This window comes from Pseudophryne corroboree, chromosome 1, assembly GCF_028390025.1.
Source record: "Pseudophryne corroboree isolate aPseCor3 chromosome 1, aPseCor3.hap2, whole genome shotgun sequence".
Lineage (NCBI taxonomy): Eukaryota > Metazoa > Chordata > Amphibia > Anura > Myobatrachidae > Pseudophryne > Pseudophryne corroboree.
This window is the reverse complement of record NC_086444.1, coordinates 277,638,731-277,903,360: the sequence shown is the minus strand read 5'-3', so window position 1 is coordinate 277,903,360 and position 264,630 is coordinate 277,638,731. Positions and strand designations below refer to the sequence as shown.

The window sequence follows — 264,630 nt, the reverse complement described above, 5'->3', positions numbered from 1 at the left end:
TATTGCACTGATATATGTTTGTACTACATGTACTTGTATATTGTGTATCATTGGTATATGTATTCATTTATAAATATTGAGCTGATGTATCTTGTGCTCTCTCCCACTTCCCTGCAGCGCTACAGCCATGCGCCTTAAGTGGAACGCAAACCGCTGGGTTGCTATGGTGACTGGCGAGAGCCGCGACGCGGAAGTGTGGCATGTGACTGGTTCCGGCTGGGTTGTGTCTAAGTTACCTTCGTGATCAGGACCTCGAAGTGATAGAATGAGAGGGCAGGAGAGAACTTCCGCCCTTACAGCTCCTAAGTGTTTTGTCCGTTCTCCGTTCGTTTGAGGTTTAAAAATTTTTTCTATGCACCATTGGACCCTCGTGGGCTCACTTCGCTCGCCACGGTTCGGGCTCGGTGTCTCGCTTCGCTCGCCACACTATTCCAAAGTTTGTGACATGGACCTAGAGGAGAGGTTCCCAAACGCGGTCATCAAGGCACCCCAACGGTCCTGGTTTTAATGTATCCATGCTTGACCACAGGTGACTTAATTAGCACCTCAGTTAATTTGATTTAACCAACTGTGCTGAGCCATGGATATACCTAAAACCTGGACTGTTGGGGTGCCTTGAGAACCGCGTTTGGGAACTTCTGACCTAGGGGCTTATGGGAAAGGTTCTCTCCACAAAGGGAAACTAGACGCTACCGTTCCAGCTGATCGTGGCATGGAGGAGGCGGCGGTGAGCATGGATGCTGTATGTATTTTACTGGAAAAGTGCTTCTATGTTCTGTTTGTCCTGGTATGTCTTGATGAAGGGGTATAATCCCATAACACATTGAATGCAACAAAGACCAGCTTTTCTCTATGTAATTTTGCCCCTCTGGAGTGCCATCATTTATCCTCTTTTGGAGACTATATATATATATATATATATATATATATATATATATATATATAGCTCAAAAAAATAAAGGGAACACTAAAATAACACATCCTAGATCTGAATGAATGAAATATTCTTATTAAATACTTTGTTCTTTACATAGTTGAATGTGCTGACAACAAAATCACACAAAAATTATTAATGGAAATCAAATTTATTAACCCATGGAGGTCTGGATTTGGAGTCACCCTCAAAATTAAAGTGGAAAAACACACTACAGGCTGATTCAACTTTGATGTAATGTCCTTAAAACAAGTCAAAATGAGGCTCAGTAGTGTGTGTGGCCTCCACGTGCCTGTATGACCTCCCTACAACCCACACAAGTGGCTCAGGTAGTGCAGCTCATCCAGGATGGCACATCAATGCGAGCTGTGGCAAGAAGGATTGCTGTGTCTGTCAGCGTAGTGTCCAGAGCATGGAGGCGCTACCAGGAGACAGGCCAGTACATCAGTAGACGTGGAGGAGACCGTAGGAGGGCAACAACCCAGCAGCAGGACTGCTACCTCCGCCTTTGTGCAAGGAGGAATAGGAGGAGCACTGCCAGAGCCCTGTAAAATGACCTCCAGCAAGCCACCAATGTGCATGTGTCTACTCAAACGATCAGAAACAGACTCCATGAGGGTGGTATGAGGGCCCGACATCCACAGGTGGGGGTTGTGCTTACAGCCCAACACCATGCAGGACGTTTGGCATTTGCCAGAGAACACCAAGATTGGCAAATTCGCCACTGGCGCCCTGTGCTCTTCACTGATGAAAGCAGGTTCTCACTGAGCACATGTGACAGAGTCTGGAGATGCCAAGGAGAACGTTCTGCTGCCTGCAACATCCTCCAGTATGACCGGTTTGGCAGTGGGTCAGTAATGGTGTGGGGCGGCATTTCTTTAGGGGGCCGCACAGCCCTCCATGTGCTCGCCAGAGGTAGCCTGACTGCCATTAGGTACCAAGATGAGATCCTCAGACCCCTTGTGAGACCATATGCTGGTGCTGTTGGCCCTGGGTTCCTCCTAATGCAAGACAATTCTAGACCTCATGTGGCTGGAGTGTGTCAGCAGTTCCTGCAAGACGAAAGCATTGATGCTATGGACTGGCAAAATGATAAAGGCACCAGCCAATGAGATACTAACTGTTAATTTACATATTGGAGCTGATTGGCTCGTGCCTTTATCACCTTGCACAGATCACTGGTTTATTACTTCCTTATGCCTTCTCCAGGTTAATACATCTGCCCCTAGGTGCCTTGCTTGGCAGGGGGCTTCGTTTGTCTGTGCCCAGATAACCCGTGAAAGAAGCAGAGCAGGCTGGGCTTGGCCAGACACATCGTGAACGAGCGTCAGCGGCTGGAAGTGCGGCCAGGAACTCAGAGTTGTGGTGGGGAGTGTGGCTGCCTGTAGACTCAAAGCTGCAGCAGAAGTGCGGTCAGTGACACAGAGCGGCAGCGGCGTGGAAGCCATCTGTGTGCTGTAATGTGACAGGGGAGCAGCGGGCCCCACTGACATCTTGGGCCTGTAGCAACCGCATCTCCTGCACCTACTGTAGTTACGCCAGTGTTCAGGGACATATGTATCTAAGCTTGGAGAGAGCTAAAGTACCAACAAATCCGTTCTACACTGTCAGAGCTGATTGGTTGGTGCTGTATTTCTCTCTCCAAGGTTTGATATATGTGCCCCTCATTTACAAAAAGGCAGAATAATGGTTTCTTTAATTTATGCTGTACGGGTGAGTACAACGCATCAAGAAAATTACACTGGATTCACGTCTCAAAAGTTGGTTCATGTGATCACCTCCACGAATATTAGCTTTGAGATGACAGGGATTACTTTGATGGTAAATCAAGAAAGTATGTTGATCCACTGTTGTGAGAACTTTGTGTTTTAATTCTGATCAAGCTCTGCATTTCTTATGCTACACTACACATGTGTTTATCATACATCTTTGCTGCAGTCGCACCAAATAGCCCCTCTTGGCACGCCAGGACCCATGACATTTTGTTAGCATTGGGCATCTTTTTGCGATTTTTATGCCAAAAATACACCTTAGATGCAATGCAAATAGGACGCACCAGGAGACTGGATACAGATTCAAATTAAATCAGTGCAAAGTGCTACAATGCGGTGGCCACAGCTTTTTTTTTCCATACCCAGTTCCGTGGTGCTTCATATACAGCCTCAGTCGTACACAGATATAAAAGTGTGGCGTATCAAATTAATCTGCAAAGTCTCCTGGTGAGTACGAGCTGCATTGCGTCTAAGGTACATTTTTGGAAAAGAAAATCAGATGTCCAATGCTAGTGGAGCAGCATGGGTCAGCTCACTCACAACAAGCAAATCCTGCTGCATGGCATCTTGAGGCTAGATGCATGAGGATACATCTGTATATGCTCAATCAGTCATTGTTTGAAGGGTTGACTGATCATCCGGACAGATTTAGGACCACAAGAGCAAGTGATATGTGTACCTACTGACTGTCCTCTCCTTTTTGTTTCTTTGCTTATATCTGTCCTATTCGGAGTCAGACAGAACTTGGCTGGAGTGCTCTTTTCGTGAATTGGGCGTTTCAGAAAGGAACAGGCCAATGATGTCAATATAATCGCACAGAACAGACCTGACTTGTGGGAGAGTATTAAAAGCTCTGTCCAATTCTGAGTTGCATGCACGGGTAAGGGCAGAATTTTTCAAAGGTCTCTTGCACATGGGGCTGCTGTGCACTGCAAGTACTGTTACAGAATAATATTGGATGCGTCGGATGACATGAATACAATGGGCACATCGGCTTCTCACTTGCAGATGCACAAACCCCCACATTAGCTGAACAGAATTTTGCATTAGCATAAGGTAATAAATCTGGCTTCTGCAGCTGCCCACAACTACTGTACAGCCACTTTGCATACAGAACCACAATGTACATAACAGGCACAATATGCATGCCACAGATATACATGCAATTATGTACACCAAGAACATAATAGGGACCATTTTCAGTACCACAGAGAGCGCCAAAGGATGCCTTCCCTAATTTGGAGGTAGTCTTTTAATGAGACAAGCTGCACATTACCACAGAGGTAGGTTATTCTTTATATGATAGATCTAACAAACACAGTGATAACAGACTCGTACATTTCATAATACACCAAATGATTGTGTAAATTAATGTAAGGAATAAGCCGAGAATCATTCTTGTAGGTGCTTTATGCAGCAATACAGTGGTGCATGAAGTTTTCTGCTGAAATTTGGCCTAAAACTACCTCAGATTTTCACACAAGTCCTAAAAGTAGATAAAGATAACCACATGAAACAAATTAGACAAGCTCAATTTTTTCATTGAGGAAAATGATCCAATATCACACATCTGTGAGTGGCAAAAGTATGTGAACCTTTAGGCTTATCAGACATTTTAAAGAGAAATTAGAGTCAGGAATTTTCAATCTATGGATGACAATCAGCTGTGAGCAGACGACCTGTCTTTTTAAAAGAACAGGGATCTATCAAAGTCTTATGTTTATAACAAGTTCGTGGAAGTGGGGATGTAGTCAATATCCCAGCAGTCAGAATACAGACACCGTCAATGCCGGCAGCTGCGCCAGGGCTATTCCCACTCGTGGGTGTCCACATCACCCTTTGAGTGGGAATAGAACCTGTGGCAAGCGCAGTGAGCCCGCAAGGGGTTTTCTAGCGCTTGCCCCACTGACGCCATTCTGGCGGCTGGGATCCCGTCGCCGATATTCTGACCACTGGGATCCCGGCTGCTGGGATTCCATACCCAACCCATTGCAGAGTATCATGCCACGATCAAAGGAAATTTATAAGGACCTCAGAAGAAGTTGTTGAAGCGCATCAGGGTGGAAAAGGTTACAAAACCATCTCTATAGAGTTTGGACTTCACTAATCAACAGTCAGACAGATTGTGCACAAATTGAGGAAATTCCAGAGCTTTTTTTACCCTCCCCAGGAGTGGTCGACACACAAAGATCACGCAAAGATCAAGGCGTCTAATAGTTTGCAAGGTCGCAAAAGAAACCAAGGTAACCTCTAAACAACTGAAGGCCTTTCTCTTAGCTAAACTTATGTTCATGAGTTCACCATCAGGATAACACGAACAACAATGGTGTGCATGGCAGGATTGCACAGAGAAAGCCGCTGCTCTCCTAAAAGAACATTGCTGCTCATGTGCATTTTGCTAAGGATCACTTGGACAAAGCAAAAGGCTTTTGGAACAATGGGGGTAATTCCAAGTTGATCGCAGCAGGAAATTTTTTAGCAGTTGGGCAAAACCATGTGCAGTGCAGGGGGGGCAGATATAACATTTGCAGAGAGAGTTAGATTTGGATGGGTGATTTTGTTTCTGTGCAGGGTAAATACTGGCTATTTATTTTTACACTGCAAATTAGATTGCAGATTGAACACACCCCACCCAAATCAAACTCTCTCTGCACATGTTAAATCTGCCTACCCTGCAGTGCACATGGTTTTGGCCAACTGCTAAAAAATTTCCTGCTGCGATCAACTTGGAATTACCCCCAATGTTTTGTGGACAGATGAGTCCAAAATAGAGCTTTTTGGTTTAAATGAGAAGTGTTATGCTTGGAGAAAGGAGAACACTGTATTCCAGAATAAAACCTCATACCATCTGTGAAACACGGTGGTGGTGGTATCATGGTTAAGGCCTGTTTTGCTGCATTTGGCCAAGGACGACTTGTCATCATTGATGGGACTGTAAATTCTGAATTATACAAGAATATTCTGTTTTTCTAAGGAGGAATGGGGTAATATTCCTCCAAGCTGATGTACAGGACTAAATCAACAATTATCGGAAACGTTTCCATGCAGTTATTGCTGCACAAGTGGGGGTCATACCAGATACTTGGAGCAAAGGTTCACATACTTTTGCAAATCAAAGATGTGTGATATTGGATCATTTTTCCTCAATAAAAAAATTAGCATGTCTAATTTTTTTGTCTCATTTGTTTGATATGGTTCTCTTTATCTAGTTTTAGGACTGAGGGAGTTTTAGGCCAAATTTCAGTAGGAATATAGAAAATTCTGAAGGGCTCACAAACTTTCAAGCACCACTGTATATTCATGGTCACTTCTTTCGGGTATGATACAGAAGGCTGGCAGAGCGGGATGCCAGTGGTTACATGACCAATACCGGAATCCCGATCTTCACAATGTCGGCAGGAGGCAGGGTACTTATTTTATCACTCACCTGTCCCCTACCCTAACCCACCTGGTGTGGAGGCTAGCCCCCTACCCTAACCCACCTGGTGTGGTGGCTAGGGTCAAGTCACAGTGGGTAGCGGCTAGGGCTAAGACTCGGGGCTATGGCTAACCCCACCTCTAGTGCCTAGCCCCAAAACATATTTTTTTGTTTTTGCCCATCCATCATATTGCTGTCTTCTTGAATTTTTGACCATTATATAAAATATATACAGAAACTGGAGGTTATATTTGGCAAAAAATTAATCTTTATTATTTATACCATTTGTGACATAGTTTATAACAATATATGCTGTTTTAGGAGCACGTAATGTTCTTTTAAGTAGGTATTTTCAATTGTATTATGCATGACACTGATTAACCTCACAGGTGATTCCTTTAGCAGGCTGCTGTAAATTAGGACTAACATACCTGGGAGTCATACGAAACGCGTTGGACTCCCTTCACTGTCGGATATACCTTTTTCACCAGGGGCAACATTGCTACCTCTGGCCACAGCTATCCCAGCCGCTGCTGTGCTACACAGTGCTAGACCAGAACTCAGGCGCCAAGTCTCTGGGGCTATTCCGCTACCACCGGCCATATCCATCCCAGAGTAGCCCTGTGCAGGGCGTCCCCCCTCATGTCTGAGTTCCTGATCATAGCTGGGCTAAATTTAGCATAGCTACGATCAACTCGGAATGACCCCCATTGTCCCATAGGACTGGAGACCCGCAGCGCTATCACGCACAAGAAAACATTATCAATGCTATTTGCTAAATAGCCCAGTGACAGCCTGTGTGAATATATAACTCGAGGATGCTCATGCCATCCTGGAAGGTAACATACCATACTCGCGCTCTGTTATATTGTCTCTGGATTCATTTATTGAATGCCCTCAGGTGCTTTTTATCAAGTCTTTTGGACTGTTACAAAAGTTTCTCATCCAGTTGAATAGTAACTTTGTTTATATCTGTAACCATACTATCAAAACAACCTAATGCAGTCTGAAGCTTGTCCAAGGATATCTTTTTAATCGTGGCCACACCATTTCTTTTATGATGTGTGAAATGTATTATAATTATTAGCAATTGCTTATAATTTATTTTTATCCTATCGTGTACATAGATTGTATACATACATTATAGGTGATTAAACCTTTAGTTATTTTTGATATTTCTGGCTCCTTTTAGAGTATTCCAAATGTATGTTTTTTTTTATTCCATGCGCGCTGCTTCTTTTACTTGTTTTTAACCCCGAAACTTACCCTTGGGATGTCTGTGTCCCGGCGACGGGATTCCGAGTGGTGTCGGTATTCTTGCGTCAGTCACATGACCGCTGGCATCCCGAAGGGGATGTTAACAGCATCCCCTCCTTTCTTTTTCCATTGTCACAAAATTTAAAATAAAATATAAACCAATTACAACAGAAAATATGTTCATCCACTGGGTTCAAACATGGATTACCAATTCTTTTAAAAATAGGCATTACATCCTGAACCTTGTTCTCACCAGGATTTTTTTTAAACCAGGCAGCATTATGAGGTAGCAAAGGGTGGGGTACTCCCCTATCACGGGAGGTTTGAAGCAGCACTTTGTGCACCCTCCCCCAGCTCACTAGACCAGAATCTGCCTTGTGGCAAGGCCCGCTAAGTGCAGTGAGCATTTTGGTGGGGGATTTTCTGCATAGTGAACATAGCTGTTGCTCACGCGTGCATACTCTTCTGCTGTAGTCCGTAAGGCATACTGGGAATCCATTTAGTACCAGGGGGTATAGATGGGTCCACATGGAGCCATGGGCACGTTAAGAAATTAATAGTGTGCGCTGGCTCCTCCCTCTATGCCCCTCCTACTCAGTCTAGGAAACTGTGCCCAAGGAGACGGACATACTTTGAGAGAAGGATAGATAAGGAAAGTGGTAAGATTACGAATCAGCACACACCAAACAAGAGAAAAGCCATGCTAACCAAACTTGAAACATGAATAGCAACAGCGGAGCAAACAAGAATACTTAACCAAGTAACAGTGCAGGAAGAACGAAGCACCGGGCGGGCACTCAGTCTCCCCTACGGACTTTGAGAAAAGGATTTACCGGTAGGCAATTAAAATCCTATTTTCGCTTACATCCTAGGGCAGTGTTTCCCAACCACAGTCCTCAAGGCACACCAACAGTCCAGGTTTTAGTGATAACCATGTTTGAGCACAAATGGTTCAATCAAAATAACTGAGGTACTAATTAAATCACCTGTGCTCAGGTATGGTTATGCTTAAAACCTGGACTGTTAGTGTGCCTTGAGGACCGTGGTTGGGAAACACTGTCCTAGGGGATACTAGGAATCCATTTCGTAGCATGGGGAAGTACCAAAGCTCCCAAACCGAGTGGGAGTGTGCTGAGGTTCCTGCAGAATTAATTGAAAGCTGAAGGTTTTCAGAGGCCAAAGTATCGATTTTGTAAAACATAGCAAACGTGTTCGAACCGGAAGTAGCTGCTCGGCAGAGCTGTAAAAGCCTATACACCCTGGGCAGCTGCCCAAGAAGAACCCACTGACCTAATAGAGTGGGCCTGAACAGCTTTTGTAACTGGCAAGCCTGCTGGATAGTGAGCCTGATCCAGCGCGCAATTGACTGCTTTGAAGCAAGACATCCAATTTTATTGGGATCATAGAGAACGAACAGCGAGTCCGATTTCCTGTGATGAGCTGTTCTCTTTACATACACCTTCAAAGCCTGAAACATCCAAAGACTTTGAAGTAGCAGAGGTGTCCGTAACAACCGGAACCACAATAGGTTGGTTGATGTGAAATGCAGACACCACCTTAGGAAGAAATTGCTGACGAGTTCTGAGTTCAGCTCTGTCCTCATGGAAAATTAGAGAGGAGCTCTTGTTAGAACGCCCCTAGCTCCGACACACGTCTTGCTGAAGCCAAGGCCAACAGTGTGACGGTCTTCCACATAAGGTACATTACGTCAACCTCCTGTAACGGTTCAAACCAGTATGATTGGAGGAACTGCAGCACCAAGTTGAGATCCCAAGGTGCCGTGGGAGGCACAAAGGGAGGCTGGATGTGCAGAACACCTTTCAAGAACGTCTGGACCTCAGGGAGAAAAGACAATTGTTTCTGAAAGAAAATAGACAAGGCTGAAATCTGGACTTTTATGGAACCTAGATGTAGGCCCACTTATACTTCTGCAGAAAAAATATTACTCCCAGCGCTTACTCAATATCACACATACAGCTTAAAAATTGTTGAATTAATTTTTTGTTTTATTTATAAACATGTAAATGAATAATTATTGAATAAAAAGAATAGTTAAAAACTGGATAGGTATAACATATATGTTTATTGTATAGTAATGAAATTTTTTTTTCTATAAAGAGCTCTAAAAACCGGTACAAACATGTAACAAACAAAGACAGATTTGTGGAAGAAAGAGTTTTGGTGGATAGTGAAAGGTACCAGATAAAAATAGTACAGATGATTGTGGAGATGGGTAGATACGCTAGTGTGCGTTTTACTCTATCCACCGATGTGTATATGTATGGTTTGTTACTATTAAATAGTTTAAAAAAATACCAAGTTCTGTTATGAACAGAATTGTAGGTCCTGGGAGATGTAACACTATTGTTACAGTGTCTCTGTCCAAGGGGAATTACTGTGCAGATGGATACAGTTTCTCAGTTTTAGTATCGTTACTCACAGTCTTTTGTAGTCAGAACGGGTGCTGTATCTGCATTCGTCCGGGGGATCCTCTGTGTCCTGTCGGATGCCCTTGCTCGTAGCGTGCTGGGGGTATTTTTTGCCCGCACTCGTCCAGGTACAATCTTTGTGGTCGGGATAAGTGTTGTATCTGCACTTGTCCCGGTGACCCTCTGTGTCCTGTTAGGTGCCGCTGTTCCTAGCGTGCTGGGGTTGCTCGCGCTCGTCCAGGCAGTCTGAGCGGGCGCTGGTCCGGGGTAGGTGCCGCTGTTCCTAGCATGCTGGGGTTGCTCGCGCTCGTCCAGGTAATCTGAGCGGGCGCTGGTCCGGGGTACGGAGTAGTCGTCTGCCGGCAGACTTGAATGGAGCTTTATGCCGCAGGGGGACAAAGTCCAAGTCCGAGCCCGTGGCTGATCTACGCGTTTCACCTGCTGCTTCAGGCTTCGTCAGGATACCCATTCATTCCTGCTCCGTACCTTTATCCTCCGGTTTGCCCTTTCTCGTGGGCTGTGTATTACATCATTTCCGCCCTTATTCCTCCGTGCAGTAATGCTTGTCTGTATATACCAGTATTAAAAGGACCCATATGTATGTATAACGGGACACATATATATTTATATGTAGAAAGGGAGAGTCCAAGAGAAAGGAAGGAAAGAGCACCGCAAGTGTGCTGGAAGAAAGAACATATAATTTATGTTGTCGCCTGCATAATATATTGTTACATATTATTGTTATGAATACCATTTGTCATGGAAAATTAATTTTCGGTATTGTAATAAAATGGGTAAAAAAGAGGGGGGGTAAATAAACTTTTATAAAAATCTTTTGTAACAAAAAATATATAAAGTGGTGTTGGTATGGAAGAAGTAAAAAATAATAAATATATAAGAAATATATTTAAAAAATAATAAATAAATGATATAAATAATAAAATACATTTATATAAAGAAAAAATATATATATAAGAAAGAAATATTGAAAAAAATGTATATATGATTGTAAAATTTAATTTTTAAAGAGGGAGTAGGAAGAGAGGTACTAGTAGATGGTGCTAGTCATTTGATAGAGTATATACGAGCACAAAGTTTTTTCTGTTATCCTAGTAGTGGGGCATATACGTTTTACAGATAATACTAATCGCAATCATAATGGTAATGAATAATAATGGTAAGGATAGATAGCAATCATATTAATAATAATAAGAGAATATGGTATTAACATGGTTATATAATATAGTAATGTGAAAAAGGATGAAGAATGAAAAAAAATGAAAAAATGAAATGAAGAAGATGAAAACATTTTTAAAAAGATGAAAGCATGAAAATTATGATGGGGGATGAAAGAAAAAATGGAAGAAAGGGAATAAGAGTAGACATGGTAATGAAGGGTTGTTAATAATGCAGTCTCCTTCATTTCATGGAAATTTTCTATGTTTTTAAGAAGGGATGTAACTCGAAGTCTGCATTGAGGCCTTCTGGTGTCAAGGTGGCAAGTTCGTAAATAAGTTTTGATTCTTCCATCAGGAGAAGCTTGTCCCAATCTCCCCCTCTCCAGGTTTTTTTTATGAGTTTGAGACCTACATATTTTAATGTTGATGGGTCGCTTCCATGTGCATGTTTGAAATGTTTCGGAATACTGTGATTGTCTTTTTCTGTTCTGATATTATTCAGGTGTTCATTGATTCGGATAGAAAGTTTGCGGGTAGTTTTTCCTATATATTGCAATCCGCATGAGCAGAAAAGGAGGTATATGACTCCTGTAGTGTTGCAGGTGATTTTGTCTCTAATTTTGAATTCCTTGTTGTTGCTCCTTGACAGTATACTTTTTATTGGTTTCGTTGTAGTTGTTTTGGTTTTGGTTTTTTTGCATGCTATGCAGTTGTTACAGCTGTAAAAAACAGGTTCTCCGTGCTTTAACCATGTGTTGTCTGCTTTTGGTTCTGGTTTCAGATGATTCTTTACCAAATTCCTTCCTATCGTCGGGGCGCGTCTGTAAATAATTTTTGGTTTCGGTGGGAGTATACTTTTTAATTCTTTGTCTGTTGTGAGAATATGCCGGAGCTTCTTTAGACTTGTTTCTATCTGTTTCCTTTGCCCAGAGTAATTGGGCAAAGGAATGGATAACTCAGGAAAGGACAAAGAAACAGAAGAGAAAGAAGACCCCTTCATACACACAAACTTTAAAGACAAATCGACTTTCTACCCACAACACCTCAAAGGCCATTTACTAAATAAATACTTTCCAAAAGCTAGTAGAAGAGGATATCAAGAAAGTTCCCGACAATATAGGATCCAAATACATACAGAATCTATCAAAGAAAGAAAAAGTTGCCTTAAAGAATCTAAAGGAAAACAACGAAATTGTTATCAAACAAGCAGATAAAGGCGGAGGAACAGTTATCATGGATCGGGGGAAATATGAGGAAGAAGTATGGAAGCTCCTAGAAGATGCCCAAACATACCAACCTCTAAAGAAGGACCCTACACCAGAATTTCAAAAAGAACTATCAGAAATATTGAAGAAAGCCATGGAGGACAAAATTCTAACAAAAAACGAACACAATTTCTTGAAACCAGAACATCCCATAATACCTGTGTTTTATCATCTACCCAAGGTCCATAAAGACTAACTGAATCCTCCAGGTAGACCAATAGTATCAGGGATAAATTCCTTGACTTCAAATCTTTCATGCTACATAGATCACTTCCTAAAACCTTTAGTAGCACAATAGCGCAGCTACTTGAAAGATACCACACAAGTTTTGAGCCTACTAGCGGGCCTAACCTGGAAGAATACCTACATCCTGGCAACGTGTGATATAAAATCTCTATACACGAGCATCAGACATGAAGATGGCTGCAAAAATGTGGAAAGAATTCTACAAGAAGAATCAGAACTGGAAGAAGAACAGGTCGCCTTCATCATACAGGGAATATGATTTATCTTGACCCATAATTATTTCTGGTTTGGGAAACAATTCTTCATCCAAACACAGGGGACAGCAATGGGTACGAATTTCGCACCATCGTATGCAAATCTGTTCCTTGCCCATTGGGAAAACAAAAGGATTTGGACCAATAATGAATACCTTCCCAACATAAAAGTATGGGCAAGATATATAGACGACGTGATAATAGTATGGGATGGAGAAGAAGAAGCTCTACAAAATTTCATGAAGAACATCAACATAAACATAGAGAATTTAATATTCACACACGAAATAAGCAAGAACAGTATAAACTTCCTCGATTTAACCATTTTCATTCACAATAACAATATCGAAACCAAAACTTATACTAAACCAGTAGATTGCAATAACTACCTGGATGCGAAGAGCAATCACCACCCCAAATGGATTTCCAATATTCCCAAGGGACAAATGAGAAGGATCAAAAGGAACTGTTCAAGAAAGGAAGACTGCGACTACCAGACGTTCAAACTTATGAACCAATTTGAAACAAAGAACTACAAAAAAGAAAAACTAGAAAAAGACAAAGAAGAAATAGAGAACATCAACAGATCGGATCTTTTACAATATAACAATAGAAAAGAAGAAATGAATAAAGAATTACTATTTATCACCAATTACTCTGGGCAAAGGAAACAGATAGAAACAAGTCTAAAGAGGCACTGGCATATTCTCACAACAGACAAAGAATTAAAAAGTATACTCCCACCGAAACCAAGAATTATTTACAGACGCGCCCAGACGATAGGAAGGAATTTGGTAAAGAATCATCTGAAACCAGAACCAAAAGCAGACAACACATGGTTAAAGCACGGAGAACCTGTTTTTTACAGCTGTAACAACTGCATAGCATGCAAAAAAACCAAAACAACTACAACGAAACCAATAAAAAGTATACTGTCAAGGAGCAACAACAAGGAATTCAAAATTAGAGACAAAATCACCTGCAACACTACAGGAGTCATATACCTCCTTTTCTGCCCATGCGGATTGCAATATATAGGAAAAACTACCCGCAAACTTTCTATCCGAATTAATGAACACCTGAATAATATCAGAACAGAAAAAGACAATCACAGTATTCCGAAACATTTCAAACATGCACATGGAAGCGACCCATCAACATTAAAATATGTAGGTCTCAAACTCATAAAAAAACCCTGGAGAGGGGGAGATTGGGACAAGCTTCTCCTGATGGAAGAATCGAAACTTATTTACGAACTTGCCACCTTGACACCAGAAGGCCTCAATGCAGACTTCGAGTTACATCCCTTCTTAAAAACATAGAAAATTTCCATGAAATGAAGGAGACTGCATTATTAACAACCCTTCATTACCATGTCTACTCTTATTCCCTTTCTTCCATTTTTTCTTTCATCCCCCCATCATCATTTTCATGCTTTCATCTTTTTAAAAATTTTTTTCATCTTCTTCATTTCATTTTTTTTCATTCTTCATCCTTTTTCACATTACTATATTATATAACCATGTTAATACCATATTCTCTATTATTATTAATATGATTGCTATCTATCCTTACCATTATTATTCATTACCATTATGATTGCGATTAGTATTATCTGTAAAACGTATATGCCCCACTACCAGGATAACAGAAAAAACTTTGTGCTCGTATATACTCTATCAAATGACTAACACCATCTACTAGTACCTCTCTTCCTACTCCCTCTTTAAAAATTAAATTTTACAATCATATATACATTTTTTTCAATATTTCTTTCTTATATATATATTTTTTCTTTATATAAATTTATTTTATTATTTATATCATTTATTTATTATTTTTTAAATATATTTCTTATATATTTATTATTTTTTACTTCTTCCATACCACCACCACTTTATATATTTTTTTTTACAAAATATTTTTATAAAAGTTTATTTACCCCCACTCTTTTTTACCCATTTTATTACAATACCGAAAATTAATTTTCCATGACAAATGGTATTCATAACAATAATATGTAACAATATATTATGCAGGCGACAACATAAATTATATGTTCTTTCTTCCAGCACACTTGCGGTGCTCTTTCCTTCCTTTCTCTTGGACTCTCCCTTTCTACATGTAAATATATATGTGTCCCGTTATACATACATATGGGTCCTTTTAATACTGGTATATACAGACAAGCATTACTGCACGGAGGAATAAGGGCGGAAATGATGTAATACACAGCCCACGAGAAAGGGCAAACTGGAGGATAAAGGTATGGAGCAGGAATGAATGGGTATCCTGACGAAGCCTGAAGCAGCAGGTGAAACGCGTAGATCAGCCACGGGCTCGGACTTAGACTTTGTCCCCCTGCGGCATAAAGCTCCATTCAAGTCTGCCGGCAGACGACTACTCCGTACCCCGGACCAGCGCCCGCTCAGATTACCTGGACGAGCGCGAGCAACCCCAGCACGCTAGGAACAGCGGCACCTACCCCATACCCCGGACCAGCGCCCGCTCAGACTGCCTGGACGAGCGCGAGCAACCCCAGCACGCTAGGAACAGCGGCACCTAACAGGACACAGAGGGTCACCGGGACAAGTGCAGATACAACACTTATCCCGACCACAAAGATTGTACCTGGACGAGTGCGGGCAAAAAATACCCACAGCACGCTACGAGCAAGGGCATCCGACAGGACACAGAGGATCCCCCGGACGAATGCAGATACAGCACCCGTTCTGACTACAAAAGACTGAGTAACGATACTAAAACTGAGAAACTGTATCCATCTGCACAGTAATTCCCCTTGGACAGAGACACTGTAACAATAGTGTTACATCTCCCAGGACCTACAATTCTCCTGTTCATAACAGAACTTGGTATTTTTTTAAACTATTTAATAGTAACAAACCATACATATACACATCGGTGGATAGAGTAAAACGCACACTAGCGTATCTACCCATCTCCACAATCATCTGTACTATTTTTATCTGGTACCTTTCACTATCCACCAAAACTCTTTCTTCCACAAATCTGTCTTTGTTTGTTACATGTTTGTACCGGTTTTTAGAGCTCTTTATAAAAAATTTTTTTTCATTACTATACAATAAACATATATGTTATATATTTTCTGCATCAGTACAACGAAGGTTTGTGGCAATCTTAATTTTCTCCATAGCAGCTACTCACTTTATACCACCAGGTGAAAGCGCAGTCCCCACAAACCCCTACCACTTATACTTCTGACTGCAGAAAAAGCAGGAAATGTCCCAGATGAAATTCCACCGCAGAATATTGTCTGCTCTCACACCAAGAGACATATTTCTTCCAAACATGGTGGTAATGTTTAGACGTTACCCCCTTCTTGGCTTGGATCATAGTCAGGAATCCCTCTCCTGGCTAGAATCAGCCGTTCAACTTCCATGCCGTTAAACGTAGCTGCGGTAAATCTTGATAGATTAATGGACCCTGTTGCAGAAGATCCTCGCGCAGAAGTAGAGGCCACGGATCTTCGAGGAACATCTCGAGAAGATAACAGGCCCTTCGTGGCCAGTTCGGGGCAGCGGAATTCTTCGGATCAGCGGAAGTGGAGGAAACACGTACACCAGCTGGAAGACCCACGGAGTTGTCAGAGCGTCTACCGCCACTGCTTGTGGGTCCCTCGACCTGGAACAATAGGCTCTTGAGCTTCTTGCTGAGTCGAGAGGCCATCATGTCGATTTGTGGCTATCCCCACCGACATGTCAACCACCGGAACACCTCCGGGTGAAGGACCCACTCCCCCGGGTGCAGGTTGTGTCTGCTGAGGAAGTCTGCTTCCCAGTTGATTACTCCCAGAATAAAGACCGCTGACAACACCATGGTGTGTTATTCTGCCCAGAGGAGAATTCTTGACACCTCTGACATTGGGGCTCTGCTTTTTGTTCCGCCCTGTCGGTTTATGTACGTCACTGCCGTCACATTGTCGGACTTGACCTGAATGGCCTGATTCTGAAGAAGAGATGAGGCCTGCAGAAGGGCATTGTATATAGCCCTGAGCGCCAGGATGTTTATTGGAAGGACGACTTCCTGACTTGACAATCTTCCTTGAAACTGCACCCCCTGGGTGACTGCGCCCCAACCTCTGAGGCTTGCGTCTGTGGTTAGCAGAATCCAAATCTGAATCCCGAACCTCTGACCCTCGACTAGGTGAGACGTCTGTAGCCACCTCAAGAGGGAGATCCTGGCTTTTGGCGACAGACAGATCCTCTGGTGCATGTGAAGATGCGATCCGGACCATTTGTCCAACAGATCCAGCTGGAAGGGCCTCGCATGAAACCTTCCGAACTGAATTGCCTCGTAAGAGGCCACCATTTTACCCAGAAGGCGAATGCACAAATGCACAGAGATCCAGGTTGGCTTCAGGACATCCCGAACACTCAACTGAATTACCATTGCCTTTTCCAAGGGAAGGAACACTTTCTGAGACTCTGTGTCCAGTATCATTCCCAGAAAAGGAAGCCTCTGTTTGTTCTAGGTGAGATTTTGGTAGGTTCAGAATCCACCCGTGATCCAGGAGTAGTCTGGTTGAGAGGCCAATGCTGTCCAACAACCGATCCCTGGACTGTGCTTTTATCAGAAAATCGTCCAGGTACGGAATTATGTTCACTCCCTGTTTGCGGAGTAGAAACATCATCTCTGCTATCACTTTGGTGAACACCCTCGGTGCCGTGGAGAGACCAAATGGCAGGGCCTGGAACTGGTAGCGACAGTCCTGCAGTGCAAACCGTAGATAAGCCTGAAGAGGTGGACAGATCGGAATGTGAAGGTACGCATCCTTGATATCCAGAGACATTAGGAATTCCACCTCCTCCAGACCTGAGATCACCGCTCTCAGAGACTCCATCTTGAATTTGAACACTCGTAAGTATGGGTTCAACGACTTGAGGTTCAGAATCGGTCTTACCAAACCGTCCGGTTTTGGTACTACAAACAAGTTGGAATAATACCCCTTGTTTTGCAGATGAAGTGGAACTGGAACAATGACCTGAGTCTGTACCAGTTTTAGATTGACGACCTGTAAAGTTTTACTTGCCTCCTGTGAAACTGGTAAGCCTGATATGAAGAATCTGTGATGTGGGGACTCCTGGAACTCCAGTCTGTAGCCCTGGGAAATGAGATCTATGACCCAGGGATCCTGGCACGAACTTGTCTAGATGTGACTGAAGAATTTTACCTGGGCTCCCACCTGCCAGTCTTCCAGGCATCGCAGTCCACCATCATGCTGAAGGTTTTGAGGAAGCAGAACTTTAGCCCTGTTCCTGTGAACCAGCAGTTGTTGGTTTACGTGGTTTACCCCTAGCACCTCTGGTGGCTGTAGAAAAACCCCTGGGTTTGCCCCTAAACTTGGCAGTCCGAAAGTTTAGGCCTTCCTAGCTGGGGGAGCTGCAGAAGGAAGGTATGTGGACTTACCCACAAGTAGCTTTAGAAATCCATTTGTCAAGTTCATCTCCAAATAAGGACTCGCCTGTGAAAGGTAGACCTTACACGCCTTTCCTGGAGTCTGCATCCGCAGTCCACTGGCGTAGCCATAGACCCCTGCGTGAGACACTGCCATAGCCATAGTGCGTGCATAAAGCAAGCCTATTTCTTTTATGGCTTCCACCATAAAATTTGCAGAGTCCTGTATATGCTGTAGGAACAAGATAACCTCCTCCTGAGGCAAGCTGTCTAACCCTTCAATCAGGTTACCCGACCATTTGGCAATGGCTCTAGTAATCCACCCACATGCTATAGTCTCTGGGCAACCCCAGCAGCTGTATACAAGGATTTGAGCGTAGTCTCAATTTTACAGACACGTCTTTTAGGGAGGCTGCACCCGGGACAGGCAATGCAATTTTCATAGAAAGCCTGGATACTGATACATCCACTATCGGTGGATTTTCCCATTTATCCTCAGGAGGAAAAAGAAAGGATTATACCAACCACTTAGGAATTTGACATTTGCTATCAGGACTAAGCCACGGTTCTCCCAACAGGGTATTAAGTTCCTTTGACACAGGAAAAGTGGCTGAGGATTTATTTTTTATATTAAAATAAGTTTTCTCACTCTTCTCTGCCACCTTATCAGTGATATTTAGAACTTCTCTGATAGCTTCTATGAGAGCCTCTATTTCCTGCGACAGAGTACCCTCCCCCACCTCTGAGTCGACCTCATCCTCCTCCATTTCTGACCCCTCATCATCCGAGTCAGAATGCAGGATATGGGCCAAAGGGCGTTTTTGCAGACAAATGGCAGTGGACTGAGACGCTGGTTTGGGTACGGAGTCTCTTTTCATAAACTCAGTCAGAATGTCTTAAGTATTGCTTCTCTTTCTCCGTCTGAGATAACTTCGTATATATTGTGGAAATCATTCCCCTAATGGAGTCTAGCCATGCTGGTTCTGCCCCACTAGCCTGGGAAGGGACACTACATTGAGTACACACTAGTGATCCCCCGAAGAAGAGGACACTGTGCCTTACATGAAACACGCTTTGCCTGACATACTGTATAGTGACAGCACACACACACACACACACACACACACACACACACACAGAAAAAGGTTAAATGCACAATTAACCCACAAAGAGTCCTTCCAGTGAGATACAGAGGGAGTATGGAACAGCACACAGCGCCCTTAACGCTAATGCCAAGCTTAGCTGGGTCGCAGACCAAGTACCTAGATTAGGGACTCAGTACACTAATAAATCGCTCCCCCCTGCTATGACCCCTAGTACCGCTGAGGTAATCCGAAGTCTCTCCAGAGGAGGTGCGCGACAGTGTCTGTGTCAGCTGCAGAGGGAAAATGACACTGGTGAGCTGCTGGATACGCTCATAGGGAAGCCCCGCCCCTTTAATGGAACGCGGTCTTACTGTTCTTTTTTTTATACTGGCTGTATGTGTCTAAGTGCATAAAATGGAGACATACTCCTTTTATGGCTTTGTTGCCAGTCTGGGTACTGTGTCCACTGTTCAGCGTCTGTGTCCTTACACAGCGGGAGATGCAGTCCGTCCCGTTTAGAAGCCATGCGTCTCTGTACTCTCATGCTGCCATAATGGCTAGCGACCCACTAACCGAGATGCTGGCTTAGTACTTCCCACTCTTCTTTCTTCTGGCTCTGTTAGGGGTAGGGGCGTGCTGCGTGATTGTACACTCGCAGGTAGGAGCGGCATAGAGGGAGGAGCCAGCGCACACTATCAATTTCTTAAAGTTCCCATGGCTCCTAGAGGACCCATCTATACCCCATGGTACTAAATGGATTCCCAGTATCCCCTAGGACGTAAGAGAAATGGCAGATGGTCTGCCAATGAAAAAGGCCCTGGGGAGAACACTCCTGAATGAAATGTGAAAGTGTTCTGCTCATCAACACACTGTTAAAGCAGCCATTTTTTACACTAGATCAGTGGTTCTCAATCGCGGTCCTCAAGTACTCTCAATAGTTCATGTTTTCCAGGTCTCCTCACAGGATTGCAACAAGTGAAATAATTTGCCCCACCTGTGGGTCTTTTAAAATGTGTCAGTGAGTAATGAATACACCTGTGCACCAACTAGGTGACCTGGAAAACATGAACTGTTGGGGGTACTTAAGGACAGAGGTTGAGTACCAAAGCACTAGATCGCTGCTCATAAGGCTGGGGCCTATCATTTCCTTAATAACCAGCTGTGACCTTGAATATTCATGAGACTGTAGCCTATCATTAACCTAGGAATCAGTTGAGGCTGAATATTCATGAGACTGTGGCCTATCATTATCATAGTAACCAGCGGAGGCTGAATATTCAGGAGACTGTGGCCTATCATATTTCTAGTAACCAGTTATGGATGAATATTCATGAGGCAACAGTACCCAGTAAATGGCTAGGCAGCATTCTCAGGAATCTTGGTTCAACTTACAAAATGACTGCCACTGTTTTGTGTAACCAACAGCTGCACTTTAAACTCAATCTGTTTATAACAATTTAAATTTCCCTTTCTTTACAGACATGGATTGATTACCACTTAGTTGAAAGCAGCACCTTCTAAAATTCTGTTCAATATGTTAAAATGTCAGAAGACCAAGTAACACCTTGGGAAAGGTATCTCAGACCTTCCTTTAAGAGATTTTGTATAGACATAAAACAATAGTTTGAACAAACGAGCAAATATGACCATAACATGACTTCTTGCACTGTACGATTCTTTGTATACAAGATTGTGCAACTTCATTTGTAACACGGACAACAGTAGTACAATTTTTTTTAATTACGATTTATATGTATAGCTATATATCTAAAAAAGACAATTTAGAAACTTTCTTGGTAAAATTGTATTTTTGACAATTGTACACTTTGTTACAAAACTGTATAGTACTAAAATTATGCAATTTCTTTTTCTTAATCATATTTTGGTCAAAAAAAAAAAACTTTACATCCATGTGCATTTTCTGGACAGTTACAAAAAAAAAAAAAAAAAAAGATTTTTTTTTTTGTTAGAAATATTCATTGATTACCCCGATAACACTCAACATAAGACTGGTCTTAAGATAAATATATTAGTAAATAAATATTCTGAGAACATTTCCATCAATGAAAAATGGCACACATATACAGTTTATACACATATAACATACACACTGTTTTCTTTCCAGCTTTTTACAAAAAGTTTTAAAAATAGAAAAAAAAGTTCAAAACTTTGATTGGAAAACAATACAATGTTATGACTCAAAAGATTTATCCCGAAATCTGTTTCCTCTTACTAGCATAATATTCTTTTAAGTGCTACTCAATTTCTGTTAAAGCTGCAGTACCAAAAGGCAAGACAAAAATGACATGAAACAATTTTAAAAGCCTGTACTTAGAAAATGGATCCATTGCTCTCTAGACCAAAATGTTACTGTTTAAAAAAAAAAAAAAAAAAAACAATTCATGAAAAAAGATTAATCTTAGTGTATTAGAATACATTATTGTTTTTAAATTTATATTATTAAGGGCATAAACTCAGTGACAGCTGAAGAGACATACATTATATATTTATATGTTTTATATTATATGGGACTAACCAGAGAACTAAAGGCTGTTTTTGAAAGGAAATAGAATAAACTAATCAGAATAGCCCCATATTGTACACAAGGCACTTGCGGTGGGGGCAGGAGTATGATGTCATTTTTCAGAGTGGTGCTTTCTGATTAGTTATTAGGAGTTCTTTAATAAGTTATAAATTGTGGAGGCCTAACTGTAGTGAATGTCAATGTCTCTACACATACCAAAAATAATAGTAACACAAGTTAGACAATATATGACTACGGGATAGTTACATTGCCGGCAGTCAGGATCCCGGTGGTCAGGATACCGATGCCAGAATCCCAACCTCTGACAATGCCAACAGCCGGAATCCTGGCTAACAGGCGCTATTCCCACTCAATGGGTGTCCACAACACTAGCACTCGCCCCGCTGCCGGCATTCTGGTGGTCAGGATCAAAGCGTCGGTATGCTGACTGCTGGGATCCCATACCAAATGCATTACTGCAGTCATTCTTTTTTTAGTTAGTGGGACTGTCCCAATTTATAAAAAGGATCGATTTTCTGCAAGTTAGAAGCAGGGGCTAGCAATTTAGGGGCCTGGTTTTAGGCCTAAAATGTCCTGATCTCCAAATTGGGAATGTTGGGAGGTATGCAACACATATTCCAACACGCATATGGTGCCTTGTCCCACATGAAATAAAGTAGATAGGTTAGCAGCATTACCTCTTTCAGTGCAAACGAGACCAGTAAGGCAGCAATGCTGGTCTCCAGAAGCACCGTCACCTTTACAGAATTAATAACAGAAAGTAGTATTATGAGAAATCATCCTGCATTCAGTACTGTGGTTTTACATTTTCTGGGACACTTGGCACACATCAGAGCAAATAAGTACCCAATCCAAAATTAGCTTGAAAATTCCCCTAATGGTCACATATCTTTACCTAAGGCAGGTGTTACCCTGAGCTTATTACAGACCCGTTTCCCCTAAACCAGCTGTCTACCTACAGTAGTATTAACGACGAGTTAACTTTTGAAATTTTTCTGCCTCTTTAACTAGACAACAACAGCTCCATACTGACACCATCTGCCTTCCTAGTAAACTGCAAGTGCAACATTGATCGGTATAAGAATTCATTATTATTATTATTATTATAACATAGCTCCCATATGAATACTTGGTTGCAGGTAAATACTGCAGCAATCCTGCCTGTATACCAGTACTTGTAATATTCCATCCAGATGAACAATGAAATAATGGAAAAGCCAGTAAATGGGAAGTCCGATTCCTGGGTGTTCGGGACTACAGGCAGCATAAACTGGCTCATGTATTAGAGTGACCCATTACCTAGGTGCAGCGGATGCACACACTTTCTGTGCTGAGCCCAATAGTCACAAGACACCAATAAGATACAGGGCTCAAGTGCGTCTCTTCATTTTTAACAACCTTTAATTTGCCTGTCTAATTGATTACACTTTTCATCAACTGGAATGGACTGTTAAAAGTAAAAGTTAAACATCTATATCTTGTTGTATATAAATATCAAAAGATGCAATGTAGCCTCTTGTGAATAGGAATTTGATTTGATTTACAGTTTACTCTTATTCTCCAAAATTAATATTTTAATAAAAAAATTGAAAAAGTAAATTTTCAGTATGTATAATCTGAAAGCAGTCATGTCATGTGCAGCACAGACCTAATGAATACAAGCCACCACAACAGTCCTCAATATGAGAACCACACATATATATATATATATAATTATATATGATATAAGAAGCCAATGATGGTATATTGCTATTTTAATGGTCTATGCACATCAGGGCAAGTTATTCTTCATATTAAATTCAGAGCATCTACCAAAACTAAACATTCTGTCCCAGTTTAAATGCTAGAATCTACAACTCGGTACATGCAGAGGCTGTGGTGTGATGTCACTTGCTGTACATGCAGAGGCTGTGGTGTGATGTCACTTGCTGTACATGCAGAGGCTGTGGTGTGAAGTCACTTGCTGTACATGCAGAGGCTGTGGTGTGAAGTCACTTGCTGTACATGCAGAGGCTGTGGTGTGATGTCACTTACTGTACATGCAGAGGCTGTGGTGTGATGTCACTTACTGTACATGCAGAGGCTGTGGTGTGATGTCACTTACTGTACATGCAGAGGCTGTGGTGTGATGTCACTTACTGTACATGCAGAGGCTGTGGTGTGAAGTCACTTGCTGTACATGCAGAGGCTGTGGTGTGAAGTCACTTACTGTACATGCAGAGGCTGTGGTGTGATGTCACTTACTGTACATGCAGAGGCTGTGGTGTGATGTCACTTACTGTACATGCAGAGGCTGTGGTGTGATGTCACTTACTGTACATGCAGAGGCTGTGGTGCGATGTCACTTGCTGTACATGCAGAGGCTGTGGTGCGGTCACTTACTGTACATGCAGAGGTTGTGGTGCGATGTCACTTACTGTACATGCAGAGGCTGTGGTGCGATGTCACTTACTGTACATGCAGAGGCTGTGGTGCGATGTCACTTACTGTACATGCAGAGGTTGTGGTGCGATGTCACTTACTGTACATGCAGAGGCTGTGGTGCGATGTCACTTACTGTACATGCAGAGGCTGTGGTGCGATGTCACTTACTGTACATGCAGAGGCTGTGGTGCGATGTCACTTACTGTACATGCAGAGGTTGTGGTGCGATGTCACTTACTGTACATGCAGAGGCTGTGGTGCGATGTCACTTACTGTACATGCAGAGGTTGTGGTGCGATGTCACTTACTGTACATGCAGAGGCTGTGGTGTGATGTCACTTACTGTACATGCAGAGGCTGTGGTGTGAGGTCACTTACTGTACATGCAGAGGCTGTGGTGTGATGTCATTCAAGCTGGGTACACACTTTTACGATCACTCGGCTGATTGGGTTTCACGCTCCAGATCAGCCAAGCAGTGTGCACCTAGTGTCACCCCCTGAGAGGCAGTGGTAGCAGCAGCAGTGACATAAGCGGCTCCTCTGTGGGACCGGGAGAAATATTAAATGGCACATAAGATGCAAGATCTCAATCCCGACCCTTGCAGCAGCGTTTTAAGCCATTTATTGGCTTACGCTCCCTCATACACACCCATCCAATTGTCAGCCCATTCACACGGTGTCAGGCAATCGGGCCATTAATTGTTTAGGTGTGTATGCAGATTTAGGGAAGGGAACAAGTTCTTAATAATAAATTATAATTGAAATTCAAAAGGAAAGTTTGGCAAATTTAGAAACGCTACAGGCGAAAGTAACTTAGGGCCAAGAGTCCTGGAGATTGTAAATGTTTGGTGCTTTAAAAAAATTTACAAGTTCGTCCGGAATCCCAGCGCTCTGGCCGTCTCGCACTCCATTACATTATAAACTTCTAGAAGTTGCTGACAGATGTACTTTTTACTTTTAATTCTCTTTGATTGTAAACAGCCCAACGGAGCAAACCTCTTTTGTCCTAATTATATCTTGCCTCTCAGCAATCTAACTTATAACTATTATGGCTGTACCCAATCTGCCACCCAATGAGATACGCGTACCATCAATTTAACCTACAATTTTTAATGTCATTGAAATGGATCAGTAAGTGCCTAGCCGGGTGTGATAGAGAAGATAGACATTATAAAGGTCGACAGGGTCAAAAGATCTAGTCAAAAAGTCGACAGGGTCAAAAGGTCGACATGAAAAGGTAGACACAAAAAAGTAAATTTTGGTTAATGTTATTTTGTGTTTTTAAACATATTTCCCCTCACAGGCTTGCTTTGCTTGGTTCGTGTCCCCTCGCAGGGTCGCTTGGGGCTCAGTGGCTCGCTCCACTTGCCACAGGGATACTACAGGTAAGTTTGTGACATAGATAGTAAATGCACCAAAAGTTGTAAAAATATGAGAGAAAAAAAAAAAGTGTCAGCCGTATGTCGACATTTTCACCCTATCGACCTTGTAACTGTCCATCTAGCAACCAACTCCCGGCTAGACTGGGCATTAAGATGCAAGTGTTTAGGTTTTATTGCTATTCCTCCACATTTAGCGGACAATCTTACACACAGTAATGACAGCCATTTTGTGCTCCTACATCAATACACAAGGAGCAAGTGGAGCAGAAGTTCCTTTAGTGCAGTGGTTCTGAAATTGGGCACTACTGCCACTGACAGGTGTGTTGGGTCACCTAGGGGGACAGATTGGATTCTGAATACTCAGTGGCACTGGGGATGACTTTATGGAATTATGTGGGACATGGCCAAAAAACGAATTGTGGACCAATGCTTAGTGTCCTATAGCTCAATGACTGGTTTATTTATAGGCTGCCACCCCAGTGAGTAGTAAATGGGACAACTTATCTTTGTTAAGGACTTGATGTTTAGCTTCACCTGGAGGACTACAGAATTATCTTTAGCACAGAAAAATGCTATTATCAGAGTCTTTATGTCCAATTTTAAATTTGCCACAGTATTTTAAATAATTTCTACTTAAGACATCAGGTATTGACACTTGTGATAATCAAGTCATAGGCCTGGAGATCCCTATCCCTTAGTGATATTGCACTCACAGGCCCTAAAGAGGAATCCTAAATAATGAAAATAAAAATATCAATATTTGGTTCAGTCTAATCTTACCCATTTACCTATACAGAGTGAGGTCAGATATTGTGTGTGTCAAACCAGTATTTATGATAATGTAACCTATCAATTCACCAGAAAGTAGTGACATCGCAAAGACATCACGTGAATGGACAAGGCTACAATTTCATAAAAACGGGAGCAATCACAATAAATGGGTGCCCTAGCCCTGCCAGTGAGGCATTACCCAGCACTCTCAGCTTTTGCAAAAGGTAGATGGCGGGATGCGGTCACGCCCACTAGTACCAGGGACTGGATAATCCATTGGCGATCCAGCCCTCATGAAGAATGTAAAGGGGACACTTTAATCTAGGTCATTTTCTTTTACGGATTCTGCCTGTGAGTATAAACTATTAATATACATCTTTTCTAAAAATATGACATGAAATACAAATTTAACACATATATTTGCATTGCACAAATATATTCATGTATAAAAATATTACTGTAACATAAAAGTGGTTTTAGCTTATGATCATTATCATGAATTCACCATAAATATAAACTGCAGCTATACAGGATACAAATAAGAACATTGTTTAGCAAAGGCTCAACTTAAATACAAAATAGTTTGTCATTTAAAGAGGCAGACAAAAACAAAGTTAACCCCTGATCACTCTTTTTTAGTTTTTTTTTCCTGGCTTCACAGCCAACAGATAAAAATAATATTAATATTTTCTTGTTTATTTTACTGAAAAAATATATATATATCTCTTTTTCATCAGGAAAAGACAGTTCTTGTGCATGTACACACTCACAAGGAAAATTTTTTCTAAAACAGCAACCAAAAATAATATATATTTATATATATATAAATTTATATATATTTATAAAATAAATGAAAAAAAAAAAAAAAAAACCCTAAACAAATAACACAGATTCTCCAATTGTTGAGTCCAGGGAACAAAGCAGGTAAAAGTGGTTGTAATGTGTGGTGAATTCCAAATCACTGGGAGTTTTATGTCCAACTTTTGTTAAAAACCATTAAAAAAAAAACCCAAAAATAAAATTAAAAAAAGTGTGATTTTGTCTTCTTTTATTAAATTCAAACAAGATTCCACAAGTTTCATTGTAGTCTTAGAGGTTTGTATCCACAGTGCTTAGTCTTTGTCTGTTGGGTGGCAGTCCAGGCCTGTATAGGATATACAATAGGGATATAAATAAGGTGTGAAAACTTCTTACACGTGTTATACACCATGCTATACTATACAGCATAACCTTACACATTTTGAGATTACAAACTTCATTTACTGTAGTTAAAAGTAAATAAAACAGTATAATCTCTCACACATTCTGAGGTCTTGGATATATGGGTACAAATTCCCAAAATCTATATGCCACTATTACATGATTGCTGGGCATTGTTTAAGTAATGCAATTATAATAGTTACAGCTTAAAGCTAACCATAGTGTTTGCTTGGTTAATATCAGACTAAAGTTCAGAAATTATACAATGTGTGCAAAGCATTTCATTTAAATATGGATAAAAACATCCTAATGAATGATTGCTCTCTTAACTATATTAGCTTATCCCAAAGGACACCAAATCAAACACACACTAAACAGAATACTCAAAAACTTGAAGTCAATCACTGTGCAGGTGAGCTTCAAACCAGTAAGGGCGGTATGTACTAAGCCTTGGAAAGAGATAAAGCATACCCTCCAACATGACCCGCCCCACTAGGTACAAAATGCTCTGTTTCTGGACTTCCCTCTTAATTTATTATTGCCATCACCTGTGAAGAAACATCATTTAACTAGTTCAACACAGGTGATGAAAATTATAAATTAAGAGGGAAGTCCAGAAACAGAGCATTTTGTACCTAGTGGGGCGGGTCATGTTGGAGGGTCTGATAAAGTTGAGAGAGATAAAGTACCAGCCAATCAGATCCTCATTGCAATGTCACAGGCTATGGGGGTAATTCTGAGTTGATCACAGCAGGATTTTTTTTTAGCAGTTGGGCAAAACCATGTGCACTGCAGGGGGGCAGATATAACATGTGCAGGGAGAGTTAGATTTGGGTGTGGTGTGTTCAATCTGCAATCTAAATTGCAGTGTAAAAATAAAGCAGCCAGTATTTACCCCATACTTGCCTACCGGACCCTCTCCATGAGGGAGAAAATTGCTCTGTTCCTGGACTTTCCTGGTAATGTATGATTGCCATCACCTGTGGTGAAACACCTTTCTTATCAATTAACTAGCTCACCACAGGTGATGGCAATCATACATTACCAGGAAAGTCCAGGAACAGAGCAATTTTCTCCCTCATGGAGAGGGTCCGGTAGGCAAGTATGATTTACCCTGCACAGAAACAATATAACCCACCAAATCTAACTCTCTCTGCACATGTTATATCTGCCTCCCGTGCAGTGCACATGGTTTTGCCCAACTGCTAAAAAAAATCCTGCTGCGATCAACTTGGAATTACCCCCTATGTTTGAAAAATGACAGTGAGGAGCTGGTTGGCTGGTACTTTACCTCCGTCCACTTTATCTCTCTCCAAGGCTTAGTAAATAGACCCCTGAGCATGAATATGAGTGATAGAGTAGGACTGACCAGATGGGGAAGACGTTGCCGCGCTTGGGCAGCTTAACAAAACATTGCAACAATTGAAACTAACATTCCCTATATTTATAAGCTTTAGATCAGTGGTTCCCAAACTCTGTCCTCAAAGACACACAACAGTTCACGTTTCCGGGTCGCCTGACAGAATCACAAGTGAATAACTAGCTTCACCTGTAGATCTTTATAATGAATATACCTGTGCTCCTATGGGCGACCTAGAAAAACGTGAACTGTTGGGTGTCTTTGGGAACCACTGGTATAGAAAATACAGCTTGGACTTTGTGTGATCACATCTTCCCATGCACACCACAATGTTAGCTCATTTAATCAAACTTGTGTCAGGTGCTTTCCTAGGTGTTTTATATCAGAGATGTTTAGTGGAGGTCTTGGACTGTATACACATTATGCGATATCGCATGCGATACGGCTGATATTATATGATCGCATACGATATCATGTAAATTGTACACACGATATTGCATGCGATGTGCGCTCCTGTGGGTCGTATCCTGCATCTCACGTCGGACCTGCAGCGATATTGCTTATGAGGGCCATGCTGGCCCCGGGGCGCTCCTCCCCACCATCGCAGCAGACATCGGCAAGTGTGTATGCACTTGCCGATGTTGGGACCCCATCGCAGATGATGTTGCATCGTATGCACAATGTTCTGATGTGTACACAGCCTTACCTTTAAAAGCCTGTGTGCAGGTGAGCTTCAAATCAGCAAGCTTGCCTTAGGTTTAACACTAAAGGCCCCCATACCTCAGCAATCACAATTTATCGTGGCACAGATCCTGTCATTTATTTCCCTGGTTATACTGTTTCCCCAATCCACTCCTGTATTGATTAGAAATTGCCCATTAGTAAAGTTCAGTTATTTGAATTGGGTGCTTCTAAAGGCATATAGTTTTCCTGGTGGCTGATGGTAATCTCTATCCCCTCTGTGCAATCAGGAGCCCAAGTAAATGTCACTTTCACTTGGAAACCTGACTGCACAGAGAGGATTGAGATTACCATCAGCAAACTATATGCCTTTAGAAGCACCTGATTCAAATAACTGAACTTTACTAATGGACAGTTTCTCATCAATACAGGAGTCCTGGTGACTAATCAGATTCTGTAGAGTTGCATGACTTGGATAATATACTAAAGACCATCTGGTGAGCATGCAGCAGTCCTGGTGACCATAACCTGGTCATATAGAGCCGTATGACTTACATGAATCACTTAACTGGCATGGTCAAATCACAAGCAACTGCTCCACCCCACTGTGTTCCCCCGTTTTTGACGAGGAGATCTGTTTTGCAGATGTGCATAATATAATATTTAAAAAAATACTTGAAACTATATTAAATAAATTACAATTTTAAAAACAAAGCTATTACCAGTTTAGAAGGAAAAAATGTCAGTTAAGTGGTTAAGGAACATCTAATTACCATTTAGATAGTCCCAGAACCAACATTATCGTTTGGATATGAAAAATCCGGTTGGGTGAAAACTTTGTTGTTGCTGTATAAACCACTTAACTGTATGTATGTATGTATGTATGTATGTATGTATGTATGTATGTATGTATATATATATATATATATATATATATAAAAAATACACATATGCAGTATATACATACACATGCATATATTCAGTATAGTGAAGATATCTCGATTTTTTTTCCATTTGCAATAATTGTATACATTTTTAAAGTCACTTTGTAACATACTGTAGATAATGCAGATAAATTGTAGTTGAAATAATCAATAGAGCAAAATATGAACAGATCTGTTTGATGCATATGGGAAGGCTTTGGGAGCATAAATTATGCCCATAAAAGACTATGGAAATTAAACTATAATCTACAAGACTACAGGTTCATACATGCAGGTTCATGTCAGATCTAGTGAGACGGGAAATAGATGAATCAATACGAAGATGATATTTGTGCAATCTCTGCTGTCATAATAGCCACTAGGCAATTTACATTAGAACAAACCTCATTTTACAGCGAGAAAACATTGATTAACAAGGGATAATGTTCATACTTAACACTTTCTGATATCTATATGCTTCCATATTTAGAGCTATGAAACCAACGTTGTGATATGGTTCTGACTTCTGGAAGCATTTTGTTATATTAGAGGAAACACTGGAGACACAAACGGATGCATGCAGAATATTGGTTTTCAATTCACGATTTTTATGCCTTTCCTTTGGATCTGGTATATTGTGCTAAAATATTTAACATATAATTTATGTTGTTACCTGACAGATTTCCGTCTCCCTCTGCCGCTGTGTTTCGACATAAGGCACGTGTCTCCTCTACTAACATACAGCAAGGTCCTTCTTGGCAGTACAGTACCTCCTCCTCTTCTTCATCACCTTCCATCTCCCAGGAGACATGCCCCACACAGTCTAGGCCAGCCTCGCAGCCTTGATCCTCGGGAATGATGGGTATTGGTTGACCAGCCTCGCATCCAGCTACTGCAGCAGCAGCTGCTGCTGCTGCCGCCTCTGCCAGGGCATACTGAATGCTGACTGCATAGTCCTCAGCATAGCAACTTCCATGATTCTCCTCAAAGAGGCAGCAGGGCCGGGCAGAATGGCCTAGTACAGTCCCTGGGTCTGTCCGGTGTGAATTGCTGGAGGTAACACTGTATAAGCCTCCACTGCAGGGTGCAGCAGTTGCTTGCAGGGGCTCTGGACCCATGTACATGTTTGTGCATTCTGGACTGGAATCCCCATTGGGCCTCTGAAAGCAACAGGGGCACCCCTGTTCAGGCCCCCGCCAGTTTCTACAACCCCCTTGTGAGATGGAGCCAGAGGCATCTGGAACTAACCCAGTGGCCATAGCTGCCCCTCGGCGCTCCAGGGACGAATTGCTGCTGTAATTCATCTCTAGGCTGCAGTTGGACAGGCGATCCCGGGACGAAGAATTTGGAAAGGGATGGTGAGGTCTACAGTCCGCCTTTCCTCTTCCAGCCTCCCCCCCACAACCTGTGGCATCCCCTACTCCAGTCCTGGCAGGGCTGCAACTCCTATATACATATGGGTCAAAGTCACTACTAAGAGAGCTTCGAAAGGTGGAGCAGCTGCCATATACTCCCTGGTTGCTAGCCTCAGTGCAGTCCAGCATGGAGTCGTTAGATGATGCATGGCCCTGCGCAGAGCTAGTGCTGGAACTGGAACTACTGTCACTGCAGGGAACATCTGCTAAGTAGCCACTGCATACTGAGCGATGTTGGTGCTGGCTGTGAAGGAAGCAGCTCCCACCAGCTGAAGGTGGAGCCATGTGCATCATGGCAGGTGCAGGCTGATATAGCAAATTAGAACCCGACTGAAAGGGATTGTTCAGGCCCTTCTCCACTCCTCTGGAGGTCTGACTGCCACCTGTGGTTTCCTGGTGGTGTGGGTAGCTTAGACCTTGGAAGTAGTAGTGCTGGTACATAGTTTCATATTGAGAGTAACAAGTGGCAGTATTAAAGCCTCTCCCGCTGTACTTGGAACGTCGGAAGCCATGACCAGCTTGTGGGGCTGGATAAGGTGAATGCTCCAGGTCACAATGATGGCCAGAAGAAGGCTGATCTAGAGATACAGGCCGGTATCCTGTTAGAAAAGCAGGGGTCCGAGCTGGATATAACTCTGGCTCCACGGGCCGCTCCACAGTGAGAACTGTGATGGGATTACCATGCGGTCCCATGCTGGTGCGAGTTGGATATGCTGCAATGGGTCCAGTCCGTTGTACCCGCCCAGGGTAATGGACTGGGAGGATGACTCTTTGTTGCTGTTGATGTCGGACATGGCTGCTTGCACTCTCCATACACATGGCACCATGACCCCCTTTCTTTTGCTCTGCAGGGAGAGAATATTAATTAAATGTAATACAAAGTACTGATCAAGGCCGTATGCACGGTAACTTTACAGTTCTAGCATCTTACTACTGTATGTGGTCTTTTAATCCGGACTCTGGGTTGACACTACTTAGGTTGACACCCATAGGTCGACATGAGACCATTTTTTTTCTTTTTTTAAACTTTTTCATACTTTACAATCCATGTGGACTACGATTGGGAACGGTAACCTGTGCCGAGCACAGTGAGGGTTCCTGGTCACTTTATGAAGAAAACGACACCAAAAAAACATGAAAAACTCATGTCGACCTTATTCATGTCAACTTAATGACCGTGTCGACCAATAGATGTTGACCTAGACACTGTCGACCATGAGTCCCATACCCGTCTTTTACACAGTCTGAGCTCAATATAAGTTTAATGAAAGGCATGTGAGCACAAATCACTAAATGCTACCTTACTTACTACACAAATTTCTAATTAGGTCGCTTTAGAAATGTTTGCTCACTTGGTGGTCACTATTTCTTTAAAAGCTATACGATTTTTTGTAACATTGTTGCGCACCAGAGACGTTCGCTATTATCACGCGTTCCACTCACCTATAATATTGTGCCTACAGTGAGGACACGTATGGTTCTGGAGAAGCCAGGGATCCACGCACCGCTTGTGAAACCGATGTGTGCAAGGAATGACTCTCAGCTCCTAGGAAAACATGGGGGAATACAAACGATCAATTTCAAATTAGGAGCATGGTGTTTATTCGGCAGAATCCCAGAGTTGATCATTATGAACAGTCATCCTGGACCACCAGTAGGGTTAGTTATTGTATGTAATTAATTTACCCAATTATTGTACACAAACACACCATACACATTGGGCCTAATTCAGCATTCTACATAAATGCAATTGCGATTACTAGGCTACGGAGCTGCTAATCTTAGCAAAGCTGCCGCCCAAAAATGGGAAAAAAAAACCCTTCCCCCGGTGCGATTACAATCCTATTTGCAACTGTGTACACATTTGCATCCTACGCACAACAACAGGGAACATCAACATCTTGAGTAGGTTTATGGCTACGCAAACTAGCAGCGAAAGTAGCAACGCAGGCGCCATGTTTCTCTGCGTACATGATCACAGCCGACATCAGATACAAAGCCTGAAAATGTCCGTCACATGCCTGCGTTTTTTGCCGCCACTACCTGTTACCTCCCCCCAAACGGTCATTTTCTGTCAATCACTCTGCAGAGAAATCCTCACTGCGAGCGGCATTGTAAATACAACTTTACACATGCACAGTGCGATCGCAACACATGCGCAGTCTGCCGGTAATCGCTCAAATGCGAAAAAAACCAGGCTTGGCGTACAACTCTGCATTAGGGCCCACTGACAACAACGCATCATCAAAGGTTTTTAGGTATCAATCACCCAGCTTAATTATCAGACTTCACCCACACTGGTGACACCATGTTGAATTTTTTCTTCTTCATTTCAATAAATCCGTAAGTACATATCTAATACACAAGATAAAGGCACAGCATCAGTACCTAACATAACTAGGGTTAATACTACCCACTGTTTCCAAAGGTGTATCTAGTGTTGCTTAACAGTCCCTAGCAATAGTTGTAAGCAAAGTGCAAATTCCCTTCAACTTTGCCCAAATGATCTTATTAGTTACTTCGTTGGTGAAAAAGTTCTTGACCAATATGGGTCTCCCCAATAAAATCACATCATTTGCATGATCTTACCTCTCCATCAATATATTTTTCTAAGCATATGGCGCAGTCTGAGGTCGAGCTGCTGCTTAGGGTATCAAGGCCACCGCAACTACCTTCACGGGGCATTTTCCCCTTCGCTTTGAATTTCCGAGTCTCCATTTTTTCCAATGCTTGAACTGCCATTCTGTTCATAGAGTTCTAAAAGGGAAGATTACAAACATTAAATATAGTTGTTTTACAATAGACTTACAGTATGTGTAAAAGGATGACTTACAATGAAAATCTTGTTTGAAACCACAATTACTGTATTTAAAGCAGGAAAGGAACTTTTATGAAAAACTGTAATGATCATTTCATTCATCTCCCCAGCGTAATGTGTCAGGGAGCAGCTTTCTTTCTGAAACTACCAGAACAGCTGCTGATTCTCTCTCCAAGGGCTAAATTTACCGTACAACGCTTTTCAAAGGCGCCATATCCTCGGCAGTTCCAGCTGCTGGATTTAAAGGGCCAATTGTACAAAACCAAGCGTGTTTTGTAATTATTATTGATCCTTTATATACAACAGCCAAAACCGCTGAGATGATGCAGAATTGAAAAACACGGCATAATCAGTCCAGCCAAAATACTTATTTTACAAGGAATGGCACTTAAGGTGTGTACACACAGTGAGATTTTTACTTGCGATTTTGACTATATAGCCAAAATTGCAAGGAAAGTTAATGCAGTCGCAAGGTTAAAGTTACCTTGCGATCCTGATGCGCGGTCGGTATCGCAAGCCTAGATAGACTGTGCAGGCAAGTAAATTTTGACTGTCTAGTATAAAAGTATAGTCAAAATTGTCAATTAGCCAAAATCGCACAGAGCCAGTATCGCAAGCACAGTCATCTATGCCTAGGATACCGACCACAGTCCCTATCACATAGTGAGAAGCGGGCATAGCTGAATCTCACCGTGTGTACACACCTTTACACTTACAATTGGTAGAGGGGAGGGGTGAGTACCAGGAAAGGAGGGAAATAGGTGACTATGATGGTGAATAAATAAGGATTTCTTGCGCAAATGGCTAGTATAACATAGTGCCATATATACATATATTTACATGAATCAAACGGTTACTGGTGACAATTACTCCTAATGTACAGAAAAAGAGATGACACATACTAATTAGTATTTCACTGGCAAAACATTGAGATTACATGGTTATCTGAGTCAATGCTACATTAATAACTACAATGCAATAAAACGTAAGTAGTATAGTGACGAGTCTAAAGAACATAGGAGTAGGCTACAAGTGGGGCAGTTAGAATAGGTGGTTGTTCGCAGCAAGTTTACAGGAGCGAAGGCAATTCTGGAAGAGGAGCGTGGGGAGTGGCGGCAATTAAACAGATGGAGAAAGAGTGGAAGTGAATGGAAGTGTTACAGAGTGAAGGCTACGGTCTAGCTGAAAAGCACTGAACTGCCTAGCTGGTAGTAGTATTAGTGTGCTGAGAGATGAGAATTTGTGCACAATGTTTTCAAGACTGTGTAGCGACAAGAAGAGGCACCTATGTACTCAATAAGTGAAGTACTGCAGAGGATTTCCAGATGGACGGGATGCCAGAGGTCAGAATACCGACTGCAGCATCCCATCCATCAGAATCCTGACAGCCCCCTCTAGCGTACCCCTCCCTTGTGGGTGCTTGCCTAACCCTAACCGCCCCTTCTATGTGCCTAAACCTAACCCAACCTGCCCAGTCCCTAACCTTTCTGGCCCTGCCCCCTTACCCCCCTTCTCCTGCCTAAACCTAACCTCCTTCCCCCAACGGCAGCTGTCAGGATGATTGGGATGCCTGCTGACTGTATTGTGGTGCCGGTATCTTGACGCCGGGATTGCGTCCTCCTTTGAGATCCCGGCGTCGGTATATCGATCGCTGCGGTCCCCGTCCATCGAGAAGCCAACTGCTTCCTCTGGAAAGATAAAGGACGGGATGCACTAAAACAAAAATGCGGTAAAAACCCTGTTTTCAGGGTTTTTACCGCATTTACATATGCATTAAACCCAGCATCCCGGGGCTTTGGTGTGAAGAGTAACGCCAGCAAAAGCTGGCATTACCCTATAGAAGCCTATGGGCTTCTTTCTGCACTGCAAGAGAGTTCCGATCGGATCCCTCCCAGCATGCCACGCAGCTGCCACATCACTATGCGCATACGCAGATGGAGTTCTGGGGCTGATACCCGGAAGCACATCGCAAAGAACACCTCTTATCGCAACTGACTGCATATGTTAGTGCATAGGCATATGTTAGTGCATATGTGATTAGTACCAACGCGATGATGACGCGATGCTTGGCGGAATGAGTTTTGCATTCTTAGTGCTACCCCGCCCACTGTATGTACATTAGAACAAGTGCCTACAGGAGAGGTGACTGTCAGGGCTGTTCAAATCCACGTGACTGTGGAGAGCATTTGAGAGTGAATGAGACAGGACTGCAGAGCAGAAAAGATAACTTCTTATTACAGGTGACACAAAGTCAGCAAGTGAGCAGTAATTGGCAGTCAGTTATGATATGGCTTTTACAAGCCCCCTGTGGATTATATATTTCCACTTAACCCAAGGAGAAAGGAAAAATAAACGCCAAAACGTATGGTCATAAAACCATTTTCCAGACCAACTTATACCTGACTTCTTCTCTGCTTGAGTTTGATCTTGATAAGGAGGATAAGGCAGACCAGTGACACCACCACAAAAAATGCCAGGAAAATACCCATGTCAAAATATTCGGTAGGTTGCTGTAAATAGAAGGAGACCGTTATACATTTTACAGCAAACCTCAATAGCTCATCATTTGACAGAAGTGCCAAGCTACGCAATCATTATATAATTACAAAGATAATAATGGCGGCAGAAAACAACATGGCAAACACGATCTTACCCGAGGAGGCCGGTGCTGAATTCTTGCTCGAGCGCCTTTCTGCTTGTTGACAATGTTCATGAGTTTAATAGCATCCATGCCTTTCATATACACAACTGGCCTTTTCAGTGGGTCTTCCAAGTCTTGATTCAACTGCAATATGAAGACACAGATTATTAGGATAAAAATATTGTATATACCTCCAGAGCACAGTACACAAAGTGAAGATTTATGAGCACAGTATTATAGAACAAAGCTAAAACAAACCCTCATTAATACTGATGTGAACAAGAGCAGAATATTATACCTGAATTAACTAAATTGTTTTTATACTTGCCTAGATGTATTCGGAAAGCTATCTGTCTCATAATGTTGATGAAAGCAAGGACAGTCTATCTGGCATCACTCTGAGACGGGAGGGTAAGAGGAGAAGGGGAGACACCTGTGTGAGTGATTTGTGTATTACTAAGCTACAGATCAGAAGGGTTTTCTCATAACGAAATCCCCCTGCCCCATTCCAGGAAGGAAGACATGACTTTTCTTTTTGTGTCTGAGTGGGTGGAAAACATCGCTGTCTTGCACTACTATGGATGGCCAGAGGATGGAGGTTGCAGAAGGCTTCAGCTTCCTAGCCACGTGTGGCGCCATGCTGTATAGATCCCATTATTTAAGCTTTGGGGCAAACAACCCAATTGGCCACATTGTCAAGCACATGCTGCACTTCCTGCTTGCTCACTCACACACACGTACGTGTATGCATGCTGACAGCCCATTTGTCCATTATAATAGAATAAGGTCTTCTGATTAAATCTGATACACCATTTAAACAGGGACCGCATTTTCTGTTATGACGGGCAGATTTCACCAAAGGAAGCCAAACTGACCAACCAGATCCCGCTGTTTGAGGTGGAGTTTGTGACTGCTTTGAAATGCTCTGTACAGATGGGCAAATTTAAAAGTCATAAACAATAATAAAATAATATCAAATGACAATTTTGTGGAAGCTGCAGTGGAATGTCTGGGTAATGGGCCCTACACACTGGGCGATATGAGTGAAAGATAGGAACGATCTCGCTCATTAATGAACGAGATACCGTTCATATCTTTCAGTGTGGAGGCAGCAGCGATGAACGATGCGCGGCCCCGCGCTCGTTCATCGCTGGTGTCTTGTCGCTTGTGCATGCAGGCCAATATGGACGATCTCGTCCATATTTGCCTGCACTGCTATGGAGCTGGGTGACGGGGGGAGTGAAGAAACTTATGAAACATATGGGCAATGGCATTATCCCTGTAGAAATAGTGCTGCAATAATGCAATAAGGGCGGTCTGAAAACAATCTCAGCTAGCAGATAGAACACAGGGTGATTGCACACTATGAGCCAGCTGGGTACAAACATAATCCCCCCACCTACCTCTAGGGGCACAAACCCAACGAAACTAGGCATCATTATTTTACAAACAATACTGTAGCTCTCTGTTGTGCGGACAGATAGAAAATTAAAGTCATCTGTGCAGGATACATATACTTAATTATGGATTTATGTAAGAACAGTACGAAAATAAATGGGTTGGTATTGTGACCGGCCGTCTCCTAACCGCCGGTCACATAACCGCATCCCAAATAAACCCTGTGTATACATTTCTGTAAACTGGAGAGTATTCCAATCATCCTATTTCCTCAGCACTATTATATTATACCTGTTCCACAGCGTCAGGGTTATCAGAGACATCGAATATGACTGCTGTTGCCCCTCTCTGCACGGCCCGTTTTGCCTGAAACACAGTGAGAAAGAAGAGGAAATCAGACAAGAGGCATGGAGTGTATGCAGAAATGGCAAGAAAACATATTCTTCTATTTGGTGACGAGGGATGTCATCTATATTTTGAGAGTACTGAAGTCATTTGTATCATATAGTAGGATGAAACAGTAGGCAGAATGTTGTTATATAGGTCACTGAAATATGTGATGACAACTAATACTGGTAAGTTAATTGTGCAGGGTTTTGTGGTATACAAGATTTAATTAAAAACACAAATAACTGAACACACTAACAAAAAAACAAACAAATAATGGTTTACACAAACAGTACCAGGTGCTCAATGTACACATAATAGTAGAGTGGACGGTGGCCAGTATACAACACAAAGCCCAGTGCGGCCATATTCTGCACATACCCTGGTGGCACAGTGTGGCGGAAACTCCCATTCTTGTTGCCTCCACCTTAGAAATATTGATAGAATATACCCCTTTTCTTACCCAAATATCTATCTATCTATAGCTATACCGTGTGTGTGCTTTATTCATTATAATAATAATAATAATAATAATAATAATAATAATAATATTATATACACATATACATATACACACCCACACACGCACAGCGTAACAAATACAGAAATCATGGATGTGGTTTTCACTGCTATCCACTAGAGGTCACACTAGTACAGTTTACAATAGGCACTGTGAAAGGAGAAAAAGTCATGGAACAAGCTGTTCTGATCTTATCTTATACCCACTAGCGTTTTTCTTAAGCTGTAATGCTAATAAAAATGAGTATCAAATGCAAAGTATGTGTGACATGCATTTTATTTGCGGTAATTACAAGAATGTTTTTTTTTAAAAACACGCTACTGTGAAAAACGGCATGTAAAACACACTTAAAAAATAGCAGTGGTATGAGGGGTACGATAAACACAGAACACGGTGTACACATTACAGCAACAACACCTCATTCACATTGTACTGCATAAACAATAGGGTTATTTTATTTGCACACAACTTTGTTAATAGAATTTACAACTGGAACCAGCATTTATTTGTATGAGTACAGCATATACTTCTAGCAAGTACCATTCTCAGACCCTCCAACATGACCCGCCCCACTAGGTACAAAATGCTCTGTTTCTGGACTTCCCTCTTAATTTATGATTTCCATCACCTGTGTTGAACTTGATAAGATGTATAAGAAAGCTGTTTCTTCACAGGTGATGGCAATAATAAATTAAGAGGGAAGTCCAGAAACAGAGCATTTTGTACCTAGTGGGGCGGGTCATGTTGGAGGGTATGCATTCTGTGATGCATTTGTTTTCTAAACTCTACCATTACCATACCTCCCAACATGACCCTCTCCAGGAGGGACACAATGCTCTGCTTCTGGACTTCCCTCTTAATGTATGATTGCCATCACCTGTGCTGAAACACCTTTTTTATCCACTAACCTGTTCAAAACAGGTGCCGGCAATCATATATGAAGAGAAAAATCCAGAAGCAGAGCATTGTGTCCCTCCTGGAGAGGGTCATGTTGGGAGGTATGCCATTACAGTCCAGGTTTTACGGATATCTATGATTGAGCACTGTAGGTGACTTAACTGGTACGTCAGTCAATTTGATTTAAGCATAGATATGCTTAAAACCTGGACTACAATTGCGGGGTTTGCGAAACTCTGATGTAATGGAGCCCGATATCGCCAGAGGTGCGGAATGTCAGCGATCTCAGATTTTCTTTCTAAAGAAGGCAATCACAAGGCATGGGGGGTAATTCAGATCTGATCGCTGCTGTGCGTTTTCACACAGCGGGCGATAAGATCCGAACTGTGCATGCACCGCACCGGCACGTTTCACGGCTGCAATGGGGATCGCTGGTCAGCGACGGGATTAAGCGAAGGATCTATTCGCACGGGAGTTCGCAAGGAGATTGACAGGGAGGGAGTCTGACGTCAAATCCGATCGCAGTGGCTGAGTAAATCCTGGGCTGCGCAGAGACTGAATAAAATCAGTTTGTGCAGCTCTGCTGCACATGTGATCGCACATTTGCACAGCGAAAATACACTTCTTCTGTAGGCGGCGACTATCTGATCGCAGGACAGCAAAAATTGCTGCCTAGCGATCAGATCTGAATGACCCCCATGGTTTTGCCCTGTAAGTGATTTTCCCTTTAAAAAAAAACATCCGATATCGGCCAGCATCCTACACCTCCGGAGATCTCGCACTCCATTACATCACGCCGCCTATGTCTATAAATGTAAGCCAAGTACACAATTATGTTTGTATATGTTAAAAATAGAACAACCTTATAAGTTTAGGTTTTCTTTTTACAAGTAGCTATTTTAGCTTGTAAATGGTTAACAAGCATCCCCATATGTCTGTCTACAAGGGCATAACGGAACTGTCATCACCAGCGACCGTCACTGCGGAGCGCCCGATTGAGCAATTAAATTGTTGCTCTGTTCAGGCGCGAACAGCTGCTGGTGCCGTCATTTCAGCTTGCAGCCACCCCCTCCCCATGCGGTGGCGAGCTGGATCGTGCGAAAAGTGACCCGTTTGGGCATCCTAACTGCACTTTTCGCATCACGACCATTAGTTTAGTCTGGTTTAGCCGCTTTATGCAGCTACACCCAGACTGTTTTTATTCGATGCACGATAAAAAAAACAATTGAAAATCGTTTAGGATACCTTTTGTTAGTTTTTCATTTATTTATTTATTTGTGTGTGTTGTATGATGCATTTTTTTAAATGTTTTATTGTTTGTGCATTCTTATGCCCTTTCTGAATGTTAAACCATATGTAATCTGCATGTTATAACAGACTGAAAATGGATGTGTTTTGATCGGTACCCACAGGCTATAAGTAAACTTTTTCAAAAATAAATAGTTTAAACTAAATGTATCTGTTAGCACTTACTTACCTCATATACAGTTTCAACTGTTGGCATTGTGGTGTCAACACTATGAATGTCATTATAGCCAATTTCAGCATTTTGACTACGACCAGCATGAGAGGGGGCTGTATATACATGCAGTGAACTTTAACGAATGAAGCCCAATTTTGAGATCCATGCATGTCTGTTGCAATCCCAACAAAAGTAGCTTTCTCAAACATTACATTACTCTTGGTGGAGCTGTGCTACTGCTGGAAGCACCTATCAAACCCATTACACACACTTCTTACATGTACTCCAGCATTCCACAAGCCTCACATATCCGGAACTTTAGGGCTGCTGGCTCTGACCTTGCAGGTTCTCTTGGCAGGAGATCAAAGCAGCGAAGTCACAAACAGCATGGAATGCAATCTCTTACTCTGTTCTCCTATTCTCCCCTCTCTCTCCGCTCATTCTCACTCCCTTCTGTGCTGTTTTCTCTGCAAGCTATTGCTTCTGTCAGATCCCCTCTTATTTGTGACCTCCGCCATAACTATGTCCCTTCAAGCCATCATTATCATCTGTGAGTGCTCATCTATAATCAGATTAGTACTTAGAAAAGGCAAAAATAATATTCACAAGTTCCAGAAAGGCCCAGGGCAGAGACTACATTAGAACAATTGTTTAAGGGAGGGAAGTGTTTTTAATGCAGAGTTGCCAATTGTGCCAACATAAGCTTCTGGTTGTGAAGTAGTTAATAATGAGTTCTTTCTCTGGTAATCCGCCCATGTTGTGAGGCTTTAGGGGAGCCCCAGGGAAGAAAGGTGGAGCAAAGCAGGGGAAAAAAAAATCTTTTGAACTAACTTTCCACACAAGACGCTTTGCCTCTTAATTATGAATGGGTTTATAACAAGCACAAACAAGTACAGGGTGAGCCTGTGAAAGACTATGACCAGCGGTGGAAGTTTACCAGTCTTAAGAACGGTGACCCTGGCAAATCTTTCAGACTGAATCATATTAGAATTAGGCCACTATGTACCAGAAGCCTAGTACAGCGAGTCAGTAACCTCATATGGGTAATGGGCTTTTAATCAGAAGATAAAGGGTAATGAAAGATAAAAAAAAAATCAATAACTGATGTGATGGGTTCTACATTTATTAAGGAATGGAAGACTCTTGTTGCGGTCATATCAAGTCTATATAGATATCAAGAGTAATGGCTCAGGTGTAGTAGGAGATTGAATTTATACATTAAATTAACACGATCAGGCGTAATGAGAGTTCACGTTTACTCAGGGATGATCAAATAGGACAGTATTGATAAAAACACATGCCATATACCTCTTAGTTCAGTATCACAAGCAGGGCGGTTTCATAGTGTTACCACGTTTCATAATTATCCTATGATAGATATGGACATGTTGGTGAATGTGTTGGAAAATTGTCAGAGCTGGTCTCTAAAGTCTATCATCAACATTCCCACCTACAGTATGTGATTCTGGAAAAGATACAGTTGCTTGTCTCCTCCCATTTCCCCACTTATGGGTGTGGCCAACTCAGACTGATCACATGGCAGGATGGCAGCATGTGTGATTGACTTGTTCTGCCTAATACAGGCACAGAGGAAGGACTGCAGCATGCTTTCCTAAATTAGCAAGATCTTAATTGTACTTTTCAACATTTTGCAGGTGATGCCATATTGCTGTACCTATTACCAAAACAACACACTGCAATAAAACCAATACTATTAGAAGTCAATGCTGTTATCACAATCATCAAGTTGTAAGGTATCCAGTTATTGATAAGTCACTTAAAGCTTCAAAATATCAACAGTCTACTGCAGCAAGTGTCAATGTTAAAGCCACCAGCGAAGTATAGAAATCTACTGTACAATACAAATAGATGGAGCTTACATCTCTGAACTCTGTGTAGCTGGGATGGTCAATTTGTATGTTTCAAGCTGTTGCGAAACTGTAAGTGTCGGCAAGATATAAAAGAGGTTGATAACCATTGGCTATATATAGTATGTTTGGCAAAGCAGTTTAGCAAGGTCTATAAACACTGACTGTGCTAACCATCCTCTTTATGGAATTGGCAGGTATGGTGAGGGTTTAAAGAGGCAGTCTATTTTTAAGACTATACAAAGTCTTAAATCGGACCACAAAACAGAAGAAAAACAGAGGTTTTGTAAAACAATGGATTGAACTTTAGACATAAAACACTTCCAAATGGTTATTATGGCAGCAATTACCATCACCATAATATATAATAATATAATAATATAATGGTAAAGAATTTATTTAAAAAATAAAATAAATCTAACTTTAAAAATAAAAAAGGAAGGATAATAAACCCAAGTGACTAAATAGCAGGAAAAAACATGTAATGGGCACATAGAATGAAAATCCTGTAAAAACAAGCCTATGAGCGTCCTGTAAGAGTACACCTTCCAGGATGACCCATTTCAGCCACACTACAATTTTCCCCTAGGTTTTCCAATTCATAATTGGCACAGCATAATCCGAGGTAAATTAAAGAATTGACGCTAAAGGTGCTTCATATTTCACGTGATCCAGGTCATTGCAAAATTTGTCAGAACCATAATACATTGTTGCCTGAAAGTTTGCATTGTGTGGGGTATCAGTTGTCCATTAATGGTATCATTGCTTCATGACTTTCAAAACTTTCCACTACTAAACTGATCTTGCGTAGGTACTTTCAAAACTAGGAAAACAGGAGAAGAGCATTGTCCCACTGTTGAAATGGTCCAAGTTGGTATTTAGACTAATGGGCAGATAGGACTTTAAAAAAAAAAAAAAATTAGATAGGCCAGTAGAAACAATGAGGAAGGTGTGTGTGGATTTACTGGAATAGTTTCTCAGCGACATGGGCCAGTAGTCAGGTGGTTATTCAGTTCTGGTCTGTGATGCGGCTTCTAACACACTAATTAGAAGACAACCACGACTTGTATTCAGGGTAAGGAGTACAGAGCTCAGTGGGACTTCTATGACTACATTAGGTTTGTGGGCATGTTACAGAGAGCTCAGGGAATGCCTAGATACGCAGCTTTAAAATTATGAGACAGCGAGACTAGGAGGCAAAGGACGGCCAAGTTAAAACACAAACAAACTGGTGTTCTTGGTTACCAGTGCTGTTGGAGTTTTTCTACATTTAAAGTTTATTCATAGAAAATAGGCTCAAAAATCTGTAGAAGTGGTGTTTTCTTTAAATGAAATGTCCTTTATCGTATTCCTCCTCTCGTGACTAAAATCTATATTACATACATTGATGGAGCCTTCTGCAAATATATTTTCTTTTTGGTCAACTGATAGACAATGTTTGATAACACTATTTGTGAGGAGACAGTCACTATGCCCAACAGATAAAACATTTTACCACTGAACCATCAAAACCAGCTGTAGCTTAACTAAGAATGAAACAGGATGCATGAGAAACAGACTAACCAAACTTTGTGGAGGTATAAGCATTCAGAGTTTCACAGTTTTATCTTCAGCAGTGGTGGAAGACGTTGGGGCGGACATAGAAAAAGTACTACGGCAGATGGCGTAACATGTCTTGCCTCACGCTGCTTGCACCCAGAAGTGTGGGCTCACGCATATACACCCATGCAGATTTGCATTCGGTTTCTTACCCCTACTTGAGCCTGGAAGGGTGGATTATAGCAGCGCCGGTGACAGCTGTTGGCACGAATGATTGGCTGTCTCCTAATGCTCCTATGACACAGATAGGTGCCGCCTGTGTCGCACAAGTATATACTATGCTTTTGTGAGCATGTTTAAGCACTTTTTTCTATTTTTTTTCATGTAGAAAATACACTCAGATGTTTCTGCAATATTATAGAGATTTAGCGGCTTCACTTCTACCCAATTGTTGCTCCGATCATGTCTGCTTGCAGGCTCCTGAAGTGGTGAGCAGAAATGTAAGGAAAGACTGTGGTTTGGGTGCTCTAACCAGGACTTCAGATGGGTTTAACCGCTGTATGCAGCTAAACTAAGTACTTTTGGGTGCGACAATTGATGGGCACTCAAAACAGTTGAATTGCACTGGACTTCCTCAAAGAGTGCAGCTTCTAAAAATGAACAGTGTGGTGGTGTTACACATAGCAACCAGATAATAAATATATTATCTATATTGCATCATAGAAAAGGAAACAGAATCTGATTAGTTGCTATTGACAACACCACCACTGTTAATTTTTAGATTTAATAGATCAACCCTTAAAAGTCCACACACCCAGGCCGGCCTGTGCACTGTTGCGTCACCTGTCCCCATTACTCAACATTACAAGATAGTAGTGAAACCGAACACAATAAAAAACTTTTTTTTTCAGCTGGGACCCTAGTTGTAAGTGTGTCAATGTTTTTGGGCCGCAAGGGGTAAATTTAATAGACTGCAAATTGTAGGCATCAGTGACTTCCTGGTGAGTCTGGTTGTTATTTTAAAGGGGCAATCAGTTAAATGGCAAGACTGACTTGGTTTTGCCTTTTGAATGATTGCATTTTTAAAACATAATTAAAATGCACTGCAGAAACCAGAGCTGATAAACAAGCTTGCAGTCTCCTAGGAAACAACTGCTCTGTACAGAATACAAAACACACATCGGGATCTTGACACTTCTATCACAACATAATGGACACGCAATACTTTAATATTGTAGTTTTCTCTAGAGCCACCTTTTTCAGAGTTTTGAACGTTGCTGTAATTTGGGGTTAGGGGATCTACAATTACATTTAAAACAGCTGACAAGAATAGATCATTTTGAAAACAATGTTAAAAAAAAAAAGGGCAAACTTTGTATGGTAATACAAGAAAGAAGAAAAAAAAAAAAAAAGATTTTACTTACCGGTAAATCTATTTCTCGTAGTCCGTATTGGATGCTGGGGACTCCGTAAGGACCATGGGGAATAGACGGGCTCCGCAGGAGACATGTGCACTTTAAGAAAGAATTTAGTTCTGGTGTGATCTGGCTCCTCCCTCTATGTCCCTCCTCCAGACCTCAGTTAGAGAAACTGCCCGGAAAAGCTGACAGTACAAGGAAAGGATTTTGGAATCCATGGCAAGACTCATACCAGTCACACCAATCACACCGTATAACTTGTGATAAACTTACCCAGTTAACAGTATGAACAACAACAGAGCATCAGATCAACCCTGATGCAACCACAACATAACCCTTATTTAAGTAATAACTATATACAAGTATTGCAGAAGAAGTCCGCACTTGGGACGGGCGCCCAGCATCCACTACGGACTACGAGAAATAGATTTACCGGTAAGTAAAATCTTATTTTCTCTAACGTCCTAGTGGATGCTGGGTACTCTGTAAGGACCATGGGGATTATACCAAAGCTCCCAAACGGGCGGGAGAGTGCGGATGACTCTGCAGCACCGAATGAGCAAACACAAGGTCCTCCTCAACCAGGGTATCAAACTTGTAGAACCTTGGAAAGGTGTTTGAACCTGACCAAGTAGCCGCTCGGCAAAGTTGTAATGCCGAGACCCCTCGGGCAGCCGCCCAAGAAGAGCCCACCTTCCTTGTGGAATGGGCCTTAACTGATTTAGGCAGCGGCAATCCAGCCGCAGAATGAGCCTGCTGAATCGTGTTACAGATCCAGCGAACAATAGTCTGCTTTGAAGCAGGCGCCACAAGCTTGTTGGAAGCATACAGGATAAACAAAGATTCTGTTTTCCTGACCCTAGCCGTTCTGGCTACATAAACCTTCAAAGCCCTGACCACATCCAGTAACTCGGAATCCTCCAAGTCAGTAGTAGCCACGGGCACCACAATAGGTTGGTTCATATGAAAGGATGAAACCACTTTCGGCAGAAATTGTGGGCGGGTCCGCAATTCTGCTCTATCCGCATAGAAAACCAGATAAGGGCTTTTATGTGACAAAGCCGCCAATTCTGACACCCGCCTAGCCGAAGCCAAGGCTAGTAACATGGCCACCTTCCACGTGAGATATTTCAATTCCACCGACTTGAGTGGTTCAAACCAGTGTGATTTCAGGAAACTCAACACCACGTTAAGATCCTAAGGTGCACCTGGAGGCACAAAAGGGGGATGAATATGCAGCACTCCCTTTACAAACGTCTGAACTTCAGGCAGAGAAGCCAGTTCTTTTTGAAAGAAAATGGATAGGGCCAAAATCTGGACCTTAATGGAACCCCATTTTAGGCCCAAAGTCACTCCCGACTGTAGGAAGTGAAGGAAACGGCCCAGCTGGAATTCCTCCGTAGGGGCATTCCTGGCCTCACACCAAGCAACATATTTCCGCCATATACGGTGATAATGTTGAGCAGTCACGTCCTTCCTAGCCTTTATCAGCGTAGGAATGACCTCATCCGGAATGCCTTTTTCTGCTAGGATCCGGTGTTCAACCGCCATGCCGTCAAACGCAGCTGCGGTAAGTCTTGGAACAGACAGGGTCCCTGTTGCAACAAGTCCTGTCTTAGAGGCAGAGGCCACGGGTCCTCTGTGAGCATTTCTTGCAGATCTGGATACCAAGTCCTTCTTGGCCAATCCGGAACAATGAGTATTGTTCTCACTCCTCTTTTCCTTATGATTCTCAGCACCTTGGGTATGAGAGGAAGAGGAGGAAATACATAGACCGACTGGAACCCCCACGGCGTCACCCGTGTGTCCACAGCTATCGCCTGAGGGTCTCTTGACCTGGCGCAATACTTCTGTAGCTTTTTGTTGAGGCGGGAAGCCATCATGTCCACCTGTGGCAGTTCCCACCGACTTGCAACCTACGTGAAGACTTCTTGATGAAGTCCCCATTCTCCTGGGTGGAGGTCGTGTCTGCTGAGGAAGTCTGCTTCCCAGTTGTCCACTCCCGGAATGAAGACTGCTGACAGTGCGCTTACATGATTCTCCGCCCAGCGAAGAATTCTGGTGGCTTCTACCATGGCCACCCTGCTCCTTGTGCCGCCTTGGCGGTTTACATGAGCCACTGCGGTGATGTTGTCCGACTGAATCAGAACCGGTTGGTCGCGAAGTAGGGACTCCGCTTGGCGCAGGGCGTTGTATATGGCCCTTAGTTCCAGGATGTTGATGTGGAGGCAAGTCTCCTGACTTGACCACAGACCTTGGAAATTTCTTCCCTGTGTGACTGCCCCCCACCCTCGGAGGCTTGCATCCGTGGTCACCAGGACCCAGTCCTGAATGCCGAATCTGCGGCCCTCAAGGAGGTGAGCACTCTGCAACCACCACAGGAGAGACACCCTGGCCCTGGGGGATAGGGTGATTAACCGATGCATCTGAAGATGTGATCCGGACCATTTGTCCAGTAGATCCCATTGAAAGGTCCTCGCATGGAACCTGCCGAAGGGAATAGCCTCGTATGATGCCACCATCTTTCCCAGGACTCGCGTGCAGTGATGCACAGACACCTGTTTTGGTTTCAATAGGTTTCTGACCAGTGTCATGAGTTCCTGAGCCTTCTCCATCGGGAGATAAACCCTCTTCTGGTCTGTGTCCAGAATCATGCCCAGGAAAGGCAGACGAGTCGTAGGAATCAACTGCGACTATTTAGAATCCAGCCGTGTTGTCGTAACACTTCCAGAGAGCGTGCTACGCTGATCAGCAACTGGTCTCCTGACCTCGCCTTTATGAGGAGATCGTCCAAGTATGGGATAATTGTGACCCCCTGCTTCCCCAGGAGTACCATCATCTCCGCCATTACCTTGGTAAATATTCTCGGTGCCGTGGAGAGACCGAACGGCAACGTCTGAAATTGGTAATGACAATCCTGTACCACAAATCTGAGGTACGCCTGATGAGGTGGATAAATGGGGACATGAAGGTATGCATCCTTTATGTCCAGAGACACCATAAAATCCCCCCCATCCAGGCTTGCTATGACCGCTCTGAGCGATTCCATCTTGAACTTCAACTTTTTCAGTTATATGTTCAGGGATTTTAAATTCAATATGGGTCTGACCGAACCGTCCGGTTTCGGTACCACAAACATGGTCGAAAAATAACCCTGTCCTTGTTGAAGGAGGGGAACCTTGACCACCACCTGTTGAAGATAGAATTTGTGAATTGCAGTTAACACTATTTCCCTCTCTAAGGGGGAAGCTGGCAGGGCCGATTTGAGGTATCGGTGAGGAGGCATCTCTTCGAATTCCAGCTTGTATCCCTGAGACACAATCTCTATTGCCCAGGGATCCAAATGGGAGTGAACCCACTTGTGGCTGAAATTTCGGAGACGCGCTCCCACCGGGCCTGGCTCCGCCTGTGGAGCCCCAGCGTCATGCGGTGGATTTAGTGGAAGCCGGGGAGGACTTCTGTTCCTGGGAACTAGCTGCGTTGTGCAGCTTCCTTCCTCTGCCCCTGCCTCTGCCTCTGGCAAGAAAGGACGCACCTCGGACTTTCTTGCCTTTTTGTGATCGAAAGGACTGCATTTGGTAATACGGTGCTTTCTTAGGTTGTGAGGAAACATATGGCAAAAAATTTGACTTTCCAGCAGTAGCTGTGGAGACCAGGTCCGAGAGACCCTCCCCAAACAATTCCTCACCCTTGTAAGGTAAAACCTCCATGTGCTTTTTTGAGTCGGCATCACCTGTCCATTGCAGAGTCCACAGGACCTTTCTGGCAGAAATCGACATAGCATTTATTCTAGAGCCCAGTAGGCTAATGTCTCTTTGAGCATCTCTCATATATAGGACAGCGTCTTTTATATGCCCCAGGGTCATTAATATAGTATCCTTGTCTAAGGTATCAAGTTCCTCAGATAAGGTATCCGTACATGCTGCTACAGCACTACATACCCAGGCCAACGCAATTGCCGGCCTTAGTAAGGTACCTGAATGTGTATAAATGGACTTCAGGGTACCCTCTTGCTTTCTATCCGCAGCATCTTTTAGGGTGGCCGTATCCTGTGACGGCAGGGCTACCCTCTTGGATAAGCGTGTTAAAGCTTTGTCCACCCTAGGGGAGGATTCCCAGCGTAACCTGTCCGTTGGCGGGAAAGGATACGCCATAAGCATCCGTTTGGAAATCTGCAGTTTTTTATCTGGAGATTCCCAAGCCTTTTCACATAACTCATTTAGCTCGTGTGAAGGGGGGAAGGTCACCACCTGCCTTTTTTCCCCATACATATGAACCCTCTTGTCTGGGACTGGGGTTTCCTCTGTGATGTGCAACACATCCTTAATTGCTATAATCATATAACGGATGGATTTAGCCAATTTAGGCTGTAACTTTGCATCATCGTAATCGACACTGGAGTCAGAATCCATGTCGGTATCTGTGTCAACAATTTGGGATAGTGGGCGCTTCTGAGACCCTGACGGCCTCTGCGACATAGGATCAGGTACGGGCTGAGACCCTGACTGTCCTAAGGTTTCAGCTTTATCCAACCTTTTATGCAAGGAATTAACATTATCATTTAAAACCTTCCACATATCCATCCAATCAGGTGTCGGCGCCGTCGGCGGAGACACCACATTGATTTGCTCCCGCTGTTTCCACATAGCCTTCCTCGTCAAACATGTCGACACAAGCGTACCGACACACCACACACACAGGGAATGCTCTTTTTGAAGACAGTTCCCCCACAAGGCCCTTTGGAGAGACAGAGAGTATGCCAGCACACACCCCAGCGCTATATAACCCAGGAATAACACAGTGACTTAATGTTAACCCAGTAGCCGCTGTTATATTGATCTTTGCGCCAAATTATGTGTCCCCCCTCTCTTTTTACCCTCTTCTACCGTGTATCTGCAGGGGAGAGCCTGGGGAGCTTCCGCTCAGTGGAGCTGTGGAGAAAAAATGGCGCTGGTGAGTGCTGAGGAAGAAGCCCCGCCCCCTCAGCGGCGGGCTTCTGTCCCACTTTAATATACAATTTTTGGCGGGGGCTCATACATATATACAGTGCCCAACTGTATATATGTAAACTTTTGCCAAAGAGGTCCTAAATTGCTGCCCAGGGCGCCTCCCCCCTGCGCCCTGCACCCTTACAGTGACCGGAGTATGTGGGTGTGTGTGGGAGCAATGGCGCACAGCTGCAGTGCTGTGCGCTACCTCAGTAAAGACTGGAGTCTTCTGCCGCCGATTTCGAAGTCTTCTTGCTTCTTTCACCCGGCTTCTGTCTTCCGGCTCTGCGAGGGGGACGGCGGCGCGGCTCTGGGATCGGACGACGAGGGTGAGATCCTGTGTACGATCCCTCTGGAGCGAATGGTGTCCAGTAGCCTAAGAAGCAGGACCTATCTGCAGAGAGTAGGGCTGCTTCTCTCCCCTCAGTCCCACGATGCAGGGAGTCTGTTGCCAGCAGAGCTCCCTGAAAACAAAAAAACCTAACAAAATACTTTCTTTACAGCAAGCTCACTAGAGCTCACTGAACAGCACCCAGCTTGTCCGGGCACAGATTCAAACTGAGGTCTGGAGGAGGGACAGAGGGAGGAGCCAGAGCACACCAGAACTAAATTCTTTCTTAAAGTGCCCATGTCTCCTGCGGAGCCCGTCTATTCCCCATGGTCCTTACGGAGTCCCCAGCATCCACTAGGACGTTAGAGAAAGTAACATTACAAAAAATTAATACAGGGAATGATTTATAAAAAACATTACCTTAACTACTGAAATACACAAGTTGGATACCTCACATTTCAAAACATTAAACATGGAAGCCCTGTATATTAGTGTGCATTTAGGCAAGCCATAGATCAGGGCGGACATTATCCTGTGTGTTTTTTTGCCTGCAGCGGCATCATTTATGGAACACAGAATACCTAATGTATCAACCCTGAAATATTTGAGGGGTTGGTGTAAAGTGACCTTTTCAGGTACAGGAGGGCAGTCATTTGGTTTCTCAATACCCCCTTTTGTGTTCATTCTGATTGGTCATTTACATCATACAGTTAAAGCACAGAATGCAGAAACTCTGGTATGTAGCACCTACTCTGCAAGTTTTAACAGTGTTATCTTATGGCATATACTTCTCAATTATGCAGCTATAATAAATTCCACACAAAAACAAAGCGTGCAAAAGTTATGTAATAAATTCACAAACATCTATTACTGCAGCTATAGGTACACACGCATACCAGGGATACCCCAATTAGACATACATATATAGTATTTATTTTAACACACTAGGACCCCCCACACACATACACATTAAAAAAAATTGCAGTAACTTTCATATCATATAAACAATTTAACAGTACACGGACATCTCTCCGTATGGTATTTTTGTTACATTTTTTATATGATATGAATTTTAATTGAATAGTTTTGCACTATGGGGGGAATTCAATTAAATGCGATATTGAATGGCTCTGCAAGTGAGTTGCCGCAGCGATGCAACTGGCCACGCTGTAAGTGGCTAGAGGATTCTGTTCGCACTCTCCCAGAGCTATTCATTGAATTCCCCCCCCTATGGAGGAGCTATTACTCAGTATGTTCAGAGGAGCAGCGTTAAGTACAAGTTTATTCCTGTTACCCTGTGGGAGCATTTGACGGTTTTCATGTACGAAGGGACAAGAGTTTTATGCGAGTAGGATTTACACCAACCATACCTCCACAAGCTAGGTACACATTATACAATTTCTGGTCAGAATGCCGCCTGATAATTGCTGCATGTACGCAGCACCAGGGTTCAACACTCCGTCCAAATTATGAAGAATCTGCTCTCTCTAGCTCATTCATGTCGTTTTTGTATCGTACAAGTTTTTTTAGTGTGTACGGACCTCAGCCTGATGTCTAGTGTATAGACACACCATTGTCAAGATGAAGGGTTAGTATAAACAAAACAAATAGTGTAGTAGTGTGCATTCTGTATATCGTCTGTTTTTGGGTTTGTTTTGGTTGGTCAAAATGGCTCTACTCGTGGGTTGGGTACGGGATCCCAACAGTCGGAATCTTGGCGGTCAAAATACAGACACCAGGATCCCGACAGTCAGAATGCCGGCGGGGGGGCAAGTAGAATGAAGCCTCTTGCAGGCTCTATTCCCACTCCATGGGCGTCGTGGACACCCAGGAATGGGAATAGCTCTGGCGGCGCTGCGGCATCTCAAGGTCGGTATTTTGACCGCCGGGATTCCGACTAAATTCACTACTCATTACCGTCGTTTGGCAAATCTTACAGTGTGTACCTATCTTCACATTGTGGTGGTTCTACACGTTATATATCTTTCTATTGTAAGGTAAACAAGTACCCCAACAGAGAGGTTTTTGGAGGGACTGTATTATGTATAGGACATTTTATCCTGTTTAGGACGCGCTTATACTGGTGTTTGTACTTTCTTCAATATGTCAAAATATATTAAACCAGAAAAGGAGATTTATGGTAGACTTACCATTGTTAAAATCTTTCTGCGAGGTACATGGATTCCACGGGGAATACCATCGGGGTGTAGAGTTGGATCTTGATCCGAGGCACCAACAGGCTAAAGCTTTGACTGTTCCCAGGATGCACTGCATCGCCTCCTCTATAGCCCCGCTTCCAGGCACTGGAGCTCAGTTTCGTTAACCAGTCCAATGCAGTAGCAGGTAAGAGACGGTAGATGCTAATGCCATACAAACCCAAAGAAGCAAAGTACGTCAGGGTGGGCGCCCTGTGGAATCCAGTGTACCTGGCAGAAAGAGATTTAACAATGTCTACCATAAAAGTCTACCATAAATCTCCTTTTCTGCAGCGGGGTACACTGGTATTCCACAGGGAATAACATCTGGGAAGTCCTAAAGCAGTTCCTCATGGGAGGGGAAGCACTGTAGCGGGCACAAGAACCCGACGTCCAAGAAAGCATCCTGGGAGGCGGAAGTATCAAAAGGCATAGAACCTGATGAACGTGTTCACTGAGGACCACGTAGCCGCCTTGCACAATTATTCTGCGGATGCGTCACGGCGGGCTGCCCAAGAAAGTCCAACAGACTGAGTAGAATGGGCTTTAATAGCAACAGGAGCCGGGAGCCCAGCCTGCGCATAGGCTTGTGCAATCACCATTCTAATCCATCTAGCCAAGGTCTACTTATTCGCAGGCCAGCAACGTTTGTGAAAACAAAAAAAGTACAAAAAGGCAATCTGACATCCTGATAGAGGCAGTCCATTCCACATAAACACGGAGAGCCCGTACCACATCCAAAGATCTTTCTTTGGAGGACAAATCAGAAGAGATGAAGGCCGGAACCTGGTTAAGGTGAAAAGATGATACCACCTTAGGCAAATAACCTGTGCCAGTTCGAAGAACTGCCCAATCACGGTTAAATATCAGAAAGGGTGGACGACAGGATAAAGCGCCAAAGTCCGACACCCCCCTAGCAGAGGCAACAGCCAATAGAAATACAACCTTAAGTGTAAGGCATTAAAGGTCCACAGACTCAAGAGGTTCAAATGTAGACTCTTGTAGGGCATGCAGAACAACAGACAGATCCCATGGAGCCACAGGAGGGACATAGGGAGGTTGAATCCGTAGAACACCCTGAGTGAAAGTGTAAACGTCAGGAAGAGACGCAATTTTTCCCTGAAACCACACCGACAAGGCAGATATATGGACCTTGAGAGAGGCCAGACGAAGGCACAAGTCTAGGCCCTGTTGTAGAAAAGCCAGAAGCCTGGAAGTTCTGAAAGTATATGCATCATAATTCTTAGCAGCACACCAGGTGAAGTAAGAATTCCAGACCCTATAATAAATCCAAGCCGAAACTGGTTTACGGGCCTTTAATATAGTTTGAATGACCGCCTCAAAGAATCCTTTTGCTCTCAGGAACGAAGCTTCAAGAGCCGCGCCGTCAAAGCCAGTCTGGCCAGACACAAGGGCCCTGAACGAGGAGGTCTGGGCGTTGAGGAAGTAGAAGAGGATGCACTATCGAGAGACCCTGCAGGTCTGAGAACCAATGCCGCCTGGGCCACGCTGAAGCGACTAGAAGTAGTATTCCTCCTTCTTGCTTGAATGTCCGATTTACCCTGGGCACTGGGAGGGAACACTGGAGGGAACACGTATGGCAGCCGAAAGTTCCATGGAATTGCCAGTGCGTCCACGAACGCTGCTTGAGGATGCCTGGTCCTTGCTCCGAAGACTAGAACCTTGTGATTGTGTTGAGCCACCATCAGGTCTACATCTGGTATAAGGTGACTGAAGCACACAGAGAAAAATACAAAATAGTATATCCTGTGCAATACTATACACAGTCACATGTACAATGCAGAAATTATTACATATAAAACTGCACTGGACTGGTAATTTACATATCACTATTTATGTGTATAGATCTAACAATGCACAGTAGATACTGGATGTACATCACAGAAAACTTGTACTAAATATTCATATAGCAGTACACTTGTTCTTAACTAACACTGTCTAAAATGACATGTAGAATACTTAAGTGTCTGAAAAACACAGCGCTGACAACGCAGGCGGTTTTACAGAGGAGACAGTGCCCAGCAGTCCCGGAGATCAGCCCAGCTAGTAGTGAAGATGGCGCCAAAATCTCAGCAGGGAGTGAGGGAGAGAGAAATGCAGCTCCACGGCAGGAACACCAGCAATAGATGGTACCCGGAGCTGGGGGAGGGGCTACAGGTCAGAGCCTTATCCCCTCTGCTGGACTTCACCACCGGGTACTGTGGAGCCTGTTACAAATGGATTTTAGTCAATCCGACCCGTGTTCCCTGCCCTGGTGGATATAGTGAGGTCCCTGTATGGCCACAGTGTCCACGCCAGCGGCACGGTTCGTCTCCTGGGATCGCAACCGGATCGCGATTTACCGGCGGGTCCCACCTGGGAGACCCACTTACCTGTCATGCAGCCACGTGATCCAGGAGAGCAGCAGCGGTGGTGTGCCTAGAAACCGATGCATCCCAGCTGTAAACACCTGGGAACCAGGCCGCGGGAGTATGCAGCGCCACTGAGGGAGGTGATGGAGCAGCAGCAAAGCATGTCAGAATGACATACAAAGTGCTGCGGCCCTTGAAGTCTTCTTAAAAAGCTCTTTTCAGGGCTGCCTAGCGCAGCCCCACCTGTTAGCTGCCTGCACTGCAGGCACCAACTTACAAACTGAGCTCCAGCGCCTGGAGGCGGGGCTATAGAGGAGGCGATACAATGCATCCTGGGAACAATCAAAGCTTTAGCCTGTTGGTGCCTCGGATCACGATCCAACTCTACACCCCGATGTTATTCCCTGTGGAATACCAGTGTACCTCGCTGCAGAAACATCAATTTTTTTAGTAATGGTCACATTTTATATGGATGCAGTTGCATTAAAACCAGAAGAAATAAACTTTTCAATATGTTCATCTCTAAGACCAAAGTCTAAATTTGTCCAGCTATAAAGCAAACAGTAAGCTTTAATATAAACATTGCTGAGCATAGTGCGGGTTAAAATATAGATTGCAGCAGAGATAGCTTTGTTGAAGCCTCTGTGTGGAGATACAGGAATGCCATGCAAGCCGTGTAACTATGAGAATTGGTTATCTGAACTCAACTCTTCTGGCTCAGTGAGACTGGCTTTGAGCACCCTGTTACTTTCGTATGGGTGCCACTGCCACCTGATGGTGTCTTAGAGTTCATCCGGGCACTTTCCAAAGTTCCTCAGACGACCCCTGCCTTATGCTAAAGGTGGGAGCAGTGAGAATTCAAGGCAGGAGACAAGAGAACGCTGCTGGTTCTTGCAGCATTAATGGGTGAGATTAATGATTAACATATCAGAGGCAGTGGGTGGTTAATGTTCAATTCACAGGTCATTCTGGCGGCACTGATGAAAGGGAAGCACTCCGAACCTACTGCTGCTGCAAAACATAAAAGGTGAAATAAAAGGAAGGTGGGTGGAGAGGGAGAGAGGGGTCAACAGTACTCCACGCCGACCATGTGCTGCTTCTGCGATAATCATCAAATCCTGTGTTCTAGATTGTGGTATCCACTCCTGTGCTATACTGTAGTTACATCAGCAGTGGAGACAATAATGTAATATACAACACTTATCCATCATTTCTTAGACACACAGGGAAATTTATCTAAACATTCTTAAGAGTGGAGAAGTTGTCCACAGAAAACACTCTGCTTCTACTTAATTTCTAGAATGTACTTGATAAATGCTAGCTAGAAGCTTATTGGTTGTTATGAGAAACTTCTCTACTCTTTAGAAGGCGATATACATTTCCCCCTTGGACACAACCATTCCAGTGCTCAGTGGTGAACTGTATACACAGTGCACTGCCATAGGGATTACTGTTCACCTTCAAAACGCTTTTCAAAAGTGTGACGCGTTATTAATTCAGAAAGGACTACGTTTCCCTCACTGCTCAAATGAAGAGCTGTATGCTTATTTGGATGCGGCACTTCTGTCTTTGTAGCAGGTCTGCTTCTATCATCAGTACCTAGTTGTAACTGCCCTATACTAGGTGAAAAAGATGTGCATCAAAAAGATGGAATTTTACTTACCTCTAGGTCTGCATACCCCTTAGTGTTAGTATGCCTTCACTAAATTTAGTTTTCCCAAGAGCAACATATCACAACCCAATATCGCATCTACGGTCTCAGCCGTACTGGCGTGCACTTATAATCTAACCAGTGCAAATTCACACAAGATGCGCCCTGCTGTACATTTAACTGCATCAGCCCGTGTGTGCAACAAGGATGTCCCTGTACCTTGCTCCTGTCCATAATGGACAATGGAACGTGGATAGGAGACAACAGCAGCATTTTTCCTCAACTATGTTCAATCTTGTTTAAAAGCTGGTTTGACCACATGCGCTTTTTTTTCCATGCGAGTCTCTGTTGTGCAGTAGAAATCACAACTGGGTACAGATAGGACAAAATTGTGAACAAGCCCATATTTTATTTATTTTTTGAGTATGCGGAAGCAATGCCATTAATATTAACACATCACATAGTTAGGCACAAAATAAGTGCAGAAACTGGGAAAAAAAATACTTCCAAAAATCACATGACAAAGCCAAGAGCTGTCTTAATGTTGGAACTTAAACAACGTTCTCCCAGGTAGTTTCAACAGACTGTACCGAACACTATAAATGTATATTATACTGATTCGCTGTTGGTGATTAAGGACTTTTTGGAGCACATGTCAATGACCGCTTCCCAGGGACCATGGTTACAATCTTAGTAGATGCTTCATCAAGAAGCTCAGCAGCACAGACACCGCATAGTGTATGGAATGTAAAGACGAGCCAAGAGACGGAATAGGCCCGTGTGTGATCACCCGCTGTTCTCCCACTGACACGGCTCTCAAACAGTTTTCTCAAAATTAATTTTCTCTTTTTCCTTTTCATTCTAAACAGAGATCCTATAAAAATTTTCCATCCAGCTCGGAACATAATACACTGAAGTGACACTAAAATCCTGTTTTCTATATTTGGAAAATATAAAACTGCATCACCCGAGTTTATACCAAATCTTCTAACAATATTTGGCTAAATCCAGGTTATTGAAATCTGTAGACAATTTAGGTTTGTTTGTTTTTTTGTTTCCCTAGTAAATAACACTGGTAATTTAGAGAGAAATAAAACACCATTGAGAAACTTTTAAGATCACTGAATGTAAAAAAAAAAAAAAAATAATAGAACTTAGGGCCCCATTTAATGAGTCTCATTGCCAGTGGCATAATTTGTTTTAGTAATGAAGTGATACTAACAAATATGCAGGTAGTATTTAACATTACTTACATGGACCAGCTGCTCTGTTACTGGCGGGCTATTGCTGCCGGTGATGGGGTATTCTGTAATGCGCATGTGCGATGGCTAGTCTGCATGTGCATCACAGTTTCATTCAGCTGGGAATCGGCAAAGCCTGGAACACGGTTGACAGCAATGAGGACGGTATCACTCTCGCCATCTATAGATGGTGTAAGCGGTACAGTGACAAACCGCAGTAAGCTAAGCTTGCTGCTGTCTGTTAAATACTGAAAGGATAACATAACCCCATTTGTGAGTGCTAAAAGGGTCATGTCTCGTAGTTAAATGGGGCCGCTTAGGATGGATTGGGTGGAAGGAAGGTGATATAAATGGAGACAGGAGGGACCCAGGTATGTGCAGAGATATAAAGAAATAGCTATAAGAATGTGTTCTTGTGTAACCGCTTGCTTTAGAAAAATTCATGCATTTCCTCCATGTGGCTGATTATGAATGGTGGTGTACTTTGTTTAAATATATGTTTTTGGGTCACCCCTGTATTATTTACAGAAACCTACTATAATCTCCCTTTCATTGATATATTCACTGTTTGTGTGTGCAGGTGGCAGTGGCCAAGTGTTCAACACACTGGAGGCTCCCTAAAGCAACTGTAAAGACATGTAACGGAGGCCTCTTTATTCTGTTGAAAAATCTCTTTTCTCTTGGCTGTGTGGTCTTGACAGAATATTTACCTGTATTTAAAACACTGGCTCTCCTCCGTCACACCTGGGCTCAGCGCTTAAAGCCTAGTATAGATAAGAGCAGCTAAGCTCTCTTATTCCGATCCTGACACAGTGACTTGTTTGATTAAACTACAATGGAAAATAATAATGTCAAAGGAATGTTTTGGGTGATAGAAGGCAAATCATGCATGGGATAGCAAAAAAAAAAAGAGACACAATGCCGAGCATCGATACATAATTATAAATCTACAATATGCTAAGGATCTTGTGGCAGTATCATGTCTGAACGGGCACAGAGAGAGTAACTAGATAATGGGATAACTGAAAAGCAGTAAACATGGGGGCTCGTGCACCTGCAGATCCAGTGTACAATTCTACTACTGCCACAATGGATTGGTCCAGCTGGCCACTGCTTGGTCCATATCTTACTGGGGAAATGTAGTGCAGTCTGGCAGAGACCATACGCATCTTCCTAACTGAAGTTGTAAATAAATTCCAAGTAACGCATGATTACCTTTACTGGCATAAGTCAGTGTACAGAGTGAAGCAGTGGTGAAGTTGCCCGTAGCAGTCATCAGCTTCTATCATTTAAGTACATTTTCCAAAACTATAAGGTGGCACGGGTAGGGGGTCAACACACAACCTTTCATAATAAGGTCATATTACCCAGATAGCTCTATGCCCATACATACAGACACTGAGAGGATTTTAATAGTTTTAACTTTATTCTAAAGGTCAGTTTACATGAATACTGATAGATCACTGTAAACCATAGCATGACTTCCTTTCCGAATGTCAGCAGTCTTGCTGTTGATGGGCGAAAAGTGAAGGCAGTGATTTTAGATTAAATTTAGAGTTTTACCAAAGTGGTTAAAACTTCTCGCACAGGGTCCCCTGATGTGACCTCTGCCCTGTCCCTCGCTCTGCGTAATTTTGGAAAATTTTCACAACAGTCAGCTTTATTTGTTCAGTAAACACTTTCAGAGGAGAATAAACATATCTGAATGAAGACAGGAGATGAGATTTTTAGTAACATGCCTTTCTTAGATGTGGGGATCCAGCTAACATTTCATGGACTTTATTATTGGTTTGTGACTTTATCCACAAACAAGCATATAGGGGATTCTACAGAGCCACCTAGGGTATTCTACAGAACCAACCAAATGGGCTGCATACAACATGACAGGTACTACTAATTCCATAACATTCCACCAGAGTGAAGCTGGAGAAGACCACATGGAGTGCTCACACCTGTGGTATTAATATGCTTCAAGAAATAAAGCACAACGGAGAGGATAGAAAACTTTTTCCTGGTAAAGTGCCATTTTATCCTGTTATTTAAAAATAGGACCAAATTACACATTGTTTTCTCCTTCACCATAATGCCAAGAACCAATAGGAACAAAATAATCTTATTTCTCTAGCATCCATAAGGGATATTGGGGACACAATTAGTACGATGGGGTATAGACGGGTCCAAAGGCGCCAGTGCACTTTAAATTTCTTCCACTGGGTGTGCTGGCTCCTCCCCTCTATGCCTCCTCCTACAGCTCAGTTTAAAAAAAAAAAAAAAGTGCCCTCAGGAGAGGATGCACACCCTGCTAGCTCCAGAGTTTTTCTTCAATTTCTTTTCAAGTTTTACTTATTTCGGTATGCTGTTTGGGCAACATCATATCTGCACCGTGGGAGTTAGGGGGGAGGACGGTCACCAGCCTCTTCAGGTGCAGAGCCGCTTCCCCACTGCAGGACCACCGTCCTGAGGGGCTGTTTGTTCAGCAGGGCATGGCGCCTTGGCTGTCGCAGCATACCGCACACCCCTAACGCTGTCTGAAGGTAATCATCGGTGGTGAGTATCAACCAGGGCCCCTGCTAGGGGGGTCTCCCGGTTTACTATGCGGCTAAAAGCGCCAGTGTGGCGACCGGACCCCTCCTGGCGGGGACCCGCTATAGCCCCTACGTGAGACTGGCTACTTTAGGTTAAACCAAGCATTTATGTAAAGTTTTACAACTTGGGAGACATGGCCAGTATAAATATACAGAGGTAGCTCCGGCGCCATGACGGGGGACGGAGCTAGGCGAGAGCGGGCTCAGCGGAATTTTGACGCCTTCCTCTGCATAGCAGCAGCAGCCTCCACAGATCCTCCAAACAGTCCTTGGATCGCTGGTACCGGGGGGAGAGGGGGAGAGCCGCTATATTACTGCACAATAACAATCCCTCTGAGGGATTTTATCAAATTACAGTCTCACTGTGTTTATATAAAAATGCTGACAGCCTCACTGGGGCTGTGCAGCGCTGGGTGCGTTAGGGTTCTCTCTTCTGTGTCTCCTCTCACATGCACTAGGGCATGCTTGCAATATATCAATATCAGGCTGAGTTGTATGGGTATTGTACCCAGTGGTGCAAGTAGGAAAAAATGTTTTACCGGTACTGTGTGCGCGCGTGCCCATCAAAAAATGGGTGTGGCCAAATGCCACATGGGGCGTGGCCAATGAAAATGGGGGCGTGACACACATATGGGGGAGAGTAGATGCACATACAACCCCAATAGTGTCAGATACATGTTGCCCCACAGTGCCAGATACACAAATGCCCCAGAGTGCCAGATATACATTGTCCCACAGTACCAGATACACAAATGCCCCCACTGTGTCAGATATACATTGCCCCCCAGTGCCAGATACACAAATGCCCCCCCAGTGCCAGATACAGAAATGCCCCCACAGTGCCAGATATGCCCCCAGTGCCAGATACACAAATGCCCCTCAGTGCCAGAGATGCCCCCAGTGCCAGATACAGAGATGCCCCCAGTGCCAGATGTGACCGCAGTGCCAGGTACACATGCCCCACCTTCCCCCGATCCCCTGCTGCTTACCGCGCTGTTGCTTCCTGTTTGTGAGGGGAGGAGAGCGCAGCGTGCGCCTCTCCTGCCCCTCAGTGTCTACCTTCAATTAGTTGCGGGCCGTCGCCGAATTGAAGGTAGCAGCGGCACGGTGAGCAGCAGCAGGGGAGGGAGGGAGGGAGCGGCGGCCCAGGTACGGCATACCCACCGCTAAATTCTTAAGGGTACGCCGTACCCACCCGAACCCGCACACTTGCAGCGCTGATTGTACCTGTTTTTTCTGATTCACAATGGTAAAACAGAAGTCATGCAGTGTATGTAATGCTAGATTCTCTCCTAGTTCATCTGACTCCATATCATGTGAGCAGTGTAGTCAGCCATCTTTGAATGCTGATAACAATGTGGCTCCCCCTGATAGCCCTCCTGGTTGAGGGCTATCAAAACTATGATGTCTGATATGTCATCTCAGCTCACTGCAAATTTCAATAAGACTCAGGAACTGCAACAAGCAGTGGCAAGTCTCACTGCTAACCATCCCCCCCGTTTACTAAGGGTGCACATAAACGTGCTTTACCTGCACTACTCTCAGATACTGATGATGATATACAGTATGATGGGGATGATGTGGACCCCATAAGTGGGGATCCCACCCCCACCCAGGGTACTGTGCCCCTCATATTGGCTATTAGGAATGTGTTAAAGCTCCCCCTGGAGAATGCTACTACTCAGCAGTCATTTTTCCTCCCACAAGATAAAATGGCAGTCACATTTCCTGATTCCAAGGAATTAGATTACTTATTTAAAATGGCCTGGAAGAATCCAGATAAAAAGTTTCAGGTGTCCAAACGGTTTTTGCATACATTCCTCTTTGCCCCTGATGGCAGAAAATTCTAGGAAGAATCTCCTGCAGTAGACGTCTCAGTCTCTCTAAAAAGGCGGTACTCCCTGCTCCGGGCTCCTTTACAGTAAAGTACCCGGCAGATAGGAAAATTGAGACCACTCTAAAATCTATTTACATTGCTGCAGGTGTTGCTCAAAGGCCGGTCATTGCAGGTTGCTGGATGACACATGCAATTCATTCCTGGGCTAATCAAATTAAGGAAGTTCTCTCGGGTAATATGACCTTAGTTCATACTGTTACTCATCTGACTCACATTCAGGACACAGCAAGAGTCCTCTGTGACTCCCTTAAAGAGATTGGCAATATTATTATTACATTTTATTTATAAGGCGCCATATGTGTTTCGCAGCGCCGTACAAAGGACAGTACAGGGGACAAAACATTGCATTACAGTAAATAAATAACAGAAATAGAGTACAGGTAACAGAGCACCACACATTCTCAAGACATAATACAGCTAAGATGTAAGTATTGAGGGAGTGATCATCGTACTACTAGAGGCTGGTGGCCATAGATGGAGATGAGCCTTTACTAGCAGGATAAAGATGGTCATTGAGTAGGGGAGAGCTGTGAGTGTAATGTGTTGAGACGAGGGCTTAGATAACAAATGGAAAGAGGGCCCTGCTCTGAAGAGCTAACAATCTATTGGGGAGGGGCGACAGACAGATAAGAGGTGCAGGCAAGCGGGAGGTAGCCTGATGGCAGTATGCAAGCAAAGCTGAGATGTTCACGGCATGAGGCAGGGGGGTGGAGGCGCGGCTTAAGCGGCTGGAGGACCGCTTAATGCTAAGACCACGGCTATGGCTGTGTCTGCGCCAGTGCCATATGGTTAAGTCAGTGGATTGCTGATGCTGACTCCAAACGTAATGTGGAATCTCTTCCCTTCAAAGGTGAATGGCTCTTTGGAGGTGAATTGGATGTATGGATTTCCAAAGCTACTGCTGGAAAATCCATGTTTCTCCCTTCGGGGGCTCCACCTGCTAGACGTACCTATCCGGGACAGTCTACTCAGTCCTTTCGGTCCTCCAGATTTCGATCCAGGGCCAGAGGGGCCTCCAACGCAGCTGGAGGCTCCAGAGGAAAACCTAATAAACCAGCTGTTGCTGGATCTCAGGACCAGAACACCAGTTCTGCTCCCACAAAGACTTCAGCATGACGGTTCCCACCCACCCAGAGGAGATCTCGTGGTGGGCGCTCGGTTGCGTCACTTCAGCCACATCTGGGACGGTTCCTGCCAAGATGCTTGGGTAAGGGACCTTATCTCTCAGGGTTACAAGCTGGAGTTTGACGGTACTCCTCCCTAACGGTTTTTCAAATCAGGCTTACCAGCTTTGGAAAGTATATGTGGTACGCTACTACTGGCCATAAACAAGTTGGTCCAGTCCCAGGTCATTGTTCCAGTACCCCTACTACAACAAGGACAAGGTTACTACTCCTGTCTGTCATACCAAAACCAGACGGGTCTGTGAGACCCATTCTGAATCTGAAGTCCTTGAATCCTTACCTGAAGATTTTCAAATTCAAGATGGAATCTTTGAGAGCGGTGATCACAGGCCTGGAACAGGAATTCCTAGTATCCTTGGATATCAAGGACGCTTACCTACATATCCCAATTTGGCCTCCTGATCAGGCCTATCTGAGGTTTGCCCTACTGAACGATCACTACCAGTTTCAGGCATTACCCTTCAGCCTGTCTACAGCTCCGAGGGTGTTCACGAAGGTGATGGCAGATGATGATGTTTCAGCTCAGGGTCCAGGGGGGTCAATGTAATTCCATACCTGGACGATCTCCTGATAAGAGTTCCAGGGAGCTTCTATTGCTCCATATAGATTGCACTATCTAACTTCTGTCTCACCATGGGTGGATCCTCAAATCTGCAGAAGTCCCAACTGGAACAGTCTCGGAGACTCCTGTTTCTGGGAATGATACTGGATACTGTAGCACAGACAGTGTTCCTCCCAGTGGAAAAAGTGAGAACACTCCAGGAAATGGTTCGATTGGTAGTCAGACCTGCTTGAGTCTCCATTCATCTATGCATAAAATTATTGGGAAAGATGGTGGCCTCCTACGAGGCGATACAGTATGGAATGGTCCATGCCAGACCCTTCCAATTGGACATCCTGAACAAGTGGTCCAGTTCCCATCTTCAGATGCAACAGATGATTCAGTTGTCACCCCAGGCCAGGATTTCACTCATGTGGTGGCTACAGTCTTCCAACCTCCTGGAAGGCCAAAGATTCGGGATTCAGGATTAGATCCTCCTCAGGACGGATGCGAGTCTAAAATGATGGGGAGCTGTCACCCAAGGGGAGCAGTTCGGGGGCAGGTGGTCTGCCCAAGAGGCCCAACTTCCAATCAACATTCTGGAACTTCGGGCTATCCACAATGCTCTGCTTAAGGCGTCTCATCTACTACGGGATCTGGCGATCCAAGTGCAGTCGGATAACACCACGGCGGTGGCGTACATCAATCAACAAGGAAGGACAAAAAGCAGGGCCTGCATGCGAGAAGTGTCACGAATACTCCTCTGGGCAGAAAGACATGCAAGAGCGCTGTCCGCAATCTTCATTCCGGGAGTGGACAACTGGGAGGCGGACTTCCTAAGTCGCCACGACCTCCACCCGGGGGAGTGGGGACTACACCCTCAGGTGTTCCAACTGATCGACAGGTGGGGTTGCCCACAGATCGACTTGATGGCCTCTCAATCAAGAAGCTTCGCTGCTATCGCTCATGAACCAGGGACCCTCAGGCGAGCACAGTGGATGCACCGACTTCACCTTGGCCTTACCAGCTGGTCTACCCGTTTCCTCCAATTCATCTGATCCCAAGGGTGCTCAAGCGGATCAGACATCAAAAAGTGGAAGCAATCTTGATTGCCCCATATTGGCCCCGAAGAGCGTGGTACACGGCTCTCCTGGACTTGTCCATAGAGGACCCTTGGTCTCTACCACTAAGAAGGGATCTTCTTCAACAAGGACCGTTCATCTACCCGGACTTACGGCGGCTTAGTTTGACGGCATGGAAGTTGAGCGGAACATCCTAGCTCACAAAGCGCTTTCCAAAAAGCTCATTGCCACTATGGTGCAAGCCAGAAAACCTGTGACGTCAAAACACTATCATCATATCTGGCCGAGATATGTCTCGAGGTGCGAGGAATGCAAATATCCTGCAGATTTCCACTTGGGAAAGTTCCTCCGTTTTCTGCAGGCTGGAGTGGATAAAGGCTTGCGTCTGGGATCCATTAAGGCCCAGATTTCAGCTCTTTTCATCTTCTTTCAGAAGAAGTTGGCTCTCTTGCCGGAAGTTCAGACCTTCTTGCAAGGGGTGCTTCACCTACAACTTCCTTTCGTGCCGCCTACGGCACCTTGGGATAAGGATGTAGTTTTACACTTTCTACAGTCCTCCTGGTTTGAACCTCTGACGACAGTAGAAGCTAAGAACCTCACGTGGAAAACGGTGATGTTACTGGCCCTGGCTTCTGCTAGGCGTGTTTCAGAATTGGGGGCCTTGTCGTGCAACAGTCCGTACTTGGTCTTTTACAAGAACAGAGCAGAGCTCAGGACTAGACGGCAGTTCCTGCCAAAGGTGGTCTCCAAGTTTCACTTGAATCAACCTATTGTGATTCCGTCCGGTTCTGACACTTCTGCTCTTCCGGAGGCATTGGATGCAGTCCGAGCCTTGAAAATCTATGTCAAGAGGATGGCTCGGATCAGAAAGACGGATTCCTTGTTCGTGCTGTATGATGAACAGAAAAAGGGTTGCCCTGTTTCAAAGCAGTCAATTGCTCGTTGGATTAGGCTTACTATCCAACAAGCCTATGCGTCGGCAGCCTTACCGGTTCCACAGTCTCTGTAGGCCCACTCTACTAGATCGGTGGGTTCTTCCTGGGCGGCTGCCCGTGGAGTCTCGGCCCTGCAACTATGCCGAGTTGCTACCAGGTCGGGGACGAACACCTTTGTGAAGTTCTACAAGTTTGATACCCTGGCAAAAAAGAAGATACCCAGTTTGGGCAGGCGGTGCTGCAGTTGTCTCCGCACGTTCCCGCCCATTCTGGAAGCTTTGGGACATCCCCATCGTACTAATTCTGTCCCCAATATCCCTTATGAATGCTAGAGAAAATAGGATTTTGAATACCTACCGGTAAATCCTTTTCTCGTAGTCCATAAGGGATATTGGGTGCCCGCCTCTGTGCGGTGACTTTCTGCAGGTTCTCTGTTACATGTTCCTGTTCAGCTGTTGCTGTTAATGTTGCCAGACTTTGATGGCTAAGTTATGTATTGGTGTGCTGGTGTTCAAATCTCACCACACCTGTTGTTGTTGTTGTTGTTGTTGTTGTTATGTTCCTTCTCTCAAGTATGTTATTCTCCTTCGTGCACGGTTTTACCTATAACTGTGCTATAGGAGGAGGCATAGAGGGGAGGAGCCAGCACATCCAGTGGAAGAAATGTAAAGTGCACTGGCTCCTTTGGACCCATCTATTCCCCATCGTACTAATTCTGTCCCCAATATCCCTTATGGACTAAAAGAAAAGGATTTACCGGTAGGTGTTCAAAATCCTATCCCCCCCAATCTTCGGAAATCAAAATAAAAGGAGGAGACTGATATGGCCATGGTGATAGATCAAACTCTCCTAAAATAAGTTTCAAAAGTAACCTTAAATATGATTGGGGAGGGGGGATTTCTTTAAAACCTAATAATCTCCATTCACAACCAAATTTTGCAATTCTAGTACTGTACTTCCAAATATATAAAAAAAAAATTAAACCTCTGCACAACAGCTGGTGAGCTACAGGTTACTGGATGATACAAGTAAGCAGACTTTATAACAAAAAATCTATTTAAATGTTCTCTCTGCCTCTTCCGATTCCAAATGATAGGCACAGAGATACAGCATATCAACTGGTTCTATTAGGAACTTTTCCTATCATGCATGATACAAAAAGTTAGAAAAATGTATTTTGTTTATGGCCACTACTGTGTCCAAAAGACAACAATGAATAGGATAGCGTTTTATCCCAGTGAATACTTCCTACTCCAACTAACCAAAGTCTACTGGTAAAATCCACAAACTGATCCTAACTGTAGAACATTATCTTTCTACCCAGAGTTGACTATTACTTTATTCTATTTAAGTACTTCAATCACTTTGCAACTGCCCTCTGTGTTGATAAATAGCAGGTATGACTGAGCCATATATGGTGGGCAGAATATGGTACCTATCAAATCAGATTCATGACCCAGAGCAATGACTTAAGGTGCCCACACACTAGAAACACTTCCAAAAGATGCAAGTCTTTAAAGTTTCCCTTGAACTCCCCGGCAGCTCCCCTGTAGTCCTGGACTCACGATATAGTGCAATACACATAAGATATAAAGATCTTGCAAAAGATCTAGGAGTGGCCACATCCAGGAGCATGCCATCCCTAGGGATAGCTTCAGATCTTCCCTGCAGCAGGGAAGATCTAAAGATACATCAAATGACCTGCAGGACCGCGCATCGGATCATTAACATTCGTGAAATTAAAACGATTTCCACTTTCACTGAAGATTTATCTATCCGATATATCGATATCGTGCACACCAGCCTGACAATCGTTCTAGTGTGTCGGGGGGACTTTAGAACTAATTGACATGTTTCCTAGTCATGGGATCGCTGTGATTCGTGATCATAAGCAAAATTTTTACATGGCTCCGTTTTTCTTATACAATAGATTTTCAGTTATAGTGAGAGAGAGAGCGAGAGAGAGAGAGAGAGAGAGAGAGAGAGAGCGCGAGAGAGAGCGAGAGAGAGGGAGAGCTAGTTTTAGCTGTATATAATAAAAAAAATTATATATATATATATATATATATATATATATATATATATAAAATTTGCTTTAAAATCTTTTTACCCTATCCAACATGAACTCAAGTGTACAGGTAGTATTTAAACTACTTGTTTTATTAGTCATGACAATTTTTATCAAAAAAGAAAAAGAGAGTAATGCCTCGCGCCCTTATAGCAGCTTTGTACTAGAACCCCTTGGAGACACCACTTCCAAAATACATAAATGTTACAAAGATTGGAGTAGTACACAAGCGCTTCTAATCCTAAAAGCAAAGAATTTCTTTACAAGAGACACTTTAAATATCCGATGTTCTCTGTTCTCCGTGTGGTTCGCACCTCCAAACTGACCTCCTTTCAAGTGATGGTACACACATAAAGGTATCTTTTCACAAAATTTTTTCCACTGATCTTCCTTTTCTACAACCCCTCTTTAAAAGACGCTCACCTCATGTATGGGCCCTATATGCTCTGAAAGGTTTCTTTAAAATCTTCATATATCACACCATATCCACCATAAACTGCAGGCACACTCTCCCTTATTATGACGCTCACCTTAGGGTAGGTCCCTATGTTCCTTGAAAGGTTTCTTTCGTGGACAGCATTCACTGGATAGAAGAAAGCCACCTCTTTCCAGTCTCAGGTACTCGATTTTTATAATACCATACGTCCACAGTGGTGAAGGGATAAGGTTTTAATAAAAAAAATTTTTTTCGTACAATTTAAAAATTCTCATGCAATAAAAACATACATATACCCTTACAAGGCCGTCTGGGGACAAACCCAGACGGCCTTGTAAGGGTATATGTATGTTTTTATTGCATGAGAATTTTTCAATTGTACGAAAAAAATTTTTTTTATTAAAACCTTATCCCTTCACCACTGTGGACGTATGGTATTATAAAAATCGAGTACCTGAGACTGGAAAGAGGTGGCTTTCTTCTATCCAGTGAATGCTGTCCACGAAAGAAACCTTTCAAGGAACATAGGGACCTACCCTAAGGTGAGCGTCATAATAAGGGAGAGGGTGCCTGCAGTTTATGGTGGATATGGTGTGATATATGAAGATTTTTTTTTTTTAAATCAATAGTTTTTATTGAAAGAGATAAGCAATTTTTTTTATGGGGTACAAAATAAAGAAAGGGAAAAGAAAAACCAGGGAGGGTGATACAACATTACAATGCATTGCAAGGATATGAACACAAGTTATACATATAGGGGAGGAGGGGGGGGGAGGGTAGGAGTCCAGACTTGAGTCAGGGGAGTTGTACATCGGGGTCTAATGGGCATATTACATCAGAGAATGGAGAGGCACATATAGAATCTATACATTGCGGTATGATAGGAATGACCTAATCTTAGTGGGCAGTATTCATTGGTATTCATTGGTACTCGGTAGAGGGAGGGATCGGGAGGGAGATCTAGATAGTGGCTCCCTTTGACGAGGGGACGTAGGGGTAATTGCCTGGTATTGGGGGGGTATAGTAGGGGGGGGGTATGGTTTAAGTCAGGCTACATTTGTTTGCACGGACGGACTTGTTGGGGGAGTGGTAGGGTTATGAAAATATTGGGACCCTTCCGTCGAAGAGACAAAGCTTTGCCACATTGACCATCTCGCTTTGAGGGAGGAGTAGTTGAGGGAGGAGGAGGCTGATTCCGTTTCCATAAGGAAATGGTGATTTATCTTATGGATAGCTCTCACCAGGATAGGGGGAGTGGGTTGTTTCCACAGTTGGGCTAGGTTTGCTCGCGCGGCTATCAGGATGTGACCCAGGACATATCTGGCATCCGGGGTTATTGATGGAGGGACAACTTGCAGCAGTGCTAGAGTTGGGTCTGGTGCCAGACGAGTGGACAGAACTTTATTTATTAGCTCAAAAACATCTAGCCAATATTTAGTGATCTTAGGGCACGTCCAGAATATGTGGAAAAGGTGACCCACTGAACCACAAAGTCTCCAGCACTTATTACTGTGGGAGGGCCAGAATTTATGGATACGCTCTGGGGTTTGGTAAATTCTGTTCACCAGTTTTATATGCATTTCAGTGTGATTTAAGCACTGGGACATAGAGTACGAGATTAAGAAAACTCGGCGCCAGTCGTTGGGGGATAGGATTTTGCCCAAGTCCTGTTCCCATTTCTTTTGGGCATTTGATTTGGGGGGGGAGGTAGGAGTTAGCCGGAGCTTATACCAGTATGTGATGTCACCTTTGGATTCTGGTAGGGAAAGGCGAGAAAATATGGTGTGTGGGCTTGTGAGGGGCGATGGGTTGGTAGGAGGAATCGTCTTCCACCAATGTGCTACTTGCATATAATGGAAAAGTTCTGAAGCCGGGAGTGAGTATTGTGACTGGAGAGTTGAGAAGGGTTTTAGGTAGAGTCCATCGAGTAAGTCGCCTAGGAGTAATATTCCTGCGCGTTTCCATTTGGATAGGTTGAGGTTGGGGATCATCTGTGCTAATGTAGAGATGGATATCTGGGGGAAAAGGGAGATGGTGGATGCTAGGGAGGCTGATAGGGAGTCCCAGGCTTGTAGGGCGGCTTGCGTGGAGGGGAGGAGGGACGTTTGGGTAGGCCGGAGCGATTTTGGAATGCGGAAAAGGTCAGCTAGAGGGATTGGATTTGACCTTATTTGTTCTAGCTCCCTCCAACCAGTGTGTGATCGGGGTGAGAAATAGTGTTTAATGGGGGCTAAGAGGGAAGCTTCCTGGTAAAGTGGAATATTGGGTATGTTGAGACCTCCAAGCGCTCTGGGCAGGGTCATTCTTGAGAGAGCCATTAAGGGTGGTTTTGAGGACCAGATGTATTTAGTCATAATAGAAGAGCAGGTTTGAATGGCTTTCTTTGGGAAGGGATATGGTATTGTGCGGAAGAGATACATGAGTTTAGGCAATAAGGACATTTTAAATGCCGCCATCCGTCCCAGCCAAGAGACCTCATAGGAAGACCAGGCTTTCGTAAGTGCTTCTAATGACTCAATCAGGGGGGTTAAGTTGACAGAGAAGGCGTCTGCAGTGGAGATAGGGATATTGATACCCAGGTATTTTATCGTGCTAGATCGCCAGTTGTATGGAAAGGAGGCTTGGAGTGTTGGGATGGAATGAGATAGGTTGAGGGGAAGGGCGTCTGTTTTAGTTGTATTTAATTTATAGTAAGATGCAAGGCTATAGGCATCTAAGACAGAATGTAGGACTGGGAGAGTTGTAGTAGGGTTAGAAATAAAGAGGAGGACATCATCTGCGAAGAGACTCAGTTTGTGTAAGGATGTGCCAATTCGAATCGGAGGTATGTGGGGGTTGTCTCTTATTTTAGTTGCCAGGGGTTCGATTGATAAGACAAAGATTAGAGGGGATAGGGGGCAGCCTTGTCTGGTGCCATTCGTGATAGGGAAAGGGTCGGATAAGAAGCCCCCGTTGTATACCCGGGCCGTAGGAGAGCTGTACAGTGCTAGGATAGAGGAGAGGATACGGTCTTTGAATCCGAATCTTAGAAGGGTTTGGCGCATGTACATCCAATTTAATCTATCAAAGGCCTTCTCAGCGTCTAGTGATAGCAAAAGAAGGCCCTGGTCTCCAGCTAGGGAATCTATCAAGTTGAAGACCCGGCGTGTATTGTCAGACGGTTGTCTCCCAGGGACGAATCCAGTCTGGTCCTGGTGTATCAGGGAGGGGAGGAACTTGTTGATGCGTGTGGCAATCATTTTGGCATATAATTTGATATCGCAGTTTAGGAGCGCTATTGGTCGGTAGTTATGTACAAAGGCGGGGTCTTTTCCGGGTTTAGGAATTGTGACAATACGCGCTTCTAAGAGTTCTGAGGGGAGGGAACCGTGGTCTGAGAATGTGTTAAATAGTGTAGTCAGGAGGGGAGAGAGGGCGACATGGAAAGTAGAATAAAAGTCAGAAACAAAGCCGTCTGGGCCGGGTGCTTTATTCTTGGGTGTGGACTTAATTGCTGCCGAAATTTCATCTTCGGACCACGTGGAATTCAAAGAGGCCAGCTGGTCCTGTGTGAGGGATGGAAGGGAAAGACCTTCTAGAAAAGAGGAAATAGACGGAGGGGTGGGTTGAGGAGTGGAAGGGTCAGTTGCTAGGTTATATAATTTGGCGTAATAGTTTGCAAATTGGTTCGTAATATCTTTGGGGTTCAAGATTTTTTGTTTGGTGGGAGAGTAGATACATTTAATTTTATTCCTAGCTTGTTGGACACGTAGTTTGCGTGCTAGCATTTTGCCTGCTTTGTTACCTAGTAGATAAAATTTGTGGCGCATTCTATTCAAGGCTGCTTGGGTGCGAGCGAGGAGCAACTTTTGTAGCTGGCCTCGGACTTTGGAGATCTCGATTTTAAGTGTTTTGGAGGGGAGGGCCCTATTCTTGGTCTCGAGGTCCAGCAGGTCGTCCTCCAGTGTCTTTTGCTTTTGTTGGGCTTGTTTTTTGAGAGTGGCGCCGGCTTGAATAGCGGCACCTCGTGTAACGGCTTTAAAGGCACACCAATGGATGATAGGGGAGGTATCTTGGGGTGAGTTCGTGGCTAAGTAGGAGTCAATGGAGTCAGTGATTATTTTTTTTGACAAGGGGTTATTTAGAAGATAGGGATATAGGCGCCATTGCCGGGAAGGGTTGTGGGTACCCTGGAGATTCCACTGCCAGAGAACTGGGGCGTGGTCCGACCATGTGATTGGTAGGATATCTATATTTTTAGTTCTCTGGAGAGACCATTTATCGCATAGAATCAGGTCGATTCTGGAGTAAGAGTTATGGACAAGGGAATGGAATGTGTAGTCTCGTCCTGAGGGGTTTTGTGTCCTCCAGACGTCGTATAGGTCGAATTCTGCAAGCAAGTTGCGGAAGGCAAGGGATGGGCCAGAGGTGGTGGATGGGGCAGGGTGGGGGAAGTGGCGGGACTTATCCAATTTAGGGTCTAGGACAAGATTATAGTCACCCAAAACTACTAAAGAGCCCTTTAGTGCATTCCGTATAGTGAGGAATAGTTTTCTCAGAAAGGGGACCTGGTTAGAGTTAGGCGCGTATAAAGATACTAGGGTAACTGGCTTGTCATCGAGGAGACCTGTGAGGATAATGTATCGGCCATTTTTGTCTGAGATTTGAGAATGGAGGGAAAAGGAGACATTTTTGTTGAAGAGGATGGCCACACCATTTCTTTTGGAAGGACCATTGGCAAAGAAACCTACTGGGAAATAGCTGTTCTTGAAGAGGGGGGGGGTTGTTAGAAGAGAAGTGGGTTTCTTGTAGTGCTACTACATCTGCTTTTTGCTGGTGGAAGAAGGAGAGGGCTAGCCTACGCTTATTGGGAGAGTTTAGTCCTTTAACATTAAGAGAAATAAGGTTCAGCATTGGTAACCTAGGTTAGGTATGATAAAGGGAGGTCTCTGATGGTCTATTGAGGCGTATCTGTACCGAGTACTGATGGACAGAGGAAGGGAGGAGCGTGGGCCGAGTCTGGAGCTCGGGAGGAGGGGGGGGATGTGGGGAAGACATGGATCAGGATTAAAACGAGTGGGGAGGAGGTAACCAACAAAAAGAAAAAGAAAAGGTCCGGTATATTGGACCTGCATGACTACTGCAGGGGAAAGGGAAAACATTCGGGGGTTTGCAGTAGTGCGGAAAAAGGTGGGGGCGGGCTGGGTAAGCCTGCGCCGCCACTCAATAAGCACTTCTAAAAGAATTACCCTAGGGCGCTAAAATCTTATGTGGACAATTGGAGTTAGGAAATATTTGCACCCTAGAACATGAACAGGTAAATAGTAGGTGTCTGTAACTGAAACCGTAACCGGGCGTTAAGTCGCCCAATGAAAATAAATCAACATTTAAACAACATGTGAGGGAGTAGTCCCGTAACTTGTGGGTCTATAAGACAAACTTATAATAAGATATATCATGTCAATTATAGGAAGAGACATAAAAAGGATATTTTCAGTTCCCCCATTCAGGGGGGAGAAGGTCTGCAGCCTCTGCGGACCCAAGGTGTTGGAGGGTGGATTTTGGAAAGATCCAACTCGACTATCCACAGACTCAGGAATTCGACCAATCATGGCTGACGTTGGTGGCACGTGTAGATGTAGACGGTTTCGAGATGGAAATGTCCCAGTCCAGCAACAACTTCACACCTGCATCCAAAGAGGAGATTATGTATGTCGAGTCTTCATACGAGATTATCAGTTTAACCGGGAATCCCCAACGGTAGCGGATGTCGTGGGATCTCAAAGCGAGGGTAATGGGGGTAAAAGCACGTCTCTTTGCTATGGTAGCGGCTGAGAAGTCTTGGAATATTTGGAGTCCGCCTAGGATATCCGTGTTTTTGGATTCTCTAGCGGCCCTCATAATGCGCTCCTTAACTGGGAAGAAATGGACTCGTAGGAGGGTGTCTCTAGGGAGGTCGGACGAGACGGATCGGGGTCTAGGGAGTCGGTGGATACGGTCAATCAGGAGCTCCGAGTCGTCCGCTTTGGGGAGGAGTTTCTTAAATAGGGCAGTGGCGTAGGCTTCCAGATCCGATTTAGGGACTGAGTCTGGGATGCCTCGGATTTTTATGTTGTTCCGCCTTGATCTGTCCTCCATATCTGCCAATTTGGATTTGAATTGGTCCAGATCTTGCTGTTGGCGATCATGGGATGAGAGTAGGTCATTGTGAGAGGAGACCAATTCCTCCATCTTGCGTTCTAAATGATCCGTCCTGTCTCCCAAAACGACCAGCTCAGTTTTGACCTCGCGGATGGCAGAGGTCAGATCTTTAGAGAGTTCAGATTTGAAGGCGGACAAGATCTGGCAGAGAGATCTTACTGTTAGGGGGGCATCCGACTCGCAGTCCACTCCCGATACTGAGAAAGCCGTGGACAAAACAGTGGGGCCCAAGGGGTCCGTTGTGGCAGAGGGAGATGATACGCTTTGTAGAGGGGATATTTGAAGGGATTTACGTGGGGGGTTGGAGACTTTCGGAGGTAATGTCTCCTTTTTCTTTGTGGGAGCCATTTCTCGTCAGCAGCAGCGCACCGTAGATCACAAAGAGACGTGTTTCAGGGGAGAGGCCGGTCAGCTTAAAGTGGTGAAACAGGGGTACTCAGTCACATTTAAGGAGGTTTCGTGTTACTCAGACAGGCATGAGTGGCGGCAGCTGGTTAGAGAACAATTACATTATGGAGGACACTATGAACCTTGTGATGGAGGGAGTAATTGCAGGAGCAGATCTGAGCTGGGAGAAAAGCTAAACGTGGCTATCAGACCTAGGTAGGGTGAGAACTCGGTCCGTCCTGGGGGTGATGCGGCAGAGGTATAGGGTGTACTTTTAGGCCCCGTTCACTTGGGGACTGGGGTGAATCTTAGGGAGGATGTGGGGCTTGGTGTTCGTCGCCCACAAGAGCTGGGTCGCCTCCTCTTGCCCCTATTTGAAATAGGTGCAGGCTGCGGGGGGTATAACTTTCAGCCCCTCTATTATTAAGATAAGAGGGGTATTGTGACGATGTACAGGAGACCTCTCATTACAGGGCGGTAGCTTGTTTGGAGTAACCCCGTCCGGGGGTCTCAAATGCCCCGTTTCTGGCGGCTGCGGCAATGCCCAAGCGTTGGGATGGGGGAGGCAGAGCGTGCATACAAGGGGGGGCCCTGGGAAGGGTGAGGGAGGGTTAATCACGGCGGCACCGGCCGGACCCCTAGCTAATCAGGGAGAGCAGGGAGAGCACCTCTTACCCTCTGGCTGCCGGCCTCAGCAGCGGATCCGCCTCGGGCACCTCAGTCGCCAGAGGCTGCGGCGCCGATAGAGCGTGTGCCGGGTCAGTCACTGCACGTCGCGTCTCCCGATGCAGGCCCCCGGCAGAGTCCCAGCAAGATGGCGGCCGCACCCGTCTCGGCGCCCGGATCTCCAGAGGGCGACGTTGCCGAACTTCCACGGGGGTTAGTATATGGAGGGGGGAACCAGTAGGCTCCACACAGGGTTCCGCGATCGCCGAGGGGGATCCACCAGCCGTCGGCACGGCTCCAGGGGCACAGGTCGGGACCCGCAGCTACTCCAGGCCCCGGCTTCAGTCCGGGGAGAAGGCCGCAACCCGCGGGAGCGCTTACAAGCACTCCCCGATTCCGCGGCGTCTCCCCAGGGCAGTCCCAACCGGCTGGAGGGCAGTGGGAGAGATGTCCCAGGTTAGATGGGTGAACACAAGTTGGGGAAATATGATTTTGTTGGGGCTATATGCAGGAGCTCCCAAACTGCGTGTCTTGCTCCTTCAACAGCCAAGCCACGCCCCCGATATATGAAGATTTTAAAGAAACCTTTCAGAGCATATAGGGCCCATACATGAGGTGAGCGTCTTTTAAAGAGGGGTTGTAGAAAAGGAAGATCAGTGGAAAAAATTTAGTGAAAAGATACCTTTATGTGTGTACCATCACTTGAAAGGAGGTCAGTTTGGAGGTGCGAACCACACGGAGAACAGAGAACATCGGATATTTAAAGTGTCTCTTGTAAAGAAATTCTTTGCTTTTAGGATTAGAAGCGCTTGTGTACTACTCCAATCTTTGTAACATTTATGACAATTTTTATGTCAATTGCTGGTTTAGTGCAAAGAAGAAAAAAAACAAAACAAAAAAAAAACACAACAAAAGCATATCATATTGTAATGGCTTAAATAAATATATTTAACGGTGGAGATTCAAATGTTTGAAAAGTTGGTTGGCTGTCTTTTTTCCCCTGTCTATTAGATAGGAAAAAAACGACTCCCAACTGACTTTTCAAACATTTGAATCTCCCCCAATATATTTTAATAAAAGCCACATCTTTTCTGAAAGACCAAACAACTTTTTGAAAGTAAGGGGTTCAAATTCAAATTTTATTTAAAAAATATTTTCCTGTAATGTGACAAGATTATTTTGTCTCACTATAAATAGACACACATATTATAATCCATAGATAATACAAACAAAACATTTAAAAAGGAACTCTGATCAGGACTCAAAATAGTGAAACAAATTTTAATTGCTCAACGATAATTATATCTCACAGAAGACCAATCACATCTCAGAACAGTAGTAAGCCACAAAGCCCATCACAATAGACTTAAATTGCCCCCTTCTGAGAATATGTAGGTTTCTTTATTAATCCTAGACTCAAAATATATGTATATAGCGTGTTAATATTTTTAAATTAACCAAAAAGGAAGTCATAATTGACAATTGAGGTTTATAAGCATTGGTTGTTCATGTTGTGACTGTACAAAGCAACAATACTTTATTTAAAGGTCATCCTTCCACAAAATTACATTTATACTTTCAATTGTATGCGGTGTAGTTTAGAAATACGGGATAGGTCTCAAAGGAGACTCCTGCTGTTTACGCCAAAATGACCCCATTCCAACAGACAGCAGTAATTTTTTCAAATTAACATCAAAAGGACCTTATCAGGACAAAAAAAAAAAAAATCTCTTAATCTTTGCAGATATGGTCGAGGTCTACTGAGGATTAACAAACTAACTTGTAAGATCTTGGGCTAATACCACAGAAAAAAAAAAAAAGAAATAAAGAAAAAATAATTTACCAAAATGAAAACAGAATGCAGTACATTATTAGGTGGATTTTCCTCAGATTAAAATAAAAAAAGAAAACCTAGAATAGAACCTAATTAACAATCATTCTATTAAGACTCTTTACAGTGTGACAAAACCTAAAAACACGTTGATCCAATATGGAAAAGCATACATTTAAAAAAGAAATAAAGAAATAAATAAAAATAGTAAAAAAAAACGCTCATGTTCATCAACTTGAACCATAGCTTTACATGTATACACTGGATTATGTGTCACAGCAATTAGTAATATAGTAAAGTAAATTCAGACCACTTTAGTTTATAGTGCAAGGCAATTGTTTGCTATATTGCAAATTAATTTGCATTTTGCAACAGAGGAATAACAACCAAATAACATATTAAATTAATGAAATGTTAACTTTAAATGGACTGTTACATGCTTAGACTCAACTGATATTTTATCATAAATGAATGAATATATTTGGCTGGTTTGCTTGCCAAATACGCTCTCTAGTATATTGTATCTAACTGCTTACAATCTTTAAAATCCCTGAGATGCAAATCTTCCTGAAAGCAGTTTTCCTGGGCACATTTACTGTCCCTGTCAGGGGGAAAGTCTGATAGTTGTTGTGCGAATTCGCAAGGCTGACGATTATCGATCGACTGCGCATGTGTACGGATCATAATGTGCAAACTGCAAAAAAAATCCTGTGTCTTTTTTGATCGCTAGCCGTACGCCAGTTGACAGGAAGCGGACGTTTGAGGGTGGTAACTGTCTGTTTTCTTGGAGTGTCAGTAAAAATGGAGGCATTCCCAATTGTTTTTCAGGGCGGGTGTGTGACATCAGCTCTGGCCCTGAATAGCCTGATTCTACTGCACTGTAGGAGAAGGTCCTGGGCTACGCACAGACTGGAAAAAATATTCGATGATGAGCGAGTTGCAAACAGATTTGCAGCTGACCGGTGTTTGCAAAGCTTTTCTCACGGTGTACGCAGACTTGCATGGGGCGGGTATTCAATCTTTCTGTGCGGCAACTATCTGATCGCAAACCTCTGCAAATTCGCCAACTATCTTTTATCAGCTTTGTTGCCGATTCCATGTAAAAAAGGAGAGGATATGTGCAATATATGTTTAAGTCTCCACTGCAGGGTCACCTATGCATCAGTGACACATCACTGGGTATGAAATCGCCATCATTGGAAACAGTTCTTGACATCTGAAAATTAGGGTTTTCAGCTTTTCTTTTTTTAGATACACTCTAATAGAGTGCATCCAACAAATTAAATCAGTCCAGCATGATGCATGTTTATTAAACCAGATAACCATAAGGTCTAGGCATATATGTGCCAAGACTTTGCCATCACCAGCAAGACTGCAAACTAATGGAAACCTCTTTCACTAAAGGTGTTTAAACATTACACGACCCTCTGAGATGTGAAGCTTTCTCCAAGTTTATCCGAGGCATGGGATTCAAGGAAACTACACAGAGCCCCTAGGGCCCAAAGCTTCTCACATTACATGAGGACTATGTATGTGCAGGATAGAGGGCCAACTGACTATCCCTTTCCTTGTGTAGCAGGTTTATCTTCTTCTATCGTTCATGGCTTGACCCTTTGTGCCATACAAATGCAAAAGTACCCCCAACTGCTCATAAGGCGTAAAAGTCACAACACGGAATGCAAACTTGATACAAAGAGAACATGATATCTGTTTTACGGATAATAAGTTGTCTACTTAGAACAGTGCCAGGTGCCAGTTTTGAGAAACTTTTTATTCATGTCCATAGAAAAAGATACTATCTGCCTCTCTCTACCAAACACAGCTATACACCCCACCAAGCAGTGGAAAAGCAATGGCCACAGCCTTTATTTAAAAATCAATACATTTGTTCCACTATTAATGGGGATTAGGGGCATACCAGGGCACCCCATGTACGACAGGCCACGTCCTCAACACCCACTAATCTACATAACCTTTTATGCAAATCTTAAACATTTATACTGCTACATCTCTGCATTAATCTGCACTGGAATATATCCACATCTATATTTAATGAGGGAGATTTGTAGTACAATTTCCAAAACAACTATACTTAACATATGCACCATCAATGCCTCTAGAAATAATTTTCGGTTATGCGTCAATAGTCAGAAGGTCGGCATGGTGTAAAGGTCAACAGGGCCATAAGGTTGACACAAATAAAGTAGACACATGAAAGGGTCAACGTGAGATTGATAGTATTTTTGTGTAAAATTTTATCTTTTAGCACGAGGAACCCCATGCTTTGGGCAAGGTGCTTCATTTCACTACAGCTACTTGGCACAGGTTTCTATTCCCAATCGTAGTTTACATGGATGGTAAAGTATGAAATAGTTGAAAAAAATCTAAAAATAACAAAACAAAAACACTCATGTCAACCTTTTTATGTGTCGACCATTTGAACCTGTCAACCTTTTGACCATTTGATGTCGACCTATTAACTGTTGACCTATCAACCAGATACTGTAGTTTTCAAGGAACAACATATCCATTACACAGTCGTCTATACCCCATTGTCCCTTAGCGGATGAAGGCAAAACATCCATTACACAGTGCAAAATCACCGTTGGACCCACAGTACGCCTCGATTTATACAAAAGAGTGACATTTTATAAGATTGTCAGGGAGGCAATACCTCCTAGTTAACACATATGGGGTAGATGTACTAAGCAGTGGAGAGAGATAAGTAGCAGCCAATCAGTTTCTGTCATATTACAGGCTGTGTTTGAAAAATGACAGGTAAGAGCTGATTGGTTGGTTGGTTGTTTAGCTCTCCTCACGTTACCAACCTCCAAGGCTTAGTATATTTGCCCCAAAGGAAGAGTTAGTTCCTTGCACAGAGAGAAGTTGCTGTAGCCGTTTCGCAGAGTACTGAATTGAAAAACATTTAGTTCTTTGTAAGGAGATTTAGGAAAAAAGTGGACAGAAGTCTACAGAATGTGCTAACAGATCGCTTTTTTGGGTCTCAGTCATACACTTTTAGTGTATCCAGCTTTGCACCTTGGGGGTCATTCCGACCCGTTCGTACGCAGCGGTCCCTCGCTGCGGTGCGAACGGGTCGGGGCTGCGCGACGCCACCAGCGCAGAAAGTGATTGCAGCTGCGTCTGCATGAAGACTGACAGGCGGGAGGCGTGCTGGGTCGGCAACTGACCGTTTTCAAGCCGTGGTGAGGCGAACGCAGGCGAAGCCAGGCGTTTGGAGGGCGGATGTCTGATGTCAATCCCGGGACCTTCATCGCTGGATCCGTCGCACAGGGTAAGTAACTCTTACCCTGGTCTGGTTTTGCAGGAAACTTTTTTGGCATAGCAGGGCTGCACAAGCGATCGCAGCCCTGCTATGCTAAAATACACTCCCTCATAGGTGGCATCTAGCTGATCGCACGAGCAGCAAAAAGTTGCTACGTGCGATCAACTCGGAATGAGGGCCTTTGGCGGAGAAGCACATTTTCAGAGAACAATCTTTAGTCCTAAAATAATAATAAATAAATAAAAAGTCAACAAAAAATAAGATTTTACTCACCGGTAAATCTATTTCTCGTAGTCCGTAGTGGATGCTGGGAACTCTGTAAGGACCATGGGGAATAGACGGGCTCCGCAGGAGACTGGGCACTCTAAAAGAAAGATTAGGTACTATCTGGTGTGCACTGGCTCCTCCCACCATGACCCTCCTCCAGACCTCAGTTAGGATACTGTGCCCGGAAGAGCTGACACAATAAGGAAGGATTTTGAATCCCGGGTAAGACTCATACCAGCCACACCGTATAACTTGTGATACTACACCCAGTTAACAGTATGAAATATAACTGAGCCTCTCAACAGATGGCTCAACAATAACCCTTAGTTAGGCAATAACTACATACAAGCATTGCAGACAATCCGCACTTGGGATGGGCGCCCAGCATCCACTACGGACTACGAGAAATAGATTTACCGGTGAGTAAAATCTTATTTTCTCTGACGTCCTAGTGGATGCTGGGAACTCCGTAAGGACCATGGGGATTATACCAAAGCTCCCAAACGGGCGGGGGAGTGCGGATGACTCTGCAGCACCGAATGAGAGAACTCAAGGTCCTCCTCGGCCAGGGTATCAATTTTGTAGAATTTAGCAAACGTGTTTGCCCCTGACCAAGTTGCAGCTCGGCAAAATTGTAAAGCCGAGACCCCTCGGGCATCCGCCCAAGAAGAGCCCACTTTCCTCGTGGAATGGGCTTTTACTGATTTAGGATGCGGCAATCCAGCCGCAGAATGCTCCAGCTGAATTGTGCTACAAATTCAGCGAGCAATAGTCTGCTTAGAAGCAGGAGCACCTATTTTGTTGGGTGCCTACAGGATAAAAAGAGAGTTAGTTTTCCTGACTCCAGCCGTCCTGGAAATATAAATTTTTAAGGCCCTGACTACGTCCAGTAACTTGGAATCTTCCAAGTCCCTAGTAGCCGCAGGCACTACAATAGGTTGGTTCAAGTGAAAAGCTGATACCACCTTAGGGAGAAACTGGGGACGAGTCCTCAATTCTGCCCTATCCATATGGAAAATCAGATAAGGGCTTTTACATGACAAAGCCGCCAATTCTGACACACGCCTGGCCGAAGCCAAGGCCAATAACATGACCACTGTCCACGTGAGATATTTCAAATCCACAGTTTTAAGTGGCTCAAACCAATGTGATTTTAAGAAACTCAACACCACATTGAGATCCCAAGGTGCCACAGGAGGCACAAAAGGGGGCTGAATATGTAGCACTCCCTTTACAAATGTCTGAACTCCAGGCAGTGAAGCCAGTTCTTTCTGGAAGAAAATCGACAGAGCCGAAATCTGGACCTTAATGGAACCCAATTTTAGGCCCATAGTCACCCCTGACTGTAGGAAGTGCAGAAAACGACCCAGCTGAAATTCCTCTGTTGGGGCCTTCCTGGCCTCACACCACGCAACATATTTTCACCAAATACGGTGATAATGGTTTGCGGTTACTTCTTTCCTGGCTTTTATCAGCGTAGGAATGACTTCTTCCGGAATGCCCTTTTCCTATAGGATCCGGAATTCAACCGCCATGCCGTCAAACGCAGCCACGGTAAGTCTTGGAACAGACAGGGCCCCTGCTGTAGCAGATCCTGTCTGAGCGGTAGAGGCCATGGGTCCTCTGATATCATTTCTTGAAGTTCTGGGTACCAAGCTCTTCTTGGCCCATCCGGAACCACGAGTATCGTTCTTACTCCTCATTTTCTTATTATTCTCAGTACCTTTGGTATGAGAGGCAGAGGAGGGAATACATAAACCGACGGTACACCCACGGTGTCACTAGAGCGTCCACAGCTATTGCCTGAGGGTCCCTTGACCTGGCGCAATATCTAGTTTTTTGTTTAGGCGGGACGCCATCATGTCCACCTAGGTCGTGTCTGCTGAGGAAGTCTGCTTCCCAGTTGTCCACTCCCGGAATGAACACTGCTGACAGTGCTAAGACGTGATTTTCCGCCCATTGGAGAATCCTTTTGGCTTCTGCCTTCGCCATCCTGCTTCTTGTGCCGCCCTGTCGGTTTACATGGGCAACTGCCGTGATGTTGTCTGATTGGATCAGTACCGGCTGGTTTTGAAGCAGAGGCCTTGCCAGACTTAGGGCATTGTAAATGGCCCTCAGTTCCAGAATATTTATGTGTAGGGACGACTCCTGACTTGACCAAAGTCCTTGGAAAATTCTTCCCTGTGTGACTGCCCCCCAGCCTCGAAGGCTGGCATCCGTGGTTACCAGGACCCAGTCCTGTATGCCGAATCTGCGGCCCTCTTGAAGATGAGCACTCTGCAGCCACCACAGTAGAGATAACACTGTCTCCAAGGACCAGGGTATCAGCCGATGCATCTGAAGATGCGATCCCGACCACTTGTCCAAGAGGTCCCACTGTTCTTGCATGGAACCTGCCGAATGGAATTTTGCTTCGTAAGAAGCTACCATTTTCGAGGACTCGTGTGCAGTGATGCACCGATACCTGTTTTGGTTTCAGGAGGTCTCTGACTAGAGATGACAGCTCCTTGGCTTTCTCCTGCGGGATAAACACTTTTTTCTGTTCGGGTGTCCAGAACCATCCCCAGGAACAGTAGGCGTGTGGTAGGAACCAGTTGTGACTTTGGAATGTATAGAATCCATCCGTGCTGTTGTAGCACTTCCCGAGATAGTGCTACTCCGACCAACAACTGCTCCTTGGACCTCGCCTTTATAAGGAGGTCGTCCAAGTACGGGATAATTAAAACTCCCTTTTTTCGAAGGAGTATCATTTCTGCCATTACCTTAGTAAAGACCCTCGGTGCCGTGGACAGTCCAAACGGCAGTGTTTGGAATTGGTAATGGCAATCCTGTACCACAAATCTGAGGTACTCCTGGTGTGGATGGTAAATGGGGACATGTAGGTAAGCATCCTTGATGTCCAGGGATACCATGTAATCCCCCTCCTCCAGGCTTGCAATAACCGCCCTGAGCTATTCCATCTTGAACTTGAATTTTTTTATGTATGTGTTCAAGGATTTCAAATTTAAAATGGGTCTCACCGAACCGTCCGGTTTCGGTACCACAAACAGTGTGGAATAGTAACCCCGTCCTTGTTGAAGTAGGGGCACCTTGACTATCACCTGCTGGGAATACAGCTTGTGAATTGCCTCTAGCACAGCCTCCCTGCCTGAGGGAGTTGTCGGCAAGGCAGATTTGAGGAAACGGCAGGGGGGAGATGCCTCGAATTCCAGCTTGTACCCCTGAGATACTACTTGAAGGATCCAGGGATCCACCTGTGAGCGAGCCCACTGATCGCTGAAATTTTTGAGGCGGCCCCCCACCGTACCTGGCTACGCCTGTGGAGCCCCCGCGTCATGCGGTGGACTCAGAGGAAGCGGGGGAAGAATTTTGATTCTGGGAACTGGCTGACTAGTGCAGCTTTTTCCCTCTTCCCTCGTCTCTGTGCAGAAAGGAAGCGCCTTTGACCCGCTTGCTTTTCTGAAGCCGAAAGGACTGTACCTGATAATACAGTGCTTTCTTAGGCTGTGAGGAAACCTGAGGTAAAAATTTTTGCTTCCCAGCTGTTGCTGTGGATACGAGGTCCCAGAGACCATCCCCAAACAATTCCTCACCCTTATAAGGCTCTATGTGCCTTTTAAAGTCAGCATCACCTGTCCAGTGTCGGGTCTCTAATACCCTCCTGACAGAATGGACATTGCATTAATTCTGGATGCCAGCCGGCAAAATATCCCTCTGTGCATCCCTCATATATAAGACGACGTCTTATGTTCGCAAAATAGTATCCCTGTTTGACAGGGTTACAGACCACGCTGCAGCAGCACTATCTGCAGGTCTCAGTCTAGTACCCGAGTGTGTAAATACAGACTTCAGGATAGCCTCCTGCTTTTTATCAGCAGGTACCTTCAAAGTGGCCGTATCCTAAGACGGCAGTGCCACCTTTTTTGACAAACGTGTGAGCGCCTTATCCACCCTAGGGGATATCTCCCAGCGTAACTTATCCTCTGGCGGGAAAGGGTACGCCATCAGTAACTTTTTAGAAATTACCAGTTTCTTATCGGGGGAACCCACGCTTTTTCACACTTCATTCACTCATTTGATGGGGGAACAAAACACTGCCTGCTTTTTCTCCCCAAACATAAAACCCTTTTTTAGTGGTACTTGGGTTAATGTCAGAAATGTGTAACATTTTTTATTGCCGGGATCATGTAACGGATGTTCCTAGTGGATTGTGTATATGTCTCAACCTCGTCGACACTGGAGTCAGACTCCGTGTCGACATCTGTGTCTGCCATCTGAGGGAGCGGGCGTTTTTGAGCCCCTGATGGCCTTTGAGACGCCTGGGCAGGCGCGGGCTGAGAAGCCGGCTGTCCCATAGCTGTTACGTCATCCAGCCTTTTATGTAAGGAGTTGACACTGTCGGTTTATACCTTCCACCTATCCATCCACTCTGGTGTCGGCCCCACAGGGGGCGACATCACATTTATCGGCATCTGCTCTGCCATCACATAAGCCTCCTCATCAAACGTGTCGACACAGCCGTACCGACACACCGCACACACACACAGGGAATGCTCTGACTGAGGACAGGACCCCACACAGCCCTTTGGGGAGACAGAGAGAGAGTATGCCAGCACACACCAGAGCGCTATATAATTTTGGGATTAACGCTATATTGAGTGAATTTTTCCCAATAGCTGCTTGTATATACAATATTTCGCCTAAATTTTGTTCCCCCCCTCTCTTTTTAACCCTTTGAGCCTGAAAACTACAGGGGAGAGCCTGGGGAGCTGTCTTCCAGCTGCACTGTGAAGAGAAAATGGCGCCAGTGTGCTGAGGGAGAAGCCCCGCCCCTTTTTCAACTGACTTTCTCCCGCTTTTTCTGGAATACTGGCAGGGGTAATTTTACATCTATATAGCCTCTAGGACTATATATGATGTAGATTTGCCAGCCAAGGTGTCATATATTGCCCTCAGGGCGCCCCCCCCAGCGCCCTGCACCCTCAGTGACCGGAGTGTGAAGTGTGCATGAGGAGCAATGGCGCACAGCTGCAGTGCTGTGCGCTACCTTGGTGAAGACCGAAGCCTTCTGCCGCCGATTTTCCGGACCTCTTCTTGCTTCTGGCTCTGTAAGGGGGACGGCGGCGCGGCTCCGGGAACGAACACCAAGGCCAGTTCCATGCGGTCGATCCCTCTGGAGCTAATGGTGTCCAGTAGCCTAAGAAGCCCAAGCTAGCTGCAAGCAGGTAGGTTCGCTTCTTCTCCCCTTAGTCCCTCGATGCAGTGAGCCTGTTGCCAGCAGGTCTCACTGTAAAATAAAAAACCTAAAATAAACTTTCTTTCTAGGAGCTCAGGAGAGCCCCTAGTGTGCATCCAGCTCGGCCGGGCACAGAAATCTAACTGAGGTCTGGAGGAGGGTCATGGTGGGAGGAGCCAGTGCACACCAGATAGTACCTAATCTTTCTTTTAGAGCGCCCAGTCTCCTGCGGAGCCCGTCTATTCCCCATGGTCCTTACGGAGTTCCCAGCATCCACTAGGACGTCAGAGAAAGCAGTATTGGTAAAGTATGGACTGGACTTTGTTGTGAGATTTACGTGCTCAAGTTCTCTTTGGAACAGTTTCCATCTCTCCTCACACCTAGGCTTACTTCCATGTTACAGAAGCATGTCCAGAGAGTGGATGATCACAGCAACACCTACATAGAAGTACAGTATTCAGCACAAAAGACATTAAGAATGAAGGACCTCTTCTGTGTTTCACATTCGTATAAATGTAATGAAATATTGTCTGTATCTAAACATAGTACATCCTGCCTTTAATTTTAAAGGTTCAAAATCCTCTACCTCAAATACATGAACAACGCTATGATCTATGCGCTGCAATATGCAGTCAGATTTTCCATCTCGGTTATCATTAGTAATATGTGCCAGACACATCCTTGCATTAAGGTTTTGCACAGGCACTGTTAAAACTTGTTTAGTTTGCCTAAGCTGGTAGTTAAAAAGGTAAATCAAGTTCAGTTCCTGCCGATGCAATGTCCAGAGTAGTTGATTATGCATTAAAGATAAGAAGTCTATAACTATTTTATGGTGGGATCCTCCCACTTACTACATAACTGGATTGTGTGTGCGTATTTCTCAGATTCCTGCCGTCTCAGACACACACCTGAGAGAATACTTGGGGAGGCTGTGGGTTACATGCATAAACACTCAATGCCTCTTTGACAAGTCTGGACATTGCTAGTCTTTTAGTCTAGGCAACCCCCCTTTCTCTTTTTTTTCCCACCCACCACTGCCTGCTGAACATCAAAGAGGAGTATGATAACTGTGCAGAGGCAGGTGTCCACCCTGCAGGGTGAAGAGAGGGGGGGGGGCGGGGGGGGGGGTTGACTTGATTGCAAATTGCAGCAGCGTCTTGATAACTGGAGACTGTTAGGTGACTGGGGAGACTGTAAATAATCACTGAAGGTCCATCATTTGAAATGTCATAACCTGACAGAGTGCTTTAATCTTCATAAAACCAAATAAAAGTCTGTAGCAATCATCAGCATATTTATTTGCAAATTTATTATGTAGAGCATACATATTCTGCAGTACTTTACAAAGAGTATTTCGGTCAGTCATTCACATCGGTTCCTATTCCACTGAAGCTTACAATCTATATTCCCTATTACAGTTTGCCTAACAGTATGTTTTTGGAGTGTGGTAGTTAACCGGAACACCCAGCCGAAACCAATGCAAACATGGGAAGAACATAGTAACTCCAACTATCTAATGCCTTGGTCAGAAACGGAATTGTGACTTTAGGGCTGGGAGGCAGTAATGCTAATCACTACGCCCACCATGCCAACTGTACTGACCCAATCGCCAATGTAATATTTGATAACCATGTTCACATCTTTATCAATACTCCAATTCCTGTTTTATTTGTCAGATGCTGTTCTTAAAATGTTCCTATGCTGAATACTCCAATCATATTATATAGTGTGTATTAGGATTACAATATTATACCAATACCAATGTCACACCGCTATGTTTGAACCGAATCACCATAAATGGTCAGGTTTAGTGACCTGGACTTAATCCTCAAATGATCACTTCTAGATTTACAAGACAATAAACATTTTGGGTTACAACTATCCTTCTAATTGTCTGTTACTTTATAATTATCTAAATAACACATGACTACTTAAAAATTTTTACTTTGTAGATTAAATCAAAGAAAGCAGACATGTCACCACTATGTACTCTACAACTCTTAAGATAATGTCCAAAGGATTTCTCGTCCTTCATTTCAAAATCATTTTCATAGGCAAGATATGGCAAATATATTCTCAAGACATACAATAGCCATAAACGTCACATCTCATTGCGAGGACAAATATGAGGGGGGGGGGGGGGGGGGGGGGGGGTCTGTGGCTCTGTAACTGTGTGTTGGTGAAATTAATTTTAGGAAAAAAATAAGAATTTACTCACCGGTAATTCTATTTCTCGTAGTCCGTAGTGGATGCTGGGAACTCCGTAAGGACCATGGGGAATAGCGGGCTCCGAAGGAGGCTGGGCACTCTAGAAAGATTTAGGACTACCTGGTGTGCACTGGCTCCTCCCACTATGACCCTCCTCCAAGCCTCAGTTAGGACACCGTGCCCGGACGAGCTGACATGATAAGGAAGGATTTAGAATCCCGGGTAAGACTCATACCAGCCACACCAATCACACTGTATAACTCGTGATACTATATCCAGTTTGACAGTATGAAAACAACTGAGCCTCTCAACAGATGGCTCAACAATAACCCTTTAGTTAACAATAACTATTTACAAGTATTGCAGACAATCCGCACTTGGGATGGGCGCCCAGCATCCACTACGGACTACGAGAAATAGAATTACCGGTGAGTAAATTCTTATTTTCTCTGACGTCCTAGTGGATGCTGGGAACTCTGTAAGGACCATGGGGATTATACCAAAGCTCCCAAACGGGCGGGAGAGTGCGGATGACTCTGCAGCACCGAATGAGAGAACTCCAGGTCCTCCTCAGCCAGGGTATCAAATTTGTAGAATTTTGCAAATGTGTTTGCCCCTGACCAAGTAGCTGCTCGGCAAAGTTGTAAAGCCGAGACGCCTCGGGCAGCCGCCCAAGATGAGCCCACCTTCCTTGTGGAATGGGCATTTACAGATTTTGGCTGTGGCAGGCCTGCCACAGAATGTGCAAGCTGAATTGTACTACAAATCCAGCGAGCAATAGACTGCTTAGAAGCAAGAGCACCCAGCTTGTTGGGTGCATACAGGATAAACAGCGAGTCAGATTTTCTGACTCCAGCCGTCCTGGAAACATATATTTTCAGGGCCCTGACAACGTCTAGCAACTTGGAGTCCTCCAAATCCTTAGTAGCCGCAGGCACCACAATAGGCTGGTTCAGGTGAAACGCTGACACCACCTTAGGGAGAAACTGGGGACGAGTCCTCAATTCTGCCCTATCCATATGGAAAATCAGATAAGGGCTTTTACATGATAAAGCCGCCAATTCTGACACTCGCCTGGCTGAAGCCAAGGCTAATAACATGACCACTTTCCACGTGAGATATTTCAGATCCACGGTTTTTAGTGGCTCAAACCAATGTGATTTTAAGAAACTCAACATCACGTTGAGATCCCAAGGTGCCACAGCAGGCACAAATGGGGGCTGAATATGCAGCACTCCTTTCACAAATGTCTGAACTTCAGGTACTGAAGCTAGTTCTTTTTGAAAGAAAATCGACAGAGCCGAGTTCTGTACTTTAATGGAGCCTAGTTTTAGGCCCATATTCACTCCTGCTTGCAGGAAATGCAGAAATCGACCTAGTTGAAATTCCTCTGTTGGGGCCTTTTTGGCCTCGCACCATGCAACATATTTCCGCCATATGCGGTGATAATGCTTTGCCGTAACATCTTTCCTGGCCTTAATAAGCGTAGGAATGACTTCTTCCGGAATACCCTTTTCCTTTAGGATCCGGTGTTCAACCGCCATGCCGTCAAACGCAGCCGCGGTAAGTCTTGGAACAGACAGGGCCCCTGTTGTAGCAGGTCCTGTCTGAGCGGTAGAGGCCACGGGTCCTCTGAGAGCATCTCTTGAAGTTCCGGGTACCACGCTCGTCTTGGCCAATCCGGAACCACGAGAATGGTGTTTACTCCTCGCTTTCTTATTATTCTCAATACCTTTGGTATGAGGCACATAAACCGACTGGTACACCCACGGTGTCAAAAGAGCGTCCACAGCTATCGCCTGAGGGTCCCTTGACCTGGCGCAATATCTTTTTAACTTTTTGTTGAGGCGGGACGCCATCATGTCCACCTGTGGTTTTTCCCAACGGTTTACCAGCATCTGGAAGACTTCTGGATGAAGTCCCCACTCTCCCGGGTGGAGGTCGTGTCTGCTGAGGAAGTCTGCTTCCCAGTTGTCCACTCCCGGAATGAACACTGCTGACAGTGCTAGTACATGATTCTCCGCCCATCTGAGAATTCTTGTGGCTTCCGCCATCGCCATCCTGCTTCTTGTGCCGCCCTGTCGATTTACATGGGCGACTGCCGTGATGTTGTCTGACTGGATCAGCACCGGCTGGTGTAGGAGCAGGGATTTTGCTTGTCTTAGGGCATTGTAGATGGCCCTTAGTTCCAGAATATTTATGTGAAGGGAAGTCTCCTGACTCGACCATAGTCCTTGGAAGTTTCTTCCCTGTGTGACTGCCCCCCAGCCTCGAAGGCTGGCATCCGTGGTCACCAGGACCCAGTCCTGTATGCCGAACCTGCGGCCCTCTAGAAGATGGGCACTCTGCAGCCACCACAGTAGCGACACCCTGGTTCTTGGAGACAGGGTTATTAAGCGATGCATCTGAAGATGCGATCCGGACCACTGGTCCAACAGGTCCCACTGAAAGATTCTGGCATGGAACCTGCCGAAGGGAATTGCTTCGTAAGAAGCCACCATCTTTCCCAAGACCCGCGTGCAGCGATGCACTGATACCTGTTTTGGTTTCAGGAGGTCTCTGACTAGAGATGACAACTCCCTGGCTTTCTCCTCCGGGAGAAACACTTTTTTCTGGACTGTATCCAGAATCATACCCAGGAACAGTAGTCGTGTCGTCGGAACCAGCTGTGACTTTGGGATATTCAGAATCCAGCCGTGCTGGTGCAGCACCTCCTGAGATAGTGCTACTCCCACCAACAACTGTTCCTTGGACCTCGCTTTTATTAGGAGATCGTCCAAGTACGGGATAATTAAAACTCCCTTTTTTCGAAGGAGTATCATCATTTCCGCCATCACCTTGGTAAATACCCTCGGTGCCGTGGACAGTCCAAACGGCAGCGTCTGGAATTGGTAATGGCAATCCTGTACCACAAATCTGAGGTACTCCTGGTGAGGATGGTAAATGGGGACATGCAAGTAAGCATCCTTGATGTCCAGGGATACCATGTAATCCCCCTCGTCCAGGCTCGCAATAACCGCCCTGAGCGATTCCATCTTGAACTTGAATTTTTTTATGTATGTGTTCAAGGATTTCAAATTTAAAATGGGTCTCACCGAACCGTCCGGTTTCGGTACCACAAATAGTGTGGAATAGTAACCCCCGGCCTTGTTGAAGTAGGGGTACATTGATTATCACCTGCTGGGAATACAGCTTGTGAATTGCCGCTAGCACCGCCTCCCTGTCTGAGGGAGCAATCGGCAAGGTAGATTTTAGGAACCGGTGGGGTGGAGACGCCTCAAATTCCAGTTTGTACCCCTGAGATACTATTTGAAGGATCCAGGGATCCACCTGTGAGCGAGCCCACTGATCGCTGAAATTCTTGAGGCGGCCCCCCACCGTACCTGGCTCCGCCTGTGGAGCCCCACCGTCATGCGGCGGACTTGGAAGAAGAAGCGGGGGAGGACTTTTGCTCCTGGGAACCTGCTGTTTGTTGCAGTCTTTTTCCCCTACCTCTGCCTCTGGACAGAAAGGACCCGCCTTTTCCACGCCTGTTTTTCTGGGTCCGAAAGGACTGAACCTGATAAAACGGCGCCTTCTTAGGCTGTAAGGGGACATGGGGTAAAAATGCTGACTTCCCAGACGTTGCTGTGGAAACTAGGTCCGAGAGACCATCCCCAAATAATTCCTCACCCTTATATGGTAACACTTCCATGTGCTTTTTTGAATCTGCATCTCCTGTCCACTGGCGAGTCCATAAGCCTCTCCTAGCAGAAATGGACAATGCACTTACTTTAGATGCCAATCGGCAGATTTCCCTTTGTGCATCTCTCATATATAAGACTGAGTCTTTTATATGGTCTATGGTTAACAGGATCGTGTCTCTGTCTAATGTGTCAATATTTTCTGACAGTTTATCTGACCACGCAGCGGCAGCACTGCACATCCAAGCTGACGCAATAGCTGGCCTAAGTATAATGCCTGTGTGTGTATATACAGACTTCAGGATCGCCTCCTGCTTTCTATCAGCAGGTTCCTTGAGGGCGGCCGTATCCGGAGACGGTAGTGCCACCTTTTTAGACAAACGTGTGAGCGCTTTATCCACTCTAGGAGGTGTTTCCCAACGTGACCTATCCTCTGGCGGGAAAGGGAACGCCATTAGTACCTTCTTAGGAATTACCAATTTTTTTATCAGGGAAAGCCCACGCTTCTTCACACACTTCATTTAATTCATCTGATGGGGGAAAAACTACGGGTAGTTTTTTCTCTCCAAACATAATACCCTTTTTAGTGGTACCAGTAGTTATATCAGAAATGTTTAACACCTCTTTCATTGCCTCAATCATACAGTGAATGGCCTTAGTGGGCATCAGGTTTGACTCATCGTCGTCGACACTGGTGTCAGTATCCGTGTCGACATCTGGGTCTGCTTGAGGTAGCGGGCGTTTTAGAGCCCCTGACGACCCATGCGACGCCTGGGCAGGCACGAGCTGAGAAGTCGGCTGTCCCACATTTGGCATGTCGTCGATTTTCTTATATAAGGAGTCTATACGTGCACTCATTACTTTCCATAAGCCCATCCACTCAGGTGTCTGCCCCGCAGGGGGTGACATCCCTTCTAAAGGCATCTGCTCTGCCTCCACATCATTATCCTCATCAAACATGTCGACACAGCCGTACCGACACACCGCACACACACAAGGAATGCTCCGAATGAGGACAGGACCCACAAAAGCCCTTTGGGGGGACAGAGTGAGAGTATGCCAGCACACACCAGAGCGCTATATAATGCAGGGACTAACTAAGTTATGTCCCCTATAGCTGCTTTTTATATTATATATGTATTGCGCCCAAATTTAGTGCCCCCCCTCTCTGTTTTTACCCTGTTCTGAAGTGTAGACTGCAGGGGAGAGCCAGGGAGCTTCCTTCCAGCGGATCTGTGAAGGAGAAATGGCGCCAGTGTGTCTGAGGGAGATAGCTCCGCCCCTTTTCCGCGGCCTATTCTCCCGCTTTTTTCTGGATTCTGCCAGGGGAATTTACCACATATATAGCCTCTAGGGCTATATATTGTGGTATTTTTGCCAGCCAAGGTGTTTTTATTGCAGCTCAGGGCGCCCCCCCAAGCGCCCTGCACCCTCAGTGACCGGAGTGTGAAGTGTGCATGAGGAGCAATGGCGCACAGCTGCAGTGCTGTGCGCTACCTTGGTGAAGACTGATGTCTTCTGCCGCCGATTTTCCGGACCTCTTCTTGCTTCTGGCTCTGTAAGGGGGACGGCGGCGCGGCTCCGGGACCGAACACCAAGGACTGGGCCTGCGGTCGATCCCTCTGGAGCTAATGGTGTCCAGTAGCCTAAGAAGCCCAATCCGGCTACAAGCAGGCGAGTTCGCTTCTTCTCCCCTTAGTCCCTCGCTGCAGTGAGCCTGTTGCCAGCAGGTCTCACTGAAAATAAAAAACCTAAAATTATACTTTCTTTCTAAGGGCTCAGGAGAGCCCCTAGTGTGCATCCAACCCCAGCCGGGCACGAAATCTAACTGAGGCTTGGAGGAGGGTCATAGTGGGAGGAGCCAGTGCACACCAGGTAGTCCTAAATCTTTCTAGAGTGCCCAGCCTCCTTCGGAGCCCGCTATTCCCCATGGTCCTTACGGAGTTCCCAGCATCCACTAGGACGTTAGAGAAAATAAGATTTTACTCACCGGTAAATCTATTTCTCATAGTCCGTAGTGGATGCTGGGGACTCCGTAAGGACCATGGGGAATAGACGGGCTCCGCAGGAGACAGGGCACTTTAAGAGAGAATTAGGACTACTGGTGTGCACTGGCTCCTCCCTCTATGCCCCTTCTCCAGACCTCAGTTAAGGAAACTGTGCCGGGAAGAGCTGACAGTACAAGGAAAGGATTTTGGAATCCAGGGTAAGACTCATACCAGCCACACCAATCACACCGTATAACTCGTGATAAACTTACCCAGTTAACAGTATGAACAACAACAGAGCATCAGACAAACCTGATGCAACCATAACATAACCCTTATTTAAGCAATAACTATATACATGTATTGCAGAAGAAGTCCGCACTTGGGACGGGCGCCCAGCATCCACTACGGACTACGAGAAATAGATTTACCGGTAAGTAAAATCTTATTTTCTCTAACGTCCTAGTGGATGCTGGGGACTCCGTAAGGACCATGGGGATTATACCAAAGCACCCAAACGGGCGGGAGAGTGCGGATGACTCTGCAGCACCGAATGAGCAAACTCAAGGTCCTCCTCAGCCAGGGTATCAAACTTGTAGAACTTTGCAAAGGTGTTTGAACCCGACCAAGTAGCCGCTCGGCAAAGCTGTAATGCCGAGACGCCCCGGGCAGCCGCCCAAGAAGAGCCCACCTTCCTTGTGGAATGGGCTTTTACTGATTTTGGATGCCGCAATCCAAACGCAGAATGAGCCTGCTGAATCGTGTTACAGATCCAGCGAGCAATAGTTTGCTTTGAAGCAGGAGCACCCAGCTTGTTGGATGCATACAGGATAAACAGCGAGTCAGTTTTCCTGACTCCAGCCGTTCTGGCTACATAAATCTTCAAAGCCCTGACTACATCTAGTAACTTGGAATCCTCCAAGTCACGAGTAGCCGCAGGCACCACAATAGGTTGGTTCAAATGAAAGGATGACACCACCTTCGGGAGAAATTGCGGATGAGTCCGTAACTCTGCCCTGTCCATATGGAAAACCAGATGGGGGCTTTTACATGACAAAGCCGCCAATTCAGACACACGCCTAGCCGAAGCGAAGGCCAATAGCATGACCACTTTCCACGTGAGATATTTTAACTCCACGGTCTTAATTGGCTCAAACCAGTGAGATTTCAGGAAACTCAACACCACATTAAGATCCCAACGTGCCACTGGTGGCACAAAAGGGGGCTGAATATGCAGCACTCCCTTTACAAACGTCTGAACTTCAGGAAGAGAAGCCAGTTCCTTTTGAAAGAAAATGGATAGGGCCGAAATCTGGACCTTAATGGACCCTAATTTTAAGCCCATAGTCACTCCCGCCTGTAGGAAGTGAAGGAAACGGCCCAGTTGGAATTCCTCTGTAGGGGCCTTCCTGGCCTCACACCAAGCAACATATTTTCGCCATATACGGTGATAATGTTTTGCTGTCACGTCCTTCCTAGCCTTTATCAGTGTAGGAATAACCTCATCCGGAATGCCTTTTTCCGCTAGGATCCGGTGTTCAACCGCCATGCCGTCAAACGCAGCCGCGGTAAGTCTTGGAACAGACAGGGCCCCTGTTGCAACAGATCCTGTCTGAGAGGCAGAGGCCATGGGTCCTCTGTGAGCATTTCTAGCAGTTCCGGATACCAAGCCCTTCTTGGCCAATCCGGAACAATGAGTATTGTTCTCACTCCTCTTTTTCTTATGATTCTCAGCACCTTGTGTATGAGAGGAAGAGGAGGAAACACATAAACCGACTGGAACACCCACGGTGTCACTAGTGCGTCCACAGCTATCGCCTGAGGGTCTCTTGACCTGGCGCAATACCTTTGTAGCTTTTTGTTGAGGCGGGATGCCATCATGTCCACCTGTGGCAGTTCCCATCGATTTGTAATCTGTGTGAAGACTTCTTGATGAAGTCCCCACTCTCCCGGGTGGAGGTCGTGCCTGCTGAAGAAGTCTGCTTCCCAGTTGTCCACTCCCGGAATGAACACTGCTGACAGTGCTTGCACGTGATTCTCCGCCCAGCGAAGAATTCTGGTGGCTTCTGCCATAGCCACCCTGCTTCTTGTGCCGCCCTGGCGGTTTACATGAGCCACTGCGGTGATGTTGTCTGACTGAATCAGCACCGGTTGGTTGCGAAGCAGAGGTTCCGCTTGACTCAGGGCGTTGTATATGGCCCTTAGTTCCAGGATATTGATGTGTAGACAAGTCTCCTGACTTGACCACAGCCCCTGGAAGTTTCTTCCCTGAGTGACTGCCCCCTATCCTCGGAGGCTTGCATCCGTGGTCACCAGGACCCAGTCCTGTATGCCGAACCTGCGGCCCTCGAGAAGGTGAGCACTCTGCAGCCACCACAGAAGAGACACCCTGGCCCTGGGAGATAGGGTGATCAGCCGATGCATCTGAAGATGCGATCCGGACAACTTGTCCAACAGATCCCAGTGAAAGGTCCTCGCATGGAACCTGCCGAAGGGAATGGCTTCGTATGATGCCACCATCTTTCCCAGGACTCGCGTGCATAGATGCACCGACACCTGTTTTGGTTTTAAGAGGTCTCTGACCAGAGCCACGAGCTCCTGGGCATTCTCCTCCGGGAGAAACACCTTCTTCTGGTCTGTGTCCAGAACCATGCCCAGGAAGGGCAGACTCGTCGTAGGAATCAGCTGCGACTTTGGAATATTCAGAATCTAGCCGTGCTGTTGTAACACCTCCCGAGAGTGTGCTACGCTGATCAGCAACTGTTCTCTGGACCTCGCCTTTATGAGGAGATCGTCCAAGTATGGGATAATTGTAACTCCTTGCTTTCGCAGAAGCACCATCATTTCTGCCATTACCTTGGCAAATATTCTCGGTGCCGTGGACAGACCAAACGGCAACGTCTGGAATTGGTAATGACAGTCCTGTACCACAAATCTGAGGTACTCCTGATGAGGTGGATAAATGGGGACATGCAGGTAAGCATCCTTTATGTCCAGAGACACCATAAAATCCCCCTCTTCCAGGCTTGCAATGACCGCCCTGAGCGATTCCATCTTGAACTTGAACCTTTTCAGGTAAATGTTCAGGGATTTTAAATTCAATATGGGTCTGACCGAACCGTCCGGTTTCGGAACCACAAACATTGTGGAATAGTAACCCCTTCCATGTTGAGGGAGGGGAACCTTTACCACCACCTGCTGGAGATATAATTTGTGAATTGCCGCTAACACTACTTTCTACCCTTTCTATGGGGGAAGCTGGCAGGGCCGATTTGAGGTAACGGTGAGGGGGCATCACTTCGAATTCCAGCTTGTATCCCTGAGACACAATCTGTATAGCCCAGGGATCCACCCGTGAGCGAACCCACTGGTGGCTGAAATTTCGTAGACGCGCCCCCACCACTCCTGGCTCCACCTGTGGAGCCCCAGCGTCATGCGGTGGATTTAGTGGAAGCCGGGGAGGACTTCTGTTTCTGGGAACTAGCTGTATTGTGCAGCTTCTTTCCTCTACCCCTGCCTCTGGCAAGAAAGGACGCACCTCTGACTTTCTTGCCTCTTTGTGATCGAAAGGACTGCATTTGGTAATACGGTGCTTTCTTAGGTTGTGAGGGAATATATGGCAAAAAATTTGACTTCCCAGCCATAGCTGTGGAAACTAGGTCCGAGAGACCGTCCCCAAACAATTCCTCACCCTTATAAGGTAAAACCTCCATGTGCTTTTTTGAGTCGGCATCACCTGTCCATTGCCGAGTCCACAGGACCCTTCTTGCAGAAATTGACATTGCATTTATTCTAGAGCCCAGTAGGCAAATGTCTCTCTGGGCATCCCTCATATATAGGACAGCGTCTTTTATATGCCCCAGGGTCAGCAATATAGTATCCTTGTCCAAGGTATCAAGCTCCTCAGACATAGTATCTGTCCATGCTGCTACAGCACTACACATCCAGGCCGACGCAATTGCCGGCCTTAGTAGGGTACCTGAATGTGTATAAACGGACTTCAGGATACCTTCCTGCTTTCTATCCGCAGGATCTTTTAGGGCAGCCGTATCCTGTGACGGCAGGGCTACCTTCTTAGATAAGTGTGTCAAAGCTTTGTCTACCCTAGGGGAGGATTCCCAGCGTAACCTGTCCGTTGGCGGGAAAGGATACGCCATAAGTAACCGTTTGGAAATCTGCATTTTCCTATCAGGAGAATCCCAAGCTTTTTCACATAACTCATTTAACTCATGTGAAGGGGGAAAAGTCACTTCTTGCCTTTTCTCCCCAAACATAAAAACCCTCTTGTCAGGGACAGGGTTTTCCTCTGAGATGTGCAATACATTCTTCATTGCTATAATCATGTAGCGGATGGCTTTAGCCAATTTAGGCTGCAACTTTGCATCATCGTAATCGACACTGGAGTCAGAATCCGTGTCGATATCCGTGTCAACAATTTGGGATAGTGGGCGCTTCTGAGACCCTGACGGCCTCTGCGCTGTAGGATCAGGCATGGGTTGGGACCCTGACTGTCCCAAGGCATCAGCTTTATCCAACCTTTTATGCAAGGAGTTTACATTATCATTTCTCTGACGTCCTAGTGGATGCTGGGAACTCCGTAAGGACCATGGGGAATAGACGGGCTCCGCAGGAGACTGGGCGCTCTAAAAGAAAGATTAGATACTATCTGGTGTGCACTGGCTCCTCCCACTATGACCCTCCTCCAGACCTCAGTTAGATTTCTGTGTCCGGCCGAGCTGGATGCACACTAGGGGCTCTCCTGAGCTCCTAGAAAGAAAGTTTATTTTAGGTTTTTTATTTTACAGTGAGACCTGCTGGCAACAGGCTCACTGCATCGAGGGACTAAGGGGAGAAGAAGCGAACCTACCTGCTTGCAGCTAGCTTGGGCTTCTTAGGCTACTGGACACCATTAGCTCCAGAGGGATCGACCGCATGGAACTGGCCTTGGTGTTCGTTCCCGGAGCCGCGCCGCCGTCCCCCTTACAGAGCCAGAAGCAAGAAGAGGTCCGGAAAATCGGCGGCAGAAGACTTCGGTCTTCACCAAGGTAGCGCACAGCACTGCAGCTGTGCGCCATTGCTCCTCATGCACACTTCACACTCCGGTCACTGAGGGTGCAGAGCGCTGGGGGGGGGCGCCCTGAGGGCAATATATGACACCTTGGCTGGCAAATCTACATCATATATAGTCCTAGAGGCTATATAGATGTAAAATTACCCCTGCCAGTATTCCAGAAAAAGCGGGAGAAAGTCAGTTGAAAAAGGGGCGGGGCTTCTCCCTCAGCACACTGGCGCCATTTTCTCTTCACAGTGCAGCTGGAAGACAGCTCCCCCGGCTCTCCCCTGTAGTTTTCAGGCTCAAAGGGTTAAAAAGAGAGGGGGGGGCACAAAATTTATGCGCAATATTGTATATACAAGCAGCTATTGGGAAAAATTCACTCAATATAGTGTTAATCCCAAAATTATATAGCGCTCTGGTGTGTGCTGGCATACTCTCTCTCTGTCTCCCCAAAGGGCTGTGTGGGGTCCTGTCCTCAGTCAGAGCATTCCCTGTGTGTGCGGTGTGTCAGTACGGCTGTGTCGACACGTTTGATGAGGAGATTATGTGATGGCAGAGCAGATGCCGATAAATGTGACGTCGCCCCCTGTGGGGCCGACACCAGAGTGGATGGATAGGTGGAAGGTATAAACCGACAGTGTCAACTCCTTACATAAAAGGCTGGATGACGTAACAGCTATGGGACAGCCGGCTTCTCAGCCCGCGCCTGCCCAGGCGTCTCAAAGGCCATCAGGGGCTCAAAAACGCCCGCTCCCTCAGATGGCAGACACAGATGTCGACACGGAGTCTGACTCCAGTGTCGACGAGGTTGAGACATATACACAATCCACTAGGAACATCCGTTACATGATCCTGGCAATAAAAAATGTGTTACACATTTCTGACATTAACCCAAGTACCACTAAAAAAGGGTTTTATGTTTGGGGAGAAAAAGCAGGCAGTGTTTTGTTCCCCCATCAAATGAGTGAATGAAGTTTGAAAAAGCGTGGGTTCCCCCGATAAGAAACTGGTAATTTCTAAAAAGTTACTGATGGCGTACCCTTTCCCGCCAGAGGATAAGTTACGCTAGGAGATATCCCCTAGGGTGGATAAGGCGCTCGCACGTTTGTCAAAAAAGGTGGCACTGCCGTCTTAGGATACGGCCACTTTGAAGGTACCTGCTGATAAAAAGCAGGAGGCTATCCTGAAGTCTGTATTTACACACTCAGGTACTAGACTGAGACCTGCAGATAGTGCTGCTGCAGCGTGGTCTGTAACCCTGTCAAACAGGGATACTATTTTGCGAACATAAGACGTCGTCTTATATATGAGGGATGCACAGAGGGATATTTTGCCGGCTGGCATCCAGAATTAATGCAATGTCCATTCTGTCAGGAGGGTATTAGAGACCCGACACTGGACAGGTGATGCTGACTTTAAAAGGCACATAGAGCCTTATAAGGGTGAGGAATTGTTTGGGGATGGTCTCTGGGACCTCGTATCCACAGCAACAGCTGGGAAGAAAATTTTTTACCTCAGGTTTCCTCACAGCCTAAGAAAGCACTGTATTATCAGGTACAGTCCTTTCGGCTTCAGAAAAGCAAGCGGGTCAAAGGCGCTTCCTTTCTGCACAGAGACGAGGGAAGAGGGAAAAAGCTGCACCAGTCAGCCAGTTCCCAGAATCAAAATTCTTCCCCCGCTTCCTCTGAGTCCACCACATGACGCAGGGGCTCCACAGGCGTAGCCAGGTACGGTGGGGGGCCGCCTCAAAAATTTCAGCGATCAGTGGGCTCGCTCACAGGTGGATCCCTGGATCCTTCAAGTAGTATCTCAGGGGTACAAGCGGAATTCGAGGCGTCTCCCCCCCGCCGTTTCCTCAAATCTGCCTTGCCGACAACTCCCTCAGGCAGGGAGGCTGTGCTAGAGGCAATTCACAAGCTGTATTCCCAGCAGGCGATAGTCTAGGTGCCCCTACTTCAACAAGGACGGGGTTACTATTCCACACTGTTTGTGGTACCGAAACCGGACGGTTCGGTGAGACCCATTTGAAATTTGAAATCCTTGAACACATACATAAAAAAATTCAAGTTCAAGATGGAATCGCTCAGGGCGGTTATTGCAAGCCTGGAGGAGGGGGATTACATGGTATCCCTGGACATGAAGGATGCTTACCTACATGTCCCCATTTACCATCCTCACCAGGAGTACCTCAGATTTGTGGTACAGGATTGCCATTACCAATTCCAAACACTGCCGTTTGGACTGTCCACGGCACCGAGGATCTTTATCAAGGTAATGGCAGAAATGATGATACTCCTTCGAAAAAAGGGAGTTTTAATTATCCCGTACTTGGACGATCTCCTTATAAAGGCGAGGTCCAAGGAGCAGTTGTTGGTCGGAGTAGCACTATCTCGGGAAGTGCTACAACAGCACGGATGGATTCTATACATTCCAAAGTCACAGCTGGTTCCTACCACACGCCTACTGTTCCTGGGGATGGTTCTGGACACAGAACAGAAAAAAGTGTTTCTCCCGCAGGAGAAAGCCAAGGAGCTGTCATCTCTAGTCAGAGACCTCCTGAAACCAAAACAGGTATCGGTGCATCACTGCACACGAGTCCTGGGAAAAATGGTAGCTTCTTACGAAGCAAAATTTCATTCGGCAGGTTCCATGCAAGAACCTTTCAGTGGGACCTCTTGGACAGGTGGTCGGGATCGCATCTTCAGATGCATCGGCTGATAACCCTGTCTCCAAGGACCAGGGTATCTCTACTGTGGTGGCTGCAGAGTGCTCATCTTCAAGAGGGCCGCAGATTCGGCATACAGGACTGGGTCCTGGTAACCACGGATGCCAGCCTTCGAGGCTGGGGGGCAGTCACACAGGGAAGAAATTTCCAAGGACTTTGGTCAAGTCAGGAGTCGTCCCTACACATAAATATTCTGGAACTGAGGGCCATTTACAATGCCCTAAGTCTGGCAAGGCCTCTGCTTCAAAACCAGCCGGTACTGATCCAATCAGACAACATCACGGCAGTCGCCCATGTAAACCGACAGGGCGGCACAAGAAGCAAGATGGCGATGGCAGAAGCCACAAGGATTCTCCGATGTGCGGAAAATCACGTCTTAGCACTGTCAGCAGTGTTCATTCCGGGAGTGGACAACTGGGAAGCAGACTTCCTCAGCAGACACGACCTACACCCCGGAGAGTGGGGACTTCATCCAGAAGTCTTCCAACTGTTGGTAAACCGTTGGGAAAGGCCACAGGTGGACATGATGGCGTCCCGCCTAAACAAAAAACTAGATATTGCGCCAGGTCAAGGGACCCTCAGGCAATAGCTGTGGACGCTCTAGTGACACCGTGGGTGTACCAGTCGGTTTATGTATTCCTTCCTCTGCCTCTCATACCAAAGGTACTGAGAATAATAAGAAAACGAGGAGTAAGAACGATACTCGTGGTTCCGGATGGGCCAAGAAGAGCTTGGTACCCAGAACTTCAAGAAATGATATCAGAGGACCCATGGCCTCTACCGCTCAGACAGGATCTGCTACAGCAGGGGCCCTGTCTGTTCCAAGACTTACCGTGGCTGCGTTTGACGGCATGGCGGTTGAATTCCGGATCCTAAAGGAAAAGGGCATTCCGGAAGAAGTCATTCCTACGCTGATAAAAGCCAGGAAAGAAGTAACCGCAAACCATTATCACCGTATTTGGCGAAAATATGTTGCGTGGTGTGAGGCCAGGAAGGCCCCAACAGAGGAATTTCAGCTGGGTCGTTTTCTGCACTTCCTACAGTCAGGGGTGACTATGGGCCTAAAATTGGGTTCCATTAAGGTCTAGATTTCGGCTCTGTCGATTTTCTTCCAGAAAGAACTGGCTTCACTGCCTGGAGTTCAGACATTTGTAAAGGGAGTGCTACATATTCAGCCCCCTTTTGTGCCTCCTGTGGCACCTTGGGATCTCAACGTGGTGTTGAGTTTCTTAAAATCACATTGGTTTGAGCCACTTAAAACTGTGGATTTTAAATATCTCACGTGAACAGTGGTCATGTTATTGGCCTTGGCTTCGGCCAGGCATGTGTCAGAATTGGCGGCTTTGTCATGTAAAAGCCCTTATCTGATTTTCCATATGGATAGGGCAGAATTGAGGACTCGCCCCCAGTTTCTCCCTAAGGTGGCATCAGCTTTTCACTTGAACCAACCTATTGTAGTGCCTGCGGCTACTAGGGACTTGGAAGATTCCAAGTTACTGGACGTAGTCAGGGCCTTAAAAATTTATATTTCCAGGACGGCTGGAGTCAGGAAAACTGACTCGCTTTTTATCCTGTAGGCACCCAACAAAATAAGTGCTCCTGCTTCTAAGCAGACTATTGCTCGCTGAATTTGTAGCACAATTCAGCTGGAGCATTCTGCGGCTGGATTGCCGCATCCTAAATCAGTAAAAGCCCATTCCACGAGGAAAGTGGGCTCATCTTGGGCGGCTGCCCGAGGGGTCTCGGCTTTACAATTTTGCAGAGCTGCAACTTGGTCAGGGGCAATCACGTTTGCTAAATTCTACAAAATTGATACCCTGGCTGAGGAGGACCTTGAGTTCTCTCATTCGGTGCTGCAGAGTCATCCGCACTCTCCCGCCCGTTTGGGAGCTTTGGTATAATCCCCATGGTCCTTACGGAGTTCCCAGCATCCACTAGGACGTCAGAGAAAATAAGATTTTACTCACCGGTAAATCTATTTCTCGTAGTCCGTAGTGGATGCTGGGCGCCCATCCCAAGTGCGGATTGTCTGCAATACTTGTATGTAGTTATTGCCTAACTAAGGGTTATTGTTGAGCCATCTGTTGAGAGGCTCAGTTATATTTCATACTGTTAACTGGGTGTAGTATCACGAGTTATACGGTGTGATTGGTGTGGCTGGTATGAGTCTTAGCCGGGATTCAAAATCCTTCCTTATTGTGTCAGCTCTTCCGGGCACAGTATCCTAACTGAGGTCTGGAGGAGGGTCATAGTGGGAGGAGCCAGTGCACACCAGATAGTCTTTTAGAGTGCCCAGTCTCCTGCGGAGCCCGTCTATTCCCCATGGTCCATACGGAGTTCCCAGCATCCACTACGGACTACGAGAAATAGATTTACCGGTGAGTAAAATCTTATTTTAACACCTTCCACATATCCATCCAATCAGGTGTCGGCGCCGTCGGCGGAAACACCACATTCATCTGCACCTGCTCTGCTTCCACATAGCCTTCCTCGTCAAACATGTCGACACAAGCGTACTGACACACCACACACATAGGGGATGCTCTATTTGAGGACAGAACCCCCACAAGGCCTTTTGGAGAGACAGAGAGAGAGAGTATGCCAGCACACACCCCAGCGCTATATGACCCAGGAATTACACAGTAACTTAGTGTTTACCCAGTAGCTGCTGTATATACTGATATTGCGCTAAATTTATGTGCCCCCCCTCTCTTTTTATCCTCTTTCTACCGTGAATCTGCAGGGGACAGCCTGGGGAGCTTCCTCTCAGCAGAGCTGTGGAGAGAAAATGGCGCTGGTGAGTGCTGAGGAAGAAGCCCCGCCCCCTCAGCGGCAGGCTTCTGTCCCGCGATTTTGTGTAAAATAATGGCGGGGGCTCATGCATATATACAGTGCCCAACTGTATATATGCCCTTTTATGCCAAGAGGTACTTAATTGCTGCCCAGGGCGCCCCCCCCCCCTGCACCCTACAGTGACCGGAGTGTGTGGGTTTGATGTGGTAGCAATGGCGCACAGCTGCAGTGCTGTGCGCTACCTCATATGAAGACTGGAGTCTTCTGCCGCCGCTTTTGACGTCTTCTTGCTTCACACGCCGGCTTCTGGCTTTGCGAGGGGGACGGCGGCGCGGCTCCGGGATCGGACGACCAAGGGTGCGTTCCTGTGTTCGATCCCTCTGGAGCTAATGGTGTCCAGTAGCCTAAGAAGCATAACCTATCCGCAGATAGTAGGTCTGCTTCTTTCCCCTCAGTCCCACGTAGCAGAGAGCCTGTTGCCAGCAGATCTCTCTGAAAATAAAAAATCCTAACACAATACTTTCTTATTAGCAAGCTCAGGAGAGCTCACTAAAGTGCACCCAGCTCGGCCGGGCACAGATTCTAACTGAGGTCTGGAGGAGGGGCATAGAGGGAGGAGCCAGTGCACACCAGTAGTCCTAATTCTTTCTTAAAGTGCCCTGTCTCCTGCGGAGCCTGTCTATTCCCCATGGTCCTTACGGAGTCCCCAGCATCCACTAGGACGTTAGAGAAAAAAAATAAAAAAATAAGAAACTCAGTAGGTTTGTTATTTCCTGGACAATTTTCATGCATGAATATCTCAACATTAAGGAATACTGGGGTTCCCTGTCAAGTTCCTCTCTGCAAATGTGCAAATTCCAGCTGGCACCACACCCAGAAGAGAGCTGTGAACTCTGATCCAGAGTAATGGTTTCGCTCTAATGATGGGATATAAGAAGTGACTGCACAGGAAGCTTTCTGGAGCAATATAGAACGGAAGTACCTCATCCCTTTTGCCACTAATTGTCGGCTTCACCCAGACACTACTCTGCAGACGTTTGGTCTTGAGGAAAGCATTAAGAAAGCATACAGTATCTACGTTTTTATTTTGAATCTATGTTTGGGTATATACTATGCAAAATATCGTTCAATCAGGCGATGAGCAACACATCGAATAGTGCATCTGTCCAAGTGTACAGAAGATATATGTTTGTGAACGATGACATTCGTAGGCATATAGGGGGGATTTCAAATTTTATGTTCCGTGATCTCCCATCTAAAGTGACGGGAGATCGTAGGAGGCGATCTACAAGTGTCCCCTGTTTCGCGCTGATCGCACCCATTGAATGCAATGCGATAATTCCATTTGGGCGGCCAAACGGGGCACTTTTCCTGCATTTCAGCTTGACAACCACTGAAATGCTGATGTTGCGCCCGTTGGCAGCAACATTTGAATAGCTGCCAATGGGCGCGGTCGCGGATGGAAGGAGGAGGAAGCATTTGAATTCCACCCGTAGTGGCGGCCCTCAGCACAGCACCTTACAGAAATATTTGCACATCTGCATGTTTGTACGCCCAACCCATATGCTGGCCGCAATAACAGTCATCACAACTGGGTGGGCAAATTTAAATGACCAGCTAGTTGTGAAATATAGCCAGACATCAGGTAGTGTGAATGCCCACCAAAATCCGTGGGTCAGTGGAAAAGTTGGTAAAATGTGTACCCAGCCTTAGAAAATGGCCCCTTTCTTGTCAAGATCAGGCATATATTACTGCAACACCAGAAACATAGGAATAAAACAGTTTACAAATAAAAAGTTAGAAATCTATTCTTAAAACCACAGGTTCTGAAACTTGGTCCTCAGGACTCTACACAGTGCATGTTTTCCAGGTCTCCTCACAGAATCACTAGTGAAATAATTAGCTCCACCTGTGGATCTTTTTAAGTGTGTCGGTGAGTAACGAGCACCCTATGAACCTGCTGGGTGACCTGCAAAACATGAACTGTCTTGGGTCCTGATGACCAAGTTTGAGAACCACGGCTTTAAACAATAATGAAAAAAGCACCAAATTAAAGCTCTGTGTAATAAACTTAATAAATAGATAGAATAAAGTTATAATGCATGGAAATTACCAAACTGATTTTGCATAGCTCTACTCTACAAGAAAAGGTGTCCATACTTTACAAGAATAGGTGACCATAATGTCTGCTGGGTGAACAGACATTATGAAGTGTGGTAAAATCAGGTTGTCTGCATTGACAGTACATTCAAACTGCAGCAAGCTCCCTATGTTACACCACCTTATGTGTCAAGGCATTAAACTTCAATAAAGCTTGACCACAGACGTAACAGTCTCCAGACATATGCTAACACAACGTAAATATCTGCACTGAAGTTTAAGTGGATTAATGTTACCAAATGGACTCCATGAGTGCGCAGTAGTACGAATGGATTATAAAACCAAAAGGTGAAACAATCAGAATCAGGCCCTATGAGTGCAAGAATGGAGAAAAGACTGTGTGTGTGAGGGGAAATCAATTAGTGCTGGGTTTTTTCGTCCTGTTGAAAAAAAACTGCACTTTTCGCCAGTTTTTAGATTGCATTTGCATTCAACCTATTCAATGCCCGTGCCATTTTTTCGACTGGTGGAAAAATCCAGCATTGGCGAAAACCATGTACATTAGCAAATTCGCCGCTGATACATGTGTTTTGGCGAATTCACGGGCGTTTTTGCCCATTTTTGGCACAAAAAAAATGAACCGGCATGGGTGAAAACACCCGCAATTGAATACTCTGTGTCGAATTAGTGAAGTTTTATCGCCCAGGCGAAAAAAACAGCACTTATTTGAATATCCCTGTGTCTCAGAACCCACAAGAATTCATAATCTAGACCCATGTTAATGTGCATCGTCCGGTCATTTGTAGTGATAAAGTTGCTACAGAGCGTGCACTGTGTGAAAGCACATATGATCTGTCTGCAAACTGTATCAGCTTTCTATACAGACATATAGTTAAAATACGTACATAAAGCTTAAACTGCCTTCGACTGATGTGTCTGAAATAAACACAATATATGATGTGTTGGTGCGATGACTAAATGGGAAGAAACGAGCCCAATATCTTTATCTTGGCAAAACTCCTGCAAAACCCACGGAGAACTAAGAGGAAAAGGCCTGAAAATCTGATTTAATTGATTAAAGGAGTGCGGAAACCAAAAATAAATATTCCATTCCCTGCCAAAAATCTAACACCAATGTAATTACACACAAGAAATAGTGTGTGTGTATTTTTTGAGCATAAAATGATGATGTGTGCACATACATATAATTAACACTTAAGTTCTTAACCATCAATAAACTAAAAGCAAATACGTGTACAGCATATGGAATCCTAGCCATGGATTGGTTTAACAGTTCTCAAAATTCAACTAAATTAATTTGTTTTTGGCCAACACTGCTTTTAATGCTCCACCTACAAATAAAATATTTGTTGATTAGCATAGTGTGTCCACGGTAGAGATTTTGGTTCCATAATTTACAATTCATTTACCTTTATGTCAGTAATGCAATCAGATATGGTGATCAATTTGGCCTCATCACCAAACAGATAGATCGGTCTCTTATTTGGACACATGTAACAGTTCACAGGTTCTACCCTCGCTCACGTCATCTCCTGCAGTACTGCGTGTAACCACCTTCTAAGAATGATTATAGCAGTTGTGAGTAACTGTGATATTTGTTAGGTAAACCTGTACATGCATAAGGCATGTCCATCTGACCAACTCAGATACATGGATCCGGACAAAAAAAAAAAAAAGGACATTTTTACCCACAAAGCCATTGGCCAGCATATTATTTCTGGGTTACAGTTTGTTAAGAGGACCTCTGCTAAAGCTTATTCGCCCACTGCAGTTAACAGGAAAATTTCATTAAAATTCAGAGCTTTCAACATAACAGGTGTCAGCAGTATAAAAATGTAATATTTATCTGCTAGTCTTAGCAAGAGAATGGGCCATTGCAGAGGTACATGTTGGGAATTCCCAAAATCCTGGAGTCCCAGACATTCAGCAGTCATTCTAGTTGGAGAAGAAGGTTAAGCATCATAGACTGTACATGTGGACATCTTCTCTAAGCTTTGACATGGTATGGGATCTTTCAGATTTAATCATAATTAAGACAACGTCTTTCAAATTGGATCAACTTAACAATGTAGTCATTCAAGGACATCAATATAATGACACTTGTACTAGGATGAAAGGCCATGTTAGGTCCATACCTTTCCCAAGACAGTCAGACATGGTTTTGGATCCATTTCAGGCTGTTCCAGTTTCACCACTCCAACCCAGCCATACTCGTACAGATCTTCCTCGTCATTGTTGTTGCAAAGTCCCAATGGGTGCATCTGTGACATACAAAGATCAAACAATTAGATGGTGAAGATGCTGCACATATTTTTATTAATATAATAGAGAAGCACCAATGTCAACAGACCTCTATTAAGCAACACCCCCATCTAGACTCCCATTATCTAATACAGGGAGAGCAACGGTGAAATATTGCAACTGAGCAGCACATATTATATATATATATATATATATATATATATATATATATATACATATACACACACACACACACGTATATTATACACACACACACACACACACACACACACACACACACACAATAAACATTACAGCCATTGCATTATTCATAATATACAAACTTTAGGTAGATAGGAATGACTGATAACTTAATAATACACTATCACATATGATGCAATAACCCTGAAAATCTAGCAAATGCTATCTTGCAGATTTATTACTCTTGTCATAAGTAGAGATTCTGTAATAAGTGGTCATCTCCCCATGCGGCATGGGCTCAGATGTTGTATTATGAAGCTTTAGATAAAGGGGGATTTTCTTATTCAGTAATATTTGGGAAGGGGGGAGGGGATGTGTAAGATTGGAAAAGAAAAAAAGGGTAGAGGGATGGGTTGTCTTAAAAGGGGCCTAAAAGTTTCTTTGAAATGCGTGAGCCTTTAATCCGATTAGCTTGATAAAGACAAAACAAAGGGGGGAAAAGGGAGTTGCGTCTGGGGAGGGTTTCAGAGAGAGCAGAGGGTGAGGAGCAGAAATGGAGGCAAATTATTGTCCTTAAATCATTTTCATGGGTCACAAATTTTTATGACAAGTTTCACTTTGATTTAAAATCTCCTTTATCTCCCATTTATCAGCACAGACAGCTCTGCTATTGATCCAAACATTCTCAGCACCCCAATATGAGTAATCGAGAATTAATTGCATATGTATCATCAAGTCCACTTTTATCATTATCTATATCTAGAGAAAATGCACGGTCCAAAAAACGTACAATACATACTGAATTATTTTATCTAATGGGCCAGGTTTCTAAAAGCTTATCTGTGTTTAGACTCTGATCAATACTTTTGTATATTTACTCTTAAGTTTCATATTTCACAAAAAAACCTGAATTGTCTTAGATAGATATATCTATATCTATCTATCTATCTATCTATCTATCTATCTATCTATCTATCTATCTATCTATCTATCTATCTAATAATGAGTGGAACACAGAGTCCCAAATAACATACAGACAAGAGATCATAGAGGGATGAGTTCACTTCAACCCAAATGAGCTCTGGGAAAGACTGATGCCTGGCTGCGTTCATATTGGTAATTACGGTAGTGCTAGATTTGAAAGTTTTTCCATTGCACAGCCCTAGAAGTGCAAAGGAAAACTTGAGATGCTGGCAGGCGCACTCTGCCGATGTGATACAGCACGTTTTGTAAAGGTCAGAGAATTAAATCCCCCTCCCCAAGTATCGCAATCATTTTCTGTGATTAAAACACAACAGTTCACTGTAAAGGTAGAAAAATATGGAATTTTATAGGGTGTACAATTTATAAACATAAGCAACCACATCTATATTGAAAAAAGATGTTTCTTGTGTGGTGACAGGTAAAAAAATAAAATTGGTCTACACACATTGACTCATTTCAAAATATTTCACACGAGTATTAAAGTTCATATCACTAGGTCTAGAACGTAAATATTTAGGCTGGAATCTTTTCATCTAAATACCACATTTCTACAGAACAGCCACTGTCCTTTCTTCACACCTGAGGAAGACATCCTCAACTAATAAAATACGTCACTTTCAGGAAATAATCATTTAAAATGATGTTAGCAGACATTCCTTATGCGTCTGGGTAAATACTCTCCATCAGTGATTCCCAAAGAACACCAAAAAAACCACCACACACCCAAAACAATGACTGCTTAATGTGCTTCCCACATTTAAGGGGGGTACTGACGGGGGAGATGTGTGCTGAGCGATCTTAACACAGACCGTTCAGCATACATCTCTCCCTCCGCTCAGCACAGCGCTCACTTCACACAACGGTGAAGTGAGCGACCCGCTATACTGAGCCTGCATGCAGGATCAATCTAGCACCGGCAATAGCGATGCGCGGGGCCATGCATTGCTATCGCTGGGGGGCATACACACGGCAGATCCGTGCTTAAAATCTAAGCAATCTAGTCAGATTGTTTAGATATTAAACACTGATCTCTGTGTGTACCCCCTATAGACTTTCATCTCTTCATAGTATAGTTAGTATTAAAATATGTAATATACTGTGCCCCACACATTAGGGCTGAATTTTAGTAAAAGTTGCCCCTTAAGCCCAGTACTCACGGGCCGATCAAGGAGAGATGCGTGCTGAGCGAACCGCTCAGCACACATCTCTCCTGCCGCTCAGCACAGCGCGATCTGTGCTGAGCGTGCGGGGGGAGACGGGGGGCCGCTCACTTCACCCAGCGGGTGAAGTGAGCGACCCGCTAGATTGGCCTGCATGCAGGCCAATCTAGCAGCGGCGATAGCGATGTGCGGGGCCGCGCATCGCTATCGCTGAGGGGGCTACACACGGAGCGATCCTGCCGATATTCTAAGCAATCTAGTCAGATTGCTTAGAATATCGCTCCGTGAGTACCCCCCTTTACAAACCATTCTGAGCTGCAAACTAATTTTTTTTTCTTGCATGCTGGGTAAATCGGTCTGCTTTTGCATGTAGCCCACAAATACTGGCCATCTTTACTTGTACACTGTAATTTAAATTTGAGTTTGGACACACCCTCCAAAACATTTAGACATGCTCTTATACCACTGTTGTAATATATTTTTATTTTATTCTAGTTGCTGTCGCTTTCCTTCCACCACTGTGTCCTTTCTCCTCTGACCTCTGTTATTCTAAAGGTGTTTTGCTCTACAGAACAGCGGCTTGTTTGTTTGGTTCTGGATTCGCTCACTCTAGAGACTTTTGTGCATTAAAACTCGATGAGAACAGCAAATACTTAATCCTATCTGTTATCAATAGTCACTTCATGGTCACAATCACTTAGATCACATTTTTTCCCCGATTCTACATTAGGTTTGAACCACCACTGACACTCTTGACTACGTGTACATATTTTTATGGGGTGTGGTATGGCTGACCGACGGTCAGCATACCGACACCGGGATCCGGGCAGCATACAGACACCGGGATCCCGGCGGGGGAGTGCAGCAAGTCCCTTGCGGGCTCGGTGGCAACCTGCGGTCGCTACGGGTTCTATTCCCACTCTATGGGTGTCGTGGACACCCACGAGTGGAAACTGTCCCTGTTGGTCGGCATGCCGACCGTCGGGATAGTGAGGGGGCGGGATGTTGGGGGAGGTCATGTGACCGTCAGTCTCCTGACCGCCGGTCACATGAATACCACCCGTTATTATGCACCAAATTACTACCATATACAGGTGAAACTCCAAAAATTAGAATATCGTGCAAAAGTTCATTTATTTCAGTAATTCAACTTAAAAAGTGAAACTAATATATTATATAGAGATTTATTACATGCAAAGTGAGATACTGTATTTCAAGCCTTTATGTGTTATAATTTTGATGATTCTGGCTTACATCTTAAGATAACCCCAAATCCAAAATCTCAGAAAATTAGAATATTACATAAAATCAATAAAAAAGGTATTTTAAATACAGAAATGTCCGCCCTCTGACAAGTATAATCATGCATATGTACTCAGTACTTGGTTTGGGCCCCTTTGGGTAGAATTATTGCTTCAATGCGGCGTGGCAGGGATTTTATCGGCCTGTGACACAGCTGAGGTGTTATGGAAGACCAGGATGCTTCAATAGCGGCTTTCAGCATTGTTCGGTCTCATGTCTCTCATCTTTTCTTGGCAATGCCCCTTAGATTCTCTATGCGGTTCAGGTCAGGCGAGTTTGCTGGCCAATCCACCAGAGTAATCCCATGGTCACTGAACCAGGTTTTGGTACTTTTGGCAGTGTGGGCAGTTGCCAAGTCTTGCTGGAAAATGAAGTCAGCATCTCCATAAAGCTTGTCTGCTGAAGGAAGCATGACGTGCTCTAAAATGTCCTGGAAGACGGCTGCATTGACTCTTAGCTTAATATAGCACAGTGGACCAACACCAGCAGATGACATGGCTCCCCAAATCAACACAGACTGTGGAAACTTCACACTAGATTGTGTGCCTCTCCATTCTTCCTCTATACTCTGGGACCTTGGTTTCCAAATAAGATGCAAAATTTGCTGTCATCAGAAAAGAGGACTTTAGACCACTGAGCAACAGACCAGTTCTTTTTTTCTTGTTAGGAAAAGGCCATTCAAAAGTGTAGGGGAGCTTCACAAGGAGTTGACTGAGGCTGGAGTTCGTGCATCAAGAGCCACCACACACAGACGGATCCTGGACATGGGCTTCAAATGTCGTATTCCTCTTGTCAAGCCACTCCTGAACAAACAAACAACGTCAGAAGAGTCTTACCTGTGCTAAAGAAAAAAAAAAAGGGAATCTATGGGGCATTGCCAAGAGAAAGATGACAGACATGAGACCGAACACTGCAGAAGAGCTGAAGGCCGCTACTGAAGCATCCTGGTCTTCCATAACACCTCAGCAGTGCCACAGGCTGATAGAATCCATGCCATGCTGCATTGAGGCAGGTAATTCATGCAAAAGGGGCCCAAACCAAGTACTGAGTACATATGCATGATTATACTGTCAGAGGGCTGACATTTCTGTATTTAAAATACTTTTTATTTTAATTGATTTTATGTAATATTCTAATTTTCTGAGATTCTGGATTTGGGGTTTTCTTAAGCTGTAAGCCACAATCATCCAAATGATAACAAATAAAAGCTTGCAATATCTCACTTTGCATGTAATGAGTCTATATAATATATTAGTTTCACCTTTTAAGTTGAATTACTGAAATAAATAAACTTTTGCACGATATTCTAATTTTCGGAGTTTCACCTGTATTTGGCTGATTAGATATTTGCATTAGTGATCAAGTGTACCTAATAAGTGGTCACTTAGAGTGTATACACAGATGCACATTCTAGAGAGATTAACAGCTCTTTCTATGCACAAATATGGCACATTATTAAAGAGCATAAATACACAAACGTCCTTCACTTAAAAGCAATGTCGACCCGCACATCGGATAATGACAAGTAACGGACAAGGTTATCCTTTGGTGCTGGCAAAAAAAACCAATGGTCATATATGTGTCAACCATAGCACCCAAGGACAGGTACAGTCATTGTTATGGGCTTCCTGTCTCTGAGCAGGGAAACACATAAGGAAGGCATATTTCTATCTTACCCATTAAAGTCGCCTCTTTATCTTGTCCAGTGCCAACACTGCTCTTTCATTGTAGGACAAAACATTTCCTCTTCGTCACAAAGGGCAGCTTTTGCCCTATTGTTTGAGAGTAAACGTGTTATGGTACAATGATTATGGGGAATGTTAATTACAAACCTGTACTTTTTCATAATTCAAATTACAGGTGCAAGTGGACTAATGTCAGCAGTCAGATGCATCTCACAATACATTCAATAAGCAACAAACCATCCACTGTATTCTTTTTTAGGCCAAAATTAATTGATGGTTTCTTAAAACCCATGCTCCCATTATACAGCAGAACTCATGGGAAATAATCTGCTTCTGGTTGGGTAAAAAACAAGTTTTATGTTTAAAACCTTTTCAACCCTATATTCAAAAGTCTACAATAAATGTCTTTGGTTGTTTCAGTTGTTTTTAGGTAGTGTAAATGAATGGGCACTAGACAGAGAAATTCAGTTGATGCTTTGTTTGGAAGTGAGTGTTGCATGCGCCCACATTTCTGCTCAGAGCCTCCTGAGGTGGTGAGCAAAAATGTGCGAAAAGTCCGGCTTTCGGGCACCTAAACAGCACTTTCATGTCGCACCCTTTAGTTAGACAGATTTAGCTTTATGCGGCTAAACCCGATGCTTTTTGGCACAATAATTAATGGGCTGAAAAATTAAAGATTTGGTTAGATGCTCACGGGCGCTGCCCATTAATAAATAATGACTTCTACACCATCTGTGTCACCCCTGTCTTTCTTCTCCACCCCTTGAGAATGCAAGCTCTCTCCAGCAGGGCCCTCTCTCCTCATGTACTTTTGCCTCTTTTAGACAACCTTCTACTCCAACGGCACCTTACTCTCGGTTTCTGCACCCTGATGATATACGTGTCCTGTCCCCTGAAGCAGCAGTGTTATTACACCATGCATTTGTCCTACATTGTCTTGTACTCCAAGCCATTGTTTTCTTGTTTTGCTCATTAATTTATGAACTTTGTTAGGCATTGAGGAACCCTTGTGGCGCTATATAAATAAACAATAATTAATAATATGATATAAAAGGTGTATAATCACATTCCTTATTAGATAAGAGCGAATTCTCAATCCACCATACGTCTACTTCTTGTTATAGTTCTTGAAAAGGAGTCTATTTCCCAGAAAATGGACCAATATTTCCTCTGCTAAACCACAAGATCTTCCTTCCTCTTTTTTTTATCTTTTTACCCTCTGTTTCACATGTAATCTCCCATGTGCATGCAATTCGCAAGGAAAGACGAAAAATAATGTAATCGTTTTAATAAAACAGGTAAAGAAATTTTGTACAAAACAATCCCTTTAAAATACACTGGTTAAAACTGTTGCTATCCGAATGAGGCAGAAATGGAAACAAATTACTGGCAGGGCTTTCAAAACTGTAGGTAACCAGTTCTAAAGCGCTTAGTTAAAGGATTCAAATGGAGTCCCGGGTTTCCTTCTGGAACTCCACCACACCCATCACCAAAAAGCTCCACAAAACGCCACATCAGAGTCACCACGACAAGCCGACACGCTTCGACCTGCATTGGAATTTTCTCAAGGCAAAATAGTTGGATGGATGTGTCAGCCCACTGTCCAGCTCTTAAATACAACGTTCCACCAATAAGCTGTAAGGTGTTTTTCAAACTAACTATACAGGAGTTCCATTAATTAATCCTACCTATATTAATCAAACACCAATTGGACCTATGCATCACATGACCTCCCCCCAGCTGTTGATTATGCTCGTTGCCAAGTTCAGTCAGTCTATTATTAGGTCCATTAGCTCAGCCACCAATAGGGTTCATTTCCAGCCAGATACATGATCAAACAAATCCCTTCCCCTAAAAATGACATGAAGTCATAGTTATCTTCCAATGGGAGAAGCCTATTTCTCAATATTACCGGTACATAGGATGGATTTTGATACCTATTGATCCCTTCCTAAAATGGGCTTTTCAGCTCCATTTTAAACCATCTCTCATTCTCTCCTTTTCTCGAATTAAGGGAGAATTAGGTTGTATCCTATAGGGGTCTACCCACTCATGTTCCCCATTTTATGGGACAGTGGGAAACTGATTAGGTCTGGAATAGTAATCCCTTTGGGGCGAACCTGGTGTCCTAGTGGAGGTATATCAATGATGATTTATTTGGAGAGGAAATCCCTCTTAAAGAATTTTTTTAATATTTTTAAATGAGAATCCTTTTAACATATTCTTCATTTTTAATATCAGTGCACCCTCTGTTGATTTTTAGACCTCACCATTTTTAGAGAGAAAAATCCTTTCTGCACAAAGACTTTTTGTAAATCAAAGGATTCTAAAGCCTATATTCATGGCAACAGCTGCCATCACAAAAACTGAATCCAGTCAATACATAGTGGCCAGTTAAAAAAAAGCTAAAACGCAATTGTACAAGTGATCAAACTTATGATCAGGCCCAAGAAATGAGCGAGAATTTTATTGTGTGTTGGTATGAACATAATGCGGCCAATTTAATTGTTTTGGGTCTCTAAAAATCCCATCTAAACAAGACTGTTTAGATGCCCAAACAATTGTCACAATTAAACATAGCGCATGTCGTGCCCAGACAGACCGGGTTTAGCCACGTAAAACTGCTAAACCCGTCTACAGTCCTACTAAAGTCATCCTGTTTGGACGCCCAAAGTGCCGACTTAGCAGACATTTCTTCTTACACCTCAGGAAGCTGTGAGACTTAGCAGACATTTCGTCTTACACCTCAGGAAGCTGTGAGAAGAGATGTCAGCCCTGCGGCTACCGGGTGTCTAAACGCTCTGATTCACACCCGCTAGCGGTAGCCGTGGGATAAAACAATTGAATTGGCCCCATAGTGGATGATAGAGCCCTAAACAATGTGAACCAGGTTGATAGAAAAGACCTTCTAGAAAGCAGTCCACAAGTTAGAACCGATGAGCAAAGTACCCGTCAGTGGGCCTTTATTGCAGGCTACAAAACACAACACAGGGAAATATAGGCATAGGACCATGTTGAAAAAAAGATCCTTTGCTTGGAGCTGTCATTCCCAATAAAACTAAGTACAAAAAAGCCCCCAACTTGGGTATCAAATGAGTGAGGAGCACTTTGCCTCGAGTCAACCACTGAGCACCACAACATCAAAGGACTTCTATCGCTGTGGGGCATGCAATGGTCGTAAGGAAGTGATGAGCTATAATACTTATAGTATTTATTGTTTGCATGCTAAAGGTAAACCACAAAACAGTAATCACTTGTCGTCTGACAATGACTTAAATTAAAATGATCCACAATGGACTTTTGGCACTGTAAATAAGTGCAGCACTAACATCAGTCAATGGTTGTTGGTGTTTTGACCATTGGGATTTTGACTAGGTAAATTGACTGCATCCCTAACAAAGTAGTATACAGTAATTACATCAGGCAATAGAGAAGGAGGACAGCTGGATAACATGCTGTAGTACTTGTAACTCTAATCATGCACTGCTTTAAATTACCTCTCACTGATTTATAACAGAGTGGACCCATAACCCCCGATTTATGTGCTAATGTCATAGTCTGAAAATGTGGCGAGTACAAACACAGGTATCAGTATAAAGGCTGTTTAAGATGATAGCTGAGGTCATGTTGTACTATGCTATAAATTATTTCTTTAATCCTTTGTTATTTGCCATAAAGCATTAAGCCACTGACAAGCATTCAGAACCCATAGGAATATAGGCCCTCATTCCGAGTTGTTCGCTCGCAAGGCGAATGTAGCAGAGTTACACACGCTAAGCCGCCGCCTACTGGGAGTGAATCTTAGCTTCTTAAAATTGCGACCGACGTACGCGCAATATTGCGATTACAAACGAGTTAGCAGTTTCAGAGTAGCTCCAGACTTACTCTGCCTGTGCGATCATTTCAGTGCTTGTCGTTCCTGGTTGACGTCACAAACACACCCAGCGTTCGCCCAGGCACTCCCACCGTTTCCCCGGCCACTCCTGCGTTTTTTCCGGAAACGGTAGCGTTTTCAGCCACACGCCCCTGAAACGCCGTGTATCCGCCCAGTAACACCCATTTCCTGTCAATCACATTACGATCGCCGGAGCGAAGAAAAAGCCGTGAGTAAAAATACTTTCTTCATAGTAAAGTTACTTGGCGCAGTCGCAGTGCGAACATTGCGCATGCGTACTAAGCGGATTTTCACTGCGATGCGATGAAAAATACCGAGCGAACAACTCGGAATGAGGGCCATAGACCGTGCTGAGTAACAGTATTACTAGAGAATCAAAGAGCATAGGTACAGGAGGGATTGCACTAATGTCACAGCACCATTTCAGATAGCTATAAATGGCAGCCAAATAAACACACTTGTACAGGTAACGTGAATTACTGTAATGCGCAGAAGCAGCCTCAAGAGCACAAAATTTAATCCCTCATTAGTGATGGCCTGTAAATTACCCCTATTCTGCTAATTCATTTAATTGCTGAATACTGCACAAAAACAGTATAATCCTTAATATTTCATATCTGATTTTGTAGCCTGGTACATCTATGTTGCAGAGATCATTGCTTTTCCAGGAGCTCATGCCAAGTGAGAGGATTATAGAAGAAATAAGTTCATCACTGTAATTTTCTAACTGGAGGGTAGACATTAAAATGGACAGCATTCTTATATGCCAACTCTTGGGGGGGTCATTCTTACCTGAATGCTGCAGTTCTTCGCAGCGCAGCGATCAGGTCAGAACTGCGCATGCACCGGTACCAAAGTGATCCGACGCATGGCTACAGTCGATGGCTGCCGTTACCTAGCGATCGCCTTTGCCTGATTGACAGGCAGAGGCAGTCGCTGGGCGGAAGGGGGCGGAACAGCGCCATCTGGCCGCCGTTTTGTGGGCGAGGTCCGGCCAATGCAGGCGTGGTCTGACCGTGCGGGGGGCGGGCCGCAGCGGTTGTGTGACGTCACATGCAGCCGCTGTGACGACTAGCTCCCGGCCAGCACGCAAAAGCTGCGCTGGCCGGGAGCTACTCTTGAAGTACAAAAGCATCGCCGCTGTGCGATGCTTTTGTACATCAGCGACGGGGCAGGGACTGACATGTGGAGCAGGCTAGCCATGTGCTGGGCGTCCCCCCCCGCACGTCTGTGTTCCTGATCGTAGCTGTGCTAAAATTTACCACAGCTACGATCAAGTCGGAATCACCCCCATGGTTTCTTGCAGGAGACACATAATACTGCCAGGATACCAACTGAGTGTAAATTTCTTCAGAGGTGGGATGGTATCCGGACTCTAGGTCGACACCCATTGGTCGACAGTGGATAGGTTGACACTAGAAATAGGTCGACATGGACATTAGGTCGATATGAAAAAAGGTTGACATGAGTTTTTCACTTTTTTTTCTACTTTTTCATACTTTACGATCCACGTGGACTACGATAGGGAATGGTAACCTGTGCCAAGCGCAGCGGTAGCAGAGCGAGGCATCTTACCCACAGCATGGCAGGCGAAGCGAGCCATGCAAGGGGACGCGGTGCACTAATTGGGGTTCCCGGTCACTTGACGGAGAAAACGACACCCAAAAAACATTAAAAACTCATGTCAACCTTTTTTCATGTCGACCTACCCACTGTCGATCAATTGGTGTTGACCTAATAGCTGTCGACCTAGAGTCCCATACCCAGTGGGATATATGGTATAGAGCACCTCTCATCACTATTGCTGACCCAGTGGAAGTGCTCAGTGACTTTCAGAGTTCAACTATTGATTCACAGAGCAAATATTAGTCTTATAGAAGCGCCGTTTCCTCTCATCCTCACTGATGATGCAAAGTTCAGCGCAGTCAGAAAGCCAATAGGTATGTGCTTTCATTATTGGCTGGTAGCATTCAAGTTCCATGCGCTATTAAATTCGGGTTGACTACAACAGGTGAGTTAAGGAGTGGAAATGGAGCCTTTATCGGCCAACATAATAGGTTGGAAGCAGTTTGGAGATTATCCTGTATGGACAGATTGAAGTAAAATACAACATCACTTGTGACTGGGCTCTATAGCGCATTCTGGGTCACCAAGGACTGTGCTCTACAAAGCACACATGGATAGCATGTACTGGCCCCTGTATATTGAGCCTTATTCAGGTTGGATCATAATTGCCAATCTGCTCTTAGCAATTTTGCTGTACGATCCTTAGCAATGTAAATGCAGTAGGCGGTGCTTTCTACCTCCTTCTTGCATGTGCGATTGCTTTCACAGTTCAGGATGAACATCACGACTATCGGTTCTTTCGCAACTGCAGTCTTAGCAATGCTGACCTTACTCATACTTGCAGTCGAAGGCAGACTAGCGACGCCAAGGAAACGGCAACAGCGGCGCAGTACTTGGTCTCGCCCAGATTTTATCCAACACAGGTCACATCCACCCCCGACCCGCCACACGAATGTCTCTGTCACTCAGGCGGAAGCATTCGCACCATAGGGCCTTTTCTGCACATGCGCTGATGCGATCCACTATACACTGACCGTCAGGGAGTAGGCTCTGCTTTGTACACCGGACACATTATTTCCATATAATGCACACCTCCAGACTAATTAAACCATGTATTTTGGTTTTGTCATGTTTAAAAAACTTTTTTTCTAGAGAGTCAGTAACAAATATGCAGATCTTGATAATGTGTATAGACAAACAACGTGCTGTGTACTGTGCCGATCATTTTAATAAAGCAGCTACATAGCTATTCCTGACATGCAGACAGAATCCGATGTGTGATTCTTATTGTAAAGATTTGTGATTAAAAAAATAAATTGGACAAGCAAAACAATAATTAAACAAAACAGAATGGAATGAGGTCCTGCCTGCTGCAGCTAATGAGTATTACTCTGGGCACTGCAAACGGGAGACAGACACAGGATTGAGAATGATCGTACTTACAGAACATGGTCACAGGAAGAAATGGTTGAGGCAAGGATACTTTAATGTGGCCAATAACTACACCAGTGGTTTTAAATCTTAACTAATACCCCTTTTCCACAGACATAAAAAGCCCAGGTTTCTGCACATGAACGCGCACCACAGGATTTTTGTCAGTGGAAACTGCTACAAGTCAAAAATCCAGGGAAAAGTGACCTGGTAACAAGCAGGGTTTTTAGCAGGTCTGTCCCAGGTGAGCTGCAGTAGAAACGGGTTACCCAGGTCATCCAACCCGGATAACCCATTTACAGCCTAGTGATTATCTCAAAAACAAAACACCCACACCCACCCCGCCCCTGCACACCGTCCGCCGCCGGTTTCTGGTCCGCTGTTTGTTGATGGTCTCCTGGCAATCCTCCCGCTACCAGTCTCCATTCACCCGTCCGCTGCAGGTCTCCGTCCACTGTGAGACGGTTGGAGCTGACGTAATCTCCAAGTGCTGGCAAATACTGGGTACCGTGGAAAAGGCGACCGACCTGGGAAATGTGGAAATGGGATAAATCCTAGGATTTTGGTGGAAAAGCAGTACAAAGAAGATCCTTGTTTTTTTCTTTTCACATTACAATATGTAACAATTTCTATAATCGCCACCTGTGCAGAGGGAATTTAAATGGCTGCAGTTACATTGTCGGCAGTTGGGATCCTGGCGGTCAGGATACCAGACTACCGACAATGCTGCCAGCCGGAATCCAGGCCCACAAGGGCTATTCTCAGTCGTGGGTGCCCACGACACCCATATAGTGGGAATAGAACCTGTGGTGAGCGCAGGAAGCCACCAAACCCGCATCATGAAGAGCGCAGCAATGCCGCAAGGGGCTTGATAGCACTCAAGCCGCTGCCGGCATCCCGACCGTTGGTAATACATACTGATCCCATGTAAATGGTGTGGTGGAAGCATACTAGTGAGAGAGGCAGCATGTGATGGGACAAGACCATCATGCTCCATCCTTCCTTTACATTAAATCCTATTTTCACATAACACCAATAAAATAAAAGTTATCTGTGTCGTGCCTTCATGGAAGGGGAATGCTTCAATCCTAATATTACATGCACAACAAAAAAACATAAGATATTTGACATTTTGCCCCATACTGCAGTGCCTGTGGCCCGAACAGTGTGCCCAAGAATAAATGCGCCAAAGTCATTGTTGGACGGGTTAGCTAATGTGCTGGAAGAGGCTCGCTTTCACCTGTGATCAGTCACATATCCACCACACAAAAATATCCCAGTGATGCTGGGTGTAATCCTACAATAAAATCCTGTGGACAAACTAGACACTGAATTCAACTGTCCTTGGTAAATTACCATGGTGAACTGACCCCCCGTGGCTATTCAATTGTCTCCTATGTCAGCCAATCATCAGGGATTTTATTTCACCTGACTAAGACGGGCAAAAATAAAATCCCCCCTATAAACCCCGTTTTGTTGGACGTGAAAACACATAGATCCAGGAGTTTATCCCAGATCCTATGTGTTTTCATGAGAAAATGTGAACATTTTCACAATAATGCCATGATTTTTTCATGCAACAATTTAGCGGGGACAATTGAATTCCCCCATTAACCTGGGTAGACACTTGCAGATCAACTCTGCAAATCAGATAAACCTTTTGACCCTTGGAGCAGTCAGATCAGAGAGCATCCTGTACACATTTAGCTATTTCTTCAGTGAGTGATTTCTTCATGAGAAACGGGAGGTTGGCCATCGCAATCTACAGGCTGGACATTATTATTATTATTATCCTTTATTTATATGGCGCCACAAGGGTTCCGCAGCGCCCAATTACAGAGTACATATGCACATAATCAAAACAGGAAAACAGTGACTTACAGTTGAAGACAATATAGGACAAGTACAGGGTAACTAAGCATATCTACACCAGTAAATGACAGAGATAAATTCCAGGTGGCCAAAAAAATGCGTGATTTGGGCAGTTGAGGATTATTAAAGTAAGAAAAGGATAAGCACATGAGGGAAGAGGGCCCTACTCATAAAATCCTGATCTCCCGATCAGATCGTTGCAGCAGCCAATCATACAATTTTTTGTTTGATCTGCTTGATAATTGTACAGTGTGTACCCAGCTCCATCAGTTGAGTGGCAGGAGTGGCCAAAATAAGCGCACTTCCCGTAAAAAAAACAAACCACATACACACCATACAGTTATGTAACATTTTTTCATCTTGATTCAACATATTGAACCTAAAAACAAACACTTAGCTGGCAATCACAGTTGTTAAAGATTTTGAGTAACATTAATGGCCTGTTAGTCTGACAGCTCACACCACCGACAGTAAACACATACATACACAATGCACATAACTCAAGATAACTAAATTAATATGAACATTAAAGTCTCTCTTGGGAGGAAGCAATCTTCATCTCCGCTTTACATATCCCCAACAAAAGGTTCCTCATAGAAACTTGTATTTAACAGAATTTTATACAAGACTCAATGTTATCTTGAGATAAAGACTTATAGGACAATGGGCACAATTCAATTTGAAGACAGTTGAATAGCACTGGGAATTAGCTCCCGGGGATATTCAATTCAGCACCCTATGATACCAGACGATGGGATTTCTTCTCGCGCCCCTGGTGGGGTGCAAGCAGAAATCTGACAAAAGTGACGGCGCAATGCTGATTTCTTCCCTTAGCATGGCGTAAACAGAGTTGTGCTGGGTACTTAAGTCGGAGAATGATGGTTCTCCCAACAAAACACCCTGTTTAGTCCGGGAGAATGGGTATTCTCCGACTTACCACTGTGCTATATTGAATAGCCCCAGGAGCTAATTCCCTGCGCTATTAAACTGTCTTCCAAATGAATCATGCCCAGTGCCCAATGAGGCATTCCGCTGAGCTCTCTATTCAAATAGTTTTCAAATAGGCAGTAAAAATTACATTGTGATGTGTTATTTACGTGCCACAGTGATGTAATTTACTAGTGAATTCATTAGCTTCATAAGCTTAAATTCACATTAATTGGTTCAGCCTACAAAATGGTTGAATTCACTGGGGGGAATGCAATTGTTTTTCCCCCACGGCAGGAGACATTAGCCCGCAGGCCCCCCATGATGGCGAGCTGAAATGTGTAAAAAGTGTCCCATTTAGGCACCCAAACAGCACTTTTCAGGGTACACCCAAGACTTTGGTCAGGTTTAGCCATTTTACATGAGTAAACCAGGCCTGTCTGGGCGCGATCAGCGCGTTTAAAATAACAACAACAACTGAATATTGCCCCATCCCTCGCCTGTGAAGTTTGGACAGCCATTTCAAGTAAGCTTAGGCTTATTCAGATGGCGATTCGATGCAGCAGCGGGTCAGAAAAGCATGCAGGAGGCGACTATTTAAACACAGCAGCTGCAGTTTCACCTGCATCTATCTATGAATCTATAAACTAACCCTAAGGGCAGCCAGTGATAATGGGATGCATTTGATATCCCGGCTGTCGGGATCCTGGCGCTCAGCATATCAGCGCTGGGATCCCGACCGCCAGGATACCATCAACTATTCTCCCTCTTGGGGTGTCAACACCACCCCTGGAGAAATAATAAATAGTGTGACGAGCGCAGCGAGCCTGCAAGGGGTTCTTTTGCACTCGCCATTCTGCCAGTATTCGGGCGCCGGGATCCAGACAGCCGGGATATCGATACCAACCCGTGGACATGCTAATGTAGCTTAAGTCTTAATTGCAGTAATTCTGAGGAGAGGGCAATCCTAGAACTCATTAAAGGGACATGACTTAAAAATCACTTGTAGGTAAGAGTAAGGGCTAAAACACACTACCCGGCTTTTGCCGGCCGGGAAAAAGCTGGACGGCTTTTTCCCGTGCCGGCATTGTAATGAACAGTGTGAGGACTAGTGTCCATACACGCTGCACGGCCCCGGTCCGGATGCCGGGCGGGCGCCTGGCCGTCTTTGCAGCCAGTAAACCGTGTGTGTGTGAAGGGGAGCTTTCACACACAACGGTTTTTTCCCCAAGCCGCGTCTGATGCTGCGCATGCGCACAGCATCACCCACGGCTCAAAGCCGTCCTGTGTGACAGACTTTCTGCTGCCGGTTTCTCCCGGATGGCAAAAAGCCGGACAAAGTTTGTCCGGCTTTTTGCCATCCGGGAGAAACCGGCCAGTGTGTTACAGCCCTATAGCTTCGTAGTTTTATCAAGTGACTAATCAATCATTATTGGTGACAGTATGCATGCATGTACAACCTGGCATCTGGAGGAACTGCTCCACTGTAGTCTATAAATTCCCTTAATAATATTAAAAGCCATATTTACATATATGCATAAACTAATAAAATTATTAATAGTATTCTAATCTTTCCATCCACAAGTTGTGAAGATAAGAAACAGGTTGTTTTGCATTGGTAAAACACAATAAATACATTTCATTGTTAAACAAAAATAAATTGCAAGAGAAAACCAATACATGGCTTGCAAATGCACATTACAGGAGGAACGTTTTTGTTCAAAGGATAAGAGTAACAGTTATTCGAGGAGCCATTAGCAACAATAAAATATTAAGTGCCCAAGGGGCGGCAGAGCACGGCAGAAGAGACATCACCTGGGTTCACTTATACATTTTTCATTGCCCATCCTCACATTAATAAATGCATTACAAAAAGTTCAAACAAGTGTCAATGGTGATGTTTACAGCACCACAATCTAAAATTTTAATGGCCCATTCAAAATCTTAGAATGCCACATGACCTATTTCTCATGATTTGTACATATAAAGTGCATAATTAAAATGCATCACTAAAACATGTCTAAAGCTGGCCCCGTCGTGGCCTCAAGAAATATGCTTCTGCGCTTCTGGCAATTATGGTACAGAAAACATAACATGCAACGTCACTGCATCTATGCAAGCAGAAGTAGTTTTCAGGATTATGTGCTGCAAATCTCACAGAAGATTAATCAAGAACATCGCCAGAGATTGAGAGCCAGAAGAATAGTAGTAGCCAGCGCCAGAGGATAAGCACCAGAAGAATAGTTAGCCAATGCCATTGGCTGGTAAAAGTCAGAACAGATATTAAACACAAGTAATCAGCCGGGAACGCTGTTCGTACGCAGTTGCGATTTTTAAGGCTTCAGAACTACTACTCTTTGCAAGTGAAGCTGCTGTCCTGAAAAAAATAATAGACATCCACCATAACTATCGCAAACTCATTCACAAGTGGTTCTTATTTGCCATCAATTTGTGTGTTTCTATGAGACACCTGGGGAAAATGTTAGAGAAAGTAATGCCTTGGGGAACACTGGTCAGGGGTTTGGTCGGCAAGGATTTTGACCATTAATTTTACTCAGTTTCACCCATTTTACCAGTGTACGTGTGACCGATCCCTGAGGTCAAAACTTTCTGAGATTTAAAAAGGAAGAAAAAAAAAAAAAAGTTATTTCCCTTTATTTTCTGGAAGTGACAGCAGAGATTTATGAGCTAGTCTTGAAGGACAAAATGGATAGGAAAGTTATGGGAAATGTAAAAACAAAGCTCAAGGTTCTTCATCCAGGGAATAAAAGGTTTGATGTATCTCTATTCCTATTCTGTGCCATGAGCATTACAGACCGCTCCCTGATAATATATATTTATTATTGTCAGGGTGTGATGAAAGTGTGCCATGTGCTGAGGCAGAGCAAGAAAAACATAACGAAAAGAAGCAAGAAGACGATAGAGGTAGCGAGGCAACAACAAGGATAGAAAGCGGAAAAAAGAATGAGATAAGAATAACTGGAGACATATATAACACATGTAGCCAATGTGTGAAACATTCCTTAGTTGACTGGATCTTAAGGTGTGTACACCCGGTGAGATCCTTGCTATGCCCGATTTTGACTATGCGATTTCCCTTGAACTCCCCCAGAGCCCAGATTTTGGACTATCTGTACTTTCGATTTTTTTGTCTATGTACGATTTTGACTAAGTGCCAATTTTGACTATACTTTGTACTAGATAGGCTGTGCAGGCAAGTCAATATTGACTATCTAGCTTTGCTATACCGACCCCGCGGGAGTGCGCATCGGGATCAAATCGGTATCGCAAGCTGCCTAACACCTTGAGATGTGCACTAACTTTCCTTAAGATTTTGAATATATAGTCACAATCTTACAGATTTATCTCACTCAGTGTACACACCTTTAGAGCTATGCGGTGCACCCTGTATAAACTAATACCCCTTTTCCACTAGCTCAAAAAACACGGGTAAATGCACTGGGGCACGCATTTACCCATGTTGTTCGCTAGTGAAAAAGGGTCCCTCCTCAAAAACCCGGATCAAGTGACCCGTGAATCCTACCCGGGTAGCTACCTGGGTAGGACACGGGAATGATCCGGGTAGGGTTGTAGTGTAAACGGAAGCGCTCCCGTTTACACTGTATGGAAGGGCGGCGCTGGGAGATCATGTGATCTCCCAGTGCCGCCCCTGCCGTGTCACTAGCAGCGTCACCAACCCGGCAATATGACGGGAAGGTGCCTGCTGATGGGAAAGGGGCCATCGATGCGGGTCGCAGCCGGGTAGCACTCGTGTCAGGCTCCCGGCTGCGACCCGCATCGTAATGGAAAAGTGGTATTAGTAGTTTACAGCTGGGAGCCAGCTGCTTGATGTACACCAAACAGAAACCCATTTCAGTGCCCACGACTTTGCCAACATATAGTAGGGAAATGGATAGTCTCATATGCCAATCTGATTATCTGACCCCATATTCTACACAACTCCTCCATAGCTGCCAATTTAATTGTACTGTACCTAACATTCCAGGTTTTATAAATTGGTTCTTGAAAGTGTCCCTATTTTTCAATACTGGCCAACTGTTTGTTCTCTCTTTTTTTCTCCACACACACACTATGGGGCAATTCAGTTAGCATTGTGAGGATATATCTTCCAGAGTTAAGTGCCCAAAGCTATTCAACTGACTGCATCTCGCCAGACACTTACCCCAGGAGGTGCACTTTACAGCAACAGATGCCAGGGCTTGGAAGCGGTAAACTGCATCTACCCTGTTTAGTGCTGGGTGTGATGCTGTTACTGCATGTGGCAACACAGCGACTAGCCCCAAGTCACTAGTTAACGTGGATTTCTGCTCACACTTTCAGGACGGTGCAAGCAAAAATCCATTCGTCGCGAGCTTACCATGGAGCAATTGAATAGCTCAGAGCACTTAACCTGGGAGCTACATCACTGAGGTAGTAATTGAATCAGCCTGCATATGTCAGAAGAAAATCTGTGATAACATGCACAGATTTCTGGTATTTATAAAGCAAATTACATTATTGCCAAATTCCAAGCCGGGTCAGACTCCGGTCACACTGCAGCCCAACCCAGGTTACTCCCGGGTCAGCACTGTTCACACAGGACACAGGTGCAGTGTTAACTTCTTTGCCGGAACTTGGAGATCACACCATCTACATCAGCTGATGAGCTGGCTATCCATAGGGTTTGAATGGGACCCATATTACCCGTTCACACTGCCCTGTAACCCGGGTCCCTCCCATGTTCACCCCAGGATGCCACCCGTGTTGAAATTCTGGGGCACCGGACCCAGGTTTTTTTATTTTTTTTTACAGGTATCCTTTCACACAGAGTCACGCACCCGATTAACCCAAGAATAACTCGTGTTGAAGCAACGGTGTGAAAGGGGTAAAACATTTCCATGAAATCTGCAGCATGGAACCAGACAAAATACAGTACATGAGTACATGAACCAAGTGTACAATCATGTTCCATGTGTACAATCATGAGCTTTTAAAACTGACTAACACAACATTAACACCAGCTAGGTGAGCCTTCGAACAGTATTTTTATAATATCCATATTTAGAAGTAGGAATAGATTTTCTCTATTTTAATAAAACAGATCAGTTTCTCTAAAAATGTAAAATAAAAAATCCGACACAAATGCAGATGAAACAATCAAAATGAATGTGCACAAAGTAAGAATACTCACCTGCCTTTTACAATTAAAGATCAGAATGTTTCTTTAAAATAAAGTAAATTTACAACATAAAAGCACAACGAGAACAATTCATCCTCAGGCAACTGTACAGACATTTGCCAGGCAGTTATTAATTACATTTACAATAAATGTAAAAGTGATAATGGTGTACATTAAAGAATTCCCTCGCACACATTCTACTGGCAATGCACAAAACTAAAATGTACTTTATATGTCAAGCAATGGTAATCATCATTCTGTATCTAAATGTTTGGTAGCAGCAGTAGTCCATACTGGAAACTTTCCAAGACTAAAACATGAGAAAAAAAATATATAAAAAAAAAATCAGAAACATGTCTAGCAAAAAGCAATTTCCTGATATCCTCAAGGGCAATATGAACAGACAGAGTTTTATTCCAGCATTACAAGTCAGATAACTTCTGGCAGAGCAGGGGGTGCTGGAAAGTGCTAGTGAGACCTGTTTAAAATAACTTCAAAAGCAGCAAAGCAAGGTATTAAAGCAGGTTACAGTTACACACACACACACACACACACACACACACACACACACAACTTGCGGCATCTCAATCCTAGAGCCAGTAACCAGACCCGCCCAGAGAGGAGCATTCTGTAAAAGAGTGTGAGAAATCACTTCCTGCCTTTTGTCTTAATTAGAAAAGCAGCAAAAGCAGTGAGACATGACAGTGGGCTGGGTATCCCCAGGGACATATTCTGTAGTACAAAATGATCTGGGAGTTGTAAGCAAAGGAACAGGTACCCAAATATGCACTATTCAATCTTGCAACATAAATGGATGATTTACTTATGCAAGATCTAACCCTACTATTGTTAACAAGAGAATTCTGGAACTCATGTAATAAATGCAAGAGACATATTTTCATCCGACACTCATACAGGTGGAGAGACCTACAGTGTTGTTATAATAATAAAAAAATTGAACAGATTAGAAAAAAAACGTACACAAATTGAATTTTGAAGCGGAACTGGTTGTGTCACGAAGGGTCAAAAGCGCTATAGTCTTCAATTTCCACCACTAATCTATGGAGGCACACAGATGGGTAATATACTATTTTCCCAAGCTCCAAAACATGGTGGGTAGTCACATTTTCCCATTTTAAAAAAAATCCCAATGACTGATTTTAAGTATCAGACCAACCATTACAACACAGTGCAGTATGCTACCTTTATCCTAGCTGCTGAGCCTTAGGACGTTGCAGGAGCTCTATATACTGTACAACTCCAATATGGCACAGCAAGCAAAGCCCTCTTCTCTCAACACTGCCAGGTTCCCACATACAGGCTAGAACACTCCTGGAGGAGGTGGATGACCCAAAACCTCTGAGGAGGACTTGCTAACAGGTGTAAAGCTTAGGCTCACTCTTAGAGGGCTAAAGCATGGTAAAAGGAACACCCTTAACATCTATAATACTTATGTAAAGCAAGTAATATGCTATATTCTTTGTTTGAGAAAAGTACACTGCAATTCCAGTGCTTGCCCCTGCAGCTACTGCACATACACTGCCCTACTTGTATGTACCGCTCACTCTATAAAGTGCTACAGGAGCTATAATAACTGGAACCGTTCCTTTAAAACGCATCTATGTATGTACTTTCAATAACTGTTTTTATTATTAATGTATACATTTATTTCTCATTAATATAGATTTAAAGTATTCAATTAGTTGTCTTGTGAAGCTACCTAATAAAAATGAGCGGTTGCCACGTCAAAAAAAAAAATAAAAAAAATTGTGTGTCTGTATTTTATCATTATATTGTATTATAATACTAAATGTAATTATATTTCACGAGGTTTCAATAAAAATATATATAACACTCAAAAATATCAAAATCTAAAATGTTATTTACCACACACTTGCCATTAGGAGAGTGTAGTTTATTATTAACCCCATTCCTGACAGGGTTACTAGTGGGTTAAACTACTTGGCAATCAGCAGCTGGACAGTCTTTGAAGTGCCACTCCTCCCCATTCTGTGCTCCTCCAAAAGGAAGGAGTTTTGTGGAATGTACTTGGAGGAATGACCTCAACTCTGGAATGTGCTGAGCCAAGGAGCATGGAATGTAAGGCCCCTTTTGGGGTACCCAAAGATAACAACAATAATAATTAGGTGATCCCCATTCCTTTCAATGATATGTACATACAAAGGATCTAATATACATTTAGAGATTATTACCTTTAATGACAATGGGCTCATTGCCCCTCTTGCAGTTACTGATTGGCCCGCTGAAGCACCTGCTCTTCAGAATTCACCTCGCAACCAATCAACAAATAAAGTAATGAAAGTGAGAGCAGAGATTCTTGGGGGTCACAGAAAAGCTATACAGAACCACTTCTGATCTATGCTCAACATTCACAATAAACACATTTGCTTAACAGATCTTATAAATGTACAGTATTCTAAAACTTTATTCATAATTATTTGCTGCCACATCACTCAATCAAACTTGTGTGAGCAGCCAAAACACAGCAAATAAATACAAATAAATACTACCCATAGCTAATAAATACAGTTTTGGATATATACCTTTTAGGAATTTTGTATCCAGGTCAATTGGATTTTCCACATTTGGTCTGGGAACAGGATCTTAAACATTCTCTTTGACAGAACTATTCTGATCAAGATCATCACTGGGCTTACTACATAGGGAGGGATCAGTACGAAATCCCGCCGGATGGGATCCCGGCGGTCGGAATACAGACACCGGAATCCCGACTGTCACAATCCCTACAGGTGGGTGAGCGCAACGCAGCTCCTTGTGGGCTCGCTGCGCTCGCCACACTCATTTTTTCTCCCTCTATGGGTGTCGTGGACACCCACAGAGGGAGAATATGTCGGTACTCCGACCGGCGGGATCTTGACCGCATCCCCATAGAGAAGGTACTTACTTTAAAAAACAATCTTAATTAAAACAAATATATATGGTCCCCATTAGGTTAACCTTGTCTAACAGATGTACTGATGTGTCTGTCGTCAGCTTTGCCGCTAGCAGCGGCAATTGTGAGTTGTTTGCTGTGACTAGCATGCCTGTGGCGGTGCACATAGGGTTGCACGGGTGCGTACGCTACCGCAAATGGATTGCACAAGGTTAGTCGCGGGTAAGCTGATGGCGACTGCATCTATATGGAGCCCATAAAATACTATAAGGTATCTGGACTCAAATAGGAAATCCGTGTTTTCCTATAATTCGCTACATTTTAAAACTGTTCAGCAGTGCCCCTCGCAGTAATATGGGCCGCCTTACATCTGAGCTGGGGAATTGTCCCGACAACTGTCTGATGTATGGACCCCAAACCTGTATGAGGGGGAAGAGTGGTGAACAAAATGGTAGTTATCTGTGATTTATTATACAAATGTTTGTGGGGTTTAGAAATTTTTTTTTGTAGAAAACAATTTAAACAATACACAATTAGGAAACAGTGTGGGTAGACTCTGAAAGGAAGCAATTTGCTGTCCCAGTTTCCCTATTGTGGTTAAAACATCCACACACACACACAAAAAAAAGTAATAAAATGTTATTGCTCAACTATACAAAAGGCATATTATACTCTCTTGAACATCAAAGGGAGAACCATAAAATGATCAGAGCTTGATAATCTCTTCACTTTGTAGATAAAGGTTAAAACATTACTTATCTCTTGCACCTCAGGAACACTCTGCAAACACAAGCACACTGTTTTTACATTAATGGAGATCAAAAACTAAAATGAAAGATACACCACCATTTACTTATTAGTCTGCCTTATAATGCCGTTTATACTTACATTTTTGCTCAGTAATGACAATAGTGAAAAATCCCACACGTGATACAAATTTGTCTTCTTTAGCAAAGCAGTTTATTTTTTTACATTTATGCGTTTTAGCATTTCACTCAAATTGAAACCAGTTATTAATGGAGGTATAACTAGCTATGGATGGATGGGAGGCAATCAATTTGCTGGCTGTTTGAATCCCAGCAGGCAGGATTCCCGACAGATGGAATACAGGCTAACAGGGCCCATTCCCACTCGTGGGTGTCCACGACACCCATAGAGTGGGAATAGATCCTGTGGCTTGTGCAGCGAGCCACCGAGCCCGCAGTGTTTCGAGCACAGTGAGTCTGCAAGGGGATTTGTAGCGCTCGCCCCGTTGCTGGCATTATGGCGGGTGGGATGCCACTGTTGGGATACTGGAAGCCGGCATCCCGCCTGCCGGATTACATGTGTATTCCGGACAGATAAATTAGGCAGGAGCAAGGAATAATAATCCACTAAAAACCAGGTCTACCAGGTAATTTAACAGGGTTTCAATTACCCTGTCACATTGGCTTAAAACCCCATTTACACCACTAGCTGGACCCCTGTTAGTAGCATGTCTTCCCTCTGCTTGGAGATGACATTATCGCCAAGCGCAGGTGAGCTGGCTTTCCATAGGCTTTTATAGGAACTCTGGTCACCTGTTTGCTCTGCAGCCTTGGTGGCTACTCGGGTTATACTGCTTATTTTTGCAGGATCTTTTCCATTGAGCCACGAGCCGAGGAGACCCAGAAATAACCAATACATCCTCACAGTGCAGATTCCTTGCCTTAGGTGTGACCTCTGACTTTCAGCAAATGTAGTAAGAGGAACAAGGGCACATGGCACGGTTTTGTAGATTTGTGATGAATTTGCTTTATACAGTAAAATGTCAGTAATGTAGTCTGTTTCTAAATCTTATCACAGTGAAATCCTTCAGCAAATTTAGGTTCCGCATACAAAACTCTGTGCTAAGGATGCAAAAATGACTAATTCAGATATTAGTAGCATATAATGCTTTAGCTCCCTTTGCAACATTAATGCTCTTTACAGATGAGATTAACAATAGCAGCACTGCCAAAGAAGCATGGTTCAGTTTGAGATTGAATTCAGTTTGGTAAACCATAGCTCTCCTATATGAAATGCAAAGGGGCTGAGGTATGGCACAAAATCCTCTTTGCTGGTTTCAATGGGGTCAATTCAATTCGGCAACTTATGAATAGCGCCGGGAATTAGCTCCCGACGCTATTCAATTCAGCTGCTAGTTACCCGCAATTGTCGGGAATTCTTCTCTCATCCCCGGGGATGAGAGAAGAAACCCGACAAAAGTGCTGCCTCGCGGCCGGCGTGAGGCTGATTCTGTCGGGAATCAGCCTCGCGCCGGGGAGTTAAGTCGGAGAATGCCCGTTCTCCCGACAATTCAACCTGTTTAGTCGGCGAGAACGGAACATCGCCGACTTAACTGGAGCTGAATTGAATAGCGTCGGGAACTAATTCCTGGCGCTATTCATAAGTTGCCGAATTGAATTGCCCCCAATGTTTTCCACAATTATAGCAATCATGCAGAAATTCCCACCAGAGCACATAGGTTTATGAAGAGAGATGACGGCATTTGTGAAGGAGCAGATGTTGGCCCCATTAAATGGGAGGTGATGGGTGGAGTAAGGGGTATTTGCAAAATAATAATTATCATCATCATCAGTTATTTATATAGCGCACACATATTCCGCAGCGCCTTACAGAGCAGATTTGTCGATTCACATCAGTCCCTGCCCCAGTGGAGCTTACAATCTGTATTCCCTATCACATGTACACACAGAAACATTCACACTAGGGTTATTTTGGTTGGGAGCCAATTAACCTACCAATATATTTTTGGATTGTGGGAGGAAACCCACGCAAGTACGGGGAGAATATACAAACTCCGCACAGTTAGGGCCATGGTGGAACTTGAACCCATGACCTCAGTGCTGTGAGGCAGTAATGCTAACCATTACACCATCCGTACTGCCCGGATTTGATTTTTGCATTAGCTTATACGCTGGCAGAGACCGGGTTTTATCCTACATTTGATAGGAGATATAATTTACACCCTCCAGGGGGAAGATTCAATTAGCCACAGGGTTTACTCAGTCCTGAGCTATTTAATTAGTGTCGCTGCCCTGAGCGGAAAGCCCCAGAGGATGCACTTTAATGCACAATGTGGGGCTTACTGTGTGCGGTAACCCATAGATTCCGGGCACTTACCCCAAAATTTTCGCAGTTAGTCGCAGGTTTACAGTGTGGGGAAATGGCAGGATAATGTAATAGCTCTGGGCATTAAACCGGGAGCTTAACCTGCGTCGTAAACTCTGTGGCCAATTGAATTTGCTGTGAGGTGTGCCTCAGGAGTGTATTTGCCAGGTATACTTTGTCCAATGTAAAACATACAAAAAGCCCAAGATAGAATCAGCCCCAATATCCCCATACAGTTAGGATTAAATAAATCTATAAATTAGGCTAAACTGAGGATTTAAGAAGACATTTTTATTCAAATGGAAGGGTGATAATAAAGTGATGGAGGGTATACCTTTGGCATTTACACATTGAAAAGTACTCCTCTTCAGATCTCTCCACACATGGATTGCTCACCCAGGGCAACCTATCTACTGATGAAAGGCATAAGTGCTTTGTGCATAGGACCTCACTTGTGCAATCTGTGAAAGCCAACAGGCTAGATCTCTGCATATGGACAGCCCCATGTGTTATGGATAGCCCCATGTGTTATGGATAGCCCCATGTGCTGTGGACATGACAACCAAAAAATAAAACAGATCTCTGCCCATCTTTCAATGCTGTTTTCCTCACGTGGAAGTTTGGAACTCACGTCACTGGGATGGTCCTAAAGACATTTACATCAATTGTAAAGACAATGCCATGAAATATATATGTAATGTAATGTAATGTAACGTAATGTAATGTAAAGCCTTAAAGTACAGGAATGCTATACCTTAAAAATCCCCAATTATCATTACAGTAGTGAATAAAATGAAATAAAAAACAGAAAATAACAGTTCCTTTGTAAGTACCGTGTGTTCTCTATTTTGGTCTTTTACTCGAAGTTTTGGAAATGATCTAAAAATCCCATTACAAGTGCACCAGATAGCTGCCAATGTGAACAAAACTTAAAGCCACGCAAATCCCTGATCCTATTCTTTCCAGTGTCCATATGCCAGGAATATGAAAAATACTAATAATTCACACATCAAGTGTGTATTATATACAATCAAATATTTTTGTTTAGTGCATTTGAAAGAAACAGAAATCTGAATGGTGTACGTTTTGATTTCCTCTTCCAAAATGAAAATAACAGAAGGCAGACTTCTGGGACCTCTGTGCAGTATACCAGTTTCTGGCCGCAGTACACAGAGCAGACAGCAGAGCCAAGCTAAACCCTAAGCCCTGTATGCTGAACAATAACACAGCCTTGGAAGTTCAGATGCCCTTTGGAAGCAGAATGCTGTGTGCTGGGAGTGTGACCAAAAGCAACAGGAAGTCTGTGCAGGCCCCCTCACAGGCTCAGATGCACTAAACGGTGCTGTGTGAATGGAGAGCACAAACAGAACTGGCCTATTACACTGCAGATATGATCTATCAAAATGACTACAGTAACGAGACTACTTTGCGTACATGTGTTTTACCATACGCATTAATACATGGATCTGGTTTACAATCTACAGTACATGCTAGTATTGGTTAAGCTTGCAAATAAACACTGTCATTCTGACAGCCACATATATGAGTGGGTTGAACGGTTTGGTTTGAGCACCAGCGCACACCATGGGGAATATTTACCAACAAGTGTCATGGGTTTGAAAACTGACAGGAGCAGATTAGTTGGAGCACCATTTAACATTCGGAACATGTGATAATAAAAAATAAGAATTTACTTACCGATAATTCTATTTCTCGTAGTCCGTAGTGGATGCTGGGGACTCCGTAAGGACCATGGGGAATAGCGGCTCCGCAGGAGACTGGGCACATCTAAAGAAAGCTTTAGGACTATCTGGTGTGCACTGGCTCCTCCCCCTATGACCCTCCTCCAAGCCTCAGTTAGGATACTGTGCCCGGACGAGCGTACACAATAAGGAAGGATTTTGAATCCCGGGTAAGACTCATACCAGCCACACCAATCACACCGTACAACTTGTGATATGAATACCAGTTAACAGCATGATAACAGAGGAGCCTCTAGAAAAGATGGCTCACTACAGGAATAACCCGATTTTTTGGTAACAATAACTATGTACCAGTATTGCAGACAATCCGCACTTGGGATGGGCGCCCAGCATCCACTACGGACTACGAGAAATAGAATTATCGGTAAGTAAATTCTTATTTTCTCTAACGTCCTAAGTGGATGCTGGGGACTCCGTAAGGACCATGGGGATTATACCAAAGCTCCCAAACGGGCGGGAGAGTGCGGATGACTCTGCAGCACCAATTGAGAGAACTCCAGGTCCTCCTCAGCCAGGGTATCAATTTTGTAGAATTTTACAAACGTATTTGCTCCTGACCAAGTAGCTGCTCGGCAAAGTTGTAAAGCCGAGACCCCTCGGGCAGCCGCCCAAGATGAGCCCACCTTCCTTGTAGAGTGGGCATTTACAGATTTTTGGCTGTGGCAGGCCTGCCACAGAATGTGCAAGCTGAATTGTACTACAAATCCAACGAGCAATAGTCTGCTTAGAAGCAGGAGCACCCAGCTTGTTGGGTGCATACAGGATAAACAGCGAGTCAGATTTTCTGACTCCAGCCGTCTTGGAAACATATATTTTCAGGGCCCTGACAACGTCTAGCAACTTGGAGTCCTCCAAGTCCCTAGTAGCCGCAGGCACCACAATAGGTTGGTTCAGGTGAAACGCTGAAACCACCTTAGGGAGAAACTGAGGACGAGTCCTCAATTCCGCCCTGTCCGAATGGAAAATCAGATAAGGGCTTTTACAGGATAAAGCCGCCAATTCTGACACGCGCCTGGCCCAGGCCAGGGCCAACAGCATGACCACTTTCCATGTGAGATATTTTAACTCCACAGATTTAAGTGGTTCAAACCAATGTGACTTTTGGAACCCAAAAAACTACATTGAGATCCCAAAGTGCCACTGGAGGCACAAAAGGAGGCTGTATATGCAGTACCCCTTTTACAAACGTCTGAACTTCAGGGACTGAAGCTAGTTCTTTTTGGAAGAAAATTGACAGGGCCGAAATTTGAACCTTAATGGACCCCAATTTGAGGCCCATAGACACTCCTGTTTTCAGGAAATGTAGGAAACGACCCAGTTGAATTTCCTCCGTCGGGCCTTACTGGCCTCGCACCACGCAACATATTTTCGCCAAATGCGGTGATAATGTTTTGCGGTTACATCCTTCCTGGCTTTGATCAGGATAGGGATGACTTCATCCGGAATGCCTTTTTTCCTTCAGGATCCGGCGTTCAACCGCCATGCCGTCAAACGCAGCCGCGGTAAGTCTTGGAACAGACAGGGTCCTTGTTGGAGCAGGTCCCTTCTTAGAGGTAGAGGCCACGGATTCTCCGTGAGCATCTCTTGAAGTTCCGGTTACCAAGTCCTTCTTGGCCAATCCGGAGCCACGAATATAGTGCTTACTCCTCTCCATCTTATCAATCTCAGTACCTTGGGTATGAGAGGCAGAGGAGGGAACACATACACTGACTGGTACACCCACGGTGTTACCAGAGCGTCTACAGCTATTGCCTGAGGGTCCCTTGACCTGGCGCAATACCTGTCGAGTTTTTCCCAACGGTTTATAATCATGTGGAAGACTTCTGGGTGAAGTCCCCACTCTCCCGGGTGGAGGTCGTGCTGAGGAAGTCTGCTTCCCAGTTATCCACTCCCGGAATGAATACTGCTGACAGTGCTATCACATGATTTTCCGCCCAGCGAAGAATCCTTGCAGCTTCTGCCATTGCCCTCCTGCTTCTTGTGCCACCCTGTCTGTTTACGTGGGTGACTGCCGTGATGTTGTCCGACTGGATCAACACCGGCTGACCTTGAAGCAGAGGTCTTGCTAAGCTTAGAGCATTGTAAATGGCCCTTAGCTTCAGGATATTTATGTGAAGTGATGTCTCCAGGCTTGACCATAAGCCCTGGATATTCCTTCCCTGTGTGACTGCTCCCCAGCCTCGCAGGCTGGCATCCGTGGTCACCAGGACCCAGTCCTGAATGCCGAATCTGCGGCCCTCTAGAAGATGAGCACTCTGCAACCACCACAGGAGGGACACCCTTGTCCTTGGTGACAGGGTTATCCGCTGATGCATCTGAAGATGCGACCCGGACCATTTGTCCAGCAGGTCCCACTGGAAAGTTCTTGCGTGGAATCTGCCGAATGGGATTGCTTCGTAGGAAGCCACCATTTTACCCAGAACCCTTGTGCATTGATGCACTGAGACTTGGCTCGGTTTTAGGAGGTTCCTGACTAGCTCGGATAACTCCCTGGCTTTCCCCTCCGGGAGAAACACCTTTTTCTGGACTGTGTCCAGGATCATCCCTAGGAACAGAAGACAAGTCGTCGGAACCAGCTGCGATTTTGGAATATTGAGAATCCAATCGTGCTGCCGCAACACTACCTGAGATAGTGCTACACCGACCTCCAACTGTTCCCCGGAACTTACCCTTATCAGGGAATCGTCCAAGTAAGGGATAACTAAAATTCCCTTCCTTCGAAGGAATATCATCATTTCGGCCATTACCTTGGTAAAGACCCGGGGTGCCGTGGACCATCCATACGGCAGTGTCTGAACTGATAGTGACAGTTCTGTACCATAAACCTGAGGTACCCTTGGTGAGAAGGGTAAATTTTGACATGAAGGTAAGCATCCTTGATGTCCCGAGACATCATGTAGTCCCCTTCTTCCAGGTTCGCAATCACTGCTCTGAGTGACTCAATCTTGAATTTGAACCTCTGTATGTAAGTGTTCAAAGATTTTAGATTTAGAATCGGTCTCACCGAGCCGTCCGGCTTCGGTACCACAACAGTGTGGAATAATACCCCGTTCCCTGTTGCAGGAGGGGTACCTTGATTATCACCTGCTGGGAATACAGCTTGTGAATGGCTTCCAAAACTGTCTCCCTGTCAGAAGGAGACATCGATAAAGCCGACTTTAGGAAAACGGCGAGGGGGAGACGTCTCGAATTCTAATTTGTACCCCTGAGATATCACCTGAAGGATCCAGGGGTCTACTTGCGAGTGAGCCCACTGCGCGCTGAAATTCACTGAGACGGGCCCCCCACCATGCCTGATTCTGCTTGTAAAGCCCCAGCGTCATACTGAGGGCTTGGCAGAGGCGGGAGAGGGTTTCTGTTCCTGGGAACTGGCTGATTTCTGCAGCCTTTTTCCTCTCCCTCTGTCACGGGGCAGAAATGAGGAACATTTTGCCCGCTTGTCCACGAAAAGACTGCGCCTGATAATACGGCGTCTTCTCATGTTGAGAGGCGACCTGGGGTACAAACGTGGATTTCCCAGCTGTTGCCGTGGCCACCAGGTCTGAAAGACCGACCCCAAATAACTCCTCCCCTTATTAAGGCAATACTTCCAAATGCCGTTTGGAATACGCATCACCTGACCACTGACGTGTCCATAACCCTCTACTGGTAGAAATGGACGCACTTAGACTTGATGCCAGTCGGCAAATATTCCGCTGTGCATCACGCATATATAGAAATGCATCTTTTAAATGCTCTATAGGCAAAATATACTGTCCCTATCTAGGGTATCAATATTTTCAGTCAGGGAATCCGACCACGCCAACCCAGCACTGCACATCCAGGCTGAGGCGATTGCTGGTCGCAGTATAACACCAGTATGTGTGTAAATACATTTTAGGATACCCTCCTGCTTTCTATCAGCAGGATCCTTAAGGGCGGCCATCTCAGGAGAGGGTAGAGCCCTTACAAGCGTGTGAGCGCTTTATCCACCCTAGGGGGTGTTTCCCAACGCACCCTAACCTCTGGCGGGAAAGGATATAATGCCAATAACATTTTAGAAATTATCAGTTGTTATCGGGGGAAACCCACGCATCATCACACACCTCATTTAATTTCTCAGATTCAGGAAAACTACAGGTAGTTTTTCCTCACCGAACATAATACCCCTTTTTGGTGGTACTCGTATTATCAGAAATGTGTAAAACATTTTTCATTGCCTCAATCATGTAACGTGTGGCCCTACTGGAAGTCACATTTGTCTCTTCACCGTCGACACTGGAGTCAGTATCCGTGTCGGCGTCTATATCTGCCATCTGAGGTAACGGGCGCTTTAGAGCCCCTGACGGCCTATGAGACGTCTGGACAGGCACAAGCTGAGTAGCCGGCTGTCTCATGTCAATCACTGTCTTTTATACAGAGCTGACACTGTCACGTAATTCCTTCCAACAGTTCATCCACTCAGGTGTCGACCCCCTAGGGGGTGACATCACTATTACAGGCAATCTGCTCCGTCTCCACATCATTTTTCTCCTCATACATGTCGACACAAACGTACCGACATACAGCACACACACAGGGAATGCTCTGATAGAGGACAGGACCCCACTAGCCCTTTGGGGAGACAGAGGGAGAGTTTGCCAGCACACACCAAAGCGCTATATATATACAGGGATAACCTTATATAAGTGTTTTTCCCCTTATAGCTGCTGTATTGTTAATACTGCGCCTAATTAGTGCCCCCCTCTCTTTTTTAACCCTTTCTGTAGTGTAGTGACTGCAGGGGAGAGCCAGGGGAGCATCCCTCCAACGGAGCTGTGAGGGAAAATGGCGCCAGTGTGCTGAGGAGATAAGTCCGCGAAAAAGGGGCGGAGCCTTTCTCATGCTTTTTTATGGATTCTGGCAGGGGTTAAAATTCATCCATATAGCCCTGGGGGCTATATGTGATGTATTTTCGCCAGCCAAGGTGTTTTTATTGCTGCTCAGGGCACCCCCCCCCCTAGCGTCCTGCACCCTCAGTGACCGAAGTGTGAAGTGTGCTGAGGAGCAATGGCGCACAGCTGCAGTGCTGTGCGCTACCTTGGTGAAGACAGGATGTCTTCTGCCGCCGATTTTCCGGACCTCTTCTGTCTTCTGGCTCTGTAAGGGGGCCGGCGGCGCGGCTCTGGGACCCATCCATGGCTGGGCCTGTGATCGTCCCTCTGGAGCTAATGTCCAGTAGCCTAAGAAGCCCAATCCACTCTGCACGCAGGTGAGTTCGCTTCTTCTCCCCTTAGTCCCTCGATGCAGTGAGCCTGTTGCCAGCAGGTCTCACTGAAAATAAAAAACCTAAACTAAAACTTTCACTAAGAAGCTCAGGAGAGCCCCTAGTGTGCACCCTTCTCGTTCGGGCACAAAGATCTAACTGAGGCTTGGAGGAGGGTCATAGGGGGAGGAGCCAGTGCACACCAGATAGTCCTAAAGCTTTCTTTAGATGTGCCCAGTCTCCTGCGGAGCCGCTATTCCCCATGGTCCTTACGGAGTCCCCAGCATCCACTTAGGACGTTAGAGAAATATTACTTGTTAAATCTGCCCCCAAATCTGTTAATGATCTGGGGTGGGATGCAGCAAGCATCTCATTTTGCTTGCAATGCATCCCGCCACTCCATGCATATTGGCGTTTACTAATGCTGTATGCAAGAAGAATATCACAAAGGACAGCTCTTGCAATAAGGCTGTCAATTGCGATGATAGGACTTCTGGATCTACACCTATCTGCGCAGGTGTAGAGGGACGCGCACGCCGCGGGAAAGGCTGGGAGGGATCCAATTGTATCCCTCTCGGAAGGGGCAACGTGATAGAAGCCCATAGGCTCACCACTTACAAGCCCCGGAATCTACTGCATTCTGTAGCGTGGTGCATTATGTGGTACGCGGACAAACCTCCGGAAACTGCATTTTCGGAGGTTTGGCAGTGTTTTTTAATTTGCTGATCTGACGTTTTTTTTTTTTAAAGGGGCAAACACTTACAAGGCAAAACCATGCCTTGTAAGTGACTCTGACTCCATTACACCCCGCCAGTCAAATGAGTTGTGGTTGGTAGTCCACAGCTCCTACAGATCTAACAGAAAAATGGAAATATACTGGCCGTGTTAAGTTTGCAAAGTTCAAACCCTATGAATAATCTATGAAAAGTAGTGAGAGAGAGACTGTAGCTCAGACCAGCACTGGGGTGGTCTTCAGTTTGACCAATTGGAGTAGTGATTTTCAACCTTTTTTTTACTCGCGGCACACTGAACAATGTTTTAAAATTGCCAAGGCACACCATCCGTTCCCAACAGAAAACCCCCCAAAAAACACACATTGGCCCTCACAGTAATAAAAAATCCACACATACATTGGCCTACACAGAAAAAACAATCACATTGCTCCCCACATAAATCATGTTGCTCCTTACATAAATCCTATTGCTCCCCACATAGATCATGTTGCTCACACATAAATCAATCACATTTCTCCCCACATAAATCCTATTGCTCCCCACATGAATTATTCACATTGTTCCCCCCCGCAAATCCATAAATCCTATTGCTCCCCACAGAAGAAATAACATAACAAATATTAGCCCCTACCGGTAAGCTGTCCTCCTCCCTGTCCCTCAATGGCGGAAGTTGAACCTAGTGGATTGCTGCAAATATTGAGCAGCGGGCTGTCGGGCAGGTGTGGATGTGGGTGGGCAAGGAAAGCTGTGAATGCAGGCGGGAACTGGAAGATGTGTATGCAGGCGGGTGGGCTGGCTGGGTGGTGAGATGCGGTGGCCGTAACCTATGATATCACACTGCCGCGTCATCAAGGCACAGGTCACAGCTGGAGCATGACTGATCCTCTAAGAAGAGCCTGGACCAACAGTTCACTCTGAAGGTGCTGGAAGCTACTCTAGCTCCGCGGCACACCTTGCAACTGGCCACGGTACACTGGTTGAAAAAGCCTGAATTGGAACCTCTGTATTATCTCATGCTCACTGCATTAAGACAGATATAGGCCTATAGCCACATTCTACCTGCTATCCTACAGTGCTCAGATGAAGCATACTGCTCCAACCCTGTGGTACTGGTGTTTGGTCCATTCCAATAGACCCAGTCCCTGAACACATTTAAAAGCAATCTAAACCCTGTATTTTCTTTTTCCCATAACTTGTTCTATATGAAGGTCTTTAACGTTGGCAATAGTGACTTTCCTTTTTTGTTTGCACCTTAACTTGCTCTACTAAATTTGTACTGTTCCAGAGACTTTATATTTGTTGGACTTTATGAATGTATTGCCTTTGTCAATATTACTTCCTGTACCTTCATATGTTCTTTTATATACAATAAAATGATTTTCCAAAAACAAAAAAGCAATCTAAGAAGACACATCAGATATTAAAGGGTGCAACTACGATAATCTGAAAACTTAAATTCATTATGTCATAAGTTCTCAAACATGGTCCTCAAGGCACCCCAAAGGCGAGATTCAAATGTTATGCATGTCAGAAGCCACTAGATCAGGCATGGCCAACCTGTGGCTCTCCAGCTGTTGTGAAACGTTACATCCCAGCTTGCCCTGCCAGAGTTTTAGCATTCCCTAATAGCAAAACTGTGGCATGTGGCATGCTGGAACTCGTAGTTTTCCCAACAGCTGGAGAGCCACAGGTTGGCCAGGCCTGCACTAGATGGTGTCGGACAGAATGTAGCTCCGATCGGCTGCCGATGTCTACATTTCAGTTCGCACCCGCCGGGGGTGGCTAGCTGAAATGTGTTGAGAGATCTATTTGGGCGCCCAAACAGCACTTTTCCCGATCGTGCCCATTAGTTTAGTCGGGTTTAGCCACTTTACGCTGGTAAACCAAACACTAATGGGTGCGATAGGGGACATCATTTGCATATCGCCCCCTGTGATCTCCCGTCACTTTAGACGGAAAATCGAGAGCGATAACATTTGAATTCCTCCTCCCAAGGGTCCAGGGCTGAAGTTTATCCATGCTTGTCCACAGGTGACTTAATTAGCACCTCAGCCAACTGTATTTAACCATCTGTGCTGAACCATGGATATACCTAAAACCTGTACCATTGGGGTGACTTGAGGACCACGTTTGAGAACCTCTGCATTACGTCCTGAAAAGATTTGAGTCCAGATGGAGCATGGGTCCCATGGAAATAATACCAATAAGATTCTCACTATCATTTATCTAGTACACTCTGTAAAATTATAGTTATTGCCAGACTGGTTGTTATGGGCAACACCTTTCACTTACCCTCTTTAGAAGGTTGAATAAATCTCCCCCATGTAACTGTTTCATGATAAAGATAGCAATACCCTGTTTGAATATGGCTAAGTAATTGGCATCTCAGCCCCATTAATCACTTTGATGCCAAAGGCCTTCAGTGCTTTACAACACACACACACACACACACACACACACACACACACACACACACAAATAAAAAAAAGAACAGCTGCTCTTCCTGTCCCTTACTGATAATAATTGTCAAAAGAGCTTTTCCCATATGTCTAACAGCTGCACACATCAGTGGCAACAATATGTTCTTTACTTTTTTTTTTTTTTTTTTTTTCAATTTGCAAATGTGACATTTTAAAAATTGTAACCCATTGTGTGATCTGATAGGTGCAAAGCAAAATATACCACCTCTACTGCTCAATCACACCTACTCATAGATGCTTTCCCTGCATTATCAGCAAAGGTTGTCGTCACTGGGCCAGGCTGAAGCTTAAATAAGCAACTGAAGTCTGCAATGTAAATATTTAGGTTATTCCAAATTGGTCATATGGCCAACTGCGCACATGCAAAGGTGGGTACACACTAGGCGATGTTCTCCATGAGCGACATCGCCTAATGTGTCCCCCTCCCGGCCCTGGGCCGACATGTGCACACACACTGCGATATTGCTAACGATAATCGCACAGTGATGTCATGCAGTGGCCAGGCATGCAGCTTTGGACGAGGAGTCCAGATTGAGTGGCATGCACAGCCGACAGAGGTCGTTCAGGACCCAATGGGCCGCACATCGTTCATCATTTACAGCATATACACACTGGACAATATAGTAAACTATATTGCAAAGGAAGGGTCAAAATAAGCAACGTTGTTTACTATACCACAAAATGTGTACAGGCCTTTACACACAAGAAGGACATTTTCAGTTCTTCACCCGACCTGCCTGGCAATCCGGCAAATCAGACGGTTTCATTAAAATAACACATAATTCAGATGACTATTTTATTGGCTTCCTCCTGTCTACTTTCAGTGTATTCAGGCACAGTTATTTATTTGTTGGATATGGCATTCCAGGGGGCCTAATCTAAAATCTCCAACTGATTATTAGGCCAATACATTGGTGAAAAGCATGGAAAGCAGAAAAAGCAATGTATTTAGTCAAAGCATCTCGGGATTATCTAATCTGAAGTAAAAACTTCCTCTAATTGATGTCACACTATAAAAGAGATAGTGAAGAAATACCATTTGAATCCATGGGCGCTCAAAAAAAACAAATAAAATAAACACTCATAGTGTATTACGTATAAGCATATAAAGCCAAGTACAGTGACAATCTTTTGGTGAGTCTTATACCTAATGTGCTGGTCTACTGTTTTTAAGAGTAGACAATCACGCTTTCTGTGGGAGCTGGATTTCCACCAGTATTAGATTCTAGAACCTTGAGCTCCTCCTCCAGAAACGATACCCAAAAAGAGAGAAATATAGCCTCCGATGGTGTAACCGTTTTTAATCACTGCACAAAACATATAACAAAAGCGGGGAATAGATGGTCTCTCACCCTTTGAAGTGGTCTACAAATAACAGTAGACAAAACAGCAAGTTAAAAGATGGTGCAATTGGGCGTCCCCGAAACCAGCTGTACAACTCGGCGGGTGATGTCACAAACGTTCCCACAGAAAGCGTGATTGTCTACTCTTAAAAACAGTAGACCAGCACATTAGGTATAAGACTCACCAGAAGATTGTCACTGTACTTGGCTTTATATGCTTATACGTAATACACTATGAGTGTTTATTTTATTTGGTTTTTTTTGAGCGCCCATGGATTCAAATGGTATTTCTTCACTATTCCAGTAACTGAAGTGTTGGGTGACACTTTTTCCATCCACTTTGAACTCAAAGGCAGCCAGCTTTGGCGCACGGTATTTTTATCAGATTATATCTTATTTCTATAAAAAGAGATAGATTTGTTCTTACATTATTATTTCTATAGTTAATTTACATGATTGTGAAGACTTGCGGTACACATAAAAGGTACACCACTGATAAGTGCTGGAACCAAGGGTGCCGGATTATCAGTGGTACAGTATATACAGCAGCATCCTGACTGTTTACCCTCCCACCCCCCCACACCCTTATACTAAACCTCCTGCAGCCTGACTCCCCTCCCACAGCCTAATTACTCCCCGGCATCTGATGTGTCCGGATTAAAAGAGGTGCCAGACCGTCAGGTGGCAGATAATCGATATTGTACCTGTAATACTATTAACCAGCCTGCACCCTGATTAGATGCTCTGGGAGGTAGGATAGGGCTTGCAGACATGGTTCTATATTGTGAACCATTACACCACACTCAGAAAGTGTCCAGTACAGAATGAGGCTCCTATCACCAAACTTACATCAGCCAGGGGAAACAAATCACTGGAAAATAATCTAAGAGGATAGACAAGTAGGTAGTCCCTCTTTACAATGGCAATAACTAGATCAACTAATAATTGTAGCATTGCTTACTATGGTGCACAATTCATGAACATTTACATTTGTACTGTAATTTGCACTGAACAAGCAGTCTGACTTTTTTCAGCTTTTACTAAGATAATTTTGATGCAAAGTATGAAAGAAATATGTTCCAGATGTACAGAGCAATGAAGGACTAATTTGCATGTTACAATAGGATACTGGGGTCTATGTATTAAGCCTTGGGGGGGGGGGGGGAAGAGAGAGAGAGAGAGAGAGAGAGAGAGAGAGAGAGAGAGAGGAGATGTAGGGGTCTATTTAACTAAGCATTGGAGGGAGATAAAGTGAAAAGAGATAAAGTACCAGCCAAACACCTAACTGCCATGTTACAGGCTGTATTTTTTAAAAAATAACAGGAGCTGGTTGGTTGGTACTTTATCTCTCTCCAAGGCTTAGTAAATAGACCTTAAAAGTAACAACCAACCAGCTCCTGTCATTTTTCAAATACAGCCTGTAACATGGTAGATAGAAGCGGATTGGCTGGTACTTTATCTCCATCCACTTTATCTCTCTCCAAGGCTTGGTACATAGATTCCCAAGAAAAGAATGTCAGTGCAACACAAGAAATGAATCCATCATGCAGAGGTCACCAGAAACCTAGAATGATTTCATAGTAGCCGACATAACCCCTTTAGCTGTTTTCATACCCATGGTGGAGTTATAGATATGTTAACTGAAAGTAAGACTCAGTATCCCAGATACATTTATAGTAATAATATAGTTGCATTGCTTGTCTATAATAAATAGTTATTTCTCTTACCTACCCTTACTGTATTTTTTTTCTAGCTTAGCTGAAACCTCTCTCTCTATCTCCCTCTCCATCTTCTAGGATAGATAGATAGATATATATATATATATAGAAAAGAATAAAACGCTGGATTGCATAAGGAACTCTGGAAATGAAGTAGTTAATCTGAAATGTAAGGCGTCTGACAGCCTCCCAAACATTGTGTGCAGGGCCCAGAGGAAGCCAGATTATGTACACCCGTGGTGTCCTGGAATATCCAGTGCGGAGTGCAATCAAGGCCAGGCGGCTATCCCATCAGGGAGGGGACCCCACGACTGTCCGGAAGCTGTTGGAAGTACTTCAGATTTACAACTTGTGGAGAAGACCCTCCCCCAGGAAACCCAAGAGACTACTAGTGGCACGTTCCTAGTCTCAGCAGGCACCCACAGCCCTGGGATCAACTATATAAAAGGAAAATGGCTGCATCCTTGTTTTAATTGCATAGGATACAGATTTTTAATACTTTACAATCTAAGTAAAATCAGGCACTAAAGTAATATTACATTTTTAGTCCATTGCTTTTCATTTTAAGAGGGGAGGGGATTCAATTAGAGGTGATAAAGTGTTACGTTTTCGAGTGTTAACTTATCGCACATATCCCCCGTTGATTTCACTTATCGCCTGTTAATTTACAGATGTCTTCATACATCTTGCCTCAGTACGCCACGCAGCAGGAAATGCGCGGCATGAGTGAGCTGACAGGTCCTGTGCAACTCCGCTATTGCCGGGCGTCTCTTTGCAAAAAATGCGTCTTATTCATATCACTACGCAAATAAGATGACCAGTAAGACACTGCTGATTAAAATGATATGCAGCATGCCTATATTCTGAGTGAGACCAAACCTTTATCTGCATACAAAATGCATTTCGTATGCAAATACAGCCGCACACAGAGTATAGGCATGCCGCATATAATTTTACTCAGCAGAAGCTGTTTGTGCGTCCTATTCACATCGTTTTATGAATAAGCCACATTTTAATGGAAAAAGTTGTACAAAAAGATGTTCGGCGCTACCAATTCACGCCACAGCATGGCATGACTATAAGGGCTATTTAACGTCCCAGGAGGCTAGATGTATGTGGACACATCTGTATTATGCAATCCAATCAGAATTTTTACCCTATAATTCCTGCTGGTTTTTCAAGTGTTAAATATAGGTGAAAATGGGGAAATCTGCCTGTACCCTAAAAAAGGACAAAGTAATATTGGATAACAGTAGTCTACTAGTGGCCATAATAAAAGTATTTGGGGTTCTTAAATGTGTCAAATGGTTTTTAAGCATTTTTCTGACACTGAAAAAATTATAGCACGCAAGTGTTTTTCTGCAAAATAAATGTTCCACTTAAATTTGGGGTGCATAAAAATGCCTGTAAGTATATTTTTGTGTAATTTTAAGCCACTTTTAAAACAAACTTCATAATACACCTTTAGCACCCATTTATAATATTAAAAACACCTGCCGCATTCATACAGCACCTCCATATACCCGTCCAACATCAATTAACCTATTTTCCAAATTTTTACAGCAAAAGATTACATGTCAATATATTGGCCAAATTCAGATAATGAAAAAAATCTAAGTGGCTAATTAATCTTTAGGAAGTCCTAGTGGTTCTGAACCAATTCCCAACATTTTTACCAGAAAATAGGGATTTTCCTAAACTTTTCACAGGACAACAGGTTATCATCTGCAATTGAGAGCCCCTCTAAAACTGGATGAGAGATTATGGCATTTAGGGGGCATTTATCAAAGCGTGTAGACGATAATAAAAAACCAATCAGCTCCTTTAATTTTTCAAATACAGCCTGTAAAACGTAAGGCAGAAGTTAATTGGCTAGTACTTTATCTCTCAAAATTTCCTCTCTCTCCGGACTTTGATAAATACCCACCCTAGAATGATAATTACCTAAAAATGCCAGCTCATTGAACTATTTTACATTGTATTTATATTTAGGCTTTTGTTGATTGACCTATCTACTATAAACTAAGAAAATAATTATCTTGAATTAATTTTTACAGAAGCAGTGAGGCTCTTGGGTGAAAAACACCACACCTATTTTATCTCTATATTGGGATCAAGCACGCTTTCCATAGGCCAGCATGACAGAGGACTTGGTCCAACTCAATGACGTCAGAGTTCACGTTTACAGAAAATAAAACAAAACCCCGGTTTTATGTGCCAAATTCAGTAAAACAATTTAAAGAACTGAATGCAGTTAATAATTCCATTATACTAGGACCAGATTAAGGTAGTAGGCTAGCCCCAGGGAAACTAACTTTTGGGAGATCCTACCAATAAAATTGTTAACAAGACATGCGAGTGATGTTATTAAAAGTATAATGTGTAAATATTAAAAAGTATAATGTGTAAATACTCCCAGCACCGCAAACATGTTAAAATGCACTGTAGTGTCCCAAGTTGACATTTTGCCAGTTCCTCCACACTGGTGATCTTGCTCTGTGTGTGTGTGTGGTAGGGGGGTGGGGGGGAAATAAGATTTTAAACCTACCGGTAAATCTTTTTCTCCTAGTCCGTAGAGGATGCTGGGGACTCCGTAAGGACCATGGGGTATAGACGGGCTCCGCAGGAGACATGGGCACCTATAAGAACTTTCTAGTATGGTGTGCACTGGCTCCTCCCTCTATGACCCTCCTCCAGACCTCAGTTAGAGAACTGTGCCCAGAGGAGATGGACAATACGAGGAAAGGATTTTGTTAATCTAAGGGCAAGATTCATACCAGCCCACACCAATCATACCATATAACCTGGAATACACATAACCAGTTAACAGTATGAACAAAACAACAGTATCGGTCCAAGACCGATTCTAACTGTAACATAACCCTTATGTAAGCAATAACTATATACAAGTCTTGCAGATTTTCCGCACTGGGACGGGCGCCCAGCATCCTCTACGGACTAGGAGAAAAAGATTTACCGGTAGGTTTAAAATCTTATTTTCTCTTACGTCCTAGAGGATGCTGGGGACTCCGTAAGAACCATGGGGTTTATACCAAAGCTCCCAATCGGGCGGGAGAGTGCGGATGACTCTGCAGCACCGACTGAGCAAACGCTAGGTCCTCATCAGCCAGGGTATCAAACTTGTAGAATTTAGCAAAAGTGTTTGACCCCGACCAAGTTGCTGCTCGGCAAAGCTGTAATGCCGAGACGCCCCGGGCAGCCGCCCAAGAAGAGGCCACCTTCCTAGTGGAATGGGCCTTTACTGAATGCGTTAACGGCAATCCAGCCGTAATATAAGCCTGCTGAATCGTGTTACAGATCCAGCGAGCATTAGTCTGCTTCGAAGCAGGCGCGCCAATCTTGTTGGCAGCATACAGGACAAACAATGCATCTGTTTTCCTAATTCTAGCCGTCCTGGCTACATAAATTTTTAAGGCCCTGACTACATCCAGGGACATGGAATCCTCCAAGTCACTCGTAGCCACAGGCACCACTATAGGTTGGTTCATATGAAACGAAGACACCACCTTAGGTAAAAATTGAGGACGAGTCCTCAATTCCGCTCTATCCACATGAAAAATCAAGTAAGGGCTCTTGTAAGACAAGGCCGCCAATTCTGACACACGCCTCGCAGATGCCAAGGCTAACAACATGACCACCTTCCAGGTGAGAAATTTCAACTCCACCGTTTTAAGGGGTTCAAACCAGTGTGATTTAAGGAACTGCAACACCACGTTCAGGTCCCATGGTGCCACTGGGGGCACAAAAGGAGGCTGGATGTGCAGTACTCCTTTTACAAACATCTGGACTTCTGGGAGAGAAGCCAATTCCTTCTGAAAGAATATTGACAAGGCCGAAATCTGTACTTTAACAGAGCCTAACTTTAGGCCCATATCCACTCCTGTCTGTAGGAAGTGGAGAAAATGACCTAGATGGAAATCTTCCATAGGAGCATTCTTGGTTTCACACCAAGAGACATATTTCCGCCAGATACGGTGATAATGTTTTGCCGTCACCTCCTTCCTAGCCTTTATTAGAGTAGGTATGACCTCCTCCGGAATACCCTTCTCTGCTAGGATCCGGCGTTCAACCGCCATGCCGTCAAACGTAACCGCGGTAAGTCTTGGAACATGCAGGGCCCCTGCTGTAACAGGTCTTCCCTTAGAGGAAGAGGCCAGGGATCTTCCGTGAGCATCTCCTGAAGATCTGAGTACCAGGCCCTTCGAGGCCAGTCTGGAACAATGAGTATTGTCTGTACTCTTTTTCGTCTTATGATCCTCAACACTTTTGTGATGAGAGGAAGAGGAGGAAGCACATAGACCGACTGGAACACCCATGGCGTTACCAGAGCTTCTACTGCTATTGCCTGAGGGTCCCGGGACCTGGCACAACACCTCCGAAGCTTCTTGTTGAGGCGTGACGCCATCATGTCTATTTGAGGAACTCCCTAGAGACCTGTTATCTCTGCAAAGACTTCTTGATGAAGTCCCCACTCTCCTGGATGGAGATCGTGTCTGCTTCCCAGTTGTCCACTCCCGGAATGAAGTCAGCTGACAGAGCACTTACGTGATTTTCCGCCCAGCGAAGAATCCTGGTGGCTTCTGCCATCGCGACTCTGCTTCTTGTCCCGCCTTGGCGGTTCACATGAGCTACTGCTGTGACATTGTCTGATTGAATCAGAACCGGTAGGTTGCGAAGAAGATTCTCCGCTTGTCGAAGGCTGTTGTATATGGCCCTTAGCTCCAACACGTTGATGTGTAGACAGGACTCCTGGTCTGACCACAGTCCCTGAAAATTTCTTTCTTGGGTGACTGCTCCCCATCCTTGGAGGCTCACGTCCTTGGTTAGCAGGATCCAGTCCTGAATGCCGAACCTGCGACCCTCTAGAAGGTGAGCACTCTGCAGCCACCATAGAAGAGACACCCTGGCCCTGGGGGACAGTGGTATTTTTTTATGTAATTGTAAATGGGACCCGGACCATTTGTCCAGAAGATCACATTGAAACGTCCTTGCATGGAACCTGCCAAAGGGAATGGCCTCGTAAGTTGCCACCATTTTCCCCAGAACCCGAGTGCATTGATGAGCTGACACTCTTTTTGGCTTTAGTAGTTCTTGGACAATGTTCTGGAGGTCCTGGACTTTTTCCAATGGGAGGAAAACTTTCTTTTGTTCCGTGTCCAGTATCATGCCTAGGAACGCTAGTCGAGTTGTCGGAACCAACTGTGACTTTGGTAAATTGAGAATCCACCCATGTTGCTGAAGCACTCTCTGAGAGAGTGACACGTTCTCCAGTAATTGCTCTCTTGATCTCGCTTTTATCAGGAGATCGTCCAAGTATGGGATAATTGTGACTCCTTGCTTGCGCAGGATCACCATCATTACCGCCATTAACTTGGTGAAAATCCTCGGGCCGTGGAGAGTCCAAACGGCAACGTCTGAAACTGATGACAATCCTGTACCGCGAATCTCAGGAACTCCTGATGAGAGGGATATATGGGGACATGAAGGTAAGCATCCTTTATGTCCAGTGACACCATAAAATCCCCCCCTTCCCGGCAGGCTATCACCGCTCGGAGAGATTCCATCTTGAATTTGAATCTTTTCAGGTACAGGTTCAGGGATTTTAGGTTTAAAATGGGCCTGACCGAACCATCCGGCTTCGGAACCACAAATAGGGTTGAATAATACCCTTTTCCCTGTTGGCTCAGGGGAACCCTGATAATCACTCGCTGTTGACACAGCGTTTGAATTACAGCTAGCACTACTTCCCGCTCTGGCGTAGAAGCTGGTAAGGCCGACTTGAAAAATCGGCGAGGGGGCACCTCTTCGAATTCCAGCTTGTAGCCCTGGGAGACTATTTCTATCACCCAAGGGTCCACGTCTGACTGAACCCAGACTTGGCTGAATAGTCGAAGGCGTGCCCCCACCTGTGCGGACTCCCGCAGGGGAGCCCCAGCGTCATGCGGTAGACTTAGCGGAAGCCGGGGAGGACTTCTGCTCTTGGGAACCAGCCGCAGCAGGTGTCCTCTTGCCTCTACCCTTACCACTGGCGAGGAAAGAGGAGCCCCGACCTCTTCTGGATCTATGCGACCGAAAGGACTGCATCTGATATTGTGGGGGTTTCTTTTGCTGTTGGGGAACAAAAGGTAAAAAGGTCGACTTACCCGCGGTAGCTGTAGAAACCAGGTCCGCGAGGCCGTCCCCAAACAATACATCACCTTTGTAAGGTAAAACCTCCATATGCCTTTTTGAGTCTGCATCCCCCGTCCATTGGCGGATCCATAAGGCTCTTCTTGCCGAAATAGCCATAGCATTGGCTCTTGAACCAAGTAATCCAATGTCTCTTTGAGCGTCCCTCATATATAAGACTGCGTCCTTAATATGAGCTAATGTTAACAAAATTGTATCCCTATCTAGGGTATCAAGGTCAGCTGACAGTGTATCTGTCCAAGCTGCTACTGCACTACATACCCATGCAGACGCAATTGCCGGTCTAAGCAAAGTACCAGTATGAGTGTAGATAGACTTTAATGTAGTCTCTTGCCTGCGGTCCGCAGGATCCTTGAGGGCCGCTGTGTCAGGGGACGGTAGCGCCACCTTCTTGGAAAGGTGTGTTAAGGCTTTGTCCACTGTGGGAGAGGATTCCCAACGTACTCTGTCCTGTGTAGGGAAAGGGTACGCCATAAGAACCCTTTTGGGAATCTGCAGCTTCTTATCTGGAGTTTCCCATGCTTTTTCACATAACTTATTAATTTCATGTGAAGGAGGAAAGTTTATAACCTGTTTCTTTCCCTTAAACATGTGTATCCTCGTGTCGAGCACCGAGGGCTCCTCAGTGATATGCAAGACATCTTTTATTGCAATAATCATGCACTGAATACTTTTTGTCACCGTGGGGTGCAATTTTGCTTCATCATAGTAGACACTGGAATCAGAGCCCGTGTCGGTATCTGTGTCCCTTTTTTGTGAGAATGGACGTTTCTGAGACCCCGACGGTTCCCGTGAGTCGGTACAATCCGTAGATTGATTACCTGCCGACGCGCTGGACTCTGCTTTGTCCAGCCTTTTATGCAGTGAAGCTACACTAGCATTTAACATATGCCACATATCCATCCAATCCTGAGTCGGCACCGCCGATTGAGACACACCACTCATCTGTTCCACCTCCTCTTTGGATAAGCCTTCCATTTCAGACATGCCGACACACGTACCTACACCCCACACACACAGGGATATAGCTATGAGGGGACAATTCCCTAAAGCAGGCCCTCTGGAGAGACAGAGAGAGAGTATGCCAGCACACACCAGCGCCAAACTGACCCAGGAAAAAAAAAAAAAACAGATAGCGCATATATATATATATATATATATATATATATATATATATATATATATATATATATATATATATATATATAAGCTCTATTTCCCCCACTCACTGCGCCAAATATGTGCACCCCTCTCTTTTTTTTTCAGCCCTCTGATGCTCAGCAGGGGAGAGTCCGGGGAGCCAGCGTTCTCTGCAGCCTCTGTTGAGAAAATGGCGCTGGTTAGTGCTGAGGAATCAAGCTCCGCCCCCTCGCGCGGCGGGCTTCGGTCCCGCTCGTAAATTTGAAAAAATGGCGGGGATCTGTAGTTTACTGCCTCCGCAGCCTAACTACATGCTTTAATGCCCAAAATGAGGTTTATTGCTGCCCAGGGCGCCACCCCTGCGCCCTGCACCCATCAGTGCCCAGTGTGTGCGTGTAAGTGTGGGAGCAATGGCGCGCAGCTTCCTGCTGCGCGCTTACTTCATGAAGATCTGAAGTCTTCTGCCGCCTGACGTTTTGCCCAACTACTAACAAATTTGCTGCTACGATCAGGTCTGAATTACCCCCCATCTTTCAGCCAGTACAGTAGTACAGGTTGAGTATCCCATATCCAAATATTCCGAAATACGGAATATTCCGAAATACAGACTTTTTTGAATGAGAGTGAGATAGTGAAACCTTTGTTTTTTGATGGCTCAATGTCCACAAACTTTGTTTAATACACAAAGTTATTCAAAATATTGTATTAAATGACCTCCAGGCTGTGTGTATAAGGTGTATATGAAACATAAATGAATTGTGTGAATGTAGACACACTTTGTTTAATGCACAAAGTTACAAAAAATATTGGCTAAAATTACCTCCAGGCTGTGTGTATAAGGTGTATATGTAACATAAATGTATTCTGTGCTTAGATTTAGGTCCCATCACTATGATATCTCATTATGGTATGCAATTATTCCAAAATACGGAAAAATCCCATATCCAAAATACCTCTGGTCCCAAGCATTTTGGATAAGGGATACTCAACCTGTAGTGGCTAAAATAAAGGCCATTCACTGAAAGCTGGTCAGAGAGGCTGCGTGAGGTTAAATAGTCATTTTAAAATAAAGTTTGAGAACCTAGGCCACTCGCAAGCAGAATATAGACTTTCAAACTCAGAACTTTGGGGGTTCAGGCCAATGCCATATACTTTGTCCACCATTCCATTATGAACAAAAGACATATGACTATTGTGGTGAAAACACTACAAATACCATGGAAATCTTAATCAATGTTGGGCATTAGTTTTTTAGTGCTGTAATTACTAAACTGCTAAAATGCTAGTTCTTGCTTTTGTAAACAGAATTACTTTTTGAGGTGTGTTACCCATACATATTTATGAAACCTAAGAACTTAGGTGTAAAATCGATGCTAATTCCAAAAACATTTTTTCAATTTAAATCATGATTATTCAGAGTAAGATGGGACATATACAGTACAGTGCAAAAACAGATCATAAAAATTATAACACTACAATTAGCATCATCGATAAGAGGATAAACCAAACATTTCATTAACTTTACAAATTATTAAGGCACTCAAGCACACTTTACACGTTCAGTTGGTGTTAAGTCATTTTTAAGAAACTCATCTACTTGCACGGAACACACAAAGTAAAACTGCAGAAATTCTTATATAAGCCTGAAAGTAGCTGCATGCGTCACAGCCTGATTATTTGGGATCTTTCCTTTCCCAATTATCCCAAAGCAGATAAAATGGGTCACCGTACATAACCATGCTCCTGCGGTGGTCCAGATAAGTAGCGCCACCCACGAACATCATAACTCCAGAAGTGCCAAAACCTGTTATATGGATGCAAAATGTTTTGTTAAGCGCCTACAAGAGGTGAGCATTTGTGTTTGTTACATTATCTAGTCCAATGACCATCAAACTCAATATATCCACAATCTGACCTCTTTCCGTCCTCAGAGGACCAAGACTTGGATAATTTTTCTTCTTGTCACTATAGGTTTCTGATCAACAGTATTATGATATTTTCCATTATAATGGTTTGCATAATTCTATACAATTCAGACTTCCAGCATCTGTACTGCACCCAGAGAATTACAGGCTTGCAGCAAGTCTTTCAGTCACGTAAGAACCGAGTTCTTCAGAAATGAAATGATAATTCATAGCTTTCAAAACCTCATCGGTCTGTTGTTAAACGCACGGTTTCCGTGCAGGATGTGGCGAGAGTACGATGGAGGCTTCTAAATTGTTAATTATGCAGCGGCTGAGTAATAAGCAACGTATCAGACTGTCATTTCATTTAGTTCTTCTTTGACAAGTGAAGAGAGCCAATGAGTCCATCTCACGTAGCCCACAAGCTCCTGGGATCTGGTAGCCAGCGGAAGAAGGGTTAATAGAATAACACACAAACACACACACTTTACAGTTTTCTTTTGTTCAAGCTCAAATTCCTTACTGCTACAGGGCATGAAGCAACAGAAACCAAGTTCTGTTCCCAACCTCTCTGAGCTTGGCAGGAGCCACTGCACATCACTCCATGCATTCCTCTGCGCTTTAGAAATAAAATCAATGAGGAGATGTGCTGAGGTTTGTTGATGGGAAGGAGAGGGAATGTTGTATTTGTTGGGGAGGGGTTTGTGGAGTCTCTTCAGGGATAGTACAGGCTTACTCCGAGGTAACAGGGTCCCATACAAAAATGACTGGTTCTTTACTTAAAATGGAGGTAAACAAATATAATAAACAATAATACATAAGCCTTTCAACATAAATATTAGCCATCTATTGTATTAAGTACTGTATATGAACCACAAAAAAGCAGACACCTAATGCTCATTTATTTGTGCAAGGGACTCGTCTCTCAAATGTAGTTGCAAGGTGCACACCTACTTACCTGTACTTATCCTATATAATAAAAAAGACTAAAGGTCCATACACACTGAGCGCTTTCCCTGCTGCCCAGCGATGTCAGCGGGGGTGAACGGCTTTCCATAGCAGGACGCTATGGAAAGCAGTTCACCCCGCCGTTCATCTGCTGGTGATACCAGCAGATGAACGGCTGCCGCCAGCGATGAAGCGGGAGCACGCATCAGCGCTCATCGCCGGGGCATACACACTGGGCGGCTTTGAGCTGAAAGCAGCTCAACACACCAAAAGTGAGCTGCTTTCAGCTCAAAATCGCCCAGTGTGTATGGGCCTTAACACTGCTACTCCCCTCTATGGGGAGAATTTAAGTATTTTGCGGGCTGGAGGCCACTAGATGGAGCCCGACAGATCAATTAAAGTCTTGCTCCACTCGGATGCGCACAGCCGGCGCTACGATCACTGTTATGTTGTTCCGTCATTTTGACAGGCTGGTAACTAGTACCATATAACAGTCCAGGTTTCCATCATTACAGTCCATGTTTCCATGCTTGAGCACACTGAATTTGATTTAAATATCTGGACTAAAGAATGGCTATCCTTAACCTCGGCTGTAATGGAGGAGTTTGGGGAACTCTGCCATATAAATTATACATACAGGGTACCAAGAAATTTATTTTTCTGATGTATCCCTTTGATACAGGATAAGACTGAACCTCAGGAGGGGATTGGGAAATGAAGTCCTCTTGCATGGAGATATACAACCTGTTACAAAGCAAATAGAGGTGTCCTCATATATCCAGTCTCAATATGCCATGCAGTGCGAGACGCCTGGCATGAGTGAGCCAGCAGGTCCCATGCAACTCTGCTAATGTCAGGCGCCTTTTTTAGCAACACAAATAAGATGCATTTTCAGCAATAAAAGACGCTCAACGCTAGAAGATTTCCCCTGGCATGCCAAGAGGGGCTGTTTGGCCCGACTGCAGCAAAGATGTATGAGGACACACCTGTAGATATCTTAATCTGCCCTCCCCACGTCTTGATCTCATTTGAAAAATTCTGGCTTCAGCCCACAAAATTAACATTTTAATTTCTTTATCATTCAACTAATATTCAGAAAATAATGCTTCCAAATCAACCAAAACCCTTTGACATGAGAAAGGATCCAAATGTTTGCAACTCTCAGACAGACCCTCATCCTAAACCACTAGCCTACTCGCTTACCAAAACATTAATAAGACTTATAATTTAATGTCATATAACCATGGTCATTACTGAACTGGCAGTATACCTATATAGGCGGAATTCAATTAGCCGCAGGGTTTTCCCCGACACTATTTGCCGGCAAAATCCCCAAATAGCCTTCTCCTGTGCCAAAATATTGGGATTCAGGCATAGAAGTCAACTGTGGAATCATTTTTTTCCCCCCCACACTCGCGAAACCTGTTTTTTTCCTGCTGACTTATGGAGCTGCAAGGTCCAGTCCAACTGAGGGGACTCGCGTGTGCAGTATTCCCCCGACTAACTGAATTCCTCCAGCACAGCAATTAGTCATGGGGAAAAACCCAGCAGCCAATTCAATTCCGCCCAAAGTATGAGTGAAAGCCATATATGCACTGAAAAAAATCAATTGTGGAGTTAGTTAAGCAGTGTTGGGGTCGATGTTTGGTTGCTGGGGAATTATGGCTTTTACATTAGTTAATAAGACTGTAGGGGGAGGTATTTGCAATGCTTGCGTCTTAAGTGGTTATAAAAGAGACAAAGGTTGTCTGTCACAAAATGAAGGATGTTTCTTTCAGAGACATCCTTGTTGTAGTTGATGCAAGTAGTGGCTGTAGAACTTGTTAATCAAACTTTCATCTGAAGGGCTGGGAAGTGGGTATTGCTGGTGGTTAGGGGAATTGGGAAGACGTTTTGCCTGGGGTGCTGAGAGGCCTTGCACTGGCCCTGTGGGGGTGGACAGTCACCCCATTAATTGGCAACATAATTGACTAAAGCCAATTGCTGCTCCATGCTTTTCTTGGCCACCATGTTAACAGCAAACCTCTTTCATCAAAAACTTCTGTCTGTGTTTTTATTTATATAGTTAATATGGTTGTATAGGGCAAGGGAGATTGTAAACTGCCAAGCAGTAAACACCTGGTAGAACTCCCAGTTCTAAACATGTTCCAGATATCTGTATGGTCACTGAACCACTTAGAGAATTCTGGCATGAAGTACCATGAACTATGGCTATAAACCATTACAAAACATAGAAACAACATTTAACACCTAGTAGATAGAACACAGGGTCGGAATCCACAAAAGGCCACAATGCTACAATGTAGAAATTTAACCTCAGCGGCTCCCCAAGCAAAAATCACAAAAGGTAGCAGAAAATGTGCACTACAGGTTGAGTATCCCTTATCCAAAATGCTTGGGACCAGAAGAATTTTGGATATCGGATTTTTCCGTATTTTGGAATAATTGCATACCATAATGAGATCTCATGGTGATGCGACCTAAGTCTAAGCACAGAATGCATTTGTGTTCCATATACACCTTATACACACAGCCTGAAGGTAAATTTAATCAATATTTTTAATAATTTTGTGCATTGAACAAAGTGTGTGTACATTCACACAATTCATTTATGTTTCATATACACCTAATACACACAGACTGAAGGTAATTTAATACAATACAGGTTGAGTATCCCATATCCAGATATTCCGAAATACGGAATATTCCGAAATACGGACTTTTTTGAGTGAGAGTGAGATAGTGAAACCTTTGTTTTTTGATGGCTCAATGTACACAAACTTTGTTTAATACACAAAGTTATTAAAAATATTGTATTAAATGACCTTCAGGCTGTGTGTATAAGGTGTATATGAAACATAAATGAATTGTGTGAATGTAGACACACTTTGTTTAATGCACAAAGTTATAAAAAATATTGGCTAAAATTACCTTCAGGCTGTGTGTATAAGGTGTATCTGTAACATAAATGCATTCTGTGCTTAGATTTAGGTCCCATCACCATGATATCTCATTATGGTATGCAATTATTCCAAAATACGGAAAAATCCCATATACAAAATACCTCTGGTCCCAAGCATTTTGGATAAGGGAGACTCAACCTGTATTTTGAATAACTTTGTGTATTAAACAAAGTCTGTGTACATTGAGCCATCAGAAAACAAAAGTTGCACTATCTCACTCAAAAAATTCTGTATTTCGGAATATTTCGTATTTCGGAATATTTGGATATGGGATACTCAACCTGTACCATGTTTGGAAATAAACTCCCAACAAGATGACAGCAACATGCTAATTTAGAACAGCCTAAGAATTGTCACCAATCAAAACTAGTATAACGGAGAAATATAGACTAAATAACAGTTATCTTCTCACAAACAAATTAAGTTAATATATGTACATTCTCTTGTAATACTGGGGCCAATTCAATTGTAGGTGATGGGCACACTTTGGGAACACAAACATTGGCAACTTTCCCTCATACCGCAGAGGTGAGCAGGAAGATTGGCAATGTTGGGGCACCGTATTGTACCGCAATGTGTGGCTGCGGATAACGGAATACAAGCCACTTAGTTCATATCATTTCAGTGTTCATTAAAAGAATGTGTATATTACAAGAAATAACGCACCTACTGTAAATTAAGATTACTACCTTGGATTAATCAGACTAAACCCTTGTGATTTCTATGTACACAGAACACATTTATGACTTCTACTAGTAATCATAAGAGTAGGGAGCACAAAATACTATATAAAGTTACCCTTATGTTGCAACTTTGCAATACACTATTCATTGCTTCAGCAAGGCTATATACCACTGCATAAGGTATTTGTCCATATTGCCATTCCCACCTTTCTGTTCTTACATTTAATGCCATGTTATTAGACTATAGCAAGCCCTATTTCTCTTTAATGGGCGCTACCAGTACACTAGTGTACTAGTGAAAAGCGCATGGCAAACATATTAAGATGCATTTGGAATGAGTTTGTATTCCCACTTTAGAAATGGCCTTATACCACTTTCCAGACTGATGAGCAACAAGAATTGCGGTTCTTAGAGCATTGCAGGGGTCTTTTCTTCTTGGTATGGTGTTTCCACAAAACCAAAAGCTAGAAGACTGAACTGTAAAATGTTCAGGATTCATGCAAACATGGAAGAATTTCTATATGACCATATGAAGACACTTGATTAGCACATACTTTTGGACTACTTACCCACGCCAGAGATGTGGGAGGAGCAGGGGGAGGTGTTGGCCCACAAATCATGTCAACATCCCCCAGAACGCCCACTTCTCAGAGAAAGCGGGCGGAACCGGGAGGCAGGTCTATTCACCTGGATGCCAGGACATTGCTGGAGAGTTGGCAACTTGGCATGCATGCCACTGAGGAAAGTTACACGCAGTGAGTGAAATGGCAGTTAGGCTACTGTCTAATTATAGGACTTGCTTACTTCAATAAAAGGATTTTATTTTCATCCGAACCTCTAAACCTGGCGTGTGCTGATCCTTCCTATGTCTTGGATGGGAAAGTGACTGAACTTGCACCGCTGAAAATTGTAACAAAAAGTGTTTTCATGCTAATTTATACATAAGAAATATATATTGTACTGTATATACATGTATATACAAACAAATCCACAACACTCGCCATTCCGAGTTTGGGGTGCAGTGCCCTGTCGCACATTGCTTACATTTAAAAAAAAAAAAAAAAAAAGGATCAGCAATCACCATAGTAAACTCAGTCACCTTGGCTTAATACATAAATACTGGGGTTTTGGTTCATAGATTGATCAATGCATTTAAGCTTGCAGCCCAATGTCAAGGGACTCCATTTCACTGCAAGTCCTTTTCAGTAATTTTTGAGGGGTGGTATTCAGTTTTCCGGCTGCTGGGATCCCGGCGCACAGTATACCGGCGCCGGAATCCCGACACCCTGACAACTTTCCTCCCTCTTGGGGGTCCACGCCCCCCCCGGAGGGAGAATAACTAGAGCGGCGCGCGTAGCGCGCCACCGTGCCCACAGCGTGGTGAGCGCAGCGAGCCCACAAGGGGCTCATTTGCGCTAGCCCAGCTGTCGGTATGCCGTCGGTCAGGATCCCGGCACCAGTATGCTGGCCGCCGGCATACCATACTACACCCATTTTTGAGAACCTGGCAACTGCTATCACATCAGAGTCAAACTTAAAATATGCTACCGGGTTTAAAGCTCACCTGCCAACTAACCGGATTCCCGGGATTGAAAAAAATGGCCTGGGATTAGCCACCCTGGTCCCAGAGAAGCAATGCTTGAGGCTCGCTGGTTTGAAAGGGGTTAAAAAGCCACTGCAGTCTATTCCATCAGTCTGCAGTGAGTAAATTGATTACAAAGAGAACATTGAAGACTAAGACCATCTCTGCAAAATCCACCAAAGACCAGACCATACGGAAACTCTGTGAATATGGCTAACAAGCCTGTGTACACACTTGGCTGACAGTTTGGATGTCCAGCCAACCTGTCAAACATCTGCCTGATATGTTTGGCCAGCAGAGCCGTTTGAATATGCCCGGTCATTCAGATATCATATTCAGGGGATTCTTTGGCCGAAATCGTTCGGTCGGATGCCAGTTGTACACACAGGCAGATATACCAATATATCTGCATGATCTATTGGCATCAGTTGTGCTACAGGGCAAACATGATATATCTGTAAACAATGTCGTTCAAAGACCTATCAGCCGTACACATGGATAAATGCACAATAATGAACTCAAACATTGTAGCAACAGTGTTGTGGACCAACATTCCTGAAATACGATATAAAAGACTGATAAACGCATACAAAAAAAAACCTAACTTTTTTTTTACTACTGCTATAATTGTGTTTTGTTTTTTTTACAGGCAATTATTTACTTGCATAGACAATTTCTCCATTGCTAGCAAGAATATAAAAGGAAAACATTATTTATACAGGTTGAGTATCCCTTATCCAAAATGCTTGGGACCAGAGGTATTTTGGATATCGGATTTTTCCGTATTTTGGAATAATTGCATACCATAATGAGATATCATGGTGATGGGACCTAAATCTAAGCACAGAATACATTTATGTTACATATACACCTTATACACACAGCCTGAAGGTCATTTAATACAATATTTTTAATAACTTTGTGTATTAAACAAAGTTTGTGTACAGTGAGCCATCAAAAAACAAAGGTTTCACTATCTCACTCTCACTCAAAAAACTCCGTATTTCGGAATATTCCGTATTTCGGAATATTTGGATATGGGATACTCAACCTGTAGCACTATCACCTACATAAAAAGATTTTACCAACACGCCCCTTTCCTAAGGCCAATTGCAGAGGCTACTAAATTCAGCATATAATATATTTTTTAAACTGGGGCTTGGAGTGTTCTAGATTTCAGAACTGACCAATCAATCAATCAATCAATCTAACACACCACCTTTAAATGAAGGCAGAGGGAGGGGAATGGGCGTAAGCAGGTGGGCCAATCATGGGATACACAACTTTAGTCGACATTGAGTATTCAGACGGGAATATGCAGACCGCGTAACAGAGACACAGTTGTAATGTTACTTAAAACATTTCAACTGTGGTGGCAGTGTAACTTTAAAACCACTTTACACCCATTCTATGATATAAATTCTTTCATCATCGTGATTGCCGACATTCTTACATCTTCCTGTAATAAATTTTACCATGCAAACAAAAGACAAGTATAACTTCTGAATATAAAGGTTAATTAATAGCAAAACTGATGTGTATGTGATATACAGATATATTGAGCAATCAGAGATATCATCTAGTATAACTGGACAGTTGTGTGTTTCAATGTTCACTAGCAACAGTAACTACTATTATAAAGAAACAAACTGCAGTGTACTGCAGTTCCACCCACTGTAATACACTTAGCATGCACAGTAGTTGCATATAGACATAGGGGTATATGCAATTGCGGTCGAATTCCCGAAAATGTCGACAATGCAATTCAGTACTTTTCGGCATAAAAAACGGACTTTCCAAATTCGACTTTTTGAAATTCGACATTTGTCAAATTCGACATTTCTGCACTGGTACAAATGCGGCAATTCGACAAAAGTATATTCAATTGAAGATTGTAAACTCGACAACAGTGTTTTTAGACAGTAAATTTGTCATTTTCAATGCGCAACACTTTGCTGGCGGAATGTAATAAAAAAATTTAAAAATATGGTTTTTTTTTGTTTGTTTTTTATTGGTAATAGCATATCTATTTATATTAGAAGGGATTAGGTAAATGGTTTGTCTATTTAGGAGGCACAAGTATTATTTATATATTAAAAAAAAAAATAATAATACAGGTCGAGTCTCCCTTATCCAAAATGCTTGGGACCAGAAGTATTTTGGATATGGGATTTTTCCGTATTTTGGAATAATTGCATACCATAATGAGATGTCATGGTGATGGGACCTAAATCTAAGCACAGAATGCATTTATGTTACATATACAACTTATACACACAGCCTAAAGGTAATTTTAGCCAATATTTTTTATAACTTTGTGCATTAAACAAAGTGTGTCTACATTCACACAATTCATTTATGTTTCATATACACCTTATACACACAGCCTGAAGGTCATTTAATACAATATTTTTAATAACTTTGTGTATTAAACAAAGTTTGTGTACATTGAGCCATCAAAAAACAAAGGTTTCACTATCTCACTCAAAAAAGTCCATATTTCGGAATATTCCGTATTTCGGAATATTTGGATATGGGATACTCAACCTGTATATGTGTGTGTATATATATATATATATATATATATATATATATATATATATATATATATATATATATATATATATATATATATATTATTTTTTTTTTTTATATATTTTTTTTTTTTTTTTTTTTTTTAAATGGAATGGGGCAAAAATTAGAAAAAAAAAATGCGTGGGGACCCCCCTCCAAAGCATAACCAGCCTCGGGCTCTTCGAGCCGGTCCTGGTTCTAAAAATCCAGGGAAAAAACTGACAGGGGATCCCCCGTATTTTTAAAACCAGCACCGGGCTCTGCGCCTGGTGCTGGTGCAAAAAATACGGGGGACAAAAAGAGTAGGGGTCCCCCGTATTTTTTACACCAGCATCGGGCTCCACTAGCTGGGTAGATAATGCCACAGCCGGGGGTCACTTTTATACAGCGCCCTGCGGCTGTGGCATTAAACACGCAACTAGTCACCCCTGGCCGGGGTACCCTGGAGGAGTGGGGACCCCTTCAATCAAGGGGTACCCCCCCTCCAGCCACCCAAGGGCCAGGGGTGAAGCCCGAGGCTGTCCCCCCCCATCCAAGGGCTGCGGATGGGGGGCTGATAGCCTTTTGAAAAATGAAAGAATACGGTTTTTTTCCAGTAGTACTACTACAAGTCCCAGCAAGCCTCCCCCGCAAGCTGGTACTTGGAGAACCACAAGTACCAGCATGCGGGAGAAAAACGGGCCCGCTGGTACCTGTAGTTCTACTGGAAAAAAAATACCCAAATAAAAACAGGACACGCACACCGTGAGAGTAAAACTTTATTTCACACCTGCCGACACACATACTTACCTATGTTGACACTCCGACACTGGCCACGACCCCCTCGTCAGTGAAGTACCCGGGGTACCTGCAAAAAAAATTATACTCACCAAAAACCAGAGTCCGGATCTTTTTTTATAATCCACGTCTCCAATGTCGCCGACGACCCGGGGTACCTGTGAATAAAATTATACTCACCTGATCCAGTGTCCTGGTCTTTTATTATAATCCACGTACCGTATATACTCGAGTATAAGTCGACCCGAATATAAGCCGAGGCACCTAATTCTACCACAAAAACCTGGGAAAACTTATTGACTCGAGTATAAGCCTAGGGTGGGAAATGCAGCTCTAGCCGTACACAGCCCTCAGTGCCAGATATGCCCTCATACTGCCAGATATGCCCTCATACTGCCAGATATGCCCCCACAGTGCCAGATATGCCCCCACACTGCCAGATATGCCCCCACACTGCCAGATATGCCCCACAGTGCCTGATGTGCCAGATATGCCCTCATGCTGCCACATATGTCCCTCATGCTGCCACATATGACCCTCATGCTGCCACATATGCCCCTCATGCTGCCACATATGCCCCTCATGCTGCCACATATGCCCCCTCATGCTGCCACATATGCCCCCTCATGCTGCCAGATACGCCCCCTCATGCTGCCAGATACGTCCCCTCATGCTGCCAGATACGTCCCCTCATGATGCCACATATGCCCCCTCATGCTGCCAGATATGCCCCCTCATGCTGCCAGATATGTCCCCTCATGCTGCCAGATATGTCCCCTCATGCTGCCAGATATGTCCCCTCATGATGCCACATATGCCCCCTCATGCTGCCAGATATGTCCCCTCATGCTGCCAGATATGTCCCCTCATGCTGCCAGATACGTCCCCTCATGCTGCCACATATACCCCCTCATGCTGCCAGATATGCTCCCTCCCCAAGTGCCAGGTATGCCCCACAGTGTTGTTACTTACCCCTCCGTCGATCCCGCGCTGTCTTCTGGAGGGACACGAAGCGCACAGCACGCGCCTCTCCTGTGTCCCTCCTGCATCTTCGGCGGCCGCGGCAGGTCTATTAAAGGAAGTGCCGGTTCGTGATCAGAGGTCACGAACGGGTACTTCCTGTAATAGAACCGCCGCTGCTGCCGCCGGAGATGCAGGAGGGACACAGGAGAGCCGCGCGCTGTGCGCTTCGTGTCCCTCCTTCACACTGCTCTGCCTCTGCCTGTCACTGACTCGAGTATAAGCCGAGGTGGCTTTTTCAGCACAAAAAAAAGTGCTGAAAAAGTCGGCTTATACTCGAGTATATACGGTACTTGGCAAAAATAAAAAAACGAACACCCGGACCAGGCGGACTGAAAGGGGTCCCATGTTTACACATGGGACCCCTTTCCCCGAATGCAGAGACCCCCCGTGACTCCTGTCACAGAAAGGTCCCTTCAGCCAATCAGGAAGCGCCACTTCGTGGCACTCTCCTGATTGGCTGTATGCACGTCTGAGCTGGCAGACAGCGCATCGCACAGCTCCCTCCATTAGTTTCAATGGTGGGAACTTTGCGGCCAGCGGTGGGGTTATGGAGGGGGCTGTGCAATGCGCGTCTGAGCTTAGACGCGCAGAGCCATTCAGGTGAGTGCCACGAAGTGGCGCTTCCTGATTGGCTGAAGGGACCTTTCTGTGACAGGAGTCACGGGGGGTATCTGCATTCGGGGAAAGGGGTCCCATGTGTAAACATGGGACCCCTTTCAGTCCGCCTGGTCCGGGTGTTCGTTTTTGTTTTTTTTGCCAAGTACATGGATTATAATAAAAGACCAGGACACTGGATCAGGTGAGTATAATTTTATACACAGGTACCCCGGATCGTCGGCGACATTGGAGACGTGGCAGTCGGCGGGTCAACATAGGTAAGTATGTATGTGTCGGCATGTATGAAATAAACTTTTACTTTCACGGTGTCTGTGTCCTGTTTTTATTTGGGTATTTTTTTTTCAGTAGAACTACTGGTACCAGCGGGCCCGTTTTTCTCCCGCATGCTGGTACTTGTGGTTCTCCAAGTACCAGCTTGCGGGGGAGGCTTGCTGGGACTTGTAGTACTACTGGAACAAACAATATTCTTTAATTTTTCAAAAGGCTATCAGCCCCCCATCCGCAGCCCTTGGATGGGGGGGGGGGGGGGGGGGGGGAATACCTCAGGCTTTACCCCTGGCCCTTGGGTGGCTGGAGAGGGGGACCCCTTGATTGAAGGGGTCCCCACTCCTCCAGGGTACGCCGGCCAGGGGTGACTAGTTGCGTATTTAATGCCACGGCCGCTGTATAAAAGTGACCCCAGGCTGTGGCATTATCTACCTAGCTAGTGGAGCCCGATGCTGGTGTAAAAAATACGGGGGACTCCTACTCTTTGTCCCCCGTATTTTTTGCACCAGCACCAGGCGCAGAGCCCGGTGCTAGTTTTAAAAATATGGGGGATCCCCTGTCAGTTTCCCCCCCCGGATTTTTAGAACCAGGACCGGCTCGAAGAGCCCGAGGCTGGTTATGCTTAGGAGGGGGGACCCCACGCAATTTTTTTTCGGGTTTTTTTACCATTTTTTTAAACATTTTTTAAAATCTAATCAAAATCCGTCAAATCGGCGGTTTTTCGACAGCGGGTCTGTCGAATCCGTCTTTTATTGAATATGTAGAATTCCGGCACCCACCTGCCGGAATTCGACGGTCGAATTGTGTCGAATTAAAAAACGGCCGAAAAATTGCCGCGATTCGCCGGCAACTGCATATACCCCATAATGTATAAACCCATGAATCATTTAGTCCAGTGGCACTAAACTGGGTGTCACAGGGCACTTGCAGGCGTGCACTAGTTGGTGGTTCAAGTCCAAATCAAATTATCTATGGTCCATTTGATAGGCAGTGCTGGTGGCTGCCAATCATATAATGAGGACAAACGGAACAACCACCCAATCAACCCCCCTCCCTCCCAACACACACAATTTAATTGATAACTTGCAGAATTTCTCAATGTGACACTTTTGGTCTAGGGGTGCTATGAAAAATATACAGATACTCTAGAGTGCCACGATTCAAGAAAGTTTGGGAACCACTAATGTAGTCACTTTCTTATAGCTATGCCACACAATCCACCATGCTCAGCGTAATGAAACACTATTTCACGACTATTTCATAACCCTCCCCTTCCTTCCTTTCTTTTTTACCATACAACATTTTTATTTGTTATACCAGGTTGAGTATCCCTTATCCAAAATTCGTACAACACTTTTTCCATTTTCTTTTTTCATTTTTCTTTAGCTAATTACAGTTCTCATTATTTGTGATAACGCCAAAGTTAGAACCTATAATCTAAAGTACAGCAGAAAGAAAATCTGAATTCAATTATAATGATTGAAACAGCAAATGTTATAGAGACATCTCTGCATACTAAGCCAGTGATAGGCAACCTGATACACTTCAGGGACCGCACTAGGCAGCCCTCCAACCATCAAAAGGGCTGCACATTACTCTTAACATCAGTATTAAAGGTAAAACAATATAGTTAATCAATGAATGACACCTACCCTGTCATAACATATTACCAGGCATCTTAAGCATCACATGCTGTAACAAACACAACTGACAACAAAGCCCTATCATTAGAAACACAGGTTACTTATTTGTGAAATATGTATACATTTATTTTTTACTTCATGTAAAACGCAGTCAAGGTTGATGGTGGGGACCCCCTTAAAGTCCAATGTAACAATGTCTGGGCTAAGATATCTGAAACAAAAGGGACATATTCAATTGGTTGCAAGTTCTCACACCGCTGTTTTTCTCACTGGTGTAAAATTTTTGGTATTCAGTTAGGTGTGAGGTTTTTGGGGGTTCTACTTCTAGAACAAGGCCAATTTTTCCTAAAAAACATATTTTAAAGGAAAAATTGTTGGCACTTGCTTTGGAATCCTTTGTACACCCCATTAATGGCTAATTATGCAATTGGAAGTTTCCAATTAGCTTACGAAGGGGGTAATTCTGAGTTGATCGCAGCAGCAAGAAAGTTAGCAGTTGGGCAAAACCATGTGCACTGCTGGTGTGGCAGATATAACATTTGCAGAGAGAGTTAGATTTGGGTGGGTTATTTTATTTCTGTGCAGGGTAAATACTGTCTGCTTTATTTTTACACTGCAAATTAGATTGCAGATTGAACACACCACACCCAAATCTAACTCTTTCTGCAAATGTTATATCTGCCCCCTCTGCAGTTCACATGGTTTTGCCTAATTGCTAAAAAATTTCCTGCTGCGATCAACTTGGAATTACCCCATTAGTCCATAATTTTTCACCTTCTGCAGCACTTTCCTCCTCCTCTTCCCGAAGTGGTCTCTTCTCATTAACATTGCAGACAGCAGGGCTTCCTAGTACCAGGGTCAACCCGCTCACCCCCTCCCAGCACTACACTACCGTTCAGCCTGCACCCCCTCCCTTGCCGCACACACCACTACACTACCGCTCACCCTGCACCCCCTACACTATACAACCCCCTAACTCTACACCTGGTCCACACACTAGCAGCCTGCAGACGGCTTCATGATTTAAAAAAAATAAAGAAGAAAAAAATATCTGCCCATGAGAAATGCAACCACTTTTTATAAATAAAAAAATAAAAAATTAGGCACAGGTTCCGTGATTTTTTTTTTTTTTTTTTGGGAAGGAAAAATATCACATTTAATTGAATATGCCTACATATGTGCACTTTCTGGCTTCAGAAATGGAACTCAGTGGTGTCAATACTGTGATGCTATCTTATACAGATGGTTATTCTGGCCACTGTAATCAGCAGTTATATACCAGACACCACACCTAGCAAATCTAAACTCTTCCCTTATGCCTAGCAGTAATTTGACCACAACTAAAGTGGACTTTAAATAAAGCATTGTATTAAATCTAGTCACCTACAATCAGTATAACTTAATATTTGTCTTCCTGTGTTGCACAGTGCCTTTTTTTATATTCAAATAAGACACTGGATTGAAGACCGCAGATCCACCATTCTACCAACACAAAATGTACAAGTAGAAAATGATCAGTCACTAAAAAGAATATTTTGCACTCAGTAGACACAAAATCAATTCGAAGACAGTTGAATAGCGCCGGGAATTAGCGCCTGGGGTTATTCAATACAGCGCCCTGTGACACCTGATGATGGGATTTCTTCACACCCCCCAGAGGGGTGCGAGCAAAAACCTGACAAAAGTACAGACGAGATGCTGATTTCTGCCCTTAGACCGTCAGAAACAGCGTCATGCCAGGCACTTAAGCCAGAGATTGCTGGTTCTCCCGACAAAACACCATGTTTAGTCTAGGAGAACAGGCATTCTCCGACTTAACACTTCGCTATATTGAATAGCCCTAGGAGCTAATTCACGGCGCTATTCAACTATCTTTGAATTGTATCGTGACCAATGAAAAGCAGATTGCCATGGTAACACAATAAGTAAATCGGTCTGTATCACATGTTCATCCATTCAATTAAGCACTGAATGAGTCACACTTAACAGAGGTCACAAGAGAAAATGTGAACAGTTACCAAAAATTTAGCATTTTATGCAATTCATATTTTCAGCAATTCTATATTTGCACAAGTAAAAAAAAAAAAAAAAGTGTAGCCAATGGGCTTGCTTCAATTCTGTGCGGATTGAATAGCGCCGGGAATTAGCTCCCGACGAGAGAACACCCAGCAAGCATCGCGCCAGGCACTTGAGACGGAGAATGCCGTTTCTCATGGCAAAACACACCGTTTAGTCCGCGAGAACCGGCCTTCCCCGAAATGACAGCACGCTGAATTGAATAGCACCGGGAGCTAATTCCCGGCGCTTTTCAATTCGCGCAGAATTATAGCGAGCCCAATGAATGTTGATGAAAACGGCCACTTAATTAAAAATGTTTTATATGTGACAGATGTTATTTTAAATCCTAAAGGGCTGATTTCATGAATGGCAAACTTCATGTGACATTTCAAAAGAAATCAGTGCGCACACGATGCAAGATAAATAATAAAAAGTGAATGTCAACCAATCAAAAGCTAGTTTTTATTTGTTAATTTGGCTTTAATGATCAATGTTAATATTTGATTTATTGCTTTAAAGTTAACTCATATTTGAGCAGTTTACAACAGGATATCAAATACCTTTTACTAGACTATGAAAGTACTGTAAAGTGAGTAAAATGTGAACCAGCGAGCAAATATTTATAAAGAAAATGTTACAACACTGAAGTTCCTTAACTGTTAAAACCCAGGTACATGAGTAATGTCTGTAGAACTCTTCCCAGAATCTCAGTCCGACCCTTAAAAAGGTGACTAGTACCCCTTTCACACCGCAGCTATAACCCGGTAAATTGACGTTTTTTAAGCCTTCCAAAACGGTTCTAGCTGTGGTGTGAAAGGGCCACTTTGAATTTACTGGTTACAGATTACTGGTATTTTAAAACGGTTAAAAAGCAGGGTCCTACACGGTTCAGACCCGTTTCATTGTGCAATGTGAAAGCCTCTGAAACGGTACTTCCAAACCACAGAAGGTAATAGGCTGTCTCCATGCGTGATGTCACCAGGCAGAAGCAGGAAATAAACTGGAGGAAACACATGCGAGTGTAGAAGCATTTTTTTTTATACAGAATACAGTTTAAAATGGCAAATTGTAGTGATGAGGAGGTTAGGAGCTGCTTAGGATGAGGGGATGAAGAAATTGCTAGACAAATCACTGGGACAGTGAAGGATGCAGTAATCTACAAAAACATGGTAAAGATGCTCGAAGCTGCTGGGTTCCATCGTACAACTAGCCAAATTATTAATAATTAATTAATAATTATTAATAATGTGTGGGCCAGAAAAGTCCATTTAAAATGACAACCACTGTTTTCTATGGGAGAAACGGGTTCAGTGTGAAAGGTACCAAAACGGTAATGAAACGTTAATATACCAGTTACAACATGCGATGTGAAGGGGATTGAACTGCTCAGACCCGTTTTAAGAACAGTTTAAAGAACCGTTTCAAAAGCAGGGTTTGCGATGTGAAAGCAGCATAGGTGAACATTAATATCCAATAGCCCTGCACTGCACAGGGGTCTATCGGAGTGGTGCTGGGTGGAGGGTAACCACTTAACCTCTGTGCCCCCAGTGAAGCAGCACAGATTATAGAGATGACAAATATTTCACATTTCTGCTATTATTTCTTATGGTAAAACACTGGAGTACACATCAAGAATAAAGCAGATTCTATGTATTGCAGCTACAAATATGCTGTTTGTGCAAAGCACAGTAGCATGTGTTTAAAGTGAATCTAAATTAGGGATGACCCTTCTTATACATAGGGGTATATGCAATTGCGGTCGAATTCGCGGCAATTTTCGCCGTTTTTTAATTCGACTCAATTCGACAGGTGAATCCCGGAAGGTGGCTTCCGGAATTCACCATATTCAATGAAAAACGGATTCGCCAGAGTCGCGGGCGAAAATCGGCCGATTTGGCGGATTTTGCCGCGATTTAAAAAAACGGTAAAAATCGTGAAAAACCCGAGAAAAAAAATGGCGTGGGGTCCCCCCTCCAAAGCATAACCAGCCTCGGGCTCATCGAGCTGGTCCTGGTTCTAAAAATGCGGGGGAAAAATTGACAGGGGATCCCCCGTATTTTTAAAACCAGCACCGGGCTCTGCGCCTGGTGCTGGTGCCAAAAATACGGGGGACAAAAAGAGTAGGGGTCCCCCGTATTTTTAACACCAGCATCGGGCTCCACTAGCTGGACAGATAATGCCACAGCCGGGGGTCACTTTTATGCCGTCCCCTGCGGCCGTGGCATTAAATATCCAACTAGTCACCCCTGGCCGGGGTACCCTGGGGGAGTGGGGACCCCTTCAATCAAGGGGTCCCCCCCCCCCAGCCACCCAAGGGCCAGGGGTGAAGCCCGAGGCTGTCCCCCCCCATCCAATGGGCTGCGGATGGGGGGGCTGATAGCCTTTTGTGATAATAAAAAGATATTGTTTTTTCCAGTAGTACTACAAGTCCCAGCAAGCCTCCCCCGCAAGCTGGTACTTGGAGAACCACAAGTACCAGCATGCGGGAGAAAAACGGGCCCGCTGGTACCTGTAGTACTACTGGGGAAAAAATACCCCCAAAAAAAACAGGACACACACACCGTGACAGTAAAACTTTATTACACACTACCGACACACACATACTTACCTATGTTGACACGCCGACTGCCACGGTCTCCGACGATCCGAGGGTACCTGTGAAAAAATGATACTCACCTTCCAGCGTCCAGAGATAAATCCACGTCCAGAGAGATAAATCCACGTACTTGTAAAAAAAAAAGAACACGCAAATACCCGCTCCATACCGGACTAGAAAGGGGTCCAATGCTTTCACATCAGACCCCATTCTACCGAATGCCGGGACATCACGTGACTCCTGTCACCGACGTCCCTTCAACCAATCAGGAAGCGCTACTTCCGTGGCGCTCACCTGATTGGCTGTGCGCTGTCTGTACTGTGACAGCACATCGCAAAGCCGCTCCATTACTTTCAATGGTGGGAACTTTGCGGGTAGCGGTGGGGTCACCCGCTGACCGGCGGGTGACCTTACCGCTAGCCGCTAAGTTCCCACCATTGAAAGTAATGGAGCGGCTTTGCGATGTGCTGTCACAGTACAGACAGCGCACAGCCAATCAGGTGAGCGCAACGAAGTTGCGCTTCCTGATTGGCTTAGAGACCTTTCTGTGACAGCTGTCACTGACAGGTCTCACTCGTGGAAAGGTGTCCCATGTGTCAGCATGGGATCCCTTTCAGTCCGGCATGGAGCGGGTGTTCGCTTTGTTTTTTTGCCAAGTACGTGGATTTATCTCTGGACCATGGCTGAGGTGAGTATATTGATCTTTTCTTTTCAGGTATCCGTGGATTCTACATGGAGAAGAGGACCGATGTCGGCGTGTGAACATAGGTAAGTATGTGTGTGTCGACGTATGAAATAAAGTTTTACTGTCGACGGTGTGTGTGTCCTGTTTTTATTTGGGTATTTTTTTCCCAGTAGTACTACAGGTACCAGCGGGCCCGTTTTTCTCCCGCATGCTGGTACTTGTGGTTCTCCAAGTACCAGCTTGCGGGGGAGGCTTGCTGGGACTTGTAGTACTACTGGAAAAAACAATATCTTTTTATTATCACAAAAGGCTATCAGCCCCCCCATCCGCAGCCCATTGGATGGGGGGGGACAGCCTCGGGCTTCACCCCTGGCCCTTGGGTGGCTGGGGGGGGGGGGGACCCCTTGATTGAAGGGGTCCCCACTCCCCCAGGGTACCCCGGCCAGGGGTGACTAGTTGGATATTTAATGCCACGGCCGCAGGGCACGGCATAAAAGTGACCCCCGGCTGTGGCATTATCTGTCCAGCTAGTAGAGCCCGATGCTGGTGTTAAAAATACGGGGGACCCCTACTCTTTTTGTCCCCCGTATTTTTGGCACCAGCACCAGGCGCAGAGCCCGGTGCTGGTTTTAAAAATACGGGGGATCCCCTGTCAATTTTTTCCCCGCATTTTTAGAACCAGGACCAGCTCGAAGAGCCCGAGGCTGGTTATGCTTTGGAGGGGGGACCCCACGCCATTTTTTTTTATGATTTCGCCGTTCCAGCATAAAAAAAAATAAAAAAAAAATAATATTTTAAATATATAAATAATATTTGTGCCTCCAAAAAAAAAAAAAAAAAGTACCTAATCCCTTCTAATATAAATAGATCTGCTATTCCCCCCCAAAAAAACACAAAAAAAAACATGTTTAAAATTTTTTTATTTGTTTTCACCCTCCAAAGTGTGGCGGATTGAAAATGACGAATTTGCTGTCTAAAAGCACTGCTGTCGAATTTCCAAACTTGAATTGAATATGCTTTGGTCGAATTGCAGCACTTGTATCATTGCAGAAAAGTCGAATTTGCAAAAAGTCGAATTTCAAAAAGTCGAATTTTGAAAGTCCGTTTTTTTGGTCGGAAAGCACTGAATTGCATAGGCGATTTTTTTTTTGGGTCGAAAATGACCCGAAATTCGACAATTTCGGGAATTCGACCGCAATTGCATATACCCCATAGTGTGGTAGAGTACAACACAACAGTGCCCCTAGTGGTTAAATGACCAAACTATAAATATGAACAAAGCTCTTTCTGGGTTTCACAGTGTTCTAGCTATTTCCAGCTCTAAGCAGAATTTATGCGCCCCTATCATACTATATATGTTGCAATCCAGATATATATAATTTACATTTTTTGTAAGTTTTCTTGAAAAACTTTGAGGATTCCTGTGATTTGCAGAAACCAATTTTCATAAATGCCCGCTTATATATGGAACTGCATTACCAAACGCCTGTATGAGCCAATAATGCATACTCCTGCATCTAGGATATGTAGTTTCTGGTATGTTTACATTTACTGAAGAGTAACTTACTAAACAAATGATAACCTCAAATGTTATGTGCTCACATCTCAGCATTCTGTATAGATATACAAGAATGTTAAGAGCTGGGAAAACCTACGATGAAAGTCCAAACATCCCTTCCCCCAAACTCCAATCAATAATTCTACACAAGGGAGACAACAAGCAAACCACAAGGGGGTCATCTTCAAAGAGCTGGTTGCCAGGGGAGCAGTTGCATGGGCAGAAAGCATGCTCGCCCTCCCAGTTGTGCAGCTGCCATGGCCGGCTCTGGGGCGCGGCTGAGCCAGGGTACACAGAGGGAGGGGGAGACAGAACACAAACACTATCTTTCAAAGGGAGCTGGGGGATCAGACATCCACAGCAAAACAGACAGATATTCCAATCCCTTATAGGTTTGCAACTACAATCTTAACGGCAGTGTGTGAAAATAATCTAATTTCTCCAACATCCTATATAAATGAGACAGGTTTAAAGACTAGAATCACATCCATTATGGGGGAGTTTCAACACTTAATTTTTCTTTGCATCAAGGACATAAAGTAGAATGTTTTCCAGCATTTAAGTGTTTATGGACAATAGTAGGAGCTTTAAAATGTTTGCTTGATCCAGGTAAAACATTTACAATCATCATAGTGGGCCATACATGGTGCATCAATGAACTGCACCCAAACAAACCAACACAACAGTGCCCCTAGTGGATAATTACCAAGAAATAAATATGAACAAGGTTCCATTCAACTTGAAAGCCACCTTATTTTCGGGTTATTTCCTCCTCTAGATCCCCTAAAGCATGAAGAACTGTAAGATTTAGTTTGGTGTGTTTATCCCATTTGATAAAAGAGTCAACTAGATTTTTATTAACATTTATTTATATAGCGCCAGCGTATTTTGTTACACTTTACAATTTGGGGCAGTTATAAAATGAGACTCTGTATTAAACAGACAGACGTAGAGGTAAAAGGGCTCTGCTCGCAAGCGCACAATTTATAGAATTCAGTATGTAAAATAAATAAATAACAGAATTCGCAATCACCCCAATCATGAGGTAAATTTACTAAGGTGGGAGTTTTTTTTTTTTAGAACTGGTGATGTTTCCCATAGCAACCAGATTCTACTTAACATTTATCTAGCTGCATCTATAGATAGAATCTGATTGGTTGCTATGGGCAATATCACCAGTTCTAAAAAACTCCCATCTTAGCAAATGTACCCCTGTGTGTGTAGATATTAAACAGGAAATGGAGACAGACATGCTTTGGGTTACTATCTAGCTGTTTGTTGTGGGCCTTGGACACAACACAAGATTGTGTGTGTGTGTGTGTGTGTGTGTGTGTGTGTGTGTGTGTGTGTGTGTGTGTGTGTGTGTGTGTGTGTGTGTGTGTGTGTGTGTGTGGCATCTAAGCTTTTGAAGTATATCAATCAGTGCCCACTTTATTAGACACTCTTGCTCATTAATACACATAACCTGCTAATTGTATGGCAGCAACCAAATGCATAAAATCATGTAGAGATGGTCAAGTGGTTCAGTTGTTGTTAAGACCAAGCTACAGAAGGGATATGATATAAACAACTGTGACTGTGGAGTGATTGTTGGTGCCAGATGTGGTGGTTTGTGTATCTCACACTATTGACCTCCTGGCCTTCATGCACAATAATCTCTAGAGTTAACAGAGAAAGGTGTGCAAAAAAAAAAAAAAAATCTTTATGTGCCAACTCTGTGGGCAAAAATGCCTTATTAAGGAGCAAGCTGACAGGAAGGAATGTGATAACAAAAATAATCATGAATTATAACACTGGTGAAGAATACAATGTTGAACCTTGAAGTGGATGGGCTACAGCAGCAGAAGACCACTCCTGTCAAGAACATAAAATGAAGACTGAAGTGGGCACAGGCTCACCAAAGCAAGACCGGTGTAGACTGGAAAAATGTTGCATGATGAGAAATCTCGATTTCTTCTGTAACGTATAGAACTTGGTATAAACATCAATTCATGATGCATTTTATACTAATGTACCACCTCCCCCTATCCAGAAAACCTCTGGCTAGTTGCGGCCCATTTGTATTTTCCTACTGTAGCTGGTACAATTTAAGGAACTGTAGCCGATTACCATGCTTTTGAATCTTTTCACTGTTGGAGGTCCAAATAATGCGACTGGGTGACAATCTATGTACAGTGTATATAAATGCAGTCCTTGACAATATGGTTTGCATGTTCGCATTTGGAAGCACAAGCAGTTTACCTAGTTACTCTCAGTGTACATAAAAAACATGCTATCTGCAATAAGTATTACTGTACAAATTCAACTGTGTCCTTTACATTATAATTGATTTGCAATTATGGAAGGTAATTCGTCTTATCCACTAAATGAATAACCAACGAGGCAAGTGATTTCAGGATCTGTGTTCCCAGCAGTCTGCATGTGCACTGCACCCAGAGCTCTGGTGTGGAGGAATGCCTGGCCGGTATCTGTGATGTGCGTGTGTATATGTTTGTGTGTTGGAATGGCATGTATGAGATGAAATGCCAGTTGCTCTTAATGAATACATGACCTTGGGGAAGTTCTGACAAGGTCTCCAACGGTGGAGGTCTCTGCCAGGCACACAGTGCAGCAATGGTTTAGCCACAAGAAAAATAAAGGAATCAACCATAGCAAATGGAATTCATCAGATCTGTGAATTCACATAGAATTGTCTTCGTTGGAAGTACAAAGGGATTTGCAGACTAAATGGTTTTAGTTTTCACATGGAATAAAAGGGATTAGTCATTTGCACTAAAGGTATGTACACACGGTGAGATCCTTGCTATGCCCGATTTTGACTATGCGATTTCCCTTGAACTTCCCCAGAGCCCAGATAGCACAGATTTTGACTATCTGTGCTTGAGATTTTGTCTATGGGGGTCATTCCGAGTTGTTCGCTCATTGCCGTTTTTCGCTATGCTGCGATTTGTTGCTAATTGCGCATGGCACGCAGGGCGCAAGCGCTTAGTTATTTAACTAAAAACTTAGCAGTTTTGCTGTGGATACAGTCGCTCTGCTGATCGGTGAGTGATTGACAGGAAAGGGGCATTTCTGGGTGGTAACTGAGCGTTTTTCGGGAGTGTGCTAAAAAACGCAGGTGTGTCAGGGAAAAACGCGGTAGTGTCTGGAGAAACGGGGGAGTGGCTGGCCGAACGCAGGGCGTGATTGTGACGTCAAACCAGGAACTAAACGGACTGAGCTGATCGCAATCTGTGAGTAGGTCTGGAGCTACTCAGAAACTGCAAAGAATTATTTATTAGCAGGTCTGCTAATCTTTCGTTCGCTATTCTGCTAAGCTAAGATACACTCCCAGAGGGTGGCGGCCTAGCGTGTGCAATGCTGCTAAAAGCAGCTAGCGAGCGAACAACTCGGAATGACCCCCTATGTACGGTTTTGACTAAGTGCCAATTTTGACTATACTTTGTACTAGATCGTACACTAGATAGTCAAGATTGACTTGCCTGCAAAGTCTATCTAGCCTTACGATACAGACCCCGCGGAAGCGCGCATCGGGATCGCAAGCTGCCCGACACCTTGAGATATGCACTAACTTTTCATAAGATTTTGACTATATAGTCAAAATCGTACAGATTTATCTCACCGTGTGTACATACCTTTACGATCTGGGTTTAAAAGTCAAAATGTGAAACAAATGGCATGGTAAATTAAATGTACAGGTAAACCATGACGGAACGGAACCTACTGGAATGAAGTCCTTGGTGAAAACGACGTTCTGACAACCAGATTTTTTAAGAAATATACCGTTATATTTATACTTTTATGTCATACAGTGTTGTCAGCCCAGAAAAAGCAATAAAACCGGTCTGCTTTTTCTGGAGCCAGAACTTCCACAGAAAATGTCATCCGGCAGCATGTTTTTCTAATGCACCGCATAACAGCATTTTCATCTCACAGTTTCCAATCGGACTGCGAAAGGTTGCGGGGTTTCCTAAACAGCTAAAGTTTGTTTAGATATTATAACATAACATATAGACATCAGTAGGCAACAAATATAAATTCATTAGTAGAAATACAGGAACGATGCTGGCCTTAGAGACACACAGATACCCACTGTGGGGCCGAGTGAGAGGGGAGATGGCAAAGGGACCCAGGACTTGAGCCACAGCTTTGAAGAAGGCATAATAGATGAGGTATAGTATGCAGAGCATGTTAGCAGGAAGTAAGACACAATCTTTCCATTGCACATCATTCCTCACTCACTAAGCATTTGGCTGCACTTTAAAGATCTCAGCTTTCAAAGGACAGCGGGCTGTAGCCGGCAGGTCTCCTCACTCAGGGCTGGAGACACTAAACTCAGACTTGTTACCAAACATTGCACTCAGCAGACAGAGAGCCTATTTCCATGGATATGCGAGTCTCTCCACCTGTGGGGTGGATTCTAGGGTAAAATGCATGCTGACAGCTACTCCCGTTACTCTTTATGCCAGAAAATGTATCTAAATCATAATATTATATTAATATGCACTCATATACACTGCTCAAAAAAATAAAGGGAACACTAAAATAACACATCCTAGATCTGAATAAAATATTTTTATTAAATATACATTGGGGCAGAAGTATTAACCTGGAGAAGGCATAAGGAAGTGATAAACCAGTGATATGTGCAAGGTGATAAAGGCACCAGCCAATCTGTTCCAATATGTAAATTAACAGGTAGGATCTGATTGGCTTGTGCCTTTATCACCTTGCACATATCACTGGTTTATCACTTCCTTATGCCTTCTCCAGGTTAATACATCTGCCCCTTTGTTCTTTACATAGTTGAATGTGATGACAACAAAATCACACAAAAATTATCAATGGAAATCAAATTTATTAACCCATGGAGGTCTGGATTTGGAGTCACACTCAAAATTAAAGTGGAAAAACACACTACAGGCTGATCCAACTCTGATGTAATGTCCTTAAAACAAGTCAAATGAGGCTCAGTAGTGTGTGGCCTCCATGTGCCTGTATGACCTCCCTACAACGCATGCTCCTGATGAGGTGGCGGATGGTCTCCTGAGGGATCTCCTCCCAGACCTGGACTAAAGCATCCACCAACTCCTGGACAGTCTGTGGTGCAACGTGGCGTTGGTGGATGGAGCAAGACATGATGTCCCAGATGTGCTCAATTGGATTCAGGTCTGGGGAACGGGCAGGCCAGTCCATAGCATCAATGCCTTCGTCTTGCAGGAACTGCTAACACACTCCAGCCACATGAGGTCTAGCATTGTCTTGCATTAGGAGGAACCCAGGGCCAACCGCACCAGCATATGGTCTCACAAGGGGTCTGAGGATCTCATCTCGGCACCTAATGGCAGTCAGGCTACCTCTGGCGAGCACATGGAGGGCTGTGCGGCCCCCCAAAGAAATGCCACCCAACACCATTACTGACCCACTGCCAAACCGGTCATGCTGGAGGATGTTGCAGGCAGCAGAACGTTCTCCTTGGCGTCTCCAGACTCTGTCACGTCTGTCACATGTGCTCAGTGAGAACCTGCTTTCATCTGTGAAGAGCACAGGGCGCCAGTGGCGAATTTGCCAATCTTGGTGTTCTCTGGCAAATGCCAAACGTCATGCATGGTGTTGGGCTGTAAGCACAACCCCCACCTGTAGACGTCGGGCCCTCATACCACCCTCATGGAGTCTGTTTCTGATCGTTTGAGTAGACACATGCACATTTGTGGCTTGCTGGAGGTCATTTTGCAGGGCTCTGGCAGTGCTCCTCCTGTTCCTCCTTGCACAAAGGCGGAGGTAGCGGTCCTGCTGCTGGGTTGTTGCCCTCCTACGGTCTCCTCCACGTCTCCTGATGTACTGGCCTGTCTCCTGGTAGCGCCTCCATGCTCTGGACACTACGCTGACAGACACAGCAAACCTTCTTGACACAGCTCGCATTGATGTGCCATCCTGGATGAGCTGCACTACCTGAGCCACTTGTGTGGGTTGTAGACTGCGTCTCATGCTACCACTAGAGTGAAAGCACCGCCAGCTTTCAAAAGTGACCAAAACATCAGCCAGAAAGCATAGGAGCTGAGAAGTGGTCTGTGGTCACCACCTGCAGAACAACTCCTTTATTGGGGGTGTCTTGCTAATTGCCTATAATTTCCACCTGTTGTCTATTCCATTTGCACAACAGCATGTGAAATTGATTGTCAATCAGTGTTGCTTCCTAAGTGGACAGTTTGATTTCACAGAAGTGTGATTGACTTGGAGTTACACTGTGTTGTTTAAGTGTTCCCTTTATTTTTTTGAGCAGTGTATATCACACACACAGATACATTGACATACCTATAAACAGTAATCACAGTTTCTCTTTGTTCAATTCTAAAGTCCATTTTCTTTTCTTTTACTTGTATATACACAATTTTACAAAAAATCTTGTGAACTGCAAATCCAGTTGCTCAAGATAGATCAAAATTGTGTCTTTTTTTATGGATGGAGCAAAGATGGCAAAATGCAGATTCTGACCTTCCCAGGAGTGTAGTGGGTTATATCCTCATGTGTCCGTTACAATTCTAGAAAAATATGCAGTATTTCCCCATTGAATCTTCATGCACTTTGTAAAAGTTAAACTTTCCCATTGTCCATTGAACAGTGCAGGCCATTTATGTTACCTAGGAGACTGCAAATACATCACTTACACAAATGTAACTTAGGCTTCTCTTATTTCAAAGTAATGCAACAAATTACTTAACACTTCAGCTGTTACCAAGCCAACAGGATAGACAGCATGATATACTGTGATAACGCAATTATTTTTTACTCAACTTTATTATACTTTTGAATCTTACATGACCAATGTGTCCAATATTTTAAGTTAACACCCAGTTTTAGGAATACTGTATCTACAAATGCACAGTAGTCAAGCAGGACTCACCTGACCCTGCTGCTGTTAACTACAACTAATTCAGTTCCAAATAAAATCCAAAGAACAAAGCTGAGTTATGGCCCCCATACACTTCGATGAAGTATCCCATGTGCTCTGTCGCATGGGATATTCCTTCAACTCCCCGCCAGCCGCCTGCAGCTCCTGGACTCACGATATCGTGAGTCCATGCAACCTTCACTATTGATGTGCTAATGCTAGATCGCATGCCATCTTAGGTTAGGCACCCTCATCGCAGGTGACAGGGTCACATCTTACCTGCTGCAGGTAAGATCTGAAAGCCCTTCTTATGGCCCCCGGAAGCGCACCTCAGATCATAATCGGAAGTGGACCACACACGATGTGGTCCACTTACTCGCTATACGTAGGTCTGATACGCTTGTATCGTGCCAAAAGGCACTATATCGCTTTAGTGTATGGGGGTCTTTAGTCACTTGAGAAGGCCCCTACAGGTAGTTTCAGTTTTCTAATAAAACATCAGTAGCAAACAACCATAAAACAGACATCAGGTGCCATGCTTTCATTAAACTATTTGATAAACTGTTTACGTTTTTACATGAAGGCCCAGGAGGAGATTAAACAGGGAATGCAAATAGGAAGAGAGTCAGGCATCCTGTTTAACTCATTCACGGCCTACCAACATTTTATTTTTCATCTCTTCCCAGGGTCACTAAGCAAAAGGACCAGATGGGAATGTGAAGTCTTTGTTTTACTGTTAGCCAGACACACAATACCAGAGCTTTGAAAAGGCAAAATGCAATAATCCATCAAAGAGGCATTGAGACTACTCAGGAAGTGGGGAAGGAACATCAAAAGATCCCAGTAATACTCTTGTAATTCAAGGTGAAGCTGTGTCCTACACTTGTAGCACCAATCCAAACCCCAGTCATTGGTGGAACCAGCAAATTAATCTAAGATTAAGGATTTGGAACAGGTCAAACGGCAACCTGGACACAGTTTAAAAGAAGGAAAAATAGTTTTACAGAATCACATTGCATGATTTATACAGGAAAATGCACACTGAAAACTGTAATACATACCGTGCATTACCAAATGCAGAGCTGCCTAAACACTTTCTGCTATGGGCTACAAGTACATGGTCGAGTAAAATTATTACAACCACCTCCTACACTTGCCGTCGGCAATGCGGAGCCCATGAAGTACGTCACGTGTCGTGTGCTGGCTTGGTGGGTATATAAAAGGTTTGCCATAGGCAGTCTGCACACGTATCACACTTCGCATGGGTAAACGGGGCAATTTATCCGAGTTGCAAGGGTGGCAGTATTTCTGAGACAGCATAGTTTGTGAACTGTTCGCATGCTGCTGTGGTGAAAGTGTATCGTGACTGGACAAATGGCACCACTGCGAATAACAGAAGTGGAAACTGCGGAGCACCACGTGCCATTAAAGTGAGAGGTGAACGTCAGCTACAAGAAGGTGCGAGAAGGCCAACCGACACGCTACAGTGGAGCAGATCACCGTCAAAATGTACCCGTGTCAACCTACCAGCACCTTGTTGAGTGACTCCCAGCCCGTCTGGGTGCTGTCCGTGCTGCACACGGCAGTTACTCTGGCTATTAGCTGGTGTTCATAATAATGTGACTCGACCGTGTATGTTATAAATACATGCCTCAAGCCACAAACTACTATAAATAAAAAATAAAGAGTAAAGTGGGGCTGATTAGGAATTGAACACAGGTCAGTTGGTCAGACAGTACATGCATTTTTAGCACTGTGCATGCTCCTACACTATATGCACAGCAGTCACACTTCCATGTGTTGCTGAATGGCCGTAACCAAGCAGTAATGGGGATGTTCCATGCAGGCTAAGATTAGGGATGGCATGTTGATGTAATGTAATGAATAAAAACACTTCCCAGAAGAGAACATGTCTACAGGAAACTATGCCTGTGCATTTGGTAGGGGGCTTTGCTGTAAATGTTTATCTACCTGGCCTCATATTTTGCATTTGAGTTAACATCACCTGAACAGCCTTGCTCTTAGGGTCCAATTCAGTTCTGTGTGATGTGGCTCAATGGTCCGATTCTATTCTGTGTGATGTGGCTGTAGGGTCTGATTCTATTCTGTGTGATTTGGCTGTAGGGTCTGATTCAATTCTGTGTGATGTGGCTGTAGGGTCTGATTCAATTCTGTGTGATGTGCCGCTGAACGACGTGCAATGTTTGTCTGTACACATTTGCCTATTTTGGCAGGCTCTAATATTGCAAGTTTTATTGCACACCTCTACTTTGTATGTTGATGGCTGCGATGTGCGTTCAGGAAAGGTTGATTGCGTCCATTGAGTTGAATCGGCACCTTTCTACACAGTTGATTTCAAGAGATTAGTCTCAGAATAAAGGGCATACGTGAGTCTGAGTTTGCCGAAAGTGCGGGATGCCAACCGATCTCTGATGTTTTTTTAAGAGGCAATCATTTACAAGGTAAAACCGTGCCTTGTAAATGATTGCTGCTTTATAAAACGTCCAAGATCTGCTGGCAACTTGCACCTCTCACAAACTCAGACCCCATCACATATGACCCTCAGTATTCTATTATTTGTTGCTATGTACTCTGCATCACAAGTGATATTTAATAACTTTATAATGCAGTGGTCTCCTACAATTGCACAATGTCCCATTTAAGTGGCCTCGCATGAACATCAAGCAACTCTATTCATCCATAGGAGCATATGCAATCGTGTACTGTTTGTTGTCGCAACCAATTTTTAATTACGGTGGGTATGTGCTCCCTATACTCATGGTATTGAATTTTGACAGGTCACATACACATTGGCAGCATCTCTCACACACTACAGGGATTTTGCACACAACACACTGTGTAAGAGCATGTCAGAGGAGAGGAGGACGACGACTCTACGGAAGAAATTATGGTATAATTAAGTGAACTGGAAACTTGTCATTGCTTAATTATTCATTTGGGGGAGGGTTCCAATGGGTTCCCAAGAAAGTTTTTACAATTTTTCCTTAAAACAACAATTGCTCTGGGGCTGCAAAAAAAATAAAACGCAGTGATTTCTGTAGAAATCACCGCGGCTTACATGCTCTTCTTCAATCAAATAGGGAAAACCCCGTACTGTAGATTTTTTTTATATTTTGCTCCCAGTTGAATATGAATATGCCCCACAGAGTTTAATGCAAGAGCATTTATTTACTCATTCAGGAGATTTTAGTTGATTCTGGACAGAAAATTCTCATAACAAAACACTGGTGGGGGTTTGTATTGTTGCCTCAGCTGGGTTATATATTTTAGGAGATGAACAAATAATAAATTGCAAGAAATTGCGTAAAAAAAATCTTTAGAAATTAATCTCATGAGATTTTAATCCAGATAACGGAAAATCTCCTATGTGGCTCTACCCATGCCTAACACTGAAGAGTTAGCAATGGGTTACAAAATGGCCATTAGAATGTTCCTAAATCTAATGTTCCACATCGGCCAAGGTTGGGTACACAATAGACAATGGGCAATCTGCTCGTGGCAGAGACAAATTTCCTTTGTACTGGACCATCCAAAATTGCCCACACACACTGCGATTATAACGGAACAACATCTCGTTCAGTCCTTAATTACAATGCATCAACTTGCACACAATGGGTGGAATTCAAATCTTATTGATGCCGGCAAGCCACTAGATGGTGCCCAACGGTGGTATTCAAATGTAGCTCCATAAGGGCGTGATCAGATGCCGGCGTCTACATTTCAGCTCACATCCGCCAGGGGTGGCAAACTGAAATGTGTGAAAATTGATCCACTTGGCCGCCCAAACAGCACTTTTCCTGATCGTGCCCATTACTTTAATCAGGTTTAGACGCATTGTGCGGCTAAACCAGACACTAATGGGCGTGATCAGCACGATAGGGGACATCAATTGTATATCACCCCCAGCAATCTCCCGTCACCTTAGATGGGAGATTGTGGGAGATACACACATTTCAGATCTACAGTATGTATAAATCAACATTTTCCTATGCTCACCTGTCATCTGTATGGTTTTTAATAGTCATGCGCATAAATACAGACCTGAAGCAGCCTATAAGACAGGTAATTCCCATAGAACCAACTCCCACCCTCCGTATTTGGGTAAAAAAAGTTTTCATTCTGCACATGCCTATGGTATGGGACAATATTTTTGCAGCTCCACACTCTGCAATCCAGACTTGTCATTATTTGGGATGGCCTTGCTGGGAAAAGCAGAGCGTGACAAGAAAAAATACATTTTAAGATGTTTAATAATTATGCAAATATGTGTATCAATTAGCTTTGTTTTTTGCTCTCCTTCAAATCAGGTCACTGCTTAATTAAAATGTCTTGGTAGCAATGGAATATAGTGTAATAGAGGAAATGATAACCTTATTACAAGTTAATTAAAAGCAACATGTGGAGACTAGTATGCGTGCTGAGCACTTGCTTCCTGTATAGAAAATCAAATTATCTTCATAACTTTTATCATTTTACCACTGTGGGGAAGATAACCAAGGGCAGCTCATAAAATAATCAGCAACAATATCACCACGTGCAAATGCCGACTTGCTTTGATAGCAAAGCACAACATGAGATCAAATGGCGACATTTCCACCTCCATGCAATGACACTATATGCATACACAAAAGCTTAGCCAACAAAGACAAAGTAAAAAGAGATAAAGATACTAAAACTGTGTAAATTATCCTTCAAACGAATTCCTTTCAAGAAAGCAAGATGTCTTGAAACACTAGTTTAATGAAGCAGTTAATTCCATGGGCCGGATGAAATGAAGTCCAAGTTGGCTGGAGGGTCGGATTCCCGGACGAACTCAGAGGGTTTTTAAAGCGGCAATCACATACAAGGCAAAACCATGCCTTGTACATGATCAGTGCATTCACAAATGCATGACCTTCTTCGGCCAGCACCCACCCTACGGAATTTCCTCCCATGCATGATAAGATTCCCCTCTAGCCTCCAAACTTTCAAGCGTTCCCTGAAAACTCACCTCTTCAGGCAAGCCTATCAAATTCCTGAACCGCCCGCATAACCTTCAGAAGCATTCATACCTAATTACAGCCCATCAGGACTGCCTTTGCAATCTGCTGGGACCGCTATGCTATAGATAGCACCTACCCTTGTGTATCCTCCTATTTCCCTATAGACTGTAAGCTTGCGAGCAGGGTCTTCCTACCTCTATGTCTGTGTGTTATTATCCAGTTTGTCAAATCACGGTTGTTTCCAGTTGTAAAGCGCAACGGAATATGCTGCGCTATATAAGAAACTGTAAATAAATAAAAACACAAAAACAAGCGTCGACCGTTTGTCCGTTAACCTTTTGAAGCAGTCGACCCAATGCATGTCGACCTATTGACTCTGTACCTAGACATTGTAGATCTATCATCGGGATACGATTTTCTACTCACTTTGGCAGACTTTTGTAGGTTTCCATGCATCTTTTACAACAAAGGTATAAGCCATGAGATAACAATTGTAATCATGGCAATTTTTAACCTTTCAATATCATGTGTTTGATGTTTCTCAATCAGCAATTAAAAGGTTACACTTTAATAAGTAGAAAAGGCAAGAAGCAACAGGATCTGAGAGGACAAGCAGCATATCAACCTGGGTGGCAGTCCTATCTGGCAGCTTTCTCCCAAATCAGGCTGCAGTTTGGAATACCTGGGTATCTTTTCTCCTTCCCTCCCCAGCTCTCAGCACACTTTGCTTCTCTAAATAAACAAGGGCGGCCTTTGTTTAAACAGAGAGGGAGAGAGAGAGAGAGAGAGAGAAAGGGAGGGAGGCAGGAGGGGGGGGTTAAATAAAAAGCTATATTACATCACCAACAGCTTTTCCGTTTTCAGTATCAATCCTGCATTGCTTTGAAGGATGTGTGTGCGAGTCTGTGAGTGTGTGTTCTTTGATCTTAGGATTTCAATCAGCCTGGAGGAAAGGTGTGGGTTTTTGAAAGGATCATTACGGCCTTCGCTGCGCAGGTTTATGCACCGCCACCCGCTTCCATTAACCAATCATGCACGTTAACTCTTTCACTGGCAAACAAACCTTCTGACTTTGTTACAAATAACTTACATTGAGGGAGTTAAAGTGGTTAGCTGTACTCTGTAAACAAACTATTGGCAACATAGAGAAGATCATTAAAAATCTCCTGGATATGTCTATAAACAGTTGTCACCTAAGTTACAGAAATAAAAGAGCATTAACATCACAATTCCACAGACATTTTATAGAGACAAACTTAAGAATTTGCGATAGATTTCAGACAGGTGGTAGATTTAGGTGACACGGGTATGATGATCTAGAGTGTGTGTGTGTGTGTGTGTGTGTGCGTGTGCGTGTGCGTGTGCGTGTGTGTGTGTGTGTGTGTGGGGGGGGGGGGGGGGGGGGGGGGAGGGGAGGGGAGGGGAGGGGAGTGCCTGTACAAGTGGCAGTGCATCCAAACTCCTTTTTCAATGTTAAACCATTAGCAGGCTTCTGGAGGTAGGTCTTAGGATGGGTTACAAACAGTACTGAAGTAACATTTATAATTTGCATACTATACAACTGTATGTAGCAGCTGATTGGTTGCCATGGGCAACTTCTCCACAGACTCACTCCTCCACACTTTTCACGGCTTCATGAATAGACCCCTAAGTTTGATTGATGAACTACATACAGCTAGCGGATTGGCGGGTAGGTACAGCCAACATGCCTGTGAACAATGCAGTTCAGAGGCTTGTCGTGTCAGCCTTGCTACATAGCTGATGCCAATACATCATACAGATACATCGGAGCATCTACAAGTGTGGACAGGTGACCCGCCGACCAATCCATTATACGGCCCAACTGCCATTAGAATTTGTTTCTTGATGCACTTTCTGGCTATTTGTTTCTATTAAGCAAACACTGGTTTGGGATCATACATAAATACCTACCTAAAAAGTAAACTAATTCACAAACAGGCTCGATTGGGTTTGGAGAGCGGACTAAAATAGGCGCAATGCAGCCAAGGTGTTAAAAGGCTTAGATAAATGTCACCACATTTAAAACAAGAATTACCATATACAAAGTTCAAGCCCTTCTCTACACACTCGGCGCAGCACACAGAAATACGTCCCTTAATTTCTTTCTTTGGATGTCAAACTTCCTCCTCGCACTTCTTCTAGTGGAAAGTCTCTGATCCGTAAGCTCCGAAAAAATATGAAAAACAAAAACAACCACCAATGTGTAGTTCCTTCTTATTTGCAAATAGTCTCTGTGTAAAATGTCTCTATAGTAAGATCAAAGCTTCTGCGTACCAAGACTCTTATAAACAAATATCAATATATGGCTTAAAGGTATCTTTTATCCTCTTTTTCCTTTAAACTCGTGTTAACTTCACCACATAGTGTAACAACTTGAAAAACATGTTTGAGTAAAGGATAGTCCAGTTGGGAACGTACCCCAAAACTCACACAATAAGTGCAGACTGTAAACACATCTAGGTATCTTTGGGATATAATGCACTGCGTACCCGAACTCACAATGTATGACGTGGGATAACTCTTATAAAGGTATCTTTCGAAGACAGTGATTCAGTGTCCCTTTCTCCACTCGGAAATCTTATGTGCTCAGTGTAAATATATAAAAAAAGAAAAAAATACAATTTTTGTGCAGTATATTTTGGTAAGTTGATTTGAAGAAAATGATAAGTGCTCGAAAAGTAGGTCCTTCACCACTTTCCTTTGTATGAAGGATTCACCGCGAGGTGTGAAGAAGAAAGAGACAAATTTGTCAAAAATAGAGGGAGTCAACTGGGATGCGTACCCCAAAACTCACACAGGAAATGCTGATTATAAACACATCTAGGTATCTTTAAATCAATTCATATGGCGTACCCGGACTCACACTGTAAACTATGTGATGATTCTCATAAAGGTATTATCTCCAATTTATATCCTCCAAAACAGCATGTATCCACCATTTATTCCATGAAAACCAACAATTTATTTGAACAAAACGATTCTGTGGACCTTTTAATCGTTTTGTTCAAATAAATCATTGGTTTTCATGGAATAAATGGTGGAGACATGCTGTTTTGGAGGATATAAATTGGAGAAGGGGGCATTCCACTGACCATTTGGAAAAGATACCTTGATAGGAGCAGCATTTCACTACAGAGTGTGAGTCGGGGTACGAGATATATGTGGAAACTACACATGTTAAAGATACCATGATATGCTTGATTCTTTCACTGTTCCTGCGAGTGTTGTGGTACGCATTCCCCTATGACCAGCTTCTCTTCTGGGCACTTATTTCTGGTTTGAATGCATTTTTTTCAACATAAGAACACCTACAGATACCTTGATGTGTATATATCACTTCCGATTAGTGTGAGTGGGGTACGCTTCAGTTTGAGCAACATCATTAAGTTCACCCTTTGATTTTAGAACCTACTACACATTTTCCTTTACTGTTTCATTTTCTTTCTTTTCCTGAGCGACTATATTAATGGTTGAAGATCCATTGGATGAGAATAACTGGGCCTCTAAAGATACCTTTATGAGAATCATCACATAGTTTACAGTGTGAGTCCGGGTACGCCATATGAATTGATTTAAAGATACCTAGATGTGTTTATAATCAGCATTTCCTGTGTGAGTTTTGGGGTACGCATCCCAGTTGACTCCCTCTATTTTTGACAAATTTGTCTTTCTTCTTCACACCTCGCGGTGAATCCTTCATACAAAGGAAAGTGGTGAGGGACCTAATTTTCGAGCACTTATCATTTTCTTCAAATCAACTTACCAAAATATACTGCACAAAAATTTTATTTTTTTATATATTTACACTGAGCACATAAGATTTCCGAGTGGAGAAAGGGACACTGAATCACGGTCTTCGAAAGATACCTTTATAAGAGTTATCCCACGTCATACATTGTGAGTTCGGGTACGCAGTGCATTATATCCCAAAGATACCTAGATGTGTTTACAGTCTGCACTTGTGTGAGTTTTGGGGTACGTTCCCAACTGGACTATCCTTTACTCAAACATGTTTTTCAAGTTGTTACACTATGTGGTGAAGTTAACACGAGTTTAAAGGAAAAAGAGGATAAAAGATACCTTTAAGCCATATATTGATATTTGTTTATAAGAGTCTTGGTACGCAGAAGCTTTGATCTTACTATAGAGACATTTTACACAGAGACTATTTGCAAATAAGAAGGAACTACACAATGGTGGTTGTTTTTGTTTTTCATATTTTTTCGGAGTTTACGGATCAGAGACTTTCCACTAGAAGAAGTGCGAGGAGGAAGATTGACATCCAAAGAAAGAAATTAAGGGACGTATTTCTGTTTGCTGTGCAGAGTGTGTAGAGAAGGGCTTGAACTTTGTATATGGTAATTCACAAACAGGAGCTGGAAAAAAAAAAAGACATTCAGAAAAACATGTATTCTTCTATTTACTATGTAAATGGTCATTTCATTTTTTTCAAGGATTGCTCCATCATTTATTTTTTATGGGGAAGCTACGGTCGGCAGGTCAACCATTTAAAGCCACAACTGTGAGATACACATTTCAGGTATGCATCTGAGCTAACAGTAATATAATCATGCAGCGGGTGTACTTCATGTGTGAAAGGTTTCTAATGGATGACCTGGTAGCCTTTAGGACAGCTGCAAGTAGATTAGGATTATCAAATGCATGCTCAAGGATCATAGCCTGCTAAAATAACAGTGCAAAAACCCCACTATGGATAGTTACACTGAAGCAGAGGGTCAAAAAAATGATCTGAAGGGCACATGCAGACCACCAAACTTGTTATAGGGTATATCGCAAAAGCCACGTGTTACCGTTACATATTACAGCTATTTGTAGCCAACTACACTTGCAATCCGCAAAATACAATATCCAAACAGATAAAAGCACAAGAATTAAGTCTCCCAATGCTGAAAAATATATATTTTTTGTATTTTAAATAACCATACATTTTTATATTTTCAGCTTTAACATGCAACTCCAAATGCATGAAATGTAATATTAACATGGAATACACCAAATCCATATTTTATGATTCTGCCGACTACCAAACTATACCATATAATAATTATGCAGGAAGGAAACCCCAGATGCTGTGAAAATACTTCATGATTTGGCTGAATCTCTTAACACATTCCAGGATTTAGTGGATCCAAAGTCACATCTGAAAATACTTCCTATGAACTTTTGTAAATACATAACCGTAATTCGTGATAAGGATGGGGGTTTAAACAAATAGGGCTTGTGATTCTGATAACTAGTGACATGTCATGTGGATTGCTACATATAACAAATAATGTAGTCAATCCCAATGGCCTCCTTTCAATCACAGAATTTTTCGTTATTTACAATGAGTTGAGAAAGATCACTTCATGAAGAATATTTGTATACTGGTTCTCGCTCCTCAAACTGGGGGGGGGGGGGGGATGTAATAGGGTGTGAGAATCAAAGTGAGAGATTTTGGTAAAATTCTCCAGTTTTTTTAAGGTGGCAATCATTTACATGGCAAAACCAGTTTGATTTTGCCATGTAAATGATTGCCACTTTAAAAAAAAACAGGAGAACTTTACCAAAATCTCTCACTTTCTGATTCTCACACCCTATTACATTTACCCCACATTGTTTAGTCACGAGAACCGGCATTCTCCAACTTAAGTGCCGGGCACAATGCGGTATCTGCCGCGCTTAGGGCAGAAAACAGCATCGCGCCAGTAGTTTTGTCCGAGGGATGATGTGGGGGGAAAAAAAAATCTACAACTCTAGCTAACATTGCACTGAAATGAATGAATTGAAGCATTTACGAGCACAAAAAAACTCACAATTTTTTTCCAATTTTGCACACAATTCAATTATCCCCTTTTTTGTGCACAAATCTTTTTCGATTTTCATGAGTAAACACATAGGGCCTAATTCAAATGTTTGAGGGCGCCCAGCAGTTTGGGTGCCCATTGGCCACGGAGGACACATTTTTTTCTTGCAAAGCAGGGAGTTTAGACGGGTTTAGCCATTTTATACAGCTAAACCCTGTCTGTCTGGGTGTGACATGCGCGATGTGCATGGGCACCCAAAACACAACTGAATTGTGACAATTGTTTGGGTGTCTAAAAAGTCCCGTTAGACGGAACAATTGAATCAGCCCCATTGAGAAGTTCACCGACCTATATGTTTTTGCGCCCACGATCGCAAAAATGGGGCAGATATCTGGAATTTCTTTCCCATCTGCCTCAATCAGGTGGAAAAAAAAAATTCAGTGACTGCCAATTTCGGTGACAATTGATTAGCCCCGCAATGGCCTCATTAGCCATGGTAATTCTCCCCTAAGGACTGTTCTCCTACAGTTGTTTTCTCAGCTTAAATACAGCTTTATAAAATAGAGAACTTAAAAAAAAAATTAAGTAAAGAACTATTACACTTAAAATGTTAATTAAAACATTAGAATAACTCATTTGATAACTATGGTAACCGTAGAATTTCTAATAACTGTATGCAGCCAACCAATCCATCCCATCATATTCACAAGGAAAGGGTTGGTCAATATTAATGTGCCACCGCAATGTTCTTTATATGCTTGTTTAGATTAATTTGCATCAATTTCAATGTTACCACTCACAGTCTTACGAATACTAATTCCTCAATGACATTTTGGTGTACACATCTTATTTTGGTTAACTACTTAAAGCCCATATAGGGGTATATGCAATTGCGGTCGAATTCCCGAAAATGTCAAAAAACTGGACATTTTCACCCAAAAAAAAAAATTCGACAATGCAATTCAGTACTTTGACAAAAAAACGGACTTTCCAAATTCGACTTTTTGAAATTCGACATTTGTCAAATTCGACATTTCTGCAATGGTACAAATGCGGCAATTTGACAAAAGTATATTCAATTGAAGTTTGTAAATTCGACAACAGTGCTTTTAAACAGTAAATTCGTCATTTTCAATCCGCCACACTTTGCTGGCGGAATCTAATAAAAAAATTTAAAAAACATGTTTTTTTTAGTGTTTTTTTTTTTATTGGTAATAGCATATCTATTTATATTAGAAGGGATTAGGTACTTGGTTTGTCTATTTTGGAGGCACAAGTATTATTTATATATTTTTAAAAAAATATATATATATATATATATATATATATATATATATATATATATATATATATATATATATATATATATATATATATATATATATATATATATATTTTTTTTTTTTTTTTTTTTTTTAAATGGAATGTTAAAAACCCGAAAAAAAATTGCGTGGGGTCCCCCCTCCAAAGCATAACCAGCCTCAGGCTCTTCGAGCCGGTCCTGGTTCTAAAAATCCGGGGGAAAAACTGACAGGGGATCCCCCGTATTTTAAAAACCAGCACCGGGCTCTGCGCCTGGTGCTGGTGCAAAAAATACGGGGGACAAAAAGCGTAGGGGTCCCCCGTATTTTTTACACCAGCATCGGGCTCCACTAGCTGGACAGATAATGCCACAGCCGGGGGTCACTTTTATACAGCGCCCTGCGGCCGTGGCATTAAATACCCAACTAGTCACCCCTGGCCGGGGTACCCTGGGGGAGTGGGGACCCCTTCAATCAAGGGGTCCCCCCCCCCAGCCACCCAAGGGCCAGGGGTGAAGCCCGAGGCTGTCCCCCCCCCATCCAAGGGCTGCGGATGGGGGGCTGATGGCCTTGAGAAAATTGAAAGAATATTGTTTTTTCCAGTAGTACTACAAGTCCCAGCAAGCCTCCCCCGCAAGCTGGTACTTGGAGAACCACAAGTACCAGCATGCGGGAGAAAAACGGGCCCACTGTAGTTCTACTGGAAAAAAATACCCAAATAAAAATAGGACACGCACACCTTGAAAGTACAACTTTATTACATACATGTCGACACACACACACATACTTACCTATGTTGACACGACGTTCGGTCCACTTGTCCAAGTAGAATCCACGGTGTGCCTGTGAATAAAATTATACTCACCTCAATCCAGTGTCCGGATCTTTTAAAATAATCCTCGTACTTGGCAAAACAACAAAACGAACACCCGGACCAAACGGACTGAAAGGGATCCCATGTTTACACATGGGACCCCTTTCCCCGAATGCAGAGACCCCCCCGTGACTGCTGTCACAGAAAGGTCCCTTCAGCCAATCAGCGAGCGCAACGTCCTGGCACTCTGCTGATTGGCTATGCGCGTCTGAGCTGTCAGACAGCGCATCGCAAAGCCTCTCCATTATATTCAATGGTGGGAACTTTGCGGTCAGCGGTGAGGTCACCCGCGGTCAGCGGCTGACCGCGGGTAACCCCACCGCTGACCGCAAAGTTCCCACCATTGAAACTAATGGAGGGAGCTGTGCGATGCGCTGTCTGCCAGCAGACGCGCATACAGCCAATCAGGAGAGTGCCACGAAGTAGCGCTTCCTGATTGGCTGAAGGGACCTTTCCGTGACAGCAGTCACGTGGGGTCCCGGCATTCGTGGAAAGGGGTCCCATGTGTAAACATGGGACTCTTTCAGTCCGTTTGGTCCGGGTGTTCGTTCTGTTGTTTTGCCAAATTCGAGGATTATTTTAAAAGATCCGGACACTGGATTGAGGAGAGTATAATTTTATTCACAGGTACACCGTGGATTCTACTTGGACAAGTGGACCGAACGTCGTGTCAACATAGGTAAGTATGTGTGTGTGTCGACATGTATGTAATAAAGTTGTACTTTCAAGGTGTGCGTGTCCTGTTTTTATTTGGGTATTTTTTCCCCAGTAGAACTACAGGTACCAGCGGGCTCGTTTTTCACCCGCATGCTGGTACTTGTGGTTCTCCAAGTACCAGCTTGCGGGGGAGGCTTGCTGGAACTTGCTGGGACTTTTAGTACTACTGGAAAAACCAATATTCTTTCAATTTTCTCAAGGCTATCAGTCCCCCATCCGCAGCCCTTGGGGGGGGGGGGGGGGGGGGGGGGGGGGGACAGCCTCGGACTTCACCCCTGGCCCTTGGGTGGCTGGGGGGGACCCCTTGATTGAAGGGGTCCCCACTCCCCCAGGGTACCCCGGCCAGGGGTGACTGGTTGGGTATTTAATGCCACGGCCGCAGGGCGCTGTATAAAAGTGACCCCCGGCTGTGGCATTATCTGTCCAGCTAGTGGAGCCCGATGCTGGTGTAAAAAATACGGGGGACCCCTACGCTTTTTGTCCCCCGTATTTTTTGCACCAGCACCAGGTGCAGAGCCCGGTGCTGGTTTTAAAAATACGGGGGATCCCCTGTCAGTTTTCCCCCCGGATTTTTAGAACCAGGACCGGCTCGAAGAGCCCGAGGCTGGATATGCTTTGGAGGGGGGACCCCACGCAATTTTTTTCGGGGTTTTTTACCGTTTTTCCCCATTTTTTTAAAAATCGGATCAAAATCTGTCAAATCGGCCGTTTTTCGTCCAGTGGGTGAAGTGAGCGACCCGCTAGATTGGCCTGCATGCAGGCCAATCTAGCAGCAGCGATAGAGATGCGCGGGGCTGCGCATCACTATCGCTGTAGGGGGTACACACGGAGCGATAATGCTCAAATTCTAAGCAATCTAGTCAGATTGCTTAGAATATCGCTCCGTGAGTACCCCCCTTAAGACTTTTTCTCTTAAAAAACAAAAAAAGTGTATTTTTCTTTTTTTACTTAATAAGACACTAGATAAAAACATTTTTAATAAGATGTCCTTATGTGTCTATTGTAACACTAGCCAATGCCCCAGTGATTTAACTCAACAGTGGCATCGCTTCCACCCCCTAGTGGGCATAGGTCCCTATTAAAGCTACTCCTCACATGGCAATAATCTACTGCATCAATACCCCCCCTCCACATACACACACACACACACACACACAGTGGAAATACCATTGGGGCATTAACCTCCCCAATAGCCATAGACCCATTCATTGGCAACTCCCCTCCGCTTCATGCAGCGCAGATCACAAGGGACACTGATCCTCAGTGCCCAGTGGTAGTCTGCCTGCGGAAATAGCGCTAAGGGGTATGGGTCATTAGGTCGACCACACTTAGGTCGATCTCTATTGGTCAACATGCATTAGGTCGACATGGTCCCTAGATCAACATACTAGGTCAACATGGAAAAAGGTCGACATGCGTTTTTTTTTTACTTTTATAGGTGACATTTCCTTCGTAAAGTGACGGGGAACCCCAATTAGTGCACCGTGTCGCTTCACTCGCCATGCTTCGGGCAAGGATACTATTCCCAATCGTAGTCCATGTTGATCGTAAAGTATGAAAAAGTACAAAAATGGGGGGGGGGAGTGAAAACTCATGTCTACCTTTTTCCAGGGCGACCTTGTACAGGTCGACCTAGAGACCATGTCGACCAATAGTGGTCGACCCATGTGTTGTCGACCTAATGACCGTGTCCCCATGCTAAGGGGACGGGACTGTTAAATACTGGATTTTAACTTTAAAATAAAAAATGGCAGAGAAATCAGTAGAGATCATCAATACATTGCTACCGGGGGTGGTCCAGAGCAATAAATCTATACAGAAGGGAGTTCTATTTAAATCAATGGAGTACTGAATAGGATAGCACAGTTATAGGAGATACAACCATGTCAGAGAATCAACGCATATATTTTAAAGGGGAGTCCGACTAGGGCATGAGCACCTCACTGTATTCAATACAATACTCATCCACCTACAGGTTCGAAGCCGGCAGGGATAGAATGACCTGCATCCACTCAAATCATTATAATACCAGTGCCCAGATTTCTAAAGCATTGGGAGAGTGATAAATAGCACGGTGATAATCAGCTTCTAACTGCCATGTTACAGACGGAGTTTGAAAAAAAACAGGAGCAGATTGGTTGGTACTTTGTCACTGTGCAATTTATCACTCTCTAAGGCTTGATAAATCTGGGCCCAAGTACGATGAAGCAATGACCTGTTCACTCATTTGATTACATTAGCAAGGGCAGGTCTGCATGTGACAACTAGGTCAAAATTCCCCATGTTGACAATACTGAAATGATGACGCAATAGAATGTCGACAAACTGTCCATGGTGGTCTAGGGACATCTTAGTGTCCCAGTGTACAGTGTCTTCTGCAACTGCTGGTGTAGAAACATTAATATAAAACATTAGGTATAATTCTTAACTAAAAAGGTAGGTACTGTAAGATTCTGCCCAACATAGACGGATTCAGACCAACCAAAATGATCCAGATTCATAGCATACACACTACCCAATAATAGTTTGTTTCTAAACAATCCCTTTGATAAAAACAATAGTGTCGCCAATAGTGTCTCCGTACACCATACATCAGCAGAGGTCTATACACACTGTATTTTCTGAACGAACCCAAAACGTTGTGGACAACATAGGGTGTTCAGCACACGCTACACCAGGAGCCGATTCTCCGTGAATAGGACAGACTGTCAGGCCCTAGTGCAGCATACACACTAAGCAATTATCAGGCCAACGATCCAAAACCTGTTAGGACAGATTTAAAAAGTATTCTGAGCCATAATAACCTCAATTGACCAATACACTATACATTAAACGGTCAGTCTACCAATACACATTTTATACATTGTTCCGGTGAATATTTGTAATAAGCTACAAGTTAAGGGGAATTTCCAAAACCCATCCCTCTCCCCATACTTTCTTAAATACTCCCTCCCTCTAAGTACACTTCGGTAAAAAAGAAAAAAAACTCTGGGGGAGATGTATTATAGCAGCACATATCGTGCCGCTATAGCGCTTCTTGCTTTGCCTCTTTATCGAGGTGAAGCAGGAAGGTACACCGACAAGATGTATTGCCATCTCGTTTGCCGGAGTGGGGGAGTGAAAACTACCCCCCTCCGGCTATCCCTGGCCAGAGCCCACAGCCATGTCTCTCCTCCTGGCCGGCTCCACTGGGCATGTGCGAGATCTCACTGGCAGCCGCAGCAGCCAATACAGTGGCTGTGAATGGGTCAATGACACCTGCAGCTGTCGAAATAGCTAGCTGCAGTAATCTGAATGGTCAGTGCCAACGACCATTCATACATTGCTCCGCACATCTTAAAAAGATTGAACACACATCTCCACGGTAATACATGGGAGAGAAGCGATATCAGTGCACATAACTTATGCAGATACCACTCCTGCCCTATAACGACAAATCATACATTTACCCCTCTGTTACAGAGCCACGGAAGCACCATGACACCTAAATTGTATGACCACTGCTACTATACACCAGTGCTGGCATTCTCATTTTCCGTGGTACATACTCCTTTCCCAAATGTAAAGCACCTCACTCTGGCAGTTACTACATGAGAAACTAAAAACACACTTACAACATGTTACAGCTACACTAATAATTGTAATTATGATCTATACAAGAAGCATTGTTGTTCTAGGAACTGTGGCACCCGCAGGGGTGGTGAGCTGAAATAAGCAAAAAGTGACCCTTTTGAGTGCTTAAATGGGACTTTTCGCATTGCGCCCATTAGTTTGGCTGGGTTAACGCCACTTTACACGGCTAAACCAGACCTCTCTAGGATTGACAAGCGCTATTAAAGAAGCAACTGAACATCGCTCTCTAGATAGGAGATCAGGAGCGATAAAAAAAAATAGAATATCGCCCCATGTAACCATTTTACTAATCTACGTTTTCCTTTTTACTGAAGGTGGAAGAATTATTTTAAAGTGTGAGATAAAGGATTTAATAAACCAAAATAATTCAAAAGCTATCTTAAAAAAAAAAAAAAAAAAAAAAAAAAAACACATTTATATAGAACACACATACAGTCAGGTCCATAAATATTGGGACATTGACACAATTCTCATTATTTTGGGCTCTATACACCACCACAATGGATTTGAAATGAAACAAACAAGATGTGCTTTAACTGCAGACTTTCCGCTTTAATTTGAGGGTATTTACATCCACATCAGGTGAACAGTGTAGGTTCATTTAAAAAGTGAGAGGCACATACAGAAACCGTTGTAATTCCTACACCGTTCACCTGATTTGCATGTAAATACCCTCAAAATAAAGCGGAAAGTCTGCAGTATTCCTCCGTCTTGCTTGAACTATTGTATTACCCTGGAGGGAACATGTATGGCAGCCAAAAGTTCCATGGAATTGCCAGTGCATCCACGAACGCTGCTTGAGGATCCCTTGTCCTTGCTCCGAAAATCTGAACTTTGTGATTATGTCGAGATGCCATCAGGTCTACATCTGGTAGGCCCCACTTGTCCAATAGGAGTTGAAAGACTTTGGGATGAATACTCCACTCTCCAGCGTGCACGTCCTGACGACTGAGGAAGCCCGCTTCCCAGTTAAGGACCCACGGAATGAACACTGCCGATATGGCTGGCAGATGGCATTCCGCCCATTGGAGGATTTGTGACACTTCCATCATTGCCATGTGGCTTCAAGTGCCGCCTTGATGATTTATGTATGCCACAGTGGTGGCGTTGTCTGATTGTACTTGAACAGGCCTGTTCTGTACCAGAGGCAGGGCCAGTGTCAAAGCATTGAACACTGCCTGCAATTCCAGAATGTTTATCGGTAGTAGAGATTCCTCCCTGGTCCACCTAACCTGGAGAGAGTGTTGCTCCAACACCGCGCCCCAACCTCGCAGACTGGCATCCGTTGTCTGGAGGACCCAGTTGGGAGATCCAGAAGGGACAGCCCCTGCTCAACTGTTGGTTCTGTAGCCACCAGCTCAGTGACAGACGAACCTCCGAAGTCAAGGAGATCATTTGAGATCTGACCCGATGAGGCAGGCCATCCCATTTGGGAAGGATTAACCTCTGCAGAGGGCGGGAATTAAATTGAGCGTACTCTACCACGTCGAAAGCAGAGACCATGAGGCCTAGTACTTGCATCGCCGAGTGTATTAACACTCTCTGGTGAGGGAGGAAGCATCCGATCTTATCCTGAAGTTTCAGGACCTTCTCAGGGGACAGAAAAAGTCTTTGGCTGTGTGTGTCCAACAGTGCCCCCAGGAGCACCTTGCTCTGAGCAAGGACCAGAGAGGACTTCTTCCAATTGATGAGCCACCCGTGGGCTTGAAGGAAATGGACCGACATCTCCAGTTGACTGAGGAGGACATCTTGGGAGCTCGCCACAATCAGCAAGTCGTCCAGATATGGCAGGATTCTGATTCCCAGACGAAGGAGAAAAGCCGTCATCACGGCCATTACCTTGGTAAAAATCTGAGGTGCTGTGGCCAGTCCAAATGGCAGAGCCTGGAATTGAAAAAGAAGGTTGCCAATAGCAAACCACAGATATTGCTGAAGCGAAATGGCAATAGGTACGTGCAATCCTGTATGTCCTGGGATACCATATAGTCCTTGGGTTCCAGGGCCAGCAAAATAGAGCGCAGAGTTTCCATACGGAATTTGGACACTCTTGCAAACTTGTTCAATGATTTGAGGTTGAGGATAGGCTGTAAAGACTCATTCAGTTTCGGAACTAGAAACAGGGTCGAATAGTACCCCCTGCCTCTCTGAGGTACCGGCACTACCACTCCTGTTTCCAGGAGGGATCGTACAACCAGGTGTAGAGCTTGCGCTTTCAACGTATCGGAGGGGATAACCGTTGAAAGACGTATCCGAGGGGGACATCTCTTGAAAGAAATTGCGTACCCGTGAGAGACAACTTACTGTACTCTGAAGTGGTCTTTAACCAGGCCTGGGCAAACTGCAGAAGTCGGCCTCCCACCCTGGGGTCCCCCAGGGGAAGGACCGCCCCATCATGCAGCAGGCTGGTCTTGTTTGGAAGCAGGCTGACTGGCAGCCCAGGATTGTTTAGATTTAGGTTTAGTGGTTTTGGAAGTACGAGCCTGTCTCGGGTATGCCTGAACTTTTGCTTTACTTGGAGGTTGAAAGGAATGAAAAGTGGTACTCTTAGCCTTCTGAGCAGAAGGATTAGTACTTGGGAGAAACGCAGTCTTGGCCGTCGCCAAAGTCAGTCACAATCTTCAGATCTTCCCCAAACAGGATGTCTCCCTTGAAAGGGAGTACCTCCAAGGTCTTTTTAGAGTCAACTTTCCAGGACCTAAACCACAGAATCCGACGGGCCAGGATAGACGTAGTAGAAGCCTTGGCCGCTATGACCCCTGCATCAGAGGCCGCCTCCTGAATATAGTGAGAGGCTGTGGTAATATATGACAGATATTGTCTAGCAGTGTCAGAAAAATCCTAAGGTAGCTCCTCCTCAACTGTCTGAACCCATGCTTTAATTCCTTTTGCCGCCCAAGAGGTAGCCATAGTGGGTCTATGTACAGCACCGGTAAGAGTGTAAATAGACTTCAGGCATCCCTCCACACGCTTATCAGTCGGTTCCTTCAGTGAGGTGACAGGCAGAGTAGAGAACACCACAAATCAACACGAGAGTCCACTGGCGGTGGAGTTTCCCACTTGTTACTCAACTACGCAGGGATAGGATAACGAGCTAGTATCTTTTTAGACAGGGAAAACTTCTTTCCTGGAGATGACCATGATTCCTGACGTATGTCAATTAAGAGGTAAGAATGTGGTAAAACTACTTCAGCAACCTTCTGACGTTTAAACTTATCAGGTTTCTTTGATGTAACAGGATGCTCAATGTCATCATTAATTTGGAGAATCAGCTTGATAGCCTCTACAAGGTCAGGAACATCAACCTGGGATGCAGATTCCTCATCAGAAGCAACTGTATCAGTGTCTGACAGATCAGTATATTCCCCATCTTCATCGGAAGAATTATATTAGTGGATTGTGAGGAAGAAATGGCCCATTTAGATGACCCCTTGGCCCCAGAGGGACGTGGGGTGGACTTCTGTCTAAAAAAAGGCTGATTTAATTGTTGTAACTGAGTAGACAAAGTATCCGACCATGGCGGATTAACTACAGGGACAATATGTGGCTGTAACGGCACAGGTGGCCCCACAGGGGGCGTGAGACACATTACAAGCATAGTCCGCATACTTGAAAAAGCTGCCTAAGGTGGGTCTTGATTGACCACAGGTGCCACAGACGGACTGGGATATGTATGACCCCCAGCACCTGAACCAGCAGCTAACACTTCCCACACTGGTGAATCCGTGACGACAGCACTGCATGATGCAGGAGCGTCCGCGGATGTCCCACCCTGTGTAGCAGACATCATGTGGGATGTAGTCTTAGGATGTAATAGTACAATATAGCCAGACAAACACATAAGAAAAACCCACAGCAAATAATCCCCTGTGTTTTGTGACAGTAAATACAGAGCACAAACGGGATATAAGTGGTGTGGGGTGACTGAAAAACACAGTGAGAAATACAAACAGTATACCCTGTGTGGCACTATATATTATATGAGACCCTGACGCACCTAGTTGCCTAGGGTACAGAATATAGTGATAGCAAATGTGTGATACACAAGAGAGGAATCCACACAGCAGCTATAGGCACACTCAGGTACAATGCAGGAATTATCACATTTAACAATAAAACTGCAATGGACTAGTAATTACATACAGGTATGTCTGTATACAGATATAACAATGCACAGTAAACACTGGATGTATATCACAGAATACTTGTACTTAACTAACACTGTCTAAAATGACATGTAGATGTGTCTGTAAATGCACAGCGCTGATGATACAGGCGGTTTTACAGAGGAGACAGTGCCCAGCAGTCCTGGAGATCAGCCCAGCTATGTAATGGCACCAAAATCTCTTCAGGGAGTGAGGGAAAGAGAGAGATGCAGCTCCAGGATGGGAACACCAGCAGTAGATGGCGCCCGTAGCTGGGGGAGAGGCTACAGGTCAGCGCCATATCCCCTCTGCTGGACTTCACCACCGGGTACTGTGGAGTCTTTTGCAAATGGATTTTAATAAATCCGACCTGTGCTCCTTGCCCTAGTGGATATAGTGGGGTCCCTGTGCGACACAGTGTCCACGCCAGCGGCGTGGTCCGTCTCCTCGGACCGCAACCGGATCGTGTTTTACCTTACCTCCCCTCTTCAAGTGCAGCCACGCGATCCTGGAGTATAACAGCGGTGGTGTGCCTGAAGAAAACCGGTGCGTCTCCGCTGCAAGTATCAGGCCATACCAGGAACCAGGCCGTGGGAGTATGCAGCGCTGCTGAGGGAGGTGATGGAGCCGCAGCCAGGGCCGGCAACAGAAATCTTGGGGCCCGGTACACGGCTATCTCTGGGCCCCCCATCCCCCATATATGGCCATTATGTAATACATAGGATACAGTATAATACTGTATATGCTTCTGACAGCTATGTGACTTATGCTATAAACATCACCATTACATCAGGGTCGAAACTAGTGTTTTTGTTATCTTGACATGCCCCACCCCCCCATAATAAAATTACTACACACATTATTACACCACACAGTAGTACACCTTATTAACATTACCCCACACAGTAGTGTCCGTTATTCACGCTACACCACACAATTCTACCCCTTATACACGTTATGCCACAGTAGGTGTATTACTGACTCCAAGTATATGGGAGGAGGAGGCGGAGTGCAAAGGTAACAGCATCACACGCACACACTACCGTAAACACAGTGTACCGACTGCATACACACTCCTCTTGTCAAACAATATAAACTAGCGCTCTACCTAGAATATGAAGTAGTTTTAATATCAATATGAAGTGGTGCTAAAATTAGGTATATCTAAACAGCAGCATGAAACAGACACATAAAATATCATAAATCACACACACACACACAATATGTATAGGTACTTTAGGAAGAGTTGGCAGGTGCTTCACTGTCAATAACTCAATATGCGGGGAAAATACCATGTGCTGCAGGCAGCTTTCCCTACCTTTCACTACTAGCAGTGCCCGGATCCATAGAGCACAGGGCAGCGCTCACAGAGATCTAAAGCTGCTGATTGCAGAGTGTGGAGAGCCCCAAATGCACAGCGCTGGTCTGCTGTGTGGAAGCGCGGATCTCCTATAGAGCTTTTCCCCCCTGGTGTCCTTCCGTGACAGGTGCTGGGAGCCCGCACTACAGCACTGGCTTGCTCAGTCAGCGTGCCGCTCAGGTTCCTCCTGCCTTCCTTCCTCCCGGATATGGCGGACACCATGCAGTCAGTGAAAGCGGCTGCGCCAGATTCTTGGGGCCCCTCTTAACCTCGGGGCCCGGTACGGGAGTCCCCTTTGACCCCCCGTCGCCGGGACTGGCCGCAGCACAGCATGTCACAAAGACATAGAAAGTGCTGCAGCCCTTGAAGTCTTCTAAAAAACCTCTTTTCAGAGCTGCCTAGCGCAGCCCCACCTGTTAGTGACCTGCACTGCAGGTCACTAACTTATAAACTGAGCTCCAGTGTCTGGAGGCGAGGCTACAGAGGAGGCGGTGCAGTGCATCCTGGGAACAGTCAAAGCTTTAGCCTGTTGGTGCCTCGGATCAAGATCCAACTCTACACCCCCGATGTTATTCCCTGTGGAATACCAGTGTACCCCGCTGCAGAAATGTGTATTTATTATTACATTAAAAAGGTTTCTTTATTGTGAATTTACAATACCATTTAGCGCTGTAATTTCCTCTTTTTTGTTCACAGGGCCTTAAAAGAGAACTGAACTAGGAGGTCTCAGTATTGTTTACGTTGAAACAAAAATTACAACACCATGCTCACAGGGTCCGAAGTGCCATCGCTACTGTGATCACACACACACAGCGGATCTGTTAAAATATGCCAATAATGCTGCCACAGGGGTTTGTTCCGAAACTGCAACTGATGGCATCTCTGCTCCTCCACTGGCATACAAAGATGCACCATCGATCATCGGCAGTCCTATGGTTGCTCAGAACGTTCGCCGCAAATAAGCTGTTGAAGCCTTTACAACAGTGTGCGAATTCACAGATGCAGGCTATGACATGCCCAGAAAATTGTTGCAACAAGTCTGCATTTTTTTTGTAACCACCCACCCTCCCCGTTACCTCTCCCAAATGCTCACTCAATTTACAAATAAATCATCACTGCGTCCAGACATTGCTACTGAATCGCTGCACATGTGCAGTGCAAAAAAAAAAAGTTTAACTGCGCAAACATTGGTACTGCGTCCATCCTCCTCTGAATCGGGTCCATTGTAACTACACACACACACAAACATTTTCAGGAACTTGAGCAAAAATAGTCATTGAGAGTTTGTGTTGTGAGGGGGAAGCAACCGTCTATGCAGAGCTGACAGACACACTGGGGGTCATTCCGAATTGTTCGCTCGGTAAAAATCTTCGCATTGCAGCGATTTTCCGCTTAATGCGCATGCGCAATGTCCGCACTGCGACAAGTAAATTTGCTATGCACTTAGGAATTTTACTCACGGCATTTTCATCGTTCTGGCGATCGTAATGTGATTGACAGGAAATGGGTGTTACTGGGCGGAAACAGGCCGTTTTATGGGCGTGTGGGAAAAAACGCTACCGTTTCCGGAAAAAACGCAGGAGTGGCCGGAGAAACGGGGGAGTGTCTGGGCGAACGCTGGGTGTGTTTGTGACGTCAAACCAGGAACGACAAGCAGTGAAATAATCGCAGATGCCGAGTAAGTCTGGAGCTACTCAGAAACTGCTACGAGGTGTGTAATCGCAATATTGCGAATACATCGTTCGCAATTTTAAGATGCTAAGATTCACTCCCAGTAGGCGGCGGCTTAGCATGAGCAAATCTGCTAAAATCCACTTGCGAGCGAACAACTCGGAATGACCCCCACTGTAAGGTCACCGAAGGATAGGGCAGAAAGCCACCCACCAAGGTTAACATTAAACGATGGCTTGCATTCAGCCAGTTAATAAATATGTTTGCAATGTGAAATGCAAATGCATTTTAGTGATTTTGAAGTGAAACTACTGTAAATAGCATATGTAAGGATTTACAACGAGAAAATAAGAATTTACTTACCGATAATTCTATTTCTCGTAGTCCGTAGTGGATGCTGGGGACTCCGTCAGGACCATGGGGAATAGCGGCTCCGCAGGAGACAGGGCACAAAAGTAAAAGCTTTAGGATCAGGTGGTGTGCACTGGCTCCTCCCCCTATGACCCTCCTCCAAGCCTCAGTTAGGATACTGTGCCCGGACGAGCGTACACAATAAGGAAGGATTTTTAATCCCGGGTAAGACTCATACCAGCCACACCAATCACACTGTACAACCTGTGATCTGAACCCAGTTAACAGCATGATAACAGCGGAGCCTCTGAAAAGATGGCTCACAACAATAATAACCCGATTTTTGTAACAATAACTATGTACAAGTATTGCAGACAATCCGCACTTAGGATGGGCGCCCAGCATCCACTACGGACTACGAGAAATAGAATTATCGGTAAGTAAATTCTTATTTTCTCTGACGTCCTAAGTGGATGCTGGGGACTCCGTCAGGACCATGGGGATTATACCAAAGCTCCCAAACGGGCGGGAGAGTGCGGATGACTCTGCAGCACCGAATGAGAGAACTCCAGGTCCTCCTCAGCCAGGGTATCAAATTTGTAGAATTTTTCAAACGTGTTTGCCCCTGACCAAGTAGCAGCTCGGCAAAGTTGTAAAGCCGAGACCCCTCGGGCAGCCGCCCAAGATGAGCCCACCTTCCTTGTGGAATGGGCATTTACATATTTTGGCTGTGGCAGGCCTGCCACAGAATGTGCAAGCTGAATTGTACTACACATCCAACTAGCAATCGTCTGCTTAGAAGCAAGAGCACCCAGTTTGTTGGGTGCATACAGGATAACAGCAAGTCAGTTTTCCTGACTCCAGCCGTCCTGGAAACCTATATTTTCAGGGCCCTGACAACATCTAGCAACTTGGAGTCCTCCAAGTCCCTAGTAGCCGCAGGTACCACAATAAGCTGGTTCAGGTGAAACGCTGACACCACCTTAGGGAGAAACTGGGGACGAGTCCGCAGCTCTGCCCTGTCCGAATGGACAATCAGATATGGGCTTTTGTGAGACAAAGCCGCCAATTCTGACACTCGCCTGGCCGAGGCCAGGGCCAACAGCATGGTCACTTTCCATGTGAGATATTTCAAATCCACAGATTTGAGCGGTTTAAACCAATGTGATTTGAGGAATCCCAGAACTACGTTGAGATCCCACAGTGCCACTGGAGGCACAAAAGCGGGTTGTATATGCAGTACTCCCTTGACAAACTTCTGGACTTCAGGAACTGAAGCCAATTCTTTCTGGAAGAAAATCGACAGGGCCGAAATTTGAACCTTAATGGACCCCAATTTGAGGCCCATAGACACTCCTGTTTGTAGGAAATGCAGGAATCGACCGAGTTGAAATTCCTCCGTGGGGGCCTTCCTGGCCTCACACCATGCAACATATTTTCGCCAAATGCGGTGATAATGTTGTGCGGTCACCTCCTTCCTGGCTCTGACCAGGGTAGGGATGACCTCTTCCGGAATGCCTTTTTCCCTTAGGATCCGGCGTTCAACCGCCATGCCGTCAAACGCAGCCGCGGTAAGTCTTGGAACAGACATGATCCTTGCTGAAGCAAGTCCCTTCTTAGTATCTCTTGAAGTTCCGGGTACCAAGTCCTTCTTGGCCAATCCGGAGCCACGAGTATAGTTCTTACTCCTCTCCGTCTTATAATTCTCAGTACCTTGGGTATGAGAGGCAGAGGAGGGAACACATACACCGACTGGTACACCCACGGTGTTACCAGAGCGTCCCAGCTATTGCCTGAGGGTCTCTTGACCTGGCGCAATACCTGTCCAGTTTTTTGTTCAGACGGGACGCCATCATGTCCACCTTTGGTCTTTCCCAACGGTTCACAATCATGTGGAAGACTTCCAGATGAAGTCCCCACTCTCCCGGGTGGAGGTCGTTCCTGCTGAGGAAGTCTGCTTCCCAGTTGTCCACTCCCGGAATGAACACCGCTGACAGTGTTATCACATGATTTTTCGCCCAGCGAAGAATCCTTGCTGCCATTGCCCTCCTGCTTCTTGTGCCGCCCTGTCTGTTTACGTGGGCGACTGCCGTGATGTTGTCCGACTGGATCAGCACCGGTTGACTTTGAAGCAGAGGTCTTCCTAGGCTCAGAGCATTGTAAATTGCCCTTAGCTCCAGTATATTTATGTGGAGAGAAGTCTCCAGACTTGACCACACTCCTTGGAAATTTCTTCCCTGTGTGACTGCTCCCCAGCCTCTCAGGCTGGCATCCGTGGTCACCAGAACCCAGTCCTGAATGCCGAATGTGCTGCCCTCTAGTAGATGAGCACTCTGCAGCCACCACAGAAGAGACACCCTTGTCCTTGGAGACAGGATTATCCGCTGATGCATCTGAAGATGCGATCCGGACCATTCGTCCAGCAGATCCCACTGAAAAATTCTTGCGTGAAATCTGCCGAATGGAATCGCTTCGTAAGAAGCCACCATTTTTCCCAGGACTCTTGTGCATTGATGCACTGACACTTGGCCTGGTTTTAGGAGGTTTCTGACTAGCTCGGATAACTCCCTGGCTTTCTCCTCCGGGAGAAACACCTTTTTCTGGACTGTGTCCAGAATCATCCCTAGGAACAGCAGACGTGTCGTCGGAAACAGCTGCGATTTTGGAATATTTAGAATCCACCCGTGCTGTCGTAGAACTACTTGAGATAGTGCTACTCCGACCTCCAACTGTTCTCTGGACCTTGCCCTTATCAGGAGATCGTCCAAGTAAGGGATAATTAAGACGCCTTTTCTTTGAAGAAGGATCATCATTTCGGCCATTACCTTGGTAAAGACCCGGGGTGCCGTGGACAATCCAAACGGCAGCGTCTGAAACTGATAGTGACAGTTCTGTACCACGAACCTGAGGTACCCTTGGTGAGTGACTCCATCTTGATTTGAACCTTTGTATGTAAGTGTTCAAAAATTTCAGATTTAGAATAGGTCTCACCGAGCCGTCTGGCTTCAGTACCACAATATAGTGTGGAATAATACCCCTTTCCTTGTTGTAGGAGGGGTACTTTGATTATCACCTGCTGGGAATACAGCTTGTGAATTTTTTCCAATACTGCCTCCCTGTCGGAGGGAGACGTTGGTAAAGCAGACTTCAGGAACCTGCGAGGGGGGAGACGTCTCGAATTTCCAATCTGTACCCCTGGGATACTACTTGTAGGATCCAGGGGTCCACTTGCGAGTGAGCCCACTGCGCGCTGAAACTCTTGAGACGACCCCCCACCGCACCTGAGTCCGCTTGTACGGCGCCAGCGTCATGCTGAGGACTTGGCAGAAGCGGTGGAGGGCTTCTGTTCCTGGGAAGGGGCTGCCTGCTGCAGTCTTCTTCCCTTTCCTCTATCCCTGGGCAGATATGACTGGCCTTTTGCCCGCTTGCCCTTATGGGGACGAAAGGACTGAGGCTGAAAAGACGGTGTCTTTTTCTGCGGAGATGTGACTTGGGGTAAAAAAGGTGGATTTTCCAGCTGTTGCCGTGGCCACCAGGTCCGATGGACCGACCCCAAATAACTCCTCCCCTTTATACGGCAATACTTCCATGTGCCGTTTGGAATCTGCATCACCTGACCACTGTCGTGTCCATAAACATCTTCTGGCAGATATGGACATCGCACTTACTCTTGATGCCAGAGTGCAAATATCCCTCTGTGCATCTCGCATATATAGAAATGCATCCTTTAAATGCTCTATAGTCAATAAAATACTGTCCCTGTCAAGGGTATCAATATTTTCAGTCAGGGAATCCGACCAAGCCACCCCAGCGCTGCACATCCAGGCTGAGGCGATCGCTGGTCGCAGTATAACACCAGTATGTGTGTATATACTTTTTAGGATATTTTCCAGCCTCCTATCAGCTGGCTCCTTGAGGGCGGCCGTATCTGGAGACGGTAACGCCACTTGTTTTGATAAGCGTGTGAGCGCCTTATCCACCCTAAGGGGTGTTTCCCAACGCGCCCTAACTTCTGGCGGGAAAGGGTATAACGCCAATAATTTTCTATCGGGGGAAACCCACGCATCATCACACACTTCATTTAATTTATCTGATTCAGGAAAAACTACAGGTAGTTTTTTCACACCCCACATAATACCCTTTTTTGTGGTACTTGTAGTATCAGAAATATGTAACACCTCCTTCATTGCCCTTAACATGTAACGTGTGGCCCTAATGGAAAATACGTTTGTTTCTTCACCGTCGACACTGGAGTCAGTGTCCGTGTCTGTGTCTGTGTCGACCGACTGAGGTAAATGGGCGTTTTAAAGCCCCTGACGGTGTTTGAGACGCCTGGACAGGTACTAATTGGTCTGCCGGCCGTCTCATGTCGTCAACCGACCTTGCAGCGTGTTGACATTATCACGTAATTCCCTAAATAAGCCATCCATTCCGGTGTCGACTCCCTAGAGAGTGACATCACCATTACAGGCAATTGCTCCGCCTCCTCACCAACATCGTCCTCATACATGTCGACACACACGTACCGACACACAGCACACACACAGGGAATGCTCTGATAGAGGACAGGACCCCACTAGCCCTTTGGGGAGACAGAGGGAGAGTTTGCCAGCACACACCAAAACGCTATAATTATACAGGGACAACCTTATATAAGTGTTTTCCCTTATAGCATCTTAATATATAATAATATCGCCAAATAAGTGCCCCCCCTCTCTGTTTTAACCCTGTTTCTGTAGTGCAGTGCAGGGGATAGCCTGGGAGCCTTCCTAGCAGCGGAGCTGTGTAGGAAAATGGCGCTGTGTGCTGAGGAGAATAGGCCCCGCCCCCTTTTCGGCGGGCTTCTTCTCCCGTTTTTCTGACAACCTGGCAGGGGTTAAATACATCCATATAGCCCCAGAGGCTATATGTGATGTATTTTTAGCCAGCATAGGTACTTTCATTGCTGCCCAGGGCGCCCCCCCCAGCGCCCTGCACCCTCAGTGACCGTTGGTGTGAAGTGTGCTGAGAGCAATGGCGCACAGCTGCAGTGATGTGCGCTACCTCATGAAGACTGAGAAGTCTTCAGCCGCCGATTTCTGGACTTCTTCTCTCTTCAGCATCTGCAAGGGGGTCGGCGGCGCGGCTCCGGTGACCCATCCAGGCTGTACCTGTGATCGTCCCTCTGGAGCTCGTGTCCAGTAGCCTAAGAAGCCAATCCATCCTGCACGCAGGTGAGTTCACTTCTTCTCCCCTAAGTCCCTCGTTGCAGTGAGCCTGTTGCCAGCAGGACTCACTGAAAATAAAAAACCTAACAAAACTTTTACTCTAAGCAGCTCTTTAGGAGAGCCACCTAGATTGCACCCTTCTCGGCCGGGCACAAAAACCTAACTGAGGCTTGGAGGAGGGTCATAGGGGGAGGAGCCAGTGCACACCACCTGATCCTAAAGCTTTTACTTTTGTGCCGTCTCCTGCGGAGCCGCTATTCCCCATGGTCCTGACGGAGTCCCCAGCATCCACTTAGGACGGCAGAGAAAAATAAACACTGAATTAGTGCACGTAATATAATAGACGTATTGTACTAAAATGATATCCTATGCTGCAGCATTACTTTTATTTAATCATATTTGGGGTTATTTATACTGCAGAAAATCATGGAGGAGTTCTGCGACTGGAGTCGAAAGGCGTTTGGTATGGGATGCCAGCGGTCAGTATACCGATGACGGGATCCCGGCTGCTAGAATGCCAGCAGGGTTGCGAGTGCAACGAAGCTCCTTGCGGGCTCACTGCACTCGCCACAAGCTCGGTGGCTCGCCACAGGTTCTATTCCCACTCTATGGGTGTTTTGGACAACCACGAGTGGGAATAGCCCCTGTTAGGTGGCTGGCGGCATCGTCAGTAGACGGGATTCCGGCATTGGTATACTGACCGCTGGGATCCCAACTGCCGGCAATGTAACTACATCCCTTCGAAAGTCCTCAGGAAATGTGCTCTTACACAAGCCACAGAAAACTAAGGTATAGCCAATATCCAAAATTTGCAATAGTTATGTCTGACAACATGCACTCTCTCTTAATGTTCTATCTTCCACTCAGCATGTAGGACCTGGAGCAGTAATTTCTGCTAATTACTCCTTTACTGCACAGATGGAGTGGGAGGGAGAACACTAACCTGTAGAAGGGGACATTGGGCTGAATGAAGGGGCCTCAGAACATGACTTCCAGGGTGGTATGGGGTGTTTAATATAGGTAGGGGAGGGGTCGGTAGTGGAGTGGGCTTAATATTCTTCATTTTCTGGTGAGAGGGCAGCTTGCTTGACTGCAGATACAGTATCTCAAGTTTCTGGAAAAAGATTTCTTAGCTTTGAATGGGATAAAAAAAATGAGAGTCTCACCTTTCAGGAGATACTGGGGACTTGGGGATCAGAGTTCAGGAGGCAGAGCAATCTACCAATGAATATATAAAACAGCATATTAGACGTGTGGAGCTGGAGCAGGGACTGGCTGCTGGAAGGCTGATCTCTCTGGTTCTGGGCATAGTAGAGACAAGCTGCCAATGTCCACCGAAAGTGGAGACTCCCACCTTTTGGCGTATACCCTCAGAAAAACTAAGTCAGACAGAGCCAGCGAGATCTGGCTGGGAAGAGCAATTAATAGTCTCGGATGGGGACCACTGCCTTGAAGTCAGATATCTCCGGTTCCCTAGGGCCGATTTTCAAACCTGGTACCCCTGGAAAGAGGGGACCCTCAGCTATCAGCCTAGGGCCCTTATACTCCTGGGGCCCTTGGGCAAGTGCCCATTGAGCCCATACAAAAAGACGGCCCTGGCCAATAAGACTCTACCACGTCACAGGAGTTTTGGTCAAGTGTAATTGCTTAGTAAAATAAAGGCAGCAGTCTACCATTTCCCATAACAATTTGGCCTCTAGGAGCGCTATTCTAGTAACTGAAAGTCATTTATACAGCAGAGAAAATAAGGACAACAGTTCACCTCATGTGGTGGAAAAATAGCATTTCCAGGGGAGTTCCCTGCCAAGCGAAGGGGTTGCTTTTTATTTTTGACCACATACAGCCAAAGTGATAGTACAGGTTTTTTAATTTTAAAATAAATATTGTATCCTAACAATATTCTAAATGGCAAAAACATTTTATTCAAACTTATGATAGTGATTTTTGTAAGCACAAAAGACAAATAGCGCCATTTCTATATTTGCAATAATGACATAATTGCATCTAATTTTGATGCTTACAAAAATCAAATATTACTTTCAATTCTGGGATAATTTATACTGTACTTTTAATAGATGACTCACTGACATGGAGTCATACACTCCTGATTCTTCTGATGTTGTAGCCAATGCAGGCACCTATCCACCTGGAATCAAAACGTACATCTAAAAAGGAACTGAGTGGGAAGCTAAGGTTTCTATTAAGTTATTTCTACTGTTGATCCACAGATCTTGGGAATCCAGCCAGCACCATGTATTTTCTCTTTTATTTTTTTTTTGTATTTTATTTAACCACATGGTGTCTGCTTGTAACGGGAGTCAATTTACTCAGCTTTGCTTTCAAGGGGAGGTAACCCAACTCCACTAGAAAGGATGCTTTGGCTTCCCAGGCTGGTGCAATCCAATCCAGAGCGGGGGCTTTGCTGAGGGTGTTGGCTTTCTCACAGTATGCAGTGTGCAGGCAGCAGCCCCAGGCACTCGTTTACGGGAGAGAACAAGTGCTTTGATAGCTATGCAAAGCAGGACATAGGAGTCAGACATGTTGGGAATAGAATTGAGAGGACATATCTCAGGCACACAAGCTACCCATCACCCATCTATTTCCCTATTTACCATTATATAAATATTATTCCAAATGTTTATATATATATATATATATATATATTTATTATATATATATATATATATATATATATATATATATATATATATATATATATATATACACACACACACATATACATACATACATACATACATACATACATATATATATATATATATATATACACACACACACACACACACACACACACACACACACACACACACACACACTGCTCCAAAAAATAAAAATAAAGGGAACACTTAACACATCTTAGATCTGAATGAATGAAATATTCTTATTAAATACTTTGTTCTTTACATAGTTGAATGCGAGGACAACAAGATCACACAAAAATTATCAATGGAAATCAAATTTAATAACCCATGGAGGTCTGGATTTGGAGTCTCACTCAAAATTAAAGTGGAAAAACACACTACAGGCTGATCCAACTTTGATGTAATGTCCTTAAAACAAGTAAAAATGAGGCTCAGTAGTGTGTGGCCTCCACGTGCCTGTATGACCTCCCTACAACGCCTGGGTATGCTCCTGATGAGGTGGCGGATGGTCTCCTGAGGGATCTCCTCCCAGACCTGGACTAAAGCATCCGCCAACTCCTGGAGAGTCTATGGTGCAACATGGCGTTGGTGGATGAAGCGAGACATGATGTCCCAGATGTGCTCAATTGAATTCAGGTCTGGGGCACGGGCGGGCCAGTCCATAGCATCAATGCCTTCGTCTTGCAGGAACTGCTGACACACACCAGCCACATGAGGTCTAGCATTGTGTTGCATTAGGAGGAACCCCGGGCCAACCGCACCAGCATATGGTCTCACAAGGGGTCTGAGGATCTCATCTCGGTACCTAATGGCAGTCAGGCTACCTCTGGCGAGCACATGGAGGGCTGTGCGGCCCCCCAAAGAAATGCCACCCCACACCATTACTGACCCACTGCCAAACCAGTCATGCTCTGGACACTACGCTGACAGACACAGCAAACCTTCTTACCACAGCTCACATTGATGTGCCATCCTGGATGAGCTGCACTACCTGAGCCACTTGTGTGGGTTGTAGACGCCGTCTCATGCTACCACTAGAGTGAAAGCACCGCCAGCTTTCAAAAGTGACCAAAACATCAGCCAGAAAGCATAGGAACTGAGAAGTGGTCTGTGGTCACCACCTGCAGAACAACTCCTTTATTGGGGGTGTCTTGCTAATTGCCTACAATTTCCACCTGTTGTCTATTCCATTTGTAGAACAGCATGCGAAATTGATTGTCAATCAGTGTTGCTTCCTAAGTGGACAGTTTGATTTCACAGAAGTGTGATTGACTTGGTGTTACATTGTGTTGTTTAAGTGTTCCCTTTATTTTTTTTACTAATTATGACACACTAATAAATTGTTATGGAATTAGAGATATTTGTAACACACCCCATAGATCAATGGGTGGCAGCTCATGCCCAGTACAGGGGAAATGGATAAAAAATAGAGTGCAATAGAGCGCCTGATAGTGTTTGTATATTAAAATATTATTGTATAACCAGTTCACCCTGTGAGGTGTGTAAAGTGCAATTTTTAAAAAAAGAACAACTTAGCTCCTTGGAGGCAGCTTCGATCAGATGACGCTTTAGAACATGTAAATTAAAAAACAAAAGAAGAACATAGTGTGTAATGTTTTTACAGAGTTAAAATGCACATAAAACTCTGAAAGTAGGAACCTTGCTGGTCCCAATAGCCATACAGAAGTTTGTCAGAATACAAATAAAAACACAATTTATTATAACAATCCTGACGCAAAGGCAGGTAGCAAACGTACAAGATAAAAACAATTAGGTAGCTTATCTATCCATGATTGGAAATGTCGTGTAAACAGCAATTTCGTAACCAGAGATTCAATTTAAAATCCTGTAGCAAATGCAGGTATCATACGTACGAGATAAAAACGGCTTATCTGTCCAATGTTAGAAGTATCGGGTGAGCAGCAAATCCCAATTCCAACGCGTTTCGTCCTTTAGCAGAGGACTTCAAGGGGAAACAGTACACACTATGTTCTTTTGTTTTTTAATTTACATGTTCTAAAGCGTCATCTGATCGAAGCTGCCTCCAAGGAGCTAAGTTGTTCTTTTTAAAAAATTGCACTTTACACACCTCACAGGGTGAACTGGTTATACAATAATATTTTAATATACAAACACTATCAGGCGCTCTATTGCACTCTATTTTTTTTATATATATATATATATATATATATATATATATATAATATATATATATATCTCTATACACACACACATATATATTATACACACACACACACACACACACACACGAATGATTGGCTCATATGTGGCATTTGTATGTTAGACATGAGGTAAGACGGGTGGCATCATCCAACCACACGTACTGATTGATGTTGAATAGATCCAGATTATGTTTCACAATAAGCCATACATGCTGCGATTAAAGTTAAATTAAAAAAAACACACCCTAAAAACGGGCATAAATGCTCAACTGGCAGCATGAACCTCTATGTGACACCATGCATGCAATGAGATAACTAGACATCACACACAATGTGAAACACACACAGTATAGTACTTTTACATATAGATTTGTCAATGTCATTTCATCATAGATAAAGCTATCCTTTAACTTTCAAAAAAGAGGATTCTGTGACTGGTTCCATTTCATTAAATCCAAGCCACACAAAGCTCAGAGCAAGGAGATATATATATATATATATATATATATATGCAACAAAATGGACTCCGGCACTTGGATATGTCCCTTGCACGGGACTGTCTTGCTCAGGTGCCCTCCTCCGTGGACAGCGTCCACCTTACATATCAACAGTGAAAAACGAGGCGGCACTCAGAGGCTTCAGAAAAGCAGCAAACTTTGTATTAGTGCAGAACAACGTTTCGGGGTCTCCCCCTTCATCAGGATGCATCCTGACGAAGGGGGAGACCCCGAAACGTTGATCTGCACTAATACAAAGTTTGCTGCTTTTCTGAAGCCTCTGAGTGCCGCCTCGTTTTTCACTGTTGATATATATATATATATATATATATATATATATATATATATATATATATATCTGCATTACCAGCCTGAATTATGCACTAGTATGCATTATAAGCACCTATCCATTTACTTGAAACAAAAAACTAAAATTAGAAGTACATTTTAAGCGAGAAGCTGGTTTTACAATTTCTATCTACATGGCCTTGGCAAGAAATCCGTGTTAAAACATCCCACAACCCAATGCTGGGCCTCCCACATGCAACAAATGAGCCAATCTACATCATACGGGGGTTTCAGCAGCAAGCAGCCATGCCCTGAAGTTCTGTTTGTTCCCGTTATTCCTCACATCCACCACACTGAGACACTGATTCCAGAACAGTATTATTATCATCCTTTATTTATATGGTACCACAAGGGTTCCACAGCGCCTAACAAAGTATATAAACTAATTAGCAAAACAAGAAAACAGCGACCTATTCGTGCAGATCTGCATCGTCCCCCAGGAATCTTGCGGATGGTTTTCAGACACTTTACTAAAGAATGAGTTATGTATTTAATTAATACTGGATTAAACTACCAAATTGATTTATGTTGGACAAGCATATGTATAAATAATATGAAAAATGCAGAGAAGTGGTGGGAAAATGGAATTAGGTCATGTAAGCGTTTACAGCTCTGGCAGTAACAACCACATGTGCTATTCCCATTTTAGTGCACTTTTAAATCCAAAGCATTTGTTCCTAATGATACAAGTCAAGATCTACAGTATATATACACACAAAGACTTACTGTATGTTAATCATAACAGAAAACAACAACAATTAACATCAACTAGGTTACAGATCACACTTAATCGAACATTAGGAGGCATTTCCAAGAACATAACTTGCCAATCAGACATAAATAATACATAGCTTCAATTATAGAAATCTAAAATCAGACTATGGGCCCGATTCAATTCTGCGCAATGTTAATAGTGCCAGGAAGGAGATCCCGGAGCTATTGAATTGTCCTCATCGTTAGTCAGGAGATGCCAGTTCTCATACCTTAAACTGGGTGTTTAATCACAAGAACCGGCATTCTCAGACTTAAGTGCCTGCCGTGATGCTGTTTGCGCCACGCTAAAGGCAGAAAACAGCATTGCGGCTCTAATTTAGTTGGATTTCTGCTCGCACCACAGGAGGGCTGTGAGCAGAAATCCTCTAGTCGGACATAACAGCGCGACCAATTGAATAGCTCCGGGGCCTACTTCCTGGGGCTATTAACAATGCACAGAATTGAAACAAGCCCTATGTGGTCAATCCAATTAGGTATGAGTTTGCAAAAGTAAACTTGCACCATCAAACTCACATACACCCATAAGCCATAACATAGAAATCATTCACAGGTGAAGCGAATAACATTGATTATCATGCTACAATGACACCTGCTAAAGGCAGCAAGTGCACAGTCAGTTCTTGAAGTTGATGTGCTGGAAGCAGGAAAAGTGGGCAAGCATAAGGATCTCAGCTACTTTGACAAGGGACAAATTGCGATTACTAGACGACTGGGTCAGACTATCTTCAAAATGACAGGTCTTGTGGGGTGTTCCCAGTATCCAGTGGTTAGTACAATGAAGGACAACCTGTAGCACAGCAACAGGGTCATGGGTGTCCATGGCTCATTGGTGCTCGTGGAGAGGCTAGCTTGCCTGATCCCATCCCACAGAAGAGCTACTGAAGCACAAATTGATGGAAAAATTAATGCTGGATAAGATAGAAAGGTGTCAAAACACACACTGCATCGCTGCATATGGGGCTGCGTAGCCATAGATCGAATGCCGATGCTAACCCCAGCCGAAAAGCACCTACAACGGGTACATAACTTTCAGAACTGAACCATGGAACAATGGAAGCAGGTGGACTGGTTGGATGAATCGTGTTTTCTTTGTCATGATGGCACCAAGCTGCAAAAATGGGAAGAAGTCAAACCAAGGAGTGTGATGCTCTGGGCAATATTCAGCTAAGGAACCATGGGTCCTGGCAATCATGTAGGCATTGATTTGACACATACTGCAATCTAACATATGTTTCTCTGTAAATATACCCACCCCCCCATCCTTCATGGCAACCGTATTCCCCAATAGCAGTTTCCTCTTTCAGCATGAAAATTCACCCTGTCATACTGCAAAAATTGGTCAGTAATGCTTTGAGGAACATGGCAGAGTTTAAAGTGTTGATTTCCCAGATAATAATCCTGTCAAGCATCTGTGGGATGTGCTGGAAAAACAAGTATAAGCTGTGGAGGCTCCATCTTGCAACTTACAGGACTTAATGGATCTGGTGCTAGATACCACAGGACACTTTCAGAGTCTTGTGGTGTTCATTTCTTAATGCGCAAGAGCTATTTTGGCAGCACAAGGGGCACCTACACAATATTAAGCAGGTGGCTTTAAGGTTATAGCTGATGGAATGCCAATGCTGGATAGAAATGCCAATTCGCACAGCCCCCATCTGCAAGCTGAAAATCCCATTTTCTATCAATAAAAGACCTCAACATATGGTACAGGTCCCACATAATTTACATAATTTGAGGTTTTTAAATAAAATTCACCTGTAACCTGGCATGTCTTTATTGGCCAAATGATACCATCTAAACCCCTCCGAGTGCATTATTAGTCAATGTACGGGGTGTACCAGAGGTTCTACAATGTGTCCCAATATTTTTACCTTAAAATATATTTTCGTTAAGGGGGTGCTCACAAAAAAAAAAAAAAAAATGAATTTGCAGGCAGAATGGATTGAAAGTCCAGAATTGGACTGCAATTGCAGTTCATAGTGCGAATTTGTCGTGAAAGGGTTCACACGAGCCAACTCGCACATAACTGGATCGGACCCTATATGGGCAAATTATCGCAAACCGGTAGAAAACTTCACCTGCTCTGATGTCCCTGCACTAGCAGGTCAGAAAGGGGATATGATCCAGGGTGAATTAATAAGGAACAGAACCACCAACTAACACGTTTGTTCATAAATTCCTTAACCCCGCTAGAATTACCTTTTTCTCACCGGTCCAGGAATCACAGCAATCCACTGCATAACTTGTAAAAAGCACCTGTGTGTTAAGATGCATACAATGGTGCGATTCTGTCTAAAGGCAGATTTGGACTTTGCGATTTCCCTTGAACTCCCCGGAGCCCAGAACCACCGATATTGACTATACGCACGGTGCAATTTTGGCTATGTACAATTTTGACTATACTAGAAACTAGATTGTACACTTTCTAGTCAAAACTGACCTGCCTGCACAGTCTATATTTTATTGCGATACTGACCACGCAGGAGTGCGCATCTGCATCTCAAGCTGTATACACACGGTGTAATATGTACTATGTTTTCTACCGATATGGACTATATAATCCATATCGGTAGTTCAAATCGCACAGTGTGTATGCACCTTTAGAATGCTTGTAGCCTTTCAGACTAATCAGCAATGCTCCATGGCTGTAATCTCATGCCTTTATATAATGGAGATCAACCATTACCAATTTATACGCTCACAAAAAAATTTGAAAAACTTATGGGCCCTACACACTGGAAGAGAACACTGAACGATATGAACGATCTTGTACATTAACGAAAGAGAACTCGTTCATATCGTTCAGTGTGGAAGCACCAACGATGAACAATGCGCGGCCCCGCGCTCGTTCATCGTTGGTGCCCCATCGCTTATGCATGCAGACCAACATGGACAATCTTGTCCATATTAGCATGCACTGCTATGGAGCCGGGTGACGGAGGGAGTGAAGAAACTTCACTCCCCCCCGCGTCGCCGGGTCGACAAGTGTGTAGGGCCCATAAGATGTGCAGAGCTAAAAGAGGTGACACAGTGTCACTGTATTTGGAAGATTTTGTCAATAGATATTGCAGGAAAAGCTGTTTACCAACCCCAATTTACCAGATGACCGCTTCCTGAATCCCAGGTGATGGTGTTACTCGTTCTGTAAGTTATCTGAGCAAAGCTCTTACACCCCCTGTCTTTTCTGATAGTTTATCACCTTTACCTTAACCAATCTCTATGCAGGGTCCAATCAAAACCTTGGCTGCTGGCCTCAAGCAACTTAGGATGACTTTGAGGATGCTTACTCCACACTAGATGTACATTTAATAATAGCGTAAAAAGCCATCTGAGCTTTGGTCCTGCAGCTCCTTCCAATACTCATACGTGCGCTTGCCCCACTCTCTTTCCTAGGATGCCTACAATTCCTCATAAACTAGTTCAAACTTCACGGTAGATAGATATGAAAGATCTTTAAACAATATTATATATATATATTATATATATATACATACATATACACACACACACACACACATACACACAAACACACACACACACTGTGAACTTAGAAAAAGGGAATCTACTCAAATGTTAAAAATTTGGTTGTAATATATGTAATTCCGAAAACTTAAGCCAACATCCTTTGTCAGAAGCTAAAGTGGCATACTTTTATAAGTGTATATTTCCTGATGGGTTATCATCGTGCTTTAGGGCCCTTATAACAAAATTTCCTGCCAAAGGTTTGGTTAAATGCTACAAGTTCCACTACAGCTTTATTAACAACAAATTTTTTTTTAAAAAGTCCTCAAGGTCATATGTGCCAACATCATGGCATTGGAGAACTCCCACAATTCGTGCTGCAGCAGCCACTGTCCCGGTGTAAGCATGCCATGCTTTACTAATGTGACCACCCGCAAATCATTTTAAAGTACAATCACCTATGCGCAAGACTGTTTTGTTGGTAGATTACCCCTACCACTCCCTTCCAGAGTTCATCAGAATGTTCCGTCTCAATCTCTACATAGCTTCCATGTACTATGGGCCTAATTCTGATCGCAGCAGCAAAGTTGTTAGCAAATGGGCAAAACCATGGGGGGTAATTCCAAGTTGATCGCAGCAGGAATTTTGTTAGCAGTTGGGCAAAACCATGTGCACTGCAGGGGAGGCAGATATAACATTTGCAGAGAGAGTTCGATTTGGGTGGGTTATTTTGTTTCTGTGCAGGGTAAATACTGGCTGCTTTATTTTTACACTGCAATTTAGATTGCAGATTGAACACACCACACCCAAATCTAATAGGCCCTACACATTTGACGATTGGCCACCGAGGTGCCCGACGGCCGATACGGCCGACCCGGCGGCGGGTGGGCAGTGACGGGGGGAGTGAAGTTTCTTCACTCCCCCCGTCACCCGGCTCCGTAGACTTGCAGGCAAATATGGACGATCTCGTCCATATTGGCCTGCATGCACAGCCGACAAGGCACCAGCGATGAACGAGCGCGGGGCCGCGCATCGTTCATCGCTGGTGCCTCCACACTGCACGATATGAACGTTATCTCGTTCATTAATGAACGAGATCGTTCATATCGTGCAGTGATGTCGCCCAGTGTGTAGGACCTATAACTCTCTCTGCACATGTTATATCTGCCTCCCCTGCAGTGCCCAACTGCTAACAAAATTCCTGCTGCGATCAGATATGAATAAGGCCCTATGTCTGGTGGAATAGCTATATGAAGGTTTTGTCATGCCCTTCACCTCTTCTGCATTTTAAATCACAGAAAACAAAATTGTTCTTCTTAATAGCAGCAGCAGTAACTGGCTAATACCCCCTCTGTCCTTCTCCACAGTACTGGGACAGGTGGCGTGAATGCATATGTTGGAAATCATCACAGTTGGATCACAGGCTAAAGATTACCAAGGCTCAGTAGTCTGTGACCCGTGGAATGCATGTGATGTGACTACATTTCCTGTAGTTATCCTGCAAAACCCAGAATTTTACCAGCCTTACCTTCTCCTATGTGGATGAGCAGAGAATGACACATATTTTGGGTTTACTGCACTGTATTTATGGTTCAGATATGAAAGATATTTTAAGATTAAAAAAAAAACCACAACCCCGATAAGAACATTATTTCACTACTGAGTGATGCACTGTAGTGAAGAGTAAGCATGGCTAAAATAGAACCAAAATTACAATATAAAATTACAATATAAAAGACAAATATAAAATTACCAGCAAAGGGCGATATTCAATTGTTTTCACGTCAGCAGCCACTAGATGGCGCCCAACACAGCAATTCCAGCGTTGCTCAGTTCGTCCGTGATGGGTGACTGTGCCAGAATTTTGGCTCGCACCCCCATCCGAGCTGGAATGCACTATAAGTGACCCGTTTAAGGCGCAAATGGGACTTTCACATTGTGCCCATTAGTTTGGTCGGGTTTAGCCGCTTTATGCGGATAAACCAAACCTCTATGGGCGCAATCAGCACGATAAAAGAGCAATTGAATATCGCCCTGCGATCTCCCGCCACCTTATACAGGAGATCAGGCGCAATATAACAACTGAATATCACCCATAGAATTGTCACAGTAAAACAAAAGCCAAAAACCACCGCCACCTCATGGCTAGTGGAATAGGTGTGTAATCCATAAAGCACACAAAGCTGATTTAGGCTAAATATAAATGACTTGAACACTCTCCATTACAGTTTTAAAACTTCCAGAGAACCAAGTTCTTTTTCTAAATGTTCTTCCCTGCTATCTAAATAGCCTGTTTACTGAAAACACAAAAGTTGTGGTAACTGCAATTATCTCTGGTCCATGAACAACCGATAGACGTGACATGTTTGATGCATTAGATTTATGTTGGAGACTATGGACCTGTCACTGCATCCTGACCCTGTAGTGCACACCAGTCTAGACTATGGTAGGAAACAAATTGTTCTAGAGCTGGCATTGGCACATTTCATTACGGATGACACACAAGAAACTGGAAACATCAGGTCTTTAGGTTTTCAAATAGAACAAAGTATACATATTTATGGAAGACTACATGAAAGTTAACTAGCCAGAGGAGAAATTTGCATCTACCTTAGTGTTAAGCACCCCAGTAGGCAGGGATTTGGATCCGAACCAATAAATGAATGTGAGGTAACCAATACCTGTAGATCTTTCACACAATAAATAAGACAAAAAGGAACACTAAAACTGCCTGCCCCTAGTGAGGGGGGGGGGGTAGAAAAAAGAAAAAAAAAAAAAGACACTTAAATTGGTCCCAGGGTAATAAGGGAGGAGTGACCAGAAATTGGGGGAGAAGGATGGAAAAGAGTAATAGGCCCTACACACTGGTCGATCTGACTGAAAGATATGAACGAGATACCGTTCATATCTTTCAGTGTGGAGGCACAAGCGATGAACGATGCGCGGCCCCGCACTCGTTCATCGCTGGTGCCCCGTCGGCTGTGCATGCAGGCCAATATGGACGATCTTGTCCATATTAGCCTGCACTTCTATGGAGCCGGGTGACGGGGGGGGGGGAGTGATGGAACGTCACTCCCCCCGTCACTGCCCCCCCCCACCGCTAAGTCACCCGTCGGCCGTACCTGCTATCGGGTAGCTCGGTGGCGGATCGTTAAATGTGTAGGGCCCTTAAGGAATATGATTTAACCATGCAGAATCTAGCCAGTAAATTCTCAGCCCTGGGGGCGTACACCTACTCACAGATTCAAGAGGTACTTTCAAACATAATGGTTAGGATTAATTAGAAATAAAAAAATATAATATAAAATAGATTAAAATGACTATACGTTCATAATATCAACATTCAGTATGTTGACAATGACAATGTCAACATTGTTAAGGTTGACAAATGATGTTTGGATTATTTCAGGTTTAGGGTTTAGCTGGGTACACACTATACATTGTGTACCCAGCCTGACATCGGCAGCAATAGGACCAGACAACGACAAGTGCATACACACTTGACAATATGGGCAGCGACGGAGCAATAGCACCCCGTGAACCCTGCATGTAGAGCCATATGAGGATGTCGCTGACGACCCGTGGTAGAGTGAAGGCAGGTACACACTAGACAATGTGCCCGATATTGGTCCAATCCACTGGATCGGACGACATATTGTCTAGGGTGTACGCAGTTTTAGAGTAAGGTTTAGGCTGTGGGTGGGGTCCAGAACAGAAAGTTGCATGGTCGACATGCTGCTTGTTGACAGGGACAGTTCATATGTCAACATGTAAGATATCGACCTTGTCGACAATGAGATATCGTCCTCGTAGACATTCTGTCAAATTCTACCACAACCTTAAAATGAGATTGTATTATGTTGTACGTGGTATAAACATTTTTAGTCCTGGTTATACTTTTGCAGTATAGACATAGTGGAGGCGATTCAATTGTTTTCCCCAGCGGCAGACACTAGGGAGTGCAAAACGGAGCAATTCAATAGCGGGGTGACTATTCTTCTCACAGCATCCTGAGCTGCGAGAAGAAAATGTGTGCCAAGTTGAGATTGGATGCCCAAAGCAGGACTTTAGATGGTTTTAGCAGTTTTATGCCGATAAACCACGTCTATTTGCGCGGGCATCCAAAAACAAATACTATTGACTGTTAGATGGGTAAAATAGACACAAAAAAAAAAAAATATGTTATCCTCCCCAATGAATGGAGCCTATGGTAATCAAAGAGTAAAAAAAAAAAACCTGTTCCACACTTAAAATTAGTGGTGTACAAGAAAGTAAGAATATACTTAAATGGGGATTTTGTTCAGTTCTAGCTAACAAGTAAAATGCAGTGTGTCTCAGCTATGGTCTTTAGGACCAACAGCAGCACAACGTGAGAGTGAATTACCAACTTACTCAGCAACCAGACATTTGATCCAATTTCCTAAATCCAACATTACTTTGTCCATCACAGATAATATTATTGACAGATACAAAGACTTAAGGTGCCCATACACTAGTGCGATTTGGACCCTTTTCATACGCATCGGGCCGAGAAATCGGATGTAGAGTGTCAAATCGCATGTGTTTTACCTCAGATTCCTTTCCGCGGTCCTGTGCGCATCAGAGCCAGAGATCGCTAGGGTTGCACTATAGATTTATCGGATCCGGCAACCTTGGCCAGGATCGCATATGAAACATCGTATGGAAAAGGACTGCATACGATGTATCGTATGCGATCCTGCCACACGGGAAGTTGCCAGGCAATTCAAGGGAGATTGTATGAGACTTCCCCACTCTGAGAAGCAGTAGTGTATGGGGACTTTTACGAAACCTCTCTCCTTTCCGGGATGCAAAGCATCTAACATACTTCCAAAGTTTCCAAAATGTGATCATTCCATGGAATCATTGCCGATAGGCAAGAAGATAAACAAGCGTTACAGTCTAGGAAGACGACAATATAACCTGCTCAGAACACACGAACGTAAAGTGAGAACCGAGCGATGTATACAGATGGACCAGTTGCATTATGCAGTTTTCCAGTTTAGTGACAAAACCTTCCAGTGCAGAAAGTCTATAAAAGAAGATTAAAATTTCGGTAGACATTATGGACAGTTGGAAAAGATGCACTTCAATTTACACAAAAACACAAGTGACATAACTTAACTCCGAGATTAACAATTCTGTATGGTAAATAGCAGCCAGACAGCGACTGAATAAAGCGTTCATAGTTAGGCGCCAGCAGTAAAAGCGGCAGAGCTATGTCTTCCTGGCTCCTAGGTATTAACTTAAATGGAATAGTCACCTCATTCTAGAGGTACTGCAGTGTCAAGGTATTCAATGGGATGTAAATTAATCTCTCCATTTTCCTCTTTTAAACCATTTTAATCCAAAAACTAAATTCTCAAACTTTAACATCCTACTAAAACACAATGGTTTCAAATCCCAGGCTTGTTATATGATCAGTAGGTGCCACATTTATGACTGTACACTGTCTTTTGAGACAAGTTAACACTGTACATGGTGATACAGGGATGATATAACAAACTACAAAAGTGTCAAATCATGAGCACCCTGGCCACACAGAAATAGGACCAACCCACACAGGCGCAGCACTGAACAGAAAGATCGCCTTGCCTGCTCCTTCTGTAGAGTTAAGCGCCTCGCCTCACAGTTCTCCACAACTATGGGAGAAATTGTATTCTCGCAGAAAAAAGAAGAAAAAGAAGAAAAAGAAGAAAAGAAAAAGAAGAAAAAGAAGAAAAAGAAGAAAAAGAAGAAAAAGAAGAAAAGAAAAAGAAGAAAAAGAAGAAAAAGAAGAAGAAAAAGAAAAAGAAGAAAAAGAAGAAAAAGAAGAAAAAGAAGAAGAAAAAGAAGAAAAAGAAGAAAAAGAAGTAGTGTTTGGTGACATGCACATCTCTACATACAAAGTGTTTTCTACTCAGATGTCTGTGTTAAGGTTAAGGCCCATACACACTAGCCAATTTTGAGCTCAAAGTAGCTCACTTGTGGCGTTTTGGAGCTACTTTGAGCTCAAACTCGGACAGTCGGGCTGTTTGAACAGCCGAGTGAAGCACTTTCCACAGTCTCCTACTGTGGAAAGTGCTTCACCCCCCGTGAACATCGCTGGGCACAGTGAAAATAGCTGAGTGTGTATGCACCGAGCTATTTTCCGCCCAGCGATGTTCACATCATCGCTGGGCAAAAACCCAGTTTCTGCTTCAACCTATTATCACACGCTAAAAATGGTTACTAATACTGAAAAAAAAGCCGGGTTTACAATATTCAAATTGGTTGCATTGAGAAACACACGACAACCTAAAACTCAGAGGGGGGAACTCAACCGTTGCATCTGGGCGCCTATCGTAGCTGAAATGTGCCCCCCCCCCCCCACCCCACCCCACCCCCGGCTATTTGAGCCCAAATGGAGCAACAACTGAATTACTCTTTCGGGGGCCATCTAGTGTCAGGCGTGGGGGGGACACAACAATTGAAATCTCCACAATCAAAACAAAAAAAATCAAGAGTTTAATGTAAGCAGATTCAATGAGATTAACTAACATTTTTAGAAGAAAATAGATGAGTCACACATTTTGTCTCTACTTAATTTTATTAGAGATTTTGAAAAAATAAATACATCTCAATGACACAGTAGGAAAGAAAAGTTGGGAAGAGAAAGTCACTTTCCAGAGGATGTGAAATGACAAGTCTCAGCATACCCTGCTAGCTTTCCGCTATGCAGTATAGTACTGTCTTGGGGGCTAATAGTTTAACCTGGAAAGCCACGGGGTACCCAGTCCTATCATACAGGGGTTTTTCTGGCAAATAACGTGGTCCTACAGGGATATAAAAAATAGAAATCTATACAAAACTGAGAGGACAAACTGTGACTACTTATACAGAATGCTACTTCTGTACAATACAAAAGTGATGTTTGTGTGACAGAATGAATATGTGAGAATATATTGAAAATAGATCACAATGTGACTGGAAGCGCTTACAGGGCTTGTTTAATAAACCAAACATGTTTTATAGTAAATACTATTTGCATTAATCAAACCCATTGAGTGCTCCCTGACACATAGTCATTCTGTTCATTGATTATTCCTTGGAAAGCTTACAGACATCTCCTGAATGTGAATGTTCAGACACCCTCTGCTTTGATATAGGGTGTATGTTCTGCACAAACACAAATACTCCAGGACTGGACACATAAGCGTGCACATACAACTAGCATATTTACAAACATGCAGAGTCCGATAGTTCTCAAGAGATGTCCGGCTCTGCTCCAGTAGGTGTGCACCAGATACACCTATACCCGTGGCGTGCACCAGATACACCTATACCCGTGGCGTGCACCAGATACACCTATACCCGTGGCGTGCACCAGATACACCTATACCCATGGCATGCATCGACTACACCTATACCAGTTTGTGCATTGTGAATGCACTTCCTCATTTGTAAACAAATTTTTTTAATCTAATATATATATATATATATATATATATATATATATATATATATATATATATATATATATATATATATTTTGATAGTGATATATTGATATTTATTTTATTTTTTTCTTCCCTTTATAAATGCAGAACATAAGCACTATGATACAGCAGGTATAATCTTCCTTTTCGTGTATGAAAGAAGGAAGCAAAAATGTCACGGCAAAATATGCCCGCAAGATCATATAATATAGGCACGACATCTATCAGCTTCAGAGAAGAATCCATAAACAGAAAAAGATGTGAGCTAAGCTAGTGCGGGTAAGTGGTATCATCATCAGTGGGATCTGTGCCAGACCACAGACACCCCCAAGTGATACAGCAACTGAAAAGCCTATATGCAGCTCCGTGCAGGTATGCCTCAGTCGCAAATACACAAACGCGCCCTTATGTTACCGAGATTGCGCTTGCCTTCCCCGTTCTATCTTTCCTGTTGTGCAGAGTTACAAGTGTAATCTGTATACGGACACAGACATACGCGTTTTTAGGTGGGCATGCACAGTACCATAATTGAGAATTTTATACTAAACAAATAGACAAACATCCAAATTAGCACCAGCTCTAGTCTGTGTAACTCATTAAATCCAAAAGGGCAATGTTACAATCCTAGTAGCCATGTGACACTCAACCACAATAAATAATAAAAAAGAAACAAATAAAACCCCTGCTGGAGATATCTAAACCTGCCTATAAATATTTGAAGAACATCAAAGGCGGCACTGTTAAATTAAAAATGCTGTCACACAGATAGAAATTGGCCCCTGGCGCTGCCAGATTCAACATGCAGGAACCTCTGATCCCTGAACCGACAGACAGGGAAGCATTGCAACCTGAGACATACTGGTGAGAGCCGGGGGCTGGCTCAATTGAAAAATAATTACAAAGAAATAAAAAAAATTAAAAAAATTAAAAAAAGTTAAAGATAATGGAAAAGGGTGAAAAAGTAGCTGTATAGAAGTATAAAGTGATAGTTATACGACCAGATCCACACAACTAAAAGAAAAAAAACAAAACATATATGACAATCTGATTCAGAAGCTCCTAAAAAAGTTTCCCTGGGAAAAAAAAAAAAAAAGTATTACTGTATTCATTCTGTTTTTCCCCTTTAACACAAAATCCTATTTGGTGGTTGCTCATGTACTATTCATTTTATGGGCTAGGAATGTGCTGTACAATCAGTCTGTGTTCTGACACCACAGCAGACCTCCTCCAGGTCCCATGCACTATAGCCAATCAGCTGTGAGTGGCTGACCCATATATATTCAGTACGTGTTGCTCCATAGAACACATAGAGATAACATACAATACCATCAATACACATAAAAATCGTAATAAAAAAATTTAGCACTATTGGCTAGTATATGAATAACTCATTTCCATATTGTCATTACATTACGATTAAGTCGCACATAAATCGAAAGCCGATGGTTTAAATACCCAGGCTACACATTAATTGTTAAATCAACTGGTGAACATGGCAATGATCAAGAGCATAGTGTGTACACAAAGGGTCATTTGAGGTCACCAGCGAACAAAGCTTGGAACACTGGCTCTCACCCAACATATGGAAAAGCATCACAGACTTCTGGATAAACACATGATTTGACAAACATGGCAATTTAAAAAAAAATGTGAATTGTACATCTAGTAATATTGTCTTTGCTATCTCCACTAATCATCACTTCCCTTAGTATTATACACAGGGAAAGGAATATAGAAGGACACATCTCAGGATAAAAGCACTAGCTGTATAATGAACGTGTCATTGAATGAATTGACTGTTTGTGAGAACAGAGAATGTGAAGAACTACTATTCACTGTTCTTATAGACTCCAAATGTATACTTGTATGTTCCCTCTTTAGCTTTTACTCTGTGTGTTGTGCTGTCTGCCTCTCCCATGGTACATCACAAATGAGAGTTGCTTCAAAGCGAATACATGTAATGAGATTTAAAAAAATTGTAAAATGTTATGATTCTGCAAATTTGAGCCAAATTCTCCAGCGCAAACCATATTTCTGGTTATCAAACACCCCTGGGTTCAAGCAGAATGAATTCTATTTAACATAATAACGACGCTGACAAAAGATACTTGTATTCTAAAGTACCAAGTGGGAGTTTCCATATTCCTATCTAACCCCAAATGTTGAGCCAAATGTGGACACTTGCTGTACAGATCATGTGAAGGATGCACAGGTTACCAAAGGCGGACAGTGGTCATCTGCCAATCAGATTTACAAACATGCCTGAAATTTGAGCGATCAATAAGACCATTCTTATGCATTACACTTGTTTTGAGGCCAATCTGCGGTTATTGAAAGTGAAGTGATATATAAATAAACTATACCATACATAAGAATTTGCTCCAAATAAATTCAAGGTTGAAACAAATCTGTGAGGTAGCGACATCCACCCACGCGGTAAAATATAGAATTCCTCAGTTGTAAATATGTATGAAAATGAATGAAGTTAGACAGCACAAAATAAATTAAATTTGAGGCTGGCAACTACAAACTAAGGAAACCAGACGCCCAAGAGGTGGAAAATACTGTCTGGACTATAAAGGAGAACATATCCCCGCCCATCAATCCATATAAATTACAGGCTGCACTAAAGTCCTAATTTTAACTACTGTAAATAGAAAACACTTTATTTAAACACATGCTTTGACAAAATGTGGTCTCCCTCTATGCAAAATTGCTATGTACAGTAATGAAAAAAGATAATAAAAAAGTTGTAGATTCTAGTAACGCGTGTGTGTGTGTGTGTGTGTGTGTGTGTGTGTGTGTGTGTGTGTGTGTGTGAGTGTGATTAGACACTCCAACTGAGCCATAAACCCTATAGCACTCACTAAAGGGGGTGTTATGATCTCCAATCTGTATTTAGCAAAGAGCAGTGAGCAGTAAACAGAGTTTACCGCCGTTTGTGACTGCACCGCTTATGACATCAACCGCCTTCCAAGCTTTGCAGAGACCCCGCCAGGTGAAGGTGTGATATGCACACACACAGATGGCAGTCACGCGAGCACATTACCCAGCAACACAGCAGAGGATGCCACCAAGAAGGGGGATACAGAGGGAACTCGCCAGAGAGGCAAGTTATGTTAAATATTACTGGCATATTCGTTAGTATGACATAGATACTAAACAAAACGTTCTGCCTGTAATAAGGATTGTTCTTAAATAGGGAGCTTTGCCTGTTAGGAGTCATCACTATGCTTGATGACCCACTGCCCGCTTCATCAGGTACAATCTCAAATATCTCAATACAAGATCAGATATTGGGACTAGCTGTTGGGAGTGGAAACATATCGGAGACTGCATCAGACACGCCCAGTGTGTAGCAGGCAATTTGTGATAGCACAGGGCGCCAAAAGTCTAGTTACGGCTATGCCTGCATTTTAACATATCGGGACATCAAGTTGTCAAGAAGTCCGACAATTAGATAACTCATCTTTTGTAAAATATCAAAAAATGCATTTGATTTATTACATTTATTAACAAAAAAATGAGCCAACGTAAAGAAACCAAATGTGAAGCAGAACATAGCAGATAGCAGATGAGGCTAATCAGATGTATTTTATTATATACTGTAAGTATTACAACCTCTATATGACAGCAAAGCCTTTGCCATTTGAGTCTGCAGCACCCAGATTTGTGTCAGTACCACTCTAGAGAAAGACATCATTTTATTGTGAACAATTATGTATAAACTGGCTGTAATACCTGATTTTTATTTTACTCTCTGTCCCACAACATCCCCGCATAAAGTCAGGGCCTATAAGTGTGTGTATACACACTTATAGGTCCTACACATTAGGAGATTTCACTGAAAGATATGAACGATCTCGTTCATTAATGAACGAGATATCGTTCAGTGTGTAGGCACCAACGATGAACGATGCGCGGCCCCACGCTTGTTCATCGTTGGTGCCGGGTCGCTTATACATGCAGGCCAATATGGACAATCTCATCCATATTAGCATGCATTGCTATGGGGCCGGGTGACGGGGACCGGGGGATAGGAGTGGAGAAACTTCATTCCCCCCCGCGCTGCCCGTCGGCCGTATCGGATGTCGGGCACCTCGGTGGCATATCGCCTAAGTGTAGGGCCCATTACAGAGATATTTTTCAAGCGAAGAATAGAATAGACAATTCCTGTTTATGATAGATAGGTAACAAAAAAAAAAAAAATTACAAAAAAAAAAAAAAAAAAAAAATCAGGTTTTAAAGTGGTGTACTTTCTGTTTCTCAAGACTATCAACATATTTTGGCCAGCAAAATTAATATTGGTTTTTGTTCTTCCTTTTCAGTTATATGAGCACAGCTTATATTTAATATCAATGACTTATCCATAAAGAGAATGAGTAGTGAGAGGGAGACACTACAACAATTAAGGAATTACTGATCCTGTAATTTGCCTGTGTTTTCTTTCATTTGCAAGTGCTAGGTAATTTCTTAGGCAGCACTGTGAATAATCTAAGCCTGAAGGAAAAACATAGTTTTATTACAGATACCCCTTCTAGAATATGCACATAATCACAGGTATTCACATGTATGCATTTATTATTTATGTAAAATTAAAGATAATTAAAGTTCAGGGTATAATTAAGTTTATAATGATTTGGCAAGTATAGTTAGCATATTGTACACAGAGCTGAAACTTACTGGGAGATAAATTTTCTTCTTTTCATATTGGGGGCCATTGGGAATTCTAGTGATCAAATTATTTGACACACATAAGGAAATATAATCATGTACATCCAATCATTAAGGTCTATTCATAAAGCTGTGAAAAGTGTGGATAAATGGGCCTGTGGAGAAGTTGCCCATGGCAACCAATCAGCTGCTCCATACAATTGTATAGTATGCAAATTATAAAATGTTACTTCAATGCTGATTGGTTGCCATGGGCAACTTCTCCACTGGCTCACTTCTCCACTGTTTCATGTATAGCCCTCCAAGAAGAGAGTGTGCAAATTTGCTCTCTGATAACCCATCTTGCAACCTCATCTACAGTATGATTGTATGAAGAAATGGATTATAGAGAACGTCGTTTAAAAGACCATAAAACATTGTTGTACACAGACCATGAAGAGAAATGCCATTGCTCTGTTAGTGACATTCCATTGCAGCTCTGTTCAAAGTACAGAATGATTTGATGCAGGCAAAAAAAAAAAAAAAAAAAAGTTCAGAGTTGCTGTGATGACACAAACCCACACCCTTGTATACAAGTGACCCAACTGATCCACTGCATTTCTGCTGCCTCCCTCTGGGAGTGTATCTTAGTTTAGCAGAATAGCGAACGAAAGATTAGCAGAACTGCTACTAAATAATTCCCTGCAGTTTCTGAGTAGCTCCAGACCTACTCCTACACTACGATCACCTCAGTCCGTTTAGTTCCTGGTTTGACATCACAAACACGCCCTGCGTTCGGCCAGCCACTCCTGCGTTTCTCCAGCCACTCCTGCGTTTTTACCTGGCACGCCTGCGTTTTTAAGCACACTCCCTGAAAACGGCCAGTTGCTGCCCAGAAACACCCACTTCCTGTCAATCACACTACGATCACTCGAGCGATGAAAAAACGTCGCTCGAGCTTGTGTAAATCTACAAAGTTGTGTGAAAGTACTTAGCGCATGCGCGCTAGGTACCATGCGCATGTTTGCCGTTTTTTCACTTGATCGCTGCACTGCGAAAATCGGCAGCGAGCGATCAACTCGGAGTGACCACCCAAGTCTGCCTATCTGCCAGTTACTAACATGGCAGCTCTCTACAAAGTAATGGTGAACATATTTATCCAAGTCTAATGACAGATTCCCTCATCTATACTGAACAGTAAAATAATACATAGCCTTGATACTAACGTAAAGGGCCCCATACACTAGAACGATAATGCCCGATTTCGGGCATTCTGCCTGATATATATCGGATGAAAATCGGGCATTTTGGAGGCGTTTCCGATCCGATGCGCGTTCCCGTGAGCATCAGATCAGATCCTCCAGATTGATCGTGCTGCACTAGCGATCACGTCCGACCCTGCAGGCATGGCTGGGATCGCCCAAGAAACATCGTATGCAAGAGGACAGCATACGATGTGTCTTGGGCGATCCTGCCACCCAGGAAGCTGCCGGGGCGATAGTCTGCGACATGGCGGTCGGACATGTCGCATAAGTGTATGGGGCATTTAAGAGTGGTTTTACTTCTCCTATAACAACACATTTTTGAGAAGTATGGACTCCGGTGAGAACATCAGAGCAGCCCTATAGTTGCTCAGAATGCCCGTCAGAACATGGCTGACGTGCCAGTGCAACTGCATCTTTGGACATACCCACATCCAAACAGCCAATCCCATTGCCTACCAGGAAGGCCCACTGACATTGCCGCTCTCTGGGGGACATGTACTAAGTAGTGGTAAAAGTGGAGAAGTGAGCCAGTGGAGACGTTGCCAATTGCAACCATTCAGCTGCTCTGTATATCTTTATAGTATGCAAATTATAAATGTTACATCAATGCTGATTGGTTGCCATGGGCAACTTCTACCCTAGCTCAATTCTACACTTTTATCACTGCTTAGTACATGTCCCCTTCTAAGTAACTCATTTCATTCTGCGACCCCTGACAGAAACAATCGGGATGTATGTGCAGTGCAACTCAAGCGGATGCGTAGCATTAACACACTGTCCAATTGCGTTCAACACCGAAGCTACTACCACTAATGTTTTGGAACACAAAGCATTGTAGTGGACAGACCATGCTCACCAGGTTGGGATTTCAGATGAAATCATGGCTCAGCTGAATTCAGCACTGTACTTCTCCCTTGGGGCGATTTATATTGGTAGCATGAACATGGAAGGGAAAAAAAACAGAAAGGAAAAACATAATAATTAGGTCTCTCAAGACCCACTCCTTCATCAAACCCAGCTGTGCCTTACATGCTCACTTCTACACCATCTCTCATCCTATCCCTCTGCTGCTCCATGCTCACTTCTACCCCATCTCTCATCCTATCCCTCTGCTGCTCCATGCTCACTTCTACCCCATCTCTCATCCTAACCCTCTGCTGCTCCATGCTCACTGTCTACCCCATCTGTGTCCCCACTGTCTGTCTGCCCCTCCCCTTCAGAATGTAAGCTCTCACGAGCAGGGCCCCCACCCCTCACGTGCTTTTCCCTTTAATATAGTCATCCTCAAACATAGGACAAAGGGTTTTTCTTATTATTTTGTGTGCACGGTGGTGGGGTTGTAATCCAAATATTTTGGGTTCCACGCCAATTAATGTGCACCTGAAGGAGCAATTCAATTGTTTTGGGAGCCTATTAATTATTGTGCCTAAAAGCACCAAGTTAAGCCACAAAACCTGTCTAAAGTCCTGCTATCGTGCCCAAACAATGGACTTTTTTCGCACATCGGGAGGCTGGGAGAAGAAATGTGTGCTCCTATTACACAGACCCGCTTTACAGAACATGAATCCCTCCCCCTTCCTTAGAGTCAAAAGCGCCATAAAACGAAATCACTATTTTTACATGCTAAGCTAACCTTAAGTGCAACATCAGTGTAATCAGGATATTCACACAATATAAAAAGGTATGTGTATCAAGTATGCTGTATAACAGCATCTAAGGCACTTCCATTAAAAGTTTACATAAATATAATATAATTTTTATATATATATATATATATATATATATATATATATATATATATATATATTTTATTATTTATTTATTTTATTCGTAAATATTTCATTGTAAGAACATATTCTGAACAGAACACTAAATTACCAGTGGATCTACCAACAATGGGGGCACCAAACTAATTTCTATTTTATGTTATATTGACACTTCTACATTCCCTTCTGAAATGCCACTTGCAGTTGGAGAAATTAAGCAGACAGCAGACAGACAAACCAGAGGGAAATAAAACGTGTCACAACATAAATGTTACACCAAATAAAATATAACTGTTGATGTACATTTATATGATATACACCTAATAGGAGGTGAAATCTGTGTCAATGTATTCAGACGATTACCTTTAATTCTCTCTGCCCGTCCTACACATTATATTTTTGAACATACTTACACAGGAAGGAAAAAAAAAAAAGAAGAAAATAAATCCCTGTGGATACATCGTTATGGAAACCATTTTGTGTATTGAACCGCTAGATTCATGTGACTGCAGCCTATCAATGCTAGTGGGCTCACTGAGCAGTGTGTGACACTTTTCCATAGTGAACTGATCGGCTAAATTCTGATTCAACCCACAAAATACCCGTCACTGTCAGGTCTACTTTAAAATTTCAGAAAACAAACAATCGTAAATTATGGAAAAGTGCCTTCGTTTTTTTCTTTCATCTAATGTATGTCATACACACAACGATCATAAAAACAAACACTGAGGTAGGTCACTAAGCGGTGTTGGAAGGCTTGCATGTGATAGACATGCAGCGCTTCTAACGCATGCAGTATGCACAGGAAACACATCTGGTCATAAGAAGTTTCATGCGGATTGCATTAAAAAATAATTATAATCTGTGTAGAGTTTGTATGTTCCACGTTTGTGAGAGTTTTCTCCTGTTGCCCTGCTTACCCCTACAGTATAACTTACTGGTAGGTTAATTGGCCGCTGGCGAAATGGACCCCATGAGTGTGGTAGCAAAAGACTGCTAGCTCCAATGGGGAAGGTGCGGATGTAAATTATTCAATTTTCTTTGTACTCCGCTGCGTAACATGGGGACGCTATAGTCTTTAATAACATCTTTCTCCCAGATATCTACGTTATCACTGTATTAAGTGCCTCAAAGAAAGAAAAAAAAAATAGTTTGTAAATTCGAATATATTAAATTGTAATCTTAGTAAATTTTCTGTAAATTACTGTTGTCTATTGAAAAAAAAAAAAAAAAAAATAGCTGAAGGACTTGAAAGGGAGTTTAGATAAGTGTTATGAAAGCCTTGTAGAGAATAAAATACTGCTTCATTTTGCCAACTCCCGACATTATCTCTCGGCTCGGCAGGATAAAACAGTTTTAAATGGCTTATTTAAATTGCTAATTTTGTATTAATAAGAGCTCAGTTGAGATTAGAGTTGAGAGCAAACAGTTGGCACAAAGCGCAGAAAACACACATGGCAAAAGGTGTCTGAGGTGATGCAGAGCATTGAGAGTGTACACCGGTTAATGAGCCAGTGTAAACTTAGAGCACAAACGCCCCAAAATAAATGCTCAACACAACCTTCGATGTAGATTATTCTTTAGAGAAACTCTGATTGCACAATGTTGATGTAAATGGATCTCAAGATTCAACCATGCATTGGATTTGCTTGTGTGTATTAGTTATATCACAACTATAAATGTATTTCTTTCAGAAGTTAACCCCAAAAACTTTGAGTTCTGTTCTACTCTATGGGGTATATGCAATTCACGGCGAATCGCGGCAATTTTTCGCCGTTTTTTAATTTGACTAAATTCGCCAGGTGAATTCCGGAAGGTGGCTTCCGGAATTCACCATATTCAATGAAAAACGGATTCGCCAGAATCGCGGGCGAAAATCGGCCGATTTGGCGGATTTTGCCGAGATTTTAAAAAACGGGAAAAAACGGGAAAAACCCGGAAAAAAAAATGGCGTGGGGTCCCCCCTCCAAAGCATAACCAGCCTCGGGCTCTTCGAGCTGGTCCTGGTTCTAAAAATGCAGGGGAAAAATTGGGCAGGGATCCCCCGTATTTTTAAAACCAGCACCGGGCTCTGCGCCTGGTGCTGGTGCCAAAAATACGGGGGACAAAAAGAGTAGGGGTCCCCCGTATTTTTAACACCAGCATCGGGCTCCACTAGCTGGACAGATAATGCCACAGCCGGGGGTCACTTTTATGCCGTGCCCTGCGGCCGTGGCATTAACTACCCAACTAGTCACCCCTGGCCGGGGTACGCTGGGGGAGTGGGGACCCCTACAATCAAGGGGTCCCCCCCCCCCCAGCCACCCAAGGGCCAGGGGTGAAGCCCGAGGCTGTCCCCCCCCCATCCAATGGGCTGCGGATGGGGGGGCTGATAGCCTTTTGTGATAATAAAAAGATATTGTTTTTTCCATTAGTACTACAAGTCCCAGCAAGCCTCCCCCGCAAGCTGGTACTTGGAGAACCACAAGTACCAGCATGCGGGAGAAAAACGGGCCCGCTGGTACCTGTAGTACTACTGGAAAAAAAATACCCAAATAAAAAACAGGACACACACACCGTGAAAGTAAAACTTTATTTCACACGCCGACACACACATATTTACCTATGTTGACACGCCGACTGCCACGGTCTCCGACGATCCGAGGTACCTGTGAAAAAATTATACTCACCTTCCAGCGTTCAGAGGTACATCCAGGTCCAGAGATAATCCACGTACTTGGCAAAACAAAAAAACGAACACCGATCCATACCGGACTAGAAAGGGGTCCAATGCTTTCACATCAGACCCCTTTCTCCCGAATGCCGGGACATCACGTGACTCCTGTCACTGAAGTCCCTTCAGCCAATCAGGAAGCGCTACTTCCGTGGCGCTCATCTGATTGGCTGTGCGCTGTCTGTGATGTGACAGCGCATCGCAAAGCCGCTCCATTACTTTCAATGGTGGGAACTTAGCGGCTAGCGGGGGGGTCACCCGCCGGTCAGCCGCTGACCGGCGGGTGACCTCACCGCTAGCCGCTAAGTTCCCACCATTGAATATAATGGACTGGGCTGTGCGATGCGCTGTCTGCTCAGACGCGCAGAGCCAATCAGATGAGCGCAACGAAGTTGCGCTTCCTGATTGGCTTTAGAGACCTTTCTGTGACAGCTGTCACTGACAGGTCTCTCTGCATTCGGGGTAAGGGGTCCCATGTGTCAGCATGGGACCCCTTTCAGTCCGTTTGGTCGGGTATTTGCGTTTTGTTTTTTTCTCCAAGTACGTGGATTTATCTCTGGACCATGGCTGAGGTGAGTATATTGAACTTTTATTTTCAGGTACCCCTGGATTCTACATGGAGAAGAGGACCGATGTCGGCGTGTGAACATAGGTAAGTATGTGTGTGTCGACGTATGAAATAAAGTTTTACTTTCACGGTGTGTGTGTCCTGTTTTTATTTGTGTATTTTTTTTCCAGTAGTACTACAGGTACCAGCGGGCCCGTTTTTCTCCCGCATGCTGGTACTTGTGGTTCTCCAAGTACCAGCTTGCGGGGGAGGCTTGCTGGGACTTGTAGTACTGCTGGAAAAAACAATATTCTTTTCATGATCACAAAAGGCTATCAGCCCCCCCATCCGCAGCCCATTGGCCCTTGGGTGGCTGGGGGGGGGGGACCCCTTGATTGAAGGGGTCCCCACTTCCCCAGGGTACCCCGGCCAGGGGTGACTAGTTGGATATTTAATGCCACGGCCGCAGGGCACGGCATAAAAGTGACCCCCGGCTGTGGCATTATCTGTCCAGCTAGTGGAGCCCGATGCTGGTGTTAAAAATACGGGGGACCCCTACGCTTTTTGTCCCCCGTATTTTAGGCACCAGCACCAGGCGCAGAGCCCGGTGCTGGTTTTAAAAATACGGGGGGATCCCCTGTCAATTTTTCCCCCGCATTTTTAGAACCAGGACCAGCTCGAAGAGCCCGAGGCTGGTTATGCTTTGGAGGGGGGACCCCATGCCATTTTTTTTTAGGATTTTACCGTTCCAGCAATAAAAAAAAAAAAATAATAATAATATTTTAAAAAATATATAAATAATATTTGTGCCTCCAAAAAAAAAAAAAAAAAAAGTACCTAATCCCTTCTAATATAAATAGATCTGCTATTCCCAAAAAAAAAAAAAAAAAAACACAAAAAAAAACATGTTTAAATTTTTTTTTATTTGTTTTCACCCTCCAAAGTGTGGCGGATTGAAAATGACGAAATTTGCTGTCTGAAAGCACTGCTGTCGAATTTCCAAACTTGAATTGAATATGCTTTGGTCGAATTGCAGCACTTGTATCATTGCAGAAAAGTCGAATTTGCAAAAATTCGAATTTCAAAAAGTCGAATTTTGAAAGTCCGTTTTTTGGTCGGAAAGCACTGAATTGCATAGGCGAATTTTTTTTTTTTGGTCGAAAATGACCCGAAATTCGACAATTTCGGGAATTCGACCGCAATTGCATATACCCCTATAGGTAGTAGTACATTTGTTCAAACAAATACCGTCATTAGTAATGCTGACCTTTTCACGTGCATAACTGAAAATCACAGCATAGCCTAAATATTACTACCCTAGTATTTTAGGCTAATCCAGTAGTTCCAAAATTGGGTGCTATAGGACCCTAGGGTGCCTTGGGACACACGTAGAGGTGTCCTGGATTGGTGGTCAAGGACCAATTCAAATAATTTTTGGTCAATGTAATAGGCAAGACCAGTGCTTGTGGCTTCCCATCATAAAATATGTGGATAAACAGAAGCTAATACTGTCCCTCACCACATAATACGTCTTTCACACCAGCACCTCTGAACACAGGTATTTAACCCATGAACGCGCATAACCCGTGTTCAGGTGTGGTGTGAATTACCAGTGACCCGGTATTTCAACCCTGCTCTTGAGCAGGGTTGAACTTGTGTTCAACCCGGCTCACAGTGCAGTGTGAACGGGAGCCGGTCAATGTGACCCTGCTCCCGTTCACTCTCTATGTACGGGCGGCGCGTCACCAAGCCGGCAATATGCCGGGTTGCAGTCAGCGGTGTGCAAGGGGCCCCTGAGGCGGGTTGCTTCCGAGAGCTCCTGTGTCAGGCTCCCGATGCGACGTGAAAGTGGTATAACTGAACATAAGGATGACCTCTAAATAAAATGTACCTAATTTCATTTTTTTCTATTACTGAATTTCTAAATAAGAAACTTTTGGCCTAGGGGTGCCTTGAAAAAAATAAAAAAAATCTGATGCTCTTGGGCACCGCGATTCCAAAAAAAGTTTGGGAACCATAAGGCTAGTCATTCGCTGAGTCTCTAGCTATTATGGGTGCCATATAGCCTCGTACTACCCCCCCCCCCCCCCAACACACTCTTGCTCAACAATGCCTCGACAGCCTCATTAGGCACCTTTCCACGACTCAACAGCCTCATGCTCCCCCAAACCGTTTCTCGCCACCTTATGCTTGGGTAATGCAACCAATGGCACAGACATATGCCACACTATGCATTCGTGACAATATCAGACCTGCCAGAAGAAGTCCATGTCAGTTCCAGAGAGAGGAGATCCTGACTAAGGTGACCAGCAGTGAGGGCCGCAGGGGGAGGAGGTTCATGTACCGCTTTTCTGCTCACACTGTTGCTGGCAGAGGATGGGTTGCGCCCACTGTGTAGGTCACACTAGCAGCCACTAAGAGCTCTAAGGAAGGGCAGGGTCTCTCCTTATCGCAAGTCTGCATCTTCTAGACTGAAATTTAGATCCTTATAATATAGAAAGCTAAATCCAAGGTTCTCAATTCCAGATCATAAAACTCAAATATACACAATTTCAACACAAGAAACTGTATATATTATTTTCAAGGAATCATGCTCCTGAATCTGGTGAAAAGTTTGTTTTTATGTAAATTAACTCAAATATGAAAGGAAATAAAGATGAAAATTGCATCAAAGAATTGAGGTAGCATAATTTTAAACTGTATGATTACCACTTCAAAAACAGTGAAAGGTCATCTAATAACAAATGCTATTCAAATTATCAGGAATTGACAAACATCTAATGAGGTCTCCTTTCATTTCTGGTTGGAACGATAATCTGGCAGTGTGTGGGAGCAAACGATGATCAGCCGTTTGCTCCCACACCCTAGAAAACGTCCAGAAACGGTCTGTCCAACTAGTTGGGAAAATCAAACTTGTTTGATTTTCCCAACTAATCGTTCAGGTGTAGGGAGAACTGAACGATAAGTAGGCGGACACTGGCCAGCAGTGTCCACCTACTTCTGTCACCATCACTGCCTGCTGGGCAGCACTGTGGACCATGAGCCGGGCGGAGGTTCAGGGGCAGCTGCGGCAGTACATCGCTGCTGCCGGGCTGCCCCTGTCACAACGGGACCCTCAGCAGCGGCGGCGGAGCGGGAGGAGGACCAGGGGCAGCTACGGCAGTACATCACTGCTGCCGGGCTGCCCCTGTCACAACGGGACCCTCAGCAGCGGCGGCGGAGCGGGAGGAGGACCAGGGGCAGCTACGGCAGTACATCGCTGCTGCCGGGCTGCCCCTGTCACAACGGGACCCTCAGCAGCGGCGGCGGAGCGGGAGGAGGACCAGGGGCAGCTACGGCAGTACATCGCTGCTGCCGGGCTGCCCCTGTCACAACAGACCACAGGCAGTGGTAGCGGAGGACACCCAGCAGTGGCACCCTTCCCGCGATACCCCATGATCGCGGCGCCCCCCGCACCCCACCCATGATTGCTGCACCCCCGCACGCCACCCCCGATCACTGGCACCCCACCTGCGGTTGCGGCACCCCCCGCACCCCACCCGCGATCGCGGCACCCCCCGCACCCCACCCGCGATCGCGGCACCCCCCGCACCCCACCCGCGATCGCGGCACCCCCCGCATATCACCCGCAATCGTGGCACCCCCGCATATCACCCGCAATCGCGGGACCTCTGCTCCCCTCCTGCAGTCACTGCCCCCCAAGATCGCAGCACCCCTTCCCACTCACCACCACCAGGGCCAGCTCCAGCCCGCACCGGTAATTCAGCCCCCCCCCCCCCCCCCCCCGCCCGCCAGGGTGTCTCTGCATTCGTGGAAAGGGGTCCCATGTGTAAACATGGGACCCCTTTCAGTCCGTTTGGTCCGGGTGTTCGGTTTGTTGTTTTGCCAAGTACGTGGATTATAATCTGGACCCTGGATCAGGTGAGTATAATTATCTTTTATTATCAGGTACCCGTGGATTCTACTTGGAGAAGAGGACCGACTGCTTCGTGTCAACATAGGTAAGTATGTGTGTGTCGACATGTGTGAAATAAATTTTTACTGTCACGGTGTGTGTCTCCTGTTTTTATTTGGGTATTTTTTTTCCATTAGAACTACAGGTACCAGCGGGCCCGTTTTTCTCACGCATGCTGGTACTTGTGGTTCTCCAAGTACCAGCTTGCGGGGGAGGCTTGCTGGGACTTGTAGTACTACTGGAAAAAAACAATATTCTTTCAATTTTCTCAAGGCTATCAGCCCCCCATCCGCAGCCTTTGGATGGGGGGGGGGGGGGGGGGGGACGACAGCCTCGGGCTTCACCCCTGGCCCTTGGGTGGCTGGGGGGGGGGGGACCCCTTGATTGAAGGGGACCCCTTGATTGAAGGGGTCCCCACTCCCCCAGGGTACCCCGGCCAGGGGTGACTAGTTGGATATTTAATGCCACGGCCGCAGGGCACTGTATAAAAGTGACCCCCGGCTGTGGCATTATCTGTCCAGCTAGTGGAGCGCGATGCTGGTGTAAAAAATACGGGGACCCCTACTCTTTTTGTCCCCCGTATTTTTTGCACCAGCACCAGGCGCAGAGCCCGGTGCTGGTTTTAAAAATACGGGGGATCCCCTGTCCGTTTTTCCCACGGATTTTTAGAACCAGCTCGAAGAGCCCGAGGCTGGTTATGCTTTGGAGGGGGGACCCCACGCAATTTTTTTTTCGGGTTTTTCCCATTCCATGTAAAAAAAAAAAAAAAAATAATAATAATCTTTTTCAAAATATACAAATAATACTTGTGCCTCCAAAAAAGACAAACCAAGTACCTAATCCCTTCTAATATAAATAGATATGCTATTACCCCCCCAAAAAAACATGTTTTTTTAAAATTTTTATTAGATTCCGCCAGCAAAGTGTGGCAGATTGAAAATGACCGAAACTGAAACGTTAAGCTGTCAGAACAGGGTCACGTATGTTCTTGATTTTTGAAAAGTCCTAGAGTGCCGCCAATCATTTGTGATATGTTTGCTTTTTGTAGCTCAGGAGGGCACCAGGCAAGCTGTACATTTTACTACATTGGGAATGCCGAATATCTACATCTGAGATATATATTATATATATATATATATATATATATATATATATATATATATATATATATATATATATATATATATATATAATTTGCCTTGGCAGCCCAACCATGCTGGTATCCATAGTTCAGTATAAAAATAAGTAAATCTAATAAATGTATGGTGGTGAAAGAAAAGCCCAGTTTCACTGAAAAAAAGACAATTCTGCATGTTTTGAAATGAAAAAAACAAAACAAAACTGAAGAACTGTAGGAAGGCACTGTCCGCCTACTTCGGTGACATCACAAGTTGGACAGAAGTTGGAAGGTTGGTTGGTCTGATGAAAAGTTGGTTAGATGTGTGGAGCACTGGTAAAAAGTTGGTGAGATGTATGGGGCACGGTTTTAGTTGAACAGACAAGTTGGATGGTTGGAAGTTTGGAGTGTTGGAGAAAAGTTGGTCTGATGTATGGCTAGCTTAAGGGGTATATTCAATTGCTGTCAGGTCCTTTCCGACAGAAAGGACCAGACAGCTCTCTATTCAATGCCGAGCCAAACCGGACAGGTTTGGCCCGTTCCTGAAAGTGTCAATCCGACTTTTTTTAAAAGTCGGAATGACATTGTCGGAAACTGGGCTAAAACCTGTTGGGTTTGGCTCTGCTTCCAACAGTATACGCGGCTCGGCGGACCCGCATGTATTTCGACAAGTCGGATTTCCCGACTTGTTGGAAAAACTGAGCCCAGATTGAATAGGTCGGAACCCCTTCTGACCTATTCCAGTCAGATACTGTCGTCTTTCCGACAAGACGGCAGTTTCCAACTCTAATTGAATATACCCCATAATGTGTAAACAAGAGAAACATGTCTGAATTCTTAACCTAGTAAAACATCAAAGGAAACTGCTACAGCCTAATTTACGCCAACATATTTTGTTCACGCACAGAACATAAAAATGTGCCCACAGTCTGGGAATGAAACATAAATGAAAATATTATATATATATATATATATATATATATATATACACACACACACATATATATACACACACATACATACACACATACACACAGGTTGGAGTATCCCATATCCAAATATTCCGAAATACGGAATATTCCGTAATACGGACTTCTTTGAGTGAGATAGTGAAACCTTTGTTTTTTGATGGCTCAATGTACACAAACTTTGTTTAATACACAAAGCTATTAAAAATATTGTATTAAATGACCTTCAGGGTGTGTGTATAAGGTGTATATGAAATATAAATGAATTGTGTGAATGTAGATACACTTTGTTCACTGCAGAAAGTCACAAAAAATATTGGTTAAAATTACCTTCCGGCTGTGTGTATAAGGTGTATATGTAACATAAATGCAGTCTGTGCTTAGATTTAGGTCCCATCACCATGATATCTCATTATGGTATGCAATTATTCCAAAATACGGAAAAATCCGATATCCGAAATACCTCTGGTCCCAAGCATTTTGGATAAGGGATACTCAACGTGTGTGTGTGTGTGTGTGTGTGTGTGTGTGTGTGTGTGTGTGTGTGTGTGTGTGTGTGTGTATATATATATATATATATATATATATATATATATATATATATATATATATATATAAAAAAAAAACAAAAGATGAGAATAGGCGCCTCCTAGTGCATTAACTCATATAAACATGTGACCTCCACCTTCAATAACACCCTGGTGAATTCAAGGTGTACCTTGTATGGTGGAATTCCAACCACCTAAATGAATCGCAAAATACCATGTATTTCAGTGTGTAATGGGGATATTTTTCATCACGATAATCCTGGTGGTGCTTTTCCCAAGTTTGTATCTCACATAAAACAGGATAAAAGCAAAAAAGGGACCAATAGTGCAATATGTTTCATAACAAATAAAAACACATTTATTTCAAAAAATTGGTCATAAATAAAAGTGGTTGCCCGTACAATATGAAAGATAAAAGACAGCTTATCTGTTATTAGTCGTCCATACGATAAAACACTCAACGCGTTTCGTCCTTTGCCCACGGCCTGGACTTCCTCAGGAGTATAGTGATACATGCTACACTGATCCTATATTTATACCCATATCAATCTTTCAATCAAACAGGAAATTGATGTTAGGATTTTGTTTTAAATTTGTTTTAAATTTATAATGTCGATCACACTATGGTAACAATAGGATCTTAAGTCCTCCGGGCGGAAGTGACATCACTTCCGGGAACCTGATAGCCATCAATTTCCTGTTTGATTTACTTTCGGATTGTGGGGTAAACGTACATGTATTTTAGTATACAAATTATCCTTTACAGTATGCCAATGTTGATTTATGTCATTGTTATATTACTGTTACTTATTTTAACACTATGTGTCTAATGATTGCTACAAACTCTTATACGCTGTATCAGTATCCATGTTCTGCTACTTCTAACAATCAGGTTTCCATGGTGATGGGCTTTGATCTTTCAGTGCGCTGACGGCACTATCACATCATTTCCGCTTTTTTGTCCGGAAGTCTGGGTCCGGACTATCTGTACAACATACACGTGGGTGTTCTATAAAGGTAGGACTGTTTTAACATTTTATTAATAAAGCCTGACGACAGTGGGGTGCCACTGAAACGTTGCTCTACGCTACATGCTGTGGTTGTGATTATAGAAACTTGCCGTGAGTGCCACGTTGTTTTTTCTTGCTATATATATATATATATATATATATATATATATATATATATATATATATATATATATATATATATATATATATATATATATATATATTAGTTCACTCTAGGCTGTTTTAGCAGGCAAAACCCGCCCTGCCCCTTTTGCGGCGCCCTGCTAGAACAGCCGCCCGCTCCCTGCCCTCTCGGCGTGTATAGATGCCGTGCGCATGCGCGCGGCATCCATTCACGCATTGGGAGAGGGCTGGGGGAAGCCCAGCACCGACGGAGGTGCTGGGCACGCCCCCAACAGTGACGTCGGCGGCCACAGACGCTCTCTATAGTAGCGTCTGTGGGCCGCACCGCCCCCTAAAATGCCGGAGGCGTGGCCACGCCCCCTAATTTGCGTGGCCGCCCCCCCCATTTCAGCCGCGCACATGTGCCCCCCTGAGTCCGGCGCCCTGCCCCTTTTCACTCCTAGAGTGAACACACACACATTATATATATATATATATATATATATACACACATACACACATATACATACATACATATACACACACACACATATACACACATATACATACATACATACATACATATACACACACACACATATACACATACACACATATACACATACAAGTAGATCCTGCACTCTCATCTCAATGGTTCCAATGTGGCGGGTGCTCCTAATAGACCATGACAGTCCACTGAAATAACAATGTTCTCCACGAAGTGGAAGGTGCACTCACGCAGATATAGTTCAGTCCAAATATAAAAGCATAAGCTTTATTGTGATCAATAGATAGCCTCAATGTCGACGTTTCGGTTCAATTGAGAACCTTTCTCAAGACCGGCAATACATGAACAAGGTATCAACAACAAATTTTCATAGGCTTCAAAAAAATCTATAACAAGAACAAAAAAAGTGCATATTAGGAAACTCAGTCTCCCAGTCCTTATAACACTCAAATCTTATCATGCTATCTATGTGTAAGACAACTGCATGCTAATATCCACATCCTAGCCCATCACCACCTACATCAGTGGTGAAAAACTGTAAGAACAACATGGTGTCACACCACCTCCACCTGTGATAATCAATTCACCTCCATGGGGCCTAACTCATCTCAGGTAGACATGACCACAATAGGGGGGGGGGGGGGAGGTAAAATAAGCAGATGTATGTTCCAAACCAATCTCATGCTTGGAGGAAATACATATACGTCTAAAATAATGAAAACCATACAATTAACCTAATGACCGGGAGTGGTATAATGTGAAGTCAAATCACCATATAGTGCTCACATAACACATACCTCTAAGTCCTGCTGCTGTTACCCAGATGCAGCCACAGGGTATAAACTGATGTATGCACTAAATAATCAATGCAGAAACATGGTAAGCATCTGCTTCAAATGGATAAGCCATCCCCTTAAGGGTATAACTTACTGTGCTATGGAGAATCTGTGGCGTCCCTGTGCTGCATACCTGTTGCCAGCCACAGGGTCTCTATTTAAAGCTCCCGGACCGGAAGTAGCCGTAAATCCTGGGAGCACCCGTTAAAAACGTTAATTCTAAACCTTAGTAAATGTAATAACCAATGCGCCAATTCAGCCTCTAATCTGGCCCTGTGCGGTCGATTAGCCCACCAAAGATACTCCCTACGTAAATAGCAGTGAAGGAACTGGCGCTGCTGCTCCGGAGCCGCATGCGTTCCATATATATACACATACACACACACACACACACACACACACACCTGATGAGATATTCAATTGTTTGAGATGCTGGGACCATGTGCCGCGGGCACCCATCCTTTATCGCAGATTTCTGCTTGCACTCTCCCAGTGTAGGGCTTTTGGACACCTTGACTGTCTTTAGACAAGAGAAGCCACTATACGCGGCTAATCCCCTGCATTTTGGGCACAGCATCCGCGATAAGTGATGGGCACCTGTGGCACAATCGAATAACTCATGTCATTTTAGAGTCAAAACAATTGAATGACTCCTATGAACTCAATTCATTTGCAGTAAAATTTTAAAAAAAATCTAAATACTAAAAATACATAGTAAACAAAGCAAAATAAACTTCTATACTTAGTTGTATTTTAATTAATTCTCGCTCATAAATAACAGATATTAAAGAATGGCATCTAACGCTAACCTGCAGATTGAGGTGAAATTTATTGTGCATTCGGACAGTCCTGTGAAAAAAATCTGTGAAAACTGAGAACTATATTTTATTTTGCATGGTGCATACAAAGACAAATGAAAGGTCAGTTGGCCTGTACTTATGGGTGGATCTAAATGCCCTCAAGAACCAGCTCTCCCCTTCTGGGCTTTGGGAGCCTGAACTGTCTCTGGAGACGGGAGCAGCAACTTTGTGTGGTTTGGAAGCGACATCGGCGATAAGTGATGGGCACCCGCAGCACTCTCGCCTAGTGGCTCAAACAACTGAATAGCTCCCGTTACTTTAAGCAAATGAATGCCCCCCTAAGAACTCATTTACAGTAAAATAAAAAAAATAAAGAGTGAAAATACTAAAAGTAGCAAATGAAGCTTCTAATAAAATAAAAATACAGTCTATTCCACATCTGAAAGAGCTGTAATAGGTTAGGGCCGCCATAAATTAGTGGCATATTGCCGCAATTTCCCAATCCCTGGAAATCGGGAATATTAAACTTAAAATATTAAATTAAGTTTAAAAAAAAAAAAAAAAATATCAGGGGATTTTTAAACCGAAGAATATTCCCTGATGGATTACCGATCATCGGCGGTTCCGGTCGGGTTGGAGAAACAGGATTATATAGTTTTGGGACCCTTAGATTGTACTTGGACCAGTATGCAACATAGTAAGCTGTTTTTTTGTATCCACTCACACATTGCTTTTAGATTGGAAGGTCTAGTGACGGGCCCCACTCACCTTCAGCCTCAGTGCATGTCTCTGATGTCTCCCTGTTTTACAGCAAATGATTGCGTGTCATAAATAATGATATTATGCAGTGAATAGTTCACAATGACCTAGAATGTTTCCCGCTATTAACAGTAATGTTCTGATTTATTCCCAGATAAAAATCTATCTCAAGATCCTTCAGCCATAATGCACTGCAATAAACTCCATCCTAGCTGTTTTATGCGAGGACAGAGACCAGAGGTTCTCAAACTCGGTCCTCGGGGGCACACACAGTGCATGTTTTGCAGGTAACCCAGCAGGTGCACAGGTGTATTAATTACTCACTGACACATTTTAAAAGGTCCACAGGTGGAGCTAATTATTTCACTTGCGATTCTGTGAGGAGACCTGCAAAACATGCACTGTGTGGGCCCCCGAGGACCGAGTTTGAGAACCTCTGACATAGACAAACTCATCCTACAGTACCTGTGTCGTGTGAGAACATAGACAAACTCCATCCTGCCTCTATTATGCAAGGACATTGACAGGGGCTGGCTGGCAACTTTCAGCCTGGGGGAGGCAAACTCAAGCAAGCGGCCCAGCTTTTCACAGGGGATCTGCAGTCAGGTGGCCCTGGAACACTTAAATTGCACTGGCCTGGGGGGCAGATGGCACCCTGCCACCCTGTCCCCTGCCCAGCCAGCCCCTGGACATTGGACAAACTCATCTTAGCAGAACTTTGTGTTTCCAGCTCACATGGACACATACTCCCCATTCCCACAGAGAGTACACAATTATCACTGTAGAAAGACCGTAAAAGTAATTCTACCATGGTATGGTATATATTCAAATGGTTCCAAGTCTGTGTAGGCACTACAAAGCAGGGGTCTGACAACACATATATGGAAAAGGAGAACTGATCTTGGAATCTCAAGATCTTCCATCCAAATAGTTTTCTTTATTGGGTTGTTGTTAATAATATTATTATTATTATTATTATTATTAATATTAATAGCAAACACCCTGCATTTGAACTACAAAAAAAAAAAAACACAGAGGCAAATTGTACCAAGGCCTTATTCAGAGACACAGGCAGTTACATGCTCAGCTGCGATTTCGCTCGCAGGGTACTTGCGAATATAGGCCAATGGCTCAGCTGTCGTCTTGTGCACAGACACGCCTACTATGGGCAACTCACATCCCGTACATAAGTGGGAGCATTGGTTGTACTATCGGACCTCTAAGCCGTCTCAGACTGAACAGTTGTTCAAAGACGTCAGGGGCCTCTTCAGCTGCAAGTTAATTTGCAGTATTTATCTAGGGAACACACATAGGGGGTAATTCAGAGTTGATCGCAGCAGCAAATGTTAGCAGTTGGGCAAAACCATGTGCACTGCAGGGGGGGGCAGATATAACATGTGCAGAGAGAGTTAGATTTGGATGGGGTGTGTTCAAACTGAAATCTAAATTGCAGTGTAAAAATAAAGCAGCCAGTATTTACCCTGCACAGAAACAAAATAACCCACCCAAATCTAACTCTCTGCACATGTTACATCTGCCCCACCTGCAGTGCACATGGTTTTGCCCAACTGCTAACAAATTAGCTGCTGCGATCAACTCTGAATTACCCCCATAAAACAGTCCCAAAATGCCTGCATTTTTCTAGCCACCCCAGTTGCCTCCCCCAAATGCTGACTACATCACTCCCTTTACAAATAAATCCTCTTGGTATTCGCCATCACTATTCAATAGCTACGCATAGACAGTTGCAAAAAAAAAAAAAAAACTACACTGGTTGCGCCTCTGAATCAGGCCACAAGTACATTTAAAAATAAAAATCAAGGTAGGCTTAGAGGGAGCAAGACAAAAAAAATGTGGTAAACAAGGGGCGGGATGGTATCTGAGAGCATTTGGATCCACCCATAAGTACCGGACTACTGTCCTTACCTTTGTCTTATAAGCAGCATACAAAATATAGCTCTCAGTTTTCACAGATTTGTCTCTATTTTTCGGTATGGTCTCTACATGCACAATACATTTCATATTAATCTGCAGGTTAGATGCCATTCACGCCATCTGTTCCTTTTCTATAGACCTTATAAAAAGTATTTATGGTCAAGAATTAATTAAAATTCAAAGTTCAGAAATAGTTATGCAAATATGACTTGATGGGAATTGTGCTCAGAGAATCAACAAGACAGTACTGTGCATGAGGTTGGGGCTGAAATGCAGGCGGTCAGGATGCTGGCAGTCAGAAAACTGACAGCGGCATCCCGACGGTTAGAATCCCAACAGGTGTCAGGTAAGTATGCTAACCCTCCCCCGCAAACTCTCCCTTATCGCAGCCTAAACCTAACTCTCCCCATGGGTGCCTAAACCTAACACACTCCTTCCCGCAGCATAAACCAAACCCCACCCCCCGCAGCCTAAACCTAACCCCACCCTCGGCAGCTTAAACCTAACCCCACCCCCGGAAAAATACCTCTCCGGCAGGCCGGCACTGACTCGTTTGTAATCCCGGCACCAGCATTCCGAGCAGCGTCGTGATTCCGGCATAGGTAGATGGTCAATATAGTAATACACTTGCTAGCAATACTGTCACACTACACAAGCATCCAGAAACCCTAGCTTCCATTACACACAAATAAGTGTACCCATGTCTACATACAGCTCGGGAATGTTATTATTAATTTATTTATTACCAGTATGTTTTGGGATAAACCAAAAAAAGATTAGGAAAAGGTTTCATCACTGAGGTTTGAGGAACAGACAATTATATTCTCCCCAGGGATATCCGGAAGACACTAATTTTGAAAGTCCCTCAGACTAGCAAAATTAGGTTTTGGTATTGATGGTTAACTGACAGTCATTAGCAGTGATTAATGCCTGAAATATCCAGACAGTTTTTCATTGTTATTGCAAAAATAATTCAAGGACAACTGCATTTTCCATCCAACCACAACCATGACTGAGCTGTAAAATTTTCAACAAGGTTTCTTTGATAAGAGCAAATTATGTATCCATTAAATGTTCATATTGGTTTTAAGTCATTGCACAGAAATTGCTAGTCAGTTCCGAAGACTTAACGTATGCTTTATATTGACTAAAAATGCTCCTTTTTACAGAGGTGCACACCGCTGGTTTTCAACATATTTGTGGTATATGGTGAAATTAGTGGAAACATCCTTAATTCATTTGATCTTTTCTTACGTTTCTTCTAAAATATTGCTCACTTTTGCCATCTTAAAGCTGCATTGCCACATTATTAGCAGAAAGTTATAAAATAATCATGAGGAGAAGTGGCCACTGGGAATGTCTATTACATGTGTCATTTATGTGCTTGAAGCTTTTCACAAAAATGTGCTTTCAATGGAAGCTGGAAAAAGCTTCCTAAGGAATGAATCGGAGGATACCCGGTTTCTGATGTCTTCAAGGACATGGGGAAAAACCATGCATCCTTCAGCAGGGAAATGTGCTATGTGGTTCCCAAGTAAAGAGGATGCCACCCTGAAATGAACTTTCCCATACTCTAGCAGTTTCCATGCGCAAGACAAGATGAGCATTGCACATGCACTGTCATAAATGACCATTATTCTTTCGTTTGGTACAGTGATGCCTGCCAATGAGACAGAGAAACACAACCAGCCATGCAAAATACAAGCCACTCAAACATTCCACTGCCTCCAACTCTTATAACTTGTACCTCCCATCACTTTCACAACACCACAAAGGGGAGTATTCAATTGGTGCCGTTTTTTCAGACAGTCAGAAAAACTGCACTTTCACAGTTTTTAGGCTGAATGTGCATTCGACCTATTCAATGAAAGTGAAGTTTTTTCGACTGTTGAGAAAACCGGCACTTGTCGGAAAACACGTGTATCGCCAAGTTACCCACCGATCCACATGTTTATGTTGAAAATGCGGCTGTTTGACAGTTTGCCGCTGATGTAGATTTGACTTGTTATCAAGTCGAATCTGCATTGTCGGAAATGGCCAGCACTGAATAGTGATGTGTCAGAGAGGATCCGAATTCAAATGAATATACCCCAGGGCTGGCCAAACCAGTCCTCAAGATCTACCAACAGGTCATGTTTTCCAGGCCTCTTGGAGATCTGTAGGCTTGTCAGTTAGGAATGAATGCAGCACATCTTAATTGGTAATGACTACACCTGTGTACTAGCTAGGTGGTCTGGAAAATGTGAACTGTTGGTAGATCTTGAGGACTGGTTTGGCCAGCCCTGATATACCCCATATTATTCTCAGTATAAATGATGCATCCTGTCTTGCATTAGTCTTAAGCTATGTACACATTAGATGATTTTTGTTAATGATGTGGCCGATTCCGATGGAATTGTCCAGTGTGTACACACTATGTCGCAGACGATGAGTGTTGTTGGCGACATTGCCCGTCGGACCTGCATGCAGCTCAATCTAGCTATGTTACTATTGAGGGCAATGCTGCCAAATGCATCATGACCCTGACCCCCCCCCCCCCCCCCCCCCCCCCATATGGGACTTGCCTGTGCCAGACCCACCGCCGGGTCACATCATCTTACTGTGTACCCTGCTTAAGTTAGAATTAATGTATCCAAATTACTTGTTACCCATTCACCAAACAGATCACTATGAACATGACTTGCATTTCTATCCATGTGAACTAAAAGAAATGTACACTTCCACCTGTGCTCCGTAAACTCTGATGACATTTTATATCCCCTCCAACACTATAAATCCACACCTGGGAACAACTAGGTCACTTCTGTTCGCACACTACTATTAAAGAAAAGAAAAAAAGAAGAAAAAAAAAAAAAAAAAAAAAAAATCGGAGAAATCACTGTCCAAATATACATTATCAAGTCCACTACTGTGTATCTAGTTTCACAGCTAATGATTAGCATGAGGAAGGATGTAGGTATCAGTTACAGGAAAAACCTAACACAAAGCAGATCCCTCCAGTGTTTGCTCTCAACAATAGGTCCTCGCACTTCCAGCAGTAATCAGATCATGCTCTCATTTAATTCACATCTCATACTCTCAGATGCTGCATTACTATTGGCTTTCGCTGTGCTGAAGCTGAAGAAATGCTGATAATCCTGCTCCTTGCAGCATACACATAGAAAGCTCATGTTATACATTGCTAAGTGTGCGATTAACAAGCAAAGATCACAGGATTCTGCACTTTTACATAAAATGCATTTCTTAAAACCATTCTAACAGTAATCGATTCAAAGAACCAACCAGTTCATGAAGATGAATCCACACCGGATCTGAGTTTTCATTTTTAGATTAGAGATAGCTCGCTTTCAGCCCTTGACCATAAAAATGCATTAGTGAGACAATGAATGAATGAATGGAATATCTATGACATTCACTTTATCTGTTGTAAGTTTTAAATATATATATATATATATATATATATATATATATATATATATATATATATATATATATAATTCCTTCCATAGTATATACATGGGTCTTCAACTACTCCCAACATGCCCTGCCACAGTTTTGCTATTAAGGCATCTTAAAACTGAGGCAGGGCATGCTGGGATGTGTAGTTCTGCAGCAGCTGAAGGGCCGCAGGTTGAAGACCCATGGTATAGGCTATAGCGTTGTTGATATTATCATCGTCCTTTATTTATATGGCGTCACAAGGGGTCGGCACACCTTGCAGAGTACATAAAATGAGACAGTATGTACAGAACAAGAGAAAAAGTGACTTACATTACAAAAAAATTGGAAGACATGGTTTATAAACAGTTCTGCAGCAGCAGTCAGTCATGGTACCCAAACATACAGAGGGGAGGCCAAACCCAAAGGCTTGGTAATGTTGTGGGCAGAGCGAACGTGATGGTTTAGGTAAGGAAAAGCACACCAGAGAAGAGGACCCTTCTAATGTGAGCTTACAATCTGAGCAAGTGAAATTTTAGCTGCAGTACATGGATGTAGTAGCTGCAGTACTATTGTGTTGTGGAGGGGAATAAGCAGATTGTTTTAGATGCTCACAAATATTTAAGGAATTAATTGTTATTATGTAGGCAACAAAATAGCAAATTGTGCATAACAAACTAAATGTAATATTATGTATCTAATGTAATATACCTATATCTAGCTTGTTAGAGCCCTGGAAGGTTAATAAAAGACTGAATGTCTCTGACCTTAGTTTCATGTATGTGTCAGAATTCCCTCTAGGCTCACCCTACTGTGTTTATAACAAGACTGCTTGCAATTTACTCCACAGGGTTTAAACATGTAAAGTCTTAAGAATGTTAATATTAAAGTCAAACACCTATTCAACTTTATAAAACAAACATAAATCCATGCAAATAGTCAAGGAACAGGATGTTACATTTCCACCTGTGTGAACGAGCAACTTTTTCTAAGTCATTTGTGACTACATTATTAGTGTGCAACCCAGTGTCCAAGCTTTTCTCACCTGCAGAGCTTGCACTCTTATTATGGAAATTGAATGTGCGGCCAGTGAAGACTGCAGAGCACATGGCATTAAAAAAAAGCATAGCACAGAGAAAGAAAAATCCAAACAGGCCTTTATTCTGTGCCAGTCAATCACCACTTTAAAAGTAAGTATAAAGCAGTTGTGTGCTGTTGTACAGTCTGGGTATTATTACACTATTGACCTTACAAACAACCCTTCCACAGATGTCCCTTGCAGCACCGAAAGGGTTAACTCTATGCAATGTACACTGCTATTAACCCAACTTCTATCTTGCAGGCAAGTGCCTTTGTGAAAGATTATCCTAGGCTATAGTCTTCTAAAACAATTCCCATTGCTTTTACATGCAGAAAAGATCATGGGCTTCCAGAAAATGGAACCCCCTCCCCCTGATTAAAAAAATAAAAATAAAAATCCAGTTTGGCACAAAAGTAGAACGAAATTGTGTTTGAAATCAAATCCACATCCAATTTAACAACACAGAGACTTCTTTGATGGTTAGGATTCCAGTAGATGTAGTCTAGACAAAACCTATTAAATTGGCATTTCTCTTATCCAGGATATTGTATGAGAAGTAAACATCTGAGTGCAGCCATGTGACAGACAGCCTCTGACATGGTATCTGCCTGCCTTATAATAAACTATTGTCAACAGGATCAATGTAAATCCACAAATTCAAGATATGGAATAAAACTGTAACAGGCTATTTATCACTCTGCCATGCCCACAAATACACAAACTCCACGTCTATGAACCAGAAAACCATGTATATATTATAATGAGCACGTCATAGAATGACATCTACAGCAGATAAGTGGAATGGTGTTACTGGCACTCTGCACTGGCTTTACAGGAGCCACAGGAGACAGATACATGGATGGGGCAGACAGGACATGGAGCTGTGAGAGCTGGCAGCGCTCCTGAGCACAACACTCACACCGTCCCTATTGTCAATGAGGTACACACAACTCAGTAGTATAGAAGCCATCTTGTGACCAAAGTACTACACAAACTGCCCCCTTCCTAAATCACTCCCACCCCCTGCTGCCAGTGAGGAAAGTTTCTGCTCTGTCTCCGGCATGCAGCAGCAGAGAGGGCAGGGGGCTTAGCAGGCAGGAATGTGCACAAGATCCTACATGATCGCCCCCTCTGCAGCCCGGACCCCCGCACAGAGTGGCTGCGGGGGGTTCCCCGGTGAGCTCCCCATGCCAGTAGCTATCCCTTACCTGCACGATCTCCCCCTCTGCGCTGATTGTGGCTCCAGCCCGGGAGAACCTTCCCTGTAACTCAGTAGTGTGGGTTTTATAATCTCCATTGGGACTGGACTCGAACAGAACCACTTCCACAAAGGCAGTCTCCTTAGCCAGGGACCCCCCGGGGGCCACAGCCAGCAGCAAGCCCAGCCAGAGCAGGGGCCGGCTCCCCTGGATCCAGGGCTGCTTCATCTCGCAGGATGGGGGGTCAGGGGCGACAGGAACATAATGTCAAAGTGGTTGCGGGGCTGGGCGCTGGGGAGATCCGCTGCTCGGGGTAATCCGGCCGCACACAAACACACACCACGGGATTCCAAGCGGTTGTAGCCGAGAGATCCCGGCCCCGATCACCACCAGATCCCCGCTGCTGCTGCAGGAGGAGGAGGGATCACATCGGAGGCAGCAGCCCGATCATCTCACCATCGCCGCTTTTGTCACTAGTTACATGGCTGAGAGATCCTCTCTCTCTCCCTGCTGCTGCTGTTCCCCTCTCCCTCTCTCTCCCTGCCAGGCGGCGGCATCCCTTTCATCTCATCCACGTGATTCTCTTTCTTTTTTTTTTTCCTTTTTTTTTTTTAAACCCAAAAGGGTTTGTCCCCGCCCAGCAAATCTGTCTGACCCCGCTCTATCCACTCCCAGGCCTGGAGGGGGGTGCCAGTGAGCGGAGACAGAGGAACACAAGTACTGTAATAAGCAGTAGGAGCGGCAGCAGGCGGAGAGGGAAGAGCAGCAACTTCTTATTATTCTTATTGCTGGATTGTTTGTTATTTCCAGGAGCTACAGTGTCTCCTCCATTACCCGTACACTGTGCTGTGCAGGGGGAGGAGGGGAGTGACAGAGAGGGAAAGTAGTGGGAGTACAAAGATCAAAGGGAGAACTCTGTAGTGAGGACACCTGATCGGTGAGAGGCTGGGAGAGCACACACATACACACACACTATGGAGGCGGGAGTCAGGGCTACTACACCACTGGCAGTCCATTCACATCGATCTTTAGACAACAAGGTTTTCTTAATCGTATAATATTCAAGCAGTTGTTTTTTTTACTATCTATTTTTGTGCTAGCATTTGTTTCATTTCAACTGCTGTTTGTCATTATTGGGATTTGTGTATTTATTTATTTTTTAATCCTAGATTTGTTCTGACAAATAATAATA

The 264,630-nt window shown here is 44.0% G+C and overlaps 1 protein-coding gene across 1 annotated transcript; it reads right to left on the bottom strand.

The window, feature by feature from the left end:
- Nucleotides 1–21,239: 21,239 nt before the first annotated feature.
- ZNRF3 (zinc and ring finger 3) lies at nucleotides 21,240–264,037 on the bottom strand. Its single transcript, XM_063964298.1, has 9 exons — nucleotides 263,448–264,037; nucleotides 110,992–111,117; nucleotides 39,124–39,198; nucleotides 37,447–37,578; nucleotides 37,193–37,303; nucleotides 34,565–34,732; nucleotides 33,419–33,521; nucleotides 31,234–32,820; nucleotides 21,240–27,540 (listed from the first exon to the last, which is right to left on the bottom strand). The coding sequence occupies exons 1-9, from the start codon at nucleotides 263,664–263,666 to the stop codon at nucleotides 27,509–27,511; spliced, it is 2,553 nt and encodes an 850-aa protein (XP_063820368.1). The 5' UTR covers nucleotides 263,667–264,037; the 3' UTR covers nucleotides 21,240–27,508.
- Between the last annotated feature and the right edge of the window lie 593 nt (nucleotides 264,038–264,630).

What these genes read in the sequence shown, in the direction of transcription:
- ZNRF3 (XM_063964298.1), bottom strand. Translation starts at nt 263,666, where the DNA reads ATGAAGCAGCCCTGGATCCAGGGGAGCCGGCCCCTGCTCTGGCTGGGC. An exon ending in GTCTGACTGTCTTGGGAAAG is followed by an intron (nt 39,199 to 110,991) that starts GTATGGACCTAA and finishes ACTGTGTTTCAG; the next exon opens with GCAAAACGGGCCGTGCAGAG. An exon ending in TTCAGCACCGGCCTCCTCGG is followed by an intron (nt 37,304 to 37,446) that starts GTAAGATCGTGT and finishes TTCTATTTACAG; the next exon opens with CAACCTACCGAATATTTTGA.